The sequence below is a fragment of the Balaenoptera musculus genome, chromosome 19, assembly GCF_009873245.2.
Source record: "Balaenoptera musculus isolate JJ_BM4_2016_0621 chromosome 19, mBalMus1.pri.v3, whole genome shotgun sequence".
Lineage (NCBI taxonomy): Eukaryota > Metazoa > Chordata > Mammalia > Artiodactyla > Balaenopteridae > Balaenoptera > Balaenoptera musculus.
In genome coordinates this window covers 43,228,025-43,446,590 of record NC_045803.1, presented here as the reverse complement: position 1 = coordinate 43,446,590, position 218,566 = coordinate 43,228,025, and the positions used below count along the sequence as shown (strand labels likewise).

Genomic DNA, 218,566 nt, shown 5'->3' with positions numbered 1-218,566 from the left:
ATTATGTAACCCAGGATTGCATCAGCCTTTCCGGCAGCCACTCATATGCAGTCCCATTTTCGGATCAGTCTTTTGCCCACATACGCTGTTTTTTGGACCCCAGTACTTTTGATATTTATACTTATTTAATTTCATTTGTTTTTTTTTTTAAAAAATAAATTTATTTATTTATTTTTGGCTGCATTGGGTCTTCGTTGCTATGCGCGAGCTTTCTCTAGTTGCGGTGAGCGGGGGCTACTCTTCATTGCGGTGCGCGGGCTTCTCGTTGCGGTGGCTTCTCTTGTTGCGGAGCACGGGCTCTAGGCGCGCGGGCTGCAGTAGTTGTGGCACGAGGGCTTAGCTGCTCCGCGGCATGTGTGATCTTCCCGGACCAGGGCTCGAACCCGTGTCCCCTGCATTGCAGGTGAATTCCTAACCACTGCTCCACCAGGGAAGCCCAATTTCATTTGGTTATTACTCCTTTCCAGTGCTGCTGAAGTCAATAAATGCCAAAAGACAACTTTTAAACATATTTAGAACAATGGCAGCATTGTTGTCACTTTAAACTCCTAAAGTGACAATTCATTTAGATATATACATTTGGATGTGTTAAAAAATTCAGTCACTTTCACAGAATCAACAGACACTGTCTATATTTGATAAGAAGGTATAAGCATACTGTTTAAAGCAGTGCTTCTGAAGCTTCAGTTATTTACATATCACATATATGATATTCATGTATCACCTGTATTAGTATTTATTTAGTAACTGTCTTTGACTCACATTTCCCCACAGTCTAGTAAGTAGACACATTATATATTTTTCTAATGTACATCCAAACCTTATATATATATGTTTAAAAATAATGTTTACCCATGTATCACCTGAAATCATTTTGGGTACCACTAGTGATATATGTACCACATTCTGATATATATAGATGTAAATTACTTACAGAAAAATAAAAAGAGATTGCCTCTGGATGTGGGACTGAGGGCTGGAGAGACTTGGTTTTCATCAAAAGTACCTCCATAATACAAGATTTGTCACCACATGTATATATTGTTTTACTAAACATGAAACATTTAAACTAAGTAAAACAAATAAAAATTCTATTACACTAAGTCACTTGGTACACTGCCTGGTACAATGTAACTATTCAAAAATATTTCTATATTTCATACCTTTTCCTACTGATTTTTTAAGTTCAATCACATACTCATGTCGCTCAAAACTGACATTCACGGATATGACTTCATTCATAAAATCTGAGGAAAAAAGACAGTTAACTACTACAAAATGAAAACTTTCAATGTTTTATTTTTGACTGCAGCTGTTTACAGAAATATAGTTGCAAGTATACAAATGTTCCAATAGAAGCAAAATATCTTTTTAATATTTAACAAGTTATCACAGATAGCTAAAAACATAGATGCAAATGAAATTCCCTCAGAGAATAAACTGAAAATATCTGGTGTCAGTGCTCTGAAATCCCAACTATGAAAGCCATATACACAAAAATGTAACCCTTACTTACATCATTGCAGGACAATGGAAGAAGGCAGTTCAGTGGTTGATCAGTGTGCTCAAGCAAATAAAATTAAATTAAAAAATTAAATGGCAGAATGGTAGCTAAACCACTTGAGAACAGGTTAATAACATAACTGTAGTATATTCATTAAAAGACTAAGTAAAAGAAATGAATGAAACAGTAAAAATTGTCAAAAAAAAGTAATAAATACTTGGAGCTTATCAATTCAGTGTAAGGGAACAAGGTGAGCAGATACATTCATTAGATCGAAGGAAATTAGCTCAGTATCACTGGAATCAGTTTGTCGCTATGAAAGTCATAAACACTTCCATGCAGGACAGTTCTTTATTGGACACAGTCTGATTCCAAAGCCACTCTCAAACATCTGAGATGTGTATGTGTGTGTGTGTGTGTGTGTGTGTGTGTGTGTGTGTGTGTGTGTGTGTGTGTGTGTGTGCGTGCGCTGTCCTGAGGTTCGTTAGCTAAAATAATAATAATAATAATACAAACTATTTCAAATCAGGCAAGTTACTTCTGGAAAAAACAAAAAACAAAACAGGGTGATACGGTTAAACACAGAGCCTTTAAAGGAAATATTACAAGTCGGAGTTGAACAGAATTGTGGTATGGTATAATGCTTTGGATATACAAATACAGTATGCAATAAAGTGGGGAAGAGGGGAAGGGTAACAAGAAAGGAGGAATGTAGCTAGAGCATCTCCCAACAGCTTGCCTATGTATTTCCAGCACCAAAGTTTTCAGAGTAAGCCACTTGTATTTCCACCGCTAGTTTTAAGCAAAGACAGCAGTGGTGATTTTCATAAAGTGAGTATACAATTATTTTCATTTTGAAATGTTCACTATTCTTATATGAGTTTATTAATTGGTGATTTGTAAACACCAACAATTATGGAGGTACTGAATTATACAGGGAGATTAAAATGAATGAATAAATCTACTCATCTTATGGTTAGTTTACATTTAACAGGATGCATATAACTGGGAAGGGAGAAATGCTCAAATTAAATAATACAGTGTCTTGTTTAACATCTTGTCTGAAGCACAAGTTACAAGGATAGTTATATTTCTAGTGCATCAATTCTCATACAAAGCAAGCTATTTTAAAAGAAGATTTATCTATTAAAAAAAGAAATTAAATAAGGTGCTTTGTTGATCTGGCTAGCTATGTTGTTTAATAGCTCAGATACAAATGTAAATATAAGGAATGACAAATAATTTTGTTCTGAGAGTTGGTCTAGCTGGGCCAAAATTGTGGTCTGCTGGTAAAGTAAGAGGCAATGAAAAGAAAGCTTTTATTATCACTGCCCACAATGTATCCATTTTATGGATAAACAGGAGACTTTAGCACCCGTCAATTGTATTAGCTACTTAACTGTCATAATAGTTAAAATAAACACAGAACATTGCACCTATATATTTAAATCAGTCATTTAATGTAAACTTTTTAGTAAGTGGTATGAAAATGCCAAACTAAGTTAACTGAATTATCAATAACTAGACTAATTGTGTATGTACATAAAATATACTGTATTTCTATAGGCAGTACTGAGAATAAATTATCATTGCCAATAAATGATTATAGATAACCAGGTTAAACTGAATTTACATTAAAAACAATGTATAACTGTGTCTGTGTGAGTGGGAAAAAAAAGCCCTTTCTAGATCTTACTGTATACAGTTTACACCAGTGGTTCTCAAACTTTAGCATGTATCAGAATCACCTGAAGGGCTTGTTAAAAAACAGATTGCTGAGTCCCACTCCAGAGTTTCTGATTCACTATGTCTGGGATAAGGCCCAAGATTTTGCATTTTTAACTAGTTCCCAGGTGATACGGATGTTGGCTGGTGGGCTGAGGACCACACCCTCAGAACCATTGGTTTATACATCCTATATATGTAGAAAACTATATACTATAATGCTATTAATATGAAACAAAAAATATAGGAAGAGGGCTGGTTTTAATTAACTCTCAAACATATAATTAGAAAGCTGAACATTTTAATGTTTCTAAAATGATTTTCTGAAGTGTAATAATTTCCCCTTATAGTCAGTTACATTTCAAAGTCTTAAGTCCTACTATACATTTTAGAGAATATTCCCATAACATACCAAGTTGGCTATCCAAAATAAAAAGGGACATAAATATTCTAAACAGTTAAGATATACTCATCAAGAAGGAATCATCACTATACAGCATTCCTGACTTCTTTGGAATGATTAAAGTGCATAATATCATTAGGGTATCGAGAATATTGCATAAAGGTTTGCAGTCTTTAGTGCCACTAACAGTCATGGAAACACTCACATGGGGAAAGCAACTCTATCCCTAAGCTACTACTCTCCTGACCTGTTTGTTGCTGATGGCTCTTTCTTCAGGCACCACCACTATGGTAAGGAGCTGGAACATAGGCAAAATTAACAAAAAACAGAGGGATACTCAATCCAACTGTATTTGGCTGCAAGGAATTATTTTAGTTCTGGAGGGACTCAGATACAACTTCATTTCCTTTGACACTACTTTTCATAGGCAGATTTCTAAAGTTCTGATGGACAAGAAGTACACTATAATGAATTATTTGACTCCGTATGGTTAGAAAAATTGACCTTACTAAGCTTTACCTAAACTATGTGTTAGTGATTTATTTTCACCCATCTTATAATAAAGATCAGAGAAGGTGCTTCAAACACTTCCTCTCTGAAATATAACTGTCCACATTTGTGTACATAGTCTCACATATAGTAAAATTTTCGATAGCATTCAGATAAGACCTATTATTAGTTGGTCAAGATGAAGACAAATTTAGCTAATTTCTATAAAGGCTAAATAGTATAATTTTGTGATCTTTTACGTAGCCTCCTTCAAAGAAACAATTCTAGTTATGTATCTTTTCTGTTCCTCTTATGCCAAAGGGCGTTAGAAAGTTATGAAGTTGTTTCTATTGTGATCAAGAATGGAGAAAAGAATGACTAAATAGAAAAAATGAAAGTTGAGACTATTAAAGTCATTTGCTATGTGTTTTTGGCAACAATGAAAAACGAAATTACAAGAAAGGGGCACTAACATGGTAAAAAGGCACTTTTCCATAAGCATTTAATCTAGATATAAAATATTAATTTAAAAAAATTTCCTGAAAGAGAAAGTGGAGTAAAAATAGAATTTTATTAATAAATGAGGCTAGAATGACACGAAAACAAATGGGGATTAAAGAAGTAATTAGAGTACTGGGACAATTCACAAATGATATTCTAGGTATTATTCTGATATTTACTACAGTATGAACATTATCTTCATGATATAGCTCTAGTGACACAAATAAGCAGAGAAGAAAACCTTTTTTTAATACATGTTGTGAGATTCTAAAGCTGATGAACTATATACAGTCTCTCTCTCTCTCATTAAGGCTCTCCATATAACCAAAGGCATGCAGATATAATGTGGCTGTCTTGGTTAGGGATGAAGCCTGTGGTCATGAAGCAGAGTAAAGCTAAAAGGTCTCATATAATTTTCAATTAATTAGAAAAAAATCAACTGGAAAACAGATACTAGAACAGAAATTCTCACCAGAAAGATGAAACATTCTCAAATTACTCCTAGTGAATATTTATAAACCATGCTGAATTTGAGATTTTGATTATTAAAGCATTTAATTTCTGGTCTATAATTGTTGATGCATCTAAACAGATTTCACTTTTCCAAAATAAGCATCTATAATGGCTTAAATGGTCAAAAGGAATTATTATCTTAGTTCTGGAGGGACTCAAATATAACTTCTTTTCTCATTCCCTTTGACACAATTTTTCCTCGGCAGATTAACTGAGGTTCTGATGGGCAAGAAATGCACTATAATGAAATTCCCAACTACAGCATATATAGTATTACAAAAAAAAGAAAGGAAGGAAGGTCCCTCATTAATACTGCTTCTATAATAAACAAAGCCCTTTAAAAACCTGTTCTAGGGAGACTGGCGAAAACAGATTTGCATTGGTTAGATAACAACATGATACTCTATTTGTAATTAGAGTAAGGTAACATGATAAAGCTCAGAAGCAAAATATGACTTCTAATTATTTTCTCCCATGTTGGTGTGGATATATAATGGAATGACAATAAGGAATAAAACACACACACACACACACACACACGCACACTCATGCAGACACACAGGTAAGCTCCAAGCATTAATGTGAGTTGCTAAAAGCAAGAACAATTGAATGTAACAATAAAAAGGAATAAAATGTGGTTTATAGTTTATTTAGGTCCTTCTGCCGTAAGTAAATTTAATAAATTGTTGTTTCCAAGGCCTCTGTTGGCTCATGGAGTCTCTCCTATATGTAGATAGAACTTGTAACAGTAATCTTGAAACTGCATTATTAGCACAAGTATCAACCACTGACCACTAAGCTAACTCTTCAATAAGAAGACGAACACTTTTTGTAACCAAATAGTATGTTCTGAATGCTATACTTAACATTGACCTTTTAGGGGTAAGGAACACTTAACAATGTAAAAAAAAAAAATCCATCATTATTGAATAAGAATATGGTATCTTAGCACAGCCCTTGTACAAATAACCACAAAACTTATGAAAATAAAAATTGGGTTTTCTGCCTCCATCCAATCAAACCACTACAGTTCAGGTGTATGTTCTGTTCTAAACTTAGATATTATAAAACAGAAAATTGGTCCCTGGTGACTTGGCATTGGCAATCAGCATTTTACAATGATAAACTTCTTGCTAAATAACAGAAGTCAGCACCCAAGCCAGACTTCTTGCCACCACTTTATCCATACAGCAGTGTTAACATTCTAACTGGAACTTGATGAACAAATAGACTTCCTGAGTCTCCTGTATAATCTCTTGGGAAAAAATTCAGAAAACTCAGAAATAAACTTACAGCATTTTATTTCTACTTCTTATCTTTATACCAGTGGATAAGCTTACTGACATGAGTCAACCCTCTGCAGTTAAGAGTTTTACATTTTAAAACTGAAGCACTGGATTGTGTGGTCCTTCTCATACCCTGAACTATACTGGGTAAATTTTCCTGATGGGGTGGGGAGAGAGAGATATATTGAGGAAAATGCTTTTGGTTTAGAGAATTTATAAAGTAGCTCTGGATATTACAAGATGGGGAAAATGTTATTAAAATTCCAAACATGGGGTTTTTTTTAGTGTCTTTATAAATAAAAGGCATAGAATACAGAAAGCCAATTAATAATAACAATAACAACAATAATAAAATATTAAATATATAGTGAGCAAAGACTGAATGGCTCATTCTTATGAAACTCCACTTGACACAACTGCCTGGATGGGTTTCCTTACTCTAATGTTTTGCTGAGTGAAAGATCCAGCGAACACACAGTGAGCTGCCTTTAGCCCACTAATCACATCAAGGAACCGCCTGATGGAATGGCCACAGATGAAAAGGTCATTTGTTTCAAAAGATACTTAAATACTCAATAGAGACATAACAAACCCCCCTCACTTTTATCAGACGCCACGTTGTGGTAGAACATCAGACAAACTCACAAATTTACCACAAAAATGTGTGGCAAAAAAGAATAGTTTATATATATGTATATATATAAATTTCTATATTTATGCCAATGTACTCACTCAGTACAAATAGCAAAATAGTATACCATTTCCTAAATACAAAATATAGCTTTCCAAAAAAATGAAACACACATTAGATATAAACCATCCAAAACTTGAACGATTGAAAACTGTATTCAAAATTAAATGACCCAGAGTAGGTCTCTTTCTGAAAAGTTCCCTTCATATCGGCAAGAAGCCTGTACTACTGAAAACATAATTCAATGCCTCTCAATCAGAGAGAGAAAGAAAGGGTTGGGGGTGGAGGGAAGAATAAATGAGAACAAAGAGAAAAAACAAATTAAAGAAGAGCACAAAGAACCAAGGAAGACCATCACAAAAAGGGGGAAAAATCTGACTGTATAAACAAAACCAACACCACAATTCCACAAAGTTCAGCTAAATGTACTGGATAGAAAAAATAAAAATAAAAAACAGAATTGTAGCCTTCAACAAACAATTAACAGGCTATTTTTTTGTACACTTAAAAAATAAATGAAACGGACAAGAATGCCAAAACATCTAATCTACATATAGAAGCCACACACAATTTGGCCTTAAACTGTATTAACAGCTTTCTACATGCCAGAAGGAGAGTAAGACATAAGCATGTGTCCAGACAACAGGTTGTAGAGAGAAGCAGGCATCCCATGGGTGGTGAGAACACCCAAATCTGTATAACTAATGCTACAACTGCAAGTTCTGGAGTGTGTTATTTTGCTCTCTATAGATGTAACACAAATTAATTCTTCATATTAAGTCAATGATATGACCCTGTAAAGCCTAAGGCTTGTGGGAACCATCAGATAAGTGACCACTTCAAACTGTAAAGCACTGAGGTGACAAGTGAGTTACACTCACTGCAGCTCAGGGAGAAGTGATGTTTCAAGAAACTTTAGTTTGTCTTTTTTTTTCAGATTAACATTTATACTGTTTCCTATTAGAGGGAAAAATTTGAAGACTTCAGAACAGCACCGTTCATGGAAAAAAAATGCATTGTTTCTTGTTTCTCAGGAGTCAGCTCCCTTCATTCTTGAAAGGATACCCCCCGGCCTGTGCTGCAGGAGTTGCTGGGTTACCCCAGATCAAAGTGGTCTTTTCATTTAAGTTACTACAGGATCACAAAGCTAGTAGTATATTACTAATTGTCTAAAATAAAGTGAAGAAGAGGAGAAGAATAGTATCGCTGAACATAAAAAGGGAATACCAGTTCAAGACTGGGATAAGAAGAAAACAGACTTGAATTACTCTGTCAGTTTTAACTATTGTAGGAGGATATCAGAACATAATTTACCATATATTATCCCCTTCATTTTTAAATAGAGCAAGATGTTTATATTTTTCTACGCACAGTTATGGCTAAAAACCCTTAACAGAAACACAGAGAATTAACAACTCTCTGAAAAATAAAATCAATAGCATTCCAGCTGTTCCCAGTTTGTAAGTGTGTTGTCTGTGATAAAGAGTCCTCTTATCTGTGTAGAGCTCTTAATACAGCTTACCTGTCAGAATGTTACCCCCTCAGTTTCTCTATTAAAAACTGAATAAAGATTGCTTCACTTTGGCCAATAGCTGTGCTTTTTATATTGAAAAATCACAGCCTAAGTTATGATTTGAACTTTCCTTTTTCAAAAGCCACTACTTGACTAAATGCAGGAAAGAAAATCTGAATGAAGAACAAAAGTAAACATGAAACATGAATTATTTTCTAATAGCAATAATAACTGAGTGATCCAGCTTATCAATTTAAACTGTATTTTTAAAGAAATAATGCCTAGGAAAATAGCAACAATTAATTCTGTCAGCTGGAAACTCAAATAGATTCTCAGTCATCACTGTTATTAGGAATATAAAATAAAAAGATGTTAACAATGGTGGTTAATCACTGCAATAGGCAGCATAGGTGTGCTCTTTTGCAGTCAGAGTAAAATCCATCCATTTATTCAATCACAGTTTTTCATATTTTGTTTTCTTTTTAAAGTAACAGTTCAATAATCCTCATGGAATCACAAGATCTCAGGGTATCTTGAAATCAGGATTTTCTTCATGGAATTTCTAAAAAAAAGAAGAAGTTTAATATAACTCAATAGGGAGGGAAAGCCTTTACAAAGTTCCCGTAGCCCTGAATGATCCCAAAGTATATTAAAGTACTACAAATGATACTTTATCATATTTATACTGTCAGACTTTTCAGATTCAATATTTATTTCCTGAGGAACAGAGATATGAGACATAATTATATCTGATATATAGTACATTCATCAGATGTTCTGTCATTCCAAGGAAAAGAAGCTTAGAGCCAGAAGGAATGCCCAGTATTAACAATATGACCTAAGCTATCATTCAGAGTAATTTATTTAGGGTAAAAAAGTACCATCTTGTGAGAAAGCCATATTTTAAAAGATCAGAGTCCTAACAGTGTTATTACTTAACTCAAATCTGCTAAGAATAATAAAATTTATTGATGCTTTTCAATAAGAAAGAAGCCAAAATGCAATACTCACATATCCAGTTAAAAGGAGCCAGTTAAGTTGTTCCCTTGGTTTTGCAATGAAACAAGCAAATCAATCTTTTCAATGTTCTGATTGGTGTTTATAGAGGATGCCAGTGGAGAATTCTCTGGCATTTGCTGAGAAAGAAGTGTTGTCACAGGTGGCTGGCCCTCGTTTTGTGGTTGGCCTGGCTGACTTATGGCCATCAACTGATCTGGCAATGTAGCTGGTCCAGAAGTTAAAAGCTGACTACAGTCTGCAGAGATATTTAAAATAGAGAAGCTACCTGATTAGTTATTTTCTGTTAAGATTCATAAGAAGGTATTTATTAGTGGCTGGGGTAAATTCATTACTGTGTTTGCTCATTATAGAGTTAAAAGCGAGGCACCTGACAGCCTCCAAAAAGGTTTTCATTGAACAGTAGTAGAATTCATCCTAGGTTTCCTCTAAGCAGTATAAAAATACAACAATGCTTAGTTATCACCATAAGTCCTATATAATTTCCTTGCTATATAAACATTTAAAGAAACATGGTTTTCTACCTCACTGGAAACTACTTACTTTAATTGGCTGAAAAATTTTCTGTCATTCTTACTTCATTTTCCTTTCAAGTTTATATCTTAAAATGGCAAACACATACATTTATATATGTTACCACATTTAATCCTTCCAATATCCTTTTCAAGTATGTAATATTACCACCACTTTAGATGTGGAAATTGAGGCTCATGCAGGTCAAATATCCTGTCTAAGGTCTCAGTCTGTAAGTGGTATAGCTGGGATTTGAACTCAATTCTGTCTAACTACAATCTGTGCTCTTAAAACCACTATGTTGTGCTTTCTTCTAGTAATAATAATGTGACCATTTCAACCAATAACATTTAAGAAATGAGAAATTAGAAAGAGTTTCTTACTATTTTGAATGCCAAATAAGAACATTCCTGAAGTCTGCTGAGAAGAGCCAGGAGAATTTTGTAGTTGGTTCATTGTGCCTCCTGTAGTGTTGTGAAATAAAGTAGCCTGTGGTTGAGGTGAAGATGTGGCTCCTTGGATTCCAGGCATGTTGTTCTGAGGGGAATAAAGGGGAGACTGTTGCATGTCTTGTTGGTTTATACTGTTCTGCAATGCAGACATGGATGCTGGAGAAAGGAAGAGTGTTACTTGCTGCTCTTGAGAACTGGGTGACCCTTGGACCAACTGAATCTGAGGAGAGCTATGGAACAAGGAGGTCTGTGATGATTCGGACTGGGCAGGACCTGGGTTCTGAAGTGAGGAAACTGTGGGCTGGTTCTGAAATTGCATGGGCTGCTGTTCTTGATTCATTGGGGCCATATTATTTTGTTGATGAAAAATTGACTGGTTCTGCTGCTCTTGATTAGCCATTGGATTTTGACTTGGGTTGAATATCATGTTTGGTGGTGGCTGCTTCTGAGATGCCATGGGAGCCATGGTATTCTGATTGCTGAATAAAATGCTCTGCTGTTGCTGCTGCTGTTGCTGCTGTTGCTGCTGCTGCTGCTGCTGCTGCTCCTGGGATGCAGAGTTACTCTGGATGGCGACCATTGAGTGCTGTGACTGGAAGATTGTTCCTTGTTGGTTTTGAGGCATTGGATTAGGAGGAAGGGAGCCCAGGGAAACCTGAGGCTGAAATAGACCTTGCTGGGAGGGTTGTGCCTGTTCTTGGGAAAGCATAGGGGTCTGGATGTGTGATATTGGAGCCTGCTGTTGGAATGCAGCTTGCTGCTCAGTGTTTGATGTTGACTGAAGTGGAGAAATTGAATTCTGAGCTGCAAAAAATGAAATCTGTTCTTCTTGGGCTACTGTGTTAGTTTGAAGATTATTCATTGGACTCTGGGAAAGAAATATGTTGGCTGACTGCTGGTCTTGAGGAACAGAAGATCCCTGTAGCACAGCCATGGTATTTTGAGAGTGAAACATTGGAGGCTGCATTTGTTCAGAGGAGGTTGTAGAAGTCTGACTGTGGACAATAGGACTTGGACTATGAAAAATAGAACCTTGAGTTTCCTGGGAAAGGTTCTGAGCATCAGCAATAGGATTCTGAGGATGAAAGAGTTGAGCCTGTGAATGAGAAGACTGCTGCAAAAAATTCCCTGATGGGAGTGACATCATCTCATTACCTTGCTGGAATAAACCATTACCTTGCTGCTGGGTACCATTATTTTGAACGCTTATCATACTTTTCGTAGATGAAAAAAGGTTAACTTGAGGTTGACTGTCCCCACTATGTTGCATTTGGACCATGGTCTGAAAGACACTGTTCTGAATCTGTTTTGCTTGTGCTCCAGTTTCTTCTCCATCTGCTGAACTTGATGTCTGAAACATGGTAGTGCCAGGAGTTGCAACCTGCTGTGTGGTGGTTGTAGCAGTTTCATTACCAGAAACTGCAGGAGGAGAAGAAAACAATTCACATTGCATTTGCATGTCCTCATTGGCTGATAACGCACTCATCATATGAGAAGTCTGCTGGTAAACTGGAGACTGCTGAAGGTTTCCACTTGCTGAAGCAGTTGAAGGAAATAGCTCTGACTGAATCTGGGCAGCTGCCTGGCAGATACTCTGTTGCATCTCTATCACCATTGCAGCTGATGATTCCATCACTTGCTGTTGCTGTTGTTGCTGTTGTTGATTAGATAATGTGTTTTCATTCTGTGGGTGAACACTTTCAGCTCTTCCAGCTATTAAATTATCTGGTCTGGTATGGACTGCTGGCTCTGTTGAGGAAAACATTCCAGGGCTTACGCTATTTTGAATTTGACTGACTTGTTGAAAAATGTCTGCACTAAGCTGTTCTTGAACATTCTCATTACCATCTGGAGCAGAAAATAAAACTGAAGATAACTGTTGTTGTGCCTCTAAAACTTGTTGGACCAAGTCAACATTTCCATTGCTGCCACTAGTAGTACTGCCTGTAAAACTTCCTGCCTGCAGCTGTTGAATTGTATTCTGTAGCTGCTGACTCACACTATTTGGTGATGGGAAAATATTTGATGAAATCTGCTGCTGTAAAGTCTGTGCTTGTTCTTGTAGTGGTGACTGCTGCTGTTGCTGTGATGCCTCAGTCAGGTGTGACAAATTAACCACTGTACCATCTGACTGTAACACCTCTCTAGACTGAGTTTCTCTTGTCTGAAACTGTGTAGCCTGCTGCAGTAGTGCATCACTGTTGGGCAGCTGACTAGAAGCAGAAACTGCTGGAAAGGTACCAGGCTGTGAAATGTCCTGTGTTTGGATAGTTGTCAGGGTCTCTGGGTTGTATGCCTTGGGCTGAATCTGTTGTTGCTTTTCGTTTTCAGAAGGTAAGTGGGAAGATGATGACGATGATGAAAAAGACCCATTTCCTGCTATGTTAGAGATATTTTCTAATGTTTGTTGAGTGGATCCAACTGTCTTTGTAGTCTAAAAAATAAAAATCGCCAAATAACATGTACATATAAATATTAAATGAGCTCATATGATACTTCAAAAATTATTATTATTATAAAAACATATGCAGGGCCAATTTTCCCCTCTATATTATTATTTGGACAACAGGTGTAAGACTGTGATTCTCAGTGATAACATTATGTCTTACTGTCATCAGGATTTTTAAATAAGTATTATAAGCAAAGATAGTCAAACAAGTAGAAGAATAATCAGCTGCTGGAGAGTAAGAACACAATAATTCTATGGCTCATGAATTAATAGCCAATTTAAAAATATCTCTATTTGTGGATCACTGGTAACATTATTGGGAGGGGGGAACAAAGGAAAAATGGAAAAGGAGTTATAGGAAAAGACTGGTGGAGAACAGGAAATAAAATGTCTGTAGTTTTGAAAATGCTAAAACCAGTACTTCATTAATACCACACATCACAAAGGTCTAGCTAATGTATTAATTCCTCCCTTGTCAAAAATGTATATTGGCGTATAGCTGATTCACTTTGTGATACAGCAGAAACTAACACACCATTGTAAAGTAATTATACTCCAATAAAGATGTTAAAAAAAAATGTACATTGGAAGTTGCTTTGCAGGCTATTTTATTTGAATATAAAAATCATTACTCTGCAAAGCAAAATTCATTAAGTGAATCCGAAGAGAAACAGACATAAAAGAAATAGGAGAAGTAAAAAGCATAAATATGGGGAAAAGAAATCAAACTACTCAAAATACAGCAATTTTTATATTTGAGGTAAACATGTGGGGCACTAGTCAATGCAGCTCACCTTAAAAATAGGGGAAGATCTTTTCTCTGCTGTTACTTCCATTGGAGTAACATCTTCACTCTTAATCACACTGCTTGATATGAGTGGAGTGATCAGAGCATTAGGAAGAATATTTACCTTATCTAAGTTACATCCAGCAGTTTTCATTGCTGCACACACATCAAAAAAAGAAAGAAACGTTTAAAATCACTGAAATCATCAACTATTTCATTCTACTGTGTGTTGACATTAGTCATGATTTAAACGTCTATTTTTTGATGCTATGATGGTAGCATGAGATACAAAACTGGTGTATCAAAATGTGCCCTCTTTTTTTTTTTTTTCTTGGTCATGCTGCGCGGCAGGTGGGATCTTAGTTCCCTGACCAGGGATTGAACCCAGGCCCCTTGGCAGTGAGAGCACGGAGTCCTAACCACTGGACCACCAGGGAATTCTCTGCCTTCCTTCTTTTTAAGTAGCAGTGCCCTGAGGACTCCTGGTAAGAGCCTGAGACTATGAGTTAAATATCAACAACTGAGCATTTCAGTTATCAAGTGATACTCCCCAGCACCCTTCCAAGGTGCCCTGAATTAATACACTGCTTAACATGACCATCATATATTATAGGATACAGCTTGGAAATCTCCAGGAGGTTCAAGCTACTCAATTACAACTGTTATGTTCTCCTCTTACTATCTGGCTGCCTGGCAGTATAAAGCCAAACTTTTTAAAGGCCATAGAATTGTCTGAACATTTCTTTCCTCAACAAAACTCAAGCTTCTCATTAAAAGATGCCACCAATTAACCAAACAGATTTCACTTTTCTAAATTAATGTCTTAGAAAACTTGAATTTGCCAAGTTGACACATGAACACATTTCTCTTTTAGATAGTACTTAAACTTCTGAAAAGAAAAAATTTTAAGTCCTATTTTAGGTTTACCAATTAAATTTCCAAAGCAAAACCAGCACGTATTTTTCTACTTCCATCTACTTCCATTTTCAGAAGTAGTTATAGATTAACAACCAAGGAAAGGCAATACATAGCAGATAGGTAAGTTCTACCACTTCATTATAACTATTTTTCCCCCTTGATGCTCTTTCTTCTTTTTTGTCTATTGAAGCCTGCCATTGGCACTTAGTGGAGCATACTGATAATCACTAATGGCAGTCTTCTAAATTGAACACATAGCCAAATTCTGATCTAAAAGTTTACCACTACTTTGAGACCCTGTGTAAAGAAATATAGATTCCCCAGAAGGCTCAGCTGTTAAACTTCTTTTTCTATTGAATTATAATTAACATACAATATTATATTAGCCTTAGGTATACAACATAGTGATTTGATATTTTTATACATAGATTTCTTAATTTGATACTGAGAAGAAATCCTGGCTACAAAGAGGGTTTTAAAATGGAATATGGTATATGAGCAGGATAGTTATCTTTGTAAATATTTTGATTTCAAAATATTTGAAACCTTCTAGTCTTTATTCAACTTGTCTCACAGCCAGCTGGCTAGAAACAATTCCTATGGAAATTGATTATACTGGGGGAGGGAAAAGTGCCCATTTAACTTTCGATATTCTATGCTTTATTACTCTAAGAAATGAATTATTTACTCATGAGTTCTCTGGACCTATTTTCACCTAGATACTATCAATACCAATATGATTCAACTCACAATCCAATTCTGTCTGAGACAAAGCTTCAGATCATGCACAGGGCAGGCATTTAAAAGTAATTCAGGCCCACCCCACAAGACAATTTGAAAGACCATTAGTGTTGTCTTACGTTGATCCTGTAATATCAACTGCTATTCTTGCTTTTGAATTCTATTAGAATGTGAGTTCCATGAAGGCAGAGATTTTGTTGTTGTTGACTGATGCATAGTAGGTAATCAATAAATATTTGTTGAATGAAGAAATGAATGAATGAATTTTACTTTTCCTTTATCGTAGTCAATTTAGTTTGTTGTGGACTATTTGGTTAATCTTACAGTGTTACATATTTTCATTAATAGTATTTCTGGCCTAAAAATTTTCAGTATCTAAAAACAAGTTTATATTACATTTCAATTAGAAACTGCATATAAATATCCATTGACAAACAAATGCATCACCTACACAGTTACTGCTTAACAGATCTATATGCATATTTGCCCCAAATTTATTTAGGGAATAATTCTCTCCCCCTCCCCTCCCCCCCTCTCCCCCTCCCCCCTCTCTCTGTCCCCCCTCCCCTCCCCCTCTCTCCCCCTCCCCCCTCTCTGTCCCCCCTCCCCTCCCCCTCTCTCCCCCTCCCCCCCTCCCCCCCCCTTCTCTCTCTCTCTCTCTCTCTCTCTCTCTCTCGACCTCACTGCACGGCTTGTGGGATCTTAGTTCCCTGACCAGAGATCAAACCCCAGCCCACGGCAATGAAAGCCCAAGTCCTAACCACTGGACAGCCAGGGAATTCCCAGAGAATAATTCTTATTAGTGTGATTTTTCTTCTTCTGGAAAGTGAGAATAGGTGGAATAAGTTGAGCAGGAGTCTTTTACTTCTCCTAAGGAGACTATTCACAAATAGGTATGTCTACTAGCGTAGACAAACAAGGAAAGGACTTTTTGTCTAATGCTCACTCAAAGATACAAGTCTTTCTATGGCCATATGCACAAAGTCTTTGTATGGCCAATGATAATTTAGTTTTCTGAGCCCTGTTCTAGTCTGTTTGTTGTGTTAGCTTTGCATGAGCTCCAGCTGGAATCCTGCTGGTGCTGCCTGCAGGAGTGGAAGGTGCTTCCCTGGGCTGCCTGGTGTCATTAGGTGGGGGTGAGGGGTGCTGGACCTGCAGGAGGGAAAACCTTTCTCCTGGTATGTTCTCTGGTCTCCTGGTACTAATGGGGTTCCCATTATATCACTGTTGGTGCTGTTGGGGAAGGGAAGCAACTACATGGGCTGTCTTTTGCCACTGGGTACAAGGTCAAGAACTGTGGGGTCTGGGCTGCATAGCTCTCTGCCACTGGGTAGAGGTTTGGGAGACCCTGGTCTAGTTTACCTTCTGCCCCTGGATTGCCTTCTGCCATTGGATGGAGGGTTGGGAGACACTTGGTCTGGATCTTACTATGGCCCTGGTGGAGGGCCAGGTGCTGCCAGGTCTAGGTCTCTCTCCACTGTTGGGGGAAGGATAGAGACACACAGGGCCTACTGGTACCACCAGTGCAGGTGGAGGGGGCCTGTGTGCTGCTGCCTGCTGTGGGATGGAGGATGGGTTGGCCCCCTGGGTTCTGCCCTTGCCACTCTTGCAGACATACTGACCTGCTGCTGCTGGCACATATGAGTTCTGTGTTTTGGGCCTCCTGGTTCCACTGTTGGCAGATCAGGTCCATTACTAGTTGGCGGATGTGGGGAATGGGGCAGGCTAACCCTTCCAAATTCTGCTGTTGCTATTGCAGGTTTGGGTAGGGGATGGGTTGGCCCCCAAACACTGCTAATGGGTCAGCTGCTGTCACTTGGTACGAGTCATCCCACTAAGTCTCTACTGGGCTTTCCCTTTCCTGACCTTTTGGCCAAAGAGAACAGGCTTTTCATGCTTATTTATAGATTTATTATTTTGTCTATGCCTGTTGCCAGTTCTGAGTTGCAACTGCTGCCCAATTCAGATAAATGGGAGATAAAAAGAAAACCAGGTAACTCACTTGCTGTTGTTCTGTAAGTTCTAAGGTCTTCAGCCAGTCCTATTCCTTCTTTCTATATTTCAAAGTCCTTTTATACTGCTGAATATTTCCAAGGTATTAAGTAGATTTAGAAAGGAGGAACAGGGAAAAGTGAGTCTATACTATCTCCACCACCCACTCAGGAGAAACAGCTCTATTCGGACTGAGAGGTGGAGATGAGAGGAGGACCTGAGAGAGCATACTGAGCTAAGGAGTAGAGATTAGTTTCCAAAATGGCAGTCAGAGCTCATCAGCCAAATGGGCTCCACTTCCCAGCAGCCTTGCAGTAAGTGCAATCAATAAAAGGCCTGCTGGGAAATGTTTATTTGCCACTAAATCACCCAAGCATGCCACAATTACAAGAAAGGTACAGGTTGTTTTTTTGTTTTTTGTTTTCCATAATTAAATTTCCACAGCATCTCCCCAATCAAAAGTATTACAAAAAGAAGTAAAAAATCACATTTTACAGATCTTAGACTTGTCTTCAGCATTTTGCTCAAATTTCACCATCTTCAAAAAGTAAAACTCTTGTAAAACTCATCAGCTAAAAGTTCTATCCAAGCAGTGAGAATACGGCCTTTGCTAGCCCATGGCAATTCTTTTCCCATTTTCCCTAGCCAGTTAGGGTTGAAAAGCAGAGTGAGGCTCAGACTGCACGGGTGGGGAGGGAAGAGACTCAAGGGCTAATTTCCCCCAGTACAAGATGGCATCTGAAGCTTGACGGGAGAGCACAACTGGAGGGACTTGAGGGAAGGGTCCAGGCCCTGTATTCAGTCAGAATCACTGCTGGAAGAGGAGGAGGAGGAGGAGAAATGCTTGCCATGTTTGTGGTGTTTGTGCTTCTTTTTGTGAGCTTTCTTCATTTCCTTCTGCATCTTCTTGTCGATCACCACTCCTGGTCCTACCATGCCAGGAGCCAAAGGATTCACAGGATGCATGCCAGGGGAAGGTGCTGGGTATGCAGGGGGGTAAGGACCTGAGGGTTGGCATCCTGGATACGTGGTTGTGGCACAGGATGACAGGGTCCACAAGGGGCAAAAGCTGGATTCCCCTGGGGTGATCCTGGGGGAGTGGGAAAGGGGCCTGGAGGAAAGGTAGGGTTGGCAGGATGGGCAGGATTGCAACCTCTAGGGTACCCGATGTTAGGGGGTATGGATTTGGTCCTGGCTGCCCAGCATCGGGATTCCACATGTTCAGGTGTTTTCTCCAATCCAGGAATGGAGAAAGAAGGAAACTGAGGAATCCAGATGTCCCGTCACCTTTACACCACCGCCTGGGCTAAGTCTACACTATCTTGTCTCAGAACCCACAACTGTATCTTAACAGACTTGCAAATAATACTAAATGGCTTTTAGTATCTTTTCTTCCTACATTTTCACTATGTATTTATTGAGCCCTTACAAAGTTCCAGGCACTGTTCTAGGTTATGCGGATCCAGTGATGAATAAGATGGATAAAGCCCTACTACCTGGAGGTTACATTTTAGTGAAGGAGGAAAAACATACAAACAAGTAAAGTCTGTACTACCTAGAAGTTGGGGGAGAAGTTTTAAGCCAATTCAAAAAATCCAGAAAGTAAATTATTATTTTTTATTTTGGCCATGCCGCATGGCCTGCGAGATCTTAGTTCCCTGACCAGCGAATCAAACCCGGCCCCACGGCAGTGAAAGCGTGGAGTCCTAACCACTGGACCACCAGGGAATTCCCCAGAAAGTAAATTAGACAGACATATTTAACCATCCAATATCAATTTGAATTTATGAAGAATACTGTTATAGATAGTTTATGCCAAATAATTTTTTAAAGAGTGTTCTCCTTCCATCCATGCCAAATAATAACAATTTTGGAAACTTAGAACAATCTTTGCTAAGTTTGTTGTCATCAAGCAGCACTTAGGTCATATACAAATACATTTGGTTAAAATATGAATTAAGATTTATAAGGGATGGAAATAATAGAGTAAAAAGAATATAGAGTTTTGGGGGAAATCTAAGTTGCAACCTCTGTCAGTTATTAGCTGTGTGACCTTGAGCAAATCACTTAACTTCTCTAAATTTTGGTTTATTTAACTGTAAAATGAGATTGAACTATATTATCTCTATGATTCCTACAAGCTCTTAAACTTTTCACATAACTGCAACCAGTTAGAGAAAAACATACGCTGGCAACTATTTTTTCACATTCATCCAATTAACCACTTTTTACAAAGCTAAAACTGAGAGACTGCACATCAATACTCTATCCCTGGGTCCTAAACCTGCATCACAGAGTTTCTGAATGATCGATCTAGAATTTTCACTTACATCTTCCTGTACGTATATAGATATAGAAAACTTTCTGGAAGCTGTTAACAATAGTTTACACTGTACACTTTATCTTATTTAATCTGTATTACTTTTGTATTAATATATACACAGTTGGGTAAAACTGAAAAATGAATCATGATGCTTTACCACTAGCCTTAATATCTCACTGAGCAGTTGTGCAGTTATCCCCCTTACTCTCCACCTCCCCCTGCAAACCCTCCCCAAGGAATGAGAAACTTGTTGCAGAGCGAAAGCTTTCAATGTCTGGCCATAATGTCATATTTGTGTATCAAGTTCTAAATCTTACTGTAATTGATGGCTATTTTAAAGAATGTTATGTGGAGGATTATGCCATAACACAAATTTAAAAGTCATTCATGTTGCTCAGTCTTCATCATTAAAGCATACCTAATTAAATCGCTCAGAGGGCACCTGGGCATTATACCAAAGCTCTGATTTCAAGGAATCACAAAAATAAGCTATTTGTCAAGGGAAATTCCTAGTTGAAAGTTATTGTTGGTTTAACTGATCAGGAATCTCCAATTAATGATACTGTATTTAAAAATGACAAATGAAAAATTTTAACTGATAAGATAGTTTAGTATTCAATTTAATTTTATATCTTCATAAAATTATTTTACATGATTTCAGTTGATAAAATTGTCAAAATAAGAAGGTCTGAATTGTGAAAAATAATATGTGTATGTGTGTTTCTTACCCATTTATTAGGCTTGTAAGATTTTGATCAAATGACTAAATCATTTTATTACCAAAAATTAAACATAGCATTTAAAACCTTTTAACCTTCACTATGAGAAATTTCACACTGGATTACATTAGTGTCCCACCAGCCTGATACTCTATGAAAGAAGCATGAAGGAATTTTTGGAGAAAAGCAGGAACACATCAAAGTTGGCAAAGGACAGACCACAAATGTCCCTGACTTTCTCTAATGATTGATTAATTATGGTACTATTCATCTAATAAACACCGTTTGAATTATTATTGCTCAGATGTTACCTTATACACTAAAGCTCGACCTGTCTTTTTAAATTCCTCTATGGAATCTTGATTTCCTCATCTGTGAAATGACAATCATAAATTTCCTACCTCATAGACTTTGGCAGATTAAATGAGATAATGCTGGTAAAGAGTGTGGAATGCTGCCTAGCATTTAATATATGTTTGAGAAACATTAGCCATGGTTATCCCTAGCAGAGACTTGTAAATTTTCCTGTAGTTAAATCAGATAATTATGCACTTACTTGTGCATAATTCCTAATTAATCTATTTTGGAACTGTTGATAGAAATTATAATGGCAAGCTATACTGAACTGAATATATATATGAACGCTGAATTTTACTATGACAATAGGAAAAAAAATCCACTGTATTTGATAAAACGTATTAAGCATACTATGCCCCTTAAAAATATAAGTATACAAAATTTTAAAATTTAACTCATATGAATTTCATGGCAGAAAAATATAAGTAAAAGCTAGAATTACAGGAATAAATCAATGGCCATTATGCAATTGACATCTTCATATGTAATGGCACAAAAGCATCATAATTGAGAAACACATTATAACATCCTGAAGATATCTTCATTTTCTGTTTGGAAATAATGGTGTCAGAAGAAAGAATGGTACCTAAAGAACCTAAAGCAACTTATTCAAATGCCAAGTTCCTATTTTGGTCTCTTTAGTCTCAATGTCAAGTACTACTCTTATTGGCAGCAAGAAGCTTTATAAAGCTATTTTATATACATTATTGTACTCTATATATACTTTTAAGATTTTTAATATTAGGGAATAAAAAACAAAACAAAACAAAAACTCCTCTACTCCAACATATGTTAAAAAAAAAAGTTGTTTATATGGTAAATGAAGGGAAATATCAAGTTGGGAAGCAAATCTCTGCATTCAGTAAAGTCAAACAAGTATTTATTTTACAATATGGAAGATAACCTGCTAAGTGTTCTGAGTACACAAGAGAAAATAAAATAGTAAGGTTTGCTAGAGAAAATAAAGCATCACTAATTTACAATTTTTGAGCAGAATTAACTTGGTACCTTTCATGGCCTCTTCGAAAGAGCAAGGTCTTGCCGGACTAGATATTTCCTTCTTCACGTTTACATTCAAAGCAGCAGCTGCTGCTATTAAGACAAACAAAAAGGATTAATGTATTTATTTAAACTTATCCTAACAAAACGTGTATCTTAAAATTCTTTAACTGGAATATCTTCTCACAAAGCCCTATTAAATTATTTGTTTAGCAGAAATTCTAGGTTCAGATGAGTTTTTATAATCACCAGTCTACGCTCTAAAATGCACCAGTCTCCCAGTGGGCAGAAGCATATGCTTACTTATTAAAACAAAATAAAAACAACCACAACTTCAAAAAATCTTTCTTGTAACAGTACACATATTGATATGAGTAGAAGACTGATATGAGATTTTTTAAACTTACCAAATATACTGTAACACTAGCATGAAAAAAAATTCACCATTTACCTACATAAATGATTTATTTAAAATAATACTGATTCAGTCAATTGAGCTAAATTTTTTAAAAAACTGTGATGAATATACAAAATCTATAACATTATGATTATTCTTTTTAGCAAGCCCTGGAAAATATAATCTTTGCTATTATTAATGGAGAATTACTACACTACTATATCTATACATATCAAGTACATCTATTATGAAAACTTTAAATTTAATAAGCGTGAGAGTAGAGATCAGTTCTGAATGGTAAAGTTAAATAAATTCCAAATAAACAGGTTTTTACTTAAAATGACTGTTTAATAATTTTATTTAAATAGATGTTAATTTCTATTTTTCATTGTATTAATTTTATTTATTTATTTTATTTATTCCCTAATATATTCAAAATGGGAATTGAGTCAACTTATTTTCAATTTATTCTTAACATGACAATGCAAAATGATGGTTATAGAGAATATAAAGAGATAGTTGACTGTGAATAAAGAGACAAAATGTACACATCTCCTAAGAATGAAGTTAAAAAATTTATCTAAGCATGCTGTGCTGCACATGAGGTCCAACAAATGATAATTTGAATGAACTATCAATTGAATGAAATTATCAATTGAATAGAATTGATGAGAAAAGAAATCCATAGACAATTTTATATATTTTTTTTTTTTAGAAATTCACGTTCTTTTATTTATTTATTTATGACTGTGTTGAGTCTTCGTTTCTGTGTGAGGGCTTTCTCTAGTTGCGGCAAGTGGGGACCACTCTTCATCGCGGTGCGCGGGCCTCTCACCATCGCGGCCTCTCTTGTTGCGGAGCACAGGCTCCAGACGCGCAGGCTCAGCAATTGTGGCTCACGGGCCCAGTCGCTCCGCGGCATGCGGGATCTTCCCAGACCAGGGCTCGAACCCGTGTCCCCTGCATTGGCAGGCAGATTCTCAACCACTGAGCCACCAGGGAAGCCCAATTTTATATTTTTTTATTTTTATTTTTTAAATTTTTTAAATTTTTTTTAAATTTTTTTAAAAAATTTATTTATTTATTTATGGCTGTGTTGGGTACTTGTTTCTGTGCGAGGGCTTTCTCCAGTTGTGGCAAGTGGGGGCCACTCTTCATCGCGGCGCGCGGGCCTCTAACTATCGCGGCCTCTCCTGTTGCGGAGCACAGGCTCCAGATGCGCAGGCTCAGTAATTGTGGCTCACGGGTCCAGCTGCTCCGCGGCATGTGGGATCCTCCCAGACCAGGGCTCGAACCCGTGTCCCCCGCATTGGCAGGCAGACTCTCAACCACTGCGCCACCAGGGAAGCCCTAGTTTTTTAATTTTTATTTTATTTAATTTATATTTATTTTTGGCTGTGTTGGGTCTGCGTTTCTGTGCGAGGGCTTTCTCTAGTTGCGGCAAGCAGGGGCCACTCTTCATCGCGGTGCGTGGGCCTCTCACTATCGCGGCCGCTCTTGTTGCGGAGCACAGGCTCCAGACGCGCAGGCTCAGTAGTTGTGGCTCACGGGCCTAGTTGCTCCACAGCATGTGGGATCTTCCCAGACCAGGGCTCGAACCCGTGTCCCCTGCATTGGCAGGCAGACTCCCAACCACTGCACCACCAGGGAAGCCCCATAGACAATTTTAAAGCATAACATTAATTCTAATAATTACAGATTTAAAGATGGAAACTAATCTTTGAAAAATTTTTAAATTTCTACTTTTAAAAGTTTTAGTCATTTGTCTTTAGAGCAACAAAAAATTATGAATAAATATTTTATCCTCCATTTCTTATACCAATTACTAATGCAGAGTCACTGCAAAAACTAAGGAGATTTCTGTGTCTTAATAGATGGAAGTAAAACAAATTAATGGCTAAGCAATGCTTCAGTGACTAACTGGCAATGAAACAAAGGTTTTACGACTCTGCAAAGTAAGTGCCTAAGAGCATGTACATGCAATGTATTTTTGGCAGTATAGACTCAGAAGGCTTTAGAGGGGCTTGTGTCTGGCAGAGCATGCGGAGCCAGCCAGTTTATGTACACTTGAGCCCCTGCCTCAATCCTACTTTTAGACCGTGTACCAAGTATACAAGATCCCAAAATTTTCTGCACAACTACTCTATAGACCATGTGTGAAATCTTAGGCCTATAGGGTGAACAGAGCTTACGAGCACTGGCCAGTGCATCAAGGCCCTCCAGGTAGAGGATGGAGCCAGGAGAGGGAAAAGAAGGATGCCAGCCTGGGGATTCCTCTTTCTTCATGTTGTCATATCCCAGTTTGGACCTCCAAGCAGTTTGAAAATCCTCAAATCTGGCCTTCCAGGTTATTATGAAGGTATTTTGGTCAAATTAGGAGGATAGAATATACTTTATTTAATTATTTGTTATTTTTATCTATAACTTTTAAATATTTAGACAAAATGGTGTAGCAGTTGCCATTTCTACTCTTGACTTACAAAAATTATGCTGGGCCTTGTTCTAGCTGTTACAATTACTATACACCACTGATTATTCAAATGTTTAACCACAGTCCCTGGATGAATCACAAAAGCAATTAGTTTATCATAATGAGACAGTGCAAATTTTCTATAACCAAGTTTTCCTGAAATCATATTCTCTCACATGAACACCTAAAAAGATGCTCACATTTTATAAAATATAAAAAAGTGAAATTGTGGGAAGATTCTTTAATTAGCTATATCATAAAGGCAGAAACTAAAGCATTGGATCTCACTATAAAATTTGCATATTATATATTTATTCAATTAAGAGTTTCTGAGGGCGACTGCTATCTATGATATATACAGTACAAGGGGGAAATACTTAAAAGAATAAACATATGTTAGTGATTGCCTAAATGTGGCCAAATACAGCCAATTAGTGTAGGCTTTAAAACAGAACACTTAAAAGCTGTTTTATTTGGCAATTTATTAAAGGGAAATTTTTAATAATCAGCATTCATTACTAAGAAATGAAGATTCATAGTGCTGATGCTAAGCACTTCAAAGTTCTGAAGTTCTTTATTATTGATCATAAAACCAAACAAAAACAACAAAACCTCAGTATTTTCAGGATGGTGAAAACTTTAAGGTTATTCACACACACACACACACACACACTTCCTTCTTCCCTTCCCACACAAATATTTTAATTACTGTATGCCATTTTTCTCCCCCTATGAGCAAACTCCTCCTCACATAAATACTAAATGTTAATATTTAGTAACTAGCAGTTACTAAAATGCTTTAACTACCATTAGTTTTAAATCAAATTTTCTTGGATTTTTGAGGCCTTCTTAGAAAGAAAACAATCAACTATTTCATCTTTAAGTATAAACCAATATCCTCTTCCCTAGTTTTGTTGAAGCCAGTATATTATTTCCAAACTTTGTCTTTTTCTGTCTGAAATTTCTACTTGGGATCTTTTGTTCTGAGATAAATACTAAAAGGATTTCATTAGTGCTATACTGTGGCACACTTTTGTAGCAAACTGGTGGGAAATAACCAATGCTGTGAAACTCAGACATGATTAAAAAGAACAAAAAGGGAACAGATCGCATTAAGTGATAGAAAGTAATTATCAAGACTAGTTACAACTCTGTCCTAGCGACTGTTTCCATCACTTTTGTTGCCAGGGCTTTCTTTCCTTGCTACCATTTTTCACTTTGTACCTCACTGAATCCTGAACTATTTGGGAATAACATATCGGTAAATGTAAAGATATGGAAGAACTTCTACCTCTAAAGCATGCCTGAGATAGAATGGAGTAAACCATGGTAAGCATGGCAGAAACCAAGCCTAGGTCAACAAAACATGTGAAGAGTTTCCATTTCCAAAATGTTCTCTCTGCTTCTCCAGGAAAAGCCTTCTCTTCTTCAGGCAACTAAACTAATGTAGGCAAAAAACTCTTAGGACACTTCTTACCCAGAGAGCTAAATTTATAAGCAACTGCTCTGGTTTCTTAAGCACCTGTTTTACCTAAATGCTTAAAATTATATATAAAATATTTATTCACCAGAAGTCTCTGATATTTTTGATAACACAAATTAGAAAATGTTACAGGCATATGATTCTATTTGTGATATTATCACTTATCATTCCAAGCTATCTCTCACCTCTCCCAAAATGCATCCTATAAGCCAGCCAGACTAAAAACTATTAGCAGTTTCTCAAAGTCGTCACTTTCACCTTTCTGCACATAAGAGGTACTCAATGAATGGTAATTCTTACCAAGGAGTAACTTGTATGACAACTCTGGAGAGCCTGACTTCAGAGCATTTCTAGCTTTTCTTTTATTATTAGAGCATAAGGCAGAGACAGTTCCCTTAATATAAGAGTAAAAGCAGTGTTTGGTGGCCATCTTCTTAGGAAATAATGCCATCTTCAAAAAATACTGATATCAATTCATCTTAGCACACAACTTTCTCTTTTAAGTTGGCTGGTCTTCTTCATATTCTTCCAAAGAACTAGAAGTTAATTATTCCTTTTGATTCAGAACTTTTTATTTTGACATACCTGGGTCTGGAGTGTAAGTGAATGGCTGAACATCATGAGATCTTCCAGCATTGGTCACTACGTATATTCCCACTGATACTGGCAAAGTTATATGTTGGTCATGATATGGGGGAACCTTCACAATAAGATGATTCTAATTGAAAGAAAATTACAAGAGTCAGAAAAGAAGTAATGTTTAAATTAAAATTTTGAAATAAAATATTATAATTAAGTACATTTCCTGTTAGTTGTAAAGTTTAAAAATTCTGACTAGGGGAAAAAATGTAGTATTTAAAAGCTCAGGTTCACGGGCATCAGGACATTAATCTTAAAACTGCTTTTAAGGTAAAATACCAATGTTTTACAATGGCTTACAAGGTCCCTGCCCTGTCAACTTTATCTCATTCCCCTTCTCCTCCAGCTTGTTACATTCCAGTCACACTGACCTTCTTACACTAACACAGTAAATTCATTCTTTTAACACACTAAATTCATTTTTACCTCAGAGCCTTTACAACTTTCTGTTCTCTCTCACTGGAAAACTCTTCCTTTACCTCTTCAAATGGCTAGTTCCTTACCCATTTTCAGGTCTCATTCAAATGTCATCTCCTCAGAGAAGCCCTCTCTGACCATCCTATTTAAAGTAGCACCCCTCTCCAATCTGACCACATAATCTTGTTTATTTCTAAAATAGCACTTATCACCACCTGAAATTACTGTGATTATCTGCTTGTTTTTTGTCCCTCTCCAACCACAAGAATGTAACCTCCATGAGAACCTAGGATGTTCTGTTCTTCATTCTATCTCCATGGTTAAGCACCTCACACAAAATATACTCAAATATATTTGTCGAAAAAAAGAATGAATATATATTCAGGAAAAAAATATGTCCACCATGCATAATGTCAGTTACCATATGTTTTGTAAACCTTAACAGTGAGATGTATCAATACTTCGCAATGCAGTTCACTGCTTCCTAACCACTTTAATTCTCATTTAAAGTCAATAGGGTTCAGTTCACCCAAACCTCAGTAGATTAAAGTCATTTTTTTGTATGTGAAAATAGTGGTAGAAGCATCCTTTTAAGAGAAAGGAAGAGTTCCATAAATGCTTCAGCAGCACTTATTCTTCTTAGAAGACACAATGAACCACATTTGACTTGTTCTCTTCTTCCCTAGTATGTTATAGTATTGGGAAGGAATATCAAGGGGTAGTGATTATCCTTTTTATACTGAGTATGTGATATGCAAGAGGCCAATGGTGATAGCTGAGGATGAAGTGAATATGATGACATTTTTTACTTAGTTAGACTATGGTAGTTGGTTGACTCAGTTGAATAGAACATGTGACAAATGAGGCCAAGATTTTGATTTCTGAGCACTTAATTTGTTTCTAAGCCATCTTAAAACACTCTCTGAAATAGTCACATTATACATTTAAAAATAGCTTCTTATTTATGGCATTAATAGAATGCTTCCTGAGTCCAGTTGGCCATCTCAAAAAAAATCACACTTCGAGAGACTGCCAGAAGCAGAGAGGAGCAGACACATTTCAGGAGACCACCTAATCTCCTGAATTCCAGCAAAGCAGAGTAAGTGCCAGCTCTCTTGCTCCTGGATTAGGCCCTGAGGCTGCAGAGAAAACTCAGAATAAAAATGGAGAAAGTGACATTTCAGGCTGAAATTACTAGACACCTCCAGGAAGTAGAGAAGGTAAAAGAAACCCAGGGAGAAGAACTGCCCTCAGACCAGTGTGTTAAACCTTGGAGCAACCATGAGATTAGGAGTTTCCTACAAGAATGGGAACTCCTTGAAGATGAAGAGTTAAAGAAGAATTATCACATAGCATCAAGAATAATTGCCAGGCATCTCAAGCAAACGGGCATAAATAAGAGCAGGAGAAAATGTCTCCAGATGCTAATAAACATGCAGGACTTATATTGGACCGTTCATGAAGCCAACCAGAGACCAAGGAGTGAACCCTTGCCATGTCCTTATGGAGAGGCCCTTCACAGGATCCTAGAACACAGAGGGGAGAACAAGGACTTCTCAGAAGTGGCTGATGTCCCACTACCCAAGTACCAGCCCCCTGCGTGTGCCATCCCTGATTGCTTTGAGGAGCTGCTGTGGGCTCCCCCACATATGATCTACATAGAGGATCCTCAGGTACCCAGATGGGAGCCCTGGAACATGTACCTTCCACAGTCAAGTCCATGCCTGTTTCCTGCATTTCTCCCCCTACACCCTGGCCCCCAGCAACAGTGGTCAACTCTCTCTGACACTGAGTCAGATTGAGAACTTACAGTTGGAACCTGGATCCCAGTTTGATTCGAAGGACAGACAATGGACTAGCACAATTCTATACACTCATGACTTCTTTTTTCCTAGCCCAATGTAATGAGGGGAAAAAATGTGAAAATAAATGACTGTGACCCTCAAAAAAAAAAAACACACTTCTAATTCAGGTGGAAAAACATATATAAATGTGTGTACATCCACAGGTATTAGGGGGCAAAAATCTGAATGCACATACTCAACTGCACATGAGGCCATCAAAAAATGTACCTGCAGTGATCCAACTTCTAAGAAACAGAATCTTAAAATCTTGCCCACCTTCCTTTGTTTAAACACTGCAACTACATCACAAAGCAGTCCTACCTACAGTTAAGGAGATGGTTGAATGGATGGACTTGTGAAGTATCTTCCCAATCTTAAAATTACATTATTTGGCAAACTCAATAACTGAAATTATTCTTCTGAATAAAAACTTGTTTCTTGGTAATTAGTAACAGAATTAGTATCTAAAAGTCAGATGCATATTTTATTTAAACAAACCTTTTACTCCACTTGCTTTGGAGAGCGTATTTAAGCAAATCTAATTTGAAACCTTTTATTTATTTTTTAATTTTATTTTATTTTATTTATTCTATTTTTTGGCTGCATTGGGTCTTCGTTGCTGTGCGTGGGCTTTTCTCTGGTTGTGCAGAGCAGGGGCCACTCTTTGTTGCAGTGCGCGGGCTTCTCATTGCAGTGGCTTCTCTTGCTGTGGAGCACGGGCTCTAGGTGCGTGGGCTTCAGTAGTTGTGGCACATGGGCTCAGTAGTTGTGGCTCGTGGGCTCTAGAGTGCAGGCTCAGCAGTTGTGGTGCACGGGCTTAGTGGCTCTGTGGCATGTGGGATCTTCCTGGACCAGGGCTCAAACCCGTGTCCCCTGCATTGGCAGGCAGATTCTTAACCACTGTGCCACCAGGGAAGCCCCCGAAACCTTTTAAAAGCCAAATGAACCTATTTTCATACTAATTCTTCTTACTTCCTCAATCTGAATCCAGAAATTCTACAAGTGATTTGAATTAAAAACTAAGTAAATTGTAGGTAGTGATAGTAAGCTTTTTAAAAATACTACTCTCAAAAATTAAGAGCAATTAACTACCACTGAGCTAGGAGTACAATACAGACAAAACATACAAAGGATTGGGAGACCTGTGGAGCAGGCAGAATGTTCTCTGAGGTAAAAAGAGAAGAATATCTGAAATTTAATTTCTTCATCTTTAAAAAATATTTATTTATTTATTTATTTATTTTGCTGCACCGTGTTTTAGTTGCAACACGCGGGATCTTTTAGTTGTGGCATTCGAGCTCTTAGTTGCAGCATGCATGTAGGATCTATAATACTTCCCTGACCAGGGACTGAACCGGGTCCCCTGCATTGGGAGTGCGGAGTCTTAGCCACTGGACCACCAGGAAGTCCCTGAATTTTAATTTCTTAGGAAAATCTGCTTGGATTCAAAGTAACGACTTTCTTTTTTCCAGCAGATAATCTTTTTCAGAGCTTATAAGCTCTGAAGTGGGAATGGTCTGATCAACAAGTTTTACAAGAAATCATAAAATGCCAGAGTTAGAAGGAACCTCAAATAATCTAGTAAAAGAGTTTATCTTATAGATTAGAAAACTGGGGCAAAAGAGAGACTTGTCTTACACAGGTAACACAGATTGTTAGTCACAAAGCAGGTACTAGAATTTCAGTTAAGACTAGTCTAGCAGACATTATCTGATGGTAAATGTGACAAAGGAATGGCTGCTGAGTCCTACTATCTCTTCTTGACAGCATGTAGTAGCATAGGCTAGAGGAGAACATTCTGCATAGCATTTGTCTAGGTATACAGGAAGCTCCACCTTACATGATACTATGTAGTGAAGAATTAATTTAACTCAAAGTGAGGTCTAGTCTTTTCCCTTGGCTACTGGGAGGTGATCTCTAGGCCCCTAGAATGTCCTGTCTGACAGAAGTATCTTTGTTTGTTTAGGGGCTTTGGCCACTGAAAAGTCTAACAATGTAATTTATGAAGAGAGCTTTGAAACATGTCATATCATTTCCAACCTCTGGGGGAACTGGAGACTAAAGGTTAGCTGCACGGGCAGTATGTGATCCAACACAAATAAAAACTCTGAATACCAATAGCTTGGATGAGCTTCCTAATAGGCAGTACTCTATGTACTGCCTATGTTGTCACACATCAATGTGCTGAGAGGGTAAGGAATCCCTGAGGACAGGAAGCTTCACCTTCAGGACACTCCCAGACCTTACTTTATGTGTCTCTCCCTTTGGCTGGCTCTGATTTGTGTTCTTTTGCTTCTCTGTTCTTTATGAACTGTACTTATACATACCAGTCTTCTGCATATGCCTTATATCTGATTTACTCATAAGTCTGTCTTTCTCTTTTGTTAGTTTCAACTTCTATGAGGTTGGTCTTATCTGCTCTACATACTAATTCTTAAGTCAGTCCTTTATCCTTGTTTTCAAACTTTTTTCCTTGTTATTTGGAAAACAATATATAGCAAGGTCCTACAAATATAGACTCTTTAAGTGTAACAAGTAGCACTTCTGAAGGCAAAAAGGTAACTAACAAGTATAAAACACCTGGCACATAGCAGGTACTCGATAAATGTTTCCCTTTGATTTAACTAAATAGTACGTTAAGATAATCCAAATCATCAGAGCAAATAAATATTAGGAAAGAAATGTTTCATTCATTAACAATGGTAATTTGCTAACGCTCTTAACTTTTTCAAATAGAGAACTGTCATTTCTAGCATCAGTGGAATAAATCTATTTCAGTTAAAGAAACCCAAGAAAGAAACTTTAAATGATTTACATCAACCTCATATAAAGAAGAAATTTGTTAATGCAGGAAAATTTTGGAGCAAAACTCAATTTCTCAGAGAGTAAACAATCAAACTATAAAAAGTTTAAATTATACCTGATGAAATAATTCCATGTCGATTTCAGCTTCCGACTTCCAAGAGTTTTCATCTGATTGAAATAAAAACAGTGACTTACTAAAATTGTGAAAAATTTTTTACTTTGTAGCTACAACTATATCTTTATAACAAAGTGAAACACGCAACAATTTCTAAGGCAGTATTGTGCCTACTTACCAGAAACATTTTCTTGGAAAATAACTTTAGTTCCTTTCAGAAAGTTCTTGCCGATTAAAAATACTTCTTCCTCTCCTTTCACTGAACAGCTATGTAAGCTCTTCTTTAAGATTTCTGGCACTCCTGCTGGCTGAGCTGTAGATATATATAAGCATTCCATAAAAAGAACCACCAACATTTACTTCTTATCTAAAATCAACTCTCAATTATCCAGTTCTATAAGTTGTCTTTGTTGACCCCTGAATTTGACTTCTTTTATTCTGCATATTAAATTTTACCATAACAGAAAGCAAAGAAAAAACAGAAAAGTCTGTATTAATTTTTAATAACTATTGTAAGATTTTATAGGGATGGATTAATGTCTGTGATGACATTTTAATTTATTAGCTGTCATCTGTTTTCTCATTACATGAACAAAAAAAGGTGTAAAATATGAATTTGGTCATGTTTTTGTCTTAATATTTTTAAAAAATTCAATTTAGAAACAAATTTATCTCACAATCCTAACCTTAAAAATGTCAGCTATGCTATGCCATTACAAGACTTCTGAGGCAATGTGAGCCTATGGGTGGTATTGAGGGCATCTTTAAGGATCTAGACCCAGGACTCAGGCCCTAAACCAGAAGAACACCTGAAAACAGACTGAATGCAATTCAGAGTACTTCTTTCTACCAGGGTATCTCCTTGAACTAGGATACCCTGAGGTTAAAGATAAAATGCACTTGTTTTTCAATTACAAAGACTAACTAACCACTAGTACAATTAACAAAGAGGTTGACTAGTACTGAGCAGGAGCCAGATCTAAGAAATTGTAACTGGCCTACCAACTTCCTCATGTCATGACTTCCTTAAGAAAATTTAATATGTACTGCTTAGTAAAACAGGTTCCAAAGTAAGTGTATCTGGGAATTACTGAGTTAAGCAAAGCTAAATGAACAATAGGATTTCTCCAAGCATTTCACATTCTGATGTACACTGTAAATATCCAAGAAGTGGGTATAGTACACAGTCCCCCCAACATATTTGACTCCAGAAACATTCTTCCATATTGACGCCTAAGGACTAGTTTTCCACCAGAATACTCTCTGGGATACTGGTTAATGCAAATACATACCTTTTAGGTACTCAAAAACCTGCTTCCTTAAGATTAAGCACTTTGAAATAGAATACACTATTTGTTGTTTTAGTACACCCTAACAACATATATACTGCAAAGGTAAACTTTAACATGGCTGTATAACTTATCAACTTCTAAATTAATGAGATAGTCTATTAAACTTTAGGAAAAGTTTAAGTTTTTTTCTCATTAAATACTTACATATTTAATACTTAATTTTATCTTTACAAGAAAGTAATATGGGAAATTATCCTTGTCAAAATATTTACTGCCCCTCTTTCCCTAGGCCTGCCGTTCCTTGTGGGAAGGCTCTTGCTCCACTCAACGTCATTCTTGCTCCACTCATGTAAGGACTGGCCATGTGACTTGTTCGTATAACGAAATGTGAACTGAAGTAATTAATGTGCCACTTCCAGGCTTTAAGAGCCCCACGTGGTTCTACCATCTTCCTCCACTACAAAAATGGCAATATCCCAGAAAGGGGCAGCTTCTAAAGCCTGGTTCCCAGAGTGAAGAAAATGGAGCTGCTTCCAAACTACACCCAATATTATCATAAAATGAGGAAGAAGTAAAACTTTGTTGTGTAAGCCACTTAGATTTTTTTGGTTGGTTGTTACTGTAGCACCATTTAGCCTCACTTGTTAATACAAACAAGTATCTTATCCTAATTCAATATCTGAATGGCAAATAATATTTTCAGCAATGTCTGAGTTTAAAAGAAATTGTGATTGTATAAACATATACACTGTCTGGAACCCACAGGGTTAATGTATGAACAGAATGGAAACAGTTACTGGTCATACACTGGTAATTACATATCCTTTTAGAGAATTAAGTGAACTTAATTAAGTGAATTTATAACTTTTTGGAGTAACACTGGAACTAGATACTTGTTTTTATACAACATTCAAGAAAAATATGATAGATATTATTTTGATTAGAAAACAATAAGAGGTACAAAATTATATGCAAATATTGTATTAACAAAATGAATGGAAAGTCTATAACCTTTCCCCCCAACTTTCAAAATACTATATGGAAATTCCACTTCACTCATGATTATCAAAACTTTTTTCCTACCTCATTTTTTCCTTTTATGTATTAAAGGCTTAAGATGGCCAAATGAGGCCCCTCTGAAGGTACAATGTGTATTTATCTTTTATATATTTGTATTTACATTACACAAAGAACTAGTCTGTTCAAGATAATTTAACTTCTAACTTTTGACCTTAAAAGGTCTTTTCTATTAAAAAGTTTAATGGTTACCTAACAGGACATACTCCATACTAAACAGAACTGAAATCAGGATTATTTACGCATTAACTGTTTTATTTTTATCTTTAAGTAATTAGTAAGCTGACTCTTGAAAGTGATCACATTGCTTTAAAAAACTGTAACAAAAAAAGCAGGCACCTTTCTGGTATTATAAAAAACAATGTGCTTTTAGATGCTGTTCAAATAGCGGCCTCAAAAATAAAGCTGAGGGACTTCCCTGGTGGTGCAGTAGTTAAGAATCCGCCTGCCAACGCAGGGGACATGGGTTTGAGCCCTGGTCCGGGAAGATCCCACATGCCGTGGAGCAACTAAGCCCGTTCGTCACAACTACTGAGCCTGCGCTCTAGAGCCTGCGAGCCACAACTACTGAGCCCTCATGCCACACCTACTGAAGCCCGCATGCCTAGAGCAGCCCCTGCTCGCCACAACTAGAGAAAGCCCTCGCGCAGCAACAAAGACCCAACACAGCCAAAAAAAAAAAAAAAAAAAAAAAGCTGAAAAAAATTAATGAACATCTGAATACTGAAAAATAACAAAGCAAATATTTCAACCTGTCAAAAGACTTAGTAAGGCTTTTTAATGTCTGTAAAGAGAAGAAAAGTTTACTCAATGATATTATCCCTTCTCTAAAGTTGTGGAAGAGCTAGAAATAAGGAAAGTAGGAACTCGTTAAATTCAGTAAGATTTAATACAATAAGCATTAGTAAGACAAAATCTAAAATACATTATATTGAAGAAAGCTATGATTAATTTTGCCACATTAAAAAAATTATTATAGAAGGGTGGATTCTAAAAAAGTATGAAAATTGATATTCTTAATTTGATCTAGTATATATGTATTGTCTGGAGACATCTAAAGGTGTGAAGAATATAAAAGGGGATGATTCTTCTATCCCCTTAACAACAAACAAAAAGACAATGGATCCAATGGCCACTGTTAAACCAACAAGTAGAAGCAGGACTGTTTTTCTAAGGTCACAAGGCACAACATGAATTCTGGCATTAGGCCTTCTTTCCATTGAGTGTCTCTAGATGGAAGATCAAGTATCTGTTTCCTCTCCTCCCTTCCACCTCTAGAACCTTTTGGCCCCTCTTCCTTTTCTACCTCCCTCTCATCTTCCTGTTTCCTTCTACCTCCCATTCCAATTCTAACCCTTCTTACTAACCTATTTCCTTTTTACCTCTCATTCTACCCCAACTGCTCAAACCTGCCAAAAAGGTTATATTCACGGAAATAAACACAAACCATAAACCCATAATGGAACATAGAGTGGCTATGGTCATGCTCAAAGTATTAGATCATATAAAAGAAGAACTGCACATGCCCCACTAAAATTGAAACTCCATCTTAATAATATTCAAGTTGAGACATATTGTGATTTATAGTAAATTAGCACCTAAATTAGAAAAGCTTTATAACTCAATAAACCATCTACAGATTATTTATTCTGTCCCTATCTGAACATAATAGAATGGACATGGAATCTAGAAACTTTAAAAGCAGCATATTTATAACTGAACATTATCCAGAAATAGCCCAAGGAAATACTAGTATCAAAACAAATTTTTCATAATAATGAAAAATAGAGAAATCCAAATGAGCTCTCTTTATTTTTATTTTATTTTTTAAAAAATTTTTGGCTGCATTGGGTCTTTGTTGCCGCGCGTGGGCTTTCTCTAGTTGCGGTGAGCGGGGGCTACTCTTTGTTGCGGTGCGCGGGCTTCTCATTGCAGTGGCTTCTCTTGTTGCGCAGCACGGGCTCTAGGCGCGTGGCCTCGGTAGTTGTGGCACATGGGCTCAGTAGTTGTGGCGCACAGGCTTAGTAGCTCCGTGGCATGTGGGATCTTCCCAGACCAGGGCTCAGATTCTCAACCACTGTGCCACCAGGGAAGCCCCAAATGAGCTCTCTTGAGATCAGAAAGATATTTACTACTTTCTTTTTAAAATTAGGGTGTTTGCCAAGCTAACGTAGGGGTATAGTCACTTCTGAGATGAATTAGAAAGGAAGGGAAAAATAAGATTTACCAAGGGTGAATAATTTGACAAAACTAAGCTACAATTAAATAACAAAGGCTTTGTAGGTATCCTGGAGGTACCAAGGTCATAATACCCATAACGACCCAACAGGAAGTTCAAGTGAATGGAACTCAGTCTCTTCTGCTCTTTTGAATTCAGAAGCAAGGCCAAAGAAAATAATAGTTAATGAAAATCTTCTTAAGGGATGTACAAAGGAAAAAGTTTTCCTATTTATTACTTGTAATAATACTCATTACAGGGAAACCAGACTATATCTTGAAGCACATACAACATGACTGAATTTAAATACACACACATGGACTTCCCTGGTGGTGCAGTGGTTGAGAATCCGCCTGCCAATGCAGGGGACATGGATTCAATCCCTGGTCCGGAAAGATCCCACATGCTGCGGAGCAACTAAGCCCGTGCGCCACAACTACTGAGCCTGTGCTCTACAGCCCGCGAGCCACAACTACTGAGCCTGCACTCTAGAGCCCACGAGCCACAACTACTGAGGCCACATGCCACAACTACTGAAGCCCGTGCGCCTAGAGTCCGTGCTCCACAACAAGAGAAGCCACCGCAATGAGAAGCCCGCGCACTGCAACAAAGAGTGGCCCCCGCTCTGCGCAACCAGAGAAGAGCCCATGCACAGCAACAAAGACCCAACACAGCCAAAAAAAAAAAAATTACACACACGCATCATTTACTTTCTATGCCAAGGTTAGCAAAGTAAGAATTTCATTTCCCACTATACTATAATACTTTAATTTGTAATCAGAACTCCAACTGCTATATATTTACAAAGTTCTGCTTACCTTATTGTTTCTTACATTCTAATACAAAACACTTAGAATCACAGCGATTTATCACACTATGAAGATGCTGTGAAAATCCTGTGCCTTTGCAATTTACTTCAGGCAAACTGTTCAAATTACTTTTTTTTTTTTTAATTAATTTATTTATTTTTGGCTGTGTTGGGTCCTCGTTTCCGCGCGAGGGCTTTCTCTAGTTGCGGCAAGCGGGGGTCACACTCCTCATCGCGGTGCGCAGGCCTCTCACTGTCGCGGCCTCTCTTGTTGCGGAGCATAGGTTCCAGACGCGCAGGCTCAGTAGTTGTGGCTCACAGGCCCAGCCGCTCCGCGGCGTGTGGGATCCTCCCAGACCAGGGCTCGAACCCGTGTCCCCTGCATTGGCAGGCAGATTCTCAACCACTGCACCACCAGGGAAGCCCCAAATTACTTTTTAAATCAGTATAGGATAAGAGGAAACTACAAAATGCTACATTCCTTTTGAATTTTATTAGAAATTACCCACCTTTAATTTAACCTAGAAAATTTAACTATAGCTTTGAAAATGTTTCAAATTTTTCGTGATCACAAGCTGGAGTATGAAAAACAACTGATATTTAGAGATATCAAAAGATTAACAGAAAAGGGAAAAAAATTCCATATATTTAATATCTCCATATTTTCTTACTTACTACATAAAATCGGAGAAGAGGGTGTTTGCAGTGTCAAAGTGGAGCCATCTTTCCTTGTGATATTAACTCGAAAAACCAATCTGGCACGAGTGCTTTTTTTCTTGGAACCAGCAATTCCTATTCTGGCTTCAACATCAGCATTCCTCAATTTCAATATCCCTACGCAGTCCACCCTAATACAGAAAAAATATATTAACTGATATTTTCTGTTGTATAAATAGCACAATATTCTTAATCAAACAAGTTTTCTTTTTAAAAATAATTTGCTTCCTTGTTAATTTTTGAGTATGTAATATAATTATATGGTTCCAAATTCAAAAAACAGAGAAGGGTAAGTTCTGAATATTCATAACTTCTCATCTTGTCAACTTTTCATTTATAATAATAATGGAAAAAATAGTACAGAATTAAAATCACTATTTCAAAATCTGAACATAAGTAATGGTTTAAAAGAGGTATTTTTGCTTTAAAAAATTAAATTTATCCTCTTTCTTTTTGCACCTAATTCAGATATTAAAATAAAGAAATGGATTTTACTTGAAAAAAATTAGTAACTGTCTCCCCCCAAAATGTTAACGCTGCACAGCCATTAAAACATATGTTATAAATAATATTTAATGTTATGGGAAAATGCTCATGATAAGTGAAGAGCAGGTTACAAAGCAGTGAGTAGAGTATCATCGCAATTTTATCAGAAAAAAGGATGGAAAAAATATATGTCAAAACAGTAATTAGTTCTATTAAGTTGGAAGTTGGAGTTTGAGGGGTATGTTTTTAGCTTTTTATTACTACTCAATTTTATTGAGATTTTTATTAATCTGTATTTTCAACTTATAAGGAATAATTACTATTTTTATAATCAGTAACTCCCTATCTTCCACCATATACATTTATTTTTACAATTTCAAAAGTTAAAAATAAATAACCTTCACTAAATATGTTTCAAAATTTCCCTTTTCCAACTATACTCTTACTAACTTATTCAAATGGTTTTCCAAACAAAACAAAACAAAACAAAACAAACCTGAAAACCAAGTAGAGAAAAGTCTTTAGCTATCCAATACGGATAATTACAAAACAGGTCTATCCCATATCAATATTTGCTGCTGTTACGGTTACCGTTAGAATTAAAGGTCCTTAATAAAAGGATTAAGGAAAAAAAATTAATTTAAATCATTTCTAATATATTTCAGGAAATGAAAATGCATAAGATGAAAAATAGGTAGTCTCAGGACATAATTTTTTTTTAACATAGGAAAACAGAAACAGAAGGTAAATTTAGACCAGCAATATGCTTTTTCATACCAAGATGGGTCAAGGCACCATGAATGATCTCTGTCAGTTTCTACTGCAAACACTAACAAAAGAGAATTTAGGAAAGCAAATCAAATTGTTTGTAATTTTATTTTTTAATGTTAATATTATTAATTCCAACATATAAGTCTGTATTATTTTCCAAAAAGCCAGCATTCCACCTGCCTTTTATATCCTTGTCTTTCACTATGGGAATTCTCTAGCAAAGGGCAAAAGAGTTCGTTTTCACCCATTACCATTCTGCAATAAACTATTATTTTTATTTGTTATGTTTAAAACATTTTAATACAATACTCAACATCTTTTATACATTAGAAACTAAAAAATTGTCCTGCCTACTGCAAAAGTGTAATGAATTAACAAAAAATATTTTTACTAAGTACTCACGCTAGTGTCATATTGTTGCTCGGATCAAGGCCGACTTCTATAACAGTAGTGCCTTCAATGTCCACTTCTTTGCAGGGAGTTGTATTTCGCCCAGTTACCCTGCAGGCCTGATAAAATCCATGTGGTTTCACTCGACCAGAGTCATTGCCCACAAACACCTGCAACACTACTGGCTCATTATGGCCTTCCAGCTGGAGTGAGATAACATGGAGCATAGACACTAATCAGCATTTCAAATAATCTAATTGTAAAATCAAACATTTAAGACCAAGTCCTATATTATTATATTTATAACTGGATTCAATAAAGAAATAACAAGTCTTCCAGAAAAACAGAGGTAAAATATTTTCATAAAGGAAAATTGGCTAAATTTTTGCAGAAAACTCTAAGTTTTAGTTCTGCAATAATCACATTTTAATTAAAATTTTAGATGTTTAATGATAAATTATCATTTGTAATTAATTTGTACAACCAGATGAGAATGAATACACAATCCTTTAAGGTATTTATAAATTTACGGACTGCCAAAGCACGTGGGTCACTCAGGATTTACCACCACCACTAATGGAAAATTCACTAAACTGTGCTAGTGGCATCATTATCATCATCAAATGAGAGTACATCTACTAAATTTTTACTCTGTTAAAGCTGTTTGAGTAGGAAAGTGTTTGAAGTGCAGCTATATAAATACTAGGGGGATGGAGCTCATTTTCATAGACTAGATACATATATACAACATCACAAAATCCTGGGCCAAAACATTATGGTCTGAAAAACTGCTGGTTCAAACCAGGACCTATGGGTCATTACAGATCTCTAGCAAGCCTTCATAAATTAAATTATAATTTGTATGCTGAAGAATAAATAAATATTTAAAAGAACACTTGGGAACAAATGTTTCCAATGCTGGTTCTTGATAAGGTTTGTAAACACTGAAGCTGCTAATACAGAATGCAGAAAATCACAAAATAACTTGTACAATCCACATCAAAGTGCTTAAAAAAAACTCATATATCTTTTCTATCCAAGAATAACTGTATCTCTGTATCTATGGGTATCATCATAATGAGTCAAATAAGCAGCAAATAAGCAGTCTACCCAAACTGTTAGCAGTACCTTAGAACAGTGTCTGGCACATAGAAGGGTACGGTATTTGCTGAATGAGTGAATAAATAAACTTTTAAGATCAGCCAATTCACTCCTTATCACAGGCAATTAATCTAACTACTTCTGCAGACAAGTATTTAGACAAAGCGTAACTTAAAGCCGGAGCAATTAGGTTAAAAATATTTACCAAACTATCAAAATGTCTGGTTAGACAAATATTTATACAAAGCATAACTTAAATTTCTCACTTGCCTGTTACTTGTCCTAAGATTGGGGGACTGAAGAAGGATTGGTGTGGTGAGTAGTAGAGGGGTAGGAATGATACTGTACATGTGACTATTAACAAACCGTATAATGGTCATGAGTAAGCTTCTTGATCCCAAGTTTCTACCATTATTTCTTTCAAGTATAAAACGAAAGGCAGTTCAATTAAATATTGTTCAACTAACACATTTACACAAACTGTATTTACAAGAATCTACCATGTGACTAGCCAAAATTCCTCCCTGTTTAGTATTTTGCAAGGGGTAGGAACATTTGTTAAATAAACATCCCCTACTCCACTTCTTTTGGTTTGTCTTCGAAGAGAAATAGTCTTTTTAATACGGTATCCCAGGTGCTAAAATTTAAGTGCCCCCTCTTTTTTCTTTTAGTCTAAGTTCTGAAAAGATAAAGACTCAACTGATACCCTGTTTTTTAAACTGAAGACTTAAGTTACCTATCAACCAATTCTTTTCTGAGTTGAGTAGTCCTGATTGCTTTAGCCATCTCAAAAACCTTATTTTCTAAGTCCAAGATAATTTCTACAATATTTCTTTGGACTCACTTTAAAATTTCTTCTTAAATATAAGGTTTGGGAAGAATCTAAAACAGTTGCTACCAATGTCAAATATAAAGGGAAGATAATTCATGATTGCCATATATTTTACTTGTTAGAACACATTTTCATCTCTCCTTTCATTTAAACTAAAATTCAAAGGACATCAGAGTAATAATATTTGGCCTATAATTCAGTCAGACTTTTACTTTAATTTCTAATATACACAGCTATTAGTTTTATTTTAGGCAGCTCTTTTTTGGTTAAAAACAAAATAATAAGTAAAAGTAGATAAAATTCTTCATATATTGCTAACTAAAATAAGTACCTTTACTGTAGGAAAGCCTTGCTGTGTTCTGTCCTTTACTGAGCCACGACTACCCTCAGTTAGGTACCGAGCTCTGTGCTGGGTCTCAGGTTGTACAACTATCTTCAGCTCCTTTCCCTCACTTTTAACAGGATACTGTCCGCACAACATAGGGCTCTTCTTCACTCCAGTTCCTTTTTGGTTTTCCAATGTTCTGAGAAGTCAAAGCACAAAGTGGAAAAAGTATCAAAAAGAGTTTTCTACAAAAGTCATCTAAGATAAGGGAAGAAAGAGAATAGGCAATAACATTAAAAACAACTGATTATCTTACTGACAAAATAAAAGACAGCCTAAGGGATACTACATTCCATAAGTAAAGTATCTTTAAAAATTTTGTAATTAAAAAGAATGTATATATGTATATAACTAAGTCACTCTGCTGTATAGCAGAGATTGGCACAACATTGTAAATCAACTATACTTCAATTAAAAAAATTTGAAAATAAAATTTTGTGATAAAGTTGGACAGGGATGACAAAGAATGCATATGTGTGGCAGGAGGAAGGAAGACTGAATGCAATAAACCAAGAATAACAGGAAAGACAATAGCTAATGTCACTATAACCTTTCACATTGCACTTCATTCAAAATAAAGTTTAAAAATTACATATACGTGTGAGTGTTACATAAAGCTACAAGATTACTATTATTTTCTAATAGGACTTACAAAGCAAAAGAAAAGTGGGGGTAGCACAAAGACACAAACAAACAAAAAAACACAAAAGGCCTTAAAGAAACTGAAGGAACATGTACATATTCTTTTGGATATTTTCCTCAGTACATCAAACTGAGAAAATTATACTAAAAAAAAAAACAAAAAACCAGTGATTCAATTTTTATTTGGAAATTAGCTTTACTCTAAACAATCTTTCCCAGAAGTTAAATTTTTCAGAGTATTTTAATTTGTGATTAATTAAATAATTAAAGCCCTTAGCATATAAAAAATTTATAATCTGGGCTTTACAGATAGGCAATCTAACTTATTTTTTTAAATTGGGTTTCTAATGTTTATTTGTATATCATGCATTTGCTATGCAGAATGTATGTTCAAAGAAAAATATTTCAAATGGTGGTTAGGACTTCAGGTCAACACATTTAATCTGAAGTACTGTAAATATGTGATAAAAATAAATAGAAAACAATATTATTAGTTTAAAAATTACCTATGTATATTTAAAAATAGAGTCAGGGCCTATAATGCTTTCTGTATGACTTTCCCAGTCCTAAGTTTACACTCACATTGAAAATAAAGGAGCCAAGAGATGACTGTGGACAAAATCCTGTCCAAAAGCAAACAGGTCCTAGGAGAAATATTATGACTTCAAACATAGAGGAGCAATGGTGGCTAAGCAGCCTTAAATCTTAAGCAGCTCTAATGTTTACCTCTTCATTTCTAACCAAGTTGTTGACTCAGTCATCAATAATAAAGAGGGAAAAGGCTATGTTCTCAATGGAATTTGGGATTGGGGTGAATCCATGGCTAGGATGCAGTAAGGTATGCAGTAAGACTGACTGGGTGAGAGGGAAGGGTTCTGAAGGGAAGTACTTTGCTCAATCATCTTCATATTCCCTAAACCTTGCACAATTCCTGAAACAAAAGAGGCTGAAAAAGTATTTGTTGATGAAGGCAAACTTGTTGATGAAGTTTGACATAATTAAGTCAAAGATTACCTGTGTAAGTAATTTAAAAGGCCCTGGAAGAATAAATTCTATGAACAAAAGTATCAAGTCAAAGTCAGAACAAAGGGCAATAAATCCTATTTTTTCATCATTCTGGGTAGAAATTCAAATATTTGCACTGAATACAATGTGCAGTACTTTGCATACAAAATTCTATAATGATACTGTTTTATACTCATTAAAAAAAATCACAGCAAAAATATTCACTTACTTAAACTATGTAAAAACATTCCCTAAATATGCACTGAAAGGGACTAAAAGAAAAAACAGCAAAATCTAATAGTTGTATTGATTTATTAGATTATAGGTTATTTATTTTCTTCTATTTTTCTGCATTTTTCAAATGTTTGTAATTAATATCTATTAATTTTATAATAGAAAAGGGAACACTTTAGTCTGAAAAATAAGGAAAATTTAGCATATCATTAATTTGGCAAGATGTGGCTTTTGTATTCATTTATGCTGGCCAAGCTAATATTTATGAGGGTAAATAGATGATATTGAGTTTTACTATTTCAATAAAATAAAATATTTCACTTGGGATGAAAACTTTAAGTTGATAAAGTATACACATTATGGCTTAAAGAAGAATAGCACATGTAATCAAACAATTTCTGAAATGATACTTTTAAAAGCCCTTAAAACTAACTTTATTCTCTAGGCTTAAATGTAAAAATGGAATACATACATATTTAGATCCCTACCTGTGTAAAACAATAAAAACATCAACTAATTCTTAGAAAAGCAGTCATTCAAATTACTAATTTTTAATGCATTATGGCTTAAGGAAAAAACAAGAAAATAGCAGCTAATTGTATGGGATTTTACTTCTAAGTGACTATCTAAAAAGAAAATCCACTGTCTTGGAATATTCTATTCAGAACTTAAAATGACACTAATTCCTTTGTGCTGCACATCCTTCTGGTTGCCTGTCACAAAAATAATTTTCACTATAAAATGCCTAAAACAGGTTTCACGTGCAGGTGACATCATATCTTAATTTCTAGGAATATCTAAAGAGACATTGGCTACTGATTCTCAGGACATTTAGGTGAAGAATTTAAGAAAAATATGGCTAGGAATGTTTAAATACTGAGTAGTTTTTAAAAAATGATTTTGTTCTCTTAATAAACTCTTTCATATAACATTTTATTTATATAAAAATGCTATTTCCATCTTGAAGATCAATAAAAACTGCTGTACTCAACATATTTGAGGGTACGTTTTCTATAATTTAGCATTATATAAATAGAAATTTTATGGCAAAATTTCTTTCATGTTTCTAACATCTTTCTTATTGAAGAACATAGAACTTTAGTTTGAGATCCCCTTAACGATTGTTTTCAAAGGCCTATTTTTCTATATTTATATATGGTTTTATCCTTTCCTTAATATAGTTCTTATAAATTCAAAGTTTAAACTTCTTCTATCATTTTCATATGCTAGTGTCAAATATTTTTCCATTACCTAAGAAGCTGGACATTTCTTCTGCTGCTTGATGAGTTTCTGTTCCATGAATTATTTCATGAGAGATTTTGTCTTGACAAATGTTATTATACTTTCCCTGGGTAACCTCAAATCATTTCTAAGATATATCTATCATACAAAAGCAGAAGCAGAAAAGATGGAGGTCAAAATATCTCTTTAACAGCAACTGCAAATCATGTGTGTTGACTAACTGTAAGTCAAAATTTTATTTGTTCTTCATTCTGAACTTTAACATTTATTTCAGTATAAAAATGAAAATCTCTCTTACGGAACTTAAAAAAAAAAAAACACTTTCTCCACAGAAGCCCGAATAAACACATACCTGTATTTAATGATAGACACATATGAGCCTTTTAAATCTGTGCTACTGCATTTCAGAGCATTTTTCTATAGGTAACAGTTCTATAGATATTGTTGACTCTGCTAATGGCAACACTTTAGGAAAGGGTATATGTTGTTTTCTTTTAGATAATTTCCTAATCTGGACTTTCTAAAAATGAAAAATATTTAAATGTGCATTTTAATTTACTATTATCACCCCAAAGGAGTTTTAAATGAAAGTAGAGAAGAAAGTAGTATAGAATAATCATTACTTAAATGGTAGATATTACTTTAAAAATATACTGAGAAAATGTTTAAGGACAAGTTTAATACACATTAAGAATATTCTCTGTAACTCTCAACCAGATTTTTAACTTAAAATATACCAATGATGTAATCAAATAGTGAAACAATCAAAAGCATCTCCATCATATTCTGTGACAACCTGAAATTGTAGGAGATCCTGGGTCAATTAAAGGACCATACATACCCTGCCACCCAAAAAAGTAATCTCTCAAGATCCAGTGAGTTAAATTCTATCAAACTATGTTGACTATACTGTAGGAAAATCTAATCAAAAGACTAGCAATTAAATGTTACAATAAAAGTATTAAAGGAATTAGAAAGTTAAAAATAAGTCATAGTATTCTGTACTTCAGAAGTGAATATTCTGTAATATAGCTATTGAAATATATTTAGTGAGTGTTGTGAACTGGCAGAGATGAATGAAAACTCAAACAGGCACCATGATCCTGTTCTATCACCCTTTAGATATATAACCCAGAATCACAGAAAAAAAAAAAAGTGATACATATATTTTTTAAAAAATGCTGAATTGGCATAATACATTAAAGAAAAAGCTTAAAATAAATACATGAATCTAAGTTGATAATCAAACTATCAATTTAGTTTTTCTTGTTTTCATCAAATAAAAGAAAAAAGGGAAATAAAGTCTAAAATCTTCATAAAAATGGAAAATGACTGAATCATATGGGGAGACAACGTGAAAGGGAATACAAACTAGCCCTCTGTAAATGTTTGTTTTAGCTGGAGTCATTGCATCACTAGTTATTTTCTATGAATAAAATATTTTAAAATTCTTTTAAAGTATCAGTCCATTTGAAATTAAAAAAATATTTCTAAACAGATTATTTTCATTTTCTACTAAATCATACCCATACTAAGATAACTATTGGTAAAATCTACCGGTATTTTATTTTCTTCTCTAGTGAAACCTGATAATTTTAAGTTAAAATTTTCATGTTATTTCAATGATAATACTAGTATCTTTGCTTTAGATGCAAACTTGAGCTGAGCAATTAAGAAAAATGAGGAATGATTTATTTTTTTGTTTTGCATAATGGTGAGAGAACTTTAAAAAAATGTGAATACCAACCCATTTCCTGCTTTTGAGTTGCCTTTGTTGTCCGTGGTAAGCTGAGAAAGCACATAGTGAGGTGCTTTGGCACTGTCGGCATCAAATATATCCATATTAGATTCTTCACAATCTCGTCGTTTGACCCCCGGCCTCTGCTTTGGATTTCGTTTTCGTGATTTACGAGGTACCTCAGTGTTATCATTGTAGGAACTGGTGCTCATGTTACTGAAGTTGGAGGGGGAATCCTCCATCCACATACTGCAGCTCTGCTCAGATTCCAATCCACACCCCTCATCCTGGCAGGACATCCGACTGTTATCCAGCAAGTCCTCAGGTGGTGGTGAGATGTACAAGACTGTGTGCCTCTTCGGTGTTGATGGATGCTGCTGAACTGTGTTACTGGTTAACTGCTTTTCACTTACCCCTCGGTTACTTACCCCCAAGGCTGAGGAGCAGCTCTCCACTTGCATAGCCTTGCTGTCGGTGACTGAGGTAGAATAAATGGTAGGGCTGGAAGAGGTGGTAAAGGAGCTGCAAGCACCGCCCATGGAGGAAGAGGAGGGAGCTGAAGAAGCATCTGCAGTGTACAATTTAAGAGTAAATACACTATACATGTTTTCACCTATGCTGGCTAGCAGTCCCATTGAAAATGTGATTTGTGAACTGATTGTTTTTCCCCAAAATGAATAGTTGGAATTTGGTTAAGTTTTAGAATATAAATGCTTCAAGCAATATAAGGCCTAAAAAATGCAATTTTTAAAAATGCCCAAATAGCATTATTTTACTTGTGTTATAATTGATAGATTTTTAAAAATCTAATTTAATGTTTTAAGCTGTAAAGCAAAAACAAAGCTTTTATTGCCTCAGCTGGATAGTTCCACTGAATTTTAATCATTTAAAATAATAAAAAAAAAACCCCAATATGAAATATATGCTTGTGGTCCACATTCAATGCCAATTAAATAATTCATTATAGAATTTGAAAAGTGGGACTGTGCTTAGCCACAAAATATTAAAATAAGTTTCTAACCTATGAAGCAGAGAACTACAGGTCATTTTTAATGCAGACACTCCCTGCTTCAGAGGCAAATCCTGGAATAAAAATATGAGAAAATAAATGAGAAAAGAGCTGCTGATTATTCCAGATATCAATTATAAAATGAGAAATAAATAGAAAAAATATATAATCAACTGAATTGGAGGCAAAATGGAACTGGTACCGTCACTATGATTGTTTTAAAATCTACAAGAATAAAAGTGAAGAAGGTTTGATTTGGAACATGCTGGGCTGTAGAAGATAAGCAAGTTAACCACTGAGGGTCTCCAGAAGTTGGAAGTGGCAGTTCAAAACCATGATCTCTAAAATAAATAAATCCATCCTTTATGGCAGAATGAAAAACAGAAGAAAGACGTATTATTGGATGGATTTTTCTTATTGGCAATTGGTTACCACTGTCCATTTCCTCTCTCTTTAAAAGGCCTCCTTGATTTTAACTATTAAGGGAATTTCTTCAGATGAGTAACAGTAAATTTTATTGGCTGAAGCCTAACAAAAAAGAGTTAAACAGAAAAAAATCTCTGGAGAGAACCAGAATTAGTTCTTATAAAAAGGTTTTTTTATAAAACCATTTACCTATTATGCCTAACAAAAAAAGTCAAAAGTAGATCTTTTCAAAATGTGTGGCAACTGGCGTAACAACTCATTGAAAAATACTACTACTAAACCCTTAACAACATAATATCAAGAGGCACACTAATAATGTTAAAGTTGGAAGTTATCAGTCCTATACAATTTTATCTTGTATAAGATAAGGAAAGGTTTACAATCATAAACACATACAAAAATGAAAATAGGTAACGTGCCAAACAACTAAAAATATGTTTAAATCTAAAATTAATTTTTATCTATAGCCATGTATGCTACTGTTTTAAAGTGGTGTGATAAACTTAAAACTGTGATGTGCAGTTATTGGAACTGCAACATCCACATCAATTATATAAAGAGTGAAATGTCAGAATGCCAATGTTTCGATAATCAAAAGCCAAGTGCCAAAGATCTATTTTTAAATTGAAAACATGCACCAAAACACTTAAATCATTTGAAAGAACTAAATTCACCCACAATTTTTCATTGCTGTCAAGGCTGAAGAGCACAGTTATTAATATTAGCCATCAATAATGAAATCTACATAATGCCACATGGAAAGATTTTTCTCAACTACCATGAGTTAAAGCACTTAGAGCATTTAGATGATACCAGTTCCATTTTCCAGTTTGTATCCTTGTCAAATGCAGTAGCTGAAATTGGAAAATTCAGTCACTTTAAACTGCATTCCAATTTAAAGAAAAATTTTTTATCAATTTCGTATCATGCATTAATGCAATGTTTTCTTAGTAAATAAATATTTTAAAAGATTTGTAAAAACTACAAAATCTAGATACTAATGTCAGTGACAGTTTAAGAGCTGATTTGTAGCCACTTTGGGTTTAAATAACAAGGTTTTTCCTTATTTTTTGAAAAATATTACAGAATTCATTTTAGAAAAAATAGAGAAGGTATTATGTCTAACATTCCTCCATCTGTTCCAACTATTGGCAAAAAAGAAACTAAACGTCTTTGTGTGTATGAGCCTATGTTCATCATTTTCAGAGAAATACAAGTATGCAGCATGCAGTATTTGCAGTGGAACACACAAAGCATGCAGCATGAATTCTGTGAACTTGTATTTCTATAAAGCAGCTTTCCCCCACCCACTCTTTTTGAATCTAAGTACCATGCACATGAGAATGCAGAATATGAACATCTCAGGGATCCCTGTCCATGACAGACGGAAAGTTAGGTGAAATGTAATCATGAACTCAAAAGCAAGTTATATATTTATGAATTTAATATGCAAGATATAACCTAGCATTGCTCTTTGAAGTATGTGTGATTTTATCTTGCAAATCTTATTTAAAAATCATGGTTATAAAACCCAATTGATATAACTGTACATAAATATCTGTTCTGGGACAGGTATGCCAAACTGTGATCTCATACCCTACATAAGTTAAAATATTCTATACATTTTCCTTTGACACCTAACACACATTGTGAATATTTTACCTGCAGTTTCCTGGATATACTTACTAAATAAAAAAGTTCATTAGCACAAAACTATAAAGCTGAAAACATAAACTCTGTCAAAAGACAGTAGTATCATTTAATTTTAAAAAAATTACTTTTTAAAGGTTACCTCAGTTTGATCCTAAATTACAAAAGTTCTACTCATTTTAAGAATATAATGAATATAAGACAAATTTTTTAAAACTATAAAACTCTTTACAATAGTATCATTATCCCTCTGATGATGATGAAAATGGTGTATAAAACCCTTCACATAAGCATGTTACATTCTGGTTAGCAAGACATCACCTAAGTGCATTAATAATGCCAGGTGAGGTGGTGAAGTAATAAGGGCTAAGAACTATGGGCCCCTAGAGAGTATGGACAACATCTTTCTCATCTTAGACCCTCCTGACACCTAACATACTATGACTTGCATGTAGTAAAAATTCAATTTTTTAATTAAATTGATTTATGAGAAGCCAATATTTGATACATATGTTGAGTTACATTAAAGTTAAACTGGTAAATAAATGTACCAATGTGTTCATAATGGACACATATCAGGTTAAAAAAAAAAAAAGATTTATACCTTACTATAATAGCATTAACTGATACAGGGAAGGTTCAGAAGTAACTTAAGAGTTTAATGGTAACTACTCACTATTTCTACAAAGAATGCGCTAATAACTTTCTTTCTTGAAACATACATAAGCCAAATTACCTACTTGTGTATTAATCCATAAATTCACTAAAAATAACAAATTCTTAATATTATCTATTAAAAAGTAAATGCATAAAATAATAGCAAGAACATTTTAGATTTCTAAACAGTAATTTGTCATTTCCAAGCATTCCCAGAAAAGCACAATGAATTCCTGGGAATATTAGAAATGTTCTTAAAATATTTACAAAAACGTTTTAATCTATATATTATTAAATTTCAAGAAATAGCTTAACTGACATTCCATAGAATTAAAATGCTAATGTAATCCTGCCTCCCCTATATATTCCTTTATAAACAAAATATGCTAACTACCCCTCCCATCCCTTTTTGGTTTTGAATGTCCATCTTTATCTGTTAGGAATGTAGAGACTATGTTTAATTGCTGCTTATTAAAATAAAAAACTCCAGCATAAAAATGTTTTAATAATTGCTTTCATTTTCTCACCAAGCAGAATAGTCATAATGTATTCTATTTTATAACCTTATAATTTGTTTTTTACATCCCTTACCAATCCTTCATAAAGTTGAAAGTTTCTTCCTCTTAAAATTATTTTCTCACCTAAGTAATGTGTGAATAAATTTTTATTGATTATTTCTTTTATGAAAAAACTTATCTTTGAACTTAAAAGAATTTTATTATTTTTTTATATTTTTATAAGATTTTTCTTTCTTTTTTTTTTTTTTTTTGATGTGGACCATATTTTAAGTCTTTATTGAATTTGTTACAATAACGCTTCTGTTTTTTGTTTTGGGTTTTTTTTTGGTCACGGGGCATGTGGGATCTTAGCTCCCAGACCAGGGATCGAACCCGCACCTGTATTGGAAGGCGAAGTCTTAACCACTGGACCGCCAGGGAAGTCCCCAAAAAGAATTTTATTTTTCCATAGCTTTTTCTGTGACCACAGAGAGCACAGCAACACCAAAGAGAAAACTGATAGACCATTTTTATAACTTACTGACAGAAATTTATAAGCTCAAAAGAATAATTTTTAAATTTATAAGTGAAGAAAAGCATCACATCTATAGTGTTCTGTATCTAAATATAAAAATTTTAGATTTATTAATTGGCAGTAGCCAATTACTAGGCCAAATGCCAGTAATGATGGTGAACTTAAACTGTATATTTGGCTTCTTTCAAGAATTGATGTAATCATTAAGGTTCACTATGAATATTCAAAGCACTTGGGATAAAAAGAATAGCAGATAATATCTTCCTGGATATTACAGAATTTGCAAGTGCAGTTTACCCTTGAACAACACAGGTTTGAACTGCGTGGGTCCACTTATTCACAAATTCTTTTTAATAAATACATACTACAGCACTATGCAACTTGTGGTTGCTTGAATCTGTGGATGCAGAGCCAAGGATAAGGAGGGATGAGTGCAAAGTAAGTAATACATGGATTTTTGACTGTGCTAAGGGACAGTACCCCTACCCCCCTTGACCCCGTGTTGTTCAAGGGTCAACTAGATTATTAATTTGACTGGAAAGATGAAAATGGAGTTTTAAATGGTACCACATACAGAAACCCATGTATAGTTTATAAACTGCTTTCTTAAACTGTATTTTAAAATTAAGAACTATTAGTTCTAGATTTGTAAACGAGAAATTATTTAAATTATCATTATCATTTTAGTGCTTTAAATACCACAAAAAAGAGATGATACTTTATGTGGAACTAACTAAACTTTTAATAGAAAGCTTTGCAATTAGAAACATTCTTTAAAGTCCTCAAAAGAAACAAATACCTTTCACTGATTTAAAAAAATATGACAGAAATGACATTTAACTAAGCTTCCAAGATAAAAATGTGGTCCCTAGCATTTAAATATGCACTTATATTTTATAACTTCTCAACATAAGTGCAAAATCAGTTGAGTTACCTTAAAAAAGCTGTAAAAATTTGCAAGTGTGCTAAGTGAACCAATAGTGGAACGGAGAGGGAGTAAACTACTGACTGTTCAGAAAATAATAATAAAAATCAACACAGATCATTTGGAAACAATTTCTAGTCTAAAACCCTTACTGTTCAGCCTCAGTAATTCTTTTTAAGTATTTCCATTTTTCTTACTGGTAACAATGACTTCAAATCTAAACATTTGTCTGATAAAAGTCACCAGATACAAGAACATATTTTCAGATCAAAGAAGAAAGATGTTGAGAGAAAAAAATTATAAGGCCAACGTTCACGTTGCCAAGGGATTGAAAAATCTAGAACACACAAAGTGGCTGCAAACCTGCTTTGTCAACACCTTACATGCCAACCTTCGTTTTCTACTTTTCTTCTTCTTCTTCTTATAATATTAATGTAAAGTTTAAAACTTTACAAAAAAGTTTTAGTTTCAATCAGTATCAATCCACTATTTAGAAACAAAAAAAGAAAGGAAGGAAGGAAGAAAGAAAGAAAGAAAAAAGACTTAAGAAGAAGTCTGAAAACGAGACCGACCTATACCCTGGGTGAGATTGGATGGGTTAAATGTCTCTGGCACTATTTGTCTTCACTATTGACAGACACTGTCACACAACCCACCACACGATGCCTGTCTCTGAATGGCGAAGCTAGAATGCAAGTTAAGTGTATTAATAGAAAAAACAACTAGCATCCCAGCATATAAAATAAGCAATCCAGATTACTTTACCAAAAAACAAAAATAAAAACAAAACAAAAAAACCAAAAAAACAAAAATTGTAGGGTCGATCATTTAATTTACATGTTTAAAACAGTTCCAATTTCCCATTTGTACTTTTCCCACCCAACATAAGTTTACATGCTACAATAAGCAACGTTTTAAAACAAACTTTAAAAAATTAAATTATTAACATCCAAATAAATGCATGTGGGTAAATTTCTTATTCAAAATTTTTGTTAACTCATATTCACCAATTTGTTCTCCTGCTTACTAATGCAATCTAATCCATAAGCCAGAATGTTCTCTCTAGGTGTTTTTAAACTGTGTCCTTACCCAAATTCCCTTAAAGAGTGTAAGACGATATGTTCTGACCAATACACTCAAGCAGTAAAAAATATCTACATTTTACCAGCAAAAGAGTAGTTTCATTTCTCAGGCCAACTTCCAAACACTTCCACATCCCACCCCCTCCAAAAAAGTTACTAATTTACACTTTTTAAAATTTTTTAAAAATTTTTGGCCATGCCACACAGCATGGGATCTTAGTTCCCTGACCAGGGATCAAACTCTTGCCCCTGCATTGGAAGTGAGGCATCTTAACAACTGGACTGCCAGGGAAGTCCTAATTTACACTTTCAAATTAGATATGTTACTGTGCATAAAACGTTTGATCCTAGAGGCTCTATTAAAAAAAAATAATTAGCACTATTGCTGAAGCTGAAAGGGTTGTTACTGATTTACTAGAGACCATCTTTCTCTCCTCCAGTCCATCAAATTGCCAGTCATAGATCTAATACTACACAATAATTACTCTCCCGCTTTTAATCTAAATTCTCCTAAAATAATTATTTTTACCTTGTCTGAGTGTCATTAATAAACATTCACAGAGTATTTATTAAAGAATGTTTCCTGAAAAATAAAATGCTTACAAAATTTGTAAGTGTCCTGACAGTGAGAGCAATGTTTTAAATATATATTTTGTCCTATTCAACCCTAAGTATTTAATCACAGTGTAAAATAGGTACTAGGTACATATTACACAATTTGTTTTTTAAATCCTTTCCTCTTGGAAGAGAAAGATGCTTTCTATGATCCAGTGATTTAAGTACTACAGGGTAGCATCAGTCACAGATACTGGGTGAAGAGACTAAAAAACCCAGAAAGAATCCTCACTCTCAAATTACTTAAACAAAAAAGGGAATAACTATATTAGCTGATGACTACATTTATTGTTGTCAAAGATCCCAGGAAGAACAGGGTTTTTTTAACAAAAAGACAGCAATTATACTACTTGAAAGGTAATGTTTACTTTAAGACAAAAAGAGAGATTACCACCACATTAACTTAAGAACTGGAGAGAAAAAACAGTTCTGAGGGATGCTATTTGAAGGTCACTTCAATGCTTTATCATATAATACATTTTAAAATAGTTTAGATTAAATAATAAAGGCATTCCTGCCAACTCTAGTCCAATGTCTTCATATTTCTTCTTTTTTAGAGGTGACCAAAAAAGGGAAAATAGTATTTGTATCATTAAAATCTTCTGATATAATAATTCAGAATGGTTTTACAACTGGATCTGGATTACAGTGTACATTAGACCCAAATGTAGATAAAATGTCTAGACAAAAAACAGAAGTCATAAATTGCTCTACTAGAAGTTCTGATAATTGATCACGCAACTTTATCATTTCATTTTTTAAAAAGTGGGAAGAGAATTCTAGGAAGAATACTTAATCAGTCAACTTTACAGAATCATCCCTTTGGGAAGTGTCTGTTCTCCCTATGATTCATCATCCTCTAGCAATGCTTCTTTTATTTACAAGGGCTCCTAGTGAGAGAGTGTCAACATTAAAGAGTAAGTCAGAAAGGAAATCCCATGGCCCATGTGTTGTCTGATATGCAAAACTTCAAAATGAGGTAAAAAACAGACTGAGAATGGAAAGAAAGAAGCAAAATAAAGCTAAAAAACTTGTTTTTATAAAAATAAGATCTATTTTTTAAAACCTTACTAACAAATGAAAGGAGAAATCCATGTGGGAGGGAGGTCAATGTTTACCGAAAGATCACTGATTATCAGGCAGTATTAAGTATTTTACATATTTACCTTCATAATAACCTTAAGAAAAAGTTGTTGTTACTGTCTACTTACAGGGGTAATACGAGAAATTTACTGAACTTCCACAAGATTCTGTCTATATGATAGAAATGATATGATAGCAATCAGATTCAAATTAGGTCTTTATGATTCCAAAGCTCATGCTAATTTTATTATATTTCACATATGGGAAAAGAGAAATAATGTCACAGAAACAGGTGAAGTCTTTTGTTGTATCCTACCCTAATCAATTCCCCTCACTCCAGTCCCAGCTGGAGTGTTTTTATACAACTTTATTACTATTATTTATACAACTAATTATTATAAAACAATTCGTTATGGCAATACTTTTTGCTTATTATCAATCTTATTGGTAGCATAAAAAAAGTAAGCCCACTTCTATGCATTAATTTCTTAATGTGAAATTCTACAAAACACATACACAAAAAAAGAAATTGTGTCTATTTGATGTATGTAATTTGTCTATGAATGGCTGAGAATCTGTGTGCAGTTTTAAATGCTATTCTATAGACTAGGGTAATATAAAAATCTGCTTATTCTACCAGAAAATGAAAAAATCACAATATTTATAAAAGTTGCTAAAAATTAGTAAGAGGACCAAAAAAGGTAAACATTTAGGGAATAAACCATTAATAGGCCATGCGTACTTTTTTTGTCAGTGAAAATTTATAATATGGATAGTCTCCTGAATTGGTAATTGTTTCTGAATTAACCATCATGGCCCAAGTTTGCTGATGCTTTCCATTCTAATAACGCAGATGTTAGTAGTATACATCTATACATACATACATACACACATATTTCTATATGTATAAATGTATGTATTTAGATTTACTATGTAATTTTAAAAGTCAGAATGAGGAGTAGAGTTTTTAAACATGTTGCTTACTTGGCAACATGTTTGTAGCTAGGATCTGACTTCCTTCTGGAAGTGGTCCAGTTTTCCAGGAAAAGTAGGAATGACCATATGGAAGAACCAAGATCAATTCACACTTCAGCTCACAACATCAATATGTAGGTTACATAGGTGAATTACTTTTCCTGTTAATGGGCTTTGGGTTTAATCTTCGGAATATATACTACATAAATGGCCAAAATTCTGAAATATGTTAACCTAGTTAACCCAGGAGAGCAGTCAAAGGCAAATTTGCTCCTTAAATTTAGTCAACTCAAGAAAATAAGAATTACATAACTGCAAATATCTTCTAACACTAGTAAACAAGTTACAATAAATTCAATGGGCTAAGTACTCTGTTGCTGTAAATAACTTTTATAAAAAATTTATATTCTTCTAGAAATAATATTCCTATCTTGTAGATCCTGAAACTTGCAGAAGAGAAGAAGGGGTATGGCTTTTTCAACTCAATATCCTACACACTGCCTAGTCCAGGATCTTCTGTTTCCCTAATTGAAATGACAGAACATTATGCTAAATTCCCTAAAGTATAATGGCAAGGAGAAAAGAACTTAGACCTTAGTGGGAAAGAAGAGAGGTATCTTGTGCCTGGAAGGATTGAGATATGATGATATGTAAATTGTCTAGTACAATTCCTATCACATAGTAGGAACTCAAAAATGATAGCTTATATTTTCTTCAACTCAGTTTTTGTATAGTTTTGTTGTTACGGATGGTCTACAAATTCCTATGATTTTAATTTAGGTGATTAAGGTGTCTGAAGTATTGGGATGGCCAAAAAGTTCATTCGGGTTTTTCTGTAACATCCTATGAAAACCCCGAATGAACTTTTTGGCCAACCCAATAAATTAAAGCATAGCTGTTCTTTGATTATAGGACATTATTTAGTTCTCTAGTGTCCTCTCCTATAGTGTAAATAGCACACAGTTAAGTTCTTTCAGTATAGAAAATACCTGTTAGGTACTTGCTGTAAGCATAAAATTCAAAGCACTATTTAATAAGTCTCTTCCAACAGAAAAGTTTATTATATGGATCACTTGATGTAAAATTATTAACTTTAATTACAGCCTTTAAAAACTTTTGTATGTGCTTTATTAGTGTATATACCCATACATGTTAAAATCTGCTACCAAGTATTCATGTACTGAGATTATATTATTCCTGAACAGGACTAATATATAATTCCTGAAAGTAAAATAACAACTTTATGAAAACAAACAACAAAAGAATTACTAACTAGTTATTCCTAAGATTCTCTGGCTGAATTATAAAACCTATGGTTTGATTAATTCATTGTTTATTTCAAGAATTAGAATTAAAAAATTTTAAAGAAACCTGAAATAATTACCTTAGCAAAATATTTTGATATAAACTAATAAACATGATGCTACATCCCAAGATGAGGACAAACAAATAGAATTTAGGATAGAACAAGAAAATAATTTGATTTCTTAAAATGAAGATTAAAGTTTATTGTTCACTTCTGTGAAAGACTCCCTATTTTAAATAAATTAAGACAATCTAAGGATAAAACTGTAAACATGTAAGTAGATTTTTAAAAATACTTGATTGGTATGTGAATTATACCTCAATAAAGCTGGTATTTAAGAAAAATATCTGCCATATCTCTTTTCAAAAATCCAAAATTCTAGTGTAACTGTTTGTTTTAGTTCTCCTTAATAATACTTATATTTTAGTTCCTTCCAACCTATACTGTAGGATTAAAGAAACAAACAAAAAGAATACTTTCACAACTTTCATTTCTTCTTGGTCAACTCCTTATTTTGCCAGAATTTGTTATCAATTCATGTAGATAACTTTTTTTTTAATAAGTGATAATTTTTAAAAATATTTATTTATTTATTTATTTATTTATTTGGGTCTTCATTGTGGCGCACTGGCTTCTCTAGTTGCAGTGAGTGGACTCTAGAGTGTGCGGGCTCAGTAGTTGTAGCACGTGGCCTTAGTTGTAGCATGTGTGATCTTAGTTCTCCCACCAGGAATCGAACCCCGGGCACCCTGCATTGGGAGCGCAGAGTCTTAACCACTGGACCACCAGGGAAGTCCCTGGATAACTTTTTTGTGTTAGGAAAACGGTCTCTGTCTTAATTACTAAGAACCTACAATATTCTTCAGAAAGTCTGTACTTCTAAAACTTTTATTCATTTACATATTGAACCTCAAACTCCTAAGAAACTTTCTTGTGGGACAAAAACAGATGTCTTTTAAAAATGGGGAAGAGTACAGATTTCAGACTGTTGATTTTCAACTACACCTCCCAGATTGTGACATTTGGCCCTATGGAGAGGGGAGGAGTTGTGAGGAAGTAAACCTCTTTCCCCCATTCCCAACCCTGGGTCTTACCAGATAAAAGATGTTATTAATGAGAGTATGTAAAAGTGTGATTATTGTAGAGGCAGAAAAAAGGTTTAAGAGACATTCTTTTTACCCAGTATTCTGGATTGTGGATTAGCAGCATCATGTTTACTCATTCCTTCAGTAATACATAAAGGGAAAAAAATCTAGATTGGCGAATCTGAGAAACACATTTTTAATAATTAAATAATTTAAAATGTACATGAACACCTATATGCCCAGCCTCTAAATTTTAAAATTTAAATTGATTTAGAATTTGTGAAACACAAACCTTTATGGCAGAACTAGAAGTCTGTTCCCACCAGGCCCTCATACCTGATAGCAGCCAATCCGGCTCCTTCAAAACTCTGAAGAATTAACTACATCAAGAGTCATCATTTTTATGCAATTCATATTTAAACAGCAAATGCTATAGATTAAAAAAAAAAATCAAAGAACTCTGAATTAATTTATCTTTCCCTAAACATCTAGTCTTTTGGCCAGGAAACACTGAGTAACTGGTAATTTACTCCAAATCTCTCTTTGACATCTATGTCACTAAGGACATTAATATGTCAAATAAGAAAAGCAACTCTAATTATACATACTAACTGATATCCCTACTATAACTATTCGGCAATTTAAACTCTCTTACCTGTAACGTTACATGACAAAGACTCTATTCTACCAATAAGACATTAGAATTCTAGAATAAGACTAGGTTGGTTAAAAGTAAACGTGTAAAAAAAATTACAAATGACTTGGTTTTAGATCATAGAAACTTTCTGTGTGTGAATATATGAAAATTATCAAGGTCACCTCCTTACTCTCTTCACAATCTTTACAATGTCAATAACTTCTTGATCTAATAAGAATTCATTACTTCAGAATACTTCCTTTGGTTAATTCTTATTTTCATGATTTTTCAACTCAAGGCCTTCATTCTAATTTATCTGGAGAGGATTATGGAGGGAGGGAGAGAGGGAAGGAGGGACCTTCAACATTCCATTAGTGACTCAAATTCAAAAACTTTCAATATTTATATATAAAAACTTCTAAAATTGAGTTTGGTATTATTTCAAAGGAAGTGTCGTTCTTTTTCCAAACCTAGCTAACATTTTTTCAGCTTTTAAAAGGAACTGGATCTACTGTCAACAGATGTTAAAAAGCACAGAAGAAACAGACTTTTAGTTCTATACAGATTCAACATGTCTTTAAAAAAATCTCAAAAGATACAAAAGAAATCAGTTAGTCAATTTCTACCTGTGGATTTAAAGTGAAATATTTCATTAAAATTAAAAAATATATATTTTATTATCTGATAACTATTTTAAAACTGGATTAAATATTTAAATTCCAGAAAAAATATTCAGTGCATAAAAAAGTGAAACCAGGTCATCTTAACAATTCAATTACTAAAATGTTCACAATTAAATCCACAGAATCTGTTAGAAAATGTCTGGCAACACATGAACAGTGAGCAGGGCTGGTAAGTTTCTTGGCCATGTTTAAAGTTTTCCTGCCCTCAACCAGGAAGGCTGCACATTGCACTATACGGCTCAGGGGAAAGATTGGTACACAAGGTTAATTGGACTTAGGTTAATGCAAATAAGAAAAGTACCCAAAGTTCTACTATAGTACCAATATCCTCATTTAAATCACAACCTTCCGCTTCACTGTTCTTTTTGAAACAAAAAGAATTTACTGAAAACAATGTTCTGATGGATTTTAAGTACCATTTTAAAAGATGAGAGGTATCATATTAGGCAAGAAACCTCTAATTAGTAGGACAGATGAAACTTCAGAGTATATATATAATTTTCTAACTTTTTTAAAACACCAAACACACTTAGTAGTCTATAAACCCAACTAAAAAAAGAAATACAGTTGGGCAATCTAATATTACTGAAAGCATTCTTATTAATTTATCACTGATCAAGACATTTTTCAATTAGCTTGTCCGTCAATCTTTTAATTCAATCAAAATTTGAACCAATTTTATATAAAGTGTATGATTTGAGAGCTGATTAAAAATAAACTTGATAAATTTCAAACATTACTTTCCATACTTTTTCACTGATATAAGAAAATGTCTTTATATAAATATTACATTCAAATCTTACATTTACTTTCAACTGAATTTAAAATAAGTATAAAGTCACATATGTTTTTAAATGTAGGGAAAAGGTTATAGTAACATGCTACAAACAGAAAAGACACTTGCGTGCTTGAGTCCTTTTTTCAGATTATACAAAATAAAACATTTTCCCCTTTGAGCAAATCTTTTAAAATAATTGTTTTATAGAGACTCAAATATAATTTTCTATCCATAGCTTGGTATTTAATAACCTTTTTATGTGCAGTCAACAAAAGAACTTTAAACTTGTTCCCATAGTTGAAGATAAGGTCCATTCTGGGAGATGGCACTAATAGATGTGCCAATGTGAAATTTTAAGAAATAACAGTTGTATCAAGAATATTGTATTGAAAGTTTTTAATGTTAAAAGTATGTAGTTTAAAACCTCCTAAAACAAACCCTCAAATCACACTCTTTGGTATGAATTTTGCCAGCACTGTTCATGTCGACCAGATAATACTTTTTTTTTTTTAAAGTAAAATGAAATGCATACCAGCAGCAACTACAGCTGGAGGAGGCGAGCCTGCCTCACCACCACTTGTCTGACTCATTGATGCTACAGATGGTTCTCTAGATGGAGGTAACTGTAACTCCTTTGGGAGAAGATCATAGACAGATTCTGTTGGGCGAAAGGGAAAAAACTTTTTTTAGAAAGAGTATAAGTCAATAACCTAATTATGAGCACAAAATTAATGTCTTTTCACTCTTAAGAAGAACTATATTATTCATACACACACACTAAACTTCATATAACTACTGTTGTAAAAGTTATTAGCAAATATTTTTCTTTTATTATATACTTTTATTGAACTGAATAATGAATTTTCCATTCATTCTAACCCCTGTTTTCTTCTTGGCTTTATCCCTCATGCTTACAATGATCTACAGAAAAAGTTATTAAAATTTTAAAACTCTATAAAACTAGACAGAAGAGATGTCAAATAACCCAAGATGCTCCAATATCTTCCTTTGAAAAAAAAGAAAAAGAGGGTAACTTATCATCCTTTACATATGAGATGGCATATACTAGTGTATATCAGCTTTAAATTGGCTTCTCCAATTAGACCACTAGTCTACTGCTCTTTTACTCAGCACCTTTATCAAATATTTTAATTTGCTATCATAATGCATTTTTCCCTCCTAAAGAAGATAAAAAGAGGAATGTTATGGCTCAAGGAACTACTTCTTACTCTGAGGTATCTCCAACTCTAGAAAGGCACAAGTATAGGATACTCTTATATCAGAAAGCACAAGTGCCTATATTAGATTATGATTACTTTTCTAACCCAGATTAAAGAGTACTGTATCTTTTTAATATATTTTATAATATTCTAATTGTCCATAAAATCAAATTTACATCTACTATTTAAAAATTATTTTATAGTTATTATTATATGGTTTTTGGACAGAAATAATTATCAAGATATCCACTAAAGGTAGTAGAATCAATGTTGGAAGAAACTTCAAAAGACCAGTTAGAACCATATGTTTATTTTCTAAAGAATCGAGGCACAGAGTTTAAGGGACTTGCCTAGTATTCTAAGAAAAGCAACATTCCAACAATTAAAGAAGATTATTAACTATTTGTACTAAGTGATTAAAAAAATAAAGGTAGCACTATAAGACATTTTATCCTTGGTAGCAAACAATACTGTTAGTTAACTGATTACTGAATTCATAAATACTTTGATCCTCCCAGTTAAAATATGTATCCTGACTTTCATGTGGATAGGAATAAGAAAGAATATCATGAAGGAAAGCTAAAATTAGAATTTGTAGTATTAAATGATCTTCGTTCACAGTAAAGAATCCACTTAAAAATTTTTCTTTCAAAAAACTATTACCTAACACTTGAAATTTTCATCTTCAAAGCATTTAGCAAATTTTACATCTGTCTGAATATAATATGCCCTGACTAAAATTTTTCAGCTTGTTAAAATGTTGCTAAAAAACTTAAGTAGATTACTTCCATCTTTCAAATAATATAGGGGGGATAGTACGGAGAACCTAATTAAAACAGAAATGCCACATCATCAAACATAGATTTTAATACAATTATTTTTCTCAATACATGTTGAAAACGAGACCCTTATACATAGAAGAAAAGCATATTCAAGACCTTTTTTTTGGGGGGGTGTAGGCAAATAAACAAAAAGGAAATATGAAAATAAAAATTAGCTTAGATAAAAAGAGAAAGGATCTATTAAAATGCATTTATGTCAAGGGAAAAAAAACTTAACCTCGTAAAAGCCCCATCACTAACCACATTTCACTTTCCCAAAGAAGGACATAGAGTCTAAATTAGAGGTATAAAAGCAATGTCAATAAAAATACATTGGGAAGTAACTAAATATAGAACTTGTTATATCTCAATCTTCCCTATAGCCTACCCCCAAACCAAAGAAATAAGCAAGTCAAGTGGAAGGTGTAGGAAGCATGGATTCATTCCTTCACCAAAGGGTATTTTCTGATTAACTGACTCAAGTATTTGGAAATTAGAGAAGTCAGAAGTTTCTTCCTATCTATCCAAGGAAAACAACAGGTAATACAGTCCTTACCATCACAGGCTCTGACTTCAGACAGAACTGTGTTGGCTCTGCTACTTTAAACAACTTCTCTAAGACTTAAATCCTCACTGAAACTCTTCTTTTACCCCATTATCTCAAAGAGATTCCCTCCAAGATACAACTGTACACCACGACCACATACATTGGTCTTACTCTCAAGCCTGCTTCCCATAAAACATAAAAAGATTAAAGGGATATAAATTATGCTGTTAGTACTATTGTCCTTTAGTCCTAAATTCAATCCAAATTAAACACTTATACAGACTCCACTAGCCAATGAGAGAACTCCTAAACAAGAGCATAGGTCCTTTAAATCCATGAAAACAACAAATAGTCCTCCCTCATGTTAAGTTGCCGTATCTATTTTTCTTGTGTTATCTTTTAAATCAGTTAAATAGATAAGGGAGGAATGAAATTCTAGATTTATAAACAAAGAATATGAAGAAAGAGAATGGGAAATCTGTAATGGAAAGGCAGTTTCCTGAGAAAAGACTTCCTTAGAAAACAAAACTGTAACCTCTACTACATTTTTTTTTTAAAAACCTACTAGATTTTAAAAGAATCTACTAGATTTTTTTTTTTTTTTTTAAAGAGAGAGAATGGTTACAAGGTTTCTTTTTGGGGTGGTAAAAATTCCAAAATTAGATTATGGCAATGGCTACACAACTCTATAAATACAAATAACTAAACACCACTGAATCTGTACATTTTATTTATTATTATTTTTTATTTCCTTACCTAGAGGAACTTACAGTTTAGCAAAAAGGAATATTATGTTCAACCCTCAGTGCTCAACTTTGTATAATTCCATTTATATGAAATGTCTAGAACAGACAAATTTATAGAGAAAGAAAGTAGGTTAGTGGTAGCCTAGGGCTGGGGGAATAGAAGAAAGGTGGGTGACAGCTAAAAAATATGGGCTTTCTTTTGGGAGTAGTGAAAATATTACAAAATTGATTGTGGTGACAGTTTCACAATGCTGTGAAGAGAATAAAAACCTTTCAACTGTATACTTTAAATGGGCGAGTTGTATTACATGTGAATAAGATTGTTAACAAAAAACCTGCATAACCCAACATTTGTTATCTCATATTTTCTGTGGACCAGGAGTCTAGGCATGGCTTAACTGGGTACTTTGCTTAGGATCTCACAAAGCTGCAATGAAGGTGTTGGACAGGGCTGTAATCATATTGCTCAGTGTTCAACTTTATCTATTTTAAAAAATTTATTGTATTTTTTATTTATTTTTTTTATACAGCAGGTTCTCATTTAGTTATCCATTTTATACATATTAGTCATACTGACATACATATATGTCAATCCCAATCACCCAATTCATCACACCACCACCCCTCACCCCCCACCATTTTCCCCCCTTGGTATCCATACGTTTACTCTCTACATCTGCGTCTCAATATCTGCCCAGCAAACTGGTTCATCTGTACCATTTTTCTAGGTTCCACATATATGCGTTAATATACGATATTTCTTTTTCTCTTTCTGACTTACTTCACTCTGTATGACAGTCTCTAGATCCATCCACGTCTCTACAACTGACCCAATTTCGCTCCTTTTTATGGCCGAGTAATATTCCATTGTATACATGTACCACATCTTCTTTATCCATTCGTCTGTCGATGGGCATTTAGGTTGCTTCCATGTCCTGGCTATTGTAAATAGCACTGCAATGAACATTGGGGTACATGTGTCTTTTTGAAATATGGTTTTCTCTGAGTATATGCCCAGTAGTGGGATTGCTGGGTCATATGGTAATTCTATTTTTAGTTTTTTAAGGAACCTCCATACTGTTCTCCATAGCAGCTGTATCAATTCACATTCCCACCAACAGTGCAAGAGGGTTCCCTTTTCTCCACACACTCTCCAGCATTTGTTGTTTGTAGATTTTCTGATGATGCCCATTCTAAATGGTGTGAGGTGATACCTCATTGTAGTTTTGATCTGCATTTCTCTAAAAATTAGTGATGTTGAGCAGCTTTTCATGTGCTTCTTGGCCATCTGTATGTCTTCTTTGGAGAAATGTCTATTTAGGTCTCTGCCCATTTTTGGATTGGGGTGTTTGTTTTTTTACTATTGAGCTGCATGAGCTGTTTATATACTTTGGAGATTAATCCTTTGTCCACTGATTCGTTTGCAAATATTTTCTCCCATTCTGAGGATTGTCTTTTCGTCTTGTTTATAGTTTCCTTTACTGTGCAAAAGCTTTTAAGTTTCATTAGGTCCCATTTGTTTATTTTTGTTTTATTTCCATTACTCTAGGGCATGGATCAAAAAAGATCGTGCTGTGATTTATGTCAAAGAGTGTTCTTCCTATGTTTTCCTCTAAGAGTTTTATAGTGTCCGGTCTTACATTTAGGTCTCTAATCCATTTTGAGTTTATTTTTGTGTACGGTGTTAGGGAGTGTTCTAATTTCATTCTTTTACATGTAGCTGTCCAGTTTTCCCAGCACCACTTATTGAAGACACTGTCTTTTCTCCATTGTATATCCTTGCCTCCTTTGTCATAGATTAGTTCACCACAGGTGTGTGGGTTTATCTCTGGACTTTCTATCCTGTTCCATTGATCTATATTTCTGTTTTTGTGCCATTACCATATTGTCTTGATTACTGTAGCTTTGTAGTATAGTCTGAAGTCAGGGAGTCTGATTCCTCCAGCTCTGTTTTTTTCCCTCAAGACTGCTTTGGCTATTCAGGGTCTTTCGTGTCTCCATACAAATTTTAAGATTTTTTGTTCTAGTTCTGTAAAAAATGCCGTTGGTAATTTGATAGGGATTGCATTGAATCTGTAGATTGCTTTGGGTAGTATACTCATTTTCACAATATTGATTCTTCCAACCCAAGAACATGATATATCTCTCCATCTGTTGGCATCACCTTTAATTTCTTTCATCAGTGTCTTATAGTTTTCTGCATACAGGTCTTTTGTCTCCCTAGGTAGGTTTATTCCTAGGTATTTTATTCTTTTTGTTGCAATGGTAAATGGGAGTGTTTCCTTAATTTCTCTTTCAGATTTTTCATCATTAGTGTATAGGAATGCAAGAGATTTCTGTGCATTAATTTTGTATCCTGCAACTTTACCATATTCATTGATTAGCTCTAGTAGTTTTCTGGTGGCATCTTTAGGATTTTCTATGTATAGTATCATGTCATCTGCAAACAGTGATAGTTTTACTTCTCCTTTTCCAATTTGTATTCCTTTTATTTCTTTTTCTTCTCTGATTGCCGTGGCTAGGACGTCCAAAACTATGTTGAATAACAGTGGAGAGAGTGGACATCCTTGTCTTCTTCCTGATCTTAGAGGAAATGCATTCAGTTTTTCACCATTGAGAATGATGTTTGCTGTGGGTTTGTCGTATATGGCCTTTATTATGTTGAGATAGTTCCCTCTATGCCCACTTTCTGGAGAGTTTTTATCATAAATGGGTGTTGAATTCTGTCAAAAGCTTTTTCTGCATCTATTGAGATGATCATATGGTTTTTATTCTTCAATGTGTTAATATGGTGTATCACATTGATTGATTTGCGTATATTGAAGAATCCTTGCATCCCTGGGATAAATCCCACTTCATGATGGTGTATGATCCTTTTAATGTGTTGTTGGATTCTGTTTGCTAGTATTCTGTTGAGGATTTTTGCATCTATATTCATCAATGATATTGGTCTGTAATTTTCTTTTTTTGTAGTATCTTTGTCTGGTTTTGGTATCAGGGTGATGGTGGCCTCATAGAATGAGACTGGGAGTGTTCTTCCTCTGCAATTTTTTGGAAGAGTTTGAGAAGGATGGGTGTTAGCTCTTCTCTAAATGTTTGATAGAATTCACCTGTGAAGCCATCTGGTCCTGGACTTTTGTTTGTTGGAAGATTTTTAATCACAGTTTCAATTTCATTACTTGTGATTGGTCTGTTCATATTTTCTATTTCTTCCTGGTACAGTCTTGGGAGGTTAAACCTTTCTAAGAATTTGTCGATTTCTTCCAGGTTGTCCATTTTATTGGCATAGAGTTGCTTGTAGTAGTCTCTTAGGATGCTTTGTATTTCTGCAGTGTCTGTTGTAACTTCTCCTTTTTCATTTCTGATTTTATTGATTTGAGTCCTCTCCCTCTTTTTCTTGATGAGTCTGGCTAATGGTTTATCAATTTTGTTTATCTTCTCAAAGAACCAGCTTTTAGTTTTATTGATCTTTGCTATTGTTTTCTTTGTTTCTATTTCATTTATTTCTGCTCTGATCTTTATGATTTCTTTCCTTCTACTAACTTTGGGTTTTGTTTGTTCTTCTTTCTCTAGTTCCTTTAGGTGTAAGGTTAGATTGTTTATTTAAGATTTTTCTTGTTTCTTGAGGTAGGCTTGTATAGCTATAAACTTCCCTCTTAGAACTGCTTTTTCAGTGCTCTCTTGGTTATTTAGTAATATATTGTTTAGCCTCCATGTGTTTGTGTTTTTTACGTTTTTTTCCCTGTAATTCATTTCTAATCTCATAGTGTTGTGGTCAGAAAAGATGCTTGATATGATTTCAATTTTCTTAAATTTACTGAGGCTTGATTTGTGACCCAAGATGTGATCTATCCTGGAGAATGTTCTGTGCGCACTTGAGAAGAAAGTGTAATCTGCTGTTTTGGGATGGAATGTCCTATAAATATCAATTAAATCTATCTGGTCTATTGTGTCATTTAAAGTTTCTGTTTCCTTATTACTTTTCTGTTTGGATGATCTATCCACTGGTGTTAGGGAGGTGTTAAAGTCCCCCACTATTATTGTGTTACTGTCAATTTCCTCTTTTATAACTGTTAGCAGTTGCCTTATGTATTGAGGTGCTCCTATGTTGGGTGCATATATATTTATAATTGTTATATCTTCTTCTTGGATTGATCCCTTGATCATTATGTAGTGTCCTTCCTTGTCTCTTGTAACATTATTTTAAAATCTATTTTATCTGATATGAGTATTGCTACTCCAGCTTTCTTTTGATTTCCATTTGCATGGAATATCTTTTTCCATCCTCTCACTTTCAGTCTGTATGTGTCCCTAGGTCTGAAGTGGGTCTCTTGTAGACAGCATATATATGGGTCTTGTTTTTGTATCCATTCAGCGAGCCTGTGTCTTTGGGTTGGAGCATTTAATCCATTCACGTTTAAGGTAATTATCGATATGTATGTTCCTATGACCATTTTCTTAATTGTTTTGGGTTTGTTTTTGTAGGTCCTTTTCTTCTCTTGTGTTTCCCACTTAGAGAAGTTCCTTTAGCATTTGTTGTAGAGCTGGTTTGGTGGTGCTGAATTCTCTTAGCTTTTGCTTGTCTGTAAAGCTTTTGATTTCTCCATCGAATTTGAATGAGATCCTTGCCGGGTAGAGTAATCTTGGTTGTAGGTTCTTACCGTTTATCACTTTAAATATGTCATGCCACTCCCTTCTGGCTTGTAGAGTTTCTGCTGAGAAATCAGCTGTTAACCTTATGCGAGTTCCCTTGTATGTTATTTGTCGTTTTTTCCTTGCTGTTTTCAATAATTTTTCTTTGTCTTTAATTTTGGCCAATTTGATTACTATGTGTCTCAGTGTGTTTCTCCTTGGGTTTATCCTGTACGGGACTCGCTGCGCTTCCTGGACTTGGGTGGCTGTTTCCTTTCCCATGTTAGGGAAGTCTTTGACTATAATCTCTTCAAATATTTTCTCGGGTCCTTTCTCTCTTTCTTCTCCTTCTGGGACCCCTATAATGTGAATGTTGTTGCGTTTAATGTTGTCCCAGAGGTCTCTTAGGCTGTCTTCATTTCTTTTCATTCTTTTTTCTTTATTCTGTTCCGCAGCAGTGAATTCCACCATTCTGTCTTCTAGGTCACTTATCCGTTCTTCTGCCTCAATTATTCTGTTATTGATTCCTTCTAGTGTATTTTTCATTTCAGTTATTGTATTGTTCATCTCTGTTTGTTTGTTCTTTAATTCTTCTAGGTCTTTGTTAAACGTTTCTTCCATCTTCTTTATCTTTGCCTCCATTCTTTTTCCGAGGTCCTGGATCATCTTCACTATCATTATTCTGAATTCTTTTTCTGGAAGGTTGCCTATCTCCACTTCATTTAGTTGTTTTGCTGGGGTTTTACCTTGTTCCTTCATCTGGTACATACTCCTCTGCCTTTTCATCTCGTCTATCTTCCTGTGAACGTGGTTTTAGTTCCACAGGCTGCAGGATTGTACTTCTTCTTGCTTCTGCTGTCTGCCCTCTGGTGGATTAGGCTACCTAAGAGGCTTGTGCAAGGTTCCTGATGGGAGGAACTGGTGGTAGGTAGAGCTGGCTGTTACTCTGGTGGGCAGAGCTCAGTAAAACTTTAATCCGCTTGTCTGCTGATGGGTGGGGCTGGGTTCCCTCCCTGTTGGTTGTTTGGTCTGAGGCGACCCAACACTGGAGCCTACCCGGGCTCTTTGGTGGGGCTAATGGCGGCCTCTGAGAGGGCTCACGCCAAGGAGTACTTCCCAGAACGTCTGCTGGCAGTATCCTTGTGCTCACAGTGAGACACAGCCACACCCTGCCTCTGCAGGAGACCCTCCAACATTAGCAGGTAGGTCTGGTTCAGTCTCCTATGGGGTCACTGCTCCTTCCCCTGGGTCCTGATGCACACACTACTTTGTCTGTGCCCTCCAAGAGTGGAGTCTCTGTTTCCCCCAGTCCTGTTGAAGTCCTGCAATCAAATCCTGCTAGCCTTCAAAGTCTGATTCTCTAGGAATTCCTCCTCCCGTTGCTGGGCCCCCAGGTTGGGAAGCATGACGTGAGGCTCAGAACCTTCACTCCAGTGGGTGGACTTCTGTGGTATAAGTATTCTCCAGTTTGTGAGTCACCCACCCAGCAGTTATGGGATTTGATTTTATTGTGATTGTGCCCCTCCTACCGTCTCATTGTGGCTTCTCCTTTGTCTTTGGATGTGGGGTCTCTTTTTTGGTGAGTTCCAGTGTCTTCCTGTCGATGACTGTTCAGCAGTTAGCTGTGATTTTGGTGCTCTCGCAAGAGGGAGTGAGGGCACGTCCTTCTACTCCGCCATCTTAAGCCAATCTCCTGTACACTTTAAATGTGTGAATTTTATGATATGTAAATTATACATGGGTAAAGCTGTTTTTAAAAAAAGAGAAAGAGGAATAGAATAAGAACAACTGAGAACTGCACAAGAGTGAGCTAGGTCTCTCAATGTTCCTAATAAACTTCATGGACAGAAATATCTTTTCATTTAGTTTCTATTTGTGAAAAGTGAAATTATGAAGGCTAAACTGCAAACTAATCTAATTTGCCTTTTAAGGCTCATCTACTGTATCAGGAAAATGCTACAGGCAGAGATATCCTATAGTCAGTAAAATATTTGATGAAAATCTTAAAAAGTTCTTACGAACAAGATAAGAAATGTAGATTTCATAAAACAGATGACTCTAAACAACAACACCCAAAAATGTATGGGTTCCCCCTTGAGGAATGTGGTTACTACATCAACAACTTGAACAAAGATACAGAATTTGCAAATGACATAGGCTTAAGAGGGATATATCATATGTCATAATTCATCACAGATAATGAAAGGCTGGAATACCTGTGCAAAGAAATAGTGAAATTTAATACAGATCAATGTAACAGCTGGTAAAAACTGCTCTTGTGCAATGTACTTAAACGCACTCACTCTCTTTCTCACTCTTTTTCAAAATCTAGGAGTGGTTTTACTTTTGTTTTCTAAAGAATTCTTTCCTTGGTCTGCCAGAATTGGGGTGACTGTTGTCTCATATTTTTTTCTATTAACGTTGCTAATAATTTGAGCAGTAATAATGCTTAATCAACTCACTTAATGGTTCATTATGAATTTTAGTTGACCAAAATCCCAATATAAGTGTACTGCTTAAGTACCCATGTAATAGACTTAGATAAAGTATGATAAAGTAAATAATTAGTTAACATAAATTATTATTTTTTTAAATAAATTTATTTTTTATTTATTTATTTTTGGTTGTGTTGGGTCTTCACTGCTGTGCGTGGGCGTTCTCTAGTTGCGGCAAATGGGGGCTACTCTTAGTTGCGGTGCGTGGGCTTCTCACTGCAGTGGCTTCTCTTGTTGCAGAGCAGGGGCTCCAGGTGTGCAGGCTTCAGTAGTTGCAGCACGTGGGCTCAGTAGTTGTCATTCGTGGGCTTCAGTAGTTGTGGCACGTGGGCTCAGCAGTTGTGGCTCGTGGGCTCTAGGGTGCAGGCTCAGTAGTTGCGGCGCATGGGCTTAGTTGCTCCATGGCATGTGGGATCTTCCCGGACCAGGGCTTGAACCCGTGTCCCCTGCATTGGCAGGCGGATTCTTAACCACTGCGCCACCAGGGAAGTCCCAACATAAATTATGAACATAAGTGTATGAAAAAAGCAATTAGGCAGAACAGGGAACAAGTTCAGATCAAGAATTTGCCTTATGTTGGTGCAACAGTGCAGAGCCTTGGGCGATTCGAGGAATGAAATCATTTTCAGATATTGAAAGCAAACTAATGCTTCCCAATGTTTGGTGGGAAGGTGAACAATGTAAAAATGGGCTGACTGGTTGGCATATGTGTTCAGTCATTCAGTAAACTCTAAATGATCCTTTTATGTCACTGATTATTTCTCGGCGAATTTGGTCTTTTACTCTTCAACACTGACTATATGGGGAGGAGAGGGTGGGAGTCCCACCACACTGCATCAAATTCAAGGAGACAGAAATCCTATCCTGCCTTTCACAAGGCAGTGAAAGAGAAGGAAAAACTTGTAACTTAATACTGCAGCATTTTTTTTTCTTCTCAATTAGAAATTCTGGTTCCCTAACTGCTGATCAACCAAATCCCACTTTACTGTTTTATTTTACATGTTGCTCAGTTCCAGAAAAAAATGAAAAGACCTCAAACCCCCATACTCCTTCACTTTCCCCCAGAAGAGTCCAGGGAGATAAACAAATGAAACAGCTGAGAAAAGGCATGCTTTTCTAGTTCTTCCCTTTGCAAAATAACAACATTAATAATACAGTTACAGCTACCATTTATTGAGCACTTGGAGGTGGGGACAGGCACTGTGCAAAAGCTCATTGTATACATATTCTCACTTAATTTCAAAACAATTATGTGAGGTCCATTTTACCCAAAATGTGAAACTTGTATAATAGTAAAAAAAAGAAAGAAAGAAAAACACATGTAATAAAAGAAAAGAAGGGAATGATAAATATAAAGTTTAGGACATTAGTTTCCTTTGATGGTGAGACAAAGATACAGGACAAAGGAATAGCAGAAATAAATTGGTCTGGACACTGGGCTCATGAATGTTCTTTTTACTAAACTACATAATCTAGTCAAATCAATAAATACAATAAAAATTAAGGCTATGCATGGATAGTGCATAGCCTCACAGAGTTGCTATATAAGGCTTAAATAAGAAGATCTGTTAAAAAGAACTCTGTAGAGACCTCCCTGGTGGTACAGTGGGTAAGACTCTGTGTTCCCAATGCAGGGGGCCTGGGTGCAATCCCTGGTTGGGGAACTAGATCCCACATGCATGCTGCAACTAAGAGTTCACACGCCACAACTAAGAAGCCCACATGCTGCAAGTAAGACATCCACATGCTGCAACTTAAAAAAAAAATCCCACAAGCCACAACTAAAGATCCCAAATGCCGCAACTAACACCCAGCGCAGCCAAAATAATAAATAAATAAATAAAATAAGTATTAAAAAAAAAACTCTGTAAATTATTATTCCTTTTTTAGGAATTTTTATCACCACTTTACCTTTGTTGACCTGATAGCTAACAGCGTTCAATATTTAGCTGCTTTAGGGTCAGAAACTAAAGACCAGAATTGTCAGAGCCCACCTACTCTTTAACTTTTCTGAAGACTCTTATTAACTTTCAGGTAACATAACAATTCAAATGTACACAACTAATACCACAGACTTAACTTCATGCAGAGATGAGCAATAAAAAGGGCGGGGGGGGGAAGCTCTGTAAATAAATTGAATTCAATTGTCGAGCAAGCAGCTAAATGGAAGTATCTGTGATAAAAAGGATGATACTTTGTGTTGGGAATGCTTAAAAAAACTAAAAAAAGGTGAATTAATGCTCAGCACAGATATTAGTTATTCAAATAATGAATGCTCCCTGATATTAGATGCAAACACTCTAATACTGGAAAATGTATTTATAAATGTTTGTATTCTGTTTTTAAAATGGGATTTTACTTTTTTTTTTTTTTAAACTCTGTATACAGGGACTTCCCTGGTGGCACAGTGGTTAAGAATCTGCCTGCCAATGCAGGGGACATGGGTTCAAGCCCTGGTCTGGGAAGATCCCACATGCTGAGGAGCAACTAAGCCCATGCGCCACAACTACTGAGCCTGTGTGATACAACTACTGAGACTGCGTGCCTCAACTACTGAGCCCACGTGCCACAACTACTGAAGCCTGCACGCACCTAGAGCCCATGCTCCGCAACGAGAAGCCGCCTCAATGAGAAGCCTGCGCACCGCAACGAAGAGTAGCCCCCACTCGCCGCAACTAGAGAAAGCCCGCTCACAGCAACGAAGACCCAACGCAGCCAAAAGTAAATAAATAAATGAATACATTTATATATATGTTAAGAAAAAGCAGCGCATTAAAGAATATTATAAAATAAATAAACTCTATATACAAAGCTACTTTAGCACCCAAAAGAGTTAAAAGACTTTCAAAAAGTTCTTGCAAATGGTTTGGGAACTAACTGCCTTACTGTTCCATGTCTCTATTAACTATCTCAATAAGCTGGTGAATCCCAAAGCTATGGTTTCACATCAGACGTTCTAAAACAAAATGCCTGGCACCTCCACTGTGCCAACATAGTTCTGTGTTGAAGACAGACAGCAATCATTCTGTTAAAAACACTTTTAGGCTTGACAGTCATCATAGTTGGCATCATAGTTGGAAAATGTACTGGCTGCAGGTCTACCGGATATTTGTTTTCTAAAAGATTATTAAGTCCGAAAATAATTTGTAGGTGATCTCTGTTTTAATAAATTTTTCTCAGCTAAGTTTAAGTCAATTTACTAGTTTGCTGTTACTTATTTACTTAATCACATCACCTCTTCCTGATTATATTTTATTACAGTTTTCCTCAAGCTGGTATTCTACAGTAATTTTAAACAATATACAGCAGCATAGATTACAACAATTTCAGGAATAAGAAAAATAAATTGAGTTCCACAATCATTTTAACATAGTACATCATATATTTTTTTCTAATAGGTATTACTTTTCACTTTAAAATTTCACAATTATTTGCTACATAACTTAACATTTATGATACAGAATGGAGTATACTATTTAACTAACCATTTTTGTTATATACTTTCTTAATTTATTTATATTATTCTCAGAAGATGTTATTACTTAAGTCTGTTCTAGACAGAACAAGACTTTCAAAGTCCTATCTATGACCTAACTATCGAGTAAAACCTTTATGGCTTATTAATAATTTTCAAAGATCTTACAAGAATGCTTTTCAATAGAGCTTTAAGAACTGTAGAGTTCAGAGTCCAAGAGGAGTAAGGAGGACCAGGGTTGAGTGTCAGAAGCCCAGTGGAGTGAGAAGGGAATCCATAGTGGGGGTGGGGGTAGCAGAGGCCTGGCAAAGGGTTTCAGAGCCCAAGCAGGGTGAGTGGGAAAAGATAATCAGGTGCAGAATCCAAGCAATGTAAATAAAATATCCACAGTCTGGTGTGTGATGTCAGAGCCCAAGCAGAATGAAGAATATATCTGGGGGGAGTGGGGAGGGGTGGAGAAGAGTGGAAGGGTGGGATGGAGTCCAAGAAAGCAGGATGAGAAGAGGGAAGCCTGACACACAGAGGGAAAACCTACTGTGGTGGGTTAGAGCCCAAGCAAAGTAAAAGTCTCCTGGGATGGGTAGACCAAGCAGAATGAGGATGGTTATCTATGGGAGGGAACGCAGAGAAGCTAGCATAGGGTGTCAGAGCCAGAGCATGGTGAGAAATGTACCCTCAAGGGGATTGCACAGGGTATCACAGCTAAAGCAACTGAGGTGATGGAGGGTAGCCAGCACAGAGAAGCAGAGCCAGAGCAGGGTGAGAAGGGTATTTGTGCAGGGGCATTTGGCACTGGGTGTAAGAACCCAAGCAGTAAGGAGAATGTCCATATAGTAGGGCTGCCTGGGCTGGATGTCAAAGATTAAGCAGGAAGCAGAGTGTGCCCATGAGGAGTGTGGAAGTCCAGAACGGGGATTAGAAACCCAAGCAGGGTGAGGAGGGCATTCGTGTGAGGCCTTCGAGCCTGAGCAGGATGAAGAGGACATTCCCATGGATGGACAGCCCAGCATAATATGCTGGAGTTCCAGTGGGGTAAGCAAGACATCCATGGGGGTTGAAGGAGCAGGAGCAAAGGGCACCTTTAGGTAAGAGTATCAAAATCCTAGTAGGGTGAGAGCTATAGGATGATATCTGCCTAGCAGGGCTGCCCAGTGCGGGGAGTCAGAACCCAAGCAGGGTGAGGAGGGTGTCAACAGGTAAGCAGGAGGGCAGCTCTGGGTGTCATAGCACACATGGGATGAAGAGAGCATTCCTGCAGAAGGAAAGCAGTCACAGCCTGGAGGCAAGTCATGGGTGTCCAAGTTGGATAATTAGGTATCAACATGTACAAAAGAGGGAAGCAATGGCCATAGAAGCTTGATTACACAGAGGAAGATTGCTCAAATAAGTAAATATATTAAAATTAAAGGGAATCAGGTTTTGCAATGTTGAACAAAGGAGTTACAAACATAGGAAGAAAAACAAGAAGGAACCCTATGGTACTGAGTTGCAACTGGAAGTATCAGTATGAACTCATGAGAGAAAGATAGAAAAATAAATAAAGACATAACTGTATGTATGTATATAAGCATACATATATTCCCTAGCTCTGTCTTCTGAAAGATTCTGTGAGCAGCAGTATTCCAAAAGCACACTCATGGAAAATAAGCACACCTAGTATCCAGATCTTGGTTTCTAAATACTCTTTTCTAACTAAAGTAGCTAGGACTTCTTTGAGAAATAGTTGATATCAGGACTGGGATACGGAAAGTACAAGATGAGCCTGAAATACATACTGTTTTGCTAAAAGTAAGGAAGTACTCAAAGAATTATGGGGGACATGTCAAAAGAATACAGAAACCATCTTCAAGAGGCTCTCACTAACCAATATGAGACAATATGAGCATGAAAATAAGTCATGGGAGTTCCCTGGCGGTCCAGTGGTTAGGACTCAGAGCTGTCACTGCCATGTCCCGGGTTCAATTCCTGGTTGGGGAACTAAGGTCTGGCAAGCTGTGCAGCACAGCCAAAAAAAAAATAATAATAATAATAGTAACAGATTATAATCTAATGAAAACATAGGAGTCCATACTGACATAAAATAGTAATGAATAAACTGCACGTGTGATGAGGAATGAGATATTTAAATAGTTTCAAAGTACAACTCTTACAAAATATTGATACTTACTGATTACAAAGGAGAAATAGGGTACCTTTAAAGTAGAGAAGTTTGACAGATACCATCTTAATCAAGTGATCAAAGTGAGTAACATCAGTAGTGACACAAATCAAAATTTCATGCCACCCTAGAGGATTTGGTAAGAATACATCATTATTTCTGTGGTATTCGTGCCAAAGATGCATAATTTGAATGTATTCATGAGGAACATTCCACAAAATAATTGACTTGTAACCTTCAAAAGTATCAGAACCATGGAAGTCCAGGAAAGACCAAGGAACTATCTCAGATCGAAGGAAACTAACAAGACATGACAACTAAATGGATATGTAACTGTAAACTGAATGCTGATGTTATACAGCAGGGGTCCTCAACCCCCAGGCTGCAGACTGGTAGCGGTCCACGGCCTGTTAGGAAACCGGCCGCACAGCAGGTGAGCAGCGGGCGAGGGAGCAAAGCTTCATCTGCCGCTTCTCATCACTCGCATTACCGCCTGAACCACCCACCCCCCCCAACCGCCATCCGTGGAAACATTGTCTTCCACGAAATCGGTCCCTGGTGCCAAAAAGATTGGGGGCCGCTGTTATATAGGACATTACTGGGACAACTGGAGAAACCTAAATGGGGGTCTGAGGATTAGATGGAAAAAATGTATCAATGTGAATTTTTTACATTTTGGTGGTTATATTGTAATTATGTTGGAGAATATCCTTGTTTGCTGGCAATACATACTAAAATATTCAAAGGTGATGGAGCAGGCATCATGTTGGCAACTTACTCTCAAATGGTTCAGGAAAAAAAAGTTCTTTGCACTGTACTCAAAACTTTTTTTTTTTTAGTTGTTTTGTTTTTTTTTTTTTTATACTGCAGGTTCTTATTAGTCATCAATTTTATACACAACAGTGTATACATGTCAATCCCAATCGCCCAATTCATCACACCACCATCCCCACCCGCCCCCACGGCTTTCCCCCCTTGGTGTCCATACGTTTTTCTCTACACCTGTGTCTCAACTTCTGCCCTGCAAACCGGTTCATCTGTACCATTTTTCTAGGTTCCACATATATGCGCTTAATATACGATATTTGTTTTTCTCTTTCTGACTACTTCACTCTGTATGACAGTCTCTAGATCCATCCACGTCTCAACAAATGACCCCAATTTCGTTCCTTTTTATGGCTGAGTAATATTCCATTGTATATATGTACCACAACTTCTTTATCCATTCGTCTGTTGATGGGCATTTAGGTTGCTTCCATGACCTGGCTATTGTAAATAGTGCTGCAATGAACATTCGGGTGCATGTGTCTTTTTGAATTACGGTTTTCTCTGGCTATATGCCCAGTAGTAGGATTGCTGGGTCATATGGTAATTCTATTTTTAGTTTTTTAAGGAACCTCCATATTGTTCTCCATAGTGGCTGTATCAATTTACATTCCCACCAACAGTGCAAGAGGGTTCCCTTTTCTCCACACCCTCTCCAGCATTTGTTGTTTGTAGATTTTCTGATGATGCCCATTCTAACTGGTGTGAGGTGATACCTCATTGTAGTTTTGATTTGCATTTCTCTAATAATTAGTGATGTTGAGCATCTTTTCATGTGCTTCTTGGCCATCTGTATGTCTTCTTTGGAGAAATGTCTATTTAGGTCTTCTGCCCATTTTTGGATTGGGGTGTTTGTTTCTTTAATATTGAGCTGAATGAGCTGTTTATATATTTTGGAGATTAATCCTTTGTCCGTTGATTCGTTTGCAAATATTTTCTCCCATTCTGAGGGTTGTCTTTTCGTCTTGTTTATGGTTTCCTTTGCTGTGCAAAAGCTTTGAAGTTTCACTAGGTCCCATTGTTTATTTTGTTTTTATTTCCATACTCTAGGAGGTGGATCAAAAAAGATCTTGCTGTGATTTATGTCAAAGAGTGTTCTTCCTATGTTTTCCTCTAAGAGTTTTATAGTGTCCAGTCTTACATTTAGGCCTCTAATCCATTTTGAGTTTATTTTTGTGTATGGTGTTAGGGAGTGTTCTAATTTCATTCTTTTACATGTAGCTGTCCAGTTTTCCCAGCACCACTTATTGAAGAGACTGTCTTTTCTCCATTGTATATCTTTGCCTCCTTTGTCATAGATTAGTTGACCATAGGTGCGTCGGTTTATCTCTGGGCTTTCTATCTTGTTCCATTGATCTATGTTTCTGTTTTTGTGCCAGTACCATATTGTCTTGATTACTGTAGCTTTGTAGTATAGTCTAAGTCAGGGAGTCTGATTCCTCCAGCTCCGTTTTTTTTTCCCTCAAGACTGCTTGGCTATTCGGGGTCTTTTGTGTCTCCATACAAATTTTAAGATGATTTGTTCTAGCTCCATAAAAAATGCCATTGGTTAATTTGATAGGGATTGCATTGAATCTGTAGATTGCTTTGGGTAGTATAGTCATTTTTCACAATATTGATTCTTCCAATCCAAGAACATGGTATATCTCTCCATCTGTTGGTATCATCTTTAATTTCTTTCATCAGTGTCTTATAGTTTTCTGCATACAGGTCTTTTGTCTCCCTAGGTAGGTTTATTCCTAGGTATTTTATTTTTTTTGTTGCAATGGTAAATGGGAGTGTTTCCATAATTTCTCTTTCAGATTTTTCGTCATTAGTGTATAGGAATGCAAGAGATTTCTGTGCATTAACTTTGTATCCTGCAACTTTACCAAATTCATTAATTAGCTCTAGTAGTTTTCTGGTGGCAGTTTTAGGATTCTCTATGTATAGTATCATGTCATCTGCAAACAGTGACATTTTTACTTCTTCTTTTCCAATTTGTATTTCTTTTATTTCTTTTTCTTCTCTGATTGCCATGGCTAGGACTTCCAAAACTATGTTGAATAAAAGTGGTGAGAGTGGACATCCTTGTCTCGTTCCTGATCTTAGAGGAAATGCTTTCAGTTTTTCACCATTGAGAATGATGTTTGCTGTGGGTTTGTCGTATATGGCCTTTATTATGTTGAGGTAGGTTCCCTCTATGCCCACTTTCTGGAGAGTTTTTATCATAAATGGGTGTTGAATTCTGTCAAAAGCTTTTTCTGCATCTATTGAGATGATCATATGGTTTTTATTCTTCAGTTTGTTAATATGGCGTATCACATTGATTGATTTGCGTATATTGAAGAATCCTTGCATCCCTGGGATAAATCCCACATGATCGTGGTGTATGATCCTTTTAATGTGTTGTTGGATTCTGTTTGCTAGTATTTTGTTGAGGATTTTTGCATCTATATTCATCAGTGATATTGGTCTGTAATTTTCTTTTTTTGTAGTATCTTTGTCTGGTTTTGGTATCAGGGTGATGGTGGCCTCACAGAATGAGTTTGGGAGTGTTCCTTCCTCTGCAATTTTTTGGAAGAGTTTGAGAAGGATAGGTGTTAGCTCTTCTCTAAATGTTTGATAGAATTCACCTGTGAAGCCATCTGGTCCTGGACTTTTGTTTGTTGGAAGATTTTTAATCACAGTTTGAATTTCATTACGTGTGATTGGTCTGCTCATATTTTCTGTTTCTTCCTGGTTCAGTCTTGGAAGGTTATACCTTTCTAAGAATTTGTCCATTTCTTCCAGGTTGTCCATTTTATTGGCATAGAGTTGCTTGTAGTAGTCTCTTAGGATGCTTTGTATTTCTGCGGTGTCTGTGTAACTTCTCCTTTTTCATTTCTGATTTTATTGATTTGAGTCCTCTCCCTCTTTTTCTTGATGAGTCTGGCTAATGGCTTATCAATTTTGTTTATCTTCTCAAAGAACCAACTTTTAGTTTTATTGATCTTTGCTATTGTTTTCTTTGTTTCTATTTCATTTATTTCTGCTCTGATCTTTATGATTTCTTTCCTTCTGCTAACTTTGGGTTTTGTTTGTTCTTCTTTCTCTAGTTTCTTTAGGTGTAAGGTTAGATTGTTTACTTGAGATTTTTCTTCTTTCTTTAGGTAGGCTTGTATAGCTATAAACTTCCCTCTTAGAACCGCTTTTGCTGCATCCCATAGGTTTTGGGTCGTCGTGTTTTCATTGTCATTTGTCTCTAGGTATTTTTTGATTTCCTCTTTGATTTCTTCAGTGATCTCTTGGTTATTTAGTAACGTATTGTTTAGCCTCCATGTGTTTGTCCTTTTTACGTTTTTTTCCCTGTAATTCATTTCTAATCTCATAGCGTTGTGGTCAGAAAGATGCTTGATATGATTTCAATTTTCTTAAATTTACTGAGGCTTGATTTGTGACCCAAGATGTGATCTATCCTGGAGAATGTTCCGTGCGCACTTGAGAAGAACGTGTAATCTGCTGTTTTTGGATGGAATGTCCTATATATATCAATTAAATCTATCTGGTCTATTGTGTCATTTAAAGCTTCTGTTTCCTTATTAATTTTCATTTTGGATGATCTGTCCATTGGTGCAAGTGAGGTGTTAAAGTCCCCCACTATTATTGTGTTACTGTCGATTTCCTCTTTTATAGCTGTTAGCAGTTGCCTTATGTATTGAGGTGCTCCTATGTTGGGTGCATATATATTTATAATTGTTATATCTTCTTCTTGGATTGATCCCTGGATCATTATGTAGTGTCCTTCCTTGTCTCTTGTAACATTCTTTATTTTAAAGTCTATTTTATCTGATATGAGTATAGCTACTCCAGCTTTCTTTTGATTTCCATTTGCATGGAATATCTTTTTCCATCCCCTCACTTTCAGTCTGTATGTGTCCCTAGGTCTAAAGTGGGTCTCTTGTAGACAGCATATATATGGGTCTTGTTTTTGTATCCATTCAGCGAGCCTGTGTCTTTGGGTTGGAGCATTTAATGCATTCACATTTAAGGTAATTATCGATATGTATGTTCCTAAGATCATTTTCTTAATTGTTTTGGGTTTGTTTTTGTAGGTCCTTTTCTTCTCTTGTGTTTCCCACTTAGAGAAGTTCCTTTAGCATTTGTTGTAGAGCTGGTTTGGTGGTGCTGAATTCTCTTAGCTTTTGCTTGTCTGTAAAGCTTTTGATTTCTCCATCGAATCTAAATGAGATCCTTGCTGGGTACAGTAATCTTGGTTGTAGGTTCTTCCCTTTCATCACTTTAAGTATATCATGCCACTCCCTTCTGGCTTGTGGAGTTTCTGCTGAGAAATCAGCTGTTAACCTTATGGGAGTTCCCTTGTATGTTATTTGTTGTTTTTTCCTTGCTGCTTTCAATAATTTTTCTTTGTCTTTCATTTTTGCCAATTTGATTACTATGTGCCTTGGCGTGTTTCTCCTTGGGTTTATCCTGTATGGGACTCTCTGCGCTTCCTGGACTTGGGTGGCTATTTCCTTTCCCATGTTAGGGAAGTTTTCGACTATAATCTCTTCAAATATTTTCTCTGGTCCTTTCTCTTTCTCTTCTCCTTCTGGGACCCCTATAATGCGAATGTTGTTGCGTTTAATGCTGTCCCACAGGTCTCTTAGGCTGTCTTCATTTCTTTTCATTCTTTTTTCTTTATTCTGTTCCGCAGCAGTGAATTCCACCATTCTGTCTTCCAAGTCACTTATCCGTTCTTCTGCCTCAGTTATTCTGCTATTGATTCCTTCTAGTGTAGTTTTCATTTCAGTTATTGTATTGGTCATCTCTGTTTGTTTGTTCTTTAATTCTTCTAGGATTAAAGATTAATTAAAGAAATGTTAATCATTTCTTGCATCTTCTCAATCTTTGCCTCCATTCTTATTCCGAGGTCCTGGATCATCTTCACTATTGTTATTCTGAATTCTTTTTCTGGAAGGTTGCCTATCTCCACTTCATTTAGTTGTTTTTCTGGGGTTTTTTTCTTGTTCCTTCATCTGGTATATAGCCCTCTGCCTTTTCATCTTGTCTATCTTTCTGTGAATGTGGTTTTTGTCCCACAGGCTGCAGGATTCTAGTTTTTCTTGCTTCTGCTGTCTGCCCTCTGGTGGTTGAGGCTATCTAAGAGGCTTGATGGGAGGTTCTGGTGGTGGGTAGAGCTGACTGTTGCTGTCTCACAACTGTTATAAATTGGCCTCTCTCTCTCACTTTTGCTACCATTTCTGCCTAAAATCAATCAAACAAACAAAACCAAATATTCTGGTAGAGAAAGGTAGTCTGGGTTACAAAATATATCACAAGTTATCTTCTCCTGGTCATACTCACTTGTCTGACACCTTATATGCCACTCACAGGCTCAGTATTTTTAGCTATGCCATCCCCTCTTCACTAACACCCTCAACCTGATAGAACAACAATTAATTTAAACATTCATTCAACATTTATTTCGCTCCTGTACTGGACTAAAGACACAATATAAGAGAAAATCACTCATGAAGTTCACAGTTGAGAGAAAATAAAATTAGTGAAGTTTAAAATAATGCAATATGCTATAGATGGGAGAAAATATTTGCAAATGATGTGACAGACAAGGGCTTAATCTCCAAAATATACAAACAGCTCATACAACTCAACAACAAAAAAACAAATAACCCAGTCCAAAAATGGGCAGAAGACCTTAATAGACATTTCTCCAAAGAAGATATACAGATGGTCAAGAGGCACATGAAAAGATGCTCAACATCACTAATTATTACAGAAGTGCAAATCAAAACTACAATGAGGTACCACCCTCACACCAGTCAGAATAGCCATCATTAAAAAGTCTAATAACAAATTCTGGAGAAGGTGTGGAGAAAAGGGAACCCTCCTACACTGTTGGTGGGAATGTAAGTTGGTACAGCCACTAAGGAAAACAGTATGGAGGTTTCTCAGAAAACTAAAAATAGAATTACCATATGATCCAGCAATCCCACTCCTGGGAATACACCTGGACAAAACTATAATTCAAAAAGATACATGCACCCCTATGTTCAGAGCAGCACCATTCACAATAGCCAAAACACGGAAACAACCTAAATGTCCACCAACAGATGAATGGATAAAGATGTGGTACATATATACAATGGAATACTACTCCGCCATAAAAAAGAACAAAATAATGCCATTTGCGCAACATGGATGCAACTAGAGATTATCATACTAAGTGAGGTCAGAAAGAGAAAGACAAATACCATATGAGATCACTTATATGTAGAATCTAAAATATGGCACAAATGAACCTATCTACAAAACAGAAACAGACTCATAGTAGACATAGAGAACAGACTTGTGGTTGCCAAGGGGGAGGGAGGAGGGAGAGGGATGGACTGGGAGTTTGCGATTTGCAGATGCAAACTATTACATTTAGAATGGATAAACAAGGTCCTACTGTATAGCACAGGGAACTATATTCAATATCCTGTGATAAACTATAATGGAAAAGAATGTCTTTATGTGTATAACTGAGTCACTTTGCTGTACAGCAGAGATTGGCACAACACTGTACATCAACTACACTTCAATTTAAAAAAATGCAATATGTGCTTTAATAGAAATATGGGATGTTATGCAAGTGGAGAAGAGGGAATCCTTAACACTATCCGTAAAGGATCAGAGAAGGCTGCACAGGGTATGTGACACCTGAGGTCAATCCTGAACACTGAAATGGGTATTTGACAAACATATTTGTGAAGAAGGAGGGGAAACTTAAAAGCAAATCTGAACAGAGTATTTGTATTTTGGTTACTTCGGTTTTTCAAGTAATTCAGTTAAATTAGAATACAGTAGTTACATGGAGGAGTAACATGAGATGAGGCTCCCAAAGACATGGAGGAGCTAGATCATGAAAGGCCTTGTATAATCATTCTAAGCAATAAAGATTTTATCCCTCAGCACATAGGGAGCTTTTGAGTGTTTCAAGCAAAGACATGATAAGCTCAGACTTATATTTGAGGATGATCATCCTCCCAGGTATATGCAAAATAGACTAGGTCCTAGAGGTGGCAAAGAGTAAGTTTTTTTTACAATCCTCTAAGTCAGAAATAATGAGGTCCTGAACCAAGGCAGCTGCAGTGAGAATGACAAATAGGATACGAATTTAAAGGTGCTCAGAAAACTGATGAACTGAATTGGATGACTAGCGGCAAAGGGAGGGAGGGAGGGAGGAACGAAGGGAGGGAGAGGGAGAGAGGGAGAGAGGGAGGGAGAGGGGGAGAGGGAAAGAGGTAGAGGGAGAGGGAAAGGGGGGAGAGGGGGAGAGGGGGAGAGGGGGATGGAGAGAGTGAGACAAGAGAGAGAGAGAGAGAGAGAGAGATGGAGAGAGAGAGAGAGAGAGAGGGAGAGAAATAGTTCCAAACAGCACACAGGAATTCTGGCACGAGAAAATTAATGGAAGGTGGTGCAGTTTCCCATGATAGAGAGTTTAGGAGTAAGAGTAAATCTGGGAAGACAATGAATTCCGTTTTAAATGATGAGGCTGAGGTACCTATGGGGCATCCTAGTGAATGTATAAACAGGAGAGGGACCTAGCAATTGATGATGCTGGGCACATAGACTGCTTTACTTTTCTTTTTAATACAAATCCTATCCTAGAACCGGGGTAGAAAATTATTAATTTATTTAAAGTTATTGTTTGCTTGTAAAAATAGATATGTATGAAATAAAAATAAATTTTCCCATGATCTCACCACCCAAAACACTAGAATATTTATGTTTCCCTTCCCTATTTTTCTATGCATTTTTAAAAAGTTGAATAATAATGCACATAAACTTAATATCAAACTTTTCATTGAATATAACTTTAATTTCTCATATGTACGGTAACTTTGACACCCTCATATTGCTATGTATCATCTTTATGTCTATTTTCTATCTCTCCAATTAGTTGAAAACTCTTCAAGGGCAGAAACGGTGGTATGTCTTATTTGAATGACTCAAGTTTAGCAGTACCAAACTTACAATAGGCACTCAATGTTTGCTGATGAGGTTATCAAAATACTAAAAAGTTACTGGGTCATAATTTTAAGTTATGAAATAAGCTTCAGGAAAATTTCTAATTTTCATATTATTTCAGAAACACTGCTAATAAATAAAAGAGGTAATAAATAACATATCAGTGGTGACAACACTGTACCCGCTAGAGAATGAAGCACAGTCAATAAATATTCTCATTCTTTTATTCATTCACTCAACAAATATCTACTGACTGCCTGATGTAAGCCAAGCACTCTCTTAGTTCCGGGGGATACATCAGTCATAAAACAGACAATCTGTGCCATGGACCTTCCACTCTAATGGACTTAAATTATGGTAACTGCTTGCTTGCTAAAAAGAGAAGGGGGCTCCAGTGTCCTGTAATTTTCTACCCTTACTAGACTCACATTTAATTGTAGCATTAGTAAAATAAGTTCATTTCTGGAATATAAGCAGTAGAAGCATCTCAACATACATTTATTTTAAAACTTTATAGTATATACAATATAATGTATACATACTTATAATTTAGCTTAATGTTTCCAAAACCAATACTGAACAGAGATCTGTTCCATTGCTTAACAGTCAACCATCTTATATAATCATATATTTAATAAACTAATGATGTACTTATCAATGTATGTAATAATCAATGAAAAGGAATAAATAGGATTTTTTTTTTCTTTTGGCTGCGTTGGGGTTTTTTTTATTGTTGCTGTGCGTAGGCTTTCTCATAGTTGTGGCGAGCGGGGGCTCCCCCTCGTTGCGGTGCGCGGGCTTCTCGTTGGGGTGGCTTCTCTTGTTGCGGAGCACGGGCTCTAGGCGCGCGGGCTTCACAGTTGTGACTCGCGGGCTCTCGAGTGCAGGCTCAGTAGTTGTGGCGCACATGTGGGATCTCAGTTGCTCCGCGGCATGTGGGATCTTCCTGGACCAGGGCTTGAACCCGTGTCTCCTGCATTGGCAGGCGGATTCTTAACCTCTTAGCCACCAGGGAAGTCCCAATAAATAGGATTAATGTTATATTACTTTATGCATATTATTTTCATTTTGAACTTGAAAAGACAGTTAATAAATGATGATTTGCTCATTCATTCATAAAGCACATTATTTAACTGTTCATTATGTGCCAGGCAAAATAATAAAGTAAATAAAATAGAGTTCTTAACTTCAATGTTACTTCTAATTGCACAGACCTTGGATTACAAGGTACCTCAGGAGTTTATTTTCTAAAAGAAGAAAAACATAATTTAATCACCACTAATTCATTTTGTGTGCATAAGTGCAGACACTAAAGTGACCTGTATCTATCTCTGTTTTCAAACATTCACAGTCCAGTGAGGTAGACTGCAAGTAAATACATAAATAACCAATGGAATCAGTACCAAGCCACAGATGTTATGTGCAAAAAAGGAAAGTAAAAGAAAACAGATATAAAGATGGCAAGGGAAGAATGGTATGAATAGAATTAATGTAGTTTTAGGAGATTAAAGTTCACATAAAAAAGCATAGAGTTTTAGAGGTAGAAATGGTAAAAGTACTCAGTGTAACCCTCGGTTTTTACAAAGAAGAAATTATGTTCCAATTAGGTTATGATTTGCTTAGCACAGCCAAGACTGGTTAAAGCTGGGTCCTGAGCAGGAGACTAGCTGGCTGAAAGATAAATTCTTTATCCAGCATTCCTGTCTATGCAGTTAGAAAGAACACTGAAGTAGAAACTCCATCTCTTTTATTTATTATATTATTACTGTGTGTGGCACATAACGGGCACTTCAATAATGTGTTTAGTGAATGAATATACGAATGAATGAGTAAATCATCTACCTTGATTGATTCTACTCAAACAATTCTAAAACATCATTCTTATTTTTACACTCATAATCTTAGTGAGGAAAAAGAAAATAACAAACAAAAATCTACCTTTATTCCTTGCTATCATTACTAAAATGTCCTACCACCTCAACTAAAAATGTCATTTTTCTACATTATTTCTGACCCCAAATACCCTATTCCCTCATGTCTTTTCTTCCAACTTCTACCCTATCATCATCTAAACTACCATTTTTCAAATGAACAAATAAAAACTACTTTTCATGTTTTAGGGTATTCATTTTCAGTGATTAAAGTTATTTCCTATCAAATTTCTTCTCTTCTATTCATGTAACATGATTTTTTTTTAATCTTCTTTTTTTGGGGGCTGCACCGTGCAGCATTTGGGATATTAGTTCCTCTACCAGAGATCGAACCCGCGCCCCCTACATCGGGAGCGCGAAGTCCCAACCACTGGACCACCAGGGAATTCCCCATGTAACTTGATTTTTTTCCTCCTTCAAGCCAATACTGAAGAAATCAACAAGGCTCACTTTGTCTTTTCTATTCTACACAAGGATTATCAACAACAAACAGGAGAAATGTGCAGACCTCATACTTTTAGACATAAGCTGATTGTTTACAAACATCAAAAATATCTGCCTACTGTTAGCGGCAATAAACAAATGACCAAGTTCATTACTTCTGCCTCTTAAGAGAGTGGTAATCAATAAGGAATATCAGAATTGCATATATAAATATGTTTTTTTTTTCCTGAATGAAGATGCCTGGGATTCCAGCATAGACCTACTGAATAAAGGTTTCAGTACATAGGATCACATAATGCATATTTTTATGAAGCTCCACAGTTGACTCTGGCTAAGAGCCATTACTTTTTTATTTTATTTTATTTATTTATTTTTTAACATCTTTACGGGAGTATAATTGCTTTACAATGGTGTGTTAGTTTCTGCTTTATAACAAAGCAAATCAGCTATACATATACATATATCCCCATATCTCCTCTCTCTTGTGTCTCCCTCTTACCCTCCCTATCTCACCCCTCTAGGTGGTCACAAAGCACCAAACAGATCTCCCTGTGCTATGTGGCTGCTTCCCACTAGCTATCTATTTTACATTTGGTAGTATATATAAGTCCATGCTACTCTCTCACTTCGTCCCAGCTTACCCTCCCCCCTCCCCGTGTCCTCAAGTCCATTCTCTATGTCTGCATCTTTATTCCTGTCCTGCCCCTAGGTTCTTCAGAATCATTTTTTTTAATTCCATATATATGTTAGCACATGGTATTTGTTTTTCTTTTTCTGACTTACTTCACTCTGTAGGACAGACTCTAGGTCCATCCACCTCACTACAAATAACTCAATTTTGTTTCTTTTTATGGCTGAGTAATATTCCATTGTATATATGTGCCACATCTTTATCCATTCATCTGTCGATGGACACTTAGGTTGCTTCCATGTCCTGGCTATTGTAAATAGAGCTGCAATGAACATTGTGGTACATGACTCTTTCTGAATTATGGTTTTCTCAGGGTATATGCCCAGTAGCAGGATTTCTGGGTCATATGGTAGTTCTATTTTTAGTTTTTGAAGGAACCTCCATACTGTTCTCCATAATGAGAGCCATTACTTTAAAGCATGAAATTCAGCCTCAAACATACTGGCCTGAGTTTATTGTCTCTTTAAATATTGCTAGTGTTTTTTTTCCTAAACAGTATTTATATTTACATATCAAAAAGAGGAAGGAACGTTTATCTTTCCTGACTAAAATGACAATTGCTATTTCACATGGTGGTAGATAATTTTAGATATTTAGATTTGATACAACCATGTAGACTTTAATAGTACCTAAAATAATCAAACAGCTTAGCTCATCTGTCATTTTCAGCCTGAGAGAAATTATCTAGAAATACTTCTTAAGGGCAAAAACCAAAGAAATTCAATGGGTAAAACTCGCCCACTGACGGCATATGGTAGTCTTCCAGAACTCTCTTGGCTATTCTCTAATACAAATAATACTTGTTATATAAAAGTTTAATACTTTGTTTCTAGCAAAAAAAAAAAAAAAAAAGCTTGATTGTGAGAACTGACCAGATGTCACTTTACTGATCAATGAAGCCACTCTTTTCATTAATTTTGATAATGATTTTCAGTTGTCATTTTACAATAGCAAATGAAAGGGTAGCTTACACAAATCTTTGCGCCACAATGTGGTCCATAAACAGAAACAGCTCTAGAAAATTGAAAACTGTTCTAAAAATAAATTATATCTAATAATATTACAGTTTAGAGCTTACAAAGTACTTTTATATTTATAATCATAGAATTGATATATGTGTAAAGTGCTTTGACTCTAAAGTATATATAAATAAGATGGATATTACTAATTTTAAAATTACTAATCATAACTTCAGAATAGATTCTTTTTTAGTGTTTTAATTTTTTATTAAAGCATAATATATACATATAGCAAAGCATACATATCTTAAATCTTGAACTTGAAGAATTTAAGCTAAGATTAAGCATCCATCATGCTTCCTCCCAGGAACTACCCCACGAGGTAACCAATCTTCTGACTTCTATCACTACAGATTATAGTTTTGCCTGTTTATAAACTTTATATAAAGAAATCATATAGGGTATACCTCTCTTTTGTACCTAGCTTCTTTCACTCAGAATTATGTTTGTTCAGTTTATCAGTGTTGTTATACTTACAGCAGTTCATTCGTTTGCACTGCTATATATTATTCTGTCAAGTGAATATTCAACAATTAAATCCATTCTGCTGTTAAACAGCTGAGTTGTTTACAGTTTTTACCTTTTACAAAAATACTGCCATAAACATTCTTGTATGTGCATATATGTACTTCCCTTGGATACATACCTAGAGTGAAACTGCTGAGTCAGAATGTATGTGTCTACTCAACTTTAATTGATACTGCCAAATAGTTTTCCCAAGTGGTTGTACCAATATACACTCCCAACATCAGTGTATGAAAGTTCTTGCTACTCTACAAGCTCAGTCATAAGAAAATGCTTTTATAATTTTTTTATAAGTGATCTGGTAGAGATGGAATGGTATGACACTGTGGTTTTAATTCACATTTCCCTGAAAACTAATGATTTTGAGCACCTTTTCATATGCCTATTGGCCATGTGGTTATCTTCTTTCCTGAAGTGGCTCTTCAAGCCTTTTACCCATTTTTAAATTTGGTTGTCCTTTTTTTAAAAAATCAATTTGTAGGAGTCCATTATCTATTCTAGATGCAAATCCTATGTCAAATATACATATTGTAAATGACTTCTCCCATATGTGGTTTGCTTTCCACCCCCTTAATGATATCTTTAATCAACAGGAGTTCTTAATTTTAATAAATTCAATCTATCAATCTTTTCATTTATGGTCAGTGATTTTTGTGTCCTGTTTAAGAAATCTTTGCATATCCCATGGACATGAAGATATTCTTCTGTTTTCTTCTAGAAGTCTTTTTGCTTTACCTTTCATATTCATATCTCTGATCCATCTGGAATTGGTTTTATTGTATTACTGAAGTCAAAGTTCATTGTTTTTCATATTGATACCCAATTGATTCATCAAGGAACATTTGTTTACACTCCAAAAATATAAGTCTCAGAGGCATTCACTTTCGGAAAGACGGAGTAGACACACTTTTCCCTATTCCTTCTACTAAGTTCAGCTAAAAACCTGGGACATTACATAGATTAAAAAAAAAACACACACACCTAAGAAGACTGAAAGGTGGTGAAAAGAGGTAGACTAGCTAGGGATGGTAGGACCCAGGAATGATGCAGCAGTGAGTTCTCTGGGTTTTCTTTTTGCCTCATATATACCAGACTGGGTATCAGGGAGGCCAATAATCTGGAAATGCCAATGGGCACAGGCTAAAAAAGCCACAAGTCATTTTTAAATCAGTTTCAATTTATTGATTTTTCTCGTTACATTTTGTAATTTTCTGCCTCTTTCCATGACTGGTGATTTTTGATAAGATAAAACAAACTTTTAGAAACATGGTGATGATTTTTCATTGGATGCCAGACATTGAGAATTTTACCTTGTGTGCTGGATATTCTCATATTCCTATAAATATTCTTGAGCTTTATTTTAGGATATGGTTAAGTTATTTGGGAATAGTTTGATCCTTTCAGTTCTTGCTTTTTTAAGCTTTGTTAGCCATGACGAGATCATGTTTAGTCCACGGTTAATTTTTCTTTACTACTGAGGCAAGACCCTTCTTAGCACTACCCAAGTCTTGTTTTCTACTCTCGCTGGTGCAAACAGGCATCATATCCAGCCCTCTGTGAGGTCTAAGCACTGCTCCCTGGAATCCTTTCAGGTAGTTCTTTCCTCAGTCTTGGGTCGTTTTCCCACATGCATGTAATGATCACCACTCAGCTGAATACTCAAAGGACCCTCTGCAGATCTCCAGAATTCTGTGTGTCCATTTCCCTCCTTTCTAATACTCTGCCCTGAGAACTCTAGCTATCTTGGCTTTCCCAGACTCCGAACTCTACCTCCTCAACTCAGAGAGACTACTGGGCTCTACTTGTACTTCCCCCCATTCACACCAAATCCTGGAACTTTCTCCAGGGAGTAAGCCAGGGCACTTGTAGGGCTCATCTCATTTGTTTTTTTCCTTAAGGATCATTTTCCTTCACTGCCTTATGTTAAATGTAAAGAGAACCATTGTTTCATGTATTTATCTGGCTTTTTAGTTGCTTCAGGCAAGAGGGTAAATCTGGCCCCTATTACTCTATCTTGGCTAAAAACAGAAGTCATTATATTATAATTTTAACCCATACTAGTTGTTCTTTACTTTAAAGAACTTTTTAAGGTTATTTAATTAAATATTTGATAAATATTATATGTGCCCTATGTAAGAAATACTGGGTTAAGCCCTTTGAGGTTAAAAAAAAAGAGAGTCTTAATCTTGTAAAAGTACAAAAATACTCTGTACATGAAGACACATACAAGTGTACCCTTTGTATTCTATGCACAAAGGAACATTTAAAAGAAATTAAAAACACGGTAGGCTATGCCCTCAAAAAACTGAAAATCTAGTTGGAATAAGGTAATAATATATATTAAACATTTAGAGAATAAGAATAGGTTATACATTATTGACAATGATTATAATTAAAGCTCAGAGATCAGAGGCCAAGGTTTTGAATAATCAATAAAAGAGTCTTTGAATCTTTTGCATCAGATCTAGTTATATAAGCAGCACAAACCTATCATAACACCAGTCTACAGCAATAAGCAATTATCATAGACTCAGATATCTTCTAAAACCTAGTTTTGATTGTTCATAGCAGCAAGAGTGAAAACTAGGCTACTAAAGTCTATAATTATGTGGCAGTATAACTATAAAATAACAGCACTAATTAAATACTTGTTGAATGAATATTTATATGAGTGCTTACTTTATGGTCATGCACCCTTATCCCTCTCCAGTCTGCTCTTTCCCTCCACACTCTCAAGATACAATGATATTTCAATACTTCAGCAATGCACTCCTTTACCTTTATTTCTTTGCAAATGCTATTGTTTCTGCCTGAAACACTGACCTTCCCACAGCCCCTTTCAACTATTACTTTTTCCAAAAACCTTTTTCTAATCACTCCAGTTTTAGTTAGGTATCCCTCCTCTGTATTTCCTCTACCAGAACACTTATTACCCATCGTTCCACAATTACCAGTTTATCTACCTGTATTTCTTATTATGCTACATGTGTCATGAGGACAGTGGCTATGTCCATCTCATTCACACTGTCTCCTCAGCAATAGCACAGTGCCTGGCACAAATAGGCACTCATTTGATGAAAGCATGAATGAGCAAGAAAACAGAAACTGGAAATACATAAGAATGCTGACAGACCATATAATGAATGAAGAGGCAGAAGGGTTAGAGTGAGAAAAAGAGCCAGGAAAAAAGCTAGAGAAGAAGAGTCAAAGGATAGCCTGGAGAATAGAGTGTCAAAAAGAAGAATCTTGGAAGTGGACGCCCCCAAATGAAAATGGCTCATTTAGTTCAAGTAAGAAAAAACTTGAACGAATGTGTTTACTTAATGTGGCAAAAGGTATTTCTTGATACCTTTGCCAAGGCAGTATCAAGGGAGTGACGGGGATAGAAGCCAGAAGGCAAAGAGTTGATGACCAAATGGAACTGAGGAAGTAAATGCAGTGTAAGCAGAAATATAGACTACTATTTCACAAAGCCCTTCCAAGGAGAAGGAAAAGAACACTTAAGGAGACAGGGCCAAATAAAGGGTTTGCTATTTTATTGTGTGGAAGAAGAAATTAGGTATGCTTGACAGTACAAGGAAAACAGCCAGTAATGAGGAAAAGCTTGAAGATGCAAGAGAGAACATATAGAAGAGATTTAATTAATTAAGATAACACCATCAGATTTGACAACTGTGAAATCATAACTGAATTTCCGAGAATGCCTGCGTGCTAATAAAGGGTTAAGGGACAATTAGATGGTGAAGAAGTTGAGATTAGCATAGCAATTAATATAATAAAACAGTTTTCTAGGGCAATGTTATAGAATTATACTACTATAAGGAATTTGTTTTCTTTCTTTTTAAGTATAATTTCTTTTGGAATTGTATCATGTGCAGTGGCAACTCCATAGAAATCGTAGTTAAACAAAGTTTGGCAACTACTGCTATGAGGAAACAAAAACATGACAGAAAATAATGAAAAAGAAGAGGTGAAAAATATTAAAGCAAGGTAAAGTATGTCATGAAATCAAGTCCAGGAGATTGAGGGTGCCTTAGAAAAAGACTGGGCATTTCTTCTACTAACATGAAAGAAAAAGAAAACAGAAAATGAAAAGACCTAAACAAATTTTTGAGATGAAGAGGTAAAAAACTGAGGGACTTCGGTGGGAGAACATCAAAGTGCTCTAGAAGATAATTCAATTATATCTTTTTTGCCAATGGCTGTGCTCTAGAAGCAGATGCTTAAAAGGCATGTACAAAATCCTTCTATACCTATTAATGTTTAAAGGGCCAATTATACTATATAGAGGAATTAGGGATTAAGACTCAGGGTAGCCACAACTAAGACCTGACACAGGGACTTCCCTGGTGGCACAGTGGTTAAGAATTCACCTGCCAATGCAGAAGACACGGGTTCCAGCCCTGGTCCGGGAAGATCCCACATGCCGCAGAGCAACTAAGCCTATGCTCCACAACTACTGAGCCTGCGCTCTAGAGCCCAGGAGCCACAACTACTGAAGCCCACATGCCTAGAGCACGTGCTCCACAAGAGAAGCCACTGCAATGAGAAGCCCACGGACCGCAACAAAGAGTAGCCCCTGCTCACCACAACTAGAGAAAGTCCACGTGCAGCAATGAAGACCCAATGCAGCCAAAAATAAATAAATAAATAAATAAATAAATAAATAAATAGTATTTTAAAAAAGACAAAAAAAAAAAAAAGACAGACTTGACACAGCCAAAAATAAATAAAGACAAACAAACAAACAAAAAAGACTCAGGGTATAAAACTTCTAATACTAGGGGGTGTTATTATTATTAAACAAAAGTACATGAATTCTCATTTGGCTTAAATCAGAAAGTCAGTGTCATGAGATACTATATATAGCAGATGGTTATTAGGTATTTCAAATATTATTGCAATCTTTTTTGCATGAGGGGGGTAGCGAGGAAGGAGAAAGCCACAAGGTTACATAGAAATGTATAAAAGGGGCTTCCCTGGTGGCGCAGTGGTTGAGAATCTGCCTGCTAATGCAGGGGACACGGGTTCGAGCCCTGGTCTGGGAAGATCCCACATGCCGCAGAGCAACTAGGCCCGTGAGCCACAACTACTGAGCCTGCGCATCTGGAGCCTGTGCTCCGCAACGAGAGAGGCCGCAATCGTGAGAGGCCCGCGCACCGCGATGAAGAGTGGCCCCCGCTTGCCACAACTAGAGAAAGCCCTCGCACAGAAACGAAGACCCAGCACAGCCAAAACTAAATAAATAAATAAATTTATTAAAAAAAAAAAAAAAAAAAAAAAGAAATGTATAAAAGCAGTATGATCCTTGTGTCAGGATACCAATTTGTTCACAACAAATAAGAGGTAAGTAGCATACCATAATGATAGAGCAAAGGTAGTGAGAACTGGGCTTTCATTACAGCTCTATCACTTATTTTCTGACTTTGGGCAAGTTACTCATCACAGTAAGCCTTTGATTGTCTCATTTATAATATAACAGTAATATCTATCTACCTTGTAGAGTTGTGAGCACTAGCAATAATGTGCGCAACATACCTAGAACAAATTGTCCAGCATAATGTAGGCATACAATATGATTACTATGCTGACAAGTAATTAACTCATTCAAAAGTAATTTACTGGGAGCCAAGGATACAAAATTGAATAACACAAAAAAGTCCCTGTACTTAAGGAATTTTTCTGTAATGAGAGAAACAGAAAAACAAGGAAATAATTTTTAACAATTCAAAGTGGGATGAATGCTATGATGAAAACAAATAAGAATCTGTAATAAAGAATAATATTTTAAGAGAAGATAGTCAGGGAAGGCCTCTCTGAAAGGTTCCTGGAGATAAGAAGAATCAGCAACTCAAAGGGCAGAAAGAGAAGTAAAATAATCTGAGGTAACAACATGTACAAAAGTCCTTAGGCAGGAAAAGACATGGCATGTTTGAGTAACTGAAAGGTGCACAATGTGGTTAAAACATAGTAATCAAGAGAGTCTGCTTCCTAGCATGAGATAAGGTTAGTGGGGATGGTAGAGGGCAGACCTTACAGGGCCTTAGCCTCTTTGATAAGGTCAATATAATGTTTATTAAATGGATGGATAGATGAACAGATGCATAAAACAGAATTCAAACTTCATACAAAGGACTCAGAAGAGAGAAATACCTAATGATGTGGCCAGCACCTTTAAAAAACAAAAATAAAAACAATGAAGTTCTACTTACGCAAATCAGTTCATTTTTTAGGGAAGCGAAACAAAGTAAAAAATACAGAAATAATTACTATCGTCCTAGTAAGGCTAAAAATATAAACGTGAGGGTAAACAAGAGCTAAACACACACTAACAACACAGTACTGCAGCTGTTTCCCCAACCTAAAATCTCCCAACCTAAAATGTGCCAAAAGTTTACACGTGAACTGGTTATAATCTGTGGTTGTTTCTGCCATAAATCTATAAACTTTGTTATGAAGGGAGCCACAGCTGCTAAAATTACATGCATTCAGTGAGGGATTACCAGGAACCAATGAGTTCTGGAGATATTAATTGGAGCTACTAACATAAATAAAAGTCGTAATCCCTGTCCTCAATAGGGTGTGCAATGAGGAGGTGTTACTGAGATATTCTATGAGCATTATTTCTTTTACTCCAAAGGCAATCGGGTGAATACCTCATGACCAGTTCAAGGTGACTAATTTCACTTTGAAATGCACAGCTCTTCTTTCTGCAGGTCTTGCACTTTCTACAGTACATAACTGGACTTGCAGAAGTGTTCTGTCTGGCCTGCAAAGTGTTCTAAAACATTCTGAATTAGTAGTCAACATTTAAAAACGGGATTTTACAAAATCCAGATTTCTGGCTTCTCTTGACAAATCACAAGATCTGGCAACATTAAGTATATATTCCCACAAGGAAAACTTACTTTTTTTTTTTTAGTCATCAATTTTATACACATCAGTGTATACATGCCAAACCCAATCGCCCAATTCATCACACCACCATCCCCACCCCCCCCACGGCTTTCCCCCCTTGGTGTCCATACGTTTTTCTCTACACCTGTGTCTCAACTTCTGCCCTGCAAACCGGTTCATCTGTACCATTTTTCTAGGTTCCACATATATGCGTTAATATACGATATTTGTTTTTCTCTTTCTGACTTACTTCACTCTGTATGACAGTCTCTAGATCCATCCACATCTCAACAAATGACCCAATTTTGTTCCTTTTTATGGCTGAGTAATATTCCATTGTATATATGTACCACAACTTCTTTATCCATTCGTTTGTTGATGGGCATTTAGGTTGCTTCCATGACCTGGCTATTGTAAATAGTGCTGCAATGAACATTCGGGTGCATGTGTCTTTTTGAATTACGGTTTTCTCTGGCTATATGCCCAGTAGTAGGATTGCTGGGTCATATGGTAATTCTATTTTTAGTTTTTTAAGGAACCTCCATATTGTTCTCCATAGTGGCTGTATCAATTTACATTCCCACCAACAGTGCAAGAGGGTTCCCTTTTCTCCACACCCTCTCCAGCATTTGTTGTTTGTAGATTTTCTGATGATGCCCATTCTACCCGGTGTGAGGTGATAACTCATTGAATTTTGATCTGCATTTCTCTAATAATTAGTGATGTTGAGCAGCTTTTTATGTGCTTCTTGGCCATCTGTATGTCTTCTTTTGAGAAATGTCTATTTAGGTCTTCTGCCCATTTTTGGATTGGGGTGTTTCTTTAATATTGAGCTGCATAAGCTGTTTCTATATTTTGGAGATTAATCCGTTGTCCGTTGATTCGTTTGCAAATATTTTCTCCCATTCTGAGGGTTGTCTTTTCGTCTTGTTTATGGTTTCCTTTGCTGTGCAAAAGCTTTGAAGTTTCACTAGGTCCCATTTGTTTATTTTTGTTTTTATTTCCATTACTCTAGGAGGTGGATCAAAAAAGATCTTGCTGTGATTTATGTCAAAGAGTGTTCTTCCTATGTTTTCCTCTAAGAGTTTTATAGTGTCCAGTCTTACATTTTAAGTCTCTAATCCATTTTGAGTTTATTTTTGTGTATGGTGTTAGGGAGTATTCTGATTTCATTCTTTTATATGTAGCTGTCCAGTTTTCCCAGCACCACTTATTGAAGACACTGTCTTTTCTCCATTGTATATCCTTGCCTCCTTTGTCATAGATTAGTTCACCATAGGTGCGTGGGTTTATCTCTGGGCTTTCTATCTTGTTCCATTGATCTATGTTTCTGTTTTTGTGCCAGTACCATATTGTCTTGATTACTGTAGCTTTGTAGTATAGTCTCAAGTCAGGGAGTCTGATTCCTCCAGCTCTGTTTTTTTCCCTCAAGACTGCTTTGGCTATTCGGGGTCTTTTGTGTCTCCATACAAATTTTAAGATTTTTTTGTTCTAGTTCCGTAAAAAATTCCAATGGTAATTTGATAGGGATTGCATTGAATCCGTAGATTGCTTTGGGTAGTATAGTCATTTTCACAATATTGATTCTTCCAATCCAAGAACATGGTATATCTCTCCATCTGTTGGCATCATCTTTAATTTCTTTCATAAGTGTCATAGTTTTCTGCATACAGATCTTTTGTCTCCCTAGGTAGGTTTATTCCTAGGTATTTTATTCTTTTTGTTGCAATGGTAAATGGGAGTGTTTCCTTAATTTCTCTTTCACATTTTTCATCATTAGTGTATAGGAATGCAAGAGATTTCTGTGCATTAATTTTGTATCCTGCAACTTTACCAAATTCATTGATTAGCTCTAGTAGTTTTCTGGTGGCAGTTTTAGGATTCTCTATGTATAGTATCATGTCATCTGCAAACAGTGACAGTTTTACTTCTTCTTTTCCAATTTGTATTTCTTTTATTTCTTTTTCTTCTATGATTGCTGTGGCTAGGACTTCCAAAACTATGTTGAATAACAGTGGTGAGAGTGGACATCCTCGTCTTCTTCCTGATCTTAGAGGAAATGTATTGTTTTTCACCATTGAGAATGATGTTTGCTGTGGGTTTGTCGTATATGGCCTTTATTATGTTGAGGTAGGTTCCCTCTATGCCCACTTTCTGGAGAGTTTTTAACATAAATGGGTGTTGAATTTTGTCAAAAGCTTTTTCTGCATCTATTGAGATGATCATATGGTTTTTCTGCTTCAATTTGTTAATATGGTGTATCACATTGATTGATTTGCGTATATTGAAGAATCCTTGCATCCCTGGGATAAATCCCACTTGATCATGGTGTATGACCCTTTTAATGTGTTGTTGGATTCTGTTTGCTAGTATTCTGTTGAGGATTTTTGCATCTATATTCATCAATGATATTGGTCTGTAATTTTCTTTTTTTGTAGTATCTTTGTCTGGTTTTGGTATCAGGGTGATGGTGGCCTCATAGAATGAGTTTGGGAGTGTTCCTTCCTCTGCAATTTTTTGGAAGAGTTTGAGAAGGATAGGTGTTAGCTCTTCTCTAAATGTTTGATAGAATTCACCTGTGAAGCCATCTGGTCCTGGACTTTTGTTTGTTGGAAGATTTTTAATCACAGTTTCAATTTCATTACTTGTGATTGGTCTGTTCATATTTTCTATTTCTTCCTGGTTCAGTCTTGGAAGGTCTTTGGGTTGGAGCATTTAATCCATTCACGTTTAAGGTAATTATCGATATGTATGTTCCTATGACCATTTTCTTAATTGTTTTGGGTTTGTTTTTGTAGGTCCTTTTCTGCTCTTGTGTTTCCCACTTAGAGAAGTTCCTTTAGCATTTGTTGTGGAGCTGGTTTGGTGGTGCTGAATTCTCTTAGCTTTTGCTTGTCTGTAAAGCTTTTGATTTCTCCATCGAATCTGAATGAGATCCTTGCTGGGTAGAGTAATCTCAGTTGTAGGTTTTTCCCTTTCATCACTTTAAGTATATCATGCCACTCCCTTCTGGCTTGTAGAGTTTCTGCTGAGAAATCAGTTGTTAACCTTATGGGAGTTCCCTTGTATGTTATTTGTCATTTTTCCCTTGCCGCTTTCAGTAATTTTTCTTTGTCTTTAATTTTGGCCAGTTTGATTGCTATGTGTCTCAGCGTGTTTCTCCTTGGGTTTATCCTGTATGGGACTCTCTGCGCTTCCTGGACTTCGGGGGCTATTTCCTTTCCCATGTTAGGGAAGTTTTTGACTATAATCTCTTCAAATATTTTCTCTGGTCCTTTCTCTCTCTCTTCTCCTTTTGGGACCCCTATAATGCGAATGTTGTTGCGTTTAATGTTGTCCCAGAGGTCTCTTAGGCTGTCTTCATTTCTTTTCATTCTTTCTTCTCTATTCTGTTCCGCAGCAGTGAATTCCACCATTCTGTCTTCCAGGTCACTTATCTGTTCTTCTGTCTCAGTTATTCTGCTACTGATTCCTTCTAGTGTATTTTTCATTTCAGTTATTGTATTGTTCATCTCTGTTTGTTTGTTCTTTAATTCCTCTAGGTCTTTGTTAAACATTTCTTCCATCTTCTCGATCTTTGCCTCCATTCTTTTTCCGAGGTCCTGGATCATCTTCACTATCATTATTCTGAATTCTTTTTCTGGAAGGTTGACTATCTCCACTTCATTTAGTTATTTTTCTGGGGTTTTATCTTGTTCCTTCATCTGGTACATAGCCCTGTGCCTTTTCATCTTGTCTACCTTTCTGTGAATGTGTTTTTTGTTCCACAGGCTGCAGGACTGTCCTTCTTCTTGCTTCTGCTGTCTGCCCTCTGGTGGATGAGGCTATCTGCTCTAGGGTGCAGCGTGGAAGCGGCTGGAGGCAGAAGCGTCCAGGCTTTGTGTCGAAAAGGCTCATTTGCTCATCTTCAGGAAAACTCTTTTAGTGTGCTTTCCAATTACTGAAAGTACCATTCAGCCAATTTCACTGATTTAGATTACACTGAGTTCTGTAGGCATCTGAGTTTTCAGTATCTACACTAGGAGTTTTATGACTGAGATCTTCTTATGAAATAAGAGGAGGGAAAGATAAAAGATGAGTCTTTCCTGAAGAAACTTTGCAAGAGCTTAAAAGACTAGAACGGTGGTCTCAACTTTCTTGATCATATAGATCATAACTTTCTTGATCCCTCTCCAGAGGCAAATTTAATATGAGAAAGAAACTGTATATGATAGTCAAGGGCTGGGAAGTACCTGATCTTCCAGAGGGTGAAATAAAGATGCAGTACCAAAACACTTCGTATTTTTTTAAAAAGTATAGACTTTCACAGAACTTAAAAATCTGATTTTTAAAGAGTTTATTTAGTGTACTTCCTTATGTTATAGATATAGGAACTGTATCTATATAGTTCATAGATATATAAACTTTATCTATATAGGGCCAGAGATTAAGAATTTGCCCCAAATCAGATAGTTGACAGCAAAATCAGAATTAGAAAGCAGTCTCAAAACCAACATTTCAATTTAACATTTACTAAACATCTAATATTTGTAAGTCTCCATGAAAGATAATAAAGATATAAATATGCATGACAGTACTTTTTAATATATTGCTTTTCCACTTTCTTTTTTTGTTAATATTTTTATAGGATTTCAAAGAATCCTATAAAGGCCACTTTTTTTTAAAACAAAAACCCTACCCCAAAGAACTGAAAGCCGGTACTCAAACAAACACATGTACGTGCATATTCACAGCATGTGACTAGCAGCACTATTCACAACAGTCAAAAGGTGGCAACAACCTACATGGCCATCAGAAAATGAATGGATAAACAAATTGTGGTATCCATACAATGGAATCATATTCACCCATAAAAAAGAATGAAGTACTAATAGATGCTACAAGGTGGATACATCTTGAAAACATGCTAAGTGAAAGAAGCCAGACACAAAAGGTCACATATTGTATGATTCCACTTTTGTAAAGTAACCAGGTAGATAAATCCATAGAGACAGAACACAGATTGGCAGTTACCAGGGGCTAGAGGGAGGCGGAGGTGGGGAACAACTGTTTAATGCATACAGGGTTTCATTTTGGGTGATAAAAATGTTTTTGAGATAGATATATAGAGATAGTGGTTGCATAACACTGTGAATTGATCACTTTAAAATGGTCAATTTATGTGGATTTCATATCAATAGACTTTTTAAAGAACACTTCCTTATTTGACCACCAGGTGGAATATGCCACCTAAGTCAAAGTAATTGCTCGTCCTATTAGGAAAAAATAAAACCAAAAAACAACAACCAGGGACTTCCCTGGTGGTGCAGTGGTTAAGAATCCGCCTGCCAGTGCAGGGGACACGGGTTCGAGCCCTGGTCTGGGAAGATCCCACATGCCGCAGAGCAACTAGGCCCATGTGCCACAACCACTGAGCCTGCGCTCTAGAGCCCACGAGCCACAACTACTGAGCCTGTGTGCCACAACTACTGAAACCTGCACGCCTAGAGCTCATGCTCCGCAACAAAGACAAGCTAGCAAAACAAGAAGCCCGTGCACCACAATGAAGAGTAGCCCCCGCTCGCCGCAACTAGAGAAAGCTCGCACGCAACGAAGACCCAACGCAGCCAATAAATAAATAAATAAATAAATTTATAAATATTAAAAAAAAAAAACAACAACCACCAAAAAATCCCACAACCACAGACCACCTACTAGGTACAAATGTGGTGCTAGATTTTTTTGTTGTTGTTAAGAGTTAGCTTTTATTTATTTTATTCATTTAATTTTGGCTGCATTGGGTCTTTGTTGCTGCGTGCGGGCTTTCTCTAGTTGCGATGAGTGGGAGCTACTCTTCATTGTGGTGCACAGGCTCCTCATTGCAGTGGTTTCTCCTGTTGTGGAGCATGGGCTCTAGGCGCACGGGCTTCAGTTGTGGCGTGTGGGCTCAGTAGTTGTGGCTCACGGGCTCTAGAGTGCAGGCTCAGTGGTTGTGGCACACGGGCTTAGTTGCTCTGTGGCATGTGGGATTTCCCAGACCAGGGATTGAACTCCTGTCCCCTGCATTGGCAGGCGGATTCTTAACCACTGTGCCACCAGAGAAGCCCCAGTGCTAGATGTTTTAAATATAAATTATCTCAGCAAGTCTCACCAACAACCAGGACAGATAAATTTATCATGGGGGGGAAGGGAGAGGCAGTTCTGGTACCAAATTGAGTACCATCTGAATGCCAGTTCTACTGCTTGCTACCATGTATGTACTCCTGGACAAGTTACTTTCAGTCTGTTTTCTGATCTGTAAAATAGATGAGTTATGATGCTATCTACACTTCACAGGGTTGTTCTGAGGATTAAATGAGATAATTCAAGAATTTAATGACCCAGGCTCTTCGAAAGAATTAAACAAATTTTAGCCATTGTTATTTATATAATTAGTCATTAATATAGTTAATCATTAATAGAGCTAATTGCATTAATTAATATTAATGCCATTGGAAATCTGTAACTGGTAGTTCCCTCAATCACCAAAAGCTGCTTGTATAAAATGGTACTGACAAGTAAATTGTTCAAATCTCAAGTTCTTTTATTTAGAATATATACGAAGGAAATGATAATCCTGAAATTATTCACATAACAGAAGCAGACCTTAATAGCAAAATACATTCTAAGCCCTTTAATGCATTATATAAATGAAAAACATGAAGAGGACTTAGAGGGCTGTAATAAATGCAAACACTGAAAATTAAAATCTGTGAGGAAAAATTAAAAAGATGGTATCATAAAAGTTTCAGGTAGGGGGACTTCCCTTGTGGTCCAGTGGTTAAGAATCGGTCTTGCAATGCAGGGGATGCTGGTTCGATCCCTAGTCTGAGAACTAAGATCCCACATGCCATGGGGCAACTAAGCCCGTGCACCGCAACTACTGAGCCCACGCCACAACTAGAGAGCCCATGTACTGCAACTACAGAGCCCACGCACCCCGGAGCCTGTGCGCCACAAATAGAGAGAAGCCTGTGCACTGCAACGAAAGATCCTGCATGCCAAAACTAAGACCCAATGCAGCCAACAAATAAATAAATATTAAAAAGAAGATTTTCATTTAGTTACAATGTTCTCTTGGGTTGGCCAAAAAGTTCGTTCTGGTGTTTTCTGTAACATCTTATGGAAAAACTGGAATGAACTTTTTGGCCAACCCAATAATACATGAAGCTTCCTATTTTAACGTTTTAATATTTCATTAAATTATAAAAGTGACAGGCAAAAAAAGATATATAAAGGATATATCATTATGGAAAACGGGGATTTTTTAAGTATAAAGGAGAAAATTAAGTCACTTCAAATCCCAATTCTCAGAGATAACCATTCTAACATTTTAATCTATTTCCTACTAGACTTTTTTTTTTTTAGTAAAATTGGGATCATAGTTTCATATTTTCCTTTTTAAAAATGTAACATTCATCATGGACATTTTCTTTGATCATTAGCTATTCTTTGAATACATGATTTATAGTAATAGAATAGATCTTATGAACGTTTTCTAGACAAAAGATAACAAAGATTTCTTTACCTTCCCTTAACTTAGAAAAGGAAATTCTAATATTAAATTGCATCCTGAAGGATTTTAATTAAATTTTTAAAAAACTAATTATTATTTCTTCTTAGTTATAAAATTTTCCCAAGAAAAAAAGGTATTATGCTTTAAATGTCTTTCATTTAACAAACTGGAAAGCTAAAGTTTAGAGTCCTACAACTACAGTAAGTAGCACAGCAAGGATTTGAATCCAGATCTGTTCTGACTCCAAAGCCTAAGCACTTAACCAAAACATTACAGGATGGTCTGGGTGTGGTCTTATCTAATTACATGTGGGTAGTCTTATTTAGTTACTCCATTCTCAAGATGAAGCTAAAAGATGCACATCTGAAGGATTCCCTCGAAATTTAACAGCAGAACAAATTTAAAAATAAAAGTCAAATTTAAGTGCTTAGAATAGTGCTCGCCATAGACAAAACACTACATAAGTATTAGCTATTATTACTCACAGGAAATAACCATACTAGTACAGAAAAAAAAGTATCCATGGTGTTCTTTATAGTGATGTTTATAACAGTTAAAAAGTAAAATAAAATAAAAGCCCATCATCAAAGATTGGCTGATTTAAGTATAATTTGTTATTACACTATGGAATACAGTCAGCTCTCGGGATCCCCAGGTTACACATCGTTGGATTCAACCAACCACAGTTAAAAAAAAAAAAAAAAATCAAGAAAGTTCCAAAAAGCAAAACTTCAATTTGCTACAGGCTGGCAACTATTTACATAGCATTTACATTATATTAGATATTATAAGTAACCTAGAGATGATTTAAAGTATATGGGAGGATGTGTGTAGGTTATATGCAAATACTAGCTATTTTACATAAGGGACTTGAGCATTTAATTTTGGTATCCTTGGGGGTCCTGGAACCAATCCCTGGTGGATATAGAGCAACTACTGTACTTTGCAGCTATTACAATAATTATAATAGATCTATACATAATAATATCAGGAAGCAGATAAGAAAACAGGATGTACTGTATCCCATTTATGCAGAAATGTACAAATAAGTAGATGTGTATACATACATAGAGTACAGAGAGATATGGCTGAAAGAATAATTAACATGTTAATGGTGGTCATATCTAGATACAATGGGCTTTCATGTGATTCTTCCTTGTTTTGTACTTTTCTATATTTAAAAAATTCAAGATAAATAAAAATATAAATACATATTAATTATATAGATTAAACGTAAGGCAGCATTAAGAGTGAAAAGAAACACAAATGAAAAAGACCAATGGAGGATAACTTCAAGGAATAGATGAGGTTGTATCTTGAAGAATTCCTTTACCCAGCCCTTGTTGTTTTTCTAACATATTCACCCTATTAATCATGCCCAATCCTCAATAACCGTAACCACTCATTTTCAATATTCCTGAATCATAGTGTCTATTCTTTTTTTTTTTAATTTATTTTATTTTATTTATTTTATTTATTTTTGGCTGTGCTGGGTCTTTGTTGCTGTGTGTGGGCTTTCTCTGGTTGCAGTGAGCGGGGGCTACTCTTCGTTGTGGTGCCCGGGCTTCTCATTGCAGTGGCTTCTCTTGTTGCAGAGCATGTGCTCTAGGCGCGCAGGCCTCAGTAGTTGTGGCACACAGGCTCTAGAGCGCGGGCTCAGTAGTTGTGGTGCACGGGCTTAGCTGCTCCGCGGAATGTGGGATCTTCCCAGGCCAGGGCTCGATCCCGTGTCCCCTGCATTGGCAGGCGGATTCTTAACCACTGTGCCACCAGTGAAGTCCTGGTCTATTCTTTAATGGAGAAAATAAAAACACACAGACTAGTACTACTATGAATTTATGATTTTCCTCAGAGTAGCTCAGGAAATCTTTTTTTTTTTTTTTTTCTTTTTTTGGCCATGCCACACAGCTTTCAGGATCTTAGTTCCACCACCAGGGATCGAACCGGCACCCTTGGCAGTGAAAGCATGGAGTCCTAACCACTGGACTGCCAGAGAATTCCCTCAGCTCCCCCATCTTAAAGCCACCAACCTGTATCTATCATTCTTGGCAAATGAGTGTTTATTGCTCCAGAGAGAAAACAGGCAGGCTATAAGGCATGAATTCCCCATACTTCCTTTCCTAGACACGAATTATCCTTACCTGTGTCCCTTTAGGTCCAAGAGAAGAAGCAATCCTATGTACTAGATCCCTTTTTCTTCCTTGGTCCTTGAAAAGTTTCTTCTATTAATAAATTCCTATCCTTTATCTTCAACTCCCTCATTCCACAAGATTCCTATTCCTACTGTATCTCTTTCTAGCTTCCACTTTCCTTCACAACCACACTTAGTACAACAGCTGTCTTCACTAGCTACCTCTATTTTGTCTACTTACAATTATTACTCAACCTACTACTACTTGGCTTCTGTTCCCACCAGTCCATTAAAATTTCTCTGTCATCAATAAACTCCTAACTGACTTATTTGCAACTTCTGACTCTACTACTGGAAACCCTTCTCTCCATTATCTTCTATTTCTTTTCTTCCCTCTTTGATTCCTCTTTAGTCTACTACTTTTTCCATTCCCCTTAAATATTTTGGGTGTTTTCCCCAGGGAAATGAATCCTCAACCTTCTTTCCTATTTTTCTCCCTTGATTGTTAATTTCAACTTGAACCGTAACTGCATGATATTCATAAGTTGACGGCTATCAATGTTTGCTTCCAGTTCCAGATTGTTAGATATAAATACTGACTCAATATCTTCATTTGGATACTTATATAGACATTTCATCCTTAATGTGTCTAAAACCAATCTCTTCATTTACTTCTCCCCCACCCCACCAGAGTCTTTACCATCTCATTAAATGAGAACTCCATTCTTCCAGTTTGCTCAGTTCAAAAATTTTGGTTATCATCTTTCACTTTTCTTTTTCTCTCACACTCCACACCTAATCCATGAGCAATTCCTGTCTACTTTTCCTACAAAATATATCCAGAACTCCACCACTTCTTGCTACCTCCACTACCACAATCCTGGTCTACTTGTCTCACCTGGACTAATGCAAGCGCCTCTTAACTGAATTACTATTTCACTCCTATAGTTTGTTATCTACACTGTAGCCTGAATAATCCATTTAAAACCTAATTCGGATCACTCCTCAGCTCCCATGTCAGAGTAAAACCTAAAGTCCTTACATGATCTCAGCACACCAACATCTCTCTCTACAACTCTCCTCTTTACCCACTCTGCTCCAGCCAAACTGGCCTCCTTACTAGTAGTTTCTTGAACATGCCAAGCACCTTCCCAATCTCAAATCCTCTGAACTTACTATTCCTCCATCTGGAAAATTCTTTCCCTAGATATTACCACAGCTTACTCCCTCAATTCCTTCAGGTCTCTGTACAAATGAGGCACCACTTCTTTGAGGCACTCTGACCACCCTATATAAAATAGCACCCACTAGCACTTTATTATCCTTCCTCATCCTGCTTTGTTTTTTTCACTCCCTGCCATTTTTTTAAAAATCTAGATATAATTTACATAACAAAAGGGCACCATTTAAACTGTACAGTTCAGTGGTTTGAGTTTATTCACAAAGTTTTACAGTCATCACCACTACCTAAAATTCCACAACACTTTCATAACCCAAAAAGAAACTACATATCCATTAGCAAGTCATTCCCCACTCCTTCATGCCCCAAATCCCTGGCAACCACTGACTTTCTCTCTCTATGGATTTGCCTGATCTTACCCTCTGACATTTGATAATTATTTGTTTATTGTCTCTTTCCAACTACCAGAATATAAACTGGTGAAGGCAGGAACTTTGTTTTCTTTAATTCTGTGTCCCCAGCATCTAGATTAGTGCTTGGTACATAGTAGGTGCTCAATATCCCACAAGCGTCTTAATTTCAACATATCCAGAATGGAACTCATTATCTTCTGCTGCCTTATTTTTAGCATGAAACTATTTTGAAGTAGCACTTACTAAACTATGCTGAAATTGTGTCTGTCTGCCCTATTAACAATGGTAAGCCTCTTTAAAGCACTGAGCACAAAATACATTGAATAAATGAATAAATGGCCACCTCCCCAAATATCTTAATATTCAGTATATTAACGACCTAAATTTATGCTTAAAAATTAACTAAATACCATTACGGCAACAAATCATAATTTCCACCCCTCCATTCCTACTTTCTCCCTAACATCTTCTCTAGACAACAGAGATAACTATTAAGGTCTATCAAGGGTAATCCTCACTTACTTATTTATCCTCTATTAACTTTGGGTCCAAGACCTACTTTAGAAGACGTTGGAGGAAGATTAACCCACACATACCATAGTAGGGAAGCCAGAGTAGAAATGGTTGCAAAAGAATCTCATAGCCAGAGCTGATCTCCAAGATTCACCATGGTAAAAAGTGCAGAGTTACCTGTTTTCAACTATTAGGATCATGTGACCTTCACCGTACAAAGAAAACACAAGACATATGTAATAACTGTATAAAATATCACTAGTTGACTATGATATCTCTATCACATTTATTCAGCTTTCTATGATACCTGAGGGTCTCTTCTCTGCATCGTGTTGCTGATTCAGGTTCTTATCATATCCAGCCTTGGTTTACCACATCTTGCACAGCTATACCTTTGCCCTCCCTTATTCTACTCTTCCCCAATCTCTAGCTCTATGATCCAGCTATACTGAATTTCTTTCAATTCTCCAACATACTAAGCTCTTGCTCATCTCCAAATTTTCCAATATGATAGTCTCCCCTTTGCCTAAAACATTCTTCGTCCAACACAGCCCCTCCACCTTCACCTGATGAATTTTTATAATTTCAGGACTGAGTTTGGATGTCACCTTCTATCAAAAGCCCCTCTCTGATTCCCTGGCACATTGGCACCCTCTCATGTCCCACTTCATCAATCTGTATTTCCCTTTCAGAGCACTTAGCATACTATTTTTAACGGATTATTTATTAGTCTGTCTCCCCAACTAGAAGGTAAGTTCAGTTAGGGCAGGAATCATATTTTTGTCTTTTACTATTATATGTGCAGTCAGTCAGCAAATAAATGATCTTGGCCAAGGTTACAGAAAAAAAAAAGGAACAGATCAGAAGTCAGAATACCTTTTTTAAACCTAGCTGTTCTACTGATTAACAGTGCCAACTTGGGCAAGTCTCGTAATCATTTGGGGTTTTGGTTTTATCATCTATAAGATGTAGATGATAACTATACCTCTTAGGTGCAAAAAGATTAAATGAAGTAATGTATATCAAAGTGCTCTACAAAGTTGTGGGCGAAGTGTAATACAAAACTAATGTAAGCTATCTACTTGCCCACTCTCCTATAATAGAAATAATCCTACTTGTTGTTTATCATAACATGGTAAGTCAGTCTATTAAAGTTAAAAGGAACTTTTCTCAAAATGAAATCAGATTTGGAAGATATACTAGAAGCAGAGTAGTTCCAATTCCAGCTCTTAGCTGTTTCAACTAACAAGCAGTAGATTTTTCTGAACCTATTAGTCAAGTGCTAATAGGTTAATGAACAACTAGGTAGACTGGAATAAATTCAGCCCTCTAACAGCTACAGCTGAAAACAGCACCTGGGAAAAAAGTTCTAACATGAAAACAGGTTAAAATGCAAGTTTTTATATTTAAAAAATGCTGATAATCTTATATTCTTATACTGTACCAAAAAATGTCATCGTCTCTTATAATAATAAACTCATTTCAATTTACCATTTTCCTCCTCTAATTTGCTTCCTTTTCCTCATCCTATTCTACACACCTGCCAGTTTTAGGATTACAACCTTTATATCTATATTCTCAAAATTACTTTATTAAAAATGTAACTGTGCTGTAATACTAGAGGTGAATTAAAGTTATTGCAAATGCCATTCCAGTCTCCTTCTTAGATGTTATGTTTCACTATAACATCTTCTATAAAGACAGAGAGATATAGGAACTCAGTAAGAGTCACATTTTTAAAAACTTGACCAGTTAAAATAAAATTCTGACTAAGATTTGTTGTTTAGGGACTTCCCTGGCAGTACAGTGGTTAAGACTCCGCACTTCCACTGCAGGAGGCACGGGTTGGATCCCTGGTCGGGGGAACTAAGATCCTGCATGCCGCGTGTTGCAGAAAGATTGAATTCATTTATTCATATTTAGTAAAGGTATACACATATCTATAATCTTGAAAACACATTGGTAACCTAAAACTAGCTTATTCATTTTTGGCACTAATATAACTAGAAAAAAATGTAGTTAAATCTGGCATTTTCTCAACTCTTCACAAAAAAATAAAATTACCATTAATTTTGAATTTTAAAACTATGTCTGTCAAACACCCATTTCAGTGTTCAAGACTGACCTCAGGTGTCACATACCCTGTGCAGCCTTCTCTGATCCTTTACAGACAGTGTTAAGGATTCCCTCTTCTCCATTTGCATAATATCCCATATTTCTATTAAAGCACATACTGCATTACTTTAAACTTGACTAATTTTATTTTCTCTCAACTGTGAACTTCACAAAAATGATTTCCTCTTATATTGTGTCCTTAGTCCAGTAGAGGAGCTAAATAAATGTTGAATGAATGTTTAAATTAATTGTTGGTCTATCAGGTTGACAGTGTTAGTGAAGAGGGGATGGCATAGCTAAAAATACTGAGCTTGTGAGTGTGACATATGTATGGTATCAAACAAGTTAAGTATGACCAGGAGAAGATAACTTGTGATATATTTTGTAACCCAGACTACATTTCTCTACCAGAGTATTTGGTTTTGTTTGATTGATTTCAGGCAGAAATGGTAGCAAAAGTGAGATGAGAGGGAGGCCGATGTAGATTACCTTTTTATGATCACGTATCCAAATATGAAGATGTGAAATAAGCTTGTTTTCTTTGATATATTCATTTCTTTGGAAATTGCAATTTTAAAGAGTAAAATTACTAGTTATGGAATTGAATATTTGGATTACATAGTAATTATTAAATTTTTAGTGAAAGTGTGTGCACATGTGCCTCTATGTACTTTTTGGAACAATCTTGAATTTATAAAACAGTTGTGAGTACAGTGCAAAGAACTTTCTTCTTTTTTCCTGAACCATTTGAGAGTAAGTTGCCAACATGATGCCACATCACCTTCGAATACTTTAGTATGTATTTCCAGCAAACAAGGATATTCTTCAAAATATTTTCTCCCATTCCACAGGTTGTCTTTTTGTTTTTTCTATGGTTTCCTTTGCTGTGCAAAAGCTTTTAAGTTTAATTAGGTCCTATTTGTTTATTTTTTGTTTTTAATTCCACTACTCTAGGAGATGGATCCAAAAAAATATTCCTGCGATTTATGGCAAATAGTGTTCTGCCTATGCTCTCCTCTAGGAGTTTTATAGTACCTGGTCTTATATTTGGGTCTTTAATCCATCTTGAGTTTATTTTTGTATATGGTGTTAGAGCATGTACTAATTTCATTCCTTTTTTTTTTTTTTTGGCTGCGTTGGGTCTTCGATGCTGCGCGTGGGCTTTTCTCTAGTTGCAGCGAGCAGGGGCTACTCTTCATTGCGTTGTGTGGGTTTCTCACTGCGGTGGCTTCTCTTGTTGAGGAGCATGGGCCCTAGAGCGTGTGGGCTTCAGTAGTTGTGGCTCGTGGGCTGTAGAGCGCAGGCTCAATAGTTGTGGCACACAGGCTTAGTTGCTCCACGGCATGTGGGATCTTCCCGGACCAGGGATCGAACCCATGTCCCTTGCATTGGCAGGAGGATTCTTAACCACTGTGCCACCAGGTAAGTCCCTAATTTCATTGTTTTACATGTAGCTGTCCAGTTTTCCCACCACCACTTACTGAAGACACTGCCTTGTCTCCACTGTATATTCTTGCCTCATTTGTCATAGATTAATTGACCATTAAGTGCGTCGGTTTATTTCTGGGCTTTCGATCCTGTTCTATTGACCTATATGTCTGTTTCTGTGCCACCCCTATACTGTTTTAAAAATGAAAACATAACGATCTACTTGTATCTTAATCCTATAAAGCACATGTAAAGTACTCAAGATCTGTGGATCTTTGGAGTTGAAGATGATAACAAGCTTATAGACACTTTACCAATTTTTGACAGAAAAACATCAATGACAACTAATTACCACATTTCATGCAAAAGAAAATAATTATAATTTCCCTTTTTAGGAAATTTTAAATCAATTAGGAGGAAAATGAAGACTCCTATAGCAAATTTAGCAAAGGATAAGAACAAACAATTCAAAAAGATACACAATGGCCAATATATACATGAAAAATATTCAATTTTAATGGCTAAAAGAATAAGATAGCATAGCATATGAAAATGTAATAGTCTTTAAAAAATAATACTTGGTGCTGGCAAAGGTTCCAGGAAATTGGTATTGCTAATGGATATAAATGGGTAAAACCTTTTTGGAGGCAATAAGGCAACAGGGTCATTGTATTTCAAATGTGTACATGCTTTTTCCCAGTAATTATACTTTTATAAATTTAAATTAAGAAAAAAAATATAGTTAAGTTTACAAATATATGCATATACAAAAATGCTCTCTGCAGCATTGTTTATAAAAATGAAAACCAGAAACATCCTAAATGTCATCAATAGAGTAGTTAAATAAATGATGGCAATGATGGTACATCCATATTATGAAATGTAATGTAGCTATTAAAAATAAAGACACATCTATTTGGACCACAGAAAACATCTATAATATATTGTTGAGTAAAGGAAGCAGGCTATAAACAGTATAAAACCATATAAAAATAATCCCATTTACATAAAAAAATATATATATGCATAGAAATATAATAGTGGTTATCTATGAAAGGTGGGATCTTTTGTAACTTTTATTCTTTGTATTTGTTATATTGTTTGAAGTCTTTATAATTTAAAAAAAGCTACTTTATGTTCCATTTATTAACCTAGAGTGGTGTCCAAAACATTCTAAGAAAAAAAGCACAATATGATTCTATTTTAGAAAAAAATAAATAAATGTAAAGTGTCCACATAGCGCAGAAAAGAACAATACAGAATGACATACTGTATGTCAAAATGTGAACAGCTGTTATCTCTGTATGGTAGGATTATATATTATTTTCCTTTTCTACTCTATATGCTTTATACGTCATACAATGACCTACCTTTTTTGTAATAAGCATAAAAAGTATAATTGTACTATAATCTGAAAAAATTAAGTTTTCAATTTTTAAAAAATTTCTATTAAAAATATCTTAAACATCCCAAAAGAATAACTTGTCCTAAACAACTAACATTCTTTCCTTCAATATATCTTCGACTTTTCCTCAAAATATCCAGAGAGGGGCTTCCCTGGTGGCGCAGTGGTTAAGAATCTGCCTGCCGATGCGGAGGACACGGGTTCGTGCCCTGGTCTGGGAAGATCCCACGTGCCGCGGAGCAGCTGGGCCCGTGAGCCACAACTGCTGAGCCTGCGCGTCTGGAGCCTGTGCTCCGCAACGGGAGAGGCCGCGACAGTGAGAGGCCGCGACGGTGAGAGGCCCGCGCACCGTGATGAAGAGTGGCCCCCACTCGCCACAGCTGGAGAGGGCCCTCGCACAGCAACGAAGACCCAACACAGCCACAAATAAATAAATAAATAATTAAATAAAAGAAAAATCCAGAGAAAATTGGAGATTCACATTCAAATAATGTTTAAAAGCACTAGCATAATGAAAACCATTATTTCATATAAACTTCATAATAACCCTGTTAGATAAAGAGAAAATGAGGATAAAAGGATAAAAGGAAATACGACTAGCAAAACGTGAAACAGGTATTTTAAAATACTATGTTTCTTTTTTTTTTTTTTAAAGAGCTTTAACTTAAGCCATTTAAAAAATATATATTTATTTATTAATTTATTTATTTTGGCTGCACCGGGTCTTAGTTGTGGCCTGTGGGATCTTTAGTTGAGGCATGCGTGTGGGATCTAGTTCCTTGACCAGGGATTGAACCCGGGCCCCCTGCATTGGGAGCGAGGAGTCTTAGCCACCAGGGAAGGCCCAATACTATGTTTCCTAACTATAAATTCTGTACTTTTTCCCCCACCACAAAGGTACCTCTAGATTAACTGAATTGCAAATAAAATACAAAAGTAAGTTAATTTTTCCACAGAAGCCAGGCTGGTACCAACTATCTAAAGTTTTTTCCCTTCGTCTTATTCTCCCAGAATAAGAAAATGGAGCCTTAAAAAACAGACACTCTGGACAATACAATCATTAGTAAAGAAGAGATGGCTGGCAGCACAGTTTCTCTTGCACTGGCACAAATTCTTGTTTTCAAACCCAAGAAACTTTGGTACTCTTATAATTCCTAAAGTCAGATATATCAAGAAACCACCCAAAGAAATACGGCCATAAACACAGAATGCCAAAAAGACCAATACCAATGTTTATTCTGCTTTATTTAAGATGTGATGTCTTCCACTTTTTCTTGGCACTAATGATAGTAAAATAAAGGTATATTTTTTATTCCTTTCGAAAAAATATGTAGAAACTATATTCCAGTAATAATAACATCAACTTAAGTAGCCTATGCTAGGCACCCATTCTAAGTACTTTACTTCTATTAACTCATTTAATTCTCACAGCCCTATGCTGTAAGTTCTATTATCAACAGCACCTTACAGATGAGGAAACTGAGGCAAAGAGAGGTCAATGAACTTGTCCAAGCTGCCACATAGCCAGTGTATAATATAACCTGAACCTGAACCCAGGGAGTCTTGCTCCAAGGCCCATATCTTTAGCCACTATACACACTGCCCTCTCCATATTGTTAATATATTATTTTGGGAGAGAATATGGTAACAGAATGAGAAGAAAAGTTTTTTCAAATTGCCTTAATGTTTTTAAATTCTATATGGTCAGAGAACAAGAATATTGCTGTTGAACAAGAATACTGGCCCCATGGGATTTCCCTGGCAGTCCAGTGGTTAATTAAGACTCCATGCTTCCATTGCAGGGGGCACAGGTTCTATCTCCGGTGGGGGAACTAAGATCCCACATACTGCACGGTGCAGACAAAAAAGAAAAAAGGAAAAAAAAAAAAAAAAGAATACTGGCCCCACAAAATGGGATATGAAATGTTCCTATGTAGTTGGGCATTAGACCTTGGAACTGGATCCGCTATAGAGAATAGAGTCTCACGACATAACTTCTGTGTGATCCTTATTTCAATGGAGAAATTGAGTGAGGCAATAGAGCACAACTACCTGACTGAAATGTTAGAAAACAACTCACCTTTGAGACAATGTCTCAAAGACTCAATGTCTTTTTATACCCTTGGCCCAAAGGCAGCCATTTAAAAATATGTTTAGCAAAACTGAAAAATAATTACAATGGGACAATCTTTATCCTGTCAGGCTAAGAGGGGAAAAGGCTAGAAAAAGATATAGAATACAACTTGAAATTTACAGAACATTAAACTTAAAATATGACTGTCTAAACTACTTTAGAAGTTATTTTCTCCTTTTAATCTTCTAACCTGAGACAAAATAACTGTGAACAACAACTTTCCAATATTTACAAGCTGAAATTCAACTGAGTTTTATTTTAATGATACGAAGAAGAAATAATACTGTTCTGTAAATGTGAAACACCTCTCCTGAAAAATCCTGAACTTTGACTAATATGGTTTTTTGTTTTTTAATAAATGCTCAAACCTAAAATTATTAGGAAACCATTCTGTTGTATATCATCACCTAATTGCCTAAAACAAGATTTGTCAATTTATTGGTTCATTCAGAATACTTGTATTAAGTCACCTGGTATTTAGCACTCATTAAAATCTGTACTGAGAAGACATACAAATGTCAAAGTAAGGCGCTCTTGAGATATCTGGGGTGTCAAAGAGTCACCTATGATGAAAGACAAAATACACAGAGAAAGAATAATGAAAAACAAAGTAACTAAGTATCAAAAAAAACCCTTCCTGCTGCAGATTCAAAAAAAAAAAAAAGAAAGAAAGAAAGAAAAAAGACACTTCTCTTTTATTTCCTGGATTTGGAATTCAAGAGCCTTACCCTGAATACTCAAAGGAGAGATTTGAATCATCCTGAAGTTTCTAGTCAATCTTAGTTCAATACCAAAATCAGGGATATTGCTTTTTACTGTCTATTTATAGCTACTTTAACTCATAAAACTTTTTTACTCTCTTATTTTTATCCTTTGAATTTCCAAGTTGAAGTTTTATCTACATTTAAGGATCTTTAGGAATCCAAATGTGGATTTGCTTATCTGTCCTATTATAGCACATCCACATTTGGTTGTTACAAAGGTACTGTTCTCACAGGACACACCATCCAGTCCCTTTATGAAGAGCTATGCTTACTACAATCCATGATCTCTGCAATATGCAATTAATGGACAAGTAAATGAACAATATCCTACTAAAAAGGAAGCAGGAAAAGAAGAGGTCCAACACACTGGGAAGGACCCTCCCTGTAATGCTCTGATCTATCTTTGTTCCAGAACTAGACAGTGGTGAATATTCAAATAGTTCTTAATGGAAGAAGGCCTAGAACCTTTTTTCCCACCAATTTCCCTCTAAATTGGCATATCCAATGGATATGCTCTCTTCTGGGCAATATTATAGGGTCCAAACTACAATGATTTTTCCAAAAGACCTTACTTCTCATAGTTCACTTTTTCTGTTTTATTTTGCTCATATAATAAACGACTGCTAAATTTCACTTTTAAATCTATTTGATTTGGGAGATTCCAAAATATAATTTGTTTCTATGTTGGTTGACAGTTGATGTTTCTGAAAAGTCCTAACAAGTTCAAGAAATACTAGTATAGATGTATAGGAGAACAAAGCACATCTAAATTTAAGGGAAAATGCACTTTGGGTTTACACACAAATAAGCAAACAAGTATGGTGAGAACATAATGACTCGGTAGCTATCTTTCACCTCTAGGTTACCTTTCTATTTTTAGAATTAGCAGCCATCTCCCCTCTGAAGTTTGCCATCTCAAGCAGCCCACTGTAATTCCAACAAATGAGTAAAGGCAACCGTGATTACAGACCTAATCTTAAGTATTCTTAGGAGTAAGTTGGTTTCTATTATTAGGGGAAATATTAAGCTTATAGTGTACTCGAGGAATCTATGATGCAATTAGTACTCGGTAAGAGCGCTAGTCATTCTACAAAAATTATTGTATAAATTACCAAAGTGCCGAATTTATACCTAAAACGTTATTTATTCATAAAGCCTACTCATACACAGATTAATATGCCTTTACCAGTAAACATACAAGTACTGGTCAAGATAAATTTAACTTCACTAAACTGAAGTGATGTTCAACATTGAATCATGTTCAAGTTCTCTCACTTATTCTCAAACTTAAAACTTGAGCTGTGGCAATAATTTAAGAAAACATCCTTTTAAATAGAAAATATTTTAGCAGTTGAGGACCATAACAAAGAAAAATAAATTAAGCACTTTCATGTTCACACAAAACAAATACTAAACTAGCCAGCAATGCCTCTTACTCAGGAACTCTGATGAATACAGTTATACCTATATTTAATCTAGCAGTATGTGAAATAGATGCATGTATATGTATACATGAATCACTTTGCTGTACACCTGAAACTAACACAACATTGTTAATCAACTATAAGACAAAAAGTTAAAATAAATATATAAATAAAAGATACCATTAAGAAAATGAAAAAAAAAATCAAGCAGTTATCCAGGGTCCTCATTATCCTCTACTAATGTCTAATTAATAATACAAATACAAAGAGAACAACGTTTCAAGACAGTAGGGTTTATAGTTTCCACAGCTACAGAAGTGCATCTCACTTCACTTATGCAGTTTTTCTTCCTCCTAGCTCACTGTCACAATTCTGTGACATTTATTAGAAAACTGCAATCCTCTTGCTACTATTAAATATAAACATTTGCTTTCAGGAAATCAACAAAATGAATCAACCATGCATATTAATAGTCAAAAAAATTTCCAAACTAAGCGAGGTTAATCTACTTCATGAATTTTTCACAGTCATCTGTAGTCTAATCTTGCTCATCAAAATTTTGTTTTTGATTATTCAAGATGTAGCACACTCAGTATTTAGATCATCCTATCTACATTTAAATCACATTTAGATGATTTAGACAACTAAAATATACTGTGTTAAATGGGAAACTGAAAAAAGTCTCCCTTCCATGTGCCACCGCACAATTACGTCTGTCTCAATAACTTAAAAAAAAAAGTTAGTGTATCTCAGTCTTAAAATTATTTTTTGTTTTTTTAACATTTTGTGTGTGTGGTAAAATATACATAAAATTTACTGCTGTATCCATTTTTTAAAGTCTACAATTCAATGGCATTAAGTTCATTCACAATGTTGTACAACAATCACCACTAGTATTCATTTCCAGAACTTTTTCATTGCCTCAAACATAAACTCTGTACCTAATGAAGAATAACTCCTCATTGCCCTCTCCCCATAGTCCCTGGTGACCACTATTCCACTTTCTGTCTCTATTCTAGATACCTCATGGAAATTTACAATATTTGTCCTTCTGTATCTGGCTTATTTCAATTAGCATATGTTTTCATATGCTGTAATCCATGTTGTAAGATGATATCAGAATTTCATTCCTTTTTAAGGATGAATAATATTCCACTGTATGTATATACCACATTTTATTTACCCATTCATCTGTTGGTGGACACTTAGCTTTTACTACACTCAGAGTTGTGCAACCATCATCACAATACATTTCAGAATATTTGTATCACTCTCAAAAGAAACCCCAAGCCCTTTAACTATAATCCCCCTCACTCCCCTCAACCCCAGGAACTACTAATCTACTTTCTGCCTCTCTAGATTTGTCTATTCTGTAGATTTCATATAAATAGAATCATACAGTATGTGGTCTTTCATGATTGGCTTCTTCCACTAAGCATACTGTCAAGATTCATCCATGTTCCAGCATGTATCAGTAACTGATTCCTTTTTATGGCCAAATATTATTCCATTAAATGGATATACTACATTTTGTTTATCCATCCATTCATTAGTTGATGGACATTTGGGTTGTTTCCATACTTTGGCTATTATGAACAATGCTGCTCTGAACATACGTATACAAATATACATGTATATTTTATGTGTACAGATGTTTTCATTCCTCTTGGGTATGTATCTAGAAGTGAGATTGCTGGATATGGTAACTCTATGTTTAACTCTTTGAGGAACTATCAGATTATTTTACAAAGTGGCTGCACTGTTTTATATTCCCACCAGCAGTGTGTAAGGTGATTTCTCCACATCCTTGCCAACACTTATTATTATCTGTCTTTTTGATTATAGCCATCCTACTAGGTGTGAAGTGGTATCTCACTGTGGTTTTGCTTTGCATTTCCCCAATGACTAATGATGTTGAAAATCTTTTTATATCCTTATCAATATTTAACATAGGGACTTCCCTGGTGGCGCAGTGGTTGGGAGTCCGCCTGCCAATGCAGGGGACATGGGTTCGATCCCTGGTCCGGGAGGATCCCACATGCCACGGAGCAACTAGGCCCATGCGCCACAACTGCTGAGCCCGTGCTCTAGAGCCCATGCTCCACAACAAAAAAAGAACATGATTCTGTTAACTCAGAGTAAAAAAAAAAAAAAAAAAATTTAACATATTGTTATTGCATCAGTGCTTTTATTTTAAAACATTTATATGTTTAGCAATATATTAAAGTCAATATGTTCTTAAATATAACAAATATGTTTAATAGCACAAGCAGTATTTTGCTGCTATTAAACTAAATATACAGAAATAGTTGTCCTAATCAATAAAATGAAGTACAGTCAGACTCTTCATATTGTATTTGTTTATAGCCAGTCACCTAAGTGTTTCTCTCATTTAACTGACATGTTTTTATTTAAATATAATCAATTCCTGTGCTCAAGAATGCCAATCAGGTGCAGCCACTACAGAAAACAGTATGAAGATTCATCAAAAAACTAAAAATAGAACTACATGATCCAGCAATTCCACTTCTAGGTATTTACCTGAAGAAAACAAAATCACTGTCTTGAAAAGGTATCTGCACCCTCATTTTCACTGCAGCATTATTTACAACAGTCAAGACAAGGAAACAACAGAAGTGTCCATTAACTAATGAATGGATAAAGAAGATGTGATACACACATACACACACACACACACACACACACACACACACACGTAAAGAATATTACTCAGCCATAAAAAAGAAGGAAATCTTGCCATTTAACACATGAATGGACCTTGAGGGCATTATGCTAAGTGAAATAAGTCAGAGAAAGACAAATACTATATGATCTCACTTATCTGAGTAATCAAAAAATTTTTTTCTTAAAAATTGAACTAAAAGATACAGAGAACAGATTGCGGGTTGTGGGGGCGGAGGAAGGTGAGGGTTATGAATGAAATGGGTGAAGGTGGTCAAGCTTCAAGAGAACCTTCTTATTTGAGTATTCCAGATTTAGTGAACAAATCCACCTCCATTTTCATCTTAATTACCTAAACCTTTGTCTTTACCGATTAAATAGTTCCAATTTTTTAAAGGTCTAGGTTTTCACCTATAATCATTTTAATCCAATTATTATTCCAATTAAAGCTTTCTACATGGTTGTATATAACTAAAGCACAATCCTCTCACACTTCCAATACCATTCCTTCCTTCTTTTCTGGATGTGGTATTCATTCATTCAAGCACCTTTTGGATATAAGCGCTTGTGCCAGATGCTAAGAGAATGTGAGGTATAGTCCCTGTCCTTGAGAAAAATACCATCCAGTATAACTTTTTAAACAAAACTGGACTTTACTAAATGTTCTTTATGGTTTACTGCAGCTTTAATCATGGCTGATTCTAATATTGTACAATTACCTTACTGTGGTTTCGGTTTCATTTCCTGAACACACGCATAATCTAGTACTTTAATACCAAAGCTCGGGCTTGCCTGGTGGCACGGTGGTTAAGAATCTGCCTGCCAATGCAGGGGACAGGGGTTCGAGTCCTGGTCAGGGAAGATCCCACATGCTGCGGAGCAACTAAGCCCGTGGGCCACAACTACTGAGCCTGTGCTCTAGAGCCCGCGAGCCACAACTACGGAGCCTGTGCCCTAGAGCCCATAAGCCACAACTACTGAGGCCTGCGCGCCTAGAGCCTGTGCTCCGCAACAAAAGAAGCCACTGCAGTGAGAACCCCACGCACCACAATGAAGAGTAGCCCCCACTCAACGCAACTAGAGAAAGCCCGTGCACAGCAACGAAGACCCAACACAGCCAAAAATAAATAAATAAACTTATTAAAAAAAAAATACTAAAGCTCTCCTAAGTTTTGAGAGACCTTTCTCCAAATTATTTCCATAATTTTATTAACACTTAAAAAAATGATTAAAAAGAATAAAATACTTAAATGTTTAAAAAGTGTAGAACTTATACTCTGAAAACTACAAAACACTGTTGAAAGAAATTAAAGACCTAAATAAAAGGAAACACATCCCACGTTCATAGAGGATAAGACTGAATACTATTAAGATGGCAATGCTCCTCAAGCTGACCTACAGATTCAATGCAATCCCTATTAAAATCACAGCTCTCTTTTTTGCAGATATTGAGAAGCTGATCCTAAAATTCAAATGGAAAGTCAAAGGACCCTGAATAGCCAAAACAATCTTATAAAAGAAGAACAAAATTGGAAGACTCACTCTTCCCAATTTCAAAGCTACAGTAATCAAGACAGTGCGTTGCTAGCATAAGAATAGACATATAGATGAATAGAAAAGAACTGAGAATCCAGAAATAAACCTATATGCCTATAGTCAACTGATTTTCAACAAGGTTGCCAAGACCATTCAAAGGGAAACAATAGTCTTTTCAACAAATAGTACTGGGGGCAATTGGATATACACATGAAAAAGAACGACACACCACATACTGCACACCATAGACAAAAATTAACTCAAAATGGATCAAAGACCTAAATGTAAGAGCCAAGACTATAAAACTCTCAGAAGAAAACATAGGTGTAAATCTTTGTGACCTTGTATAAGGCAGCAGTTTCTTAAATATGACACAAAGCATAAGCAACAACAACAAAAAAGATAAAGTAGACTTCAAGAAAATTAAAAACATTTGTGCATCAAAAGACACTACCAAGAAAGTGAAAAGACAGCTCACAGAACAGGAGAAAATTTCGGCAAATCATATATCTAATAAGGGACTTGTATAAAGAATATATAAAGAACTCTTACAATTCAACAATGAAAAGACAAATAATTCAATTTTAAAATGAGCCAAGCCTTGAACAGACATTTCTCCAAAGAAGATATATTAATGGCCAATAAACATATGAAAAGATGCTCAACATCATTAGTCATTAGATAAATATAAATCAAAACCACAGGAGACTGCTTCATACCCAACTAGAGATGGCTATAATCAAAAAGATAAGAGTAAGTGTTGACAAGAATGTGGAGAAATCAGAACCCTCATACATTGCTGCTGAAAATGTGAAATGGTGCAGCCACTGCAGAAAGCAGTTTGGCAGTTCCTCCGAAAGTTAAATATAGAGTTACCATATGATCCAGCAATTCCACTCCTAGGTATATACCCAAGAGAAATGAAACACCTGTACACACAAAAACTTGTACACAAATGTTTCATAATAGCGAAAATAACCCAAATGTCCATCAACTAATAAATGAATGGATAAACATAGTAGTATGTATCCATCTAATGGAACATTATCCACCCATAAAAAGAAATGAGATACTGATACATGCTACAACATGAATGAACCTTGAAAACATTATGCTAAGTGAAACAAGAAGTCACAAAAGACCACATATTACATGATTTCTTTTATATGAAATGTCTAGAATAGGCAAATTCATAGAGACAAAAAGCAGATGAGTGGCTACCAGGAGCTGGGGATGTGGGAGGGAATGGGGAATGACTGCTAAATGAGTAAGGGGCTTCTTTTTGGGGTGGTGAAAATGTTCTGGAATTATATACTGGTGCTGGTTACACAACACTGTAAATGGACTAAAACTCACTGAATTATACACTTTAAAACTGTTAAAATGGGGACTTCCCTGGTGGCGCAGTGGTTAAGAATCCATGTGCCAATGCAGGGGACATGGGTTCAATCCCTGGTCCAGGAAGATCCCACATGTCGTGGAGCAACTAAGCCCATGTTCCACAACTGCTAAGCCTGTGCTCTAGAGCCCACAAGCCACAACTACTGAGCCCATGAGCTGCAACTACTGAAGCCTGTGCACTCTAGGGCCTGCGTGCCACAACTACTGAGTCTGTGTGCTGCAACTACTGAAGCCCACGTGCCTAGAGCCCGTGCTCCACAACAAGAGAAGCCACTGCAACGAAAAGCCCACGCACCTCAACGAAGAGTAGCCCCCGCTCACCGCAACTAGAGAAAGCCCGCACGCAGCAACGAAGACCCAACGCAGCCAAAAATAAAAAATAAAAAAATTTTTAAAAACTGTTAAAATGATAAACTTTATGTGCTATGAATTTCACCTCAATTAAAATAAAAAGATAATCAGGAACCAAGTCTTTAAGAATGCGGATTTCACCCTAAAGCCCATGGACACCATCATAGGATTTTTAAGTAAGCAATATGATTTGATTTGTATTTTAGGAAGATTAATCCTGCACAACATAGTGCTGTGAATGCCTAAACCTTAGTATATAAATTTAGCAACATCTGATTTGGGTGTTCAGAAGCTTATGCATAGAAATAAAATCCTGGTTTCTTTTTTTTTTTTTTTTTAATATTTTATTTATTTATTTATTTATGGCTGTGTTGGGTCTTCGTTTCTGTGTGAGGGCTTTCTCCAGTTGCGGCAAGTGGGGGCCGTTCTTCATCGCGGTGCGCGGGCCTCTCACTATCGCAGCCTCTCTTGTTGCGGAGCACAGGCTGCAGATGCGCAGGCTCAGTAGCTGTGGCTCACGGGCTTAGTCGCTCCGCGGCATGTGGGATCTTCCCAGACCAGGGCGCGAACCCGTGTCCCCTGCATTGGCAGGCAGATTCTCAACCACTGCGCCACCAGGGAAGCCCAAATCCTGGTTTCTTGCTACATCTTGAGTAAGTATGTTTGCCAAATAACTTACCTGTAGATATAAATTTTATTTTACTTATTTAACAAATACTTATATAGTGCTGTGTGCCAAGCATTATTCCAAGTTCTTTAGAAATATTAACTCATCCAATCCTCATAACAAATATATGAGTCTACTATCTCCACTTTATAGAAGAACAAATTGAGTCAAGAAAGGTTAAGTAACTTGCCTAAAATCACACAGCTATTAAGTAATGCGTGTTTTTGAAACTGGGTTTCTATTCACAAGCCAGATAAATAAGTGGGACTTTGATTTACTTATTATTACCTCTACCACTTTTAATTCCTAAGAAAAACTTCATATTCTTCAATTTCAACTCTTCTGTTTATTTGTTCTCAATTCACTATGCACTAAATTTCTTTTTCTGAGCAGAATTTACAGCGTTGATTCTATCCATTCTTGTGAAGTTTGATTGAAAAACAGTTTCAAGAAAGTTATTTTTTAGTTTTTATTTACTATACACTATAAACATGTTACTTATGTTTACTATAACAGAGTAGTAATTTGGTTAACTAATTACTTTCTGTTCTTCAACTACTTCATTACCCAGTTTTTTTTTTAAGCAATGAGTTTTTTAAAGAAATTAAGTAGTAATTTTATCCAAAGCATGTTATTCAAATATTATATATAAATTTTCATCCTGTACTCAACATTATAGGTAAAAATAAACTAAGAAAATTTCTTCAAAAATAATTTTAAAATTATAAAATTCAACTATACGTTTATATTTCCCATTCATTCACTCTACGTTAGCCTAATAGTCTAGAGAGTATGACCTAACAATAAAAATGAAAAAGGAATATAGAAAAAAGTCTTGGAGGTCACAATACAATTTTATAAAAACGTACTCAAGTAAACTTTTGATTTACAGTGTTTCTAAAGTACTTATAACTGCCCATTATCTAGGCGCTTATAAATTGAGCCTATAATGTTCACAAGTTATAAATTTATAACTTGTGAACATTAATTTATTATCATTAATTACCATTTACAGTAGTATTTTTACAGTTAAGCACAAGATAGTACTCACTTACATGGGACAGAAAGCTCATATTGTTTTTACCTAATTTATGCTTAACCTACAGAAATAATCAGAGTACAAATAAGTATATACCCCCTACCTACATACTCTTCAACTCTATAACCCTCTGAAGACTTAAACTATTTTAAAAAGAAAGTTTAAAGTTTTAAACTTCATTTTACAGTTATTAAGTATAGGGGCAAACTATATGCTCAGGTATACTTTGCACAAAAGTATTTTCCTATTAACAAATAGGAACTTCATATTAACTTCATTCTTCATTCCAGATTGAATTACAAAACCCTTTAAAACTCTGTGCTATCACTGTTTATTTACATACAATCTCTTTTACTAAACTATAAGCAATATGTGGCCAGGATATATGGGTGAATTCACTTTGAGTGAATGAATAATAATATTATTATTATATTATTATTATGTTATAACTATATTAATATTATGACTAAGCAACCTATAACCTTGCACATAAGCATAAAAAAATCATCTCTAAAAAACTACACTTGGCTACATTATAGAAAATAGGAATATATAAAAGAATAAAAAATGCTGTATTAACTTTATGTCCTTTAAAAAACTAGTTTTCCTTTCTAGAAGGTTATGGTGGTTGAACAACAAAAGTTAAAGACAAAAGAGTACACACTGTATACTGTAAATATAGTGTGTACTGTATAAATCCATTTACACAAAATTCTAAAAAAAGGCAAAACTAATCTTTGGTAAGGAAAAACAGATCAATTTTCCTGAGGGGCTGGAGTGGGCAGAATTTACTACAGAAGATCAAGAGGTAGCTTAGCTTAACGGGATGACTGAAATGTTCTGTATCTTGTCTGTAGTGATTACACACATGTATACACCTGTTAAAAACTCAAGGAACACTTGAAATGGGTGTACCTGTGTACCTCTATAAGGATGGTTTGTTTTTCTAAAAGAGAGGGGAAAGACAGAAAGGATACAAGAAGTAACAGCAGAACCAACAAGCAAAATGTAGAGAGTACCATGAGAAAATGGAGACATGGGTAGAATGGGAAGATTGGGAAAAAAAAGAGAGACAGACAGTGGAAAGAAGAACCAAAGTAAATTAATAGGGCCTTATGCAAAATATCACTATTCGTATAGCATTTCATAGTTTTCAAAATCCTCTAACATTATTTCAGTTATTCTTCCTCACAACTCTTAGGTAAGTAAGACTGATGACAATGTCTCTGCTGAAGAAAAGGAATGCTTACATGATTTTCCACATGGTCTCAAGACTTAACTAGAATTAAAACGCAAATTTTCTACTGCCTAACAGAATTTTCAGGAAGTTCAGAAACAAACACCAACCACGACAATAAATAGAACTCCCAATGCTCTATGAGTAGTGCTTTTTCTGTTGCTCATCTCTTCTCAGGTTTAGTTACGCTCTGAAACATACCAGCAGAAATACGGTGCAATGACCTCTATGCTTCCATAAAACTACTGCCAAAGAAATCAAGAGCCCCATGGCATCTTCCATTTTTAAAGCAGTTCTCCTTAGGTGGTGGCTTGCTTACCCTTCCCCTTCCTTTTCACTTTTGAGCACCATCAACAGTCAAAACAGAGGTGGTTCAACCAGCAGTGTGCTTCAGCTAAATCTTAAAGACATGCACCAAAGCCAGGAAATGATTTGCTAATTTTGAGTGCTCAAATATTCCTAAAAAGGGTCATCATCATAATCTTTACTGATTTTTATGTGTGGCTTATAGAATTTCTCTCCTTACTTTATGGGAACTGTTAAGCTAAAGAAATCTACACAAAGTACTCTTTATATACCATCTGAACAGTGGTGTAATCTTGTTAGGGCCTTAAGTGTAAATGCCAATTATCAAATGTTTGTATTGTAAGAAAGTAAGTATAAACTCAAAACTCTGGGGTAAAATAGTCAAGTTTCAAATACCAGCCTCCTCCATTAGCTATGTAACCTTAAGAAAATTAGTGAATCCCTCTGTACCTCAGTTTCCTCATTTATGAAATAGGGATACTGATACTATCTCACAGGACTTTTCTGAGGATTAAACGTGGAAAATATCTGTAAAATGCTGGTACACACAAATTGCTCAAAAAATGACTTCAATTATTACTAACACTGAATTTATTATTCTTTCTTCTCTTTACCAACACTGTTTCTTTTGACATGTCCTACAAAGACTGCTTTACATAGATTTTTTAAAACTAAAACTAAATTTATAAAGATAAGAGTAATCAACTTGGCTCACTATTTATTAGTAACTTTTCTGTTCTTGTCTCACTTTCAAAACCAAATACCAAATTTACTAAAGGACTAATAATAACATTTCTGAATGGGAAAGAAGTGATAAGGATTCATGGCTGGCCAGCAGTAATAATCAGTACCTACTTATCAAGTAAATATTAAAAATAAAAGCAAGAGAAAAAATCTATTTTTAAGTTATTAAGAATAAATAAAAGTAACTGAAAAATCTCATGTATCACATCTTTAGTTCAAACCATCAAAAATATAGATCCTTCACCACAACATCAGGTTTTATTTACTTTTGGAAGCTGAAATCATTACCTGTAGTTAATCCATAGACTATTTCTACCTTTTCATTCAAATACATGTTTATAATTAGTGTATTATACCTCATTAGTTTTTTTAACCTTGATTTTTATTAAGGCAACAGGAAATAAAAGACGTGACTCTCTTTCACGCAACTTGAAATAAAATCTTAGCAACAAGAAAAGAGCATAAGATAATAAGCAACATATCTACTGAAGAAAGTCTTTTATCTCTCATAAAGTTAGCAGAATTATCCTCTGTCACTACATAATCAGGCCCAACTGATATCTCAGATTAATTTGATCTTTATTTTTTTCTAATTACCTGTTATTCTTAATAGAAAATAATCTGATGGGTCAAGTTTTTCTAATAAAAAGTGCCTATTTTTATATATAACATTGATCACAATAAGAAATGTTCATCTGTACTACCATTTTCAAGTTTTAGGGGACTCCTGGAATTAATACAGTAGAGTCAAGAATGAATCAAGAGCAGACCAAGGACCATCTGATTAAATATGAATTTCTATCCTCTTATTGTAACAAGCAATAGAATTCCAGTATTGAATAAAAATAAAAATTAAAAAAGCAGAGTTTAGGAAGAGACACAAAAACAAATGACAGGAAATCAGAGAGAGATGGATCCTAGAAACAAAAAGTTGGCATGAACTAGGTATGATTCTGTCATATGTTTGAAATTCATTTCCATAATTATTTCCTCAATAATATTTTTAGTTTATTAGGTATGGACCAACAGAGAATATTATAGATACTAAACAAGAAAAGAATCCAAGAGATTACTTTTAAAGTTGAATACTTTCAAAAAGTCCTTTCTAGTAAGATATCTTCATACATTTCATCATGTAAGAGTTAATGGCCTAACTACCTTACGAACACAGACCCTAGGAAAGAAATAAATCAGGCTTAATGGCAATTCAGAAATATTCCATAAAATCAGTAAAAAAACTGTTACTATTTTTAGGATTTTCATTTTTGAACTATAAAGTAAAATTATGCATGGTACAACATCAAACAGATTGAAAGTAGTTAAAAAAAAAAGTTTATTTTCCCCTAACTCAATGTAATATTTCATATTTTCTTTTAAGTTGATCCATATGTAATTTCTTTTTTTTTTTTTTTGAAGGCAAAGGAAGAAAGCTTTTTTGTTTGTTTTGTTTTTTATAAATTTATTTATTTATTTATTTAGTTTTGGCTGTGTTGGGTCTTCGTTTCTGTGCGAGGGCTTTCTCTAGTTGCAGGGAGCAGGGGCCACTCTTCATGGCGATGCGCGGGCCTCTCACTATCGCGGCCTCTCTTGTTGCGGAGCACAGGCTCCAGACGCGCAGGCTCAGTAGTTGTGGCTCACAGGCCTACCTGCTCCACGGCATGTGGGATCTTCCCAGACCAGGGCTCGAACCCGTGTCCCCTGCACTGGCAGGCAGACTCTCAACCACTGCGCCACCAGGGAAGTCCCACATGTAATTTCTTAACTCACACTTTTAAAAGCATTTAAAATTTTTAATCCATTGTTTTTATTACTTTATTTCTTCCAATTTGCTTATATTATTTTTCCTGTTTTATCTGATTTTTCTACCATCTTATCTTACATCTCTATAGGTATTTCTAGAATGACCTGTTATTATTTGCTTATTTAGTTTAATTTTTAATCTCCGTTTTTATATAGCAAACTATATATGCCAAAATCAACATTTTTTTAATACAGAAAGTGTAGGAAATGGCACCTTTTTTTTTTTCCCTGTAGTTGAACATTTTTTCCAGGCACTCCAAAGTAGAACCCTAGCCTTAAAGTCTGAACACTGTAAGTGTAAACCATTTTATTTTTTAAAAAATATATACAAACTACCTTCTTTAAAGAAGGTAGGGAAAATGCAAAATTAGAATCAAAAAGTAAAAATCTGTAGTATATACTTTTGTCCAGGATTTTTTTCTATGCAAGCTATTTTTAATATAATTGCAACAATATCTTTTATTTACTTATTTTATTAGGAGTTTTACATGTAATTATGGGGTCACCAGAAACATTATTTTAATGGCTACATATCATTACATTAAATAGCTAGACCCTTTTCCCATTGTCAGGCAATCACCAAATTAAATAAAACGGTATTAGCAGAACTATGTAGGGTGATGGATGTTAACTAGACTTATTATGGTGATCACTTCCCAATATATATACGTATCAAATCATTGTTGTGAATTTGAAACTAACATAATGTAATATGTCAGCTATATCTCAAGTTAAAAAAAAAAAAAAAAGAAACTAATTTCCTATTCTTGAAAAGGGGGAGAGGGAGTAGAAGGACCAGCATTGATATGAAAGATAAATGCGAACAAACTGAATAGTAAAGAGATTTTAAATCTATTTTTGAAGCTAAATACCCAACTGTAGGTTTTCCAACCTTGTCGTCCTTAAAAAAAAAAAAAAACAAAAAAACTGCAATTTGTAAAACCTGTGTTCTCTAAAAAGTTTAACAAATTGTATGATAATAATTAAATTCCCTTCACACTGGGCTGACTTTTTTAGTTATTAGATAGAAATCTAGACTATTGGACTTCCCTGGTGGCACAGTGGTTAAGAATCTGCCTGCCAACGCAGGGGACACGGGTTTGATCCCTGGTCGGGGAAGATCCCACATGCCACGGAGCAACTAAGCCCGTGTGCCACAATTGCTGAGCCTGTGTGCCTAGAGCCCGTGCTCCACAACAAGAGAAGCCACCGCAATGAGAAGCCCGCGCACCACAATGAAGTGTAGCCCCTACTTGCCACAACTAGAGAAAGCCTGCGTGCAGCAATGAAGACCCAACGCAGCGGGGGGGGGGGGGGGGGGGGGAGGTTAAACCGTTAAAAAAATACTTTGCTAAAAAAAAAAGAAAAAAGAAACCTGGACTATTGATGTAAAGCATACATACATAAACATTACTAGACAATACTTCATATTATATATCGTAGGGAGTCAGTACAGTATAGTACTTAAGAGCACAGATTCTGAAGTGAGGCTACCTGAGCTGGAATCTTGGCTCTACAACTTACCAGCTGTGTGACTCTAGGTAAGTTACTGAAACTCCCTAAGCCTCCTTAGCTTCCTCACCTGTGAAATGAGGTAATAGTAACGATCTCAAACAGATGTTATGAGGATTCAGTGAGTTCATATTTGTAAATTTCCTGGCACACAGTAAGAACTATATAGATGGCTGTTTAAATTTTTTAAATTTTAAATTTAATTTTTAAAATTTAGCTAACATTTATAGAGCTTACTATACACCAGGTTAAATGCTTTCCATGAATTTGCCTCAAATAATCTTAACAACACCTCTGATGAAGATAATATTATTGCCCCCATTTAAAAAAGAGAAAATTGAAGCACAGAAAGATTAAATGACTAAGCTGAGGTCACACACAAACGTCAAACAAGGATTTGAACCCAAGTCTGACCACATAACCTACAAACTTAGCACAGATTGCTCTTATACACTAGGAGCAGTAGCCTCCTGCTGTACTATATCTTGCTGAAATAAATTAGAATTTTTTGTATTTCCTGGAATAGAGTATTTTAAACAGTAATATAAAAAATATCACTATAATACAGAAGTATTTATACATGAAATGATTATGATGTCTGATATTTGCTTTAAAATAATACAGCTTGGGCAGGGGGAGAGAGGATTAAAAAAACAAGAGTAAACATACTTTGATAGCTATTAAAGTTTGGTGATGGGTACCACCAAACCCATAAATAAATAAATAAACCCATAAACCCATAAATAAATAAAATGATGTGTTCATCATTTTATTCTCTCCACTTCTGTGTATTCTTTAAAATGTCCATAATAAAAGGTTGAAAATAGAAATAGGGTACATAGATTAAATCCTTTCATCACACAAGCAAATAACTTTCTTATACCTTGTATCAAAGATATAAGAGAACATGACATACTTGATACTTATACATTTTACAATTTATATATAATCCATAAAGGGTGGTCTTACTTTAAATAACTGAGTATCCTCTCAACCAAAATGAAAAATTAGTGAAAGTATTTTGGCATAAACATGTAAATATACATACTAGATTGTTGCCTGCATTTCCATCAACTTGTTAAAAATATTTGCTTAAATAATTAACACTCGTTTTTTTTTCTTATCTTTCTCCTGCCTGATAATCTCTATGATTATAACACTCTGGTTTGCTGCCCAGAAAATGGATGAGTTTTTGTACAGACAAATATAACTCCACAACATGGTCACAAATTGAACAATACAAATAGAAACAACAAATCTGCTTCACCAAGAAACACTTCTAAAAATCCCTTGCCTCAAACTGTAGTTGATTTTTATACTAATATATACCATAGGTATATATATACCTATGGACTTTTTATAAGTATAAATATAATCAATAATTAATCTAAGAACTTTTATATGCTTTAAATTATAGTTAAAACAATTTAGCTGATACTTAAGGAAAAAAAATTTAAGCCAGACACTATACTAGGCATTTTCATACACAGCTCACTAAACTTGAGATTATATACATTTTTATAAAAGAACATTAAAGTTTAGAGAGGTAAAATCACTTGCCCAAGGTCACAGAGCTAAAGGTCACAAGTAGCTAAATTGGTATTCAAATTTAAGCTTAATTACAAAACCCACTTTTTCCCTTGACACCTACACTCAAGTCAAACAAATATTTAGGGCCTTTTTTAGTGGACCATAAAATGCTTACGTTACTGGTTACATATATATTTTACAGTGGCAGCTTGGCTTTGGGTAAAGAGCACCAACTACAACACAAAAGCACTGTTTGTTTCTACTATCATATGATTTTTTTCCCCCAAGTCTCTTAATTTCAGCCTCAGGTTACTCATCTTTATAATAGGAAAATTAATATCCTTGCTGTCCAGTTCCCAGGATTACATGATTCAAAAATGACATACGTGAAATCACTTCAAAAACTGCAAAAACAACAAGTAGTCCTTTTTTTGTCTTAAAATGCTAAAAACAACACAGAATAATGTTTTCTAAAGTAATTGTCAGCTGTTTAAATTATTCTACACATTCTAACATTTCCAGAACTTTCTAAAACCCTTTTTCTAAGCATAGCTCAATCATCATCTCTATTACTTGGCTTTCCTTATCCTTAAAAATGATGCAAGAGTAATGACATCAATGCTATTGTAATAAATAATTAATATGCCATTCTGAAATGCTCAGCATATGAAAGTTCTAAATTCTGACTTTCCAAACTAAATATGTGTTTGGTGTCACTCTTTTAGTTATGTTCATGATCTTAATGTTTGAGCCTTTTCATATTCAGTTTGTTTTGTAAAAAACTAGAATCAAGATATGGAATTTTAAAGTAGAACACCCAACACACAATTTTTAATAGTTTTGTGGGGTTTTTTCCCAAGGCTTCTCGAAACAGATACAATAGCTAACAAGGACATCAAACACACAAAATCCACTAAAACATTCAGCTGCTCTAAAAGAAGGATCAGGCTTTTTAGGAGAAAACTAGATTGTATGAGTTTGCAAAGTTTAACACTTTCTCATTTAAACTCCATTTCAGAGAAAGCCTTTGCATACTCACACAATATGCTTTAAAATGGCACTTTGCTGACCTTCCAATAGTCCAGCTCTATGAAAATTCTGTGATGGGTGTAACTTCAGAGAATCTGAAAAACACAAAAAGCATTAAGTACTTTTTATGCTGAATGACTTAAAAAAAAAAAAAAAGCCAAGGATAGCATACATCTCTTATATAATTGTCACGTATTTTTAAGAGCTGAAGTCCCTATTTGTGAATATATTCTCGGCAAAAGAAGGCTGAATTGCCTCTACACTGGTCTCTATACTAAACTTAGATTTTCATAAAGCATTTGTTTCATGGAAAATTATCTGGTGATTACTGCACAAACGGTGTTAATGTCTTGACTATTTTTAGCACCCAACTGTACCACATTAGCCCTTCTCTAAGAATCACCTCTAGATATCGTCTCTTCCTTTTTGACACTCAAAACTACAATATTTCCAAACTACTTCAGGATGGTGACTGCCAACTAAAGTCATCAGAGCAACAGACAATGGCTACAGTTACTAAGTAGGACTCTGTGTACAAACTCAATCGTCAGTCTATAAAGTCCAGCACCTTCCAGAGAAAACCACCTCACTCTGATTCACTTCAACGATTTTAAATACACGAATGTGAAGCTGAAGCCCCCCTTTTTGCAGGGGGGTGGAATCAGCGGATGGATACATCAAATCAAAAACTGAAGAAACCCTGAATTTCTCAGGAAGGAGGTTCACAGTGGCACACAATGTTTTTTATAACATGGTAAAATGAATAGCTAATAGCCCAGTTATGTCTTTTGCCCCCTCCCAGTGATTTAAAAAGTGACTAAGAGTGCAGTGGGAGCATTTTGGTTTGATGGCCCTTGCACAAGGAACCTGTTCTAACACATTCTTGTGGTGTCCAGTATAGGAATTTAACCCCAGTAGAGATCAGCTCAAGTGTTAATATTTTATATCCCGGGAATCCCCTTCAGGCCTTAGCCAAAAGAATTTTAAAACGGGAAACTGTGTCCGATGCCCCCTCCCTGCAAGGAGCCCTTGAACGGCAACGAAAGAGAAAATTCTCAAAGGACAGCGACTGTGCCTGAGCCGGTACCCCTGGGACAGGAGAGGAATAAAACTAATCCAGAGAGAGCACCCCTCTCTTTGTAAAACAGAGGCAGAAGTAAGTAATTAGAATGCCACAGAAGTGCAAAGAGAGGAAAAAAAGAAAGAAAGAAAAGGAAAGAAAATTCGGGCTCTTTCCAGCCATAAGATGACGAGGAAAGAAGGACGCCTGGTCGAGGGGGGCCGTCCCAACAAGGGGAGGGAGTGGACTAGGCCGGAGGGAGAGGGGGGCAGAACGACGGCGCACAAACAACCTGGAGGGGGAGAAAAATGGTGACCCTGCACCCAGAACCCGCTACAGGCTACGCCACCCGTTTGGGGGCAACTTTGCCGGGGACGATGGTCCTGGTAAGAGGAGCCGCGGCGGCCGGATCGCGGCGGCCCCAGCGCGGGGCCCAGTCCGGGGTGATCCCCGAGCCGGGGAGGCCAGGGCCGGCCGCTCGAGGAGGGTGGCGGGGCCCGACCCGCCGAGGAGCGCTCAGAGCCACCGGGTCTGCAGAGACCTGGGGGCCGACGGCATTTGGGCCCCGTGCGGCCGGCGGCTCCGCGGGGGAGGGGCCGCCACTCCTCCCGGGCCCCTTCCACCAACCCCCGACCTCCTCGGCCTCTCCCCACCCCCCAAGACAGGCCATCCCGGCAGGGGCTCGGCAGCCGCCCCCGACCGGGACCCCTCCGGCTCCCCGGGGCTGGGCCTCCCCGCCCCCACGCCCCAGCCCCCAGCCTGACTCACCTCGCGAGTACAGGGACTTGGGCGACTCCAGGTCTAGGTCCGCGCTGAGCAATGAGATGAAGTCCGAGGGCATCGCAGCTCGACCCAGCCCGGCCCGAGGGCAGCGGGAGGGGGGGAGCGGCGGTGGCGGCGGCACCTCCTCTCCGGGACCGCGGGCACCGAACCGGGGGCGGCAGGCGAGGGCGGCTGCCGCTGCCTCCTCCTCGAGGGCAGTGACTTCCACCGAGCCGAGGACCGAGGAAACGTTGGTGGGGTGGAGGGGAAACTCCACGGGGACTAATTCTCGGCGAGCCAGGAGGGGGGTTCAGGGCGGGGAAAGGGAAGGGGAGAACCAACGGGTCCGTTTCGTGCTTCTCCTCAGCGAAAACTGACGGTCGCTGCCGCCACCGCCGCCGCCGCCGCCGCTGACAGGAATCTGAGCCCCGCCTCCCGCGGGGCACTGCGCAGGCGCGGAGGGGGGGGGCGCCCCAGAGCGGGGAAGAGCCCGGGCGGCGAAGGAGGGCGGAGAGGCGCACCACGGAACAGCATCAACAAGGGCTTCGCTTCCTGCGAACAGCGGCCTGGGGCTGCTGTTCCCGAGCAGGGAAAGGGCCCCGCCGGCAGGGAGGGAGGGAAGCTGGGAGGTGTCCGCGCCTGGGGCCCCGGGGAGGGAAAAGGTATTTACACCGACCTGGTGGCGGCGAGCCGAAGGCGGCCGGCCCAGCGCCGAGCTGAGCGCAGGAGGAGATAGACCTGGGGAGGGGGGGAGCCGAGGCGTCTGCGAGAAGAGGGGAAAGACCCCAGAGCCGGAACGTCCTGGGTGGGCAGGCTTGGGGTCTCGCAGGGGAATGGAGTGTCGTCGCTTGCACAGTCACCATCCCGTTGGGGTTTGCATAGCAATGTCTGAATTGAGTTGGTCAAAAGGCTGTCAAACTCATTTCTTAATTAGGAAATGACGGACCATATCCTGAAGACCTCGCGTTATTGGTTGTTTTTTAATTAAAATACCCTTTCCCCTTACCTTTGCCTTTCCCCTTTTTTCTCTCCCCCCTCCCCCAACCTTTAGGGGCTGAAAAAAAAAATTTTTTTTTTAAGTCTTTCTGATTGTGCTGGGATGGCCGGGTTTATTCGGTGTGGGTGATAAAAGTCGATTTAAAAATTGAGTCATATGAATCCACGTGACTGTTGTAGAGGAAAAAAGCAAACTTAAAAACCATTCTTCCAAACGGTTTTCATTTTTTTACCTTTGCACTAGGCAAGGATGGGGGAAGAACACATTTGAGTTTTTGCTATTCTGTTCATGGCGGCCAAAAGTTTCCGTTGCAAAAACTGAAAATCCTCACCTACACCGCAGACCGTTTCCTGACTCTAATAGACTTCTGAGAAATTTTTAATCACGTTATTAAAATATCAATTGGAGTGCAGGGTATGCTACTTGGGAAGTAATTTTAATCTTGTGTAGAATATTGATGCCAGCGGTCACTGGGGCAACATTTTTAAGCTATTTGAGTTGGTTTAGTTTCTCTTATTTTATCTACAAAGATAGTTACAAAGCTTAAAAATTAGTGTTTTATATATATATATATATATATATATATATATATATATATATGCATACATATGTATACACACGCACAATTTATAGAGCCTTTCCCCTAGGAATTTGAGCAGTTCATCTGGACTTGGAGTGGTGGGCATGGAGGAGAAGCTGTCAGCAAAGGAGGCCCCTGTGCAGGTGTATCTGCGGTGGGTCCCTCTGCAAAGCTTTACCTGCAGACTTAGAATTTAAACTTGTGTCATCGGAGTCTACCTATCTTTCCATCTGAACATCTGAGTCAGGTTGCCCAATTCTCTTTACTGCATTCTGTGTAGTAATCAACCCTGTGAACATTTTCTTCCTGTCAGAGGTAAGAAAGCTTTTCAGAACCACCAAGATGGCAAAGCAGAATAAGAAACTGTCCTCAAATCTACATCACCACTGTACGCTGTTGTAACAAGTCCCAACGGAAGTCCCTTCAAAACTGGTCCGAGTCCCACTCATTTAAGAGAGGAAGATTCAAACCCCACATTGCCCAACGGGCTAAGGCCTAGGCCAAAGCTTTTGAATCTGAGTAGGTGTAAACACCTGTTGGAGACCTCCCCCCTCCGTTAGTCAATATATAACGTGAGGAGAGGAAATTGCAATGCACCAGGCAGAACCCCAATACAAAAAAAAAAATGGGGTGAGTCACTCTGAGTGTATCCCTCTTCCCCAGACCTATGTAATCATTCAACAAACTTAGGGTATAGGAAATCCCCATTGCTGTTCTGACTCTAATTAACAAGTCAAGAATTGGCAAGGCCTCTTCCTTCCCCTTTCCCTCAACACTTCTCTGCCCTTTTGTGATTTTTTTTTCCCCCAGGACTGATGCTTTGTTGTTTATGTTAATCAGATTTCCCCTGATTAAGTAAGAGCAAAGTGAATAGGGGTCTCCCAAAGAGTGACTTGACCTAGACTGAGAATTCCAAGGATTCTTTAAGCTCAGGCCCCACTCCATCAAGCCCTGCATCAAGCAGTGATTATATCTAAATGAATTTGAAAATTCAATGGTTAACTCCACCTCCCATCCTTTTACAGAGATACATTTTTTGGAAAAAATGCTTAAATGGATAGTTTTCATGGTCTTGCTTCACAATAGCATAGAGACCCAGATTTTCAGTTTGTACTTAAATTTTCAGTGACTGAAAACACACATAAATTCATTAGTAAACAGTGTTTGCTCTGCTCTGATCACAAAATACAATATGATCTTCCTGATATTCAGGGTTACCAAAAATAACTATCTGATCATTGTGTCTTTAGTAAATTACATGCTACCTCAAGTTCCAATGATATTTCCTTCTCTGGTCATTAATGTCTCATTTGCTTCCTTCTATATGATATTAGAAATAATCTTATTTTATACTTTAAAAACCACCCTATCACCAAATCGTATACCTTCATAAAACTTTATGCACAACAAAAAGTAAAACTTTAAGTATATAACCTTTGGAAATTTCCTCTCACTGAAAATTACAATAGAATCATGGAACAAAACATAAAGCAGATTTAGTAGTTTGGAGAATTTCTTTACGTTACTTCCCAATTGTTGTATCACATTCCCTAGTTATTTGATTAAAAAGTCACAAGAAGCCCAGATTCAACTACAAGGTTGTGTAAATTATGCAATAGAGTGGCAGTTCTTATATTGATGGTGTGTTCTTTAACCCCTCCTGGACCTGTTTAGGCCCTTAGTGAATTGTGTAGCTGGTTCTGCTCTCAATGAAAGAGGTTCAAATATCAACCACTGAAAAGGAATTAAACAAACTCATACAGAAGAGAGGAATGTGTTGTCACAAGATCTACAGAATCTTCATCATTGTAATACAATTAAGGCTGTTGAAATAATTTTAGTCACATGTACATTCTAGAGAACCTGCTAAACAAACACAAAACCTGAAAGGAAAATTTCTAGAGAGATCCGAGTCATAGACCAAAAAAGCGTTTAGACCACAAATTATCTTTGCCCCACCTTGGGAGCACTCCTTAATAATAGAGAATTGGAACTTCCCTGGTGGCACAGTGGTTAAGAATCCGCCTGCCAATGCAGGGCACACGGGTTCGATCCCTGGTCCGGGAAGATCCCACATGCCGCAGAGCAACTAAGCCCATGTGCCACAACTACTGAGCCTGCGCTCTAGAGCCCGCGGGCCACAACTTCTGAGCGCGCAAGCCACAACTACTGAAGCCTACGCGCCTAGAGCCTGTGCTCCGCAACAAGAGAAGCCCCCGCGATGAGAAGCCTGTGCACCGCAACAAAGAGCAGCCCCTGCTCAATGCAACTAGAGAAAGGCTGCGCGCAGCAATGAAAACCCAACGCGGCCAAAAATAAATAAATAAATAAATTTTAAAAAAATAATGGAGAGTTGATGGTGGTGGGAAATAGCAGTGACTAAATTTGTGCTGAAATTGTAACCAAATTCTTATTTGATTGTGTTTATGTGTCTATTTTCACCCTTAGAACGTGTTCTAGCAAATATTTCTGAAGACGAAATTTGTTTCCATAGTTTTGCCATCGAGTTAAGAATATTCTCACCTCTTACATCTTTCAAAGTGCCGAAATCTGATAATCAAGCATCTAATTCACTTTGATGAAGTACTTTGGCACTTTATGAGTTGGTTGGTCTGAGTCGGAGTTTACATTTGAAGTCTCATGGAGACAAAAGTCTCTCAAGATCTAGAATGATTTCAAGTCCTGAGATACAGTGCAATCAGTTTGAATCCAGCAGACTTAGCAGTGAGAAAGGAGGTAAATGCCAGAGGGATTCAAAGGGTGGATTAGGGAGGAGAAATTTTAATGGGAAAATAGAAACCCCTGAGTGCATTAAACCAAGAAAGGAAGACATCTCTAGGTCATCCCATCCCAACAGTAGGCGGGTTAGACTTATGCAAACTGCACAAGTTCTTATTCACACTGGTCTTGATACCACCACCTATGTTTGCTATGGTGCTCTTTCCACATCTAATTATAATATATGTTGAGTCTAGTAGCCCTACCTCAGCTGTAATATTAGTTTGACCAAAAGTACAAATTAGAAGTGGTTTTACAATTTGCCATTACCCTCTCTCAATTCATGGAGTTTTTTTTTTTTTTTTTTTTTTTAATTCATGGAGTTTTAACCTGAGGTCCATGTCCTTCAAGACATCTGTGATCTCCCTAAACTTGTATACAAATTTTTGCAACTGTGTACCTACATACATCTCTTTCTTTGGGATGAAAGTCTTTAACATTCATAAGCTTTCTTAAAAAGAAATCCATAACCTGGAAAAGATGAAAAACCATTCCTCCATATGAATCAAATCCATTCTTCCCTCTTTCCACAAATGGGCTCCTGGAACTATGCTAGGTACAGGAAACACAAAGATTTTTACAGAGACGAATATGAGAAGTTTACTCTCAGCCTGATGAGGGAGATGACCTGTAAGTAAACAAACTCGCATTGTGACAGGTGCTAAGCTAGAGTTCTGTACAGGTATCTAGAAATAAATTATCCTTTTGCTTTCTTAGCTGATAGAGGGGAAAATGAAGGAATGTCACCTAACACATCACTCTTTCTCCTCCGCCTGCTATACCCCACAGCTGATATGTCTTTACTCCAACCCCAATTTCCTAAAGTGGTTAAAAGAGGCTAGATAATTGCAGGGCAAAGTTCTAACATACAAATGTTTACATTGTGATGCATCACAGCTATTATGTGTTGATACAAATATTCCAAGAAATACCTGGGCTTCATTGGACTTTGTCAGTAGATGGTCAAAGAAGCAGTGTCTTTTTTTTTCAGCTTTGCTGAGGATTATGGCTAAATACTTAGGTTAAGGATGCAATGATAAAATAGTTGAATTGGTCATCCACAACTAAGCTCCAGAATTGAAGGGCTAAGTTGAAGTTATTGGATAAACTAGACTGACTTTAGAAATAATATATTCTACCTGAGAAACATTTGTTTCAGCCGAATAGAGAAAGGTGGACCGCTCCAGACATGGGAAGCGACACACAAGGGATCTACCCACAGGTGTTAGAATCTAATTATAAAATATGAGGCTTAGAGAGAATATTCATTTATTTATTCATTCAGTTTCTCTACCTGTAAAAATCCTACTTATCCTTCAAAGTCCAGCTCAGATATTAGTTCACCTGTGAATTCATCCTGAACCCTTCCAAGCAATATTAATTTTTCTCCCCTCTGGGTTCCCATAGCATTTTGTTCAAACTGTTAGTATAGCAATTATCACAGTGAATTACATTTCATGGATCCCTCTCTAATATATTGTGAACACTGGTTGTACAGTCTCTAAGAAGATCAAAATAAATAAAACACATCCTTGCCCTAAATAACTTATAATTGATTGTGAGCACATAATTTAGCACCAATACAGAATGAAACAAACTCTCTAATAAGCCATTTGTAGATATTTTAATAGGAATTTGACACTGGGTACAGAGATGGATAGAATGAAAGGAGAAACTAAAAAAGTAAGAAAAGGGCAGAGGTGAAAGGCCTTAAATATTATGCCAAGGATTTTGTTCTTTATCCTATAGGCACTGGGGGGCCATTGAAGGTTTTTGAGGAGGTAAATGACCTGCCCGGAGCTCTATTTTAAGTAAATAACAGAGGCAGCAGTGTGGAGAGTAAATTGGCATCTGAGAGCCTGGAAAGGGAACCCAGGCAAGAGTGAATGAGGCCCTAAAGAGAAGAGTCTGAAAAAAATGGAAAGAAGGCGTTATGTAGTATATATCGTGAAAGTGGAATTAGAGGAACTCAAAACTGCTTAAATGTTGAGTGAGGGAGAGAGAAATTCTGAGAATATTCAAGAAAAGGAGATAATGGGACAAAGGTTTGAAATATCCACCAATAGTTTCTTCATCGTTGGAGTCCAATAGCTTAACCTATCAAAAAAATATTTAACAGAGATGCAAACACCACTAAACATGAATTACCCCAAGAGACTTTATACTTAGTTATCTAGAGCAGCAAAAACTCTAACCAGAAAAGAAATTATCCTAGATTTACTTCTTACCAGTAGGAAATCCAAGTAAACAACTTGCTGAAACTCAGTAAAAGAGTAAACTGATAAGAAACAAATCTACATGAGCTTGCATTCCCAATTTTCACTCTAAACATACTTCAGCATTAACATTTAAGCCTTTAAATGCTTGCTTTCAGAGTAACTGCATGTGGAAGAATTTCAAGAATCCTAAAGGCCAACAATTCTTCCGAAAAAAAGAAAAAAAAAAGGCTTGTGGAAATAAAAAGCAGCCATGATGTCTTTAAAGAGGATCAGTTTGCAAACCTTCCATTCACGGAAGACTTGGGTAATAATGGACCTAAGGTTTACTCTGTAAGGCCTAGCCCAGAAGCATTTAAAAGCCAGGTAAAAAACAGGCTAAGGGAACTCTGAACTTAGCCCCGATTGTCTGAACTGGAGCCATAAGGAACAAATAGATCATCTGCCCTTTATAGCTATTAAATAAGTATCCTTTTTGGGTACGAGAGATATGAAAAGGGGGGAAATTCAGGAAGAGAAAAACAGAGAGAAAAACCCATGGAGGATTGATCTAGTAGATTTCCTTCAGAGGGAAAGAGGAAGATGTAACCTGTATCACTGCTCTTGAGCAGGTTCACCCTAAGCCCCAAATCTGACTTTGTCTGCAGAGTTGGGGGCTACCTTTAGAGTTCTCATTGCTTCTAGATAGACCTGGTATTTTCTCTGCAGTGTTCACATACCTCAGTGGTCAAAACCTACCCAAGGAGCATGTAATCACATGACCCAAGGAAATATCTGACAGATATGTATTGCTCATGGATGCACACACCTGTTTATGATAAGTCTATCAGAGGCTATTTGATGAAGTGGCCAGTGAACTGACTCGGAACCAGGAGTCCTCTAAGTTCTAGTTCTAAGCACATACTAAGCAGAGGATGTGCACTTTTGGAATGCCCAGCAGGCAGTCACACTTCTCCTGAGTAGTGTGACTTTCCTCCAGGGAGGAGTTTTGGCTTTCCCTCTGGACTTAATCCTGGGTGGGGTAAGGCTGGACCGGCTGGCAACACCTCACCACAAAGAGGAAAGAGCCTGTCTGAAGTGGAGGGAGCAGAGGAAGCATTGCCAAGAGGTGGAGAGAGAGGAAAAACAGAACCTGAAAAAGTCATTTGAGTCTCTGGAGGAAGCCATGCCTGACTTCAATGATCTGAATTGATAAATTCCTTTTTTTTTTTTTTTTTTTCTTAAGAGGTTTGGGATTGGGTTTTCTGTCACTTCAAAGTGAGAAAGTCTTAACTTGATACAATCTGCCCAAGTTTATGGAACTTTTCTTGGGCTTTTGTCTCCTCTCTGTGAAATAAGTGGGTTAGATTACTTATCAGGCAGGCATTGTGTTTGGATGCTAGTAACACACACCAGTGGCTCACAGGTTTTATTTTTCTCGTGCAAGGAGTCTGGATTAGGCAATCCAGGGCTAGTCTTGAAGTCCCACGATGCCATCAGGTACACAGGCTTTCTCCTCTGCTAGGGTTTGAGATTTGGGCCCTTGTTCTCATGTTTGCAAGATGGCTGTCACCTCCAGGCATCCTGTCTGCATTCTAGGCAAGAGGAAAATGGAAGGGTAAAGGGCAAAAGGAACAACTCTGGTCCCTGGAACACCCACACGGTGGGTTCTACTTACATGTCACTGGGCAGGATTGTGTCACATGGTCATCCCAGCTAAAAGAAGACTGGGAAATGTGTAGGTACATTAGATGGCTACACTGATGCTCTCTGAACACAACTGGGGGTCAGGTGGCAAGGAAGAGGGGGAGAACAGATGTTGGGTAGACATTTACAGACAATTACAGCACCTGCTGCAGACTGCATAATAGCAAAGGTAACCTCCCTCTCTGAAATTCTGTAATTCTAATCTTCTTTCTACTTCGTATTACCTAATCCTTTCTTTTTTCTTTTTTCTTTTTTCACCATGCCATGCGGCTTGTGGGATCTTAGTTCCCTGACAAGGGATTGAACCCGCACCTTGGGCAGTGAAAGTGCAGAGTCCTAACCACTGGACCGCCAGGGAATTCCCTCTAATCCTTTCTTAATGCAAAAGAGCTAAATATTTTGCATAAAGAGAGCACATTTTAAAAATCTCAAATTTTGGAGAAGTAGCGGTACATCTCATCAATGAAAAGACCGTAGGTACACATGAGATATCAGATTGTTAGTCAAAAACCCTTCACATTTATTTTCTCTTCTGTGAAACTTCCTTCAACTTTTAAATTTCAATCTTCAGGAAGCCTATTCCCACTCATCTCAACTATTCTGATGTCTTCTTTAATTGAACTAAGTTCTCTGATCTTTCCTTCATAGCTTCCAGTACTTCTCAAATGATTTAGAGCCTCATCTTTTATCTCTCCAACTAAATTGTAAACTCGTAAAAAACAGAGCCCAACACTTAGCACAATGCGGTGTTTGTAGAGAGCAATCAATAATGGCTGAATGAATGAATAATTGAAATCTGAATTTCTATGTCTTTTCTCTCCTAAGAACTCCTGTCCTCAATGCATGCTTGTTAACTGACTGCACCTCAGGTTCATTACCAAGGCAATTTGTATCCTAGGAAGCCAGCTTTAGAAAGCCTTTGATTTTCTACCTTTAAATCCTCTCCAGCATTGTACATTCAGGTCAGCCTCAGGAATCAGCACCCTAATCACCTCCCTTCGCCTAACTGTTTCACCTAGACCCTTACTTTTTTTTTTTTTTTTTTTTTTTGCCACGTGGCTTGCAGGATCTTAGTTCCCTGACCAGGATCAAATCGAACCCGGGCCCACGCAGTGAAAGCACCGAGTCCTCACCACTGCACCACCAGGGAATTCTCTAGACCCTTAACATTTTAACAGATTAAAGGTCTTACCTTCAGGAAATTCTTCTTATATCTAAATTAAATTCTGTACACTGCCGTGTCCTCCCCCTTCACTCTCTAAGTTGACAGAGCATAGTAGGTAACATGTTCGCCAATGCTTTATACAGGGCTGAGTGGATTGTTTCTTTTTTTTAATTAAAAAAAAAGTTATGTGGGGGTTTTATACTGCTAAAGCAATAAGTGTTCATTGTAAAAACCAAAAATAATAGCAGAAAATATAAATAAGAAAGTAATAAATAACAATTAGTCAAAAACTCCTAAACCACCACATAGAGACGATCACTTACCATGTATCTTCATGGAAATTTTCTATGTATATTTGCATTCTATATACAAAAATTGACTACACTATGTATACTATTATCCTGCCTTCTTGATGTAACTGTGGACATCCGTACACATCAATAAATATTTTTAATAATGTGTGACGGCAAAGGAGTACTTGACTGTAGAATCAATCTTAATTTATTAGCCAATCACTCACTTTTTTTATGATTCTTTTTTTAAATTAATTAATTTATTTATTTACTTTTGGCTGCACTGGGTCTTCATTGCTGCACGCGGGCTTTTCTCTAGTTGTAGCAAGTGGGGGCTACTCTTCATTGTGGTGCACGGGCTTCTCATTGTGGTGGCTTCTCCTGTTGTGGAGCACAGGCTCTAGGCGCACGGGCTTCAGTAGTTGTGGCACATGGGCTCAGTAGTTGTGGCTCGCGGGCTCTAGAGCGCAGGCTCAGTAGTTGTGGCTCACTGGCTTAGTTGCTCCGCGGCACGTGGGATCTACCCCGACCAGGGCTGGAACCCGTGTCCCCTGCATTGGCAGGCAGGCCAATCACTTACTTTTGTCATTTAGTTTATTTCCTTTCTTGAAAACGTTTGTAAATACCACTGAGATGAACATCCTTGTAGCTAATCTGTATTTATAGCCTTTTCTTAATTATTTCCCTTGGATATACCCCTCGATAAGTTTTACTTTGATGAGCAGTAAGGAAAAACAATGTATGAAATAAGAGGGAATGAAGCAAGTCCATAGTAGCTTTTCACCATTATTTTGGGACCTAAAATGTGTTTGGCTTGCAGGTTCGAGGGCTTACTCAGCATAACGTAATGCAACGATTTTAAAATATATTCCTGTGGCTCAACACCTGGAAATCCGAGCTCTCTGCAAAACACTGCAGAAATGCTGATAGGGAAACTTAAAATCACATAACACATAACTTCATGCTACATCAGAAACCATCCTATTCCAGCATCTAGTACAGACAAGCATGAGGTTCCAGTTAAGAAAAACACATCAGGGAGTTCCCTGGTGGCGCAGTAGTTCAGAGTCCGCCTGCCAATGCAGGGGACATGGGTTCAAGCCCTGGTCCGGGAAGATCCCACATGCTGCAGAGCAACTAAGCCCGTGCACCACAACTACTGAGCCTGCGCTCTAGAGCCCACAAGCCACAACTACTGAGCCCATGTGCCACAACTACTGAAGCCCGCCTGCCACAACTACTGAAGCCTGTGCGCCTAGAGCCCGTGCTCTGCAATAAGAGAAGCCACCGCGATGAGAAGCCCACGGACTGCAAAAAAGAGTAGCCCCCGCTCGCCACAACTAGAGAAAGCCCGCGGGCAGCAACGAAGACCCAAAGCAGCCAAAAATAAATAAACAAACAAATAAACAAACAAATAAATAAATTTATTTTAAAAAAAAGAAAAACACATCAGAGAAAAATTTTTAACTGAGAAAGTTTGGCCCATTAATTAATTATTGTTCTACTCTAAACTGAAAAAAGGCTGTCATTATCTGATTTGGTGGAGCTCAAAAACTATTAGTGCAGATGGAAAAGCAGAATATTTTGTTTTGAGTCTCTACTCTGCCACTTATTAAATGCATAAATCTCTTAAACACTCTGAAGCCTCAATCTCCTCTTCTGCAAAATGGGTTTATAATAGTACCTTTGTCATTCACAGTGTTATTACAGAGAAAAAATGAGCTAAACTGTGAAAAAGCACTTTGTGAAGTGTAATATTGTAACACAAATGTCACCAGTAATGGTTATTGTAATTGATGAAGTGTTGAAAAATTCAGGCTTTCCTAGAACTGAGTTTGTCACAAAGATTGGACAGCATAAATATAATCCTAAATATAAGAATTTAATGATTTGAGAGCACTCTATCAAACCTGCCATAAAATAAATATCTTATAGAAAAAAATACTTAAATCAACCTTCAAAAGATGAGGTTAAAAAATTCCTTTCAGTTCTATAAGTTCTTTTATTCTGTGACTCAGGTGGGAAGGGACACTTATTCTATGAACTTTTATTGTTGTTCAGTAGTTTATTCTTACATGGAAACTTAAAGGGCCTAAACTTTATAAAAATAAGTAGCTTTTCAGAATGGAAAAAATGTCTCTATACTAAAATCATAAGCGCAAAAAACAACAGTATACGAACAAGGACTGAAAGATAGTAGGCAACAATAAGAATATTTACACCAAGATGGCAGCTTTACAGATTTTTCTTTTTAAAATTCCTGTTATTCATAATATATCATTTGAAATAAATTTTTAAATGTATAAAGAATTGTCTTTCCTCTTTGTCTTATCTTTTTCCTTTCTATTTCTTTAAAGTTTTTAATTACATGGGCAAATCAATTTAAAGAAATTCATCCCATGTTAACAGTACTTAGAGTTCTATGCCCCTTAATCAGTTTATTCTCATCCAACTTTCAAAATATTTATAATTAGGCAGGAAACATATCTTTCTAATCTATGTTCTAGAATAATAAAATCAATCTTCCTATCCTGGTGAGAAACAAGTTACAAGGTAAACAAATGTTATAGGTGAGGTGGAAAGAATATTGTAAAGGAGACAAAATTATGGTCATCTCAATCAATGTAGAAAAAACATTGTGTAGTATTCATTACTCAGTCGTGATGTAAAACAAAAGCTCTAAGCAAACTAGGAATAAAAGGGAATTTCTCTTATCAAATAAAGGTTTAATTAGGATAAGCTTACCTGCAAATGACAAAACAGAAACAGTGGCTCAAACAAGATAAGAGTTTATTTCTTACTCATGTGAATCTGGGTGATCCTGGCTAGCATGACAGCTCCAAGATCATCAAAAGATCAGCTATCTCCAATAAAGATGTTAAAAAAAAAAAAAAAAGATCAGCTATCAAGAAGATACAAGGGCTTCCCTGGTGGCGCAATGGTTGGGAGTCTGCCTGCCAATGCAGGGGACACGGGTTTGAGCCCTGGTCTGAGAAGATCCCACATGCCGCCGAGCAACTGGGCCCGTGAGCCACAACTACTGAGCCTGCGCGTCTGGAGCCTGTGCTCCGCAACAAGAGAGGCTGCGATAGTGAGAGGCCCGCGCACCGCGATGAAGAGTGGCCCCCACTTGCCACAACTAGAGAAAGCCCTCGCACAGAAACGAAGACCCAACACAGCCATAAGTAAATAAAAATAAAATGACTAATACTCTTAAAAAAAAAAGAAGAGGGCTTCCCTGGTGGCGCAGTGGTTGAGAATCTGCCTGCTAATGCAGGGGACACGGGTTCGAGCCCTGGTCTGGGAAGATCCCACATGCCACGGAGCAGCTGGGCCCGTGAGCCACAACTACTGAGCCTGCGCGTCTAGAGCCTGTGCCCCGCAACGGGAGGGGCCGCGATAGTGAAAGGCCCGCGCACCGCGATGAAGAGCGGTCCCCGCACCGCGATGAAGAGTGGCCCCCACTTGCCGTAACTAGAGAAAGCCCTCGCACGAACCGAAGACCCAACACAGCCAAAAATAAATAAATAAATAAATAAAGTAGCTATAAAATTAAAAAAAAAAAAAAGAAGATACACCTGTCGGGACTTCCCTGGTGGTGCAGTGGTTAAGAGACTGCGCTCCCAATGCAGGAGGCCCAGGTTCGATCCCTGGTCAGGGAACTAGATCCCACATGCATGCCGCAACTAAGAGTTCGCATACCACAAATAAGGAGCTCGAGAGCCACAGAGCTAAGGAGCACACTTGCTGCAACTAAGACCCAGCGCAACCAAATAAATAAATAAATAAATAGAAGAAGAAGAAGGTATACCTGTCAACAGAAAGGAGGAGGAAAAGGAAGGGGGAGAGCATTTCCCCTTTCCTTCAAGGATATGTACCACCTCTGTGTGATACATAATTATATCTTCTTGGCTGAAGCTTAGAGATAACCACATCTACTAACTGCAAGGGAAGCTGAGAAATACAGTATGCATTTCAGGTAGCTATATGCTCAGCTACAAATCTGGGGTTCTATCACTGTAAGAATAAAACAGATAATGGGAGACAACTATCTACCAAAAACCAACAGCAACTTACAGCAAACATCATGGTTAGTGCTGAAAAATTAGAAACATTTCATAAAAATATAAAACAAGACAAAGATGCATTCCTTTCTGTGCTATTAAACATCGTCCTAGAAGTCCTACCCAATGCAATAAGAAAAAATAAAAAAGAGGAATAAGGATTCAAAAATAATACAGAAAAATCTTTGTTATTCGCAGCTGAAATGGTTGTCTATGTAGGAAGTCCAAGAAAAACATCAGAACAGTTCAGCAACTTGCTGGTAAAAACAACATCCAGAAATCAAGAGTGTTGTTAATGATAAAAAATATAATAAGAGCAACAAAAACTATGAGATACCCATGAATAAAGAGACAAAAGATGGACAAGACTTTTAAGGAGAAATTTACAAAACATTGAAGGATATAAAAGACAATTTAGGTAAACACAGACTACACTTTGTTAGTGAATAGAAGGACTCAATATTAGTCTATAATTTAGCCTATAAATTCATTAGTCTATAATGTTAGTCTAGAAATTCATTGTAATAATCAAAATTCCAAAAGGCTGTTTTATGGCTCTTGATAAACTGATCTTAAATTTCACATGAAAGAACAAGTATGCCCAAAATAGCCAAGATTATTTTGAGGGAAAAAAACAAGGAGGAGGGAACTTGACTTACCAGACCAGATAAGAAAAATTTATCATAAAGCCATATTTAAAAAACAATTCGACTTTTGTTTAGGGATAGACAAACAGATTAAAGGGACAAATGGCCCAGAAACAGCTGAAATACATATGGAAACTTGGCATAAAATAGAAATCTCATTATAAATCAGTGGAAAAAGATTAAAAACTCAATAAATGATGCTGGAACAATTAGCTACTAATACAAAAAATAAAATCAATTTGTTTCCTACCTTACACTAGATAAAAAGAAATTCCAGTGTGATGAATTGGGTGATTGGGATTGACATGTATACAGTGATGTGTATAAAATTGATGACTAAAAAAAAAAAAAAAATTCCAAGTGGATTAAGAATCTTTAAGGTAAAAACGTAACCTGTAAAAATTGTTAGAACAAGGAATATCTTTGTGACATCAGAATAGGGAAAGATTTTCTACACAAGACTCAAAAGTACAAAGATAAAGAAAAGCACTTGATAACATTAAAATTTTAAATATCTGCCAGACCATATTAATATAATACGATAATATACCATAGAAAATATCAAAGGATACTTATAAACTGAAGATATTTGCAACTCAACACAACAAAATTAATAGATGACCCAACAAAAGATTAATACACTGAATATATATAAATTCCAACAAACATTTAAAAAAAACAAGTAACACATTTTAAAAAATAGGCAAAGGTTGTGAACAAGAAATTCATCAAAGAGAATCCTGGATAGTCAATAAATATATGAGAAGATGCTCAATCTCACCAGTAACTAGAGGAATGAAAATTAAAATAACAATCAAATAACTGCAGGAGTAGAAAAAAATTAATAGACCTTATATTTTGAAATAGTTTTAGATTTACAGAAAATCTGAGAAAATAGTAGAGTTTCCATATACCTCATGCCCAGGTTCCCTGTATGTTAACATCTTATAAGTGTGGTACATTGTTACAATTAATGCACCAATATTGACACATCATTATTCACTGAAGTCCACAGTTTATCCAGATTTCCTTAGTTTACCTAATGTCCTTTATGTGTTCCAGGATCCCCCATCCAGGATACTACCTTACATGTGGTCCTTATGTCTCCTTAGTTTCTCTTGGCTTGACATTTTCTCAGACTTTCCTTGTTTTTGATGACCTTGACAGTTTTGAGAAATGCTGGACAGGTATATTGTAGGTTACCCCTCTATTGTAATTTGCCTGATGTTATTCTTGTAATTAGAGTGGGGCAATGTATTTTTTAGAGGAAGACCACAGAGCTAAAGTGCCATTTTCATCACATCATATCAAGGGTACATATCAACATGATTTATGATATTGATGTTGACCTTATTCACCTGGCTGAAGAGTAGAAACATTTAGGGACCTTAAAATTCTAAATTTAATTAGGACGAAAGGAAAGGAAATGAGAACTTTCATACACTGCTGATGCTGGTGGAAGTATAAATTGACAAAACAAAAAATAAGCAAATGAACAAACAAACCCCTCACTTTGGGTAGAAATTTAGCAATAGTGGTTGGAAAGTTGGAAATGTCTATACTCTTGACTTAGCAATTCCCCTTCTAGATTTGAGAAACTCTTACTCATGTATATAAGCATGCAATAACATGCTTATTGCAACATTATTTGTAATATTGAAAAACTAGAAAGTGGGAAGAGATGTCATCATTTAAAACGCTGGATCCATTGGTGCTTGAAGCCTGACCAGCTCCCCTGCAGCCCAGAGTTTTTCAATTACATGGCCAAATAAAATTCCACCTTAAGCCTGTTTGAAATGATTTTTCTGTTACTTGCAAGCTTATTGAGTCCTAACTGATACGTCTAGATATTGTTGTCAAGTTCATTTAAATCCATGCCCAGTTTTTTAAAATAGGAAAAAGGCAACAACTATTAAGCAAAGCCTAAACGCCTAGACTCTAGACCCTAGAGGATAATTAAACCACAACAGCTAACATCCCTGGGTTTACAGTCTACAAACTATTCCAGACAAGTCTTGATCAAAGAGCAAAATCAATAAATGAAAGAAACAAAATAAAAATAATACTTGAAACTGAAGAAAATATTTTTATAAAGTGATGTCTTACAAAGTGGCATTCATATAATCAAGGTGAAGTTTTTCTTTTGTTTATTTTAAGATAGGAAATATTTCAAATACGCAGGAAATAGATGCCATGTATCCATCACTCAGATTTAACAAATTCAACTTTTCCCTATATTTCTCCATATTTTTTAGGAAGACAGAAGACATTATACATAACACTGAAGTCTCCTTTCCCATCCTTTTTTCCTTTTTCTCTTCCTATAATAACCACTATTCTGAAGTTGGAGTGTGTCATCCCATGCTTGGTTTTATACTTTCACTACATATATGTATCTCATTGTTTGAATTTGCATTTTCTTATTACTAATGAGTTTGAACATGTTTTCAGATATTTATTGACCATTAAAGGTCTTCTCCTGTTTGTTTCCTTGGGCCTTTTTTTTTTTTTTCATTTGGGTTGTTTGTCTTTTGTTAGTCTTCCACATAGTCTGGATACAAATTCATTGTTGGTTATATGTGTTGCAAATATCTCCTCCCTATCCATAACTTGTCTTTGCCATGGTTTATGGTGTCTCAAGGACCTTTGAAAAACCTCAGACTTGAAAGCCAAGCCTTGGGTAAGGAGGGTCTCATCCATTATACAGAGACTTGCTCCTAGGTCACAAAACTCTGTCCAACATATGAATGATGAACGGACAACTGCCTCCAAAATAACTAAAGAAAGCTCTTTGTTACAGGACCAGTAATCTGTAGGGTACTCAAAACTGTCCGAGAATCTGAGAATTAGTAAATGGTTGTCAACACATATTCTAATTTATGCCAGTATTCTTACATCAGAGATTTTGGAGTAGCCAGCTAAGCTTTCTTGAGTGAATTAGGCTTTCTTGAGTAGACACAAAAAGAAGGCCCCCAATTCAGATGCATTTATGTAATCTGAGGGAGTCATACCTTAAACCAATACTCAAAATGTGCTCCACATAGGACATTACTTCTTTGGGATGTTTATAGATGTCAGTGGAACAAGAGAGTTTTGCGAACAAGTATGTTTGGGAAATGTTGGGTTAAAACTCTTTTTCCCTTGGACTGGTTTACTTTTGATATCTTACTATGCACTGTGAATCAAGGGCTGGCTAGAATAGACAGGGTTTCCCAAACTCATTTGACCATGGAACATTTTTTCCATGGACTTATTTTCAGCCGTTAAGATTGGTTAAGCAGGATCAAGTTTTCGTTTTAAAGAATAAGGAGATAGTGGTAATAATAATAATAAAAGAATGAAATAATGCCATTTGCAGCAACATGGATGGACCTAGAGATTGTCATACTGAGTGAGATAAGTCAGGCAGAGAAAGACAAATATCATATGATATTGCTTATATGTGGAATCTAAAAAAAAGGGTACAAATGAACTTATCTACAAAACAGAAATAGAGTTACAGATGTAGAAAACAAACTTATGGTTACCAGGGGACAAGGGGGGAGGAGGGATAAATTGGAAGATTGGGATTGACATATACACACTACTATATATAAAAATAGATAACTAGTAAGGACCTACTGTATAGCACAGGGAACTCTACTCAATACTCTGTAATGGCCTATATGGGAAAAGAATCTAAAAAAGAGTGGATATATGTATATGTATAACTGATTCACATTGCTGTACACCTGAAAGTGACACAACATTGTAAATCAACTATACTCCAATAAAAAAAAGTTTTTATTTTAAAGGATAAGGAGATAGTAATAATAATAATAATTAATAATAATAATAATAGCTGTCAGTTCCTTAGTGTTTGCAATATTCCAGGTCCCATGCAAGGCACATTATTATCTCATGTCATTGTCACAACAACCTAGAGATATATATTACTATGATCTGCATTATAAATATGAGAAAAGCGAGGCTCAGGTATGCGGCTGAAGGTCACATAATTAGTAGTTGGACTGGAAACTCATCAAACAGCTGGAGAGCTCTCAGTGCTGGAGGGAAATGGCAGGGAGCACGTGTGCCAGGCACAGAGTGAGTCTCGATATTCATATTATCATTAAATCTCATCAATCATCACATCCACTCTGAGGCAGATACTATTACTGCTCCCATTTTACAGATGAGAGAACGGAGGTTTTATTCTCCTATGCTGCTCAGGATTCCTATTCCTCAAGATGGATATTAAGATAAAGAACAATGCTGTAGTATCAGTATCGATACATTGAAGCAACACTATATGTCGCCAGAAATTTTTTAAAAACCTATAACTAGGAATAAATTTTTTAAAAAGCCACTCAAAAGAATACCATATATTGTTCATATAAAATATACGTATGTATCTCTCTATATATATGTATCTCTGTATATATATACTTACAAATACACACACACACACACACACACACACACACACACACACACATATTCAAGAATGAACTGAGGGGGCTTCCCTGGTGGCACAGTGGTTAAGAATCCACCTGCCAATGCAGGGGACACGGGTTCAAGCCCTGGTCCGGGAAGATCCCACATGCCGCGGAGCAACTAAGCCTGTGCGCCACAACTACCGAGCCTGCGCTCTAGAGCCCACGAGCCACAACTACTGAGCCCACACACCGCATCTACTGAAGCCCGTGTGCTCTAGAGCCCGTGCTCCACAACAAGAGAAGCCACCGCAATGAGAAGCCCGCGCACTGCAACGAAGAGTAGCCCCCACTGGTCGCAACTAGAGAAAGTCTGCATGCAGCAATGAAGACCCAACACAGCCAAAAAAAAATAATAAGTAAATAAAAATAAAATTTAAAAAAGAAAAAAGAATGAACTGGGGACTTCCCTGGTTGTCTAGTGGTTAAGACTCCGAGCTCCTAATGCAAGGGGCCAGGGTTCGATCCCTGGTCAGGGAACTAGATCCCGCATGCTGCAACTGAGAGCCTGCGTGCCGCAACTAAAGAGTCTGCATGCTGCAACTAAAAGACTCCGCACGCTGCAACGAAGATCCCGCATGCCGCAACTAAGAGCTGGCACAGCCAAATAAATAAATAAATAAATAAATAAATAAATATTAAACAAAAAAAAAGAATGAACTGGAAGGGAAAATTCCAACCTCATGATAGGGGATGGTGGTTAAATCAGCCTTTAGCTTTATTTTCAATCTTTCTTTCTTTCAATAAAGAAACAAACAAAACAAAGATTGGGGGCTTCCCTGGTGGCGCAGTGGTTGAGAATCTGCCTGCCAATGCAGGGGACACGGGTTCGAGCCCTGGTCTGGGAAGATCCCACATGCCGCGGAGCTACTAGGCCCGTGAGCCACAACTACTGAGCCTGCGCGTCTGGAGCCTGTGCTCTGCAACAGGAGAGGCCGCGATAGTGAGAGGCCCGCGCACCCCGATGAAGAGTGGCCCCCGCTCGCCGCAACTAGAGAAAGCCCTCGCACAGAAACGAAGACCCAACACAGCCAAAATAAATAAATAAATAAATTAATTAATTTTTTAAAAAAGTGAACGCAATTAAAAATAAAAAGAAAGATTGGTAGCAAATATTACAAAATTAATGGTTATTTCTGAGTTAGCAGTGAGAATATAGGTCTGGTTTTTATTTTGTTACTCTTTGTACTTTTGTGTATTTTTGAAATTTCTCAAAATACAAAAGAATTTCTTAAAAAAATGGGAAGGAACTACACCAAAATAGTAATAGTGATCATCCTTTTATTCTTCCTTCTGCTTTTCTATCATAATTTCCAAAGATTTTGTAATAAGCAAATCTATAATGGGAGGGAAACCACCAAATCATTTTTGTCATGTTCTAAAGTTTTGTTTTTAGCAGACATAATCCTAGTATCTGGAGGTAATGTCAGTACAGAATCAACACTGAGCTATCATCTTATGCATTTTTATATACATTCTTCTTAATATAATCCCCAGTACTGAGTAGCTACAATTAAATAGGTGATGGAAAAGCCCATACTGTCCTAATATATCCCCCACCCTGATCAGTGGGTTAAAGCCCTCTCATGAGCTTGGGAGTCATGAGGACATGAGTCATGGACAAGATATCAATGTCTATTGTGTCTTTAATTTCTAAGGAATATAATGTATATTTGCCTGCACAAGTGGTATTCTGATATCCTGAACTGAGGTTACTGCCCAGAGACAATGGACACGTTCAAAATAAATAAAAGTAAGGTATTTATTGGAATTAGATAGGGTTCCTCTTACAAACTATTTTGTCATTCATTGCATTGATATTAACAGTTGGGTAACAGCAGGTGTGAGTGGGTAAAATGACTCTAAATCACAGTCACGTGGGACAAGTTAGAAAAATTGTGCATAGCATGGAAACCTTTTTACTTTTGTAACTCTCTGAACAAGCAAAGCTTGGGTTTCCAAGTCTAGTGACAGATTTATTTTAATGTAATTGAATAATTGGAGTTTTCCACTGTCAGAAACTTTTATCCACTTCATTACTTAGAGGATTAAAAGAAAATCTGATCTGGTGTTTTATGGAGTTTTCTCTTCCCAGGGACCTAGAGAGGGAACAACAGGGAACACATGACCCTGGATATTATCTGTTTCCGCTGCATCTGACTGAGCACAGTATATACGAGATAATTGCCAAGAGTTTAAAGTCTGCCTCTCCCCTCTATTGTCTCAGAATGATTGCGTTTTAGAGCTGGGGGGAAAGAAACCTTAGAAATCACTGAATCCCTCTCATTTTACAGGTGAAAAAATTACGGCATGATTTTGGAAGGAACCAGTGAAATTAAACTTAGGCATTCTCTATGACCCAGCAATTCCACTCTTGAGAGCAAGCAAGGAGAAGCCTACGGAGACACTCAAAGATGTTCATTGCAGTATTGTTTGTAACAGAAATAATATTAATAATTAGAAACAACTAAAATATTCATCAGTAGGAGAGTGGCTAATAAAACATAAAATGGTCATATCATGAAGCACTATGCAGTAGATAAAAGGAATGAGCTGGAGTTAAGTAGACAGATGTCAAAACCAGAATGAATCCAAAAGCTAAGTTGCAGAAAACCGGAAAATTCATTTACATAAAAACTCATTAAAACAAAACAAAACAAAACAAAACTCATGGGACTTCCCTGGTGGTGCAGTGGTTAAGAATTCGCCTGCCAATGCAGGGACATGGGTTTGAGCCCTGGTCTGGGAAGATCCCACATGCTGTGGAGCAGCTAAGCCCGTGAGCCACAACTACTGAGCCCATGAGCCACAACTACTGAGCCCGTGAGCCACAACTACTGAAGCCCCTGCTCCACAACAACAGAAGCCATCGCGATGAGAACCCCACACGCAGCAACGAAGACCCAGTGCACCCAAAAATAAATAAATAAATTTATTAGAAAAAAAAAAAACTCATACAACAAATGCATTTACCAGGGGCCTGACCTAATCTTTAAGGGGTAAATGAGGAAAGCTTTCCTGAGCATGTGACAATATTGCCTGCTCTTTTAGCCAAACATGGACGGAACACGCCTGCCATGGACACAATTCTGAATAAATAAGTTTATGCCAATGGTCTGCAGCAAAGGACATCACATGTGACTTCTACTATCTAAAGCTCGCTCAACTGGCATAGCTTGGGCAGACTGCCATGAACTTAAGACTAAGCCAGCTGGTAAAAAAATGGAGCCCAGTACAGGTCCTGTCCTCCTCACCAGAGATCTGGAGGTCATAAATAATAAAGCAAATCGAGAATAGAGGATTTACCATGTTTCTTATCTCTCTAAGAATTTGGACAAAATCTCCCTCTCCAACAAAAATACATCCTAGTAGACAGAAATGGAAAAGACCTGTTAGATCACCAAATACCTCCATCCCCAGTGACCACGGGAGTCAGGTGAGTTCCCAGTTGGCAGATGTGATCAGATCTTTGTTCCTTTCCTTAATGAGGCCAAAAGGGACTCCTTGGAGCTAAGGCATCTATTTTAACATTTTGAGAAGTGTGTTTTATTTATTTATTTATTTAAAAAAATTATTTATTTATATTTTGGCTGCATAGGGTCTTCGTTGCTGCGCGTGGGCTTTCTCTAGTTGCAGTGAGCGGGGGCTACTCTTCATTGCGGTGCGCGGGCTTCTCATTGTGGTGGCTTCTCTTGCTGTGGAGCACGGGCTCTAGGAGCGCAGACTTTAGTAGTTGCGGCACACACGCTCAGTAGTTGTGGCACAAGGGCTTAGCTGCTCCGCAGCACGTGGGATCTTCCCGGACCAAGGATCGAACCCGTGTCCCCTGCAATGGCAGGCGGATTCTCACCTGCACCACCAGGGAAGCCCAAGATATGTGTTTTAAAAGCGCCTCTGCATCCCACTTTAATGTCCTGATTCTTTTCTCCACTGAAAAACGGTGTTACCTGGACTTAAGAGAAGGAGTTTAGCAATCTCTTGCCCTATGCATTTACTTTATACGTGAGAAAACTAAGGCCCAGAGAGGGGAATCATCTGACTCAAAGTTGCACAGCTATTTATGACAGAGGCATTCTCAATCCTCTTGATCTCCTCTTTCACCTACATTTGGGTGAAACATATATATTTTAACATATACTCTTTTGTTGTTCCCAAATTAAGAAGTGATACAGCTAAATGCAATGTGGGTGTGAGAGATCCTGGAACAGCAAAAAGACATTAGAGGAAAACCAGTAAACTCTGAACAAAGTCTGAAGTTTAATAGTAGAAATTTACCAATATTGGTTTCTTAGTTTTGACAAATGTTCCAAGATTATGTAAGATGTTACAGTAGGGGAAAGGGGGTAAGGAGTATAAAGAATCTCAGCACTATTTTTGCATGTCTTCTGTAAATCTTAAATAATTCCCCAATAATATTATTTTTAAAAAGTAATAAAGGTGCATTAAAATAAGTTCAAACAAAACAGAAGTATTTAAACAAAAACCAAAACAAGGCCTTGTAGAACCCCCTTACATTGTTGGTGGAAATGTAAATTGGTGCAGCCACTGTGGAAAACAGTATGGAGGTTCCTCAGAAAACTAAAAATAGAATTACCATATTATCCAGCAATCCCACTCCTGGGCATATATCCAGACAAAACTATAATTCAAAAAGATACATGCATCCCTATGTTCATAGCAGCACTATTCACAATAGCCAAGACATGGAAGCAACCTAAATGTCTGTAAACAGAGGAATGGATAAAGAAGGTGTGGTACATATATACAATGGAATATTACTCAGCCATAAAAAAAGAACAAAATAATACCATTTGCAGCAACATGGATGCAACTAGAGATTATCATACTAAGTGAAGTAAGTCAGAAGGACAAATACCATATGATATTACTTACACGTGGAATCTAAAATATAACACAAATGAACCTACCTGTGAAACAGAAACAGAATCATGGACATAGAGAACAGACTGGTGGTTGCCAAGAGGGGAGGGGTTGGGGAAGGGATGGAGGGAGGTTGGGGTGAGCAGATGTAAGCTTTTATATATAGAATGGACAAACAACAAGGTCCTGCTGTACAGCACAGAGAACTAAATTCAATATCCTATGATAAACCATAATGGAAAAGAATATTAAAAAAAGAATGAATATATATGTATAACTGAATCACTTTGCTGTACAGCAGTAATTAACACAACACTGTAAATCAACTATATTTCAATTAAAAATAAATAAATAAAAATACAGACTTCCCTGGTGGCTCAGTGGTTAAGAATCCCCCTGCCAATTCAGGGAACACAGGTTCCATCCCTGGTCTGGGAAGATCCCACATGCCGTGGAGCAACTAAGCCCGTGCGACACAACTACTGAGCCTGCACTCTACAGCCTGCGAGCCACAACTACTGAAGCCTGCGCGTCTAGAGCCCGTGCTCCGCAACAAGAGAAGCCACCACAGTGAGAAGCCCACGCCCCGCAACGAAGAGCAGCCCCCGCTCGCCGCAACTAGAGAAAGCCCACACGCAGCAACGAAGACCCAAGGCAGCCAAAAATAAATAAATAAATTAAAAAATTTAAATAAATACATAGAAATATAATATGTGCACAAAAAGAAGCCTTGTAATTCTGTCCCTAAATTCAAACCACTTTTAATAGCTCAGTGTGTCTCTTTCCAGACATTTTCTTTTATGCTTATTCAAACACACACATACAGTTTTTAAATATTCTATCTCATTTAACCCTTCAAACAATTGCACGAAATTACAATCAAATGAGGAAACTGAGGCTCAGAGAGGGTAAGTAACTGTGCTCAGGGTCACAGCCAGTAAATATCTGGGACTAGCTTCAAAGCAGACGCTACCTAACTCCAAATCCATGCTATTCCCAGGGTCCATGAGGCTGTGCCCTGCACAAGGGCACTCAGCTCAGGGGTTAAGGGGGGCCCCCACTCTATGCTCTGTAAGTCATGCACACTGGCAAGAGCTGCATCTGCCCGGAGGGCAGGGGCCTCTTTTACTTGTTATTAAGGCTCCATATGGAGTAGCACCAGCCCTCCTTGTTCCCTCTCTCCCATACAAAGAGGACAGCGATGCTGGCCATGGCCATGATTCCTGTAGAAAATAGTGAGTGTAATTTTTGATGTGTTTTGTGTTGCCAGTGGTGAAGGGTGGGAAGAGGGGTGGATTCTGTAAATATCAGGAAGCACAGGGGCGTGGCATTCCATAATATGTACTGGCAAGCCCATATTCTGCCGATGATGGGCACACGTTTTGGGTCCTCTGATGTTAACTAATAGCAAAGGATTCAAAACACAAAATATGTTCAGCTGTCTTTCCCAAAGCAATGTGCTCCACTTGCCAGGAATGGAATTTTCACACATTTAAGGTCAAAGTGAAATTTCTGGGAGGGATCTCAGTGAATCATAAAGCCAGTCACCACGTGCAGGGGCTCTGAATAGGAGGAAATCGGAACAACAATATGCTGAGTTTTTCAACGCTGGCCTGTGGGCAGTTCCTGAGCCCTGTGTGACCTTCCCAACAGAAAAATCACCTTTGGTTACATTAGCACAGCGGCATTCTGAAAAATTCACTGGCAAAACAACGTGTAAGCGTTGCCCCTTAGAAAGGAAGAAACTACACCTCTGTGCCAAGTCCAGCATCAAGTGCTTTCATGTGCTCTCACTTAATCCTCACATCTCTCTGTGACGAATGTACTATTTTTTTTTAAGTAAATGGTGCCTCATCACCAGTGGTTAATTTTTTTTTAATTTTATTTATTTTTGGCCGCGTTGGATCTTCGTTGCTGCGCGCGCACGGGTTTTCTCTAGTTGCAGTGAGCGGGGGCTACTCTTTGTTGTGGTGCATGGGTTTCTCATTGCAGTGGCTTCTCTTGTTGCAGAGCACAGGCTCTAGGCACGTGGGCTTTGGTAGTTGTGGCACACGGGCTTAGTTGCCCCGTGGCATGTGGGATCTTCCCAGACCAGGGATTGAAGCCGTGTCCCCTGCATTGGCAGGCAGATTCTTAACCACTGCACCACCAGGAAGACCCTGAATGTACTATTATCGTCCCCATTTTACAGGCGAGGAAACTGAAACCCAAAGAGGAGAGGTGACTCACCTAAATACCACACAACTACTAAGCAGCTGAAAAAGGATTGCAATTCAGATGCGTTTGACTTGGAAGCAGGTACTTTTCTCTAAATGTTTCAAAGTAACTTTGCAAACAAACTATATATACATTTTTAAATCTCTGAAGCCTAAAAAAATAAACCACTTCTACAGCATATGCTATCCCCACACTGTGGTTTATATTCTGAGACCAGATGGTAAAATAACCAACAGTCCTTTCCAGCACTCACACAAGTTCTGGTCACACTGTTCTACACTCAAGGAAGATCTAAATACATTGGCTGTGGTACCCAAGGAACAGATTCCACATTTCAAACTTGGTATTATGTGTTTACCTTGCACCTGACTTTTTCTAAGATTTGCCCCATTCTCTCCTTAGTAAACAACCATGAGATCAACTAACATTACATTTATCTATGAAGCTTTCCTTTCCGAACATTTTATTATGAAAACCTTCAAACACATAGAAAAGTTGAAATAATTATATAGGGAACACATATACCCACCACCTAGATTCTACCACTGACATTTTACTATACTTAACATTTTTTACTGGTTTTAATAGGTGCCAAGAACTTTGCACGTCTCATCTCACTTATGCCATGAAGTTGGTACTATTATTACTCCCATTTAATGGATGAGGAAATTGAAGTTCAAAGAGTTAGTGACAGACAATGAGTTTGTCTACAAAACCACTACTCTGGTAGTAAAGAGGGAAGCCAACCTGAGCTGAATTTAATGGAATCTTATTAGTTCAGTTCATGTTGGAGGTTTTTTTTCTGAATCAGAGAAGGAATTTCCGGGTGTAAAATTCAGCAAAGGAGGCTACGTGTTGAGCAGGAAGAGTTTGTTCTTTTGAATTCTTTATTTTAAAAAGTGTACAGCAGATATACATACACAAAGATGTTCACTGCAGTGTTATTTAAAATGAGAAAAAATTGAAAACGATCTAAATGCCCCAAATTAAAAAACAGTTGATGAGGGTATGCTCAAAAGATGGCATACGATGCAAATGTTAAAAATTATCTTTCATTTGCCTCATAGAAATATTTGTCAGTCTAGCATAGGACATATGTGCACGATCCAAATGTAATGTGATAGTCAAGAATGTAAATGCTAAGATTTCATATTATTCTCTTTGGCATAGGAAAATAACAGATTGAATATCAGAATCTGAAAGGCACAGAACTCCAGGAAAAAAGGATCTGTGAAAGGCACTATCATCTAGGACATGTATTGGGTGCATTTAGTTCGGTCTTGAAAACCCTAATATAAGGTACAACAGCAAAAACAACAAAAATCACCAGCATCTTTCATTGTGCACACATTTATCGAGTAATTATTAGATGCAGATCCTGGAGACTCCCTGGTGGAGAGAAAAGGTTCCTATCTTAGTGAGGACGACAGTCTATAAAGGAAGTAATTGTCCTACCTCATCTCTGGATCACATCAAATGACTGGTTTAGGAAAGACTCCTCCATCTGATAATACTTAGAGCAGTGGTTCTCAAACGGTTTTCAAACAGGGGCGATGTTCCCCACCACCACCACCCAGGGCGTTTGGAAATGTCTGCAGACACTTTTAAATTTTTTTTTTTTTTTGGCTGCATTGGGTCTTTGTTGATGCGCGCGGGCTTTCTCTAGTTGCAGCAAGCGGGGGCTACTCTTCGTTGCAGTGCACAGGCTTCTCACTGCAGTGGCTTCTCTTGTTTCAGAGCCCAGGCTCTAGGCATGCCGGCTTCAGTAGTTGTGGCTCACTGGCTTAGTTGCTCCGTGGCATGTGGGATCTTCCCAGACCAGGGCTCGACCCCGTGTCCCCTGCACTGGCAGGCGGATTCTTAACCACTGCGCCACCAGGGAAGCCCAATGTCTGCAGACACTTTTGTCACAACTTGGCAGGAAGTGCTACTGGCATCTAGTGGGCAGAGGTCAGGGATGCCGATTAACAACCTATAATGCACAGAACAGCTGCACACTCCCCTCCCCGAGCAAGGAATTATTTGGATTTAGAGAGACTCTCAGGATTCTTTCTTGGAAATTACAGAGAAGGAGAAACATGGAAACGGAAGGATGTCCCAGAAGATGGCAGCCTTTGGGGCATGTGTGTGCAGTGGGGGGAACAGGATTTAACTGGGTGATTTCAGAGATTGTTAGGCAAACTCATGGGTAGAGACAGCTCCAAGTTTTTGAGAATCCTACTCCAAAAGTTAATTTGTAAATGCTTCTTTGGCATATCTTGGATCCCCTGCCTGCCTCCCTCCAGAAGGAGACCATATGGTGAAAATGAAAGGCTCTAGAGATAAAATCAGAGGATCTGGGTGAAATCCCAATTTTGCAACAATGAAAATCACTTTTGAGAAATAGGGATGGAAATGCTCCCACCTCCCAGTACTGAGATGAGAACAGGCGTTTGAACATGCCTGGCTCTCTGCAGAGGCTCAAAGGTGACATTGTCATCATTATTGTTTGTATGTCCACAGTGTATCAGTAAGTGAAAAGAGTGGTTATAGAACAGGACATATTGTATGTGTCCAATTTTTGCTCAATATGAATACCTACTGAGAATAGAGTCTAGAAATAATTGTATCAAATGGCTAACACACACTGTCCCTGAGTGAAGAGAAACAAAACAAAAAACAAAACAGAAACCAATCTATTACCTTTGGAATTAGATAGTGAATACATGTTGCTTAAACTCTTAAAATTCTTTTTCAAAAGATATTTTATGATATGAAAAAATACTTAGGATGCAATTTAAGCAAAAAACTAAGATAGAAATTTCATAGAGCTGGGCTGCCCAATAGGATTGCCACTAACCCCATGTGTCTGTTGAGTACTTGAAAGGGGCTAGTCCGGATTGAGAGGTGCTATAGTGTAGCACATTTCTTTTTGGCTGTGCAGCAGGGCATGCGGGAACTTCCCCAACCATGGATCAAACCCATGCCCCCTGCAGTGGAAGCGTGGAGTCCTAATCCCTGGACCACCAAGGAATTCCCCAAAAAATATTTCAAAGACTTAAAAAGAATGTAAAATCTTTCATTAATAATTTTTATATTGATTGTATGGTGAAATGGCAATATTTTCGATTTACTGGGTTAAATACATTTTTAATTTTACCTGTTTATTTGCATTTTTCTTTAATGAGGCTACCAGAACATTTAAAACTACGTATGTGGCTCACATTTGTGATTCACGTATCTTTTGAATAGTGCTGTTTCAAATATAAACAATATAAACTTGACCGAAGAATGAAAAAAATACAGAGAAAAAAATTGAATGGAAAAATACCAAACTCATCACCATGATGGAGTCTAAATGATAGGATTATGGGTGAATTTTTTTTCAGCTTCTTTACACTTTTCTGCGGTTTCCAAGTGTTCTGTGGTGGGCAGATATCTCTGTGATATCTAGAAATGGGCGCAAAGAGTCTAGACTCTCTCCTGTATTCCAGGACAAAAACTGTCCTTTCTTAAAATGATTGCATCATATGGGGACTGTTATTTTGTGGATTGGAAAATGACTTTGTAGCTTGCTGACCTCTCCTTTGGTCCTGGTTATAAAAGGGAAGGTCTGGCACACTGCTCCCCACTCTCCGGGGGGGCAGGGCGATCCTCCTGAGGTCTTCCCCACAAAAAGGGAACAGAGTGTGAAGACGTGAGGAGCAGCTCGGTGGATGCTCAGATCATCCCTGAGCAAGGAAATGAGTCAGCCGGTGAGTCAGCCCCGCTGCCCGGCTTTCGTTCTTCGTATTGTTCCACTTCACTGTTCCTCTCTATCACCCTTTCCCCCTAAGCCACACGTGCGCCTCGAGGTGGCCCAGGCAGAGCGGGCTGAGAAGGGTGCCTGGGTGCTGAGCACCTAAGGCGCATCCTTCACTGTGCTGCCTGTGGTCCCCACTTCATCTCCTCCCCCATTCACAACACAGGTGCCATCAGCAGTCTCACCTCAGAAATGAGGAAACTGAAGTACAGAGATCCTAGGTCAGGGGCTCACGGAGAGGAAGAGGCCAAGGTGAGATTCAAAGTCAGGCCTGACTCCAAAGCCGGTACACAAACATGGCAGACCCCACTGCTTGGCCCTTCCTGAAGCTTTCACCTAGGTCTACACCTGAGAAGACCAAGAAGTAATTAACTAGCGTCTTTCAATTGCCCTACATTTCAGGTGCCCTGAAGTGGCCCAGACACCTGAAATATGGGTGGTCTGCTTGCTCTCTTCCAAAATATGTCTCTGGGAAAGAGTCTGAGAGTCTGATATCATTTACACCAAAGCATGACTTCAGACCTACAATTACTCCTTCAGGGAGCATCTGTAGGTGAAGTCCTACTCCAGCTGTGGGGTGAAAGACAAAAAAAGGGATTTCTGCCATTGGGAGACACGTGGGGAGAGCGATCCGAGGGAGAACAAGAGTGTTCTCAGTTCTGCTCCCTCCTGAGAACAGGAGCCCACCGACCCAAAGAGCTAAGTCCTGCCTTCAGTCTATCAGCAGGGTGGGTGGGGTCAAGGCCGAGTAAGCAGATGCTCACGAGATGTGGCTGCCACAGAATGCCACCCCCTCACAGATTCCACTGGAGGACAGTCATGCCTAGGGATTGAAGATTTCCCCTTCTTTTAAGCCATTTTTACTATTTGTTTTGTAATTTAATGTTTTTATGGGTAATACGTTCACATAATTCAGAAACTTATACACCATTTATATAAATGTATATAAAATGATATACATTTTAAACCATGTGACTGTATTACACACACGTACACACACACACACACAGAAGTTACACTGAAAAGTCTTTCTCTGATTGGGTCCCCCACCTGCCCAGTTCCTACCCCACTCCCACGGTCACCTCACCACTGTTATTAGTTTCTTGTGTTATCTTTTCATACACACAAATAAGTATAAATATACATTGGCACGGACTGCCACCCTTCTTTCTCTACAAAAGTTGCAGGCTCTTTTTACAAAAGTAAAAATGCTGGAGAGAAGAACACACTGTTACTAACACTTTAGTGAAAAGGAGACTATAGCAATTCTCTTCCTGGGGGCACTGAGCCAGGCCCTTTTCCTTTGTTTTGACACAGAGCCCGTGCTCTGCAACAAGAGCAGCCGCCGCCATGAGACGCCCGCGCACGCACTGCAACGAAGAGTAGCCCCCGCTCGCCGCAAAGTCCTCGTGCAGTAACGAAGACCCAACGCAGCCAAAAGTAAATAAATAAAATTAAAAAAAAAAAAAAGGTCTACTGAGGCATAACTTACATACAGGAAAATTCACCCTTTTCAGTGGACAGTCCTGTGAGTTTTGACAAATGCATACAGTTGTGTAGCCGCCACTGCCATCAAGATACTGAAAGGTTCTATCACCACCTCTCTCAAAAAATTCTTTCATGACCCTTTGTAGTCATCCACTACCCCCATCCCAGCCACTCAATTTACACTCCCCTCTCCAGCCCCTAGCAACCACTCATACATTTTTTGTCCCTATGGTTGTTCCTTTCCAAAATGTCATGCAAATGGAATCATCCAATATGTAATCATTTATGTCTGCCTTTTTTCACTTAGCAGAATGCATTTGAGACTCATCCCCGATATTGCTGTGTATGTGTGTGTATCAAAACAGTTGACTTTTTTTTTTAATTTATTAAATTTATTTATTTTTGGCTGCGTTGAATCTTCATTGCTGTGTGCAGGCTTTCTCTAGTTGCGGTGCGCGGGCTTCTCACTGCGGTGGTTTCTCTTGTTGCAGAGCATGGGCTCTAGGCGAGCAGGCTCAGTAGTTGTGGCTCGCGGGTTCTAGAGCACAGGCTCAGTAGTTGTGGCGCATGGGCTTAGTTGCTCTGCAGCATGTGGGATCTTCCCGGACCAGGGCTCGAACCCGTGTCCCCTGCATTGGCAGGGAAGCCACCAGGGAAGCCCCCAATACAGTTGACTCTTGAACAACACAGGGGTTAGAAGCACCAACCCTCTGCCCAGCTGAAAATCCAGGTATAACTTACAGTTGGCCCTCCGTATTTGAGGTTCCTCCATATCCATGGTTCTGCATCCTCAGATTCTACCAATGGTGGTTAGTGTAATACTGTATTTACTATTGAAAAATTCTGCATGTAAGTGAACCAGCATAGTTCAAACCCATGTTGATCAAGGGTCAACTGTAGTTTATTCCTTATTTTCGGTGAGTTGTATTCCATTGTATGGATGTACCACAGTTTGTTTATGCATTCATCAGCTGAAGAACATTTGCGTTGTTTGCAGTTTGGGACAATTATGCATGAACTTCTGCAAACATTCAAATACAGTTTTTTTGTGTGTATGAACATGCATTATCATTTCTCTTGGGTAAATATATAGGAGTGGGATTTCTGGGTCGTATGGAAAGTATGTATCATCTCATTTTTAATCCTTACAATAGCCCTGTGTCCTGGTCTTGTTATTCTCAGAGGGGAAGTCTGAGGGCCAGAAAGGTTTAGCAGCCTGTATCCCACATCACCCAACAGGTAAGTGGCAGAGCTGGGATCTGAACTCAGATCCGATCAAAAAAAGCCTCCTCTGGTAACTGTGATATAATCCAGTTCTTTCTGCTCCTCTGTTAAAAGAGGTCAGAGACACATAAGGTATAAGGGCTCAAGGTATTAATGAAACACAAACCTTACTTTCTAATTTTGGCTCCTTTACAAGAATTCAGACTTCTAGTTGAGAGGAAATCCTAGCAGGGGCCCCTCTAGGGTGGTGGTACGCTCTATTGCCTCAAGAATACCAGCTTTCCCAAAGGGAATGATTCCTAATGTTTATGAGTGGGTCTGGAATGCTCTTAAAAGTTTATAGTTCACTTAACGTGCATCATCTCATCAGAGAACGATTTCATGAGGGGGTGGATCTGTCTCTCCCTGTAACCCACCCACAGAGCTACCGACAGCTGGCGAGCATTGTGCAGAGGGATCCTCTTTGTGACCCTTTATTATTTCACTCTATCCTGAGTCGCACGCCCCTCCCTTTGTGCAATGACAACCTGGCAATTCCAAACACCCTCCTGGCATGCCTGGATTGGCAGGGTGGTGGCCTGGAAAGGGCATGGGTTTGGGACTCCAGTTCTTCCCACGGGAGTTTCTTGGGAGTTAGAAGGGCTATATGAGTGCCCAGCATGGGACCTGGCACCCAGGAGGCTGTCAGCAAATGTTGGTCCCCTTCCCTTTCCCTAATAGAGGAGACAGGTACCAAGTCAGCAAAGAAGACACTAGAGGTTAGCTTCTGCCACCAACATGCCGTGTGCTTCAAGCAAGTCACCTCCCAACTCTGCACCCTTGGTCTCCACATGCATACAAGTGGGCCAGGTCCAAGTTCACACATGTAATGTAATTATACATGGAGCCTTTCTTTCAGCCTAAAGAAGAGGGATTAAGGGGGAAACTCCTTAATCTCCTGGCTGCCCAGAGGGCCCTGTCTTCTCCAAGCAGAGATGAGATTTTACAGCCATGGAGAGGAAGCAGTAGGGAGAGGCCTCAATCTTATTGATCACATACTACCTTACTGGATCGTTCTGGGGTGAAATGAGGCCATGTGTGTGAGCCAGAGGTCTCACATGAGTTCTGTTTGGGCTACACATAAGTAACCAACCTGTCCTGGTTTACGATGAACGTTCCACACTCCCAGGAAACCCCTCAGTCCTAGGCAAACTGGGACAGTTGGTCACCCTACCTACACACCCACTTTTTAAAGTCAAACTCATAGCCAAAGTTCAAAATTTAGAAGTTCACATTAAGCATCCCAAATGTCCAGAATCTCTTAAAAACTAGAGGATCTGGCAACTCTGTCCCCATATTTGTACATGGAAACAATGGGCTGGGGCTGAGTGGTAGCAGCCTTTTTAAGATGGATCAAGCACTCGCCACTTTGCCACAGTCCCCATCACTCCCTTTTGTCTTACACCATCCATCTACTTCACTCATTGATACTGCCCTGCCTGGCTCCTGTAGCACTGAGGTATGCAATCCTTGGTGTAAATTCACTCTAACCTCTGAAGAAAAAAATTTAAGAGATGAAACTTGTAAACGTTGCCCCTAGATTGCTCCTTTTCAAATGGTCCAAGATAGGAACATTTTAGTGGCTACAAAGCACCATCAATCTTTTCACTTGTATTCTTTATTTTAAAACAAAGTAATGTAAACTGTAATAATCTATACTGTTTTGCCATAAAACAACGTATTGTCATTCTCTAATGTAAAAGAAAATGCAAACTCAGATATTCTCCTCCTCAATTGACTCTCAAGCACAAATTCTAGTTGCAAGTAACAGAAATGTAATCTAAAGCAGTTTAAGGAGGAAGAGAGAATGGGAGGGGGGAAGAGCAAGAAAGCGAAAGCGAGAATGAGAAAGGGAAAGAGAGAGAGAGAGAGAGAGAAATTAATTTAATGGCTTCTGTAATCAACCTACAGACAAGTGGGAGTGGGAGTTTGGATCCAGGGTCAACAGGATTCAGATACTCCAGCTCTGCCCAGCTAGGACTCTGGTCCAGATTCTCTCTGCAAATCAGCTTTAATCTCTCAGGCCAGCTTCTGTACACAGAGGTGGAAAGGAAGAAATGTAGCTCTGGGCTCCCATCTTTATCTTTTGAACCCCAAAAGGGGGGAGTGGTGAGTAATGATGATATTTGCTTTTCTACCAGTTAAAAGATCCAACTGGAAAAATCCTAGGGAAGAATTCTGATTGGTCTTGCTTGGTTTCTGTGGCTGTTCCTGGACCAATCATGGACCTAATCCAGAAGAAAAGAGGGATGAGTCTTAGGTCCAAATCACAGCCACCAACAGGTTGCTCTCTGTGGGTTTAAATGATCTCCAGGACTCTCCAGTCTGGGAAGCTCTCCTCTGCAGTCTAGTGTTTTGGTACCAATTATGGTAATAATGATTGCTTACTATGTGCCAGGTACTGTTTTAATTGTTTTTGCGTATATTCTCTCATTTAATCTCCTCATTGACCCTCTAAGGAGGGTTATTATTCCTGTTTTACAAATGAGGAAACTGAGACACAAAGTAGTTAAGCAGTTAAGCAACTTGCCCAAGTGGCAGACCCATGCTGTGAACCCAGGGGGTCAGGTCAGTAATCACATGGCCCAGTTGTATCACAGCTGCCTATCTGGAGACAGCTACCTACTAGACTATAAAATTTTTGTCACAAACGCCCATGTGCTGGCGGTGTTCAAAGGTGTGACCACTAATGGTGAGGCTTTCCATCTGTGAGTGTGGATGGGGGACTGGGTGAGAGGTCCCCCAGATTCCTGCCATGCTTGCTGCCTGTGCTGGGGAAGCCAGCTTTGATCTGCCGCTGAGCCACTGGGCACAGGCTATCTGTTCATCTAGCCCTCTGCCAGGCACCTTGGCCCAGACTCTCCTTCTGCTGCATTTTTGCTTCTCATCAAGTCTTTATCCAGCGACCCAAGCCCTGAATCAGGAATCAGAAAAAAATCATATTTTGATTTTTGTTTTGTTTTGTGTTCCTCGTCCTGGCTCCGACTTGAACAGAATACAAATAGCAATGTGTTCCTTGTTTGGGTTTTAGTGGAATTCTATTCAGTCCAACAAATGTGTAGTGAATTTCTACTCTGAGCCTAACTATGAGGCCAGGATTAGAGCAATTAAATGAGAAGCCGACTCTGCCCTTAAAAAATTTCAGGCTACATTTTTTTTTAATCTCTGTTTCTAAATTGCTCCATTCTGGATTAGGCAAAAGCTTTCTTGATGGTCTGGGTCCCTTCAGTTTCTCAACTTTTGGAAAAGTCCTGTGGACCACAGCCAGCCTAAACGCTCTAAAATGCTGCTTTCATCCACAGCTGGGGTGCCTTTTTTTCCCCTAAGACTAAATCAGACCTTTAAATCAGGCCTTGCTTAAGAGGCTGATAGCCTTCTCTGTTTACCACCCCTACGAAGTGAGTTGATTTGCTCCCTGTATCTTTAACCTATTATTGCCTCCTGGTTCACATGCCTTCTTTGGAATCCTCCTTTATCCGCAGGTCTTGGTAGGCTTAGTCAAGTTTTAATCACCTACTTTGCCTCCTGACCACAGTTGATTGGTTCTGAGGGATCACCTGACCCAGGGTACCCATCCATAGGCTGAGCTGAGCCAATCAGCTTCTCTTTCCTGATGTTCTGACCTAAAAGGCTCAGAGAGCTGATAAGGATGACTGGCCCTGGAGTGGAAGGGTACTGTGGTGTTAGGTGTGAAGCTTGAGCCCGAGTAAAATCCTAGCAATCCTAGCAAGAGAGAGAAGCAAGGGAAGGGAGCTGCGCATGGAGAAAGTGGTAGACACAATCCAGGAGGCATTGCAGGGGGAAAGGAAGGGAGAAGAACCAGCTCAATTTACCACATCAAGCCTCCTGGTTTCCCTTTTCAACTCTACATCCTAGCCTTGGATGTCTGGTACACCTTTCAATAGATACTCAATTAATTTGAGCGAGTTTGACACGGTCTCAGTTTCTCACATCCCAACCAACTGTGATTAGAGCATCAAAAGATTTCTTCCATACCATCATTTGCACAGTTATTACAATAAAGTGCAGCCATTCTGCCCATCCCCAACAGATGGTGATGCCTTTTAATTCCTCTTTATATTTTCACTACTTTCCCTTGCCTCAGAACCTAGCAAATGGTCTGCGTTCAATAAAAGCTTGATGTGACCTCCTCTACATTTTTCTGCCTGGCTTTCCAGCCTTCCCCCGTCTGGCCCCATATCTAACCTCATTTCCCACTACTCCTCACTACACACCCTTCACTGTGGTTAAACCGGTCTCACCAAGACATCTGACTCATTTTCTGGGCTTTTCCTCATGCTGGAATGCCCTCCTCCCTCTTCCTCACCTATTTAATCCTCCTAATATCAGCCCCCTCCTTCTTCATTCCTTTCCTTTACTATTTACTGAATGCCCACTCTGTATCAGGCATTATACTAAGTGCCAGACTACAGCAGAGAACAGAACAGATAGGCTTGCTGTCGCCATGGTGCTTCTGGTCTTGTGAACACTCTCTCTGAAGCCTTCTCCCACTCATCTCCCTCTTCTCTTACCTCTTGTAAGATTAATTCTTAGTACCTCACACTACTGTCAGTTCAGTTGCTTGGAGTTTGTTTTGCCCACCATGCCTCCTCCTGCTAACTGGATTTTATGTGCCCTGAGGGCTGGAGCCTCAATTTTGTACTTTTTCTATTTATATTTATGTGGCTCAGCATTGGGGACACCGTGGGCACCTCAAAAATAATTCTTCACTGCCTGGCTGCTTGACTGAAAGTGTCTCTTGCCCTCTTGGCCTGGAAGATGGAAGGACAGAGAGGTATTTGTCTGTCTTTGCAATCCCAGGAATAAACACCAGCCTGGGTTTCAGTTGATCCCAATAATCCTGGCCATAAAGCACCATCTAAATCCAAGGTAGAGACCAACAAATAGAGGTTTCATTTGTTCTGTTTAGTCCCAGATACTCTGGGGGGAGGGCTTCACCGACCTCCTCACCACAAACCCACGGTAACAAACAAGAAGCCACTTCTCTCTGGCAGCCTCCTCTACAGCGTCCTTTTACCTACGAGTAAACTCTCTCGTCTCCAGGTTTTCTGAAAGACACCTTTCAGCTCTGTGTCTTTACTGGGTGGGAGGGAAAAAAAATAGGGGCGCTAGATTTTATTCTCTCCCCAGACATAAGCAAAGGTGGTTCATCCCAAACCGAGCCCAGCGAGCCCTTGCCACAGAATTTCTCTGTATAATGAAAGTTTTGAAACACAAAGTTACTCTTTTTACTCAGGAAGGGAAAAAATAATCCACCAACCAACCCCCAAACCTGCACTTGGCCGAAATCCTGAGGTCGATGGCAGGACCAAAGTGAATCATTTCTCTTTGCTCTGATTGCATCAGAGACAGGCGTCTGGGAGCTGCTTGGTCCCCAGCAGAGGCCTCACACCACATTTGTGCCTAATTCTGGTTCCCTTTTTGTTTGTAAGCAGGGCCAACTTAATCAACGCAGGACAGGAGTTAAGTTCAGCTCAGCTGGCTGAGTCCAGGGACAGAGAGTTCTGAGGAAGAAGCTGTTGTATACATTTGGGGTTGTTCCTCCTGAGTCTAAAAATCAAGCCCAGCTAGCTCCATCTCTCTGTCCCATTTGAGATGCTCCATAATGCCTTCAACATGACGTCTTAGTTTATAGGTATCTCTTCACAATAATAACAGCCAGCAATTTTTGAGCCAAGTCTTCCTAAGTATCCTACCCTTGCTAAATATCATTTGTATGTTATTTCATTAGTTCCTAAAAACAAACAAACAAAACAAACAACCCCCCCCACACACAAAAAAGCCCTATGAGGGGGGCTTCCCTGGTAGCACAGTGGTTAAGAATCCGCCTGCCAACGTGGGGGACATGGGTTCGAGCCCTGGTCCGGGAAGATCCCACATGCCACGGAGCAACTAAGCCCGTGTGCCACAACTACTGAGCCTGCTCTCTAGAGCCCGCAAGCCACAACTACTGAGCCTGCGTGCCACAACTACCGAAGCCCACGCACCTAGAGCATGTGGCTTCTCTTTTTTTTTTTTTTTTTTTTTTTAAATATTTATTTATTTATTTATGGCTGTGTTGGGTCTTCGTTTCTGTGCGAGGGCTTTCTCTAGTTGTGGCAAGTGGGGACCACTCTTCATCGCAGTGCGCGGGCCTCTCCCTATCGCGGCCTCTCTTGTTGCGGAGCACAGGCTCCAGACGCGCAGGCTCAGTAATTGTGGCTCACGGGCCCAGCTGCTCCGCGGCATGTGGGATCTTCCCAGACCAGGGCTCGAACCCGTGTCCCCTGCATTAGCAGGCAGATTCTCAACCACTGCGCCACCAGGGAAGCCCATGTGGCTTCTCTTGTTGCAGAGCAATGAGAAGCCTGCGCACCGCAGTGAAGAGTAGCCCCCGCTTAGCACAACTAGAGAAAGCCCGCGCACAGCAACGGAGACCCAACACAGCCAAAAACAAATAAATAAAATAAATTTTTAAAAACAAAAACAAAACAAACAAACAAAAAACCGTATGATGTTCGTGCTATGGTTATCTCTACTTTACAGAGATAAAACTGACACCCAGAGAAGTTAGGAGGCTTGTCTACAGCTAGTAACTGACCAACGCAGGACTTGAACCCATAGCAGCTGACTCCAAAACCAAGTTCTTACTCACTATGATAATGTTTCTCTCTTTCTTCTTACTTTTCCAAGGACTCCCCATTCTTCAAAGACTGAAGAAAATTCCATCCCCTCCCAGGTATCTTCAGGCATCTCTGGTCTTCCCTCATCTGACTTCCTCTTACCTGTTAGAACCTCTCAGGCCATTCTGAAGGAACCATTCACTCACGCAACAAATACTGTACACCTACACAGACCAGGCACTGTTCCAGGAGACTCAGCAGCAAGCAAAACAGATAAAAATCCCTGCCCTCGTGGACTTTACATTCCAGTGGGGAGAGACACATTCTAAAAATATAAATACATGAAAATATATGTATATTAGATGGCAAGAAGTGCTAGCGAGGCAAATAAGGCAGAGAAAGGAGAGACAGAGAAGACGTGAGAAAATGTACAATTTTAAGCAGGGTGGCCAGGGCAGGCCTTCCTGAGAAAGGGATACCAGACTTAAGCTCTAATAGACAAGAGAATGAGCCATGGAGGGGGAAGGGCATTTGAAACAGAGGGAAGGGCAAGTGCAAAGGCACAGAGGCAGGAGTGTGGCTGGGGTGTTTGAGGAATGGCAAGGAGGCCAGTGTGGCTGGACCAGAACCAGTAAAGGCAAAGAGCAGTGGGAAATGAGGCGAGAGAGGTAAAACGAGGAGGCCAGGCTGTGCAGAGCCTTGCGGGTCACTGTAGGGATGCTGGCACGCACGCCGAGTGAATCAGGAAGCCACTGGAGGGTTTCGAGCAGACGTGCATTTTAATAGTATCACCCTGGCTGCTGTGTTGCGATCAGGCTGAAGGGGGGATGAGGTTGGGAGGCTGTTGATAATCCAAGTGAGAAATGATGGTGGCTCGGATGGAGGGAGCGAAGGCAGTGAGAGCAGTCAGAGTCTGGATGTATTCTGCAGTGAAGTCAGCAGGATTTCCTGACAGATTGGAGGTGGGAGGTAAGAGAAAGAGAGGAGTCAGGAATGACACCCAAGTTTTTGGCCTGAGCATCTGGAAGAACGCAGTTGCCATTTACTGAGCTCACTGTGGGAGGAACAGGTTTGGAGGAGGGAAATCAGGAGCTCAGTATTGGATATGATAAATGTGAGATGCCTATTAGAGATCTAGGTGAGCAGGTAGTTAAATAAACAGTTCTGGGGTTCAGGGGAAGAGATCTGGCTAGAAACACAAATGTGGAAGTCATTAGGGTGTGGGTGGTATTTTTTAAGCCACAAAATTGAGTGAAATCAGGCTTCCCTGGTGGCGCAGTGGTTAAGAATCTGCCTGCCAATGCGGGGGACACGGGTTCGATCCCTGGTCCGGGAAGATCCCACGTGCCGCGGAGCAACTAAGCCGTGCAACTGAGCCTGAGCTCTGGAGCCCATGAGCCACAACTACTGAGCCCACATGCCACAACTACTGAAGCCCGAGCGCCTAGAGCCGGTGGTCCGCAACAAGAGAAGCCACTGCAATGAGAAGCCTGCGCACCACAACGAAGAGGAGCCCGCGCTCACCGCAACTAGAGAAAGCCCGCGTGCAGCAACGAAGACCCAAAGCAGCCAAAAAAAAAAAAAAAAAAGATTATAAAATTGAGAGAAATCACGGAGAGTGAAAGTAACTAAAGAGGTGGGGTGTAAGGACCATGCCCCAGGGCGCTCAAACATTTAGAGGTCAAAGAGATGAAGAGGAACCAGCAGGAGACCAAGAAGGAACAGACAGGGAGATCAGAAGCCACCTGGAAGGGTCTTTCAAGGAAGAGGGAAAAATCAACTGTCAGACACTTCTGATGGGTCAAGTAGCAAGAAGACTGAAAATTCACCCATCTGATCAAAAGAAGAAATGTTTAATTAAACAGTTTTCTTGTTTTGTTTAGATGTGTATTCATTTAGACATCTCAACCAATCACAAGGGTGGGAGAAGCAGAGATTGATTTCCCCCGCAATATGCTTCTGTACCCTACTCCCCTCCCCCCATGCCTCTCCTCCCCTTCCCCCTGTTGTGCATCCCCACTCCTAACCCCACCTCTGACTTTGCTGGGGTCTAGGGGTTGACTCACCAGTCAAGGGAATCTTGGGCCTGACCTGAAACACCAGAACAATCTCTGAGGCAAGTCACTGCTTCACAGATTTGGTGAAGGGAGTAAGCTGCTGCCTCACTTTAAAAAGAAGGGGTATGAGGGATAAAGTGAAGGTGGCAGAAAAGGAAGATGCAGACACCTGTGTAAAGGGAAGACAATTTTGCTTGTAAAGGATGCCTGCAGCAATTTTGTTGTTGTTGCTATCAGGAAGCAAAGGAATTTATCTTGGGGCTGCATGGCTCCTTGGTTTAGGTAAAGTCATTAATGAGCCTTTTCTAGTTCGCTCCATTCTGGAGCCTAGAATAGGGTAGATGTAGAGAACTAAATTCCTCTGCACTGAGTTTTTCCCTGGCAGGTGAGGGAGACAGGTGTGTCAGAGCCTGGGAACTGAGAGAAGAGAGATGGGAGAAAGATGGCTGGCAATGAACTCCCAGGGGTGGGGTGGGGCTGAGGAGCCTGTTTTAAGAGGAGTGAGGTCTAACGTTCATTTTTTTCTGGAACTTTTTTACCGAAGTAATAATAGATATAGAGATAAATGTGTACCACTTGATAACTTTTCACGCACCCATATAACCAGCACTCCAGCCCTCATGTTCTCTTCCAATCATGACTCCACCCCAGGGCAATCACTATCCTGACTTCGAACAGCATGGACTAGTTTTACCTGTTTTTGTGTATTATTTAAGTGGGTCGTGCCTTTTAGTATCTGCCTTCTTTCCTTTTTTTAATATTTATTTATTTATTTTTATTTATCATCTTATTTATTTTAGCTGCGCCGGGTCTTAGTTGTGGCACGCAGGATCTTCACTGCAGCATGTGGGATCTTTAGTTGTGGCATGCGAACTCTCTTAGTTGTGGCATGCATGCGGGATCTAGTTCCCTGATCAGGGATGGAACCCGGGCCTCCTGCACTGGGAACGCGGAGTCTTACCCACTGGACCACCAGGGAAGTCCCGGTATCTGCCTTCTTTCACTCAACATTATATTTGTGAGGCTCAACCATACTGCTGCATACAGTTATATATCTTTATTGCTGTAGACTCTTCCATTTTAATGATTATAATGCAATTGATTTATCCCTTCGACTGCTGATGGACATAGAAGTTATTTCTATTTGGGGGCCATTGCAAACAGTGTCGTTACAAACATATTTGGAGAAATCTAGTATTCACTTTTTTTTCCAAGTTTTTATTTTGAAAATTTTCAAATATAGGAAATCGAAATAATTATATAGTGAACATCTATATATGAATTACTTTGGATGCATTTCAAAGTAAGTTGAACTTTCCCTAGCATTTCAGTAAACGTATCATCGACAAAAGTTTACTGCTTATTTATGGGTTTTCCTTTGAGGGAAGACTTGCACAAAGTGAAATGCATTCATGTTAACAGTATCATTCAGTGAGTTTGTGAAATGCATACACCTGTGTAACCCAAACCTCTAACAAAATCTAAAACATTATTGTCATCTAGAAAGTTCCCTCATGGCTTTTCCCGATTTTCCTGCACCATCATTGTGTTCTCATTTTTTTTCACCATAGATTAGTTTTGCCTCCTTTAGAACTTCATATAAATGCAATCACACAGTATGTACTCTTTTGTCTAAGGCTTCTTTCACTCAACATAATATATCTGAAATTCATTCATGGTGTTGCATGAATAAGTAGTTTGTTCCTTTTCATCTCATGAATACACCACAATTTGTTTATCCATCCTCCTGTTGACTGACATCTGCGATGTTTCCAGTTTTGAGCTTTATAAAGAAAAATGCTATTACCGTTCTCATACTAGTCTTTTTGTGGACATAGGCTTTCATTTCTCTTGGGTAAATAACCTAAAACCAAAATTGCTGGGTCGTAGGGGTATGTTTAGTTTCATATGAAACAGCCAGACCTTCATTTCAAAGTGGTTGTATGATTTTACACTCCTACCAACAAGATAGGAAAGTTTATACTGTTCAACACCTTTGCTAACATTTGGTAGTGTTCGTTCTTTTTCATTTAAGCTGTTCTGGTGGGTGTGTAGCGGTACCTTACTGTGGTTTTAATTTGCATTTCTCTGATAACTAATGACATTGAGCACATTTTCAAGTGCTCACTGGCCATTCATCTAGCTTCCTTTGTGAAGTGTCTATTCAAATTTTTGCCATTTTTTATTGGGTTGTTTGTCTTTTTTGCTCTTGACTTATAGGAGTTCTTTCTAAGTCCCAAATACCAATCCTTTGTCAGATAAATGCTTTCTTTATAAATAATGTCTCCCAGTCTATGGCCTGCTTATTTGTTTTCCTGTCTAAAAAAAAAATCTTTGCTTACCACCAAGTCACAAAGATATTCTCCTAGGTTTGCTTACAGAAGCTTTAGAGTTTTCGTTTCTATATTTAGGTCCATGCTCCATCTCAAACTAATTTTTGTACAGAAGATAATGTTTGAGGTTCTTTTTTAAAAATATGGATATCCAGTTGTTCCAGCATCGTTAACTGAAAAGACTCTCCTTTCTCTATTAGATTGCTTTGTTACCTCTGTCAAAAATTAAACCATCCTATAAGTGTATTTCTGAACTCTCTATTCTATTCCATTAATGTACGTGTTGATCCGTTTTTAAAAAAGATTTTTTATTTTATTTTATTTATTTTTGGCTGCGTTGGGTCTTAGTTGCAGCACGCGGGATCTTCGTTGAGGCAAGCGGGATCTTTCGTTGTGCCGCGCGGCCTTCTCTCTAGTTGTGGTGTGAGGGTTTTCTCTTCTCTAGTTGTGGCACACAGGCTCCAGGGCGCGTGGGCTCTGTAGCTGTGGCGTGTGGGTTCCAGAGCGCGTGGGCTCTGTAGTTTGCGGCACACAGGCTCTCTAGTTGAGGCACGCGAGCTCAGTAGTTGTGGCGCGTGGGCTTAGTTGACCCGCTTGCATGTGGGATCTTAGTTCCCCGACCAGGGATAGAACTCCCGTCCCCTGCACTGTAAGGAGGATTCTTTACCACTGGACCACAAGGGAAGTACCCTATTTGTTGATCCTTATGATAGAATCACACTGTCTTGATTACTATAGCTTTACAGTAAGTCTTGAGATCAAGTAGCATGAGTCCTTCTAACTTTCTGCTTCATCTTCTTTTTCTTTCAGTATTGCTTTGGATATTCTAGGTCCTCCATATAAATTTTAGAATCAGCTTGTCATTTTAAAAAGAAGTCTTCTAGGATTATGAAAGAGACTTTGTTGAATCTCCGTATCAACATGGGTAGAATTGACAGATTAGCAATATCAGGTCTTCCAAGCCATGACACGGTATATCTCTTCATTTATTAGGTCTTCTTGAATTTCTTTCAGCAATAATTTATAGTTTTCAGTGTGCAGGATTTGTCTTTTATTAAGCTTACTCCTAAGCATTTTATGATTTTGATACTATTGTAAATGGAATTGTTGTTTTAAATTTCATTTTTCCAATTGTTTACTGATGGTATAGTAAAATACAACTGATTTTTAAAATAATAACACTGTATCCTGTGATGTCGCTAATTCCATTTATTAGTTCTGTTGTATTCCTTAGTATTTCTATATAGGCAATCATACTATCTGTAAATAGAAGTTTTACTTCTTCCTTTCCACTTTTTATGTCTCTGGTCTTATAGCAGTAACTAGGATCTCCAATACAATGCTGAAGACAAAAAGTGAGAGTAGACATACTTGTCTTATTCATCTTAGGGGAAAAGCATTCAATATTTCACCATTAAATATGATGTTAGCTCTAGATTTTTCATAGATACCCTTTTTCAGATTGATGAAATTATTTTCTATTCCTAACTTGCTGAGAGTTTTTGTCACAAATAAACGTTGAAAATTTTTTTTTACTACTTGAGATGCTCATATTTTTTTCTCTTTTTTCTGTTAATATGGTGAATTACATTGATTTTCCAATATTAGACCAGTCTTGCATTTCTGAGATAAACCCCACAGGTTATGACCCCTTCCTCCCCCTCTCCCTTTCCCCCTTTTTTTTCTTTCTTTTCCAATGTCTTTGCAAGTTTTGGTGTCAGAGTTATACTGGCCTCACAAAACAAATTGTAAAGCATTTCTTTCTTCTCTATTTTCTGAAAGAGTTTTTGTTACATTGGTAATATTTTTTCTTTAAGATCTGATAGAATTCACCAGTTAACAATCTGGGCATGGAGCTTCCTTTTAAGGAAGGTTTTTGATAATGAATTCAATTTATTTACTAGCTAAAGGGACATTCAGATTTTCTATTTTACCTTATGTCAGTTTTTGGTAAGATGTTATTTTCAAGGAATTTGTCCATTTCATCGACATGGTCTAATTTATTAACGTAAAATTGTTTATGACATCCTGTTACTAGCCTTTTAATGTCTTTAGTATCTGTAGTGATAGCCTTTCTTTTATTTCTGATGTTGGTAAATTGTCTTCTCTTTTTGTGTGAGGTGGGAGGAAAGTTGTTGGTCCATCTAGGGGTTAATTTTGTTGGTCTTTTCAAATAACCAACTTTTGCGTTTGTTAAATTTATTTACTGCTTATCTGCTCTCTCTTTTATAAATTCTGTCCTTCTCTTTATTATTTCCTCTTATCATTTACTTTAGATTTACTTTGCTCTTCTTTTTCTAGGTTCTGAAAGTGAAACCTAAGCCTTTTTCTACTGTTCAGTTTTAAAGCTATAAATATATCACTAAGAATTGCTTTGTTTTGTCTCACAGTTTGGTATGTCTTATTTTTATAATCATTCAGTTAAAATATTTTGTAATATCCCCTGAGGTTGTTTGGATTAATTATTTAGATCTGTGCTGTTTAATTTCCAAGTATTTGGAGTTTTCTACATATATTATTACTGATTTGTAATTTCATTGTGGTCAGATAACATTCTCTGTACAATTTTAGCCATTTTAAATTTGCTGGCACTTGTTTTATGGCTCAGCATACGATCTACCTTGGTGAATGTATCAGGGACACTTGCAGATAATGTGCATTCTGTTGCATCCATTGTTCTGCAAATATCAATTAGATCAAGATAGCTGATAGTATTGTTCAAATCTTCTATATCTTTACTAATTTTTGTCAAGTTGTTTTATAATTGCTGAGAAACTGCTAAAATATCCAATTATGATAGTAGATTTGTGTATTTCTTTGAATTCTGTCATTCTGTTTTTCCTTCACACATTTTGAAACTCTGTTATGCATGATTGCTACATGCATAACATGGTGCTATTCCTATTTGTTATTATGAGATTCCCCTTTTTATCTCTGCTAATAGACTTTGTCATGAAGTTTACTTTATTTGATCTTAATTTAGCCACTTCAACTTTCTTATGCTTACTGTTTACAGGATACATCTTTTTCCATTCATTTCCTATCAATTTTTCTTGTGTGTCTTGTAGACAGAGTATAGTTGAAGCATGCATTTTTATCCATTCTGACAATTTCTGCTTTTTTTTTTTTTTTTAAGGTGTTTTTTTTTTTTTTTTAAGTTATTTATTTATTTATTTTTGGCTGTGTTGGGTCTTCGTTTCTGTGCAAGGGCTTTCTCTCGTTGTGGCAAGCGGGGGCCACTCTTCATCGCGGTGCACGGGCCTCTCACTATCGCGGCCTCCCGTTGCGGAGCAAAGGCTCTAGACGCGCAGGCTCAGTAATTGTGGCTCACGGGCCCAGTTGCTCGGCGGCATGTGGGATCTTCCCAGACCAGGGCTCGAACCCGTGTCCCCTGCATTGGCAGGCAGACTCCCAACCATTGCGCCACCAGGGAAGTCCAATTTCTGCTTTTAATTGGAATGTTATAGACTATTTTTTAAAATAAATTTATTTATTTATTTATTTATTTTTGGTGGCGTTGGGTCTTTGTTGCTGTGTGCGGGCTTTCTCTAGTTGAGGTGAGCGGGGGCTACTCTTCCTTGCGGTGTGCGGGCTTCTCATTGCAGTGGCTTCTCTTGTTGAGGAGCATGGGCTCTAGGCATGCAGGCTTCAGTAGTTGTGGCACACAGGCTCAGTAGCTGTGGCTCACGGGCTCTAGAGCACAGGCTCAGTAGTTGTGGTGCACGGGCTTAGTTGCTCCGCGGTATGTGGGATCTTCCTGGACCAGGTATCGAACCAGTGTCCCCTGTATTGTCAGGCGGATTCTTACCCACTGCGCCACCAGGGAAGTCCCTGAAGTGTTACAGACTATTAACTTTTAATGTAATCATTGATTTGGTTGGATATAGGTCTACCATTTTACTATTTGTTTTCTCTTTGGCACCTGGTGGTTTTTTGTTTCTCTCTTCTTCCTGTCTTGCCTTCTTTGGGGTTAATTAAATATTTCTCTAGAAATCTACTTTATCTTTTAGCTTTTTTTGTTATGCTTCTTTGCATTTTTAAAGTGGTCACTGTACCCTCCTACACTGTTGGTGGGAATGTAAGTTGGTGCAGCCACTATGGAGAACAGTATGGAGGTTCCTTAAAAATACTAAAAACATAACTACCATATGATCCAGCAATCCCACTCCTGGGCATATATCCAGAGAAAACCATAATTTGAAAAGATACATGCACCCCAGTGTTCACTGCAGCACTATTCACTATAGCCAAGACATGGAAGCAACCTAAATGTCTATCAACATAGGTATGGATAAAGAAGATGTGGTACATATATAACAATGGAATATTACTCAGCCATAAAAAAGAATGCAATAATGCCATTTGTAGCAACGTGGATGGACCTAGAGGTTATCATACTAAGCGAAGTTAAGTCAGGCAGAGAAAGACAAATATCACATGATATCAGTTATATGTGGAATCTAAAAAAAAATGATAAAAATGAACTTATTTACAAAACAGAAACAGACTCACAGACTTCAAAAACAAACTTATGGTTACCAAAGGAGAAAGGTGGGGGGGAAGGGATAAATTAGGAGTTTGGGATTTACATATACAAACTACTATATATAAAATAGATAATCAACAAGGACCTACTGTATAACACAGGGAGCTGTACTCAGTACTCTGTAATGGCCTATATGGGAAAAGAATCGGAAAAAGAATAGATATATGTACATGTATAACTGAATCACTTTGCTGTACACCTGAAACTAACACAACACTGTAAATCAACTGTACTCCAATATAAGATAAAAATTAAATTAAATAAAAAAATAAAGTGGTCACTGTAGAAATTAAAATATATATCCTTAACATTTAACAGTCTATTTAGAATTAATATTGTGCCACTTTATATTAAAATATGTATTGTTACATTTTCATAAGTTGTAAACTTCACGATACAATGTTAAAAGTTTTGCTTTAAATATTCGTAAGTATTTTAAAGAAATGAAGTATTTTCAAATGGTTTCTAATATTTATTCTTATATTTATTTGCCCTTCGTTCTTCCTGGAGATCCAAGTTTCTATCAGATATCATTTCCTTTCACCCTGAGAAATGTCCCTTTATCATTTCTTACATAGCAGATTTGCTGGCAATGAATTATCTTAGGTCTTGTTTATCCAAACATATCTTTTAAAAATTTTAAATTGTTTCCTGTCCTGGACTGTGCTGTCATGCCCTTCTCTACTCCCCACAAACCTTCAGGAAAAGTCTGTTCCACAGAAAGGCTTGTTACTGGTTGAAGAGGTGGGGAGAGAAGCTGTCTGCATGGGGCAAAGAGCATTGCCCAGGGAGGACTACAGCTGCACGGGCAAGAAGTCCTGCAGGGTTAGAGAGTCAGTGTAGCAGAAACTGAGAGCAGGAAAGGACAGAGACAGTGCAAACCATCCTCCTTCCCCCTCGGGAGCATCCCAAGTTTTATATGATGATGCCCAAGTCTCTCATTTGGATGTTAGAAGAAAGGTAACCTCAGAAACGTGGAGCATTTGAGAACATTCAGAAGTTTAATTCAACTTGACAAGTATTATTAAGCTTATAGTGTGTACCTTTGGGCCTCCATTAGGACTTTCAGAAGCCTTACTTTTCATCCGGGGAATGTGAAGACTCAGCAGGAAGATTCCCTCCCGCATTGGTCTGTGGGGTCAGCTGACTTCATGACAACACCTGGGAAAGCTGCCCACCAGCCAGAGGCTGCCCCATGAACAGGTAAATGTCTCCAAACGGAAAGAGTTAAAAAAAGTTTCCTCTCACCATCAGTGATACCAGGGAAAGAAATTTTCCTGAGACATGTGTGGCTCAGCTCACCAAAGCCAGGCACACGTGGGGTGGGTGGTGTGCGAGCTTCTTTCCAGCTTTCCCTGGGAAAGGTCTTCAGGGCTAGGGCAAGGCAAGAGAGGCATTCACCTCAAGTGAAGAATTTAAGGGGGTGCCAAAAAATTCAGCAATCAAGATAAATAATATTTTACTGCAATGTTTTCTTTTTAAAAAAGGAAATCTCTGTGATGAACAAAATATCAAAATTTTAAATAAGACAGAATCTGACTCTGCACTTGCAGAACTCACATCATTTGTCATCTCCTGATCCCAACTCTGCTGGGTCTTGCCTTTACTTATAATTTTAGCATTTTGTTCATCATAGATTCTTTGCATTAATTTTGATTTTTTAAAACTATTCCATTAAAATGGCATTTATCTTGATTGCTTTGGTTTTTGCCACGTCCTTAAATTCTGCACCTGCCTCACCCTCGTACCAGCCCTGAACATCAGTAAGAACCTCTTTAAAATCCTTCCTTCTAACACCCCCATCCCACCAAAAGAAATCCACCAGCATACCATGATGACAAGAAGGCATTTTTTTCATATACAAAAATAAAAGCTTTCCTGGTGACACCAATAACAGCCAAATGAGGAATCTGGGTAAGTTCTTGGCACAGTCGTTTAGCTGTTTTATAAGTGGGAACTCTGAAAGACTTCTGGATCCCAGAGTAAAAATTCATATTAAAATGATCCTAAATTTTCTCATTTCAACGTAAAAGACTAAGGGTTGAGGCTGAGAAATTAAAGAAATTTGAGTATATTTCATTACATTTCTTACAATGCACATTAATGTATTTGTTATGTATTCAAGGCTTCAGTTGGATAGAATAATTCAATCTCAGGTCAATACTTAGCGGTTGAGTATGGCCATCATGGGTGCCATTCATAACATATTGAGGGACTTCCCTGGTGGAGAAGTGGTTAAGAATCTGCCTGCCAATGCAGGGGACACGAGTTTGAGCCCTGGTCTGGGAAGATCCCACATGCCGAGGAGCAACTAAGCCTGTGAGCCACAACTACTGAGCCTGCGCTCTAGAGCCCGCAAGCCACAACTACTGAGCCCGCGTGCTGCAACTACTGAAGCCCACACACCCTAGAGCCTGCATGTCGCAACTACTGAAGCCTGAGTGCCTAGAGCCCGTGCTCTGCAACGAGAAGCCACCGCAATGAGAAGCCCATGCACCACAACGAAGGGTAGCCCCCGCTCCCCGCAACTAGAGAAAGCCCGTGCCCAGCAACAAAGACCCAACGCAGCCATAAATAAATAAATAAATAGGAAAAAAAAGAGATATTGAATCCCTTTTATTCAATGCCATTACATGTGGGTATAGGCAACATGGAGTAACTGCAGAACTTGAGATTGAGAATCCCCACTATATTACCTGTATCAACTTGAGCAAGTCACTAAATGTCCTTAGGTCTCACTTTCCTCATCTGTAAAAGGCTGCTACAATTTACCTTAAATACCATGTCACTTAAAAAAAAACCAACAATAATACTTATCTATATGAGATGATGAATGTTAACTAAACTTATTGTGGTAATAATTTCACAATATGTGTAAGTCAAATCATTATACTGTGCACTTTAAACTTATACAGTGTTGTATGTCAATTATATCTCAATAAAACAGGAAAAACTTTTAATCTGAATGTTAATGATACCTAAATAAAAAAACCTCTACAAGAGTGTAAAAAAAAACCCCTATAATTTCTCTGTCTTTTATTTATGCTAAATAATTACAGGCCATCTTGATTATGCTTGATCTCTAAAATTATAAACGCTAATTTTGAAAAATAAAGAATTGTTTCTAAAAGAACATTTTGAAAAAGGAAACAGGAATAAGCAGAGCCAGATATTGTTTTAAAAGTAATGGGAGTTCCCTGGCGATCCAGTGGTTAGGACTCTGTGCTTCTTTCACTGCGTGGTCTCGGTTCAATCCCTGGTCGGGGAGCTAAGATCCTGCAAGCCGCGCAGCATGGACAAAATAATAATAATAATAATAATAATAATAATTTTAAAAATAAATAAAAGTAATGATAAAACTTTTTTGAGCCCAGCGTATAGGTCTGCATATGCCAAATGGGAATAAATTTAATTAATTTATTTTTTTATACAGCAGGTTCTTATTATTTATCTATTTTATACATATTAGTGTATATATGTCAATCCCAATCTCCCAATTCATCCCACCGCCACCACCCCCCGTCCCCCCCACTGCTTTCTCCCCTTGGTGTCCATACGTTTGTTTTCTACATCTGTGTCTCTATTTCTGCCTTGCAAACCAGTTCATCTGTACCATTTTTCTAGATTCCACATATATGCATTAATATACGATATTTGTTTTCCTCTTTCTGACTTACTTCACTCTGTGTGACAGTCTCTAGGTCCATCCACGTCTCTACAAATGACCCAATTTCATTCCTTTTTATGGCTGAGTAATATTCCATTGTATACATGTGCCACATCTTCTCTATCCATTCATCTGTTGATGGGCATTTAGGTTGCTTCCATGACCTGGCTATTGTAAATAGTGCTGCAATGAACATTGGGGTGCTTGTGTCTTTTTGAATTATGGTTTTCTCAGGGTATATGCCCAGTAGTGGGATTGCTGGATCATATGATAATTCTATTTTTACTTTTTTAAGGAACCTCCATACTGTTCTCCATAGTGGCTGTATCAATTAACATTCCCACCAACAGTGCAAGAGGGTTCCCTTTTCTCCACACCCTCTCCAGCATTTGTTGTTTGTAGATTTTCTGATGATGCCCATTCTACCTGGTGTGAGGTGATACCTCATTGTAGTTTTGATTTGCATTTCTCTAATAATTAGTGATGTTGAGCAGTTTTTCATGTGCCTCTTGGCCATCTGTATGTCTTCTTTGGAGAAATGTCTATTTAGGTCTTCTGCCCATTTTTGGATTGGGTTGTTTGTTTTTTTAACATTGAGCTGCGTGAGCGGTTTATATATTTTGGAGATTAATCCTTTGTCCGTTGATTCGTTTGCAAATATTTTCTCCTATTCTGAGGGTTGTCTTTTCGTCTTGTTTATAGTTTCCTTTACTGCGCAAAAGCTTTTACGTTTCATTAGGTCCCATTTGTTTATTTTTGTTTTTATTTCCATTTCTCTAGGAGGTGGGTCTAGGAGGTTGGCTGCGCCATGAAGCTTTCAGGATCTTAGTTCCCCAACCAGGGATGAAACCCACGCCCCCTGCAGTGGAAGCACAGAGTCCTAACCACTGGACCACCAGGGAAGTCCCACGACTACTTCTAATCTGTAACTTCAGAGAGTTCAGAGTACACACTCTAGGCTGAAACACCAGTGATCTGGATTGATTTTAAAAAAAGGGGAGAGGCTTAAAACTTCAGCAGGCCTAAAGCTTCAGCAGGCAAAGGAAGAAGACTGCTCTTGACAGTGGTTGTCATTCTTAGAGGGTGGGAATATCACATTCTTAACAGGACTTAATTAGGAATCCAGGTTCTATTATTAATTTTCTCCCCAAAGTCTAATCTTTGTCAGGGTTACGAGTCATGATTCTGATTGTACAGCATTTGGTAGGTTAGAATGATTCTTTAATTATTTTAGCAGAACATTCCTTTTGCTCCTCCCTTTTAAGTCCAGCAGTTCTTTTCCACCATGTAGCCAGGTAAATCTCTTAGGACCTTCTCTAAGCACCTGGCAAAAGAGACACTAATATCTTAGTTGAAAAGAACAGGAACTAAACCCTTATGAGGTCCCTAGGATAGCTTGTCTCTTTATAATTTTTTTATAACAGCCTTATTGAGATATAGTTCACATATACAATTTACCTATTTAAAGTGAACAATCTCAATGGCTCACAGAGGTGTGCAACCATCACCACAACCAATTTTAGAACATTCTCATCACCACTCCACAAAGAAACCCTGTACCTCCGCAGCCCTAGGCAATGACTAATCCACTTTCTATCTCCATAGATTTGCCTATTCTGGACGTGTCATACAAATGAATCTTACAATATGTGGTCTTTTGTGGCTGGCTTCTTTCACTTAGCCTAATGTTTTCAAGGTTCATCCACATTGTAGCATGTATCAGTACTTCATTCCTTTTTATGGCCCAATAATATTCCACTGTATGAATGTACCACATTTCATTTATCTCTTCATCAGCTGGTGACCATTTGGGTTGTTTCCACTTTTTTGGGCTATTGTGAGTAATGCTGCAATGAATATGTTGTACAACTTTTTGTTTGAACATGTTTCAAATTCTCTTGGGTATATATCTAGGAATGGAATTGCTGGATCATGTGCCTCTTTACAATTTTCAATGGAATAATGTATCAATTATGTATTCGTGCACAGGAAATAACTCCCAAAGCTTCATGAATTAAAATAATAGTAACTTATCTCTCTCAGTTTCTGTGAGTCAGAAATTTGGGAGCACCTTGAATAGGAGGGTCTGCCTCCAGGTCTCTCATGAGGCTGCAATTAGATGATGGTCTACGTGGCAGTCATCTGAAGGCTTGGCTGGAGCTACAAGATCCATTTCTAAGATGACACTCATATAGCTGGCAAGTTAGTTGGTTGGGGGCCTCAGTTCCCCTCTACATGGGCTTCCCCACTGGAATGCCTGAGTGTCCTCAAAGTAGCTGGCTTTCTCTAAAACAAGTTAGCCAGGAGACCAAGATGGAGGCTGCATTATCTTTTATGACTTAGCCTCATATGTGTCACTTTCACCATATTCTACATAGGCCAGGCCTGATTCATGTGGGAGGGGACTAATTACACAAAAGGGGGGGATACCAGGGGAGGCAAGGTTAGAGCCATCTTGGAGGCTGGCTATTATGAAGAGGTTGACCTCAAAGCTCTATTCTCTGTTGTTCCTAAGGAGATAATCCAAATTTATAGACTCCAGGCAGGAGGTCAAAAAAATACATGTCAAAGTTTGTAGGATCCTAACATCACTGTGATTCACTCCCTCCATGTGATGAATTGAACCTGCAATGGAGCTTCCTGACTCTCCTGCAGGGGAATTTGAGGAGGAGAGCCTTAGTGTACTTAGTGCCTAACAGAAATAAGATAAAGAACTCCAATCCTGCTGTTGTCCTTGGGTTAATGCCCCAGGTATTCACCTCTGGAAGTGCCAACACTTTGTCTCTCTAGCAAAACCTTCCTGGAATGTCGTTTGGGTTATTTAATCCACAAGTCAAATCCACTTTCTCTCCTGGCAAATCAGCAAGTACTTATTAGCATCTACTGTGTACCCAAGAGCAAACCCCAGGATCATTTGAGACCAGTGTAGATGGATAAGCCAAAAATGCCCAGGCTTACCAAAATAGATTGTTGTCAAACCCACCTGTCTTGAGGCTTCAAAGGTAAGGAACTGAAAAGGTCTTTTTTTTTTTTTCTTTTTGAGTTAGCATTTAGAGAAGTGACAGCCACGAGAATGTTTTTAGATTTAAATTCGTTTAGAAAACTCCTGAGGACATGAAAGACAAAGAAAGACTGAGGAACAATTCTAGAGTAAAGACGTTAAAGACACCTATCTATAAAATGTAATGCTTATCCTCGATGAGATCCTTGATAAAGGGAAAACAGCTATAAAATACATTATTGGAAACTGGTGAAACTGGAATACAAACTGTAGAGTAGATAATAGCATTGGATCAATGTTACCTTTTCTGAATTTGATACTTATATTGTGGTTACGTAATAAAATTATTTGTTCTTAGGAAACACAAACTGAAGTATTAAGGGGTAAGTGTGTCTACAACTTATTTCCAAGTTGTTCAGAAAAAAATTCTGTATATATACACACACATATATGTACACACATATACATGGAAAGAGATAGAATAAATGCAGCAAAATGTGAACAGGCTGAAGGATATATGGGAAGTCTTTATATTATGTTTGCAGCTTTTCTATAAGTTTGAAATTATTTCAAAATAAAAAGTTTTTAAAAAGAAGGAAACTCCTGAGGGTCTTCTGTGAAGAACAGGATATACTGTGGTGTCATTGCTCCTTTGCAGAATATGGAACGGTAAATCATCGAGGTCAGGTGGGTGCCAATTCCCCACATGACCGAGCCAACACTGTGTCTAGGGTGCTGGAGGTGACAACTGTCTGAATTGACATCTCCTGGCAGTTATTAGGAACCCCAGCATTACCAAAACTTTGCACGGTCCTTGTGACCCCACAGTCAGCCCCTGGAAGTGGAGGTCTCAGCTCACTCCAACCTTGACCTCTGGTCTGACAGCCATCTGTACAGCTCCTCCATCACATCCCAAGCTTGGAGAGTGGCACCACTTGGCCTCTTGCTCCCCAAGATTGAGTGCATCCTTCTGCTGAGTTGAGCCCTGGGTTGGAAGGCAGAAACATCTCCTGTTCCCTCCAGATCAGAGGCAGCCTCGCCAGAAAGCCATAGTGCAAAATCCCCCAAGTTTCCAAGAACATCTCAGAGCCAGAGAGTTAGCCAAGTGTCTCTGAGCTGGCCCAGAGTAAGAAATGCTCAGTCTCAGATGTCAGGGTGCACACCCTGATTCCTTTTCTACTAGGTGGGTAGGAGGCAGCTGGGAGCTCCATTGACTTAGAAGAAACAGATGCAATCAAGGTCCAGATGATGCCCAAGTTAAATGCATTGGCCCTTCGCCCTTGCAAACTCACTAAATCCGAATTCTACAAAATAGTTTCAATGCCAGCCAAGCCCAAGTATCACCATCTGCCTCCCAAAGCCAACCCACTGACTGCCGATTAGCAGTGAGAGGAAGTGGAAAGGCCATCAGTCCCAAGGGCTTCAAAGTGGAGGAGGTCAGGGAGCTTCCTGACAAGACTCAACCACAGAACCCACGATGGGGACAGGAGAAGAAGGTCTTTCTAGTTCTTATGAAAGTGGTTACTAGACTGTGATGGCCCCAGGCAAGCCCACAGCCCAGTGGCCACCTGCTGGGGACAAAGACCGTTTACCTCCAGCTTGAATTCTATGATGTGTGTGGGGCAAGGTCAGCCTTCCTCTGTTCACCATTCTAGAGGATGTTCTCAGCCTTCCTGACTACCTGAGACCAGGCAAGTGAATCACAGGTCCAGCACACAAGTTGTCAAGAACAGCATACCTTTTCATAGTACTTACCAAGTGCCAGGCACTGTTCTAGTCGCTTTACAGATAACAACTTGTATAACCTCCCAGTAACCCTATGAGCGTGGTAGTCTTATTATCCCTATTTGGCAGTTGTGGACACTGAGGCACAGAGAGGTAAAGTGACATGTCCCAAGGCACTGACCTAGTAAATAACGAAGCCAAGATTTGAACCTTGATGTCTGGCTTGCGTCTGTGCTTTTAAGCACTTCCTTATGTGAGGCCTCCTGGCTTGTTCTACATGCTGCTTCTAAAGAACCCATAAATGAGGAAATAATCATATTTCAAACATCACATATAGATAGGAAGAGATGGATAAGGGGCCTGTCCGCAAAGCAGGTTGATAGATGACAGGAAGAAGGAGCGGGTCTCACCATTCCCTAGTACGCTTATCAACTGTACCAGATCACCCATCTGCCAACTCATTATTCACTCACTCTCTCATACTGAGGATTCAGGGCCTACTAGGTGTTACAGTGGGAGGGAACAAGAGGAGCCCAATTTAGTTAATGAAATGAAATCTGGGCACACAAACAGTGAAATAATCAGAGAAGGAGGATTTTAGGCAGACTGAGTGGTGCTGACGTCAGGAGCAGCGTGGGATCGTGGGATCGTGGGATCTTGGGATCGTGGGATCGTGGGATCGTGGGATCGGGAAAGGAAATTTGGGCGAGTTGTACGGGCACAAGTCCAGGAAGTATACCCCAATCACCCCACCCCCCCAGGTTGGGGGACCTTCTTTAGTCCACCCATATCCGCCCACGCTCAGCAACCATTTTTTTTTTTGGCCGTGCCACACAGCATGCAGGATCTTTAGTTCCCCGACCAGGGACTGAACCCGTGCCCCCTGCAGTGGAAGAGTGGAGTCTTAACCACTGGACCTCCAGGGAAGTCCCCACACTCAGCATCCTTATTTTAGCATTTCCCACACTGAGGTGAAGTTTCCTATTTGTTTCTCTGCCTGCTGTTAATTTCTGTATCCCCAGTGCTAGGCTTGGACTAGTCACTCAGTGTTTGTTGAATGACCTTCTGAACGAAAAAGGCACAAGGTCCCCGGACCTCACTTTGACTAGCAAGGTCCTCGATGATCCCTGGCCCTTTCCAGCCCCAAGAGCGCCTCATTCCACCCGAGGACTCCCTTTCTCTGCCCCTGTGCTTCTCCTAATGCCCTTCACACAGCCTTAGACACTGATCCCATTTTTCCTCCTCCTTCCCAAACCCAGACTTTAAGATAATCTACCAAATCCCTGCAGTTCCCACAAAGTGTGCTCCACTGGTCCCATGGGAGGTGTGGTGGGGTGCCCCCGTGGTCAAGGACATCCCCCAGATTACAAGTCACATCTCCCAGATTACAAGTCACATCCCCCAGATTACAAGTCACACCTCCCAGAACTCAGGGTCACAGCGCACTTTGGCATCTCCAAGAGGTTTCAAGAAGTCCTGGGAGGACAAAGGTTTGTACAGGAGCTGAAGGGATGGCTGAGATGGGGAAGAGACTTAATGCCCCCCATAATCCTCACAAGCACCACCCCCAGCTACTCAAATCTAAGTAAAGCCCCAGAGCTTGCTATGCAATAGCTATGGCTGTTTCCCATCCATTCAAATGACCATCCTTAGAACCTTCTCATACGGACATTCCAGGGCCACCACTGGAAACAGGCAACGTTTGTTTTTTTTTGGGTGGGGGGATCATTTCCCCAGTCAGTGATGCTCTTTCCTTTCTAACACTTCAGCATCCTGGGCCTTAGTCTCCTTTCCCTCAGCTTCCTAAAGGATCTGATGCCCTTATTTATATTGAATTGTACATGACTGATAAAACTAGAATATGTCACCATTGAAGGTTTATTCTCGGTTTGCTCCCTCATTCCCACCCCAGATCCATTTTCTGTCTTTCTTAGTTCTGGGGAGGCTGACCGCTGGGGACCGCGTTACCCAGGCCCCCTCACCCTGTGGCTTCTGGTTGGGTTGGCCAATGGAGCCACTGCCAGGAGATCTGAGGGCAAGAAGAGAAGAACATGGAGATACTTCATCTTTGGTGCAGCCTCACACCACTGGGCAGTGGCTGCATCTCTACAGCCTTGTCCCCCTCAAGGCGGCTCTTCCACAGCTCAGCTCTCACTCGGCTCCCTTTGGTTCTGCCACCCTAGATGCTAACAGCTGTCTGCTGTCGCAAGTCCCAGGGCGCCTCGCCATCCCTGCTGGTTCTTTCCATCCTGCCCGCTTCACTGTAAGTTGTCCTGCCATTAATTGCCTTATTTTATTTTTCAGTTACACCCTTTCGAGTGTACCGTCTGTTCCCTGCTAGGACTCTAATACAGAGTGTTCCATTTTTATCAGGTACAAGGTCCTAATTTGGCTTAAGCCAAAGCAATGAAGTTCTAATCGTAGAATCTGAGGCCAGAGGGAGTCCAGAGAGAGCAGGTATTTTTTGATGCGGGAAGTGTGCTAGTGTATCTCAGTGCCTTGAAATCCAACTATATCAAGGCCCGGAAGCTGGTTTCAGAATAATTTTATTCTGTTCCACTGCCATGAACTAAGAAGCTGCTGCGTTCCAGACACGGTGCTCAGGCTTATGGGAACCAAGGACGATGGAGACCAGGCCCTGTGTCCAAGAGCCTCACACTCAGAGACACTCGAGCCAGGGCAGAATGAAAGCCCTGGAATGGAATTGAATGTGACAGGCAGCCAAGCAGGGCAAAGCCGGCTGAGATAAGGACTTAATCAGAGTTCAGACAGAGAACAGTAGTGGAACAGCAGACGGAGGCTTTGTTCCAACGCTGGGGACCTGGGAGGACCTCACAGGGTGGAGGAGGAGGTCACACAGGACCTTGGAGAACCGTGAAGCCGGCCAATCAGCTGCCTCAGCACACAAGCCAGAGTGGGGCCCCTTTCTACAGCCTCCTGGGGGAAGCCTTCTTGGACGCTCAGGCAGTTTTATTTGCTCTGGATTCTAACTGCATATCTACTTTCCTCCTACGGCTCCCACTGATCGAGGGCTTACCCTGTGCATGCACTGTGCTGGGGGGCTTTGCACGCATGAGCCCATTCAATCCTCCAATCCCCCTTGCAGGGGTTGCTATTCATCCCTTTTTATAGCTAAGGAAACTGAGGCTCAGTCCGAGGGACCAGCCCACGATTTTATGAACAAGCCCTGGAGGAAACAGGATTTGAAGCCAGACTGCCTGGCCCGGAAATGCACATTCTCAATCACTCTATTTTATCTGCATTGATTTCTAACTTGAGGCAGGGGTGGTACTGAGCACTTTGTATCAAGTGTCTCATTTGCTCCTCACAGCGCCCCCATGAGGTAGGTCCAAGTATCACCCCCCACTTTAAGGAAGAAGAAACTGGCCACCAAGAGGGTCCTTTCAAGGTCATGGTGGAGTCAAGGTTTGAACCCAGGAGACCAACTAGGAATTCATGCCTCCAGCCACTACCTTCTTTGAGAGCAGGGCCTAGATTATTAACATTTTAATACACCTTATTTTGTAGAATGGTTTTAGACAGACAGAAAAATTATGAAGATAATACAGAGAGTATCCTAATTGTTCTCGCTAGGACTTCCAATACTATGTTGAATAACAGTTGCAAGAGTGGGCATCCTTGTCTTGCTCCTGATCTTAGAGGAAAAACTTTCAGCTTTTCACCACTGAGTATGATGTTAGTGGTGGGCTTGTCATACATGGCTTTATCATGTTGAGGTACTTTCCCTCTATAACCACTTTGTTGAGAGTTTTCTTCATAAACGGATGTTGAATTTTGTCAAATGTTTCTTCTGCATCTGTTGAGATGATCATATGGCTTTTATCCTTCATTTTGCATCCCTGGAATAAATGCCACTTGATCATGGTGTACAATCCTTTTAATGTATTGTTGAACTTAGCTTGCTAATATTTTGTTGAGGGTTTTTGCATCTATGTTCATCAGGGATATTGGCTTATACTACAATTACCAACATTCTGCCACTCTTGCTTCATCTGTTCCTCTACCCACTTTCCACTCCTACTCTCTTCACTGCTTTTCTCTTACAGCCTCCACCCCCCGCCTTTTTTTCCAGGAAGAAGTCACACATATTACAATATGCAAATCTGAGGCTACACAGTTTTAACAAGTGGGCACAGCTGCATAACACACACCCCTTTCATGATAGGAAGCATGTCCATTCCCACTATTTTTTTTTAAGTTTATTTATTTATGGCTGCGTTGGGTCTTCATTGCTGCGCGCAGGCTTTCTCTAGTTGCAGCGAGCGGGGGCTACTCTTCGTTGCGGTGTGCGGGCTTCTCATTGTGGTGGCTTCTTGTCGTGGAACACGGGCTCTAGGCACGCGGGCTTCAGCAGTTGTGGCGCACGGGTTTAGTTCCTCTGAGGCATGTGGGATCTTCCCAGACCAGGGCTCGAACCCGTGTTCCCTGCATTGGCAGGCGGATTCTTAACCACTGCGCCACCAGGGGTGTCCCACCCCAACTATTTTCTGTCCTATTTTCTAGGACCATCCACACCGCCCCCATCCAGAGATAACCACTGTCCTGATTTTTTCACCTTAGGTTAATTTTGCTTGCTCTGAAACTTCATGTAAATGGATTCATATAGTTTGCACTCTTTATTTCTTTTTTCTTTTCTGGCTTCTTTCACTGTGTATAGTGTCTCTGAGGTTCACCCACGTTGTTGTGTGTGTCGGTATTGTATCCCTTTCTATTGCCGAGTGGCACTGCATTGAATGCATTTGCTGCAACTTGTTTATCTGTTTTCCTGTTGATGGGCATTTGGACTGTTACCAGTTTGAGCTGCTGTGAATAAAGCTGCTGTGAACATATTTGTCCAAGTCATTTTGGGGTGTATGTTCTCATTTCTCTTGGATAAACACCTTTTTGTATGTTTCTGTATCCATCAATGCTGACGATCTAGTCAGTACTCAGAAAAAGTGTGGTAAAATGAACTGAGTCATGGAACTAAGAGCTGCAACGTGGCAATAATCAACCACTTCACATAGTAAAGTGCATTTCATATAGTAAAGTTCCAAAGTTGAGGGTGAATGCCAACAGCAAAGGCTGGATAAAAAGAAAGGACATCTGAGGTAGGGACTGAGTGATTCAGTCAAGAATTTTGAAAAAGAACAGCCTTTGAAGAAGAGCCAAAATGTAGAGACAACAAGGAGACTTCCTCCTGCAAGGGACGGAGACTTTTCTCCGACATGCTGACTGGACTGGAGTCCTGCAGGGTGTCTCTGCTGGGGTCAAAATGGTGCACTTGGAGCAAAATCACGACGCCCAGAGTTTGTTAGTGAGATTCTTCATGATGTTTTATATCTTGCTGAAGAGCGTTGATACCCTTTGTTTTGTCCTCCCTAAATCCACTGCTGAACTGCCACACTGAGAGACTTTGTCCTGCCAGGGATAGTCCAGAACAGGAGACCATCCAGCAATCTTTTCTCCTTGGCGCTGGGAGATGTTTGTGTGTAGCTGGGAAATCTGGGCTCCTGCCATTAATTAGCCATGTGCGCATTTGTCTCCAAAGTTCCTTCCAGCTCTGAAATATTACAACCTGGCAACTATACTTCTTTTTTCAATACATATTTTTTCTTATTACAAAGGTATATGAATTTACCATAGATAGTCAGAAAATATAAATAACAGAACCGAAGAAAATATAAAATCACTCACCATTTCACCACTCAATGCTAACTCTTATTAACCTTCACTCATTCATTAACACATATTCATTGAGTGCCTACCATGTGCTGAACAGTTTGAAGTGTGTCTTTCTAGACAATTTATATTTTAATGAAATCCTCCTGCTTTGTAACCTGCCTTTCACTTAATAGACAGTGGTGAACATAGTCTCACGTCAGTAAATATTTTTCTACAACGTTCCAGTTTTTCATGTTAATAAACACTCTCGGAGCTAGATTTTGAGAACCGTTACTTTAAGATAATTCCCACAAGCAGAACTCCCAGGTTATTAGTAATCACACTTATGAGGCTTCTGGCAGGTGATGCCAAAATAGCCTGCCTCCCCAGCCTCTCTTTACATCCATCCACTCAGACATATGCACTAAAAAGGGTCCAGAACTGCGCTGCCCATTACAGCGGGCACTAGACATACAAGGCTGTGTATATTTAAGTTAAAATTAATTAAAATAAACAATTCAGGTCCTCAGTTGCACTAGCCACATTTCAAGCACTCCATAGCATATGTAGCTAGTGGTTACTGTAATAATACAGAAAACATTTCCATTACTGCAGAAGGTTCTACTGGACATCACTGGTCCAGATGTGATGTTTTATTGATGTTAATTATTGTTATTTTGGGGTGATTTTCCTTTTTATTGCATTTCTTGACCCCTTTATTTTATTTATTTATTTATTTGGCTGTGCTGCATCGTTTGTGGGATCTTAGTTCCCTGACCAGGGATTGAACCCAGGCCCCAGCAGTGAAAGTGCCAAGCCCTAACCACTGGACCGCCAGGGGACTCCCTCTTGGTCCCTTTATAATGAGCATTTATCAATTATTGTTTTACATATATAATGTTTTAAAGCCTTCTCCTCTTTGGAAAGGTGTACCTCGTGCCCACTGGCCCCCTGTAGATATGTCTGATTACGGGAAAACTTCAGAGCCCTTACGTCTGGTCATTGGGTTTGAATTCTAATTTCCAAATTAGAGCTCCAAAAAAGTTGCACTAAGAATCTCTATTCAAATTTACTTACATATGCATAAAGAAATTCTGGAAGGATACAAAAAAAAAAAAAATTAGGAACATTACTTACCTAAGGCACACGGAGTGGGTGTCTTTGCAGATGAGGACAAGAATGGGAAGGAGATTTTCCATGTGAATGTATCACCTATTTAAAAATAGATTAAAAATAAATTTAAAATATATCTCATTAAATTACACAAATAGCATATGATTGTAAAAAAAAAAATTAATAGTAGACAGTGAAATTCCTTTCCCCGAAGGTTATTAACGGCAGGTTTGTGAGAATCCTTTCAGACTTGGGTCCGTTATGAACAATCACACATAACATCTTTTTTATATGAACAGGATCACGGGCACTTACGCTCTGCAGCGTGCTTCACACGTCTCTAAAATGTTATTCTGTCAGTGTGCTTTCATTCCTTAGACATCACCAGAGTCCTACCTCCCTTCCTGTTGATGACAGCTGGAAAAAGTGGGCTTTTAAAGCTCCAGGACTTTTTTCTCTTATGTCTCCAGGTGGCCCTTGATAACACCTCCACGTCTCCTTTGAAAGCCCGTGTGTCAGACCCGTTTCCAGATGACGGCAGAGCTGGCATCAGTCCATCCAGGTCAGTCCCATCCTCACGGACGTTGCAGCTTCAGTTCCCTTACTTCTCACCCTCTCCCTTCCTCAGGTGTCTCCTTGTCTGCACCGTTCCCAGGCAGCGGGGGGTGAAGGGAGTAAGAGCATTTCCAGGTGGAGCCTCGGGGCAGGGAAGAGGCAGGGACATGGGGCACGAGTCACCTCCAGGTCCCCCTCTTCTTCTCCAGGCAGCCAGTAACAGTCCCCTTGCTTCCTCCTCCTATTTTTTTTTTTCTTCTTTATTTGTTTGGCTGCATCCGGTCTTAGTTGCAGCACACGGGATCTTTCGTTGCAGCGCGGGCTCTTCGTTATGGTGCACAGGCTTCTCTCTAGTTGTGGCCTGCAGGTTTTCTCTCTCTAGTCGTGGTACGTGGGCTCTGTAGTTTGCGGCACGCAGCTTCTCTAGTTGAGGTGTGCATGCTCAGTAGTTGTGGCGTGCGGGCTTAGTTGCCCTGCAGCATGTGGGCTCTTAGTTCCCTGACCAGGGATAGAACCCACGTCCCCTGCATTGGAAGGCGGACTCTTTACCACTGGACCACCAGGGAAGCCCCCTTGCTTCCTCCTCTTGTCCACCCCCAGTTCCAAATCCACTTCCAGCCCCTACTGTGCTGGACACATTCCTGAACCTTACTTGCATCTTTTTTTGCAGTTCTGTGATGGGTTTCCCACATTGACCTTGGAGAGTCCGTTCCACACTCCTCCTTGGGTGCACCCTTGTCCAGATCTCCCACAGGAGGGGAGTGAGTGAGTAAGGGGCATTTCCAGAGGAGTGGGTGGGCCTGGAGTAAGTGTGGAGAAAAGTGGAGATGAAGGGTATGAGTCACCTACAGGAGTCACTGATGCTCCTGGAAGTCGCCCAATACCCGGACCTAAGAGAGAAATCCCAGTTCTGGGGCGGGGGGTGGTGAGTGTGCCCCTTCCCCCAGAGGCCCAGTAACTGGCCCAGCTTCAAAGACTCTGATCCTGGCCTCACAGGACTGGAACCAGCAAATCCATAGGGACAGAAAGTAGACTCATGGTTGCCAGGGGCTAAGGTTGGGGGGATGGGAAGTGCCTGTCAATGGGTACAGGGTTACTTTTTGGAGTGATGAAATGTTCTGGCTAGTGATGATGGTTGCTCTGTGAATATATTAATAATCACTGAGTTGTACACTTTAAAAGGTTGAATTTTATGGAATGTGAATTGTCTCAATAAAAAAGTAATTTAGAGGGTTGCAAATCTATTGAGATATAATTTACATGCACTAAAATGTAAACTCCCATCTTAATGCAGAGTTCAATGATTTTTGACAAGAACCCCCATGCCGCCACCACCACTCTAATCAAAATGTAGAACATGTCCATCACCCCAAAAGTTCCCCTGTGCCCCTTCAGCATTTTTTTTCAACAACACTGAATAGAGTAGAAACTATCAGAATTCATCACACATAGTAAGGGGTACTAGTTCATAAAATTTACATTGTAGTTATATTTAAAGATATACACACACACATTATAGGGTTGTGATGTGAGTCACAGTCAAAAGGACTGAAAGTTCCTATTGAAACATGCACCATTGAAGGCGTAAGGGGGTCGTGGCAGAAATGTTATGCACTTGCTCTGAGGGTTGCTATGTGGCTGGGCTCTCTGCTCAGCACTTACATGCATCGTCTCACTCAAGCCTTACAGCCACTTTCTATGATGTGCCTCATCACCCCATGCTGCAGATGAGGAAACCAAGGCTTCACGATCTCTGCTGGAAGCCAGATCTGATTTCAAAACTTACTGCCCATAATGCCTCAGTTTTCTCTTTATGGGTTTGTAATTCCAGCTGAAATGTCAAATCCTGGAGGATGAAGACAATATCTGTCAACCTCCGTTCAGACATTCGAGAACAGCAAAAAAGATAAGAAAATGAAGAAGAGGACAAAAAGAGGACACAGTCCTCCCTGCATGGAGCTTGCAGTCGAGTCACAGGTGTGCACACCCACCGGAGAGCCTGAAGCACCAAAGACAGGAAGACAGTGTCATGTTTCTCTTTGTAACCCTGGGTGTAACTCTGGGTGTGATGGGCTGGCTTTTCCTGTGTCCAGTTGCTGGGAATGTTGCCCCAGCCTTTCTCTGAGACACTCCTGGGCAGTCAGACCAGGTGGACCCTGCAAGGCCCATTCCCTTCTGGGTTGTTCTGGAAGGCCCAAGACCTGAAGGAGTCCTTGTGACACTAAGAGTCCTGAGGCTGCAAGGACCCCAGACCAGGGGTCTTGCTGGAAACACTGGAGCCCTCCAGAGCCCTCCTACCAAGCACTGGCCGCAGAGCAGCGGGGGGAGGATTACAGCACAGATTCAACATGAGGGGTTTTGTCCCTGAATTGCGCCTCCATGATACACTGGTAGCCACCATCAGTCTCTCATTTCAAAAGTCAAGCCAGATGGCATAAATCCTACCTTCCAGTTAGCCCTAATTGATTTCACCCTTATTGATTTGTTGCTAGTTAATGAGCCTGTTTATCTCAAGACCCAAATCCTTCTTTCCCCCTTAGATTCTCTGGCATCATTAAATCTTCTAAACATTAGGAAATGTCTTTATTTTATTATTTTTAGGGAACGTCTTTAAATGCTAGTCTTGGACATCACTGTATTCAGCACACTGCATGTTCTAGAAAAGTCAGGGGACCCCCAACAGAGACCAGTTTTCATCCAAGGGGTAGCTAAAACCCTGGAGTCTCGAGGTTACTAGGGCCTCCTCAGTGTTTTCACCTGGGATGGTGTGGAAAGACTTGGAATCACACAGACCTGGATTTGGATCCCAGCTCTGTCACTTGTTAGCTGTGACCTTGGGCAATATACCTAACCTCTCTGAACATGTTTCCTCATCTCAAAAACAAAACAAAACAAAAAACCCCAAGAGCCTTGTAGGGTTACTGTGGGATTAGATGAGATCAAGGTATGCAGTAGGCACCTAATACATACCAGCCCTCCTCCCCACCTCCTGCCTGCCAAGGAGATTAACATTCTGCAAAGACAAAAACAGCCAAGCAACTTTCTGTAAAGGAGGATTTATATCTTCGTTCTTGTTTTTCCTGAAAGGGCACGAACAGGAAACCTTGCACTGGTAAGAACACCCTAACTTTGGTCCTTCCGCGCAGTAAAGTAAGGTTCCCACGGGGTCTTAACCGCCATGCATTGTCATATATTATGTGATATGAACCAAGTGTGTTCACTGGAAAACGGCTGTCTTGCCATCTGTACAGCCACCAAGAGGTCCGAGCCACCATCTCCCACTCACCTGGATCATTCATCAGCCTCGTACTGCTCCCCCTTCCACTCTTGCTCTCCCAGAAGACACTTCTTTCCACGGAGGCCAGTTCTCAAAACGCAAATCCAATCACATCAGACGCCTGCCCCACACTCTCCGTTGTCTTTTCTGCAAAGCCCGACGCTGTCCATCCGCTGCCTACCTCTTCCGTCCCAGCCCCGACCTCCCCTCTCCCGGAAGCTGCACCAGCCACACGTGTTTTCCTTTTCCTCAAGCAGCCCAACTGGTTCCAGCCTCAGGGCCTTTGCAGCTGCTCCCTCCACCTGGAGCTCTCCTCCTCCTCCCAATGGATGCTTCATTTTCAATACGCAGGTTTCAGCTCCAAGGCACCTTCTCAGAGATATCTTCTCTGATCATGTCCCCACCGCCATCACGTCCATCACTTCACCCTATTTTATTTTCATCCTTGCGCTTGCCGCTAACTAAAACTCTCTGGTACCTTGTCTGTCTGACTCACCGTGCACCCCGGTGCCTAGAACAGTGCCCGGCACAGGACAGGGACATAATTCGTGCCTGTTAAATAAATTAACCCAGGGAATTCCCTGGCGGTCCAGTGGTTACGACTCCAAGCTCTCACTGCTGAGGGCCGGGGTTCAATCCCTGGTCAGGGAACTAAGATCCCACAAGCCACGCAGTGAGGCCAAAAAAAAAAAAAAAAAAAAAAATTGTCTTGCCATTTACAGTATAAATCAATGATCTTCGGGATGGTCTCTCCTCATATTAGAGCTTCTAGTGTGTAAGTGTCTAGACAGTCTTTTATTTTTGGCATTTTTTGCAAAGTGACTTGCTTCTGGAATTTAACAAAACCAGACAACGCCTGTCTCCCTAGTCTCATCCAAAGCTGTGCCACCTCTTCTAGAATCTGCCGAGACTCTGGCTGCCCGGCTCCTCCATAATAACCAGGCACGGATGAGACAGAGATTTTACAAATCCCACTGGAATATTCTGCTGCCTGAAAAATTGGAGCACCAGTGGACTAGAGACTTGAAACTGGAGACAGCCCAAATCTAGCCAGAGTCTCTGCTCCTCAGTGGGCTGGATACATGGGATTAATTCAGGCAGGAGCCAGGCAAGAAATGCTGGCCCCTGAGGACGGCTAAGAGAGGGAATTTTAAGATCCAGACGGAAAAGAAAGCTGGGGGCAGGGGGTGAGGGGTGGCGAGGTAGGGAGGACCCACCCCTCCGCAACCCAGGGGTTCTGAACCTGCTAGGACTGATATTAAATATTAAATTGGGCGTATTTATGTACATGTGTATGTATGTACGTTTTGGGAAGAGGGTCCATAGTTCTTACCAGAGCTGCAATAGGGCCTATGCCCTGAAAGGTTAAGAACCATGGATCTGGAAGGCATGCAATTAGGTTAGCGAATCATCATCCTAAACATGACCTGAGCCGAGACAATCACGAGAAAGGAAAAGTGCTTTGTGCTCCAAAGAAAACAAAAGCTATTTCCAACAGGAACTGGCTGTCACATTCTCTGCACTTGGAAAAAAAATCAACAGAGCATCCGCCCAGCCTGCCCAAGGCCCATCCCTAAGCCCAGGTCTCTGGGGAAGGCTTCGAGCCTTTGTTTTCCAGTCTGCGGGCAACTGGCTGGGCAGAGAGCCAGAGGGGAGAGACCTTTATGGAAGAAAATACAGAAGCGTGCCATGTTGTGTGGGCTAGAAGCACCCGAAGGTGCTGACTGAAAGTGCTGACTGCTACCGCAGGACCCACTAGGTGAGGAAGAATGTGCTAGTTGAGATTCAGTTCTCTCCTGACCCTTTGACTTGGCTCCAGCCACGATGTTGGGCCTGCTTTTTCCTCTGGGTGCCCTGGGCACCACAGTATTCATCACGGGCCTTGGTGCCTTTCTAAGTAGATTTTGGACCCTTCAGGGGTGGCAAGCCCACTTTTCTCCCTATGGCCACCCCAGCTATCAGACTGGAGCTCCTGCCTATTTAAGGCTATGTGTCACATCTGGTGTTCAGAAGGGACACTCCCTTCCCCTGCCCTTCTTGCCTTTGTAAGGGGAGGACCTGGGACGTGGCAGAAGGCCCAAAAAACGCTGGAAGGAGCCCCACAAGCAGGCGGGCGGGCCGGGAGCCAGAGCGCTGTGCCAGCACTTGGTGTAACCTCCAGGGAGGGTGCAGTCCACACACGTCCTGGCTTCTGAGAGGCAGGCACTGGGTGTCAGCCCGCAGCCATCACCTCTCCTGCTCAGCCTCTCCATGAGCCCCGTGGAGTCTCGCTCAGCCTTGTTATTCTTCTGCGTTTGTATAGGTTCTATCTTTAATATATCCCAGTGAGGTTTCTTGATTTCCTCCCCCAAATCTGATTCTCCTCCAAGCTTCCCCATCTCAGCCTATGGCACCTTCATCACCCTGGGGCTCATCCTTCAGGTCCCAGCTAAACAGCACCTCCTCCTTGGAAAGACCTTCCCAGGAACCAAATCTAAAGGTCCGCCCCCCCCGCCCAGCGCCAACAGCCACCCACCCCCCCAAGATGCCCTCCTTCATGTCATTCTGTTTGTCGATCACGTTTATATTTACAGTTCTATTAAGATATAATTCACATACCCGCTACGGCACACAATTCAGTGATTTTTGGTATATTCACAAATTTGTGAGACCATCTTCATCATCCCAAAAAAGAACCCTGTACCCATTAGGCTCACTCTCCGTTTTCCCTCCTCCCAGCTCCTGGTAAGCACTAATCTACTTTCTGTTTCCATGAATTTGCCTATTCTGGACATTCCATATAAGCAGAATGATATACTATGTGACTTTCTGCGTCTGGCTTCTTTCACTTAGCATAATGTTGTAGCATATATCAGTGTTTCATTCCTTTTTATGCTGAATAATATTCCATTGTAGGTACAGACCACATTTTGTTTATCCATTCATCAGTCGATGGACATTTGGGTTGTTTCCACATTTTGGCTATTATGAATAATGCTGCTATAAACATTCATGCACAAGTTTTGTGTGAACATATGTTTTCAATTCTCCTGGGTAGATACCTAGGTGTGGAATTGCTAGGTCACATGGTAATTCTATGTGTAACTTTCTGAGGAAGGATTCTGTGTTTTAAATGTGTGTCCCACAGCACTACACAGTACTTTCTTTATCTAGTAGCCCGAGGTATGGGCATCTGCATGGATAAAAACCCAAACTGACATGGATGTGGAGCAAAGAAAGTCTCAAACATAGCAGGTCTTCTCCTACTTACACATCCAAGAGACACCCTTGCACATATGCACCAGCATATACAAACAAGGATGCTCCCAGTCATACTGTTGGCCAAAAATAGGAAATAACCCAATGTCCATTCACAGTAGCTTGCATAAATACACTGTGGACTATTCATCAAAGAAAATAAATGAACTACAGCTACACATCACAGCATGGATGAGCCTCACAGTGTTGAAAGACACAAGTCACAAGAAAATATGTATAGTACAATTTCATTTATATAAAGTTCCAAAACAAGTAAAATGAAATCATGTGCTTTAGGGATGCAAATGTGGGTAGAAAAACTATTAAAAGTTATTTCAACCAAAAAACAGGATATTGGTTACCTCTGGCACGGAGAGCGGGAGGGACACAGGAAGGTCTTCTGAGGGGCAGCCAATTTTCTAGTTCTTGTCCTGGGTGATGAATACATCAGGGTTCACTTTGAATTATTTTTAACTGTACATAGGTACTTACTTACTCACTATTCTGAAAGTTTCATTTCACAATTCAAAGAAGAGATAGGGGACTTCCCTGGTGGCGCAGTGGATAAGAATCCACCTGCCAACGCAGGGGACACGGGTTCGAGCCCTGGTCCGGGAAGATCCCACATGCCGTGGAGCAACTAAGCCCATGCGCCACAACTACTGAGCCTGCGCTCTAGAGCCCGCGAGCCACAACTACTGAGCCCACGTGCCACACTACTGAAGCCCACGCACCTAAAGCCCATGCTCCACAACAAGAGAAGCCACCGCAATGAGAAGCCCGTGCACTGCAACAAAGAGTAGCCCCCGCTCGCCGCAACTAGAGAAAGCCCACGCTCAGCAACGAAGACCCAACGCAGCCAAAAATAAATGAATAAATTAAAAAAAGAAAAAAAAAGAGAAGAGACAGAACAGAACCCAGATCTAGGGGTCAGGACACCTGGATTCCAGATCGGGTTACCACCAAAGAGCTGTGTGACAGAAGACAAATTGTCTCTCTGCCTTGACTTTCTTATCTCTAAAATGGGAATGATAATAACAACTGACACTTATTCAGGACTTACTGTTCCCAGGTACCGTGCTAAGTGTTTTCACATGTGTCATCAGTTATCAGTAATACGTCCCATGAGCACAAGAAACACATAACTGAAGCCAGCTTAGGCAAGAATTATTACATGGTTGTAGAAATGGCCTCTAGAACCTAAAGGCAGGGTGCAGCGGGGAACAGACTCTGGGGACTCTGTCTTGTATTGCTGCTTTTCCCTCTGGAACTGCTGCATACTTCTCTTCTGCTATAAACTGGTTGTTTTTGCATCTCATTCACATGTGAGAAAATGACCACCCACAACTCCCAGGTTTATATCTTCTGCATTCAAGACACCAGCCAGACTAAGCCTGGCATCTCTCAGTACACATTACGAAGTTCGTTGGGAAAAGAATTCTTACTGCTTTAGTTTGGATCCAGCCTCTGCTCTGATCCAATGAACTGTGGCCAAAGGGCAGAGTCATACCACGCAAAAAGGCTGCCAGGGACGAATATCATGAAACTGGGGACTACAGATGGTTGGCAGTTCAGCCCATGGAAATTTAACTCTGTAGCAATGTATATTCCTAAGACGGCAGCTCCTAGAATGGCAGGAAGAGTGGAAGAACCGACAACCCAACATCAATGGTTATTTCATCTACTCTATATAACAACCCAGTGAGGTATTGTGAAAATCCCCATTGTATGGATGAAGAGACTAAGAATCAGATTAGAGGCAGGGGTTTCCCAACAGCAGCGCTGTTGACATTTTGGCCTGTGCAGTTCGTCGTGGTAGGGAACTATCCTGTGCACTGTGGTACGTTTAGCAGCATCCCTGGCCTCTACCCACTGGATGCTAATAGCACTCCTCCAGTTGTGATGATCAAAAATGTCTCCATATGTTGCCAAATGTCCCCTGGAGGTGAGAAACACCGACACAGGCTGAGTAAATTTCACAACACTGCTCCACGGGTAAGACAGAGACAGGATTCAAATGCAGGTCTGTCTGACTCTAAAGGCTTCTCTTAGTCACTGTCTCTCTTATGATCGTATCTAAATTACCTACCTCATAAGGTTTAGCGAGGATATACTGAATGTGCAAGCGCCTTGAAGAGTTAGGGGGAGCAGAAATAAATTATCATGTCTCCACATTCTGATGAGCTTCCAGTTCTGTGGATCAATGTGACCCCTCAATCAGGACAGGGCTCCACAGCGCTAAGGAATTTGAATTCCACGGGTCTGACCACCAACCAGATTCCCCGTTTAGTATCGTGATGTGATTACTCTCCAAAGCCTCTCCCTCATGAGGATTGACATTCCCAATGACTTGCTATCCCATGTCCAATTCCACTCTCCAACCTACGATTTATGGTAACTTTTTTTCCTTTGCCTTTTTTTTTTTTTTTTTTAACAGTAACTTTTCTTACCTGGTTTTCCCCTAGTGGTGCCAAGTCTTTTTCCAGATAATTTGGTCCCTAAAGCCTATATATTCTTCTTCCACAAACAACTAACTGAACATATTCCATCTCTTCCTCCGTGAACTAGAGGTCTTAACCTAGGCTGCATGAGGTTCTGTGGTGCATTTACCAAACTCCAGTGGTTTCCCTGGAGTGGACCCTCCCATAACTAGAATGCCTCTCTGAGAATGTTGCTTGACCAAGCCCTACGTGGACAGACGTCAGCCTGTTAGTTTTCATTTTGGTTTGTTCCTTTATATATTTATTAAATTTAATTAATTAATTAATTATTTTTGGCTGCGCCAGGTCTTAGTTGCGGCGAGCGGGCTTCTCTCTAGCTGTGGCGCATGGGCTTAGTTGCCCCACGCCATGTGGGATCTTAGTTACCCCGCCAGGGATCAAACCCACGTCCCCTGCATTGGAAGGCAGATTCTTTACCACTGGACCACCAGGGAAGTCCCTTCATTTTGGTTTTTAATAGTCATTGCGACTGAATTCTAAAAATGATGAAGTCCTTCATCTGCAAGGCTGTGAGGCCCTCCCATTGGAACCCTAAGGGAAAACATTTTGGCTGAGATTAGAGAAGGCTGGCCACACACTAGTGACAGGGGGTCTTTACAATGAGCTTCTGTAAGTCTATCAAAGAAAGCACATCCCTACAGCTGAGTTTGGCTGCCGAATAAAATGACCAGGGTATGTCATTCATATCCTTCCAGTCAAGATATAAACAGTCTGTTTGGAGGTCTGGTTACAATACAGTATCTTTTAGTAAACTTTTTTTTGTACTTGAAGTATAACCTACATGCAGAAAAGTACACAAATCATAAGTCTACAGCTCAATGAATTTACCCTGAAGTAAACACACCCATATAACCACCAACCAGATCAAGGAATTACCAACATTCCAGAAACCCCTCTCAGGCCCCCTCCCAGTCACTATCTTCACCCTCTCCTTAAATGTAACCACTCTAATTTTAATCTTATGACCTGCAAAATTTTGTGTATCTGATGGCCCAGATAATTATCTCTGGAGGCCAGAGTTAATCAGAAGCTGGGAGGACTGTTTCCCTATGAGTCATTCCTCTTAAGAATAGTTTATCAGCAAGGATGCTTCCAGCTGCAAGTAATAGAAAACCCAACTCAAATGGCTTAAACAATAAGGAAATTTATGATCTCCACACAAATGGAAGTCCTGCTGTAGGGTGTGCTTCAGGGTTCATTTCATCAGCAGCTGGAGGCAACAAAGTCTCATGTTCTCTCATTCTCCACTCAGCCACCTTCGTGTTTGCTTCATTCTCAGGCTGGAAGCAGGGCAGCCATAGCAGTTATTTCTGTGGCTCTGGAGAGGAAATTTCTTCCAGAGGTTTCATGCCACTGGTGAGAATTGGGTCACATATGTAACCATGTGAAATAGAACTGTCCCAACTGTCTCAGATTTACCATCTGGGATAGGATGGATGTTGAGAAGCCCACCCCAGTGCTCCCTATAGAAAGCCACAGAATAAAAACGGAAAACGTCTGGCTCCTCTAATGTATAAACATGCTTTATATTGATAAATGGTAACAAGGCTCATAAACAGGGGAGATTTGTGGCTGAACATACTGTTGGAGATTCAAGGTTAGAGGTAAGTAACTCTCTGGGAGGAGAGAATAAATTGACCGTGGCAAAATAAACACAGCCACTCCTGTCCCCCCTCCCCCGAACGTCAATGATCCTTCCTCTCTGAATTGCCCATTTGGGCACTGAGTCATAAACATATTCTTTAATGTTATTGGGATAGTGTCTGTTACCAGTGATGTTAAGCACAGAACATAATGTTTCAATATACTCTTAGTATACAAATCCTACCCCTTTACAAATCACATGATGACAGGCAGGGCACATGGAGCCCGTCATTTATTTTAGTTTAGTTTTTAAAATTTATTTTTGGCTGCATTGGGTCTTCGTTGCTGCACATGGGCTTTTCTCTTGTGGTGAGGGGGGGCTACTCTTCGTTGCGGTGCGCAGGCTTCTCATTGCAGTGGCCTCTCTTGTTACAGAGCACAGGCTCTAGGCATGCGGGCTTCAGTAGTTGTGGCACATGGGCTCAGCAGTTGTGGCTCGTGGGCTCTAGAGTACAGGCTCAGTAGTTGTGGTGCACGGGCTTAGTTGCTCCATGGCATGTGGGATCTTCCCAGACCAGGGCTCAAACCCTTGTCTCCTGCATTGGCAGGTGGATTCCCAACCACTGCACCACCAGGGAAGCCCAACCCCGTCATTTAAATGCTACAAAGTGAGTCAAGGCTCTTCAGAACACTCCAGTTCCTTCAGTTACCTTGATGATACCCCAGCCATTCGGTCCCCCTAGATGTTTGAATATTCTCTACACCACCAATTTTTGAATAAATATGATAAATATGAGACTCATATATATACATATGTATTAATATTCACTTGCTTACAGTAGCTGGAAATGTAACAGGTTTACATCCCTTTTTTCAATGTGCTAGTCACATATTATTCAAACAGAGATGAATACCTGTTGGTGAAATCTATCATCAAAGAAGATCTGGGTAGGTAAGCTATACACATCAGTGAAAAACAATCACAATAATGGGAGTTACAAGAGTGATATTTTATGTTAAGTGGTAAAACATGTATGTCTGTGGATGATAGGACAGATAGATTTCAAAGATAAGGTATTAATTACACTGTATATGTATATACATTTTATATACATAAGTGTATATGTACCAATTATTTTATATTGTTTGAAAAAAAGGTCTCCAAATAATCATTCATAGTGGATAAATACACAACTGATAACACTCTTAGCACCATCAAGAAAGGATGAATACAAGGGTAATTCCAACTGAAGAGTAAAAAACCCAGCATATCCTTCAGAAAAATATTTGCCACAAAAGTAGCATTCTTGAGAAAATTTTTTTCTCACAGATGTTTCTAATTTTAATTGCTACTATATTTTACAAGGCAACATATCAGCACAAATATTAAACTATCTAATATGCAAACTTCTAATATAAGAAAGTACATCACTATAACGCACTAGATCTCAATGGGCCTAAACACCCTCATGTTTCAGAAAATGTACTTTTTACTAGCGTAAAAATATAATATCCTGTGAGTATCAATCATTTTACTTGCATTTTTTGATATCTAACAGCCATCCAATATCCCCTGGATGTTTGAACATTCATTCTTGTTAGAATTCCAGTTTTCTCAAGAATGACACGAGGCAAATGTATTTTACTATTCCCCCTTATGTTAACTGGGAATGTATCTTATTTATAATCCAATATTACCCCAGTTTGCTTTTTGGTATAGGTTAGGCCATTTTGAAAGAAGTTGAATATGTCATGATGCCAAGACCCAATACAGTCAAGGATCTTCTAATGGGGACATGAAATGTTAGGAAAAAGCCTCTGTTAATTTGCTCCATAAAAATCATATCAAGGTTGTAGAGATTTTAAGAGGAATGCTCTTTTCCTTCCATACCTGCAGAGGGCACATTTTCCACTTCACTATTACTCCACCAACCAGTCAAATGTTTTCTGAGCATCTACTGTGTTAGAGCACTGTACTAGGTACAGTGGAGAAACACAAAATAATGCCAATTGCCCAATCTCTGTCCTCAAAGACACTCCACTCTAGCTGGGAAGATTAACAGAGGGACTCGTCTGGTGCCAAAGAATGAAAATGGCCGTAACTGTGTGCCAGGCACTCAGAGAAGGGAATAGTGAATAGTGAACTGGAGTGAGGTTTCATGGAGAAAGTGAGACTTGGGCTGGACTTTGCAGTCCGGGTATGATTCAGCTAGACCAACATGATAAATATGCTGCCTATCCCACTGCCACTCTTCATGCTTGCCAGTGTGGCTCCACTTCCCACTGAGCTTGGATCAAACACGGGGCTACATAGGGAGATCAGCCCAGTGCTTTGTGACCACCTAGAGGGGTGGGATTGGGAGGGTGGCGCAAGAGGGAGGGGATATGGGGATATATGTATACATATACCTGATTCACTTTGTCATACAGCAGAAACTAACACAACATTGTAAAGCAATTATACTCCAATAAAGATCTTTAAAAAAAAAACAACATGCAGTGCTACAAGCAAACAGTCTAGTCAACTGCAATCAAAACTCAGGACCAAAAAGAAAAAAAAAAACTCAGGACAAAACCCATTTGGGATGGGTGGGGGTGGAAGTTGGATATTATGGCTCATGGAAAAGAACTCTGAAGGGTACAAGAGACAGGAAAGGGCAAGGTGGAAGCAAAAGACAGTAGGAGGAGTGGCCAGCTGAGAGCAGATTGTCTAGGTAGGTAGTGTTGGGTCAAATCATAGAAGATATTGAAAACTAGGCAATTCTTGAATAAAGAATGTGTTTAAGAAAGAATGACTTGGGGCTTCCCTGGTGGTGCAGTGGTTGAGAATCCGCCTGCCAACACAGGGGACACGGGTTCGAGCCCTGGTCTGGGAAGATCCCACATGCCACAGAGCAACTGGGCCCGTGAGCCACAATTACTGAGCCTGTGCGTCTGGAGGTTGTGCTCCGCAACAAGAGAGGCCACGTTAGTGAGAGGCCCGCGCACCGCGATGAAGAGTGGCCCCCACTCGCCACAACTAGAGAAAGCCCTCGCACAGAAACGAAGACCCAACACAACCATAAATAAATAAATAAATTTTAAAAAAAAATAAAGAAAGAATAACTTGGAAGGAATGTGCACAGGAGATACAGAAAATGACTGGGTACATCTGCTTAAAAAAAAAAAAATCTCATTTAGAAAAAGCCCAAGCCTCTGAACAGACTTATGGGTGATAATTTTTAATTTTCATGAACAAGAGATTTCTTAACTATCCAGAATTCTAGCTTAGAAGACATTTTCTTTCGGCAAGCATTGTTCCACTGGGTTCTTATTTACAATGCTGCTGTTGAGAAGTTGTGATATCACTTCCTGATTCTTCCAAAGTGATCTACTTTTTCTCTTTGGAAGCTTTTAGAACCATGGTTCTCAACCCTCACCATGCATCAGGTTCCCCTGAAACAGAGCTTTTGCTTTTTTAATTGATCTGTGGCAGGGTCAGATATTGGTATTTTTTAATGTTCCAAGGTGATTTCAAGATGATCCAAGATGTGGCCATGGTCAGTGGTTTTGGATTTTCTTATCCCTTCTGTTCTGAAATTCCACAATGATATGCCTTGGTAAGAGTCATTTTTCATTATTGTGTTGAGCACTCAGTCATTTCAACCTCAAAAATCATCATTTGTTGTGAGATGTTTTACTTTTATTTTTTTTATTTTTTTATTTTTTGGCCACACCTCGTGGCTTGTGGGATCTTAGTTCCCCGACCAGGGATCGAACCTGGACCACTGGCAGTGAAAGTGCCGAGTCCTGATCACTGGACCACCAGGGAATTCCTTGGAATGTTTTCTTGTATTACTTCTGTGATAGTTTCTTCATTTTTCACTTCTAGATCTCCTCTTAATTGAGACAGGGTATCTCCTTGTATAAACTCTCATTTTCCATCTTTTCGTTTTTGTTCTACCTTGTGGGAGATTTCCTATTTTTTATTTTCCATCTCTTCTACTGCTTTCTTTTTTTAATTTCTGCTCTCATTAAAAGACTTTATTTTGAAATAATTTTAGGCTTACAAAGACTTGCAAAGGTAGTCCCCTAATGTTAACATCTTACATAATCAAAGTACAATTATCAAAACTAAGAAGTTAACATTGCAACAATGCCATGAAGTACAGACTTCATTTGCATGTCACAAGTCATTCCACTCATGTCCTTTTTCTGGATCTAATCCAGGATCCCACACTGTATATGGTGGTCATGTCTCCTTAGTCTCCTCCAGTCTGTGACAGTTCTTCAGTCTTTCCTTGTCTTTCATGACCCTTGACACTTTTGGAGAATATTGGTTGAGGGTTTTGCAGTGTCCATCAATTTGGGTCTGTCTGATATTTTGTCATGATTAGATTGAGGTTACTAATTTTGGGGAATACAATAGACAGGATATGTTGTTCTCAGTGCATCATTTCAAGGGTACATGATATTGATGTGTTATTACTGATGATGTTAAACCTGACCGACTTTGTTAAGTCAGCCAGCTTTCTTCACTAAAATAACTGCTTTTCTCTTTTTAACTAGTAAATGCTTTGGGGGAGATACTTTTGACTATGTAAATATCGTTTCTTCTTAAGCTTTTGCCTACTAATTTTAGCAATCACTAGTAGCCTCAAATTTGTAATTTCTAGAATTCTTATCCTTTGTTCCTTTTTAAATAGCATCCTTGGTTTGTATTCATGGATACAATATCATCTCTCTGAAGTTGCAAGTTTTGTTTTCTTTTCTTCTGCATTATTTCTTCCTCTTTTTTTCCTATTTGTTTTGATCTCTATCTTTTGTACTAAAGCTTCCAAAAATGGTTGATAGCCCTTGGCTATCTGTTTATATTTAACTGTTAAGGAAGGCACTAAAAACCTTTTTGCATGCTTTACATCCGAAGAGCTGATTGATTGAAGGATTTCACTGCCAGGTGACCTTGTGGAAGCCGCCAGGTGTCAGCAGCTGTTGACCTCTTCTCTAGAACTGGTGGGTTTCTCCAGAGAGAAATCTTCCTAACCGCTGCCTGGGGGTATAATCTTGACTGTTAGTATTCTACAAGCCAAGGGAGTGCGGGTGGGGAGGTATCTCAGCAATTAGTATGAAATTCCACTTAATCCCCACTCACCATGGCCCTCAGCTTTGCCTTGTAATCAATCTCACATCAAGATCATCTCAGTTTACTGGTCTTTGATCTTCCAAAAATTTCCTGAGATCTTTCATTGACAGAGGTGTACTCTCTTATTCACTTTGTATCTTCGTTTATTCCTTACTCTCATCATTTATGTGGCTTTTGGAAGGGAACAGAGATAAGTTTGTCAAACTACTATGTTCAATCTGAAGCCCCTTACTGTTATTTTTTTTAGGGTGGTCAAAACCCATCAATATTTATCAAGTATAAAATTCTATGAACCGAAAAATGGTACAGATGAACCGGTTTGCAACTCAGAAATAGACACACAGATATAGAGAACAAATATATGGACATCAAGGAGGGAAAGCAGGGGGTGGGGGGTGGAATGCATTGGGAGATTGGGACTGACATATATACACTAATATGTATAATACAGATAACTAATAATTGACATATAACACTCTATTAGTTTTAGGTGTACATCATGATTTAATATATGTATATGTTGCGAAATGATTACCACAATAAGTTTAGTTAACATCCATCACCACACAGTTATAAAAATTTTTTTCTTGTGATGAGAACTTAAAGAAAAAAAAATTCTATGAACCAATCTCCCATACAGAAGAATTCCAAATGATTTATGTAGATACTCCACCCTCAAGGAGGTGGAGCGTGGGCTGCCCATAGTAACTTCCTCCTAATACGAAACAGTATGGAAAGTTCCTTTCAAAGAGTAACTTTATAGAAAAGAAACCTAAAAAACACCTATAATGGAAAAGAATCTGAAAAAAGAATATATATATATATATGTCAAATCATTTTGCTGTACACCTACAAACTAACACAATATTGTAAATCAACTATACGTCAACAACAAAAAAAACCCTAATAAACACTACCTCATCCTTTTGATCAAGGTCAGTCTCATAAATCGTATTGATAGTATATACCCTTGATATGATGCAATAATAACAAATTACATCTGGAGCCTTCCCCCACCGCAACCTCAGTCTAATTATAAGAAAAATATCAAGTTCCAGTTGAGGGCATCCTACAGTGTACCTGACCAATACGCCTCAAAATAGTCAAGGTCATCACAAACAAGAGTCGGAGCAACTGTCACAGTCAAGAGGAGGCAAAGAAAAACATGATGACTAAATGTAAAAGTAGAACAGAAAAAAAGATATTAGGTAAAAACTGAGGAAGTATGAATAAATTGTGGACTTTGATAATAATGTACTGATACTGGTTCATTAACTGTAACCAATGTACCACACTAATGTTTAAGATGCTAGTAATAGGGGAAACCGGGTGCTAAGTTTATGGGAACTCTGTATTATTGTCACAATTTTTCTAAATTTAAAACTGCTCTAAAAAATAAAGTTCATTTAAAATATTTCTAAGAAACCAATAAATACTGGCAGCTGAATTTATTTACAGAGAAAACAGAATGGGTTTGTGGGGATGCAGGAGTCAATGAGGTTTTTTGGTTGTTAGTGATGTGGGCAGCACTGGGATTCATCTCAGAATTCTACTTAGGAGTCCCAGATAATTCAACAAATTTGGATAGGTTGTTCGTTCAGACACAGCATGATAAACCATACTGAATCTGCTTAGCCCTTCCTATAGCCCAGCATAAAGCAGGGCACCCTGAGGGATGCAAAGACACTTCCTTCAGAGGTTGTATAGTCCATTAATGAAGACACTAAAACAAAATACACAAAGTATGTGATAACAGTATCTGCCTTGGATATCTGCTTCCCCTATGATCCACCCCTCCATTCAAAGCCGAGGAATGGGTTCCCCTGCCCTTGATGGGATCAGAAATGGACACTCTTGATACTATCTAGCCAATTACATTCTCACTTCTAAGAATTAATTTCCATAAGAGGTTTGGACTGGAAACTAATGTAGCCACCTTGATTCCTATTGGTCTTCTGATTCCTGGTCCCAGTTCTCATGAGGTCCAGTTGTGCTTCCTAACCCTGAGTTCCATCAGATGCTCATTCATAACTGATTCATAACAAGTAAGTTCCCTTTTACCTGTTAGCTTAAATAGGTTCCTTACTTATGTATCTTATTCTATGACAAAAATAATCTGAGTGTGTATCTTTTTTAAGTAAAGAATATTTCTTCTTTGCAACGAGACCTAGCACAGAATTAAAAAATGAGTCTCTGCCCTATGAGAGCTTAGGCATACTTGGAGAGGCAGAACCCTTTGTTACCAAGGCAGGCATTTTAAGGTCAGGTAAGCAGCAGAGGCCACTGTAGTTAGGATATGTTTTAAAAACTAAATCTGAACTAGCTTGAGACAAAAAGCAAATTTACTGACTCATACATGAAAAGGTCCAGTGGTAGACTTTTAGCCCTAAATGAAGGTCAATAAAGATGTTCAAACAGAACTTCACTAGTTTGCATGCATGGTCTGGCTTAAAAACAAATCAGCTTAATTTCTTCCAAATGTTTTCTACAACAGGCTAGTGGGTACATTTTTGGACCATAATACTTAAAAATGAAGAGGAGCGTGGCTAAGGGGTCACTTATTAGTAAACCATGAGACAGAGTACTGCAGTTTAAAGGGGCAAGATGGAGTAGAATGAGTGTAGGAAAAATCCAAAAACTAAAAACAAACAAACAAAAAACACCTAAAAAAAAGATTCAGAAAAGAAAAAGCGGGTCACATTGGAAGTCTAAGAAAGCTCATTTTCCTGTGCTGCTCCTTATTAGATTTCTTGGGTAATAAATCAGAGTGGGCAGGTTTGTGAGAAGATTCGTTTTTATTGTGGACATCATCCTATTGTTTTGTAAGTAATGCCACCTCCTTTTCTGAAAAACTTCAATGAGGAAACTAGAAAAAAAAGATCCCAAGAGTAAGCTTCTCTAAAGAAAAATGAAATTCAGGTACCTGGGTTTAAAAATTTTTCTCTTTCCAGGTCCATGGTGCTTCTAAAGTT

General features: G+C 38.2%; 1 protein-coding gene and 1 pseudogene across 8 annotated transcripts; both read right to left on the bottom strand.

Moving 5' to 3' along the window:
* Positions 1–8,070: 8,070 nt before the first annotated feature.
* NFAT5 (nuclear factor of activated T cells 5) lies at positions 8,071–136,431 on the bottom strand. Of its 8 annotated transcripts, none has more exons than XM_036833773.1 (15): positions 136,065–136,431; positions 134,278–134,331; positions 61,476–61,601; positions 47,010–47,568; positions 42,086–42,278; positions 39,834–40,024; positions 38,133–38,305; positions 32,241–32,375; positions 32,063–32,115; positions 26,828–26,960; positions 21,902–21,985; positions 13,851–13,999; positions 10,539–13,041; positions 9,637–9,880; positions 8,071–9,187 (listed from the first exon to the last, which is right to left on the bottom strand). In XM_036833773.1, the coding sequence occupies exons 1-14, from the start codon at positions 136,135–136,137 to the stop codon at positions 9,645–9,647; spliced, it is 4,662 nt and encodes a 1,553-aa protein (XP_036689668.1). In that variant the 5' UTR covers positions 136,138–136,431; the 3' UTR covers positions 8,071–9,187; positions 9,637–9,644. The 8 variants fall into 8 exon arrangements, with proteins under 8 accessions (XP_036689668.1, XP_036689669.1, XP_036689672.1 ...); XM_036833774.1 differs by having other exon boundaries at positions 21,902–21,982; XM_036833777.1 differs by having other exon boundaries at positions 134,247–134,331; positions 136,065–136,089.
* LOC118885252 lies at positions 18,239–19,079 on the bottom strand (annotated as a pseudogene).
* Positions 136,432–218,566: the final 82,135 nt, after the last annotated feature.

Coding starts and splice junctions, on each gene's coding strand:
- NFAT5 (XM_036833773.1), bottom strand. CDS start 136,137: ATGCCCTCGGACTTCATCTCATTGCTCAGCGCGGACCTAGACCTGGAG. Junction 42,279..47,009: donor AACTCAAAAGCAGGAAATGG/GTTGGTATTCAC, acceptor TTGACTTCTCAG/AACATTGGAAAACCAAAAAG. Junction 9,881..10,538: donor CTTATTTGGCATTCAAAATA/GTAAGAAACTCT, acceptor ATATCTCTGCAG/ACTGTAGTCAGCTTTTAACT.